This window comes from Chaetodon trifascialis, chromosome 4 (genome assembly GCF_039877785.1).
Source record: "Chaetodon trifascialis isolate fChaTrf1 chromosome 4, fChaTrf1.hap1, whole genome shotgun sequence".
NCBI classification, from domain to species: Eukaryota; Metazoa; Chordata; class Actinopteri; order Chaetodontiformes; family Chaetodontidae; genus Chaetodon; species Chaetodon trifascialis.
Genome location: NC_092059.1, coordinates 30,791,691 through 31,080,048, shown reverse-complemented (window position 1 = coordinate 31,080,048; position 288,358 = coordinate 30,791,691). Strand labels below are relative to the sequence as shown.

Here is a 288,358-nt window from a genome sequence, read left to right as displayed (position 1 = left end):
AATCAGCCTCAGGTGTGCCGTCGGCTTGCAGCACCGTCAGGCCACACCTCCACTGCAGACAGAGAGAGAGGAAGACAGACACAGACAACTACACAGAAGGACATAACCAAATAATAGTCACCCACACCATAAGAAAGGGAGAATAAAGGAGATGTGAGTGGCTATGTAGCATTACTTATATATATATTCAGTTTAATTCAATTTTATTTGTATAGCACCAAATCACAACAGAAGTTATCTCAGGACACTTTCCATACAGAGCTGGTACAGGCCGAGCTCTTTTATCTACAGAGAACCAACAATTCCCCCATGAGCAAGCACTTGGCGACAGTGGCGAGGAAAAACTTCCTTTTAACAGGCAGAAACCTCAGGCAGAACCAGGCTCTGGGTGGGCGGCCATCTGCCTCGACTGGTTGAGTCAGAGAGGGAGAGCAAGAGAGAGAGAGTTGGACAGACAGAGAGAGACAGACAGAAATGCAGTCAGAGAGAGAGAGAGAGAGACAGACAGACAGACAGACAGACAGACAGACAGACAGACAGACAGACATACAGTCACAGTAACAGTGACAGACGACAAAGACATAGAGACTCCGGGGAAAGAGCTAAGTTAGTAACACGCCATGGTAGGACATGAAAGCGTGCAGATGGAGAGGGAGAGAAGACAGAGGAGCTTGGTGTATCTTTGGAAGTCCCCCGACAGTCTAATCCTATAGCAGCATAACTAGGGGCTGGTCCAGGACAAGCCTGAGCCAGCCCTAACTATAAGCTTTATCAAAGAGGAAAGCTTTAAGCCTACTCTTAAATGTAGAGACAGTGTCTGCCTCCCGGACAAAGTAGGAAAAAATATATGTTGTATAATGGGTGCAACTGCAACTGACCCAATTTCCCCTAGGGGATAGTAAAGTATTCTGATTCTGATTTTGGAAGGTTTCTGGCTCTGGATAAAGCTAGACAGAAATCTGGCTAATTGGTCAGACATTTTGCAACATTTCTTAGTTTTCTGGTTGTGCAGTTTAATTTGTCTTCTCTTTTTTCCTCTGACTGCAAAAAATAAGAAGTTGGCACAATTGAACATCAGCAAAATTTACGGTGTGCTATTAGCCTGATGTTTTTGCTAATTAAACAAGTCAACCTGTAAAATCTTAACTTTTGTTAACCTTTATTTTTGAGTCTGACAAAGTTCCAGTTCATACCTTCTGTCAGAGGACCAAGACTCCACATGTGAGACACCAGTCCTAATGTCAGCTATAGGTAAATGATTTATTTAAAAACATCCATTGCATGTGATTATCAGAAAGCCTATTTGACTTGAGGACTGAAGTTGTACATTTAGTTTAGGATTAGAGAGTGGCCACTGCACTTTAACTCCAAAAGCCAATATTAATTATCTATTAGTTAAAAAAAAAGTGCCAGTTGATTAGAGGTGGTGTGAAATTGCTTTTTTTGCCTAATGAAAACAAAATTGAACAGTTGAAACTTTCTTTGATCACGAAGGATAAAATGCATTCATGGAAACTTGCTTACAATTACAGTTGCAATTACAGTTACTCATTTGGCAGACACTTTTATCCAAAGTAACGTATAAATGAATTCACACACCAGTGGCGCAGTATCGGGGGCAGTTTTGGGTTCGTTATCTTACCCAAGGGTACTTCAACATGTGGACTCCCGAGGCAAGGGATCGAACCACTGACCTCCTGACTGATGGATGACCGCTCTACCTCCTGAGTCACAGCCACCCCATATATCAGTCTCTCCACACCAAACATCTACTTTTTGGAATCTAACACTGTCATAATATCATAATACACAGAGCTGTCTCTGTGTCACTTTATCACCATCTGCCTCTGCACAGAACGTGTTTGACAAGGAGACTACAAACTGCAAGAGATGGCATCAGAGTCCTGATGACAACAAGAACTGGTAGGCACCGAGAGGAGTCATAGATTTAGTCTGAATTTTCTGGGGGTGGGGTGGGGGTGGGGGTTGTTTTGTTTTTTTTCTGTTTACATTACTTGCAAATGACAATTATACAAGGTTAGAGTAGTATGTGTGTGTGTGTGTGTGGGGGGGGAGCTATGTTTTGAATATGACTTCACTCCATCTGGAAGATTCAGGATTCCAAAATTGAAATTGGATGTGCAAAACTGAAATCGGAAAATATATATCAGAATTACTATATATACTGAACATTGGATGTGCAAAATTGAAATTGGAAAATATATATAATATAATATAATATAATATAATATATATATCAGAACACGCAGTGAAAAGTCCAAGGGCCATTCAGAGGGAGGAGTTGTACAGGTTGATGGCCACAGGCAGGAATGATTTCCTGTAGCGTTCAGTCCTGAGTTTTGGTGGGATGAGTTTTTCACTGAACATACTTCTGTGCCTGGTCAGCACATCATGAAGTGGGTGTGAGGAGTTCCAAAATAGTCTGTCGCTTATTTAGCATCCTCCTCTCTGACACCACTGTCAAGTCACACTCCATCCCCACAATGTCACTGGCCTTGCGGATCAGTTTATTGAGTCTGTTGGTGTCTGCCATCCTCAGCCTGCTGCCCCAGCACGCAACAGCGTAGAGAATAGCACTTGGCACCACAGACTCATAGAAAATCCTGAGCATAGTCCGGCAGATGTTGAAGGACATCAGTCGCCTCAGAAAATAGAGATGACTCTGGCCCTTCCTGTAGAGAGTGTCAGTGTCCTTTGCCCAGTCCAGTTTATTGTCAATATGTACCCCCAGGTACTTGTAATCCTCCACAATGTCCACACTGACCCCCTGGATGGAAACGGGTCACCGGTGCCTTGGTTCTCCTCAGGTCCACCAACAGTTCCTTGGTCTTTGCCACATTTAGTTGCAGATCGTTCTACTCACACCATGTGACAAAGTTATCCACAGCAGCCCTGTACTCATCCTCATCGCCCTTGCTTATACATCCAACTATCGCAGAGTCATCAGAAAACTTCTGAAGATGGCAGGTCTCTGTGCAATAATCGAAGTCCGTGGTGTAGAGGGTGAAGAGGAAGGCAGAGAGAACAGTCCCCTGTGGGGCCCCAGTGTTGCTGACCCCCTAGCATTACCTGTGACGAACAGCACAACTCCTGCAGGTAGACACACTCTAACATGTTCAGTATAGTTTTTTTTTAACATTGTTTTTATTTTATTTTGCATTACTCATTGCAGTGCAGGTAAGGTACAAAGGCGAGTAACTATCCAAAGAATGACACTGTAATATTACACACATCCCATCCCCCCAACAATGTTAACACAAAGTACAAATCGATGGTACCTTCGCAAAAATAAAATAAACATAGAAAGATAAACATAAGAATAAATACAGATAATGACAAAAAATAATAACAAAATTAACCTGAATTCTCCAACTGTCGAAGCTCTGCTATATCTTACTTTTTTATAAAGTCGCTGAATGGTTTCCAAATTCCTTCATACACACCCAATTTATTTTTTAAAATATATGTTATTCTTTCCATTGACATACACTTTGCCATACATTTGATCCAAGCTCCTACTGTAGGCACCACAGTTTTTTTTCCAGTACAGCGCTATCAGACGTTTTGCTTGTAATACAGCAAAATTATTGCTGTATATTCTCTAGCTGTCAGATTGAGGTATATATCAGGTATATCACTGTTGTATCTATGAAGCCTGACAGGGGTTATGTAGGTCCACATTAACCAATTGTATTGGAGTAATTTTAAATTAGTGTTGGCTGTTTGTGATTGTGCCTCCTTACAGGCTGTGGACCAATCATTATTTGAAATGTCCACTTTTAACTCTGTCCTCCATGTATCAAGTTTGGGTGCTGATGATTCATTAGAACCAGATGTCAGCCAGTTGTATATTAATGAAATCTAACCTCTGTTAATACAGTTGTTAGTAATAATTTCCTCTAAAGGTGTAAGTGTAGGAATTGCTAATGACTTGTTTTGCATAGCAAAAATAAAGCTCCACAATTGCAAATATTTGAAGAAGTGTTTCTTTGGGATATTAAATATGTGAGCAATATCCTCAAAAGACAATAAAACATCTTCCTTATACAGGTCACATATTTTACTGAGCCCTTTCTTTGCCCACAGTTTGAACCCATCATCCAGCTTGCCTTGTTTAAATGAGACATTACCCCAAATTAGGCTAAACTGTGACAGGGAATTTAATATTTTCATGTGTTTCTTTACCTCGCACCACACATTAACCATATTCAATATTATAAGGTGAGCTGTATTCTCTTTTAGATATTTTAATTCAGCTGAGTACAAATATAAATGAAGTGGTATCTGAGTATATTGTGCTTCTATATCCATCCATGGCGTCATGTTGACATCAGAAAAATAGAATCTCAAAGTGGTCAGCTGTGCTGCAAGGTAGTAGCAATAGAGGTTTAGACATTTCAACCCCCCTGCATCAAACGGAAAATACAACAGAGATAGACAAACTCTGGGGCATTTCTTATTTCACATAAATTTCCTGATGAGTGGTGTTATTTTCTGATACATTCCATCAGGTGGCACCAAGGGGATATTTTGGAATAAATATAAGAATTTCGGTAGTATGTTCATCTTTAAAATATTTATTCTGCCTATCTGAGAGATAGGCAATGACATCCATCTTTCTAAAGATTTATATACTAAGTCTAATACAGGTTTGTAATTTATTGGTGTTATATTTTGTAATTGAGGTGCTAATTTAATGCACAAATAGGTAAAACCAGTTGAGAGCTTAAAAGAAGATCAGGATTTTGTCCCTCATTTTCATTAAGCAACATAAGTGAAGATTTTGAAGCATTCTGTTTATATCCAGAGAAATCACTGAACAGGCTTAGTAGATCTAACAGTGCAGGTATGGAGGTGTGGACCAGGGGCGGACTGGGACAAGAAATCGGCCCTGGCCCTGGACCAGACCGGCCCACCACATTTGATACCGCACACCTTTTCAGTCCTTTCGGTTCTTTGAATGTGTATACCAACTGCGCAACTCTTTAAAACCACGTCCCTTAAGCCAGGCAATGAGTTAATGGGAATCAGTGAGAGTGGACACATTAAATACTTCCAAAAAGTGTAATTTATTAACACTACAAAAAAGTACACTCCACCACTCCATCACAGTAATGGATCTTTAAGCAGAATTATCCTATTGGGTGTACTCATGTGTTTCAGGGAGGAAGAAAAAAAGAAAGAATAGAGATGAGAAATGATGGATCAGATGCTAACTCTCTCTTCCAAGAATAGTACTCAATAAACTGTGAACTTAGCCAGTCCAAAGGGTTGAATGTAGCTGAACTCCTGAATGAACTTTGAATTCTGTGTATGTATGTTTGAGAGAGAAAGAGAGAGAGAGATTTAATTTGTATTTGTATTTATTTGTTTATTTGGATGGGACAGTGCACATTAATAAACATACAAATATGTAAACATGCTGGATTGTAGCAAAAATGCTAATTTCCATCCGTAGTCCCATAACATAAAAAAACATTGCTCAGGCAGGTAAAATACATAACAACGACACAGAAGACTTTAAGACCTCACAGCTACAAATCATACAATAGGCAGTTACAAAACAAGACATAGACAAACAACATCAAAACAAAAAGGACGCAGACAGAAAATATCAAAGCAGCTGATAATATAAAATTTTAACCCACAATTACAGATAAAAGCACGGCGCACTTGGTATTTTGGTAAACCGAGGCATACAGAGGTGTGCCAGGATGGGCGTTGCGGCGCAGTAGGGGGGAGGTGTTGGCATAATGAGCTGGCGCATTGGAATTTTCGACCATTTCGGTCTGCGCTGGCAGCGTAAAAGTGCGCTGAAAGCTCGCCACCTCAGACCTGGTCAACCATAGATATACATAGAAAGGCTAGATAGCTTACAGACGCTGTGAGCCAATGAGGGCTGACATCGCTACGCGGCGGCCATCTCACCTAGGGGCTGCTGGCTCACTGATAACATTAATGCCTATGGAGCATGTACTATTTAATTAACCATAACTTGCTCAATTTTCAACCGATTTTTAAACGGTTTGATTTGTTATAAACACCAGAGATGTAGTTATATTATTGCATATTTACGGATAATTATAACCATGGACTTTCATATTAAATTAAAAAAGTAGATAGTAGACCATTACCTGCCATAGCTGCACACTTATACAGTGAAATTAAATTGTCAGTGTTTATGTTAAACATTTAATAGTTTGATATTTTATATTTCTAATTAATACATATATTAAATATAAAGGGGTAAGTTGACCCACATGATATTTCAAACTTAACCTGAATAATGTATGTACATTATATGAATTGTGATTCATATTGGCAATTTACCCCAAGGCTTTTGGTTCATCTTGCCCCATGACCATCGTTTTGATAAAACCTAATTAATTTAATGATTCAGAATGATCTTTTGCTAAATGATTCACATAGTTCTATACATTGAATATCACTAACATGCATAATGTATAAGTTTAGACCTGGGTCCATTTGCTTTAGCATAAAAAATAATTATACCACAGAAGTCAAAGAATTCCACAGCCAGTTGGAAATGATGTTTGTGTTCTTATTTTAGGGTCTCATGACAACTCATGTGTATACTTTTAAAGATCAAGGGGATGGTTTGTTCATCTTACCTGTTCTACCCTACATATATTTTATTATAAATTTTTAAATAAACGCATTCAGTAACATGACATCAAGGTTTCTTTTATTAACAGGTGCGCACAATTACAAAACAATTCAAGATTCACTCCAAACCAACAGTAACACTAAACCATGCAACATTCACTCCAAATAAACAGTCACTCTAAACCATTCAACATTCACTCCAAATCAACAGTCACTCTAAACCATGCAACATTCACTCCAAACCAACATGCACCCAAAACCAACATATTAACATATAACATAGGCCTTTATAGCCTTGGGGGAGGAAGGCAATGCGTACAGGTGGTCAGGGGCCTTCCTCTCCAGGCTCTTTCTCCTCTCTCCAGTGGCTGCCTGAGGCTTTGAAAAAATATATAAATAATAATAATAATAATAATAATAATAATAATAATAATAAGGACAATATTAACGGTAACTTTTTTTTAAAATTCACGTTCACCTATCAGTGCTGAGTTCAAGACAATGCTATGTTCTTTAAATCTACAAAATAAAACCCAAATCAGTGCTCTTGTAATAAATTGATTTTAATAAATTGGCTTGGCTAAAGGCGAAATTATGTTTTGGGTCTCTAGACAAAATTGTCAGTTTTGATTGTAAAGGTTCCCTTCACCTTGTTGTAGTTTGTACATGCTTATTCATAAAAGTGTATGAGTGACATGAGCAAGTGACAGCCTGTGGTTCTCAATCCTTTTAAACAGCTTACCACCTCAAATAATATCGGGTTCTTCAAGTAACACCATCATATCCCTTCCTGGGCACCACTGAGATAAATGATTTAATGATAAGCCATATGATGCTCTTAGTTGTGTATAAATACTCACTCATCAGGTGGAGGCTCATCCTGGTGCACATCCATGGGCAGGTTTTCTTCTGCTCTTCTAGAGGCAGCAGTGCTTCTTGTTGCTACCGGCTAAAATATACAGTTAAATATTAAAATGTCCTTAATGCACAACACTTTATGTATTCCTAAACTTGCAGAAATCGTGACAATACGTATATCACATATTCTTGTTGGCCAATGATACACATACCCTCTGGAGATGAGCAGGGAAGTTGAAAATGGTTGGCACAACACCAGCCTTAAGCCGGACAGTCTGCCCTGTCCTGTCAAAATCCTCACTCCTGAAATGTTCGCTGCACAGTTTGCAGTTTTTTGATGTAACAAAACCGTCCCTTCTTAGAGCAAGTTCCCATTGCCTCCTCTTCTCTGCGTTTTGGGAAAACCTTAAAAACATGAGAAGATACCAAGATATATGAATTACTGACAACATTTTACACCCTTCTTACCTTTAACATTAATGGTAAGGACAAAAATACTGAGCTAAATTATGATATTGTTGGGGTAATTCATGTAGCCTATGCTTGAATGCCATTATGAAAACCTAAATAACAGTAACATGTTAAAAGAAATGTGAAAAAGAAATATTCAATGATTATTATGTAAACAAATGGTAGAAACATTTCTAAAACGTCAGGGTCAAAATAACTTGTATTATACGAGTACAAATCCACTAAGTTAGCAACAATTATCCTAAATATGTCCCTCAAGTAATTTCTTACGAGTGAAAAGTGATTCCACGGGCTCTTGTTTTGAAGGAACGTTCGTTTGAGCATCCATATGCTGCACAAAAGTGTGGCATCTTGTACTGTAGGGGGGTATTTCTGCAAACACAAAGCCAGCCAGTTACTGTATCACAATAAATCTAAATCGAGGATATATTTCACTAATGAAACAGCTTGGAAATCATGTTAAAACGAAGGAGTAATTATGTAATTTCCCACCTGTATAGAATTAAGTCCAGGTTACTTTGTAATAGTCCAAGTGGCTCACATGTCTCATTCACAACCTCTTGTTTCTTTGCTAGCTAATACCCAACTGCATCCACACAAATTGTCATTTAGACAAAATATGTTGTTGTCATACAATTATTATTGGTCTCACGGAAACCTATATAATAATTGAAACTCCCAGATTGCAGCCTTGCAAATGGCTGTAACAAACACACAACTATGCAGCGATTTTCGAAAAGAAAAACTGCAATTTCAACAGGTCTGCGCAGCCTGAATCATAGCCACGCTAATAAGGTTTTTAATAAACCAAACCGTTTGTAAATCCGTCAAGAATTCAGCAAGTTAAGTCAAGTTAAGCAAGTTGATCAACACAAACTTTTGATCATATAGTGTAGCTTAACAGGGCTTCAGTGCTTTTTAAATTGAACTGAAAATGTAAACATAAACTCCATACATTAATCTCGCCAAACAGCCACCTACCCAACCCAGTCATCTCAATATTTTACCCCTTAAACCAACCCAGTCATCTCAATAATTTACCTTTTACACCAACCCAGTCATCTTAACAATTTACCCCTTAAACCACTGATTGTAACGTAAGAGAAGCAGCTTCTCAAACTTCAGGTCAGACAGTCTGTTCCTCTTGGGCGTGAAGACCAACTTCCCCAGGCTAAACAGTCTCTCCACTGGAGCACTGGATGGAGTGGCAGCGTTGTATTTAAGAGAAATTCTCTTTATGAGAGGAAACCCATTAAGTGATTCCATCCCTTGGGCTCCTGATGTCAGATAGTCGGCCACCTGACTTTCTGCAGTAGCAGACGTGTCGTCGCTGTCATCAAATGAGAAGAATGCATCTTCTACAGATGAGCTGGTACATGTGGGTGTGGTCGTGCTTGTACCTTTTTGCTGGTCTTCATCTCTAACACTTGCACGACATACTGCCAGCAGCTCTGCCTTGGCCTTGTCCTTTCTTTCTTGTGTTTGTAGCCAACGTAACTTGAACCTGGGTAGAGTCACAGCAGCCAGGACAGCACTGTCGCTTTTCAGCACCTCTTCAAATCTTGTTTTTATTGCCTGAAATGACATAAAGCAAAAAACATAGGACTGACTGTCTATACAAATACAAACACACACACACACACACACACACACACACACACACACACACACACACACACACACACACACACACACACACACACATTTGAGAACAATACTATATTATTTATTTTTATAATGTAAGGATGTATTAGACAGAAATGTAGCTCTTACCTCAACAATTGCCTCTGGCAGGTCCACAAGAACTTGGAGTCCACTCTTCAGCTCAAGGGTTTTCATCATCAGGGTCTCCAGGGTAGGTAGCAGCGTGCCGTGGTAGCAGTTGTCCTCTCCCTGGAGGATATCTAGGGCAACTGTCAGTGGCTTCATCACAATGCAATACTCCTTCAGGAGCTGATGCTCTTTTTCTGTCATTGCTTTCGATCCCAACTTGGATGAGATGGTGTTGAGGTCGACTATGGGAATCTCACAGATCCTAGCTAAGCCTTCATAAAAAGAATTCCATCTGGTACTGCAAGGCACTATCAGCTTCTTGGCAACCACATCCTCTACAGCCTCTGCTGCCACTGTGGAACGGCTGGCCTTATTCCACAAGGCTGTGCATTTTGCCGTTGAACCGTCGGCATGCCAGGGCAACTTTTTTTCGTTCCATGTTTACTGGATGTATCCAGTGTGCAGTTACGCCTTATTATTATGTGCACTTATGTGCCGTCCAAATGTCTGCAGTAGTTGCCAAGTATTCCAGCTGTTCAAATTCGTTTTTGACTTCAGCATTCATTTTAGCATATTCGGCATCAATGTGCTTTGAGAATGTCTTTCTGCAAGGCGGACCGACGCCTCCTTTCCTCGGTATTTTGTCTATCAGAGCCCTGAAGGAGTCTGACTCCACTGTTGACATCGGAAGCATGTTCTCCACAATATATCTCCCTATCAAGTCATACAGTCCTGTCTGCGTTAGCTTTGGGGGAGCTGGACAAAAATCAAGCTTTTGCTGCTTACACGGTGTCCCTTCACTGTGTTCTTTGTTAGCATACCTGCAACTGTCTTGGGCGACTAGTTTCGTGGAAGCGTGAGCAGTCGACAGGTGTTTCTGTAGGTTTGAGTTGCTCACACAAGACGTGGACAAAGTTTTTTTTCTGGGACATAATGTACATTCGACGTGTACATTTTTACCTTTGACCTCAACGAGGTTAAAGTAGTGTCTGTACTTCCATTTGGCAAACGCTGTCTTCTCACTAGAGTCCTCCTCACTCGCCATCTCTCGTTATGCTGTATCTACTACCCGGCACTTTGGATGTGCTCTAAACACCCGCCCACCCAAGTTCTCTGATTGGCTGAAGACGCAATCTTACTAAACCTTAGCCAATCCTCATTGCTTATGTGGTTATCTCACCCCCTCCCTTGTCACTCTGCAACACTCTCACACTCTCACTGCGCTGCAGATTAGTTATGAAGTCTGTGATATATTTTTAGGTGGCTTCAGTAACGTGCAGTAACGGGGTGTCGAAAATGTCATGCGTTATGCTGACAGTAAGAATAATTAGTTAGATTACCCGTTACTGAAAAAAGTAACGGCGTTAGTAACGCCGTTTATTTAAACGCCGTTATTCCCATCACTGTGTATATCTATGTGGTCAACTCTGTGCGCCAGCGGCGCAAGTGGATTTTCGTAAACCGGCGGAGTCGTGCGCTCACATCACCAACACCTCACAGTCAGGTTTCCACAGTGTCTGGCATTTCACTGCGATCAATAATTAGCAACAGCGACGATTCGACGTAACTGTCTGAGTCAGCACATACAGTCAGACCTAAATTTTGATCAGTATCTCATCTGATGACATCGCACGCGCGTTCGGCACATGAAATGGTCACTCAGCCTGACCGAATGTACACAAGTGAAACAGGGATGCGAACTAATCGGTTAACGTCGCTGTGCCAACCAGAAACAGCCGTGGCATTCTACAGAGCATATATACTGCATCTATCTCAGAGCACTCGAGAAACAGAGAGAGACAAACACATGGAAAAACGTAAGTGATGATCGTTGTCCGCTATTACCCACGTCATTTCATTCCAAATACAAATGTTATCATAGTAATGCTTAACGTTATCTGCGTCATAAACAAAATATACCACAAAATATAGAACAGAATATAAAACAATATAGTCTCCTCCTGGGAGAAGTTTGGGCGTCGGACTTGCCACTTGCCATGCGCCTGGCCAGCTGCGTTCTTAAAGGTGAGGCGAGGAGCTGCTGTGATTGGTGAAAATTTGACTCGGCTGTGTCAAACCCACTCCAACTTCTCTCCCCTCTCTCTTTCCGAGTTGCGCTGCTGGGTGGGACTGAGATGAGAAGACGGAGGAGATGCGCCGCAGGCGCGGCACACGAAAATATCAAAGTCTGCACCGCCACGCCCCATTGGCGCAGCGGACCTGACTTTGCGCCGCGCCTGCGCTGCGCCGGCAGCGGAGTCGAAAATAGAGCCCCATGGTCTGGTTAGTTTGACATTTTTTTATATTTTAGATGAACAATGCCAATTTTCCTATGGTCACAGCTGGAGCATGTCAACACCGTCTCACCGTTATGATACTCTTATGAAATCATAGTGGATTCAATAAAAGTATTTTATTGAGATTATGCAGACAGCTAGCAATAGCCAAAAAAACTAGCTAGCTAGCTGCAGTGTTTTTTTCTGCAGAGGGAAAAAAACACTGCACTCCATCACTGACGGAGTTGACAAAATGGCAGGTTGACAAATCCACCAGTAACCGCATAATGTGATAATATTATACTATTTTGGAACATAGTAAAGGAATAGAATGTTATTTTAGGGTTTTATCTGGACATTAATGTACATATATAGCATGCAATTAAATTATTCTACAATATGCTTATGATTTGTAGGGCATGGGCAGGCTGTGGTTTTCTTATTGAATATTTTTTCCTTTATCTGCTTATTATTGAAAAACTTTCCAGCACGTGTGTGATGTGTGATATAGCACTGGTCTATGTGATTGATTGATTGATTGATTGATTGATTGATTGATTGATTGATTGATTGATTGATTGATTGATAAAAAATCTTTTTCAAACCCGGTTTACTTACCATCAGACGAAAAGTGCACCTGTGGTAATTTTGTATTGATATATTTCAATACAGGATCCATAGGCTATGTGTCCAGAATGCCAAAGCATCCTGACTTTGACTCGGACAGTGTGCAAAACCCTGCCTTTCATTAGTGTAATACATTCCAGTACAATGTTCTCTGTGGCAGATCTGTCCAAAACAGACACATCCTCCAATCAGATGCTAGATACTGTGACATAATCATAATCACATGGAAGGGCTTCAGAGCACAGAATGAAGAGAAGCTCAGCTTTGCAGTGGGGTTCCTAGAGGAAATCAGTGTGGAAGTTGATGAGTCTGTCAGTATCATTCTCTGCTACTTCTTATTAGTTACAATTATATCAGTTGTCACACGTGCCGAGTTCAGAGAGAGATCCTGAACATTTTGTGTTATACTCTTAGGAATATTGTAATGGTTGTGTTTTATCTCCCACTGGACACTGATTTTGTCTGCACAAGCCAGTGTGTAGATGTTTTCAACATCTGGTTGTAGGAACACACACTGCACCTTTAAGATTTTACATCAATCAATCAATCATGTGAAGTAAATGGACATCTGATTCCATCGTAATATTCAAATGCACTTTTCATGACTTTTGTATTAAAGGGAAGCATGGCTAGAGAGAGTTGAGGAGTGAAGGAGAAGAAAATAGAGAGTACCAACAAAAGAGAAGAGAAAAATTAAACAGTGACCCAGAGAAGAAATATGTTCAGTGAAAGACAAGGAGTTGTTATTTCTTAATATATTGTTCCTTCCTTATGTTAAAAAAAAAATAAAAATAAAAATAAAAATAAAAAAAAATTGTTCATAGATCAGAAATGCAAATAAAATTTTGTCAACTCCGTCAGATCTTCATCAGCACGGTCAGATGTATGTTTTTGTAATTTTTTGGGGAAAAAAATCTTTCTTCAGTTTTTGTTGTTGAAGTAATAAAGGATCATCAGATCTACATCCTCTTGTGTCTTATTCACTTGAGGATATTTTTCTATAGTGGCAAAATAAAAGATAAAGTTTGAAAATGCAAATTTTTAGAAATCTGTGCATTCATAACAGTGTGAAATTAAGCCTTCAGTTTATATATTACATTTTATTGCATATCAGAGTAACTAAACACTATTACAACATACATCAGAACTTAAGATTCTTGTTGGGCTATTATAATTATATAATTATATACTTTTAGTGTGTCTGAGGGAGTTGACACAAATCAAGTTTTTAAGGTAAACATGTGAATTTGTTTAAAATGTTTTTTAACCTCCAGCCTGCACCTTTACATGGTTAAATAGCACGGATCTTTATCTACATGAATATATAACTCTAATCAACATAGTGTAAATTTTCCAAAAAAGTTTTTTAGAAAGTGTTTTGTCCCGACTCTCAAGAATCAGTGACCTGCGTTTACAGGTATTATACAGGTATTACAAACTAACTGGAATACAAACCAACCTGGCCATAGAACATTTGCCAAAAACATTTGCCAGATTTACCAAGGGGTTGGATTGCTTTACTCATTACAAGTGTTCTGAAAGCAGTCATCTACTGTATTATTACTGTACTGTACTCATTACTGTATGTCCTGAGGGCTGGTCAGTGGTTAGGAACAAACTCTTGCGCTGACTTTTTTTTTTTTTTTTTTTTTTTTTGCCGAATGCATTATGCCGGCAGGACCAAAGTGAAAGGGGTTGGACAATCACAGTACTGTAAGTTAGCACATCAAAAATAACATTGTTCATCATCACAATAATGTGCTGAAATAACATCAAGCAATCACTTCTGACCTAATGCCTCTCATTTCTTCTTCAGCAAGTCACTGAGACAGACCAGCTTGGTCACATTTTCTTGCAGCAAGGCTGCCCTTTTCTTTTGCACTATGTGGCCTGCGGGGCTAAACAGTCTCTCACAAGGTATGGGGGTTGCTAGGGAGGCCAGGTACTTGTGTGCTAGGGCTGACAGCTTTTCATAGGCTCCTGAGTGAGCATACCACCACTGCAGGGGACAGTCATCAATACCGATGCTGGGCTCTGTTCTGTAGTGCTGCAGCTCTCAAGACTCCATTCCATCTTCTTCTGAGTCAGAGTCAGACCGCAGCAGGAGAACACTCCTCCTCTTCTTCTAAGCTGGTTCATCATCCTCTGTGGAGGGCTGGAGAGTAGCTGCTTTTCTGGGCTCTGCTGCTTGGAGCATGTTCTCCAGACTGGTCCACACCTTAATGAATGAATGAATGAATGAATGAATGCATAACAATCTGTAAATACTATCTGTAAATACTATCTACAATTTCTTAGGATGACGTTATTCTTTTATCCCACTCTTGTATATATACTTGTTTTAAATTTGCATTGCACTTGTTCTAATACTTTATACACTTTATTGATGCTGCTGTATATTGGAATTTCCCCTCGTGGGACTAATAAAGGAATATTGAATTGAATTGAATTGAATTGAATGAATGAATGAATGAATGAATGAATGAATGAATGAATGAATGAATGAATAGACGGACAGGTGGATGAATGAATGGACAGATTAATGAATAGATGGATAGATGGACAGGTGGATGATTGAATGGATAGATGGACGGGGTGGATGAATGAATGATTGTCATTAATACTAAGTGCAGTCGGCCGTTTTTGTGGAGCACTTAGTGTCACATTTCTTATTTAAGAAAAGTGTTATATAAATAAAGTTTGATATGATAAATTGGACTCAGTCCAGCTTATCCTTATAGTCTTTACCTGGTCCCTCTTTTCTCTTGGAAGACATTTCAAATCCTTAAAACGTGGATCCAGTGCTGTGGCCACCTTGAACCATGTCTCGTTGGCATCAGCTCGCCATGCTGCCAGGTCCCTCTGGAAGGCATTCTTGAATTTTACCACGTAGGCTGGATCATCATCAGTGATGTCCATGACAGGCTCCAGATGGCGAAAAGCAGGCAGCAATATAGAGCAAGAGACGTAGGCCTCACCACCCAGCAGCTCAGTCACATACCTGCAGAGGTGGATAAGTTTGCAATATAAACTTAGCTGGATATTTAAATTAAAGTGTAACTGATTTCCAATTGAATTGTCCTTAAAAGTAACTACCTAATATTTTTTTGGATTACACATGTGACAGTAGTTTATTTCATCAAAATGGACAGGTGTTTATTTGAGCCTGCATGGTTCAAGCAAGACCTCCATCCTCTGCAGTTTCCCCCACTCAGCTTTGGTTGGCATGACCAATCTGTGGTTGTTCTGTTGGTCCAACGTAGCTTGGACAGCCTCTTGGTTGCGTGGAAGGAGTGAGACCATTGCAAATGTCGAACTTCACCTGGTCAGTACATCTTGTATAAGTTGCTTGCTCTTTTTTCCAAGTGCTACTTGTTGCTGGTTAAGTTCTGTGGTACTGGCAGGGCTTTGTTTAAAATGGCCAACAATCTTGCGGCACCTTGCCAGTACACTGGCAAACCCACTGCTATCGAGGCAGACCGTCAAGGTCCTCTGGAGAATGTGAGCATTGCAGGCGATGTGCTGGTATGGAAAAATAGCAGCCAGCATGTTTGTTGCGGTCTGTACCGATGGTTTATATCTTGTTTTCAATTCCCCAGCCATTTGCCACCTTGAGGAACTGTTTGGCGCACTTATCAGCAAAATGCCTGGTTTCTGTTTTCATGACTGCCAGTGCAAATGAGTTGAGGTTCCACTCACCATCAATAAAGTGTCCGGTAACCCCCAAACAGCTGTGGTTGCCAACTGAGGTCCAGTGATCTCCGGTTATAGCAACATAGTTGGGCAAATCCTCCACCAAAGTCTCAAGTTTGTTTTTCTTTTCGCCATCGTACATCTTGCTGATTTTGGTCATCACTGTAGTCCTGCACAGTGGCTTGTATGATGGGTCATTGGACGCAGTTTTCAACACCTCTGTTGCAACTCCTCGTTGCTATCGCTATCCATTTGGCAAGAACATTCATCAGCCTGTCGGTTGCAGACCTGGTCATACACCGGGTGCTCTCCTCGAGTTTAGTTTGGCGAAGAGCTATGGCTCGCTAAATTGTTAACATCTTCGCTGCTAATGTTAGCTGTGGCTGCACTGATGACTGGGTGCTTTGCGTTGATGTGTTACGCTAACTAGAGCTGCTTCAGTGGTAAGCAAACTCCTTCTTACAAAGAAGGCATATCACTCAACCTTTATCAATGGTGCCATCGGGGCGTTTTCGAAATGTAAATTTTCCATTCATTGGACCAACAACTCTCACATGCTCCTCCATTTTCACGTCTCCTCTCCGCTACTCTCCACTTCTCACCTTGCCCTCCCAACAACAATGGGAGCCTATCAGCTTATGCTAAACAAGCCCAAACAGAAGGACAGCCAATCAATGTCTACTTTAAGGTGTGACTGACCATTGTTTTCCACCCCTAACAACTCAAGCACAAGAAGGCCAATGCATAAAAACGGATTTTATAAAAAGGCAACTTGCATACAAAAACAGTAAAGTTAGAGATTAAAAATTAGATTAACGCAATTAAAAAACATAACGTGCTAAATATAACTGTAATTAATTAATCGCAATCAACGTGATAATTTGACTCTCCTAATTGAGTCATTAGTAATAATAACTGCTTGTGCACATCGTTGTCACTCTGCCCCTCCTGAAACTTCCTGTTCTCAAGAATTTTAATTTGGAGTTCCAACTCCCTATATTTTGCTTTTGTTTCTCTTGATCGTCTGCTTGTAATCTGATCCCTAATAAATGATTTAAAGGCTTCCCACCTAATTGTGGCAGAAGTTTGGGATATATTAATCTTGAAATAAAAGTCAATTTGTTCACCTAGACATTGTAAGGACTTTGAATCCTGCATCCATTTTGTTTGAAATCTCCACTTAGTTGGTTGGCGGACCAGTTTTGATTCCACATAGACCATAGAGACAACTGCATGGTCTGAGATGATTGTGCTGTTGTAGTGGCATCCTCTAATATTCGAAAGGAGTTCTGCTGACACCAGAAAGTAATCTATTCTAGAGTAAAGTACTAGAGTGACAGGAGAACTCTTTCGCTGTTGGGTCTAAATGCCTCCATATATCCGCCAAGTTAAGTTCTTTTATAAAATGATGTAGTGTTTTTCTGGATTTCGTATGAGTGTTATCCACTCCAGCTGATCTATCTTTGCTTGGATCCAGGACACAATTAAAAGCCCAAGCAAAAATGTTTTTACCAGTCAGTGTTGAGATTCTCAGGAGTAGGTTGGTATAACATCGTCAGTATTCGGCCCATATACATTCATGAAGCAAAGGCAAAGGCAAATTTATTTGTATAGCACAATTCATACACCAGGCAATTCAAAGTACTTTACAGAAGCATAAAAATACATTAAATACATTACATACATTAAAATCATACATTTCAAAGAGAGAAAGAAAGAAAGAAATTAGAAGAGAATAGAAAGATAAAAAATAAAGTAAAATGCATTTAAAGGAAAAACAGAAGCCAGTAAAAGACAATAATTTAGTATTTAGAATGATTAAAATCTTTGAGCAGATATATTTACTTTAAGTAAAATAATGATGTTTTCAACCCTGATTTAAATGAGCTGACAATTGGTGCAGACCTCAGGTGTGCAGGGAGAATGTTCCACAGGTGAGGAGCATAATAACTGAAAGCTGCTTCACTTTGTTTGGCTTTGATTCTGGGAACACACAATAGACCTGTCCCTGATGACCTGAGAGGTCTGGATACTTCATATGGGGTTAATAAATCTAGAATATATTTTGGTCCTAGACCATTTAATGCTTTGTAGACCAACAGTAAGTCTATTCTTTGACTCACAGGAAGCCAATGTAGTGACCTGAGGACTGGTGTGATATGGTCCATTTTTCTGGTGTTGGTAAGGACTCGTGCAGCAGCATTTTGAATCAGCTGTAGTTGCCTAATTGTTTTTTGTTTAGGCCAGTAAAGAATCCATTGCAACAGTCCAAGCTACTGAAAATGAATGCATTAACAAGTTTTTCCATGTCTTCTTTGGACAGACATCCCTTAATTCTGGTTATATTTTTCAGGTGGTAGTAGGCTGATTTGGTAATGAGCTTTAAATGGTTGTTAAAATTCAGGTCAGAATCAATAATTACACCAGGATTTCTGGCTTTATCTGTTGTTGTCAGTGACATGGAGTTAAGGTGAGCACTGATCTTTGACCTTTCATTTTTGGGGCCAAATACAATCACTTCTGTCTTATCTGCATTAAGCTGAAGAAAATCTGGCACATCCACTCATTGATTTGATGAATACACTCACTCAGTGAAAGTAAGCGACTGTAGTCATGCGATGACAGAAATATAAAATTGTGTATCATCTGCATAAGTATGATAAGAAATATTATGATGCTCCATAATCTGAGCTAGGAGCAACATGTAGATATTGAAAAGAAGTGGTCCGAGAATGGACCCTTGTGGCACCCCACACATCATCTTTTTTCGTTCAGACACATGCTCACCAATTGACACAAAGTAGTCTCTATCTTGTAAATAGGATTTGAACCAGTGTAGTACAGTCCCAGTAAGTCCCACCCACTTTTCCAGCCTGTCAAGAAGTATGTCATGATCAACTGTATCAAAGGCAGCACTGAGATCTAATAATACTAAGACTGAGGTTTTGGAGGCATCATTATTCAGATGTATGTCATTCAATACTTTGATAAGTACAGTCTCAGTGCTGTGGTGTGGACGAAATTCAGACTGAAATGCATTAAAAAGATTGTTCTGTATCATGAAAGCATGCGTTTGTTGACAACAACCCTTTCAACAATTTTTCCTAGAAAGGGAAGATTTGATATTGGCCTGACTTATTACTGAAGCATCCAGATGAGTCTTTTTTAGGAGGGGTCTTATTACTGCAGTTTTCAAGGCCTTGGGGAAACTGACCGGACTGAAGAGAATTATTTATCTGCAGCACATCTGGAGGTATGCAATGAAAAACATTTTTAAAAAAGTTTGTTGGCAGAGTATCAAGGCAGCATGTTGTGGATTTTAACTGTGATACAGTTTCTGTCAGCCTTGTATGATCTAAAAGGTTAAAATGTGCTAGATTAAATGGAGAACAAGAAGGCACAGATGGGCTAATCATTCTGCCTGAGCTGAAGCTCAGATGCTTTGGGTTTGTCAGTCTATCCACAACAGAAAACAAAGTGAGGGCATTATTACAGTTTCTGTTGATAATCTCTGAGAAGAATGCTTGCCTTGCCTTCTTTAGTTCATGGTTATAGGTGTGGAGACTGTTGGAGTTTGTTTTTTTGCCACCAGCGCTCTGCCTGTCTGCACTCTTTTCTGGACTTTGACCAGTGTGGTGTTTCTCCAAGGTGCCTTTTTCCTTCCTGACACATCTTTAGTCTTAATTGGGGCGATGGAGTCATAACTTTGGAACTGAAACTATTTACAAGGTCATCAGTTGAAGCTGAGGGCAGTGTTGGTGATGGTGTAAAAGACTGAGTGAAGACTGCACAGGTGTTGTCATTAATATAACACTTTTTGATTACCTCTGTTCCACTTTTGTCAAGAATAGCAGGTGTGGCCATTTTAAATGACACACAGTAATGATCTGAAAGAGCAAGATCCGTCACCACAACCTCAGAAACATTAAACCCTTTGGAGATAACCAAATCGAATATATGTCCTTTGTTATGTGTTGAATGTGTTACGTGCTGAGATAGGCCAAAATGATCCAGAATGTTTAAAAGTTCTTTAGCACATCCATCTTTGAGATTATCAACATGAATGTTGAAGTCACCCACTAACACAACACAGTCAAAATCAATACAAACAACAGACAGTAGACTGGCAAACTCATCAGAAAACTTTGCATTGTATTTTGGGGTTTGTAGATGGTTATGAAGACTGATTGATAGGGAGACTTTGATTGAATGGCAACATATTCAAAAGATTCAAACTGACCATAAGAGACTCTTGCATTGAATGCTATCATTAAATTAAATGGCGACTCTGCCACCCCTCTTACACTGCATGAAAAACCACATTTATGACCAGTAAACCCCCGCGAAGTTTGTTGATTATCGGCAATTTACGGCCAGTTTACGGGGAAGTTCGCCCACTCCGAATATCGTCGGAAACGGACCCTCGGTCGGCGGGGGGCTTGGTTATTCGCGCCTCTGTGAAGGTGTGAATAGCTCTAATTAGCACATGAATGCTACCGACGTTGATCTTCTCAGGCTGGCCTGCTGGCTTCACAAACAACCATTGGATGATTCCACAGGCATTTTAAAAGGAAACCCTCATGTGATTGGATAGCAACTCCAATCACATGAGTGAGTGATCATGCAACTCTGCTGTTATTGGTCATCTGTGCACCACAAAAAAAAAAAAAATATATATATATTAAAAAAATTAATATAATAAAAAAATATATTGTGTATATATATATATATATATATATATATATATATATATATATATATATATATATATATATATATATATATATATATATATATATATACCAAATAAAATCAGTGACTGTGAGTGATCAACCAAATAAAATCAGTGACTACTGGGGGGAAAAAAGCAAGGAAATGTGCAGAGGGGTTCACTGATAAGAGTCTCTGGGTTGGGCCATGCTGCTGGTCCATGGTGCATGAAAAAAAGAGTCTAAGGCCTCTGCAAATGCTTCTTTACTGCCTCTGGGTCATACTGTGTTGGCACCTGTCACATTGAAGGGGACTCAATGCGAAGCCTCTTGCGGTGTCGCCACATACTTTGGGTCGCTCTCCAGTCGCTCTGCAGTGCAGTGTAGGACACTCTTTGCTTCCAGCAGCTGTAAATACAGGTATTAATATAATATTAGTACTGCTAAGAAACAATGACACATGATAACATATGTGACCATGTTTGTTAAAAACAATGCAGCTAATAAATAAAATTCAGCCCATTTATACATTGTTGTGAAAATAAAGCAGCATTCATGTAACTCTTATCCACTTCCTTCTCTGTCTGCTGCGAGCTGAAATCTTCACAGCTGCTGCCTGAACTGAAAGAGCTGGCTGGGCATACCTGAAGCTCCTCCGCACCGTCTTGTAATATGTCTTACAGGCCGCTGGGTGAAAATATATATTCGTTTGAAATAATTAAGACAGGCTTCAGTCAAAACAACAACAACAACAACAACAACAACAACAACAACAAGACACAACAGAAAAGGGTTGCCAAAAAAAGTACATAAAAGGACTCCCAGCCCTCAAGTGTGACGTCACCGCTTCGTTGTGGGACGAGTTCAGTCTGTAAAACACAGAAAGTACAAACACTTCATGCAACGTTTACATTTACTTCTATTCTGCAGAATATGTCCTGTGTATTTCTGTGTATTTTATTAACCTACCCCTGCTCAGGTTCATATTGCCTGTCGTTTCCGTCACTATTGTGCAGACGCTGCACCTTTTCCTTTAAAATACAAAATACATTGTAATGTTAAATGTAACGTGAACGGTTACCAAACGTCCTGAACGTAGTGCAGTAAGAATAATAAAGGTTTGGCGGCCTAAAAACTACACAATGTAGTATTAAACACTAACGTTACTTACTGCAACTTATGCACCTGTCTCTTCATCCAGAGCGAGCAGTCTGGCTTTTATCTTGGCCATTCTCCTCGCCAATTGCGCGATCAGCTGCGTTACCAGCCGAGACAATCCACTGAAGGCCCTCAGCAGTTTCTTCTCTAAATTGTTTGGACTTTCTGGATATGGTCGCTCTGCAGCCAGGCCATCCACTTGTCGCAGAGGAATTCCTTCTGGGGTGAACTGAAGACGATGTCCAGCCATTGTATGAAAAGAGTTAAAGTTTAGCAGGACCCGAAATGTAACTTTTCTGATCCAAACTCCATTCACATTCACAGACGCGCCGAGGTTGTTTTCTGCCTACGTCATTGCGTCAGAGGAGGTGTCCGATCATATGCGAGGTCGCGCTCTCGGAATTTCTCGCGAGACAATTTTTGTTGCGTAGAAAGAAAAACATGCTGTGATTTTGCTAGGTATTTTGATTTTCTATTTTTGTACCTGCATATTTTATAAAACATGTAAACTTCTTTCAACTGACATCATCGAAAATTAAAAAAAGAAAAGTTACTTTAGTGTGTTACCTTTTTATTCCTACTTAAAGAATCATCAGTGGACTTACCCTGCTGGAATTTTGCAAGCTAATCATTCACAATCGCAACCATTTTTCATCTGGTGTTGTGGTGGCAAGATGCGAAAAATTGTGAAGTGTCCAAGAACTGTAGATGCTTTCATTTTCACAATTTGATTTAGTGGATTTAAGTGGAAAATGAAAGGCTTTTGAGAGTCAGGACACTTATCCTGCATGTAACCTATAAAATTATTTAAATACACTTTTAAATCCTCTGTATTCTGTATGCACAGAACACACACATATACACACACACACACACACACACACACACACACACACACACAATTCTAATTTGCATTTGTATAGCTTGCAGCATTTACATTTGCATTTTAAGACCTCACGGTTACAGGGGCTGAGAGAGAACTTCCACCGCAATTTACAGTGACGATAATTGACAGAAATGCTACTTTTCGTGCAGTGTTATCATTCATGTGCCTTACTCTGCATAGGTGTTGAGGAGGATGATAATGCAGGCCAGCCTGTTGCATCACAGATCTCTGGGCGCTGGGTTCTACCTGTTGGACGTCTCTCCATATCAGCTGATTTACTCCTGGGCTTTGCCCCGAGAGCATTCCAGGGAGGACTAATACTGGCAGATTTATTACCTGGTACACAGCCCTTTAGTTTTGTGGGAGCTTTATCAGAGCTAATTAGCTGGATGTTAGCATTCTCCAGTCCGCTGTTTTGAGTCAGCGGCAAAGTACTGTCATTTCCACAAGGTCCGTTCACTTCTGCATTTATTTTCAGACGCTGAACTTTAGTTTCCAACACTGCAACCTGCTGCAGAAGTTTGTAGAAGTCATCTGTGGAGAAAGGAGGCATCTTGGTGCTAGTTAGCTTTAGCTGGCGGCTGGCTTTTTCTGTTGGTAGGCTGAAGCAGGCTTTTTCTGTCAGTAGGCCAGTGCAGAGTGTATCCGTGAAATATCAGAGGTTGCAAAGATCATCCACAACTTTTAAATATTTGTCCATAAAAGATGTCTTTCGATGTCCAATTCAGCCAAAAATTAAAACTTTCAAATTAAAGGAAAATTAGAATAAATACAAAAAACAAGATGGGAAATCACAAGCCTCGACAGAAACCAGCTACCAGAGGAGGAGGAGTGTCACAGGCACAGGCTGCGCCGTTGGTGCAGTAGTATTTTCGAGCGGCGCAGGCAGGAGCACGGCGCACTTGGTATTTTTGTAAACCGAGGCGTACAGAGGTGCGCCAGGATGGGCGTTGCAGCGCAGTAGGTGGGAAGTGTTGGCATAATGAGCCAGCACATTGGAATTTACTACCATTTTGGTCTGCACCGGCGGCGTAAAAGTGCGCTGAAAGCTCGCCACCTCAGACCTGGCCAACTCGTATTTTCGTAAACCGACGGAGTCATGTGCTCACGTCACCAACACCTCACAGTCAGGTTTCCACAGTGTCTGGCATTTCACTGCGATCAATAATTAGCAACAGCCGCAATTCAATGCAACTATGTGAGTCAGCACAGACAGTCAGACCTAAATTTATATATTTTGATCCATATCTCATCTGACCACATCAAAAGCGCGTTGGCACGCGTAATGGTCACTCAACCTGACCGAATGTAAACAGGTGGAACAGGGATGTCTGGTGATCTGTGACTCAAATTGCCTGGTGACAAACGTATATGCCACTTTCCCCGGGTTGGCACATGACTCGTTCATCGTGAAGAATTCTAGCATCCCTACAGTCTTTCAGGGGGACACCCCCTGGATGGGTGGCTACTAGGTAATAACGGCTATCCACTGAAAACGTGGTTGATGACGTCACATATCACACCGTCAACAAGACAGCAGCGTGATTTTAATGGTGTTTTAAGCAGTGCTCGGTCAGTCATCGAACGCACACTGCGATCAATAATTAGCAACAGCAACGATTCAATGCAACTGTCTGAGTCAGCACATACAGTCAGACCTATATTTTGATCGGTATCTCATCTGACCACATCGCAAGTGCATTCGGCACGCGTAAGGGTCACTCACCCTGACCGAATGTGCACAGGTGAAACAGGGATGCGAACTAATCGGTTAACGTCGCTGTGCCAATCAGAAACAGCCGTGACATCCTACAGAGCATATATACTGCATCTATCTCAGAGCACTCCAGAGACAGAGAGAGACAGACACATGGAAAAACCTAAATGACGATCACTGTCCGCTATTACCCACATCATTTCATTCCAAATACAAATGTAATCATAGTAACGCTTAACCTTATCTACAAAGATGGAGTACATCATTGCTTTGAGGAGGATGAGGAGGAGGCAAAGGATTTACCATCTAAAGAACTCATATTTAGACATCAGAATCAGAATCAGAAATCCTTTATTTATTCCAGACTGTTTTTGTTGCAGTGCTCCTTACAAGAATAGAATTACAATAAAATTAGAGAAGAAAGAAAAGAATGAAAACTATATATATAAAAAGCAAATATAATGTTTATATTGAGATTATATGTATATATAAGAAAATATGCCACAAAATATAGAACAGAATATAAAACAATATATATATACTGAGACAAAATAAACATTATATACAAACGGGTGTGCAAAGTAATACAAAACGGATGTCATGAGACATGAGTGACGTCAGTCTCCTCCTGGGAGAAGTTTGGGTGTTGGACACTTTCCTGTGGGGTTTCAGTCATCTTTGAAACTTTCCATGCGCCTGGCCAGCGGGTGAAAATTGAAAATTGAAAATTGACTCTGTCAAACCCACTCCACGCCTTCTCTCCTGGGTGGGACTGAGATGAGAAGGGGGAGGAGATGCGTCGTTGGCGCAGTGGACGAAAATACCAAAGTCTGCACCGCCACGCCCCATCGGCGCAGTGGACCTGGCTTTGCATCGCACCTGCGACGCGCCAGCAGCGGAGTCGAAAATAGAGCCCCCTGAGTGGAGTCCTGCATGGAGCTCCGGTAGGGGACTCCATAGTCCTTCTGGGGGACTTCAACGCACACATGGGCAACAATGGAGACACCTGGAGAGCGGTTGTTTGTTCTGTGCTAGTCATGGACTGTCCATAATTAACACCATGTTCGAACATGAGGACGCTCAAAAGTGTACATGGTACCAGACCCACCCTAGGTTGAAGGCCGATGATCGATTTCATTATTGTATCATCTGACCTGAGGCCGCATGTTTTGGACACTCGGGTGAAGAGAGGGACGGAGTTGTCAACTGATCACCATCTGGTGGTGAGTTGGGTCCAGGGGGACTTTAGACAGACCTGGTAAACCCAAGCATGTGGTGCGGGTGAACTGGGAATGTCTGGAGGAGGCTCCTGTCTGAGAGATCTTAACTCATACCTCCGCCAGAGCTTTTCTGGCATCCCTGTGGAGGTTGGGGGAATCGAACCTGAGTGAGCGATGTTCAAAGCTTCCATTGCTGAAGCTGCGGTGGGGAGCTGTGGTCTAAAAGTCTTGGGTGCCTCATGGGGTGGTAACCCTCAAACACCGTGGTGGACACCTGTGGTCAGGGAAGCCGTCCGACTGAAGAAGGAATCCTTCTGGGATATGTTATCTCAGAGGACCCCAGAGGCAGTGGCAAGGTACCAACAGGTCCAACAGGCAGCAGCTTCCGCTGTAGGGGAGGCAAAGCAGCGGGTGTGGGAGAAGTTTGGAGCAGCCATGGAGAAGGATTTCGCTCGGCACCAAGGTGTTTCTGGAAAACCGTCCGGAACCTCAGGAGGGGGAACCATCCAAGCTGTGTACAGTAAGGATGGGGACACTGTTGACCTCAATGGAGGAGGTAGTCAGGCGGTGGAAGGAGCACTTTGAGGAACTCCTGCATCAGACTGATATGTCCTCTATTGTAGAGGCAGAACTAGAAGCTGATGGGGGATCATCATCAATTACCTGGTGGAAGTCACTGAGGTAGTTAAACAACTCCGCAGAGGCAAAGCCCTGGGGATTGATGAGATCCGCCCAGAAATGCTGAAGGCTCTGGGTGTTGAAGGGCTGTCTTGGATGACACATCTCTTCAACATTGCGTGGATGCCTGGGACAGTGCCTAGGGAGTGGAAAATTGGGGTGGTGGTCCCCTTGTTTAAAAAAGGGGACCAGAGAGTGTGTGCCAATTATAGGGGTATCACACTATTCAGCCTACCTGGTAAAGTCTACTCCAAGGTGTTGGAAAGGAGGGTTCGGCCGATAGTCAAACCTCAGATTGAGGAGGAACAATGCAGATTCCGTCCTGGCCGTGGAACAACGGACCAGCTCTTTACTCTCGCAAGGATCCTGGAGGGTGCCTGGGAGTATGTCCATCCGGTCTACATGTGTTTTGTGGACTTGGAGAAGGTATATGACCGGGTCCTCTGGGAGATATGTGCTGCGGGCGTATGGGGTGAGGGGGGTCACTTCTCAGGGCCATCCAATCTTTATATGCCCAAAGCAAGAGCTGTGTTTGGGTACTCAGCAGTAAGTCGGACTTGTTTCCGGTGGGGTTGGCCTCCATCAGGACTGTACCTTGTCATCAGTCCTGTTCGTGATATTCATGGACAGGATATCAAGGCATAGTCGGGGGGAGGAGGGTCTGCAGTTCAGTGTGCTGAGGGTCTCATCACTGCTTTTTGCAGATGATGTGGTCCTGTTGGCATCATTGGTCTGTGACCTCCAGCACTCACTGGATTGGTTCACAGCCAAGTGTGATGCAGCTGTGATGAGGATCAGCACCTCTAAATCTAAGGCCACCGGAAACTGATGGATTGCCTACTCCGGGTGGGGAATGAGTCCTTGCCCCAAGTGAAGGAGTTCAAGTACCTCAGGGTCTTGTTCACAACTGAGGGGACAATGGAATGTGAGATTGGTCGGAGAATCAGAGCAGCGGGGGCGATATTGCATTCACTCTACCGCACCATTGTGACGAAAAGAGAGCTGAGCCAGAAGGCAAAGCTCTCGATCTACCAGTCAATCTTCATTCCGACTCTCAACTATGGTCATGAGGGCTGGATCGTGACCGAAAGAACTAGATCGTGGGTACAAGCGGCCAACTACATCCCAACTACAACACTAGGCTTTAAGAAAATATCAATGCCACAAAAGAAGACAAATCGTGCCCAGACACAACAAATCAGTTTAACTAACTTCGCAACTCCAACTACCAAAGCTAAGCTCACCGCTAACAATGGGACCATGGAAGTTGGCGCTTGCGCTAGCCCTGCTGCTAGTGTTGACCCCATGGCTAGCCCCAAGAAACAGCCAGAGGGAGACATTACTACTTTCAAGGAAGAGTACGGTACTTCTTTGACAACAATATTGGCAGCTATTAACACCATGAAGACTGTGGTCTCGTCTAAATTTGATGGCATCATGTCCGCGATTGAAAATGTAAGGAGAGACATGACAGACTGTTCAGAAAGAATTATACAGGCAGAGACGAGAATCTCAACAACAGAGGATGATGTGACTGTGCTCCAAAAGAAGGTGAAAAATCTAGAGGGGAAAAATAAAGTCATAGAGGAGAAAGTACTGGACCTGGAAGCCCCTTCACGTTGCTCCAATATATGGCTTGTCAACCTACTTGAGGGCGCAGAGGGTGAAGACATCTGTGGATTCCTGGAGAACTGGATACCGGAGGCGCTGGAGCTTGCGCCGCTCTGGGGAAAAATTACGGTGGAAAGAGCACACAGGCTTGGACCAAGAAGACCATATATAAATCTGACTCCACACCTAGAACCCTCATAATGAAGTTTCTGAACTATAAAGACAAGGAAGCTGTGATGAAAGTGGCTTGGGCGAAAAGACAGGTCCTCTACAAAAATCAGCCGGTGAGATTCTACCAAGATATGGCAGCAGAGACGCACAAGAAGCTAAAAGAGTTTGAGAAAGCAAGGCGACAACTCACTGGGGCTCCGTTATGGCATGATCTCCCCCTGCCCGGCTACTTAGCTACAAAGAGCGCTCACACATCTGCGACAGTGCCGATGAAGCCGACCGCTTCATTAAGAAGATCCAGTCAGATAATCATCCAGACTGAGGTATTGATCATCAGATGATACCTGTATTCTAAAACTACTGATGGAACATTGTTTTGATATCACAAGAGTGGAGAGTACAGTGAAAGTTTAAGTTGTTACACTGAGTTTTGATCGCTTTCCCTCCCAGTCTGTTGATAAGGAACAATCCTCTGATTTAATATGCACTGTTTAATTAAGCAAATGTGGATACGTTTTTTTGTTTGCTGGGTTGATTTAAAAGAAAGTTTTGAATTACAGTAGCAGACCAGCTACGTTTATTCTGTTCATTTTTCTTTTTTTTTACTTATCTAGAATTTTTACATCAGCACAGCTATCCTGATCCTCACATAGTGTGGACCAGCTCTTTGCTCTCTGAAGGTCCAATATATGGAGGTGGGGGGACACCTGTCTGGATAACATACAGAAAGAGATGCTCTTCCCTGGAAAGAAATGGAGGAACTCCAGCTAAGTCTGCCCCTCCCATTATACCTGTACTCAGCAAGCACAAAAACCCTTAAAAAAATACAAAAATATGTGAAAAATATGATTGAAGTTTGGCATCAAGTTAAAAAGTATTTGAAAAAAACACCCTCTCTGTCTGTCTTTAGCCCAATATGGGGAAATGACTCCTTCCCTCCAGGTAAATCAGACGGGGGATTCAAATCTTGGGCTACTAAGAGGCTGGGATTTGAAGAAATGGTTGACAAATTTAACATACCCCATAAACATTTTTTTTAAATACTTACAGTTGAGAAACTTCATTTGAACATACCAAAATCAAATATTATGTATCCCCGAAATGTCTACCATAGGAAAATTAATGATCATGAATTGTTTAGGTAGGGGTAGGGGCATGCGCTAAAGCCCAATTGAGAACTACTAACACTTGCCTGAAATTACTACAATACAACTGGCTGATGTGAACATATATCACTCCAGAAAAAACTTATCAGATTTAATAGTGCTATACCTGATATTTGTATTAAATGTACCTTTCTTCTCTAGTTTGTCCACGACAGCCTCCGGCCTGTTGATCATGTCCTCGGCTGTAGAAATGTGCTGTTCTGCCTTGGAAATACAGCCGCTGAATTCTTTAATATCAAATTGAACGTTCTTGATTTCTGCCAATATCCCATTCATTTCTGTGTGAAAATCTTTTTTGAATGAAAATATAGCCTTCATGATGTCCGAGGTGAAGGGGTTTTCAATGTATTCAGTAGTGTCGATATTACCTGCCTGTGCAGGTGTTGTGGTGCCGTCTATTTCAGGGTTAGCTTCGGACACAATTTCGTTGTTAACAAGCTCTCCGGCTGTCTTTGTTGTTCCTTCTTCTTCACATGTCATGTTTACTGTACCTTTACTCTCAAGTTGTTTTACTTTTAGAAGTGATAAGGAATGTTTCAAGTTTGTAAATTGCAGGGTTAGCAACAGGGCAGGGAAAATAGCGTCTGCTCAGCGTGCCACCATTACTGGAAGTCGCTGGTAACACGTTGTACTTAATGTTTCCTCATGTATCATCATTTGTCAGCAGTAATTCTGTCACTTAGTCACAGCAGCATTGCACTAATACCTAGTGCATGTGCCCTGAAATGTGTTTTCATTTATAAATGGTTGTAAGCCTTTACTATGAAAGGGGAATTGTTGGAATTGTTGAAAACTCCAGTGGGGAGTCCCGAATGTTGCCAAAACCTACATTATAACACGTTTTCAAAAGATTTTAAGAGATTGTGCACTTTATTACACCTGAGCATATATAATCAAAGAAAATAGATTAAAAAAAAAAAAAAAAAACTCTGTGTAAAACGTAAAATTAAAAACGTAAAATTAAAACAGAATGTGATCATTTGCAGACAAACTGTGTTTACTGATAATGGTTTTACAGAGTGTTCCCAAGCCCATGCAGTAATATCCTTTAAACAATCGTGTTTCACGAAGTGATGAACCTCCCCCCATCCTCGCTTGTCAATGACTGAGCCTTTTAGGATACCACCTTTATACTCAATCACAATACTCTTACCTGTTACCAATTAACTTCTTTAGCTGTGGAATGCATGAGCTGATATTTTTTGAGCATTCCACAATTTTCCTTCTGTTGCCCAACTTGTTTAAATTTGTGTTGCTCCCAACAAATTCAGAATGAGAGCATATTTACAAGTTGAAATGATACAAATGTAGGGAAAACAGAGCAACTGACCTTTTTCCTTCGCATTCCTTCAGGAGAGCTGGGGTGAACAGACATTTCAACTTCAAAGGGTTACCTATCACTTAAACTGTTCTCATGGAGATGCTAATTCTTTCTTTATAGCTCCACACCAGATGAAGGCATTAAAACGCCTTCATCTTGTTTTTAACTTGATGTGTTTTTAATTATTGTGCTCTTATTTATTCTGTGTATTTTGCTTGTGTTTTTACCCACTCTGTAAAGTGTTCTTGAGCGTTTTGAAAGGCGCTTCTAAAAAAAATGTATTATTATTATTATTTATTATTAAAACCATCTGAATGGACAATCCACAGGCCTCGAGAGGCCTCAAGAATCAGATAGTACTGAAAAGTTGTAAATCAGATCCTGTAGTAAACTATTTTGTGTTTCTGTGTACTTTCTTTTCTACCACATCAGGATAATGCAAACAATATGTTTGATTCAACGTTGGATGTTCCCACAGCACTAAACTCACTGTTTGTATGGTATCAATGCTTTTCCCGTGTTTCTAGCTTGTAAAATGACAAAACTATTATTTAATTCTCATAAGCACTTTGGTCCGGATTTCCACCATGGAACCATACTGCCATCTAGTGACTACGAAGAGGTTAAGTTTTAGATACTTGACATGAGACAATTATAATTAGTAATGCTTAATTCAGCAAATATAATCTGCCTTTCCTTGTGTCTTTGTTCTGTTAGTTGGTTATACTATTTGTCATCATATAAGTTAGTATTAGTGTTGGAGAATGTTGCCATTAATCAACGAAATGTGCATGATGCACATATATTAGTGTTAACATACATGTTCTGAACAATGTTGATGTGTGATTGAAAGTTGGTCATTTAAACTCTGTGATTGACCATAGTGAGAAGCAGATGAGTCCATTGCACGCAATCGTTAGGTTTTTTTTTTTCTTTTTTTTTAGGACAAAATAACAGCGTTGGCCTGTAAATCGTTCTAACACAAGGCCTGGTTGTCACAGACACGCCCCAGAGCACTAGAGGGTATGCTCCCCACAGAGCGCGGTTTGACTTCTTTGTTGCTCACTTCTTTGCTCTAGACACACTCTTTACTTGTTTGTTGATCACGCCACTTCTCTGGCATTTTAGTTTCTCTTTAATTCTTGTAACTTAAATTTTTGCCCATTGGTTGTCTTTTGCCCACCTATTGGCACATTATTGTAATCTTTTGTTTACTTTTGCTCGCCACGTTAAACCGCATAACTTTTTCAGAGTTAAAGCCAAACTCTTCTTTCCTTTAACCATTGAAGCCAAATCACGTAATACTATTTTTGTAGGTGCCTGTGAATATTCTCATTCATCCAGGTCATTGTAAGCTTCAGGGCATTTAATCATTCGCAACTGGACTTTGTCAGTTTGTCTTGGAAGACGTTCCGCCTTCGATCAGTTCATGCGCACCAGACTAGATAGGACAGCTCTAGTCTAATGAAATGGTGTTAGGTTCAAGTATTTATCCTCTGAGTGAGGCCAAACCCCAAAACCAAGGATGGTATCACTCTATTGTGAGGCAAACGATCCCCCATTAAGGCGGGGTAGGGTGCAACCAGAGTTTGCCTCTGCTCCAAACCATGGATGTATTATGGTCTAAATGCGCACCACCGTCAGAGCGTCTTGTTCCCATGACAACTGACCGGAGAAAGACACATGGCGTGTCATGTGTATGGGCTTCACCTATGGCTGTGGCAACACCAAGCAGCTGGAGCGGATCCAGGTTTGGTCGCATTCAGATTACCGGTAGTGTCAGTTCTTGTGACAACCCTAGTCTCAAGTCTGAGGTCATGATAGCGCAGTGTCACAGCAGACAGTGCTTGTTTACCTGCTGTGGCCATGCTGCTGCTCAGACCCGTGTTGTCACTGGCCTGGCTGCTCCCGCCACGACAGAAGAGATCTGTCAGCTTTGTGCATTTGGTTAACAAACACCCTACACCAGATCAATTGTTTATTTTTCTGTCTTTTGTTACAGATGGTGCTGATTGATCATGAACTCTGACTTGTTGTTAAGAAGTGCTTGTAAATGTTAATTAGTTCACCACGGGGTGGTTGTGGGTGACTGTGGCATCACTGTTTTGGTGTGAGCGCCATCTTCGGGCCAACTTCAGAATACTTCCATTCTTTCAGTTCTGAAGGAGGAAGAGCGATGGAAAAATTATGCATTTGAGTGTTGTCACTATTTTGATAAAGTTGATTTTTCACTGTGTGTGAGATCCTGACTTCCTAGTAATGTGCTCTTCCACTTTACTGAGTCTTTAACAACCTGACTATAATTATGTGACATCTGTTGATATCTACTGTGCATCTTTACAGCATAATCCCAGCATTTCCAGACAATTTTAAGCACTAACTCTAGAAAGGCTCAAATAGGTTAATGACCCTGGTCTTTACATCTATAGATCAAAAGAGATGGTTCATTTAGAGATGGTTAGGGTAACCAATGAAAACATACAAGCAACCAAAAATATCACGGTGGAAGAAAAACGGTTACATGACTCTAATGGAAATGTGATACAAAAGAATAATGACTTTGAATGAAATGCGGTTTTATCACTAGCAAAATAGTGTCTTATAGGCCAACTAAATCTAGATGCTCAGTAAACTTCCTCAGTAAAGTTCAGTTGACACTCCATCAAGCAACAAGCCACAAACTATTCACTGAGATCTGGTTTTGAGGGAAACTATAAACTAATTCAGACTTTTGTGGACTTTGGTGGTGTTGCAATGAACACTATTAGGGTATTATTTTGTTACTTTCAAATTACTAAATTGCCATATTATATGAATAAATCCTGATAACTTTTACTAATCTTTATTGTTACCATTATTTATTTATCTTCTAACATTTACCTGTTTTGCTCTTGGTATGATATTGATAAGGTACCTGAAAAGTAATGTAATAGTAATTGAAGTAGCAGTTAGGGGTATCGATTGAGAACGCGATAGCTTAAACAGAGGAAGACATGACAATACTGAAGCAGTGCATTTCTGATTGGAGGTTGACTGCCCATTTACCTGGAAGGAACTGGAAGAAGTTGATACCCTGTTGCCACCACAATAGACAGCAGAACAGGTGACTGAAAATGTGGAATAGATCGAAAGAATTAATGAAGACATTTGTCATAGCGGAGAGCGGAGTCATATCTATCTATCTATCTATCTATCTATCTATCTATCTATCTATCTATCTATCTATCTATCTATCTATCTATCTATCTATCTATCTATCTAATGTTACCCTAGTATAGATCCTGTGCTTACATAATGTTACACTTTTATAGAGTGGCCATTCCATCCTTGTCCATCTGGTCTGTTCACTTGCACTGTTCATTTACAGAAATTTTTGCACACATATCACAAAATGGGGGCACAAAAGGATTTTCTGCAAGAAATGTGAGCAGATTTTGCACTCAAAATGGCTCAAGCCTGATACTCCCCAGCACACATATGGGGCTCTGTTTTCAATTCCGCCGCCGATGCGGCGTGGCGGCACAGACTCGAGGATGACTGAGCCCGCATAGTTGCAAACTTTTACAGGCATTTCATCCACAATTACAGTACTTGAGCCGCCCCCCTCACTGCTCTCATGTCTTCCAAGATGGTTTTCCCGTGGACCAAGGAGGCAGAGGAGGTGTTCCAGACTCTTAAATCCCGGTTCATGTCAGCTGCCATTCTCCAGCTGCCCGACCCTGACCGCCGGTTGGCTGTGGAGGTGGACGTATCAGACGTAGTGGTAGGAGCAGTCCTATCCCAGCACTCAGCCATTGACCAGAAACTCCACCCCTGCGCGTTCTTCTCACAGAGACTGTCTCCTGCGGAGAGGAATTACGACATGGGCAACCAGGAGCAACTGACGGTAAAGTTAACCTTGGAGGAATTGCATCACTGGCTGGAGGGAACAATGACATGCTTCCAGGTATGGACAGATCCCAAGTACCTATAACATATCTGCAGGGCACAGAGATTGAACTCCCACCAAGACAGATGGTCTCTCTTCTTCACTAAATTGAACTCCCTTTTATATCAACCTAGATCCCACATTGCCTGATGCCTTGTCACACCAGGTTTAGGAGACAGAGGAGAAAGCTCCAATCTCCACGCTGATCCTACTCGCCTCCTGTCTGACAGCTCTGGTCACCTGGGAGATCGAGGAGAGGGTAAAGTCTGCCGTGGAGGGTCAACCTGGCTCGAGCGCATATTCCCTGGAACAGCTGTTTGTACCCCCTACTCTGCAGTCCGATGTCCTCCAGTGGACCCCACTTCCAAGCTCATCTGTCACCCGAGACGTCCTCCGTCAACATTTCTGGTGGTCCACATCAGACGAGGATGGGGATTGTTAACGCCTGTGCCGTCTGCAACTGACACAAGCCCTCTCATCATGCCCCTGCTGGGTTTCTGCAGTCTCTCCTGTGGTAGGTCAGTTCAGCAAGATGGTTCACTTCATCCCCCCTGACCACACTTCTCACTGCCACAGAAACCGCTCACCTGGTCATCTCTGACTGGGGGTTCAAGTCTTTCTCTGTTTTCTGGAAAGAGCTCTGCAGTCTACTGGGGGCTATGGCAAGTCTATCATCCGGATTCCACCCCCAGTCCAACAGTCAAATCAAGTGCATGAATCAGGAGATGGAAACAGCCCTCCTCCTGGATGAAGAGTGAAATACGTGCACAACACCATAACCAGCTCTGCCATCCACTCCACCTTCCACTGCACCTATGGATACCAGCCTCCACTCTTCCCGGCCTTGGAGAAGGAAGTCGCCTGTCCCAAATCATCCAAACCTTCATCTGCTGCTGCCACCGCACCTGGCCAGAGCCTCACTCCTCCTACAAGCCCACTGCTAATCGTTGTTGCACGCAGGCACTAGCATGGGAGGGATATGGGCTGGAGGAGAGGTCCTGGGTCCCTGCTCGCCAGATCCTCAATTCTAACCTCATCACCAGATTCCACCAGCAGTGCCCAGACCAGCCCACCAGAACCTCTGCACCCTCTGCTAGGAGACGATGGAGAATCATCAAAGGAAGCATATATAGTCCAAACTGAGAAACCTGTGGAACACTGTGACTGGCTTTAGCTTACACAGAAGAATCATCATTAAGGTGTACAAAGTGATTAGTGACTGCTTTTTCAAGAATTTTAGAGAGAAAGGTGAGGTAACATGTAGGTCTATAAGTGGCTAAATCCCCTGGATCAAGAGTGGGCTTTTTAAGAGGAGGTTTTATTACAACTACTTTAAAGGACTGTGGTATGTAGCCTGTTGATAAAGACAGGTTGATAATATATAATAAAGAAAAGCCAATTCTGGGTAAAACTTCTTTAAGCAGTCTGGTTGGAATGGGGTCTAAGATACAGGTTGATGATTATGATGAAGGTTTTCTTAAAATTAGTTGGTGAAGGTGGACGGGTGAAAAGGGACTACAGTTAGCGTAGGAGTCCTCTGTTGTATTGAGATATGGCATTGAATTAAATGCTGATGGGATCACATCATTAAATATTGCTACACCACATCTGGTGTAGACATTTTTGCCTAGTGACAGTTTGTCTGATAACATGAACTCAAAAGTTATTAAACGATGGTCCGATAAATGGGGATTCTGTGAAGTGTTCAATTCCAATGCCATATGTCAGAAGAGTGTGGATAAAACAGTGAGTAGGTCCATGTACACTCTGACAGACGCCAAATGAGTCTAATAATGAGATAAATGCAGTACTAAGGCTGTCATAATCAACATCCGCATGAACATTTAAATCACCTCCAATAAATACTTCATTTGTTTTAAGGACGAAACAATAAAAATTCTGAAAATTCACATAAATTCAGAGTAAGGACCAAGAGTGCAGTACACTATAACAAATAAATCTTAATAAATAAATTTTAGGTTTGGAGTAGATTAATAAGCTTGAGTCAAAAATCGCTGCAACTCCACCTCCTTGGCTGCTTCCTCCACATTTAATTCTCCTATCTTGTTGTACTAATGCAGTAGTGTTGATGATCTCTTCTGTTTACTAATGATTTAATTAGCTTATGTGGTTGCGGGGCAGACACAGTCTCTATGGAGTTATAGGTCAACTGCTCTAATTGAAGCGCAGAGAAGCATGTAGGACTGCAGCTCTGCCTCCTGGACTCAACTTTGGACTTCCCCAGAAAGGCTAAAGTCTTGAAAATAAACAATGGCATGATGTAGGTCTACATACTGTAGCCTAGTTCAGGATCAACAAAGACCATTGGGGAAAACAGAGCTCCAAGCAGCAAAAAAGAAAGTGCATTCAATAAGTCTGTGCATGATGTTTGTGACAGTAGGCCATTTAAAAAAGAGTAAAACAAAAATAGTATAGTATGTAAACCACAGTGGCAGACTCAACCGAACACCAAAAATAATTTGGCAAAATATTTTCTACAGATCTCAGTCAGATTTAAATCCACTGTAACTTAATAGTTTTCTGGCAATATACACTGGACATGCTCTGTATTTAAAACATGCATATACATGTGCACACACACACAAACCCAATAATTACAATTAAGAAATGCTTTCTTACCAGTAGGCTGTTACAACATCATTGATAATGAAAAATGGTTATTATTTTCTTACCTGGAAGAGAGAAAAACTAATCGCAAGGTGCAGCTGATGGCCAAAACACTTCAGTCTTGTCTACTTATTCAGGCTCACAGCTTTGATTATGTTGTCCCGTTATTTGTGGTGATGCACCATGACACTGGAGCTTCTTGCAAGCCTTGTGTGATGATCTGTGTGATCCTCCAAGAAAAATCTCACATGAAAGTACAAGCCCTTCAAGTCCCAATTATCAATGGAATGTACTGTGAAACTCAGATATGGCTTGCAGGTTCTGCTGGACAAGATAAGTCATTGTGAAGGAATGGGTCACATTTGTTAGTTGGTGGGCCAGTTTTTCTTTTTTCTTTTTTTTTTGTCATATGAGATTGATTTGGAAAACAAAGAAGCCAGAGTAATTTGCTTATGAGAGATCTGAGGTGTTGCTTTGGTTTTTTATTTTGTGTCATTTTAAATGTGGACATGCTGAGTTTCAGATAGATAGATAGATAGATAGATAGATAGATAGATAGATAGATAGATAGATAGATAGATAGATAGATAGATAGATAGATAATTTATTGTCTACAGTGTGGAAATTAGCCTTCAGCCTCATTAAAACATACAAGACAAAACAAGACAACAACAACAACGTCAACAACACTCACTCACAGAACATCTTTGAAGCGAAACAAGGCAATGGCAATCACATTTTTTTAAAGTCGACAAGGCATGGAGTTAAGGCTTGCAATGGCATTAGGTATGAAAGAGTTTTTAAAAATATTACGTTTTGCCATAGGTACCCTGAATCTATTTCCGGAGGGGAGAAGTTCAAACTCCCTGTTGAGCGGATGAGACTGATCATTCGCAATCTTTTCCGCTTTTTTCCTGACCATGTCCCTATAGAAGCAGCTTAGCTGTTTCTGTTTCTTTCCTATGATTTTAGAGGCCAGATTCACAATTCTCTGTAGTTTGCTTCTCCCTTTCATATTTAAGTTACAATATCACATTACCATGTTAAAACTTAAAATTCTCTCAATCAAGTTTTTGTACAGAGTTTCCATAATGTGCTTGCTCACTTCAAATGAGTTGAGCTTTCGCAGTAGGTGGATGCGTTGATTACAGGTCTTAAAAATATAATCAGCGTTTTCACAAAAATTTAGGTTACAATCGATATATGTACCCAAATATTTGAATTTGTTAACTACCTCCACAACTTGTCCCTTTATTGTAAGGGGCTGCACAGGGTCCTTTTCATGAAAGACAAGTTCCTGTGTCTTGGTAACATTAATCTCCAACCAGCTTTCATCGCACCACTTCTGGAGGGATGAAACGTGTGCTCCGTAAGATTCCTCTCCAACTGTGTCTCCCTTTTTTAGTAAGGCAACCAATGCCATATCATCAGTATATTTAAACAAGCGAAACTTTTCCAGATCTAATTGGAATTCATTTGTGTATATGGAGAAAAGTAATGGAGATAAAATAGTCCCTTGCAGAGCACCAGTGTTAAGCACAATGACCGAGTATTATTAACAAGAACCTGTTGAGGGCGGTCAGAGAGGAAGTCCCTAACAAGATGGATAATACCATGGTTTACACCTATATCAATTAATCTCTGAAGCAGAATATGTATTTGCATGCTGTGAAAGGCAGAGGTAAAGTCGATGAACAGGGCCCTCGCAATGTGCGAAGGGACTTGAAGGTGCCTTGACAGGGTATGGAGCATGCTGACAGTTGCATCATCAGTTCCCCTCTGACTTTTATAAGCAAATTGGAGATAATCTAAGCTATTCGAGACTGAAGCTGTCATTAGTTTGCTTATGACTCTCTCAAAGCATTTTCCCAAAATAGAGGTCAGGGCAATGGGCCTGAAATCTTTTAGTTCGATAGTTCCAGGCTTTTTGGGGAGAGGCACGATATGTGACATTTTCCATGATTTGGGCATTGTCAGAGAGTTGAACAGAAACTGAAATCATTCCAACACAGCACCTTTAAGTTCATGAACATTTTCTTTAAAGATTCTACCTCTGAGACCATCAGGCCCAGGGGCCGAGTTGGGCTTAATTTTGGACAGGCTGGCAACAATCTCATGTTCGTTAAGTGAAATAGGGGCATATTCTGGAACAGCTCTACACACGCTATCACGTTCAGCACTGAAATCATTCTTGTCAAAGCAGCTAAAAAAGACATTTAGGTCGTTTGCAAAAGATGGAGAGGGATGTGACAGGGGGGTATGCTTTTCCTTAGTTTCCCTACCCATCATCTCATTTAAACCTTCCCATGCTTTCTTAGCATTTCCTGAAAAATGTAGGAAATATTCTGACAGTTTTAGTTCGGATGATTTTACTCTCATTAAACAACAAATAGGATGTAAAAGTGTCAATTCGTTTGTGGGGAGAGTCACATGAATTAAGAAATAGCCACTCGGTGAATTCCTCGCATTTCATCTCCTCTGTACAGTCCTCTGTCCAAGTATTTATTTCTTTTGTCGCTGTCTTTTCCCATCTCAGCTTTGCCCTGTAGCATGGAAGTAGATGTACGACATTATGGTCAGACTTCCCCAATGCAGGCCTGCAGATGGATTTATAGGCGTCTGGTATGTTCCCATGTCAGGCGGGTCGGACAGTCCACATACTGATGTAGAGTGGGTAGATGGTCGGACAGGTCACAAGAGTTAAAGTCCCCGAGCAGCAGGACAGGTTGATTAGCAGAACAGGACAGGGCGGTGTTATAGCTTTCAGCAATCCTGGCTGCAGCTCCAGAAAAGTCCGGCCCGGGTACGTAGGCCAATATGATTGTGATCTGCCCAAACTCTCTCGGGAGGTAGAAGGGGCAAATTGAGATCACCAGGATTTCATAATCATGTGTACAAGCACACTCCCAGACGGTGTACTGGGTAGCCCAGCGTGTATCCATATAGACGCACAAACCACTGCCAATAGATTTCTGTGACGATTTAATGTCTCTGTCAGCCCGAATAATTGTGTAACCCGGCAAATTGGGGTCAGACATATCCTCTTTTAACCAGCTCTCTGTAATACAAATGAGGTTGCTCTGACGGAATTCGTTATCGTAGTGAGTTTTAATTCAATTCAATTCAATTTTATTTATTTGTATAGCGCCAAATCACAACAGAAGTTGTCTCAGGACACTTTCCATATAGAGCTGGTACAGACCAAGCTCTTTTATCTACAGAGAAACCAACAATTCCCCCATGAGCAAGCACTTGGCGACAGTGGCGAGGAAAAACTTCCTTTTAACAGGCAGAAACCTCGAGCAGAACCAGACTCTGGGTTGGCGGCCATCTGCCTCGACCGGTTGGGTGAGAGAGGAAGAGCAAGAGAGGGAGAGTGAGACAGACAGACAGACAGACAGACAGAAATGCAGTCAGAGAGAGAGAGAGAGAGAGAGAGAGAGAGAGACAGAGAGACAGACATGCAATCACAGTAACAGTTACAGTGGATGTAATAATAGCAGTAGCAGTTGCAGTGGATGTCAGGCAGATCCAAGGCAGGAGACGCAGCTGAAATCCACAATCCAGATTCAGCCACTGTCGATGGGAACCTGCAAGACGACAAAGCACAGAGACTCCGGGGAAGGAGCTAAGTTAGTAACACGCTGTGGTAGGACATGAGAGCGTGCGGATGGAGAGGGACAGAAGGACAGAGGAGCTCGGTGTATCTTTGGATGTCCCCCGACAGTCTAATTCTATAGCAGCATAACTAGGGGCTGGTCCAGGACAAGCCTGAGCCAGCCCTAACTATAAGCTTTATCAAAAACGAAAGTTTTAAGCCTACTCTTAAATGTAGAGACAGTGTCTGCCTCCCGGACAAAGACTGGAAGATGGTTCCACAGGAGAGGAGCTTGATAGCTAAATGCTCTGACTCCTGTTCTGCTTTTTGAGACTTTAGGAACCATAAGTAGACCTGCATTCTGGGAACGCAGTGTTCGAGTAGGGCATTAAGGTACTATGAGCTCTTTAAGATAAGAAGGTGCCTGGCCATTTATGGCTTTGTAAGTAAAGAGGAGAATTTTAAACTCTATTCTAAACTTTACAGGGAGCCAGTGCAAAGTGGCGAGTATTGGAGAAATATGATCTTGCTTCCTGGTTTTTGTCAGAACACATGCTGCAGCGTTCTGGAGCAACTGGAGAATATTCAGCAACGAATTTGGGCAGCCTGATAGTAAGGAATTGCAATAATCCAGCCTGGAAGTTACGAATGCATGGACTAGTTTTTCTGCATCATTTTGGGACAAAATATGCCTGATTTTTGCGATATTACGTAGGTAAAAAAAGGCAGTCCTTGAAATTTGTTTTACATGGGAGTGAAAGGACATGTCTTGGTCAAAGATGACTCCCAGATTCTTTACAGTGGTGCTGGAGGCCAGCGCAATGCCATCCATAGCTGTTATGTCATCAGAAAGTGACTTTCTAAGATGTTTAGGGCCTACTACTATAACTTCAGTTTTGTCCGAGTTTAGCATCAGAAAATTGCAGGTCATCCAGGTCTTTATGTCATGAAGACATGCTTGTAGTCTAGTTAACTGACTGGTTTCTTCCGGCTTCATTGATAAATATAGCTGGGTATCATCTGCATAGCAATGAAAATTTATTGAGTGCTTCCTGATAATCTTACCTAAAGGAAGCATATATAAGGTGAATAGAATTGGTCCAAGCACAGAACCCTGCGGAACTCCATAGCTGACTTTAGTAAGCACAGAGGAGTCATCATTAACGTGTACAAACTGAGAGCGATCTGACAAGTAGGATTTAAACCAGCTTAGCGCAGTTCCCTTAATGCCAATGAAATGTTCCAGTGTCTGCAATAGGATGCCATGGTCAATGGTGTCAAATGCAGCACTAAGATCCAATAAGACTAGTACAGAGACAAATCCTTTATCAGATGCAATTAGAAGGTCATTTGTAACTTTAACCAGTGCTGTCTCTGTGCTATGATGCACTCTAAATCCTGACTGGAAATCCTCGAATAAACTATTATTGTTAAGAAAGTCACACAGCTGATTGGCAACTGCTTTCTCAAGAGTTTTTGAGAGAAAGGGAAGGTTGGATATCAGTCTATAGTTGGCTAAAACCCCTGGATCAAGAGTAGGCTTTTTCAGTAGCGGTTTTATCACAGCTACTTTAAAGGCCTGTGGTACGTAGCCTGTTGATAAAGAGAGATTGATCATGTCTAATACTGAAGAGTCAATTAGAGGTAATACTTCTTTAAACAGCTTAGTCGGGATAGGATCTAAAATACAGGTAGATGATTTTGATGATGAAATTATTGAAATTAGTTGGTGAAGGTCAACAGGAGTAAAACAGTCTAAAACTGCGACAGACTGAGTAACAGTTTCTATGGTTTCTGTGTTTGAAGACAAAACAGTACCTGTTAATGGCAGGAGTCGATGAATTCTGTCTCTAATAGTTAGAATTTTATCATTAAAGAAGCTCATGAAGTCATTACTGTTCAGAGCTAAAGGAATACATGGTTCAATAGAATTATGGCTCTCTGTCAGCCTGGCTGCAGTGCTGAAGAGAAACCTGGGATTGTTCTTATTTTCCTCTATTAGTGCAGAGTAATAGGCTGCCCTGGCACTGCGGAGGGCTTTCCTGTATATTTTAAGACTGTCTTGCCGGGCGGACCGAAATTCTTCCAAATTGGTAGAACGCCATTTCCTCTCTATTTTCCGTGAAGTTTGCTTTAATTTGCGGGTTTGAGGAGTATACCATGGAGCTAACCTCCTCTCTTTAATTTTCTTCTTTTTTAGGGGAGCAACAGAGTCAAGTGTCATACGCAACAATCCTGTAGCACTATCAACCAGGTAGTCAATCTGGGAGGGACTAAGGTTAGCATAAGACTCCTCTGTTGTATTGAGACATGGCATTGAGTTAAATGCTGATGGGATCATATCCTTAAATTTAGCTACAGCACTATCAGACAGGAGTCTGGTATAAGAATTTTTGCCTACTGGCTGGTAGTCTGGTAATATGAATTCGAAAGTTATTAAATGATGGTGTGATAAAAGAGGATTCTGTGAGGAGACTATTAAGTCTTCGATTTCAATGCCATATGTCAGAACAAGGTCGAGCGTGTGGTTAAAACAGTGATTCGGTTCATGTACATTCTGGCGGAAGCCAACTGAGTCTAATACTGAGATAAACGCAGTGCTAAGGCTGTCATTATCAACGTCGACATGTACATTAAAGTCACCTACAATAATTACTTTATCTGCTTCAAGGACTAAACTTGATAGAAACTCCGAGAACTCAGCTATAAATTCGGAGTAAGGACCAGGAGAGCGGTATACTACAACAAATAAAAGTGGCTGCACTGTTTTCCATTTCTCATGAGAAAGAGTGAGAACAAGGCTTTCAAATGAGTTATAGTCGAGTTTAGGTTTAGGGTTGATCAAAAGGCTTGAGTCAAAAATGGCTGCAACTCCACCTCCTCTGCCGCTGCCTCGAGGAATGTGAGTATTAATATGGCTTGGAGGAGTAGCTTCATTTAGGCTCACATACTCTTCAGGACACAGCCAGGTTTCAGTCAGACAAAATAAATCAACAATATGGTCTGATATTAACTCATTTACTAGAACAGCTTTAGAGGACAGAGATCTGATGTTAAGGAGTCCACATTTAATTCTCCTATCTTGTTGTACTATTGCAGAGGTTGTTCTAATTTTAATTAGATTCTTATGTTTAACTCCTCTTCTCTGTACTTTTGGTTTACTTAGTTTACGTGGTCGGGGGGCAGACACAGTTTTAGTGATCAGTTCATTCATCTTGTCGCTTAAAGAGCGAACATTAGAAAAAGTTATTACAGGTAGAGGATGTCTGCAGCCGTGTCTCCTGAGTCTTTCTCTTACTCCACCTCTCGATCCTCTTTTCTTTATTTTAGTCCCTTTCTGCGTTCCCGTGTTTTTTAGTTGCGGAAACTTGAGTACTGCCTCCAGATCAGAGTCTCCCGGCATGGTTGAGTGCCTAAGTGACAGCAGCTGATCCCGTGTGTAGGTGAGGATGCCGACTCTGCCTTGTAAACTCCATACTTTGGTGACTAAACTGCTGAGAAGGCACATAGCCAGCCAAAGTAACATGCCAACGCTGAAATTCATTTTGCCTCAAAGAGAATGCGGGCCCGGTCACTTAATACAACAATAAAAACACGAAGACGAGAGACGAGACGAAGACAGATGAGACACTGGGTCAGCAGCAGAGCCGGGCCCCTTAGCCCTACTATACTAAAAACATTCAGGCATTTTTCGTTTTGCTACCTTTTGTGACAATGGTGTTGCTCCATTTTTTGCAAATAATCATTATTGCTCAACATTTCCTTGTGATACCCAAAACACCAGCAGATGAATGATACAGTGCTGTTTCTTCTTGGAACCAATTTATCACCTCCATTTTCTATTACCGTTTTACAAACTCAACATGTATAAACACACTTTGGCACTTTATTTCATTCACTCTGTCCAGACTCTTTCCTTGTTCCCTCCAAAAAAAAATTATGTAACAATTTGTCTTCACTCTTTAAGATATAGTCATTTACTACTCCCACGTAGAATAAGCTGCAGTACATTGAATATATTCGATATATAGCCAACCCCAATTATACTCTTGTATGCCTAATTATTATTATTATTAGATTTTTTAAAATTGTATGCTTATTTTTTCATTTAACATTTTTTGTTGTTATCCATTACAATAACCTGAGAACTCGTTCAACAAATAGTAAATACTAACTGCTACTCTTCTGCACCCTTACAACAAATAATTAGGGGTGGGACTTTAAAGCGTTAATTACTATTAATTAATTACAAAAAAAAAAGTGCAAAAAAAATTAACGTATTTAATCACAGTTTGCACTCCAGACAACACAGAACGCTTGTGCATGAGTACCTGGTCCACCGATCACACTGATGCACAAGACGCATCAGAGCTAGGAGGCTAACAACAACTAACATGGAGGAATCCGATGAGAGTACATTGCTTGGACTAATGGAGGGCAAGTTTCATTTTAAAAAACTGTCTGATGGAAGCCTTAATAAGAGCGTGGTTTTGTGCAAGTTGTGCAAAAAAGAATTTGCCTACCACCGAAGCACATCAAGCCTATGGTACCACCTGAATGCAAAGCATATTGCAGCGAGCACAGAAACCGCCGGAGCTGTCAGTGCTAGTGGTCCTGGTCCAAGTAGGAGCAAGCGGTGCCCGCAACCCACACTGGAGCAAATGACTGGACTCAGGGCCAAAATTAGTAAGTCAACATCTGACAAACTCACAAATTCACTGGTGAAATGGATTGCTCTGAACTGTAGACCACTTTCGGTGGTAGAAGATAAGGGGTTAGAAAATGTGCTACTTGAAATTGCACTTTTAATGTAAAACAAACATTTTCAAGACATTAAAAGAGCTTGAGTTTAAATAAAGTTCTATGAAAGCTTGAATATAGCCACCATTATGACTTATAGTGTCATTGTCAGACCGATGCAAAATAAATCATATTTTGTTGTTTAAATGTATGTATGTGTCTATAATTTGATTTAGTCATATACAAAAAAAATCATTTAAATTGAAAAATGTGGCTTCTTGTGGCAAATATTGTTATATCATTAAACTGCGATTAATTGAGATTAATTAATCACAAAGCCTCTAATTAATTATCCATCCATCCATTTTCTATGCCGCTTATCCCTTTCGGGGTCACGGGGGGGGGGCCGGAGCCTATCTTGGCTGTCAACAGGCGGGAGGCGGGGTACACCTTGGACCGGTCGCCAGCCGATCGCAGGGGCACATACACACAACCATTCACACTCACACTCACACCTATGGGCAATTTAGAGTCACCTATCAACCTAATGAGCATGTTTTTGGTCTGTGGGAGGAAGCCGGAGTGCCCAGAGAGAACCCACGCATGCACAGGAAGAACATGCAAACTTCACACAGAAAGGCCCAACCCGTGAATCAAACCTGCAACCTTCTTGCTGTGAGGCACGCGCACTACCTGCTGCGCCACTGTGCAGCCCCCTCTAATTAATTAGATTAATTTTTTTAATCGAGTCCCATCCCTACAAATAATACAATAGAAACATACACAGATCTTGCTCAGTTGGTTGCAGAACAATTTAAGAGTCTGACAGAATGCACAAATAACTGCCTGCAAGATTAATTTCCTTGTTTACTCTACATTTTTTCTTTCTGTGTGATTTGGTTTTAATAAATCAAATTTAGTAAACAAACCACCTAGATGTCCACCCCTAATCAATCAAAACATAGCAGTTTCATTCAAATCTGAAAGTTTAAGCCATGATGACCCCTTGAACCATTGAAATACAAGGCAATGACCAAAATATTGGCCAACCACATTGATCACAAGGCTTAAATGCACCCACAGCCTGTTAGAACAGACACCAAATAAACTGAGGTCCCACAAATGTCACAACTACAAGAAGAAAACAAATTATATTCACCTCAAACTATCAAGAGGCACATATCAAAGAGCTAATGACTCAACTTAATGCAGCAGATGAAGAAAAGACAGAGTTGAAGAGTAAAAGTCAAAATTTGTCTCGCCTAAATAGCAACCATTAGCTAGCTGCAACACAAGACACACTTGATAAGGTAAGTATAGCCCCTCAACAAGTTATTCCAGAAAGTGGTGGAAGACTAAAAAGATCAGAAATCTCAGAATAGAGGCTATTCCCTGCATTGGGAAACAGACCAAGAGCAGATATTAGAGATGCAACATCAGTCAACTCAGGGACAAAGTTAGGAAGGCTCACCAAAAATAGGAAATTAAAGAAAAAGAACTGGCAGCTAAAAGAGATCATCTACTCTTGAAACATTCTGAAATGAAGAGATGTAGGGAGCTCAAGATGGTGTGCCTTCACTGCCCCTCTCATCACCTACATCAAACCCTGACAAGGTCATCAAGACCCCTCATGTCCTGGCTTGTGTGGCTTCACCTCCTCTTTCCCACCCTCCATCACCTACCATGATTCTGGTGGCAAACTGAATGGCTCAGCCACACAAACCCAAATCTCAAACTTATTGGCCTACTGAGGTACAGGGACAGTCCCTGCCCCTGCAAACTGGCTCAGTCTATGTGTATGTGATAACTCACTGGTCTGGTAAATGTCATAGCCACAAGATATGGATGAAACTGTTCCTGCACAGATCCCTTTTCAAGAACAATCACACTTAGCCAGTGGGAAAACGAAGATTTGTGATGTCAGGGGAGAGAATACACACATAATATAACACATATACATAAATGGGAAGTCAGTCCCCACACAGGGGTGAGAAGTATGTCTCTTTTAATCTTGTCTTGGTGGTACAACTGGACTCAAAAGACAAGTTCCTTAACAAGGATGCATCAGTCTTCCACGATGAACCTCCCTCCCTACAAATTTTGCACCGCCTTACTGAGAAAGAAGTTGTGCTGAAAGTCCGCTATTTATTACTATTTCTCCATAATGTTTGAGGATGCTCATGGACACCAAGAACTCCTGGACACAGGTGTGGACATCATGTCGTCACCACCAGTGAGACAGTCCACCAGTCAAACAAGGACCTGAAATTCCAGGCCTGCTCTCCGGGTACGCATCCTTATGCCCCTACAGGTGCCATGTAGACAGCAATGTCAGTGGTGCAATTGACTATTGGACAGATGAGTCTCATACACTCATCAGAAAGAACCAGGGCTGGTGAAGTCCCTGAGTCAAATACTGCCCAAGGACGGAGTTTCTGGTGCAAGTTTAACTCGCCCCTGCATACAGATACTGCCAACAGATAGTAAATGGCCGGCTGGCTGGAGAGGAAATGCTGACTCTCAAGTCAACACCATTAGGTTGGTTTATCAGTAGTGCATTCCATGATTTTAAGCTAGCAACACTCTAATATTCTCAGTACCAGTCTGACTCAGACCTGTCAACCCTACCATTTTTCCTGTGATTGTTCTGTATTTTACATTTCTGTACTACTGTCTTCCCATTTAGATATTTTTCTGCAAATCTCCCTTATATGTAACCTTTCTAAAAAAAAAAAAAAAAAAAAAAAGGCTGGCTGAAACTTTGTCAGAAGGCATAACTGCTGGACCCATTGGCTGTGTGCAACATTTCCCTCTGGTACAGCAGGTAGTACGTCAGTATATAGTACATTTGCTTTAACATCTAGAAATGAGATGTTATTCACTCAAACAGCCAATAAAACAAGAAGAACAAGACCAAGAAGAAGATGGTATAATGTGAGAGGGATAGATTACCTGCCAAAAAGGCCAAAAGTTTATCCAAGTATCTCACCAAATTGGAGAAGGCTTGCCCATACTTTATGAAGAGCAACGTCGGTCAAAGTCGTGTTTTTTGCAAAACATGCCGTTACCAAGCATAAGCGCACCCAAGAGGCACAAAAACAAGCTCCACCAATAATCTCTCTTATCTCTCCCGTCCATTTCGGAATCACCCTCTCCGACCAATTATTGAACTTGTCAGTAGCCTCTCTCAAATTCATAACTAAAGCATAATATGTGAGTGACTTGTACATATCTTTCAAGTAATGTGTGAATAAACTAGGTGCTGAATTCATATGCCCATATGTGCTGTCAACCAACTTTCTGATCCTGACCACTTAATTGTAGTCACTTAATTTAGGATCTGGCTAACCCAGTACCTGCTCTGATTTCAAAGCAAGTTTCTGCCTAGAGGTGATTTGAGGATTCACCATGTGTATTATTGTCCAAAAGTAAGAGGTATGTTGACAGTGGTAAAGATGGTGGGATGGACGAGGGTGGGATGATGGAAATGTTTCCTTATTTTCAAATTCCAGGTATGACTTGGCCCATACTGAAACCAAATGGCAAATCTTCACTTTTGCAATCCATCAATGCATCCTCACCAGGTGCCTGGTTGGCTATTCAACATCTACCTGAGTAAGGCATGCTCAGACACAAGTGATCAAAGCAGGCTTATGTATCAACTGGAGGAAACACATCATCTGCTGGGGAAACAGCTGTTGGATTCAAGATCTCACTGTTGAAATGTCAATGGCCTCAGGCGGAGGTGAACTTAATGGACTTCTCGTGGGTACAGAGGGGTTAAGGCACAAGTAAGCTGCACCCAGAGGATTATCAACATCAGAGCACCAACAATGACAACTTCATAGCTTCTTGGGAATATGTAACTCCCCCCATCAGTTCATTGAGAATTATGCTGATGTAGCCAAATAGCTAACAGACCTACTAAAAAAACAGTGTTTATCTGGGACAAATCACAAGGGCAGGCCACGCAAGTTCTGGAATGAGTGCTTTACACAGCTCCATGCTTGGCGTATCCAAATTGCAACAGAGAGATGGCCCTGGAGATGGGATTCTCTGATTACTGCTAGAGTGTGAGTCTATTCTGAATTAATGACTGTGTAGCAACTAGTATCAGAACAAAGCAGTCGCTGAGAGGCTGAGGGTAGGGTGTTTGCTGATGCAAAATATTTGCTGAGATCCAAAAAATGTGTTTACAGTTTTTATTAAAGAAATAGAACCACTTATTATAACGCGCACAAAATATGGATGCGTTACTGCCCGTATCCCCCTCCCATCAATCTGTACCAGTTGCTCCACATCCAGCATCGGCCTCCTGTAGCAGACAGACTTTGGTTGTAGGCTGGTCCAGGCAAAGCCTCTTCTGTCCAGAAAGGTTTGTAGGACTCGTCCTATGACCCAGGAGCCACGAGGTGCTGTGTTGTCCACTATAGATCTCCAGGAACAAGGTTGTGCTTCGCTCCTGACCATTTCTGCCGCTCCTGCAATTGAGGTAAGTACTCTTTAACCCACCTCTTCCAGAACAGGTTTGACATGTAGTGAACCTCCTTCCATCGCCTGTGAGCATACAAGTCGGCCTCCTGGAAGACTCCTGGTGGCAAAGATGGTAAAGCCTTCAAAAGCAGCAGGAGATTAGGTGTCAATGCTTCCAGATCATGAGGATCCATTGAAGCTTTTGTTATCGGTCGGCCATTGATAATGGCTTCCACTTCACAGAGAACTGTGTGAAGGCCATCTTCATCCAAACTCTGCACATTCAAGGTGGAGTGAGGACTTTACGGACTGATCGAATTAACCTCTCCCAAGAACCTCCATGATGGGAGCCAGCTGGGGGGTTAAAAGTCCATTTTATTCGTTTCTGAAGGAGGACATCATTAATCTGTGCCTGATTCCACCGCTCAATTGATGTTTTCAATTTGCGTTCTGCTCCTTTGAAATGTGTCCCATTATCGGAGCGCAGATCCTGTACTTGGCTACTTCTTGATATAAAGCGTTTGAGACCATTTATGAAGGCGTCCGTGTCGAGTGAAGGTGCCACTTCAATGTGGATTGCTCTTATAGCCATGCAGGTAAAAATTACCTCCTCACTCCTTCTGCTCCTCACCATGTAAGGTCCAAAATAGTCCACTCCAACCTGAGTAAACGGAGGTTCATCTGGAGTAACCCTTTCAGAAGGTAAGTCTGCCATCTGCTGAGACACTGGTTGAGCATTCAATCTTCGACAGATCATACACTTTGACAGAACACTCCTTATAGCTGTACTAGCTCCCATGATCCAGTATTTCTCATGCAGCTTGGACAACATGTGGTTTCGCCCGCTATGTCCCACTTCCTGATGAACGTGTCTCAAAAGAAGTGTTGAGATATGTAAATCTTTTGCCAGGATTATGGGCTGTATGGCTTCTGCTGGCATAGATGACCTGCTGAGCCGACCACCAACTCTTAGAACACCATCCTCCATTAGTGGGCAGAGTGTGTGGATGTGACTATGACCTTTGACACTTTTGCCTTTTTCCAGCATGGACAATTCCTCTGGAAACCTCTTCCTTTGGCTGAACTTGATGATCTCCATCTCTGATTTCTCCAGCTCATCCATTGATAAACAACTTGAAGCTATCTGTCGCTTGAATGTTTCCATATCTTCCTCCAATGAACGTTGTCGTTGTTCCACACCCATCCACAGAATCCTAAAGATGCATGTGCAGTTCTCTTCTCCACAAGACATCAATGCAACTGGCCATGGTGGCAGATATGAGCTCCGGGGGATGGTAACAGGTTTCAATGGCGCCAACCTAGCCTTTCCCATGACAAAAGCACTGTGTACTTGTGAGTGTGCATTTCATGACAGCAAGTAAGTCACTGCTCCATAGCCATCTTCACTTGCATCACAGAAATGATGTAATTGTGCTGTAATCACTTCTCCAAAGTCCAGTGGTTTCAGTCACCTCATTAGGGATGGGAATCGAGAACCGGTTCTTTTTGAGAACCAGCTCCCAGTAGCTCAATTCCTTGGAATCGTTTGCCTGCCTGGTTAATGATTCTGCTTATCGATTGCGCCTGTCTTGCACATGCGCGATAACGTCATGCACGCTGCATTGTTTTGGTTTAGAACGTAGCCGATATGGCGTCGAGGAAGAAACGCTCCAAAGTATGGCTATATTTCATATGAGAAGATAACACTGGGGCCACTTGCAATACGTGCAAAGTTTCCATTTCTTCAAAGGGGGGAAATACCTCTAACATGCTAAAACATTTGTCCACACAGCATACAATTTAGTTGCAGGAATGTCACGTGGTTGATACGCTACTTAGTGACGCTTGTGAATCTAGCGGCAGAGCAAACACCAGGGCATCATCTGTTATTAGTGCCAAAGGTAATGTTGAACTCTTACAAGCCGAGTCTGTTGTGTTAAGGTTAGTGCCATTTCTCTGTGTACACTGCTTTTGCCAAACTGCTTTTAGATGACGATGACTGCCAGAGTCAGGCTGGCTCAGAGGCCAGCTCTCACACTGGCTCAGAGAGTGCAGTGGGCACCAGCAGGTCTTGTGCACCTCTATCCACTCCTTTCACTGAGGCAGGGAAGAGTAAAATGACCGAGATGAGGATAATGGAATGTCACAGAGCAGTCACTGGATTTGTGGTGAAATGTTTGCATCCTTTTGCCACTGTAGATGCCCCTGAATTTTGGTAGGTTAAGTCGTTGCATTTTATCTGGCATATCTGTTAAAATGGAAATCAGAAATTTGAGTTTTGTCAGAGTTGTATGTTGTTATTTTAACCAGTGTAGTTCTGCTTCATTCATTCCCTACTCTGAGAAGTAGCTCACCTACTTTTTAGGTTTGTTCTGAGGTTACGTCACACATCATTTGTACATACTGTATATGTTGTATTTTCTTTGCAGAGATGAAAATATAAAAGACAGTTAATGCAAACAAACCCATTTATACTCATGTACTTGTACTCCTTTCAGTGGCCAATTCACAGTCCAGCCCAGCATTGTTCTGATTGCATAGGGTCCATTTCCAGCACTGCCAATGACTTGCAAGGGTTCCAAGGCTTTAGAAGCATTTATCCCAATCAACAGCTCGATCTCTGCGTCAATCTCAGGCAAATGAACATGCTTTAAATGAGGCCATTTCTGATATCACTCTGTTTCAAAATGTTTCCCTTGTGAACAGGCACGTATGCTTGTGTGTAAGCCTTGGGCAGCTCACAGAAATACTCCTCAGTCAAACCAGCCACTTCCAGCTCTGGCACGATGTGGCTGCTCACAACTTTTTCTTGGCCCATCATCCATCGCAGAATGTGGACTTTCTTTCCTGCAAGATCAAGATTTTCCATTAAAGCCTCTGTACAGAATACTGCAGTACTTCCTGGGTCCAGAAAAGCGTAGGTGGTGACAATCTTACTGCCCTTCTTTGACTTAACTTGCACTGGAACTATGGGAAGTTTGCAGTCGTGATCAGCAGCCCCTGTAAGCCCACTTGAAATGAGAGAGCTGTCTACTGACACCTCTGACTTCCTCTCAGCTTGGTCAGAATCTTTGTCCTTGTCTTTTTAAGGAATGTGAAGTACAGTGGGATGTTTGAGACCACATTTTGCACAGAAAATATGTTTTCTGCAAACTTTGCTGATGTGTCCAGTACACAAACAGCCAAAACAGACACCATTTTCTCTTAAGAAGCCTATCTTATCTATGTGTGCGTTCTTCCCCAACTGTGGACACAAATCCAATGCGTGTCCTCCTCCACAGCAGATGCATGTCCTCCTTGCAAACTTGACCTGCTCCTTTCCTTTAGTTCCAGACAGACTTCTGTTTATCACAGGGGCTACAGTGGTGGCGAAGTTGGTTCCTTTAATTCCAAAATGGGGTTGTGGATTAGGCTTGTTCACACCTCTATTAATTGTCAGTGATGGAGCGTCCTGTATATTTCCTAACACTGGGTCAGTTAGAATCCTCACTTGTCTCTCAATGAAGATTTTGATGTCAATGAATGTAGCTCTCTGGCTGTGCCTTTCCTGCAGTTCACAGGCTGCAGATCGCCACTTGTCCCAGAATTTGTAGGGCAATTTTCTTATGATGGTTAGCATGTTAGCTGGCATGTCCAGTTCATGTAGGTATTGCACCTCTTCCATGACATTACAGCAGCCTCTGAGAAAAAGGCTGTAATCTTGAAGAACTTTTACATCCTCATTTTTGATTGATGGCCATGAAAGAGCTCTTTCCATATATGTGACCCGCCACGAGAAAACCAGCAACAAGTCGGTGGCACAAGTTGTGTAAACAAAGAAAAATCAATTTTTTCAAAAAAATTAGTGATTTTGGTTTTCTTGCAGAATATGTAAGTTGAAATCATGAAGAAGCCACTCCACGTTTCAAATAACAGTATTGGGGGCCTTAAAACCATAAACTTTGTATTTGAATTTGGGTTGTTTTAGAGGACTTCTCGGTCCTAGTTGGGGGTGTGGCGATTCAACAGTAAATTAGCATACTGGCTTTCTTTGGCTACTCACATGCGTCTATTCTTATTTCGGCCAATCAGCTGCAAGTTTAAAGGGAACCACATGGCTGCTTATGCAGCCTCTGGTTATGCCGACAACGATCTCACTTCTCATTCTGAACCCGAACTACAAGATGAAACTGAAGAAATCCATGAGAGCAACTGCATTACACTGGAGAACATCCCTAATCTACAGTTGACCTTAGCTGAAGATGAAGGCAATGAAGAATGCGACGAAGAGTAGTATTAATGATGGCAGCGGGTGCGGATGCAGCGGCTCCTCTCTATCCCGATAATGTGGTGTCTACATGTTTGTCTTTGTCGGTCTGTTCGAATGATTTTATGTTTTCGTCGTGCTTGGTTGTCCCACTGCGCACATACAGGCGTGGGACTCTTTTTGACAACGGCAATAATGTTTGTTTACAGTGAGCTTAGATTCCCATTTTCCCCTCTCCATTTCAGAACAACAGCACTTACTTGACTAATTTTCCTCTTTTATTTCCCGCTTCCAGTTCCTTTTCAATATATTTGTGTACATCCAAACACTTGGGAACAACAAACCTAAAGGTAATTTCTTCATAAAACGTCACATACACACATCACAGACACACATACACACTGCACAGCAGTGCAGCGGCAATTTCAAAGAGACGAAGCTGAGATTCCTCATCTGACAGCATGGAGATATTGCAGCACTGGACCCACACAATCGATGCCAGCAATCGGGATGACCAACTTTCCCAAACCAGTGTTCAATCTCACAATTGTCCCCAACAGAGAATATGCAAGCCGCATTACTTCCATTAACACACAGCTTAATGTGCATATACGCCGTTGGGCATACCTGGCTTATGAGTGCATCTCCCGAGGTTGTGATGATTGAGAGCCAGTGCCTTCCTCCGTCATTTATCTCCGATGATGCTTTTTCCCATTTGATCCTTGATTCTGCTGTGCCGTCCGGTGTTGTTTCCCTTAATGTCTTTTTTTGTTGACAAAAATGTAGAGACTAGTATCAGAAAGAAAGCAGTTGCTGAGAGGCTGAGGGTAGGGTGTTTGCTGATTGTCTGACACGCTATACAAACAAAATATTTGCTGAGATCCAAAAAATGTATTTATGGTTTTTATTAAAGAAATAAAACCACTTATTATAACGTGCACAAAATATGGAAAAAATCAATCACAGATCAAAAGCAAAACAGTGATCAACAAAAAAATACGGCCTCCCAGCCACTCACCCTCTCTTTCTTTGTTACCCTGCCATGCCAGTGCACAGGTGATTATATTAACTAGACATTACCACCCATATTCCCGTGACCCAATTACTGTGATATCAAAAACATACAACCAAAATAACAAAATATAACAACCAAAATAACCCAATTATGAACCACAAAATTATCTATTTATATTCATCATAATAAATACCTTCATGGCTCCTACAGACTGGGACTGTTGTGGCCTATGCCAGCAAAACAATGGCCCCTACTGAACTTATATATAATGGCTGTAAACCTTGTGACCTTCCTCAACAGTCAGTGTATCAGGAAGAGTGTGATCACTAACTTGGTTGATGGCCCTGAAAAGTTTTGATATGGAGGTGTGTTATTCTCAAAACCCCAAAACCCTGTTGGGTACAGGACTAGCAGTCTGCCACCGATCCTCTGACAATACTCACAGCAGGACCACTCCAGCCTGTGACCCACTACCACCTGAACCCTTAAGTCACCACTATTTTGACCAACATGTCTGTAAAGACATGATCATCGCAAATGTGGACAGCTACTCCTTTCACAATGACACCCATGTCTGTCCGGTTCTCAGTAGTGTGGGTCCATGACACACCACACAAATACCAAAAGTTCAATTTGGGTCTCCAGTCCACTGGCTGTTGCATGGGGTGTTAGAACACTTGTGATCTGCACTGACCCAGTTTTTCTTGCCACATGATGCTATGGAAGTGGAATCGCTTTACAATCTCAAACAGAAAACCAGTCAAACGGGAAGGAGCTGTTCATGGTCTGCAATAACATGCAGGACATGCAGGTTTATTAGAGGAAAAACAGTGGTCACTCTTAGATACCTGTCAAAAGCGAAGAAGTCAATGATCTGACTGATGCTTTGGCCAAACAGGCCACCCTGAAAGACACACTATGGACATTTGATGACCCTCCCACCCCTGTGATCTGTACTGCCATTCTGTCTCAGGCAGCTCCAGTGACTCTGATTGCTCTGGCCAGCCCATCTGCTGTCCCTGTCTTGCTCACGTTAATTGATTCCAGTAGTGTGTCCCTTCAAATGCATGATCCAGCTATCCATAAGATGGTTTTCAATCCAACTAATCCCTCAACTCATGCTATTTCAGATGCAGACTTTGAGTCTATCCCTGACTTGAAACCCATCTTCAAGATGAGCTCAGCAATGCGACTGGTCAAGGGCATCCTGGTCCATGTTTGCGAGCCACTTATTTGGCCTGCATTCATGGTGCCTCAGAACCACAGGGGGTGATGCTAATGCATGCTCATGTCTCACCATGCACAGGTACCTAGGCAACACACAGTGTACTTAAGTAGGTTGCGTGTTGGTTGCAGATACCCTCCCACTACACCTGCTCCTCTAGCCAGGTGGAGCTAGTGTTGTAACGGCATGTACAACACACTGGCATATGACTGACCTAAGCAAGCACCTAAAGGTCTTCTTCGCATTTGGCTAGAAAGCTCTGTACATCTGTGGAAGGACTTGAGGCTTACTACGACCAAAAAGTTAAACAAAGAAAGGATGGTACAACACACTTTACTTTTTTACTTTGAACTTGGTCTTATTGACTCAGCCTGACAAATTGATCAAGTGAGAGGGGTGATCCAACAGACTACAAATAGGATTAAATTAGGATTAAAGCTGCGAATGTGTCAATTACAATTGCAATTACAATTAGTCATTTGGCAGATACTTTTATCCCAAAAAATGTACATATAAATTCACACAGCATTGGGAGCAGTTTTTTTGGGTTCAGTATCTTGCCCAAGGACACTTCGGCATGTGGACTGCCGAGGCCAGGGATCGAACCACCAACCTCCTAATTGGTGGACAACCTGAGCTGCTAATACTATCTTCACACGTTTTTACCTGAACTCAACCATATATATCAACCATATATATCTTTCCCACTAAGACATCTTGACTGCCATCTCTCTTACATTGATCCCTCTTCTTCTTGGTGGGTGCCATCTGAGTTGAATGACTCCTAGTAGATGTTACGGCTAATGCTCTGAATACTGCACCTGCTGTCACAGAGGGGAATTTAGTACACACATCAAAAAAGCAGTTGTGTCTCCTGTCAACTTCTTCTGTAGAAAGGTTTAAAATACGGGAGATTTACAGGAAAATATTTAAACAGGTAGCCAACCCTAAAGAAGAGTGAAATACAGGAGAATCCCAGGAAAAACAGGAAGGTTGACAGGTATTGTGACTTAGTCAAAGTTAATGATAGCTATAACTAAAAGTATGCAGACTGGAAGCATTTCAAAATGAAGTAAGTGTGAAGAGGACGATTGTTCCATTTACTTACTGTAATAAACTTATGAGTTTATCCTAAAATGATGAGAGTTCTTGTAGTTTCCAACTTTGGTCTTTCATTGACATTGTGCTCTCTTAACACATGTCTCTGTCATAGCATGAACTGGCCAGAAAAAACATTTCCTCCTTTACGCCCCTCCTACATCTCTCACTATCATAACACATTAACACATCTGTCGTAAAGTGCATGTCGCAAAACACATTCCCTGACATCTCCCCCTCTTTTTTTCTTTAACAGCATCTTTGTTAATGCCTACAAACATGCAAATAACAGTAACTTTCCTTTATGGCCTCAGAACCATTAATAACCAGCCATTAAGAGCCTTAATAACAAACCACCTTGTATCACATCAATACAATATCAGGCTTTTTTTTTTTTTTTTTTTTTTTTGAACAACGTCCCCATATTGTCCTTTACAGATCCGGTCTCTGGACAGGTTTAACAACTCTACCAGACCTGGTTTGAGACAGTCCATTAGGGGTCACCTTTGAACCAGGAGAGCTACATCCAGGGCTCACCGGAGTATCTGAGGTATTTGGTTTTGTAGAGTGTTCGATTGGGGACCCTACATCAGGCAGTTCTTGGAGATGGTGACCCTTTCGCCTGTACATAGCTCCTTGCTCTGTAACGATGACATATGATCTCTCAGCTGTGCTCTCCCCAGCCACTTCTGCAGGTGTGGACCAAGTCTTCTGATTGTCCAGCTTAGTGAGGACAGGGTCTCCTGGCTGCAGTGGTGCGAGTGGTTTCACACCACGTCGCTTATTGTAGTGGAAAGCCTGTTTGCTCTTCTCCACAGCATCCTTAGCTCTGACGTGCTGTTGGTTTGGCCATTTTAGTTGCAGGACTTTAGCCAGAGTAGGCAAGGTTGTTCGGATTTTCCTTCCCATTAATAGTTCAGCCGGGCTGACACCAGTGCTGCTGTGTGGTGAGGCTCTATAGATCATGAGAGCCAGTAGTGGATCTTTTTGTCTCAGAATTCTTTTGGCTGTTTGCACTGCATGTTCAGCATGTCCATGGCCCTGTGGGTTGTGGGGGCTAGTGGGGGCTAGAGGTCACATGCTTAAAGTCCATCTCACGGGCAAAGTCTTTGAAAACGTCACTGCTGAACTGTGGCCCGTTGTCATTGACAACCTCTTCTGGTATACCATATCGGGAAAAAGTAGCTTTCAGCTTTAGAGTCACTTCAGCACTTGTTGTGGTTGGCATGTGGAGTATCTCCAGGTATCTGGAATAGTAGTCTGCTATAACAAGAAAGTTCTGTTTTTCATGTTCACAGAGATCTATGCCGATTTTTCTCCCTGGCCTGTCAGGGAGAGTTGTTGACAGGAGAGGTTCTCTGTTTTGTGCTCTCCTATGCTCCTGACAGTACATGCAGTTCTCCACTTTGTGTATGATTTGTGAAGCTATGTCAGGCCACCACACTGAAGTGTTTGCTCTCATTCTGCATTTGTTTAGTCCTTGATGACCATCATGTATTCGCTCCAACATTTCTGATCTCATTGACCCTGGTATCACTATCCGGCTCCCTCTGAGTACCAACCCATCATGCACAGACAGTTCATTTCTCACTGGAAAATACTCTCTTGCACAGCTGTGTGTGTGTTTTACGTGTTCAGGCCACCCATCCTTAATGTACCTGATTACGACTTGGAGTTGCTCATCAGCAGTTGTCTCTGCACGGATGCCATCCATTTTCATCTGTGATGCTGGGATGCTGCTCATGACAGCAGCAACGTAACACTCAACATCTGTGTGGCTGTCTCCGCTGTGCACTGTTCCTTGTTGTGGGCTCCTGGACAGCATGTCCGCCACAGCCAACGTTTTACCTGGTGCATACTCAGCCTCCAAGTTGAACCTCATCAGTCACATGAGGAGTCTTTGGCAGCGTACTGGTGTGTTGTCAAGGTCTCTGGAGTTCATCAGAGGAATGAGGGGTTTGTGGTCCGTAATCAGTTTAAATGCAGGCAGGCAGGCCGTAGAGGTATTTCTCAAATCTCTCACATGCCCACACAGATGCAAGGCACTCTTTTTCTATTTGAGTGTACCTTTTTTCAGCATCGCTTAGTCGTCTTGAACAGAATGCCACTGGTCTCCAGTCTTCACCATGGAGCTGTAACAGAACGCCACCAACTCCATAGCTGCTAGCATCGGCTGAGACCACTGTGCTCCATAACATCTAACATCATAATACATCAAGGTAGGTGACGTTATAAGAATCTCTTTGATTTTGTCGAAGGCCGTCTGCTGCACAGGACCCCAAATCTAGACTGATGTCGATCTCAACAGTTCATACAGTGGTTGACCCACTGTGGCAAGGTCGGGAATAGGTAGTTTATCATGCCAAGGGCTCTCTGTAGTTCCTGGACATTTTCAGGTGGTGTGAGCTCATTAATTGCTGACACTTTCTCCAGGTCAGGTCGTACACCATCTTCGTTGATCACTTGGCCCAAGAAGTGTAACTCAGTCTTTCTTAGCCTGCATTTCTCTGTGTTTAACTTCAGGCCCGCTGACTCTAGACGCTCCATTACTTTCTGCAGGCGCTCATCTTGCTCGCTCATGTCCCTGCCGAAGACAATGATGTCATCCATATAGACTGCGACTCCCTGCAGCCCTTCGAGAGTCTCTCTCATTTTCCTCTGAAAAATTTCTGGGGCGTTTGTGATCCCGAAAGGGAGACGTTTGAAGCAGTACCTTCCATAAGGCGTTATGAAGGTGGTTAGCCTCTGGCTATCCTTGTCCAGAGGGATTTGCCAGAAACCTGAAGTTGCGTCCAGAGAAGAGAAAACTGTGGACCCACTCAACTGGGCTATCATCTCTTCAGATGTAGGCAGAATGAACCTCTCTCTTTTTACAGCTTTATTTAGTCTCTTTAAGTCAACACAGATGCGTGCCTTCCCATTCTTTTTTGGCACTGGCACCATCGGTGCACACCATTCAGTTGGTTCTGTTACAGCTTCGATGATGTCATTTGACTCCATTCGGTCCAGCTCCTCCTTCACTGCCTTTAACAGGGGTATGGGAATTCGGCGTGCTGTGGCTACTGCATAGGGCTGAGCACTATCTTGCAGTGCGATTTTCACAGGCTGTGTTTTCAGTAGGCCAAACTCCTGTTCACTGGTACTGATCTCATACACTCACCTTATTAGCCCCATTGCTAAAGATGTTGGCCGGCTGAGCAGAGTTAACGCTCTCACCTCGGATAACATAGACCGTGAACGTATGTGTTTTGCCCTTGTATACAGTCTGTGTGATAAACTGCCCCAAACAGTTCAAACCACCCCCCGGACCACTCAACACTTTCTTTGCCTTGTGTAGGACTCTCTTTGGCTCAAGTGTTTTATACACAGTCTCACTCATAACACTGCAGTCAGCTCCAGAGTCAATTTTGAACTTTACAGGCTTATTTTCAATATCTAGTGTTACTGTCCACTCATCATCATCATCTGATGTACTGTTAACTGAGCCGAAGTAATAATGTTCATTATGTCCATCATCCTCGGTCACTTCACTCACCAGCCTGCTTCTGCACGCTCTTTGCCAGTGCCCCTTTTTTCCACATTTGTTGCATGTAGACTGTCTTGCCGGACACTTATCATGCTGACTGTGTGGTGTTTCGCCGCACCGTCCACATTCTGCGGTCACTGTCTTTGTGTTTATGTTTGTCCTGGCGTGGCCTCCACTCTTGAGCCTGCGCGCCGCCGTGGTGTTTCTGTGCAACTTCTTGAACGGCACAGGCTCGCTCTCCCTGCTGGTTAACCTGTGATCTCACCTCTTCGGACTGCCGCACCTCTTGTGCAGTCATCTCCAGTGTGAGTTTCGGTATGAGCTGCAGTTTCTGTGACAGCTCTTTGTCCGAGATGCCAACCACGATCCGGTCTCTGATGTGTTCCTCTCGTTTTGCACCGAAGTCGCAGTGTTCGGACAGAGCGCGGATAAATGTCTCTGCGTGCTCGCCCACATGCTGTACTCTCTGGTTGAAACAGGCACGTTCGTGGATAATGTTGCGTCTTGGGACAAAATAGGCATCAAACTTCGCCAGAACTACATCAAACTGGTCTTTACTTTCTCCCTCTTCATAGGTGAAAGAGCTCAGTATGTTCTCCACTTCCTTACCCAGTGCATACACCAGTGTGCTCACTTGAACCGGACCGTCCTCCTTGTCCAGTTTAGTGGCCGTCCTGTAACAGGAAAATTGCTTCTTCCAGTCGGGCCACTCCGCCGGTTTCTCAAAACAAAAACTCTCCGGTGGTTGAAACTTTGCCATCCTCGACTACTTCTGACACCATGTAATAAACTTATGAGTTTATCCTAAAATGATGAGAGTTCTTGTAGTTTCCAACTTCGGTCTTTTATTGACATTGTGCTCTTTTAACACGTGTCTCTGTCATGGCATGAACTGGCCAGAAAAAACATTTCCTCCTTTAAGCCCCTCCTACATCTCTCACTATAACAACACATCTGTCGTAAAGTGCATGTCGCAAAACACATTCCCTGACACTTACATTGTAAAAATTGATGAAAAAGATTGATATTTTAAAAAGGTATGAAAAAAGATTACTACATGCATAAATATCCTTCACGAGCTGAACATTTTGATATTTGAATGTTTTCTCCAGCTGAAAATATGCAGAAGTAGTAGTTGGCTATATGGTATGGAATCAGAGTTAAAAAAAAAAATAAAAAGTGCGAAGAGCAATTGATAAGAATGAATTAATAATAACAGTAATAATAGCAATAACAATAATAATTAGAAATTGGACCTAGTACAGGCACAGCCTCCCAGATGAGCAACAAAGACCATTAGCCATTAGTGCTTTATTTTCACAACCCCCTTCCCCCAAACATCTAGAAGATGTAGAAGCAGTGAGCAGGACAGAGCGAAAAATGAGAGTGAAAAATAAATGACAGATGAATAGAATACACAATACAGCGGGAGGAAAGACAAAATCTAATCTGCTAACGCTGTGAAAGGACAGGAACGAGGTAGCACTATTCTGCTCTGCCGCAGCCGGGGGGGCGGGGGGGGGGGGGGGGGGGGGGGGGGCGTTGAGCCAAGCTTGACGCGGGACGTTCCTGGTCTACAGCACCGCGGATTTACTCCACCTGGCACGCGCACGATGATGGAAATGAATATGGAATGATAACGACCCACAGCGCAAGATGGACAGGCAATGAGATCAGCTTTAACTTCCCCCGGTGGCGCCTCGGCTTCGAAATGGTAGGACTAAACCCGTTCCGATACAATAATAGATTCGAATGTTCCTTCCGATTGGTGCGCTGTTCCATGTTTTCCGAAAAGACGCAATTCGAGGAGTTGGTCGAGTAACAATAACTACGCAGCTGAAAGTGAAGCAGAATGTGAGCAAGCTCTAAATCTCTATTTCTCTCCGTCTTTTAGTTTGTAGCAGCGTCCGAACGTTACTGTAGTCCTATACGTGACGTTTGCCTAAGGAGAGAATCTGCTGCTAAATTCCATTCAAAAAGCTGGCGAATAAGATATTCATTGCACGCCTGCAAGTATAAACAGCTGACACAACACAACTTGAAAACAAGCATGAATTGTCATGAATCACGCTTACATTCGGCAAACACTCTCCACGCCAAATACCACATACTTTGATAAAATATTTACTTTTAGAAGCGTTTTCAGACGTTCGTCCAATTGGTGTCTTCCGTCAAACACATTGCAGGGCGGAAGCCAGCAGTGGGAAGTGATTATAAAACTTGACATTTTGCTGAAATAAAGCTCTTTTTTGCGTACAGTATATACGCCGAAATTCCCAACAGGCCATCAAATAGTGGAAGGGTCGATTTCTCACACGAGGCGGTAAGTGTGTCTGACATTAAATAGTAAATCATCATAAAATTCGTAGAGTTTTTAGTGAAGTTTGGAGTAACGTCGCCTTCGTGCAGGAGAATGGGGCGTATTGGCGTTATACATGATTTATCCCGCAGGCAAATGTGGTTTCCTACCCCTGGCGGCGCATGAGCAAGCGGACAACATAATGTGTGTGTATATCAACGCGTGGTAAAAGTTGTTAAGTGTCAGGGTTTTGAAGAAGAGCGTGCAGTTACAGGCCCGTCTACCCCCGTTGCCGTTCGTCACGCGGGACGGCGGATGGCCAAGTTGAAGTTAACCTCAAGCCTCCTCCTCGTGTGTGTGTGTGTGTGTGTGTGTGTGTGTGTGTGTGTGTGTGTGTGCGTGCGTGCGTGCGTGCGTGCGAGCGAGTGTGTGTTAGTCAGCAGAAAATGGCCGCAGTTAGAGCCAGCGGACAGAGTTAGAATGACAGGACGACAGAGGGCCTCCTCTCCATGGATACTGTTGGGGCAGAGAGTCGCTAGGATAAACTCAGAGCTGTAGCTGCTGAAGGCAGTCCCCCTGTACCCGCAGTCCCGATGGAAACACTCACTGAAAGATTTGAGTTCAGGCTGCAGAATGCGCCACTTCACAACAGCTCAGATGCCAGTGTGGAGAATAAAGACGTGAAATATTGCCGCTCCATCGGAGCTCCATTAGATGATACATGGCATAGATTAAATTTGAGCATGTGTATTTTATTGATGGCTGTGATTAAATCCTCCTGAACCCAGCTTCCAAAAACGATGTGAACAGACCTTTTGTGGTGCTGTCGCTCTAACTTAAAAAAACTCGTCACCCCATTTTAGGTGTCATTCATTGCCATGTACCTGAATAGCATAAAAGAGGGTCATTTAATTAATAAGCTTTTGATGTCAGTTGTTTGAAATTTTAGTGAAAAAAAAATTTAACTGGGGCTGCACAGTGACGCAGCAGGTAGTGTGCGTGCCTAACAGCAAGAAGGTCGGAGGTTCGATTCCCGGGTCGGGCCTTTCTGTGTGAAGTTTGCATGTTCTTCCCGTGCATGCGTGGGTTCTCTCCGGGCACTCCGGCTTCCTCCCGCAGAACAAAAACATGCTCTTTAGGTTAATTGGTGACTCTAAATTGCCCCTAGGTGTGAATGGTTCTGTGTATGTGCTCTGCGATCGGCTGGCGACCGGTCCAAGGTGAACCCCGCCTCCCGCCCGTTGACAGCCGAGATAGGCTCCGGCCCCCCGCGACCCCAAAAGGGATAAGCGGCATAGAAAATGGATGGATGGAAAAAGAAACTGCACACTGTGTAAGTTAACGTACTGCTGATAGTTTCTTGTAACTAGTTTAAGCAGCAGTATAATTTTGCATTTTGAGCACTGTCAGCTACCATTTTGATTGTAAAATATATGTACCTGTATGGTTATCAAACCATTTTAACATGGCACAGTGGTCTTTTATTTAATTACTTGTTACAGCAGGAGCTATGCAAAGCATTCAGACTTTGAAGAAATGTCTTTGAAACCAAAAAAGTGAAAACCACAATATTCTTTGAAAACTTGTTTGAATTAAGATGATTATGACACGATATTGTATACATACTCCTGTACTGTATAAGTACATTTTGTTAATTCAAGTCACTGGAAATTTGATAAACTTCACTCGTCCAATCACCCAAAACCAAATTTGACTTACTCATAGCTCCATGAATGAATATCACAGAATGTCAACATTCCAATAATAAACTTTTCTGTGTATGGCATTTCCAGAGGCAGTTACATAAAGTAGATTTGGGCAAACCTACAAAACTGTTTATTTCTATTTTCATTTCGTCCCTTCATGGTTACTCAAGCCACCTCACTAATAGTTGAAACTGTGAACCAGCACAAAAATGACAAATTACTAACATAAATGCTATGTTCTCAACAGAGACATTACAAACTAACAACTTACTAACAAAAGTAAACTTTCATTTTGCAACATAGGCAGCAAACTCAAATGTCTAGGATGTGTAGGATGTACTGGCAGAAATGGAATTTGATATTCATAATTATGTTTTCATCAGTGTATAATCACCTGAAAATAAATACCGTTGAGTTTTTGTTACCTTAGAGTGAGCCCTTTATATATACAGAGAGTGCGGGTTTTATATTTCTATATTTCCATATTCTACAGTAGCCCAGTTCAGACAAACCATATACTGACTCTTGACGGGGGATTTCAAGTTTTCTGCATTTTCAGTGGCCACTGTAGAGGACAGTGATTATTCCCTTGATTGTAATCTGCAATCTCTCCGTTAGATGTCACTAAATCCTGTCCAATTTCCCACTGGAACTTAAACAAACTTTGGCTCTGTCCAGATTGCAGTGCACTCTGCTCCACCTAGGTTGCAAAATGTGGATAAATATGTTTCAATCAGGAGAGACTTATAAGAGCAACAAATGAGAATTTGAAATTTAAGTGATTTATTATAAACATAAGAAATAGACTTTGGTGCTTAGACCCCAGCAGGAAGTAGATCACCATGGGAAGCAGTCCGGTGCATAAAGTGATCCCAAAATGAAGGAAACTCTCGCAAAGCCTAAACACTGGTGGTGGTGAAGGAAATGGAGCTGGAGATTGAAATGACTTCTGATTGGAGATGGCCAGGCATCCACAGTTGAGGTGATGAAGAGGTGGAGGTGGGTTAGACCAGCATCACAGTGCTGACTTGCACCTGAATGAGAAAGAGAGAGAGAGAAAGCATCTTTGAAATTTGACATCTTACAAATAATTTTCTAAAAGTGAGCATGTCAGGTTGTGTTCGGATGAAGACAAGAATGAGTTTGTGTAGTTTAGAGGTCAAGGGAAATTGGAGGGTGACTTAGAGTGCATGCACAAGGAGATCGTCTTCCTGACTGAACTTTCGCTAAGTTTAATTTGTTCATTTCATTTTTATTGGGCATCAACCTTGCATTTACATGTGTGTTGTCTAAAAAACTGACATGAAGCCCAAACAAATGCTTTGGACAACTGAGCTGTGAGTCTATAGGTGCAAACAATAGATAGATAGATTAAAATGTCAGATACGCTTACAGTCTAGACGCAGAACTAGTGATATACAAAAATGCAACATCCTGTATTTGGGGTAGGAGTTGACTGAAATCTTCTATCACTTTATATGTCATGTAATATTACAGTAAAGGTATACTGCAGTATTTTTATTGTTATGTAAATTAACTTGGGTTAAAATAACCATACCATACCATACTTAATCTGATTTGATTATTTTCTTCTTTTATTTGGAACTTCGTTAACAAACCAAAACAACTGCCTCACATGAGACAGCATTTGAGTTTGAAAACAAAACTGTAAAACTAACTGGTTTTAAAAATGGAAGCTTCAAAGTTCCAAATGAGAACACAGAGATGCAATAGAGGTGCATTATCGCAACTAACTGTTGCTCTTGCATCTCGTGACAATGTGGTAAGCAGTCGTGCTACTTAAATCACATGACCTTGCAGGGCAGCCGGATTGCTAAAATGTGCTGCCTGCCCCAAATATATAGCAGAGACACTAAAGCCATTTTTACACCTGCTCACCCACTGTGTAGCAGGGTAGCAGCGCATACACTGTCAATGACTGTGTAAATACGGCTTAAGGGATAGCAGTTGAAGATTGGGGATATCAGAACATCAGCCCTATCAATAGCAAGTCTATAGCAACAAAGCCTGTTCATTTGTTCATTCTATTAATTCATGTTTGTCACACAACAGAACAGTGTATATACAGTATATTGACTGGGAACAATATCTAATCTGGCATGATGAACAGTCAAAATCATCAGATCTCTGTATATCGACATGCATCACACTTCCTGTAATGAAGACCATGAAGAGATATTTCCTGAATTTCAGATTCAATGAATGCCAACAGTCTTTCTCCAGAATGACTCACCCCACCTTTAGTCAGGTTTGTAGTTCAACAGCAGGGTTTGAGAATGCAAATTGTTCATGTGGTGCAGTAAAAAATACAAGATTTTAAGAAGTACCTCAACTTTGTATTCAATATAGTACTTCAGTAAATTTGGCCTACTTTCGTTACATTCTACTACTTAAACAAACATCCATCCATTCATATCTATGCCGCTTATCCCTTTCGGGGTCGCGGGGGGGCCGGAGCCTAACTTGGCTGTCAGCGGGTGAGAGGCGGGGTACACACTGGACCGGTCACCAGCCGATCGCAGGGCACATACACACACCATTCACACTCACACTCACACCTAGGGGCAATTTAGAGTCACCAATCAACCTAATGAGCATGTTTTTGGTCTGTGGGAGGAAGCCGGAGTGCCCGGAGAGAACCCACGCATGCACGGGAAGAACATGCAAACTTCACACAGAAAGGCCCGACCCAGGAATCGAACCTGCAACCTTTTTGCTGTGAGGCACGCGCACTACCTGGGCTGCGCCACCGTGCAGCCCCTTAAACAAACAAACACCGTCTATATGTGAATTCAGTTATATTTATTGTGTATTAAGCCCACAGTAGAAGACAGTATATTATATACAGTATAAAGCAGATCCTGAGATGAACTGTGACGTGTGTTCCAAGGACAGTTTAGGGACGCAGGGCAGCTCAGTGTTTCCTCTAGGATTTTTTTCAGCAGCGGGGACAGGCTCTCTGGGGAGCTGTGGCGGTGTAAACAAATGACACTTGACTGCAGATTTTACTTTTACAACCTATTTATTGAATGGCCAGTTGAAAATTGCTTTTTAAGGGCTGAATGTGTCTGCGTGTGTGAGTGTGTGTGCGCGCACGTGCGCTGTGTCTGTAACCCCCGCTCCTCCCCCTCCTGCTCAGTGCGTACACACGGAAGCCACCACACATCATTACATTACCTGATTTGGGGAAAACTGCCTTTTCCTACTATGCCTAATGGTCTTGGAATAATCTGCAGAAGGACCTTTGATTAGAAACACTCATATCAATTATATCAGTACATTTAAGGGCATCATAAAGGATGTGGTGACGGAGACATGCGGTTGTTTTTCTTGAGAGGTCCATTCTGCTATGTTTTAATATGTTTTTTGTTTGTTTAATATGTCATATTTGTTACATTTTAATATGTTCTGACTGGCTGCTACATTGGCCAGGTCTCTCTTGAAAAGAGATTTTGAATGTCAGTGGGACTTCCTGGTTAAATAAAGATAATAATAATCATGTAGTGGACCAATCACATGTGGCTTGAACGGAAAAAAAGTCGAGGGGAAAAAAACAAAAAAACCCAAAGCGGCTCTCGCTCTGGTCCCAGACAGGAGCCAGCTCCGATCATTCACTTCAAAGAGCCGGCTCTGAGAGCCGTTTCGTTTGCGACCAACGCATCACTACTGACAGGCGTCATCTTCGTCAGCTGTCTTTCTCTTCTTAGAGAAATATTTGAACAAGTTCATCTGAAAATGCAGTCAGCAGTTACATCATGGCGTGTAGTTATTAGCTTAATGCTATCAATTAGTTTACTCACTTTAGCGACACTGAGTTGGCACCGGGCCCAATTAACTTAAGCTACCGACATGTTACGTAACATTAGCCGGCTATCAATATTTTGCAAATGTCTGTTTAACTTGTAAAATGTATTATGAGTTATCTTAAGTTAATAAGTCTACCTTTTCTGTGGTAAGTCGCTGCCCTATTTCTCAAGACGACACTCCTCTGACTTTCTGATCTGGTGCCTGGGTGCTTGACGTGATGTCACTTTCAAGGCCGCGCTCTCACGAGTAATTACTGCTGGACTCTGCTGTGAAGGTGGAGACATGCGGCGGAGGTGTATTTGCAACAGCAAAAAAAAGAAAGAAAGAAATTTGAAGGAGCGGCGGCTAGGATTTAGGAATGGCGGCCTGCCACTCCTAAATGACTGTAGAGGAAACACTGCAGCTGCTGCAGCTTTAAGTCTGTCATTTGGGATAGGCTGAAATCATAATGTCATTTCAGTTCTCTTCACCCACTCATCTCCTTTCTCTGTGTTTTTCTTCTTGCAAGGCATTTTTACCAGGCCTCAACTAACGGTATGTCACTATTTATGGACTTAACACGGTGAAGTCATTCAAGGTGACTCCTATTGGGAGTCTTACAAACAAAACAAAACAGTGAAACAGCCATGTAAAGGCAGCGTTTTCTGTAACCCACAGGTACTGCTGCTTAATTGAAGCAGTGGGGGAGAGCATGCAGACATCTGCAAAAACAAATGACAACATTATGGAAATTAAAAATTACAGCTGAGGAAAGTTTATGTCAATGTAAACCTCGGTCTGGTTCAGCTTCTTCTCATCAACATGATGTTTTATCCTCTCCCCCTCTCAGGTTAAGTCACACTGTGCATCTGTGTGGCTAAACGTTTAATGTTGTTGTCTAAATGTTTTCTTATATTATATTGTAAAGCGGCTTTGAGTATTTAGAAAAGCGCTATATAAAACTGATGAATTATTCTTATTATTACTACACAGAAAAGAGGCTGTCATGCACTTAACTAATTATCCCGAACACTGCATTGATTTGATCATGCAGTGTGTATGAAAAAAAAAAGATATATATAATTTGTCTTCAAACAATTTAAAAATTCCTACCTACTTTCTGTCATTGTGCAGAATAAGAGAGGCAGTAATATAAATCATAGATTAATATCAGGAGCAGGTACACAGTGAAGGGATGGGTCACTGAACCACACTGACGACACCAAGCCTGGACTTGAAATGACATGGTTATTAGCTTGAGAATGCTGAAAGGAGTGCAATATCTTCTTTTGTTAGTCAGCTCATATGCTTACAATATTCTTTGTGTTTGCATGTGTATGCATGTATTCATGCTTTATTTTTTTGTCTGGGGACTTGACAGAAAGTTTCTGCTAGTTATAAAGTGATAAAGTTTTTCCACTGTCCAAGTTCCTTACCTTATTGCACTAGTGACCTGTCACTAATGACCGACAGCCTATCAGTGCTGCTATTGCTATTATCACTATTACTAGTATTACTACTACTTTTTCTGGCTATAACCCAGATTCAAGCAACATTATTCATGAGTGGAGCTTTAAAAAGGCTCAAGATTAAACAGTCATATATCTGCATGGAAATTAGCCAAATGTGGCAAAAAGTACTGTTCATTGAGGTGAAATATATACAATATATTTGGGGACAGACTGACCAAATCAAGTTTTAACATTAAATGTGCTGCCACTATGCCTTGTTTATGAATGGGAAATGTTAAGATTTTATTGATACCAACACCATTATGAATTCTGCTTATTGGTCTGATTCTTTATTGATTCCCTCATTGCTAATCCATTTATGTCAAACTGGCTGGAGCCTAAGAGCAAGATGTAGCAACATTCTATCTGTAGTCATCTAAAATGGATGAAATGAGAGAATATTTGTAAAGCCTTCTGGCAAAGCAGCTGTGGATCAAGAGGTAGAGTGGGTTGTCCACTGATCACAGTGTTAGCGGTTTGATCCACGCCCCCTCCTGTTGCATGTATAATAATGTAAATAATGTAAAATTCTGTGTGAAGTGCATTATTAATGTACAAAACATACTTTGTATCAAGTGTTTATTATTTATATGACTTATTATACTCAACATTGAACAGAGTGCTGCAAAAAATAAATTTTAAAGTACAAAAACAAATACCCATCTCAATTTGTATGTATAAGATTTATAAACTTTTAACTATTTACTTAGCTTAGAGAATTACAGTCTGCCTTTGTATTATAGACTTTATTGAAATGCATCCAAATTTTATTGTGTTTCCTGCACTCATTTTCTCACATTTATCACGTTTCCAGTGGTTTGTCTCTGAACCGACTCTTTCTTTCTGTGTGTGTGTGTGTGTGTGTGTGAGTGAGTGCGCTGTCTGTAACCCAGCCCCTCCCCCCTCCCCCCTCCTACTCAGTGCTGACACATAGAAGCACCACACATCATGTACAGTAGCTGACCAATCACGTGCAGCTTGAACAGAAATAAATAGAGAAAAAAACAAAAAAATGAGTGGTAGGTGAATGAAAAAAAATAATCTTGTGACGGGATTTGGATATAATTGATATAAAAATGTATCCATTTACAAATGCCATTGTTTTGCAGTACACATGTCAATTCTTGCCAATTTGTCCCAGTGGCCACTCTAAGTGCTGCAATAAAACCACTGCAGCTATTATTAAGGTCCCCAACATCCATACCTTGGTAACTGTGTTTTTTATGAAGTTTTTATGAAGCTATGTATGCAGTGATTTTCATAAGATAATAAAATATTATTATCTGTGTATGTAAAGTCTGATGAAATGAGTGATAAATATAAGGGAATAAGGACATCATATGTAACATCATATCTAGATGTCGCAATAATGCACATTTACTGAAAAGCTATCAGTGACACAGGAAGGCTTGAAGACATAGCATCAGTATGAGTAATGTCAGACACTGATTTGTGTTTTAAATGTGATAAATGTGCTGTTTGTGTAGGTGTGCATAGTGTGTCAAGCATGCAGTATAACAGCAACTTTTTCATAGGTACAGAGATTGGGTCCCCGGGCGCCGGTCAGATGGCAGCCCACTGCTCCTGGTCTGCGGGAAGGACGACTGGGATGGGTTAAAGGCAGAGGAAAAATTTCACCAGTGCATGGCGTGTGTGTGCATGTGGATGTGTTGTGTGACAAAGAAAGGGGATTGTCCCTCTGATTCTTCTTCTTCTTCTTCTTCTTCTTCTTCTTCAGCAGCCATTAACAAAAAACATACAGACAACCATAGAATACATACAAGAATTTAAAAAAGTAAACAAAAAAGTGGCAAAAAAATTAATACAGAAAAAGCAGCAGTGAATACAAGATAAAACTAAATGTAAATGTAAATATACTGTAAATATAAACAAATATTGTGCAATATTGCAGTAGTGCAGATAAAATGTGAAGTATTGGGGTCGTGAGGTTGGTAGATTAACTGTTTAAGTTACTATTGTACAGTATGATGGCTCATGGCAGGAATGATTTCCTGAAGCGGTCCGTTTGACAGCAGAGCTGGAGCAGTCTATTAGAGAAGGAGCTCCACTGTCTGTCCACAAGGTGGTGAAGAGGATGTTCAGGGTTATCCATAATGGATAACAGTCTGTCCACTGTCCTCCTCTCCACCACCTCCTCAACAGTGTCTAGTTTGCAGCCAATAATGGAGCCAGCCTTCCTGATCAGTTTGTTCAGTCTGTTGGTGTCACTGGCTCTGATGCTGCTCCCCCAGCACACTGCAGCAAAGAAGAGTGCACTGGCAACAACAGACTGGTAAAAGATCTCCAACATCTTGCTGCTTACGTTGAATGATCTGAGCCTCCTCAGGAAATAGAGTCTGCACATCCCCTTCTTGTAAACAGCATTGACGTTAGTTTTCCAGTTCAGTCTGTTGTCAAGGTGCACTCCGAGGTATTTGTAATCCACCACTGTGACATTTTCCCCCAGAATACACAGTGGTTGTGTGGTCATCCTGTTCCTTCTAAAATCAATAACCATCTCCTTGGTCTTGGCCACACTAAATAGCAGGTGATTTCTACTAGGGATCGACCAATTATAGGCCTGGCCGATAATATCGGGCGATATTCGGCATTTTTCCGCTGATCGGCATCGGCCGTTTTTTTCCACCGATAACCGATAAAATTAATTAATGTATTTTAAAACACGCTCCTTTGGCTCTAATGCAGCCGTCTCTCCTCCCGAAGTCACCATCCTTGGCTGTGTAATGTCCCGCCCACAGCCCTCACTGATTGGCTACATGGCACAAGTGAGTCAGTGACAGCCAATCGACAATGAAGCCTCTACATGCAGTGCCACAGACAAGGAGAAGCAGACAACTGCTCCGGTTATCCAGCAGAGATAAGGTGACAGAGTTAGTCGAAGTTGCAATAAAAACCCTCTATGATGAAGTTTTAAAATCACCACTACCTTATGATTAATTTCAGTGATAACATGCAAGCCCAGAGTTGAAATTTCACCGACCTACCTGTCTAATCACATCAAGCATACGACTTTGCAAGATAAATAGTGTCATGCACAAAAACAAACAAACAAACAAAAAAGACGTAACCAAGTGAATATGACCTGAAGCTTCTTACTTAACGATAATAAAAAAACACATAACGACATACCGGTAGGTAGACTATAGCAAGTATAAGGGAGGAAAACCTGCTGAATTCCGCTGTTTGGCTCTGGAGATGAAACTGTTCACTTCAACAAGGCATATTTCATGATGACCCACTGCTACGTTATAACTACCGCAACCGCTTTATAGCTGTGGCCAGACTCACAATAATAATATAGGTCCTTTTGGTTACCGTTACTTCATGGGAGTAATAAATCTCCTAACGTGTCTCAGCCCGTGGGGCGGGTCCTGTTTTATCAATAAACAACACCTGAGGTGATTATAGCCGATAAGTTTAACAGTACTACATTTTAATGTGTCCTTGTTTGTTTACAGTCGCCTCTCTCTCAGCGCTCGTGCTCTCACTACACCATGGTGCAGCAACGTAACTACTGGTGTTAAATGATGTCTTTTTGCCTGTCACTCATAAAGTTCAGGGATACGAGTCAGGCAGAGAGGGCACATAGAGGAGATTATTCTCAGTGTGTTTTATTTTCAATCAATAAATTTACTGTTGCGTCTACAACTCACGTGTGTAATGAAGCCTTTATTGATTGCATTTACAGTTGCGAAGTGCCTTATTCTTATTTATGTAATACGACATACAGTATAAGTTTACATCTAGCCTACTGTTCTGAGATTCAGAATATGCCTTTATTACTCTAAATAAATATAAATAAATATAATAATAAATAAGGAACTATAGGTGAAAAACTCTGGGAACCCAAAGTGTTGTGATTAAAAGTCTCCAGTAATAACTATAAACGCATTTGGTTGCTGCGTTTGTTGCTCCGCTACGGTGGAGCGGCTGATGTCTCACGCTTCTTCCAGCCTTCGCAGCCTTTGGAGGGATGTAGACAGTGATCACGATGGCGGACGTGAACTCCCGAGGCAAATAATAAGGCATCCCCACGGGTAGCAGCTCAATGTCTCGGCTACAGAAACGTTCCTTAACGGTAACATGTCCGGCATTACACCACTTCTCATTCACAAACAGCACAATCTCTCCTCCCTTCTTACCGCTCATCTCTGTCTGCCTGCACACAGCTGAAGCCGGGTACCTCCATGCTCTGGTCTGGGACATCTGATTGCAACCATGACTCTGTGAAAGTCATTAGATTGCATTGTCGGTATTCCCATTGAGTCCTGACCAGTGCAACGAGCTCTGTCTTATTTGCCAAGGAACTCACGTTCCCTGTGATGATCACCAGAACAGACGTCTGTATCTCTGTACCTTCGCCCTCCTTTTGGCTCCGACTCTGCAGCCCCGACATCATCTTTTCAGCTTGTCTGGGACTACAATCCTCTCTCCGGGCTGCTGCATGGGTTTACACAGCGTGATCAGCTGCTTGCGTGTGTAGACAATGTCACCACTCCCCTCTGTGTGGCCCTCCATTACAAAGAGTGTAAAAAGTAACACAAAGGCCACCAAAAATGTTGTAAAACTATGCATGAGCATTGCAACACAGTTTCTAAAAACGCAGTAAGAAAATAGAAATAAAAAAAACGTAAAAAAACACACTCAATGAACGAAAGACGAGCAAAAACGACGGAGCTACTGCAACAGGCAGCCATCGAACACAGCGCCATCTTGCATCACCCTTGCAATAGGAGCAGCTATGGCCAAAACAGTGCTAGTAGTACAAAACAAAACAAACGCTGAGACACTGATAATTTTGCAGTGGTCTCTTAATTTTTTCCAGAACTGTATATCTGCTGCTTTGAAGGCTGTCACTGTTATTTCACTGATAACAACAGTGTTCTCTGTTGAAGTTGAGCTGAAAAACTTTCATTTAGTTTAATTGTAGGCTGGGGTTAGACTATGAAGTGATTCAGTGAGCGCTCAATTTCCAACCATTGACAACCAACACGCTAGACTCCCACTGATTTTTTCTTAATGCCAAAGTTTGAGATCAGATTGTGCTTGGTTTTTGGATTGGTTGGTAGATTGTAAAGCCCAAACAAGGCAAGTATTTCTTTTCTCCTGTTGCGTCTCCTGTAGATAGTTTTTTCAAGCCTGCCCTGAGTGCGTTGCTTGTGAGTCATGTAAATAATAATGTAAACAATAATAAAGAATACATGATGTCTTAAACATTGCAGTGATAACATCCCAATCCCTCTGGTTCTTGTCCTGTAGATATGAACCATGATAGAGAGTAGCAGGTGTCTGGATGAGTAGTTTCACCATGCCGATTTGTGCAGCTGTGATGCACACTTAAGTAGTAGACTTTGTTTGTATGCAGACCATTACTCAAACGTAAAATAAAGTATGATTTTCTTTGCACTGACTCTCATTTTAAACCAATGTCTCAGTAACATTTCTTCGAAGAAAACACTGTACCTGAAACATATGGTAGCCCTGACAGCTCAATGCACTGCAAATCCAGAAAACACAACCAAATACACAAACACTGCAACAGTGGGGAAACACTACCAAAAACAAACATGTTCTGTAAATACAGAAATCACAACCAAATATAGATGAGACAGATATAGGAGCACACATCACAACAGAAACTGTTTCCAGAGGACAGTTTAAGTAATGAACATGGTTGGGACATGCTTGTTTTTTGCCATGTTTTGTGATTCTTGAGGTCAGAGGCCTGTACCATAAAGCTGGATTATGGCTTAGCGAGATAACTTCAGGCTTAACCCTGGCTTTTCGGTACCATAAAGGTGGCTTACTTTCTATCGGACTACGTTGCCGTGGTAACCTATGCGGAAGACCTAACCTGCTCCGGAGCAGGATAAGTTCAGGATAAGAGCTCAGCAGGTATAAAAGCCCCACCTACTGACCAATCAGTTCTCTTGGAAAATGGCCTGTCCGTTTTATGAGAACCCAGTGGATCTTGGTGCACAGCTTGTGCGCAGAGCACTCAGGCGCGAGAGAATATTTAGAGATCGCTGTAATCGTTCGAATTGTCTGAACAATCACTGTGCGAAAGGTACAGGTTTTCGGGAGAGGGGTTACAATACATCTGTCAGCTGCTGGAGCCTTACATCAGTAATGTAACGCACCGCAACCACGCGCTGACAGTCCCGCAGACAGTGTGCATTGCACTGAGGTTTTTTGCCACAGGTAATATATTTCTTAGTGATGTTTGTAATTATTATGATGTCTTTAAATCCCTCGTTGGATGGGTTACAAGCAAGCCACAGATAAAATGCCATTAATCAATTATTTAAGTAAATCATGGATTGATTCATTCATTCGTAGGTACTTTTATGTATTCTGTTGGCGATGCCGAAAACTTCGGGAAAAACACAGTATGTAGAGCTATTCATAAAGTCGTGGGGGCCCTGACTGAGCTTGTCGATGCATTCGTGGTGTTTCCCGGCCACCTGCCCACGCAATGCATCAAAGAGGGCTTTTATGACATCGCAGGTAAGCAAGGTTGATGTGTAATTTGCATAATGTAGACTAAGCCCTGGGATGTTTGCCGTTGTATATTGTATTGTATATAGCCTCCAACATGTAGGCCTACATATACATATGCTACATGTATAAGATATAGTAAGCGTACTGACCACTTTGAAGTATATTTTTATACTTATGTTTGATTTGCTCCCATGTTCTCTTTGCTCCACTCGGGTTGCATCTGAAATAATAAGGCTACAATCACATGCCATAACGAAAAATTTCATACACACATACATTTATGGAACACACAAATGTTACTGTAGTCAGATATACAAGTGCAGTCATAGTGGGGAAGTAATATTATAATGGCACTAACTTACGCATTGACACAGTCGACGATTTTTTGCCGGCAATCCTTGCGCCGTTTGGCAGCTGCAACTGTGTTGCTTTTTGCCTGGATTATTGATTTGTATTCCTCGTATTTATTAATTATTATTGTTTGCTCCTCCGTAGTGAAATATGCGGCTCGGGCTGATTTTTCCATGTTTGCGATTGGTCGCATGCAGCAAACTCCGCCCTTTTTATGTGAGCGTGCACAGATCTAGATTGGACAAGCCTGAATTGAATTAGTGAGTTGATAGCCGGCTTTATGGTACCGAAAATCCGGAGGGCGGATGTCTCGTTAAGTGAAGCCCGATAAGTAAGAGGAAGCCCGGCTAGGTTAATCAAGCTTTATGGTACAGGCCTCAGGTCTGTGTATCAATTCTTATTTTGTTTTTTATGTTGTTTTCTTCTTTTCTCTGTTCCTATGTGCATGAAAAATGTGATCTGCAAAACCCCAGTACTGCTCATCCTCACCTCAACAGTATCATGGTCACATACAGTTCCACACTAGAAGGGATTATACAAAATGTGATTAAGTGTTAGCGCTGGGCGATATGGCCTCAAATCTATATTGACGTATGATTTTAAGCATATGCAGTAATGATATATATATCGTTACTGCTCAGTATTTCATACCTGGGATCCACTGTCTTGATCATCTGCTGAGGCCTTCTTTTTCTGCATTGTTAAGCGGGACCATGTCTTATAGTGATAGAGTTTGTAATCTTGATCCATTGTTTGCTTTTTCTGTTGTAGGGAGTCCCTCTGGTAAACGCGCCCTGAAGTGACATTTGGTTCGGTTTTTCTTTTGCCTTTCCCATGTTACCTGCTGATGTGTAGGGAGCTGATCTTAACTTCATATATTCTTGATATTGCAAGACATGCTTGTGGCTAAGGTGGTGGAGCAAATTGCTTGTGTTGCCGGCGACAACTTCCCAATAACGCTTGCCTTTTTTTTTTTTTAGCCAAAAACAGACATGGCACGAGTTCTTCTGTGTCATCATGTTCTACTAGTTCTGAAGCTTTGATTTCGGAACTTTCAATGTCTATCCCATCCATCTTCACCATAACATAACACCAGAGCATTACAGTTTACTGTCACCATGCCCCACACCATGCGTGTTTAGAAGTGCAACACTGAAAACAGTCCTGCCTGAAACGTTGTCGCGTGGTGCAGTGTTCCGACTGTTGTGTAATCACATACACCGGTGCAGCGGTATATTCAAAATTCATGTCATAACAAAAATATGTACCAGTATTCAGTGTGAACTGGTATATCACCCAGCCCTACTCTGCACTCTCCTCAGCTCACCTTTGTTCCCTCTTGTTCTCATTCAGTGGGGCTTTCAGTTCCAGGGACACCCAGGGTTTGTAGTTTGGGAAACACCATACCTTCCACACAGAAGTTGATGTAGTCCATAATGCAGGTTGTCATGACATCTGTCAATGTCCTCCCTTATGTGGACAGCACAACACTCTCCATTCAGTGGTTTGAAAGCAGTCCCTCAGTCCATACTGGACTCCTGTTACCATCTTCTCACATACCTTATGGTTGGTGGTTGGTTTTTTCACCAAAGTTATGTATGCAGGAGTAGATGAACCATGCTGTGATCAGACCGGCCTAGCTGGGGGAGGGGTGATGAACTGTAAGTATCCTTAGGGCTTGCATTCACTAAGTCCAGTGTATTGTTTCTGTTGTGGCATTTAGTATACTGGGTGAAGGTGACGAGAGTGGAGGACAGGGGAGCATGATTGAAGGAGGAAGGCCTGGGGTGCGATATCTGCAGCTGTGAGACCACAGTGTGTAGGAGCTTGCATGCTGCTGCTGCGTAGGCCCATGGAGGATGTACCATTATCGTGATGACGTGTGAGAACTTCCTTGGATGATTGTTTTGCTGAATGCTAATGGCTAGCAGCTCAGTGTCTCTCATGCAGCACTGCTCCTTTATATTGATGTGACCTCAGTTACACCATCTGTTGTTTGTAAACATCGCTATGCCCCCACTTTTCCCTTTACTGCTCTCTTTCGCTCTGCTGTCTGCTCTTAGCAGGTGAAAATTGTCCAGCATAACATGTGAGTCCAACTTGAGTTCATTCAAGTTGTTCCCCTGTGTAAACAATGGCGATGAATGAATCTCCTGATGTTGTTGATCCATTAATGAGTAAAAAGCAAATCAGTAGTCTCAGCAGTTGTACATCCATACGTACGCACAATTGATCGAGACATATGATGGAAGAAACACGAGAAATGCACAAAAACACACTAAGACAAAGGAAAAACGGCCAGAGCTGCTGTAACTAGCTGCCACTCATGTGGTGCCATCTTCATTTCTTGATGGGGCAGCTGTGGCTCAGGAAGTAGAGCGGTCATCCACCGATCAGAAGGTTGCCTCAGCAGTCCACATGTCGAAGTATCCTTGGGCAAGACACTGAACCCCCAAATTGCCCCCGATGCTGTGCCATCTGTGTGAGTGTGTTTGAATGGGTAATGCTTGTAATGAGTAGGTGGCTTAGCTGCCGTACGAATGTGTGTGAACTGGTGAGTTTAGACTTGTGTTGTATAAGTGCTTTGGTCGTGGTCGACAGACAAGTTTTCTTTTTCTGTCAGACAACAAGGAATTTAATAGTGATTTAATTACAGCTCAAGGACACTACTTGTTACATGAGAGCCTAAGTAATTTTTGTGAGACTGGAAAATTACTTTTGTACTTGCACAGTAATTTGTCAGCATAGACATCTTTTTTTGTTATTTAAAATAAGTGACTACAGAGAGGGGTAGAGACAGAACACTGACTTAATACTGAGTGTCTAATATAGCATAATACACTTAATACACATTTCGTGCTCTAGTGAGGATTTTATGCCAGCAAGATGGTGTTTGTGAGTGGTGCCAAACATCTTAATTTCTGGAAAGAGAAAGTGAATCAGCAATCAAGTTTTTGTGACTTGGGATGTGGGAGGCTCAGACAATGAACTAGTGCTGAGCCCAAACTATGGTGAACCTTCACATGAACAGCATAATGTCTAGACAATGTGACTGTCCTTTGATAATTCTGTTTCTGACAGTGCTGTTTTCGTAGTAGATGGCGATGATCTTGGATCATTCATGTACCGAAATGGCTGCTATGACAACTGGATCCATTTCACCCATTGGAGGAAGGAATGAGAGTTGCGAACACTGTAGCAAACGATGGGGCTGTCCCCAATGTACGACGGTGTTATTTAGGTGGCAGAGTATTGAAAGGAGTTAGTGTTTGGTGCATGTGTGGGCCAGAAGGAAATTTGAAATGAGTACGGAAATCTTTCTGGAAAAAGGCACTCTGAAGTATAATGTGCCCCTCCAAAGGATAGCGAAAAGATGCCAGTAGTTGGGGTGGATAGGACGGACTTTGATGGTGATGTCTGCCTTGGACAACCGGGCTCCTTGTCTTGCAGGGAGGGTAAGGGAGATGGCATAATCAATCGTTGAATGCTGCATAGAGAAGTCTGGTCTGGGAATTAGGCTATTGATGCTCTAAACAGTGGATCTGTGTGGGGAAGACAGGCCTATGATGAGTGTCTTTTTTCCTGAATATTTCCGAGTAACTATGGTAATTTGGACCAATTTTGAATGTGGGTAAAGGTGGACTAGAAAATGGATCTTTTATGAATACTTGTTTAACTGCCTGGTCCAGGATTTTATTGACTATGTATGGCTCAGAGATAGCTGACTGCAAATTGTGACTTGTGTAGGGGGAATCTGGCAGAACGTGCAGACCTGGGTGAAAATCATGAGTAAGACCTTGTATTCAGAAAAACAAACTGGTGGTCTGGGTGATTCTTTGAGGCAGTGGCTAGAACATTCATTTTGAGGTACTGACATGGACTGTGCATGGTTGGATAATGAGGACAAATTCATCTGGAATGTGCTCTGTTGCAGATGGAGCAAGTATGGAGAAATCAGCAGCTTGAAATGCTGCATCCTAGATTGTTGAATTTGTTGCATACCATCCTCCTGCCCCAGTAGATCCTCTTATCCACACCTTTGGGAAGGGGGTTAAGGGTGGATGGCTTGGTGTAGGCTGGTTTAAGAGTGATTGATGGCAGGGGAGCTGCAGGGAGCAGTCCTTGAGCAGTTCTTCAAATGAGCTATTGTCCACTCATATGTTTGAAGCTGGAAGGTGGTCAGTGTATTGATGTGGCTTTGCCACTGTCACCCAAATGCCTGGACCTCGGGTGGCCAGGGGAGCTGCGGGGAGCAGTCCTTGAGCAGTTCTTCAAGTGAACTACTGTTCACTTGGATATGTTTGAAGCTGGAGGGTGGTCAGTATATTGTAGCATATGTGCACAACAGTGATTTTGCCACTGTCACTCAAAAACCTGGACCTCCAGCGGGTTGGAGAGAGGCATCTGGAAGGTATGACATCTCTTGCATGCCAAAGACAGGATCATCCCTTCCAGCTTCTCAACCATAGTTTAAGATAAGCAATTTCCAGTAATACTCATCCATCTCAGGTCATGTGACAACCGAGTAAAGGGGAAAGGAAAGGATCATGTGAGCTTAAAAGCTTTCGTTTTGTTACCTCATTTGTGGTCTGCATTTTTCCTGCAATAGCCATACATTACTACAGGAAACTCTGCTGCATTTGTTCACTGAAAGTGCATCCAGAGATGTTGCAAAATCCACCAGGACTCAGATTTTAAGACTTTTAACTTTAAAGAGGTTTCAAGAAGTTTGGGTTTATCTGTTATTCTAGAGGAAATACAAGTGGGAATATGACTTTTAGTGAAACAGCGCACAGATGTTCATCACAACTGAGTCTTTCTGCTTAGGAAACCCCTACAAATCACTATGAAATGAACTCTAACTTTTAGTGATATCATTTAAAATCTTTCTGCTTGTGACCAGAAAGTAGTGTTTGTTGTTAGCCTATTTAAATGCACCACTCCAGTTAAACACCTCTTTTGGCATGTACATCTTATGATATATGGTATACAATACAGTATTACACCTGATAATCACATAAGAAGTATAGTCCATTACTAACATAACTCCAGTGTGTTTTGTTCTCTATTGAAAGGAAAGATTGTTATGTAACTGTTCTTTCTCTGTGAAACAGTTAATGCAATTTATACTGAGGGTCCTTTCTTACTGGCGCTGGGGAGGATGCTGGCGTTGTCTGTTCGCCGCTTCTCCAGTCGAGCCAAAATGACGTCTTTTAAAAGTTTTTAAGCTAACTTTTTTAATAATCATTTTACTATGTGCGCCACTGACCAGTGGATCTTTTTATATGACCTTTTACTTTCCACACCACTGAACAGCACCACCGAACAGTGGACCTTTCTGGATAGTTATCAGGCAGTTTTTGAGTCTAGTGGTGGCCTACCTGTTGCTGCTAGCACAACGCTTGCTCGGAGACTCCCTGGAACTGGCCATCACCGCTTCTACCGCAGTCGGAAAAGCCTCCTCCTGGACTGCCTGGACTCAGCTGTCCCTGCCATCGTGAAGTGCATCTGGATAGCCTGAAACCACCCATTGCCACCGCAGCGTAGTTGGAAGTCCCTGTGGCTACTGTAGCATCCTGGCTACGCGGCTAAAAACAACCTGCACTTCTTCCACGCCACTGCCGGCACCACCACTATGTTGAGTTACTCCATAAACCAGCTGATGAATTGCAACACTTTCTTCACTCCACCATGCACTGCAGTGATTAAACAACTACGACTTCTCTGCCATCCGTGCTACATCCACAGAAGTTCCCACAGAAAGTTTATCTACTCACAGACAAGTTCTACCATCCCGGCTCTCTGGTCAGCAACATGAACATGAGTGCTGTCTCCTACTGTCTCCATGGCAACACCTCTCAGTGAGCAGAATGAGAAACGTGGAGTGGACTCCAGTCTGCTACGGCCAGTGCAAAGACGTGTTGCACCATCAAGTAGCAAAATTGAACTTTTAAACGCACAGTCTATAACAAACAAATCCTGCCTCATTCATGACCATATCCTGGATAAACGTCTGGATTACACATGCATTACAGAGACCTGGCACCAACCAAATACTTTTTCCTCTTTAAATGAGTGCCATCCCCAAGGATATAGCTACCTACGGAAAGCCCGCAGCACAGGACATGGTGGCGGCTTGTCAGTCATCCATTGCAGTGATCTGGAGCTATCTCCTCAACCATTGACTGAGCTGTCTTCATTTGAATGCCTTACATTTAAATTTAAGTCCCCTTCCCCTGTGCTGTTTCTCCTCATTTACCGACCACCAAATCCAAACTCATCATTTATCACTGAGATGTCAAATATTCTTTCTGCACATCCTCTGATGATGTAATTATTTTAGGTGATATGAACATCTACATTGACACCCCCTCCTGCCGCTTTGCAGCTGAATTTCTCCAACTACTGGACTGCTTTAATTTAAAACAACTTGTTGATGTCCCCACACACAGGAGGGGGCACACCTTGGACCTGGTCATTACAAACTCTGCCCCTCTCATCAACCTGCAGGTGTATGGCGTAGGTGTGTCTGACCACAAGGCTATTTCTATGGATTTGCCATCCCCATCCAGCCTCTGCAAGCCAAAGTGGAATATCTGTTTCAGAAACCTAAAAAACATTAACCCAGAACTCTTGGCAGCAGACCTTCAGCATCTCTCCACACACCTTTCATCAGCTGACGAAGCAGTGGACTACTACAGTAGCCACCTGAGCAGCCTCCTGGACCTCCATGCCCCTGTTAAAGCCAGAGCAGTCACCTTCACCCGCTCAGCTCCCTGGTTCACAGATGGGCTTCGGAAGATGAAGACAGCAGGGCAGGTCCTTGAGCAGCGGTTCAAATCCTCTGGCCTCACTGTCCACAAAAAAATCTACCGGGAGCACCAACAAAAATATGCACAGTCCCTCAAAGAGGCAAGGTCACAGTTTTACTCCAATGCCATCAGAAACAGTCCAGGAAATTCCAAGCAGCTTTTCTCCACTGTCAACCACTTTCTCAAACCACAATCCCCCACACTCACTGCCACTACAGAAGGGCAGTGCAATAAATTCATGGACTTTTTCACATCAAAAATTGCACAAATTTGCTCTGCCCTTTCTGGTCCTCCCACCCCAACTGTTCCCCCAATATATACCATCTCCCAACCCTTGAACTACTTTCCTGAGGTTTCATCAGCAGAGATGCAGAACATCATCAGGAAGATGAAATCCTCCACCTGTTCCCTGGACCCTCTCCCAACCGCCCTAGTAAAAACCCATATCACTGTCCTAAGTACCGTGATCACTGCTGTTATAAATCACTCCCATAATCAGACCATTGCTCAAAAAACCCACTCTTGATCTGGAAGTCCTATCCAACTACAGGCCCATCTCCAATCTCCCCTTCATATCAAAAGTACTTGAGAAAGCAGTTGCCACCCACCGTCTGGACCACCACAAACATAACAATCTTTTTGAAAAATTCCAATACGGTTTTCGCTCCGCCCACAGCACAGAGACTGCCCTCGTCAGAGTCACTAACGACCTCCTCATATTATCCGATGCTGGTTCTCCCACCCTACATTCTATTAAACCGGCTCCACCTCACTACTGGACTCAATGACACTGCTGCATAGCTCTATGTAAATGCCACAGCTGCAACCCCACCTTCACAGTCATCCCCATCAAAACTCACCACCTGTCTGGAGGACATAAAGGTATGTCAACAGTTCCAAAACCGAAGCCATTCTGGTTGGCGTCCCTCACCAGACCAAATCCATCCATCCATCCATTTTCTATGCCGCTTATCCCTTTCGGGGTCGCGGGGGGGCCGGAGCCTATCTCGGCTGTCAGCGGGCGAGAGGCGGGGTACACCCTGGACCGGTCGCCAGCCGATCGCAGGGCACATACACACACCATTCACACTCACACCTAGGGGCAATTTAGAGTCACCAATCAACCTAATGAGCATGTTTTTGGTCTGTGGGAGGAAGCCGGAGTGCCCGGAGAGAACCCACGCATGCACGGGAAGAACATGCAAACTTCACACAGAAAGGCCCGACCCGGGAATCGAACCTGCGACCTTCTTGCTGTGAGGCACGCGCACTACCTGGGCTGCGCCACCGTGCAGCCCACCAGACCAAATCTTCATCCATAACCAGCATCACCTTTCTTGGATCCAACATCCCCCCCCCCCACTTTCTTCCCTTCACATACTGAACAAACATTCACCCAGTGAAAGACCAGCTGCAGCAGCAGGTCAATCTGATATAAATCTAGAGAATCACATATACTTTCGTGCATTTAAGTTCCTGGACTTGTGTGTAAGTGAGTTCACCACCTTAGGAGAGTGAAATCAGCAATGGCAAGAATCATTTGTGGCAGAAGATAGTTCAAACCCAAGCTCCAGTGCTTCTGCCCAGCCTGGGCTGCAGTAGCAGCCAAGCAGGCACCAGGAAAGGCCCAGGCTTTGATAAGCTGCACTAGGCCGGGGACCAGGCCTAGTCTACCATCCGGCAGCAGCCAGCCCTCTATTCACCGGGCCGAGTGGCAAGCAGCGAGGAAAGATGCCTCAGCGAGAAGGAAAGAAGCAGAGCAGGAAGAACAAGGGTGATGAACAAGCCAGTGATCGCAAGGGAGAAGCATCCTCTCCTGCTGAAGAGGAGGTTGAGCTGGTCACCATGGCCTCTGTCAGAAATATCATCAACCAAATGCTGACACAACAGAAAGCTCACTACCTGGAGATGCTGGATAGACAAACCGACACCTTTAATAAGTTTGTCAAGGTGATTCTGGATTCCACCAACGAGCGTCTTGACTACATGAACAGGAATATACAGGAGATCAAGGACAGTATTCACTACACTCAGAGGGAAGTAGATGAGATTAAAGCTACTGTGTCCAAACTCTCTGATGATCACAACACTTTGGAAAATAATATGAAAACCATCTGTGAGGGCCTTGTCACGCTAAACAACAAGGCTGACTATCTCGAAAATCAGTCAAGAAGAAATAATCTATTGTATGACCGCCTTGCAGAAGGATCAGATATTATCGTCTTCATCAAGTACTTATGCCTGGGGTTTTAGGCTATAGTGAAAGCAATAAATATAATTAATTTCACGAATGTGAACTTCTGTAATGTAATGTAATTCTTATGTAAAATAAGAATTACATTCTTTAATTACTCCCCTGCCAGCGAATCCAACTCACCACCAGGTGGTGATCAGTTGACAGCTCAGCCCCTCTCTTTACCCGAGTGTCCAAGACATACCGCCGAAGGACAGATGATACGACTACAAAGTTGATCATTGACCTCTGGCCTAGGGTGTCCTGGTGCCATGTGCACTGATGGACACCCTTATGCTTGAACATAGTGTTTGTTATGGACAAACTGTGACTAGCACAGAAATCCAATACCAGAACACCACTCGGGTTCAGATCAGGGAGGCCGTTCCTCTCAATCACACCCCTCCAGGTATCACTGTCGCTACCCACGTGAGCATTGAAGTCCCCCAGCAGAACAATGGAGTCCCCGGTTGGAGCACTTTCCAGTACCCCTCCCAGGGACTCCAAGAAGGCCGGGTACTCTGCACTGCTGTTCGGCCCATAGGCCGAAACAACAGTGAGAGACCTATCCCTGACCCGAAGGCGCAGGGAAACGACTCTCTCGCTCAGCGGGGAGAACTCCAACACATGGCGGCTGAGCTGGGGGGCTATAAGCAAGCCCACACCAGCTCACCACCTCTCACCGCGGACAACTCCAGAGTAGAAGAGAGTCCAGCCTCTCTCAAGGAGTTGGGTTCCAGAGCCCAGACTGTGCGTGGAGGTGAGCCCGACTATCTCTAGCCGGTACCGCTCAACCTCCTGCACTAGCTCAGGCTCTTTCCCCCACAGTGAGGTGACATTCCATGTCCCCATAGCCAGAGTTGTTGTCCAGGGTTTGGGTCGTCGGGGCCCCCGCCCACGACTGCCACCCATATCACATAGCACCGGCCCCTTCTGATCCTTCCTGTGGGTGGTGGGCCTACGGGAAGGTGGGCCCATGTCGCTCCTTCGGGCCGTGCCCGGCCGGGTCCCGTGGGCAAAGACCCGGCCACCAGGTGCTCGCCAGCGAGCCCCAACCCCAGGCCTGGCTCCAGGGTGGGGCCCCGGTGACACCAATCCGGGCCACGTACGCTTCCTTTGTTTTTTCTCTGTCATAAGGGGCTTTTGAACCACTCTTAGTCTGACTCATCACCTAGAAGTTTGGGCCTAGTTTGCCTTGGGAGACTCTACCAGGGGCATTAAGCCCCTGACAACATAGCCTCTAGGATCATTCGGGTGCTCAAACTCCTCCACCACGATAAGGTGTCGGTTCAAGGAGGAGTCAGCATCACTCCACTTACAGTAATTGAAGTCCATAGAGCCCTGAAGCAGCTGGATCCAGATCAGTAGGTCCTGATAATCTCGAGCTCTATTTTCTTAAGCTAGCTGTGGACCTCATAGCAGAACCTCTGTCATATATTTTTAATCTTTCCTTTTCCTCCAATGAGATTCAGAGTATATGGAAATCTGCTTATGTTCTCCCCTTGTTGAAAGGAGGGGATCCCTCAGTTATTAATAACTACAGACCGATTTCTAAATTATGTGTTTTAGCATAGATCCTCGAAAAATTTGTTAACGAACAACTCAAAGACTTTTTGGAAACAAATGGTCTTCTGTCTCCTCATCAGTTAGGCTTCAGAAAACGTCACAGTTCTATAACTGCAGCTATGAAAGTAGTAAATGATGTCATTGAGGCACTCGACTGTAAAAAATACTGTGCAGCTCTTTTCATCGATTTATCAAAGGCATTTGACACAGGTGACCATGCCATTTTGGCAACTAAACTGCAAAATATTGGTTTGTCTGGCTGTGCTCTCAAGTGGTTCTCATTTAACTCATCTTAAACTGGTTTTAAATCCAGATAAGTCAAAATTCATGCTATTTCCAAATGGAAAGGTTAGGTTAGGTTTATTATTTCTGCACAAGAATTAAGAAAGCTGTGCAAGGAGGGAACAAAGTCCTTGTGGACTTGTACAAAGTTCCACCCCATCAATGAAACCAAACAGAAGACAAGCAGGCAAAACACAGGAGATCTAGACGAAGGTTAAACAAAAAATTAATGGCAACAAGACGAGAGCAGAACCAATGAGAGTGGCTGAGAGAGGGAATTGGGATAAATGCTAGGTTCCTGATGACAGTAAAAATTCCTTCAGTTTCTTTTTGAAGTTGGGATAGGAAGAGATGGACCTGAATGACAAGTTTAATTCACTCCAGAGCTTAGGGCCTCTAAAGGTGATATTAAACTGGTGGCTTGACGTGCAGGAGGATGGAAGAACGAGACTGTAGTTGCTAAGCCTCGTCAGATAGGAATGTATATCTGTAGTAAGAATAAACACATTTTGGAAAGTAACAGGAAGATCTTGTAACCTGTTAACAAATGTATGTATGAAGAGGCAAGTATGATAGGCATTCAGTTTGCCAATAGATAAGAGTTGGTACTGAACAGAGGCAGAGATGGTGTATATCTACTGGAATGGGAAATCAGTCTTAAAAACCTCTTCTGAATTAGATCTAAACTTTTTAGATGAGTGGGGTAAGTAGCTGCCCAAACAATGTTGCAGTAGTTAATATAAGGGAACAGAAAGCTATAATATAGTGTTAAGTGTGTTGAGGAGTGAATTAAGGGAAGGACTTTTCTCAGTATGCCTAGCATCTTCATAGACCTTTTACAAACATGATTAATATGATTAGACCAGTTTAAGCGTGTATCTAAAATGGCACCCAAAAATTTGGTTGATTGTACCTGAGAAATTTCATACATTTTGATAAGAATTTTAGCTTGGTCCTTTGGATAGCACTTATTGATGTTGCAAAAAAATCATTAAATTGCATTTTTTTTTACATTGAGGGTCAATTTGTTAAGTTGAAATCAATGGGCAATTTTAAGTAGTTTTTTCATTAGCACAATTAATTAGGGTAGTGAAATCCTCATGAGTGGCTAAGAGGTTAGTGGCGTCAGCAAACAGAATAGGAAGAAAACATTTACATGTCAAGGGCATATCATTGATGTAAATTAAGTATAACAAGTGACCCAGAATTGAGCCCTGGGGAACACCAAACAATATTTTTGATTTCTTGGAAGAAAGCCCATTAAGATAGACATATTGTTCTCTATTAGTCAAATAATTTTTGAACCAGTTCAGGGCAGTTCCCGCCACACCATATCTGTTGAGCTTGGAAATAAATATATCATGATTGACCGTATCAAAGGCTTTACTTAAGTCTAAAAAGATTCCTAGGGCAAATTTCCTCTCATCAAGAGCAGTGGAGATATGATTTACAAGCTGAAGGAGTGCATGTTCCGTAGAGTGTTTTTTACAAAAATCGTATAGGTGTTTATATAATATATTGTTACACTCAAGGTGTTTGGTTATTCTGCAATAGACCAGCTTTTCCAAGATCTTAGAAATGCAGGGAAGAACAGATATTGGTCGATAATTTCCAAATTCATTGACAGCACCTGATTTATAGATCGGGACAACTTTGGCAATTTTTAAGTCCTGAGGAATGATTCCAGATAGGAGAGAGAGTGAGAGTATATGGGTAATAGGATGAAATCGATAGTCTCTTTGATGAGGGTACTTTTAATGCCATCGTGGCCATAGGCTGAGTTCTTTAGTGCCATAATGATACTATGGACTTCTTGTGGACTGGGAGGCTCCAGATTTAGGAGTGGGGAAAACTGCCCTTTAAAGGTGACATATTATGAAGCTTTTTCAATAAGTTACGTAGGTCTATGTTTTCCATAAAACATGTTTCTGAAGCTGTTTGCTGGAAATAGCTTTCAGGAAAAGATTCTTGCCTCCCTCTATTTGCCTCTGTTTCAGTCCCTTTCAGAATGTGCTGTTTCTGGTGTCTGTAGCTTTAAATGCAAATGAGCTGCTGCTGTCCCACCCATGTTACCGTGGTAACGGGAAGAGCGTCGGCTCACGTTGCACTACGAAAGTAGCGGACATGGCGGTAGTAAATAGACCGAATTCGTCAGTAGTTGAACGTACGTGTTCGAACCTGAATCGGATCCTGAAGGAGGGGAGGCTCCTACAGAACCTCAGAGAATACAGCAGGACGCTTCTGAAAGGTTAGTCTAAAAATGTCTTTCTATTTTTTTCTCTTCAGTATGAGCACCGCCTGTACAGGAGGCAGCGTGAGAGGCCCACAGTTCAGACGGTCAATGCTAACGCTAGGAAGCACCAATCCTAACTTGTAGCATACCAGAATGACGGGGAGAAACTCAGCTAAAAGCCTCTACCAAGCATTTGCACCCAAACGTCACACAAACCACACGAGAGTCCGAAGGTCCTGGTTGTTTACATTAAGAGGAGGGGGTTTCTAGCAGTCACTGGGTTGCTGAGACATTGACCAGTCTAACTGCGCTGTTAGTTTCAGCGCTCCGTCTCATTTACACGTGCAGGGGCAGAGCACACAGACGACACTGCTGAGCAGCACTACTGACCATTCACTTCAGGCTGAGGAAAAGTAGCTAGCTAGAGCACACACATTCAAATGTAAAAAAAAAAAGGGGGGGGTGCTGTTATTGGATGAAAATGCTGGTATGCAACGTTTCTTATTTCTTTAGCTTTATACATGCATGAATTGCCTTTTTTTTTTATTTGATTGTATCAGTACACATGTGGAAATTGCGCAACAATGCAGTCAGAGCCTGATAACATACGCTGCCAGGAGGTGCCACAGGTCACAGTATCTTTACCTGCACTTACAGTGTGATTGCAGTGTATGATTGCAGAAAACATGCCACTACAGATACTGACCTTATGCATAACAGGTTACAAGACGGCTGCAGCAGCTGGATGAAAGGCCTCCAGGCATGATTGACCATCCAGGTTTCGAACCTGTTTGCCTAAATGTGCATACAACACTTACAGGGTTGACTATGGTCCTTTACAGCTATGGGGGACAGAGCAGTGAGTTTCATCTTAACTAACTTCATTGTTCATACGCCATGATAAACTAAATAAAGTCAGTTATATCTTTTCTTGAGCATATAGCCAAGTTTTTTCTTAGCAAATACTGTATATTACACATTTATTCACATGAAACATTTTATAGATATACAATAAATATTTCTTGACATGAATATTTGTACATGGAAATACAGTACAAGTGAAGGAATCACTGAATCCATATTAGAAAAATGTGAATACAGATGTTGACATTATAGAACCTTTTGACTAACATAATGTTGAATTTTCTCAGTTGTTACAGGTATCTAGCCTATATGAGTTTTGTGAGCTGGTGCTGGAGCTTCCTTCGCCAGAAGATTTGTGTAGTCATCCCATCACGTGCATGTCCATCAAATCATTAATATACCCTGTGCAATACACAGACACACAGAAAACATGAATCATTAGTATCATTTATTGGATTATTCAACAACTGTTAATATAGTGACATTTTGCACTTTGAATTCTGTGGTTAAGTGTGTAGTTTTTGGTTTATTTATTGTGTGACATGTACAATATAAATGTTTGTTTTTTGAGTAAAAAAAAAGTTAACACGAATGTGGCCTCAGTCTTCACTGGTTTGGCTCTGCACTCTCTCTTCATGAACTTTGGAAAGCTCAGTTTGAAAAGAGGATCCCCTGATCCCCTGGTTTGTCCTCTAACAGCATTCTTGCTGTAATGCAGTGCAGTATATTTTTATGATAACAGGCCATACTTAGGAGTAAAACATGACAGCACTGTTACAGTGTAAATTCAAGCACTAAAGGCTGCAACAGCTCACTGCTACACTTGATCAACAGCAGGTAACTGTAATGATGCACTGGCCTATGTAAAAAGAGAGAAGTGACATCAGCTTTATCTAAAAAAGGATCACTCATAAATAAAATCCAGAGAAAAAACGCTTGGAGTGTAAATTGTGCTGGGATGTAGCAGTCTCAACCATACACTCGCTTTGCCCTGGGCTTTTCTAACATACACCAGTTTAGAAGATATTACCAAATGCCTTATTTTCACAAATTCCAAAGCTTAGACCTGGTGAAGCGACCATCTATGTATCGCTTGACCGACCTGGTCGCTGGGTTTGCATATGAAGACCGTGCTGATTGCTAACTAGAAGCTAGCGGTTAGCGTTAGCTTGTGCTATATGGCAAAACGCTACTTTATTAGTTCGTGTAGAACTGAAAAATGAACACAGCTAAACATTTGTAAATGCTGGCATCTCCCTCGGACATGCACTAAATCATTTACAAGACCAGAAACGTGGTGTGATGTACCAGAAGCTACGGTAGCAGTGAGCTAACGTTTGACGACTGAAGCCGCAGTCTCGAAGCTAGCGGTTAGCCTTACGTCGTTCTCAATGGCAAAACACACACGCTACAACACGCAGGAGTTCGCGCTAATCTACAAAAGAAACACACAGCTAATTATTTGTATACTTACATGTCCTTCCTCTGCAGGTATTCCACGCGAAGTTGGAAGTGAGCCCTCCTTTAGATGAAGTCTCTCGGCTAATCCTGCCTCGTACTGACCGAGGTTGGAAAAACAGTCAGCCTTGAAGTGGTTAGCACACACCAGCAGGTTTTTGCCAACTGTAGCGGGGACGTTGCCTTCAAAAATGAATTCAATCCACGCCGCTCTTCTGTCCTCTACGGCTGGGAGCCGATGGAGCGATTTGTGCTGCTCTTTACAGCCAACAACAGAACAATGCGTGTGGCGCCCCTATCTACACGGTGCTTTCGATAGCGAAATGGCGTATCTGTGGTAGCGCTGTATTTGGTGGGTGGAGAGACACCGGGGAGATGGGGAGGGAGTGCTGGCTGGTGGGTGGGAACATGTTCCCTTATGGCGTATTAGCGACCGACGATTGCGAATGGCTCGTGTGGAAGGGTGTTTTCAGAAATCCGTATCTCACTCGAAATAGCGCGAACGGTCTTATTTCACACTTTGTATGTGTGTGGCAGCACCAGAGACCCAAAATAACACCCCAAAACCCAGAAGAAGTTGGTTTTTCATAATATGGGACCTTTAATAATACTGCAGGGGTTCCCAACTGAGCTCTTTGTAGAAGATGGTAGATCAGAACCGACATTGACAAAAAAATCATTGAACCCATCGACTACTTCATTTGGGTTGGAGAGAGTCCTCTCCTTCCCCTTCATCTCCATAGGTGTAGCTCCAGATATTTTTTTGCAGTTTAATAAATGGTTTATTAGGCTCCATGTTGTCTTGATGTCGTTAGAAGCCATATTGAATTTGTCAGCATAATATCTTTTCTTTGTTTTTCTTACCAGAGCGGTAAGTTGATTTCTGTATTTCTTGTAGGTTTCAATATTTATAGGAGAGGGTTTCGTGATAGATTTTCTATAAAGTTTTTTTTTTTGGGGGGGGGGACATTTCTTTAGTTCATCAGTAATCCAAGGCTTGTCCTTGAAACAGTATTGGCATTCTTACCTGTCAAAGAAAAAGATGATTCTACGGCCGAATTAAAGAGAGTTAAAAATGAGAGAAGCTTTATGGACATTATTTGTCCTAAGAACACTATCCCATGAGATAGAACTAATGGCTGTCTTGAAAAGTTCCATGCCATTTCTGGTAAATTTACGGTATTTAATTTGATTGTTCATAGGATTGAAGGATTTGGTCTTTGGAGATTCAAATGTACGTATGATTTAGAAGACCGGAAGATGGTCTGATACGTCACACATTAATAAACCTGAGGTGCAATCATAGTCAAGGGAATTGAACAAGATATTATCAATAAGCGAGGCAAATGTTGTAGTTATTCGGGATGGCTTGGTTATTAGAGGATAGAAATTAAAGGAATATAATACATTTAAGAAGTCAGCTGAGGGTGGTAGATCTTCATTTAGTAGATATATATTAAAGTCACCAAGTAGTATACACAATTTACGTTCCTCATGTATCAATTCAAGGGTGGAATAAAGTGCATCAATGAAGGTATTAGTGTCGGAGTCTGGGGGTCTATAGATGCATCCGATCAAGACACTTTTCTTGATGGTTTGGAGACACAAAGGAAGTTCGATAAATAGTGATTCTACTGACGTCATATTAAAGTCCAAACTCAGATCCTTTCTGGGAAAGAAGTTGAGAGAATTCTGCACATACACTGAAACCCCACCTCCTATTCTCTCTTTCCTACATGTGTGAGTAGAATTGTAATGAGATACCGTCAGTCCTTCCTAAGATCTTAACCTCTCGTGGTGCTGAAATTGAAATGGTCTCAACATATAAGTATTTGGGTATTTTTATTGATCAGAATTTGTAATTTCAGCCACATATCAACAACCTTGTTTCTAAGTTGAAACTGAAACTGTTCTTTTTTAGAAACAAATCCTGTTTCTCCTTTCAGGCAAGGAAATGCCTGATTTCTGCCATGTTTCATTATCCCGAAGTGGGAGGAACCTCACTCCATCATCAACTGACCATGCACAGGGCATTTACAACCAGCCAGTCATAAAGTTAGTCAGAAGAGTAGCTCAAGAGCCAAGTACAACTCCACAAGAGCTCCAGGAAGATGTGGAAGCAGCAAGTACAGTCATCACACAGTAAAATATAGGCTGTGCATTCCACTGCTGTGGTTGCCATGCATGATCACCCTAGAAAACACTATTATGGCATGATGAAGATGAGATTTATATTTATTTGTCCTTCTGCAAGGAAAATTGTTTCCACCTTCCCGTCAACCTCAGAGTACACGAATACGTACACACACTCAAATGCGCCCACTACCAAAATTTTCACCAACTTTACATACACAAACAATAAACTTGCATTACAGTCTGCATGTTCTATTCAGCTCTGTTATGGCAGAGGGGACAAAACTCCTGCTAAACTTCACTTTCTTTCATGCCAGTGACCTGTAAAGGTGACCAGATGAGAGTACAAAGTGTGGGTTGATTACTCCTCCCATCTGGTTGCTGCTACAGGTCACTGTGTCATTGCACTTTACCAACTCTGTAGTAACATTTTTAATTATACTGATGATGATGATGATGATGATAATAATAATAATAATACATTTTTTGTATGGAACCTTTCATATAGGAATTGCTGCTCAAAGTGATTTACAAGAAAGAAATCACATGCATGAAGCGAGTGCTTTACATTGAAAAAAACAATGAACATAAAAACAGATAAAAAATGAATGTAAAATAAGGATGAAAATAAAAATAAAGACAATGCACAAAACCACACAATGAAATATTAAAATATAAGTAAAAATAGAATTGAATGAGGATAAAAATCTGAAGTCTTTCAGAATACAGCTGTAAATGAACTCTTCGTCTGGTGTCTGCTTTCTGTGGTTCTAAGACACAGCAGAATCTTTTCCTTCTCTACAGATACAGATTCATAACAGGTCTTGATTCTACCAAAGCAGGCATTTCACAGCCACCTCAGAAGTTATTATTATAAAGTATGTTTTACCTTTGCTTTTTTGTGGTCAAAAATTATATTCCAGCTTGAAAAAACATTGCTAATGTCTCTTCCTATGACTCTGCGTTAGTTTGAGATCAATCACGAAGGTCCTGGTTGTTTACATAAAAAGGAGGGGGTTTCTCGAATGGAGGGAGAGCTCTTCATGCGATAACCTATCTCTGGGGTTACTTCCTTCTGGATCGTCATTGGTGTTTCTATGGTGAATGTGGGTGGGTCGCTGAGCTATTGATCGGCTAACTACACAGTTAGTTTCACCGCTCCGTCTCATGAAAGAGCTGAGCGCTCACAGAGGACTCTGCTGAGCAGCCCGAAGTGTTATTTTACTGTTTTATTTGCATTTCGTCCTTTTACAAGAGCTAAGAACAACAGCAAGCAGAAAAGAGGCTGAAAAAGTGTTTTCAACAGACGAGTTTCTCTGTGTGCTTGGACGAGATAACGGTACTCTGCCCAGACGCACCCATATGAGTGCCTAAATGTAGTTTAGCATTTAACCAGAAGTGCAAATAGTCATAATATCCAAGAAAAAATATAAATACATGTAAGTAGTGCAAGCGGTGGGGAGTTGGAGGGGGGCCAAGAGGTGGTAAGAGGGTGTGTCAGTGTCAGTGGGAGGGTGGAAGTGGTTGGAGGGGAGGCTGCTGGTGGAGTTCAGCAGGGTAACAGCTCTGGGGAAGAAGGTGTTCCTGTGCCTGCTGGTGCGGAAGCAGAGGCTCCTGAACCTCCTACCAGATGGTAGGGGGGCAAACAGTCCATGGTTGGGATAGGAGCTGTCACTGTTGATGCTGCGTGCCCTTCTTAGACACTGCTTGTGCTGAAGGTCCCTGATGGCAGTTAGCTGGGCACCAGTGATGTACTGGCGAGTTTTCACCACTCGTTGCAGGGCGTTCTGCTAGGAGACTGTAGCTGCCGTACCATACTGAGATGCAGTTGGTCAGGATGCTCTCAATGGTGCACCGGTAGAAGTTGACCAAGATCTGGCAAGCCGGGTTAGCTTTCCTCAGTCTCCTCAGGAAGTAGAGGCGCTGTTGAGCTTTCTTTATCAAAGTGGAGGAGTAGAGGGTCCAGGAGAGGTCCTCAGAGCTGTGGATGCCCAGGAACTTAAAGCTGGAGACTCTTTCAACCTCAGCCCCATCGACGTGAATGGGATGTGACTGCAGCCTTTGGTCTTCCTGTCCATGATGAACTTCTTGGTCTTCTTGGTGTTGAGGGATAGGTTGTTGTCGGTGCACCACATCACCAACTGCTGAATCTGGGGGTGAGTGCGACAGGGTGGAAGTCATTTAGGCCCACTGCAACTGACTGCTTCGGTACCGGCACGATGGTGGTGGTCTTGAGGCAAGTGGGGACTGCTGCTTGTTGAGCTCGTCAGGGAGGAAGGCATTGCTGGTTGGTGGGGCTGTTGTTTTTGACTGATAGTCTGTGATGGCCAGGATGCCCTGCCACATGCGGCAGGGGTTGGCATTGTTGTGGAAGTGCTTCCGAATCCATCGCTTGTGAGTGTGTTTAGCTTCCCTGATGCCCCTCTTCAGGTTAGTTCTGGATGAGCTGTAGGCCACTGCGTCACGTTCCTTTATTAGGAGGCAGACCTTACTGTTCATCCAGGGCTTCTGGTCGGGGAAATTTCGTATCTGTTTGTGGGTGGTGACATTGTCAACCCATGTGTTAATTTAAACCAGAATGGAGGAGGCATATGAGTCCATGTAAATTGATCCTGAGTCCATTGTGGCCTGGATGGTGAACAAGCCCCAGTCTGTCTGTTGGAGCTGGTGCTGGAGTGTGGCATCCGCTCCCCCTGGCCATACTTCCTCACTAAGGGCTTCACATGTTTTTTTTGTTTTTTTTTTAAATATATATTTATTGTTTTTCAAAATGGAAAAAGAACAAAGAACACAGGACAAACAGATAAAAAAAAGACCCTCCCCCCACCCCAAAACTAACAAATAAAACACGAACAGGATCAGCTCGTCATGTAAAGAAATACAGAAATAACGTAGGCCACAGTCATGACAATAAACTAAACACACATTTTTTCAAAAAACTGTACAAGGTAAATAGTGAAATGAGAAATACACACAGCAAGGTGTTTCAAAGATTAACACAGTCCCTTCTTGAAACTGTTACAGAGTCCCACATCTTTTTAAACACGACTCCCCTGTCTTCATTATAAAGTCAAGTAAAGTTTTATCAGCTTCCAGATTCTTATGGTGTTGCCAATTACAAAACTGTTATTAAAATATGTCTTTTTAACAGCAATGGGGCTGTTAAGAAGAGCAGATGATTAAGTTTTTTTGCAATGCATTCTTTCCATACACAACCATGTAGGGCAAGAGTCTGCCCTTCTTCCACCATGCAAGAATAGATAAGTGTGCAGCCCAATAATACAACTTAAAATTTGGTGAAACAAAACCTCCCTTATCCTTTTTTTAGAGATTGTAACAATTTTATAACTCCAAATGAAAGGTATAATAATCGGGTCTAACTGCTTGAAGTACGATTCTCAAAACAACAAAAAAAAGATTCTCAAAAAATACATTGAAAGCTTGAAAATCTGGGTCGCCCTGTGACTGGTAGAGATTTGCATAGAATGGCCCTGCCAGGCCAAAAAAAAAAAAAAAAAAAAAAATCAATATGTCAAAAATGAGCCACCTATCCATTCATTCATAAATCAATAATCATTTACATTTAGGAGTGCCTCTGTGCAGCGCAATGCGAGTCAACCTGCTTCGTTGCCTAGTAATGATGCGAGTACTGCTGCTGCGCAGGCATATTTTATGTTATGTTTAAGGTTTGTAGCTAGCCAACTATGGCGCCGCCGAAGAAAAGAAAAAATATCTTGGGCAACAGACAACTTGCCCTACGTTTACACGTAACAGGGTATATTGGAAAACGGATATTTTGGCCCCTCCGTTTTCAAAAATAACATTGTGCACACCACACCCAGATAGCAAAAATTATCATCAGAGTCATCAATTAACCTAATGAGCATGTTTTTGGTCTGTGGGAGGAAGCCGGAGTACCCGGAGAGAACCCACGCATGCACGGGAAGAACATGCAAACTTCACACAGAAAGGCCCCGCCTGACCCAGGGATCGAACCGGCAACCTGCTTGCTCTGAGGCACGCGCACTACCTGCTGCGCCACCGTGCAGCCCTGGATGGTACATGCTCCTTTGTAAATTAAGAAAGTGATGAATCATCTTGTTCAGGCAGGACTGATAGAGCTGGACTCTGAATTTTGCTATTCTGGGTTTCCCTTATGCCTGGGCCCTCTGAATGTTTGAGTAATCAGAACCAAATACATGAAAGCTGCCAAAATGTTGACTGTTCACCTGCATCTGAGGTAAATTATCTACAACAGTGATCCCCAAACCCCGGGCCGTGGACCGGTACCAGTCCGTGGGTCATTCGGTACCGGGCCGCACAGAAAGAATAAATAACTTACATTATTTCCGTTTCATTTATTATTTGAACGATATTTCATTTTTTTTTCTTTCCGGTACATCTCGGTCATGTGACACATTGCCGCTGAAATTTTACAGTCAAGCTAGCAAAATGAGCAAAAAACAGACATCATTAGAAAGTTTCTTTGCGAAGGGAAAAAGGCCCAGTGAGGAGGCAGAGGATGAGCCTACGACTTCAAAGAGAAAGAAAGCTGCATTTAACAGACAGTACCAGGAGTCCTACTTAAAATATGGATTTATCGCGACAGGTGATTCCCACGCACCAAGACCGCTTTGCATTATATGTGGTGATCGACTCTCTAATGAGGCAATGAAGCCTTCAAAACTGCTTCGCCACTTGCAGACCAAGCACCCTGCATTAAAAGACAAGCCTTCGGAATTTTTTTAAACAAAAAAGCGGGAACAGGAAGGACAGAAATGTTAAGGGCCAAAAATTACTAAGGGCCACCACATCAACAAATGCGAGTGCACTGAGAACATCATACTTGGTGGCTAACCGTATTGCTAAGGCTAAGAGGCCATTCACTGTTGGTGAAGAATTGATCCTGCCCGCCACTAAAGACATTTGTCGTGAACTTCTAGGAGAGGATGCGATTAAAAAGACAGCACAGGTGCCTCTGTCAGCTAGCACCGTTACTCGGCGCATTGAGGAAATAGCAGAAGACACTGAGACAAAATTGCGTTAAGGTAAGTTAGATTTTTCATGCAATTTTTTTACAAATTTTTGTGGTGTATCTGTATCATATTTTGAAGGCATATTTAAACGTTACCATAGCGACCAGAGAGCATTAGGGGGCAGAGCATCGATGTATAAAGAGAGCAGAGGGGCAGACGGTCGTATGATTTTATTTTGATGTATTTATCCGCCACACCTGAATGGCTGGTCCGTGAAAATATTGTCTGACATTAAACTGGTCCTTGGTGCAAAAAAGGTTGGGGACCACTGATCTACAGTATTCAGCCTGGAATGAAAAGTGAGAGATTTTCTACTGGTTATCATGAAGTCATCCATGCTTTATCAGTCCGATTATGGCAGTAAATAAATAACTCAGAATTGTTTGTTTGGAATAACCATTTCATTTTTTTTCCACAATAAAGTTCTTTTTGGTATAACCATTTAATTTTTTTTTCCACAATAAAGTTCTTTTATCAGGCTAAAACTAGCCTTTCTGTTCTACCTGCATACAAAAGAACAAGAGAAAATTTGTCAGTAACACCAAAGTAGAGAAAGTAACACAAAAAATAAACAACAAAATCTGTCCTTTTGTCCATTAAGTAATTTGTCAGTATTAGGCTACCAAATTAATAGGGATGCAAAAAAAAATAGGGTTTCTGCAGGTATAAAAACATTTTTAAGTTATATGTAAGACATATTTTAAACCTTGTGATTTCATTTTCATATTTCCATATTCATCTTTTAAACCATGGGAGTCTTAATATCAGGCATGGACAAATTACTCCAGAAAAGTTCAAACATTTTAAGAGCTTTAGCACAAGTAACATTAATTATGAAATAGTTATATCACATTATGTGACTTACCTTTAAGGAGAAATGTGGAGATCCTTTTCCCCTCTCCTTCAGTCAGAGACGTTTGCTTTTGCTTCCGTTAAGGCAGTGTATCCACACCTGATTCAAATGATCGGCTCGTCATCAAGCTCTGCAGTGGCTTGATAACGAGCCACTCATTTGAATCAGGTGTGTTGAAGCAGGAAACATCTAAAACATGCAGGGCGGGGGGGGGGCCGAGGACCGGAATTGAGAAACACTGCGTTAAGGGAAAAAACAGAGAGACTGGTTCCGTGCCGTATCTGGCTGGATTCCGCTGACAGATTGCCACCCACCACAATTCCCGCTTCCGGAAACCTGAGCCCGGAACAGTGTCGTGTCGCGGCAGTAACACAGATGCGACTGTTACACGGATCTGCCTGTTTGGAGGCGGATCCGTTGGGGAGTCAGCTGCTATCTGGGCATGGTTTTCAAAAATGCTGTCGTTTATATGAACCCGGATAAACACGCGGTGGAGCGCATCATACCAAACCTATGGCTGTGAGCGTAAATATATGTCGCTCACATGACGTTAAATATTCAGTCGCATGTTGTGAGGTTTCGGAACCTAAAACGACGCGTTTTCAGAAATCTCCACTTTGGCCGGAGTTTTTAAAAATGATCGTTTTCCGTGAAAAAAAACAAAACTCAGTTTGCGTGTAAACGAGAGGCCAAACCACATGAAAACATATGCGTTTTCCCTAAGTGTAAACGAGGTCTTAATATAAATAAGTTTTTCTGCCAGACTCTGGAGCCAAAGAAAATAGATGAAGGGAGAGTAACAGAGGCAACTCTAAAAAAAATGACAGGTGCAGTGGAGAGGGGGGCTGCTCGAGGACCATTACTGCCACTTTACACCTGTCCAACAGGTGACCCCGCTCCGATTGCAAACCCCCGTCCGACGGGTGACCACGGGCCCGGTCCGACTTGTAACCCAGTCAAAAAAAAAAAAAAAAAAAATACAGCTAAACACAGAACATCTCGCTGGGATCCCGAATGGCTTAATAACCATAAATACAGCCCTTGGTTGTTGTTTAGCTTATATTTTTGTTCTGATTGAGCTTCTTTTTTTTTGGTAAGCAATAATGATGAAAATAACACAGACAATAGGCTAGTTTTCCACTAGAACCACTAAGGGGTCATTTTTCCCCAGGCATTGTCAAATGAATGTAACTCTGTTATAATCAAATGAATAAAAAAAACTTCTATGTTTAATGTTTGTTAAATGGTTAAATTATTTATAACTCATAGAATCTCAATTATTTGTAGGAAATTCCCCTACCACAATGCCTTGGTGAAGTTCTTCTCTAAACCGAGAAAAAATCAAGTGCAGCACAGAACAATGCACACTGTGTGGTTGAAGTGCCAATGTGTAATCAAGCATGCTCCATTTGTATGCAATAAATGCTCCGTATGAATTCACCCTCTCCTTGTGATCTTGAATACAGTCTGGGTGAACATAAATTTGAATGCAAATGTAATAATTGCAGACTGCTTGCTGTGCCACCTGATTTAATCCAACTGTGCCAATACACCATCCCACACGTCTCGTCTGTTTAGGGTTTTTTCCGTGGGTGCCACCGGGTCTGAAAAAAAATTCTAGGGGAAACACTGCTCTAAAAAGTAATACTGCATATTACTTAATACAATTAGTGAAACATTTTTACACTTAAAAATATTGAGTTGATTTGAAAGCTCTCAAATCAGTTAAAAGAATACATGAATCATGAGTAACTCTAAGTAATATTTTGAAGTATGCCTGAATTAATTGACTTGGCTCAAAAAACACATAAATTAAGTAAATATAACTGAAATGCTGTGTTAACTATATAGAAAACCGGAGTAGAGAACACTAAAGAAACTCAGCAAATATAATTGAAAACATTTATAGGAGATAACTGCAAATTTGCTGACTTACTAAAAATGCCAACATCTGCACATACTAGCAGCAACATTATTCATATTGCAAGTAATAACCAAAAAGTGCATTTTAACAAGGAAGATTTTTCCAAATACTTCTCCACAAGAACTGGAGTTGTATCACAACAACAGAGGCGTTCAACTGTGTTTTTTTCCACATCTCAATCATCACCAACTAACATTTACCTAAACAACATGTCCGTCCGTCTTACCACTCAAGTTATGTGGACACAACCTACAGCAGCACAATTGAAGCTGTTACAGCAAAGGAAATTCAATATACCCAAGATCAAACACCTCTGATCAAACAAATGCTTCTTGCCGAATGGGCATGAAAAGAAGTTACATATTAAAGATGAATATTAATGCTTGATGTCATCTTCACACTAAACACATTGATGACTAGTAGCTACGCCTATAACAATCTGTAACATAAGGGCAAACATCATCTCCAGCATATGTGGCTTCATGTTTAGATGTGACAATACAGTGGTCAACTTCTGTGCTTTTTAATCATATGCATTTCTCACATTTGCAGATACTCCAAACTGAAAATACAAAAACTTTCCCCTGTAGAAGTATAACATTTAAGTTATTTCTGGTGAAACTGCCTCAAACTCTGAAGTAAAAATTTGAAGCCTTGAGGCTCACAGGAATGATAAAACAAAACACAATGTAAATGTGCAATCAAGAAGAAATCAGATCGTCCATTCAGAGACAGACAACACCTGGGAATGGTTTTCCAAAATGAAGCCACACATCATCCAAGTTTCTGTCCAGAAGGATCTCACTAATTACTGAGGGTACAGTCTGTTTTTGCCTTACATGCGTGGTTCAAGTGGGTTTGAGTCTCATCTGTGCTCACCCAACAGACAGCTATATCATCACATTGTTTTTCAGTCTTTTCACCTTTGTTGACAAGTTCCCAGCATCCACTTCAACAAGCATCTTTTGAAATACTTCAACAGTGCACTTTAGATTTTGGGGGTATTTAAGATCCAAGGTACAAGTTAGCCCAAGCAAGTAGCAGCAGGCTCTGCTGCGATCCACAAGGTGGTTGCATATGATGGAACCCTCAATGACGACCCCTACGTCCCTGATTTGTCCATTTTCACTTCGCACTAGGTACAGAGCCATCATCTGATGATCATCATATGATCTTGTGTTGAAAGCAAGAGTACAGAGGTAGTAAATTAGGTTTAGAAGAAAAGAGAGTGGTGACCACAAAGGTGGGGAAAAGAATTATCTAAACAGAGGAGTAAACTAAAATATCTGGAATAGATTATTGATCTCTGCACGATGCCTCTCTCCAGGAGCACCTTTCTTGGCTTGGAAGATGGCAAGCAGTTTGGGGGTGTAGTGGTCCAACATGAACATGAATTCGACCTCAAGATTTACAGTGGTAATTCGAAGGAACTCAGCGTTGACCTGAAAAAACAGAGAAAGACAAAAAAGCACAGGGCCCAATTTACAGACTTAGATTTAAACAAGCTGCCCAAGGTTCATTTGCATTAAACTGTATTGGAGATTTTTCTTCTCACCTGTGACATGTCAAACAAGGCAGGCCACCTGTCTTTGATCTCTTTGATGCTCAGTTGAAGACTGACAAAATCCTGTCTTTTATGAGCAAAAGTGTCGGACATCAATTCACTGACGGTTGCCCTCTCTCTCTTCTTTAATTCAGACAGGATTGTGAGCCACTGTTGCTCTTGTTGTTCACTGCTTTCTTCTGAAGGATAATGAGGGAGATACATCACTTCCCCTTTGCATGCTTTTTTAACATTTTGGGCTGGTTTCCTCTCACCAGGACGCTTGTTTTTAAGAGCATTGCACGTAACTTCAGGAAATCCAAGATTTCTTAACTTGCGCTATAATTCCCCATTTTGTATTTGAGGCAGTACATCCATCCAATCCATCCGTTACGACTTCCAGGCTCTGTTAGACATGGGTGTTTTTGGACTAAGGCTTCTGCAACCTGTCCGACCTGAAAGCCTGTGGGATAGGCAGTGTAACTGTACATGTAACCTGCCAGCCTTTCCATTAATTCAGACTTGACCTGGGTGTTGTTGAGGACGGTGCCATCTTTCAAAAACTGTTCATTCGCATTCCTGAGTACTGCCTCTGTTGCAACTGAAAAAGGTGGAATCTCAACTTCACTTGACCACAATGCTCTTTCAGGGCTCAACAATATAGTATCTTGTGATGTCACTGATGATGTGCCATCTGACTGGTAGTCTGCAGAACTAGAGGATGACTGCGAAGGCAACATTTTTGAAGTAAAGCTGGCAGTGTCAGTCACATCGTCTGCATCTGACACATTTTCAGTCTCCAGTGTTGCTATTGTGACCACTATGGAAGGAATGACGACCACTTTGATTGTCCCCTTATGTTTAAGCTCCTTAGTAGAATGAATTGTGAAGAAATCTCCAAAATCCTTGTCAAGGTAATAAAGAGTGAATTCCTCATGAATCTGAAAAGTGTCCTTCACAGTCTTATGCAATTGCTCCACTGTATCTGGCATCCCTGATGACAGTGTGAGGTTCTCACTATGTTGACCAGTAATCACCTTCACAACAACAGAGTCCATCTGCACAAAAACAAACACAGTTAAGGCTTTTAACTCACCTAATATTGGACAATAACATGTCGTTTTAAACTGACCATGCACTTCCCTCCCACACAGTATGATGTTAGCAGGTATGTATCACTAAGTTGCTCTATGCCCAGCAGGGTCACCTTCCCAGAGTGCTCCAAAACAAATCCCCTAAAATATCCAAATACCAGCTCTTGAGCAACTTAACAATGAGGTTTAGATCACTGCTTACAATCACAATTTGTGAAATCTCAGTACACTTGTCAGCTCCACTGTGGCTTGTGTTGGATATACTTTTTTAAAGACTCCTGTATCTCTTCATGCAGCAATGCCAATGGAATACTAGTTACTTTACTCACACATAATGCAGGGTTCAAAGCATCAGCATGTAAATGATAAGCCATCATCATTTGGTGCTTTGTGGTGAGAGAGAGTAGAATGTTTCTGAAGCTGTTTGAATACGTTTGAAAAAATTATGCTTTGCTTCAAAGTGCATTGTCCAGACACAAACCAAAGGTCCGAAGCATTTTATCAAGTCCAGATAATGTTCTAAGAAATGGAACTTCGGAGTTAACTTAAAGTCAGGAAAAACTTCCAACAGTCCATGGTGATGTTCAGAAATCAATTTATTGAGATAACTAATACTTTCCTCGGCATGAACAGGGGATACCACGAGTTCAGTTATATCTTTTAAAGGTCCCATATTATGAAAAACCAACTTTTTCTGGGTTTTGGGGTGTTATTTTGGGTCTCTGGTGCTGCCACACACATACAAAGTGTGAAATAAGACCGTTCTCGCTATTTTGAGTGAGATACGGATTTCTGAAAACACCCTTCCACACGAGCCATTCGCAATTGTCGGTCGCTAATACGCAATATGGGAACATGTTCCCGCCCACCAGCCAGCGCTCCCTCCCCATCTCCAAGGTGTCTCTCCACCCACCAGATACAGCGCTACCACAGATACGCCATTTCGCTATCGAAAGCACCGTGTAGATAGGGGCGCCACACGCATTGTTCTGTTGTTGGCTGTAAAGAGCAGCACAAATCGCTCCATCGGCTCCCAGCCGTAGAGGACAGAAGAGGATTGAATTCATTTTTGAAGGCAACGTCCCCGCTACAGTTGGCAAAAACCTGCTGGTGTGTGCTAACCACTTCAAGGCTGACTGTTTTTCCAACCTCGGTCAGTACGAGGCAGGATTAGCCGAGAGACTTCATCTAAAGGAGGGCTCACTTCCAACTTCGCGTGGAATACCTGCAGAGGAAGGACATGTAAGTATACAAATAATTAGCTGTGTGTTTCTTTTGTAGATTAGCGCGAACTCCTGCGTGTTGTAGCGTGTGTGTTTTGCCATTGAGAACAACGTAAGGCTAACCGCTAGCTTCGAGACTGCGGCTTCAGTCGTCAAACGTTAGCTCACTGCTACCGTAGCTTCTGGTACATCACACCACGTTTCTGGTCTTGTAAATGATTTAGTGCATGTCCGAGGGAGATGCCAGCATTTACAAATGTTTAGCTGTGTTCATTTTTCAGTTCTACACGAACTAACAAAGTAGCGTTTTGCCATATAGCACAAGCTAACGCTAACCGCTAGCTTCTAGTTAGCAATCAGCACGGTCTTCATATGCAAACCCAGCGACCAGGTCGGTCAAGCGATACATAGATGGTCGCTTCACCAGGTCTAAGCTTTGGAATTTGTGAAAATAAGGCATTTGGTAATATCTTCTAAACTGGTGTATGTTAGAAAAGCCCAGGGCAAAGCGAGTGTATGGTTGAGACTGCTACATCCCAGCACAATTTACACTCCAAGCATTTTTTCTCTGGATTTTATTTATGAGTGATCCTTTTTTAGATAAAGCTGATGTCACTTCTCTCTTTTTACATAGGCCAGTGCATCATTACAGTTACCTGCTGTTGATCAAGTGTAGCAGTGAGCTGTTGCAGCCTTTAGTGCTTGAATTTACACTGTAACAGTGCTGTCATGTTTTACTCCTAAGTATGGCCTGTTATCATAAAAATATACTGCACTGCATTACAGCAAGAATGCTGTTAGAGGACAAACCAGGGGATCAGGGGATCCTCTTTTCAAACTGAGCTTTCCAAAGTTCATGAAGAGAGAGTGCAGAGCCAAACCAGTGAAGACTGAGGCCACATTCGTGTTAACTTTTTTTTTACTCAAAAAACAAACATTTATATTGTACATGTCACACAATAAATAAACCAAAAACTACACACTTAACCACAGAATTCAAAGTGCAAAATGTCACTATATTAACAGTTGTTGAATAATCCAATAAATGATACTAATGATTCATGTTTTCTGTGTGTCTGTGTATTGCACAGGGTATATTAATGATTTGATGGACATGCACGTGATGGGATGACTACACAAATCTTCTGGCGAAGGAAGCTCCAGCACCAGCTCACAAAACTCATATAGGCTAGATACCTGTAACAACTGAGAAAATTCAACATTATGTTAGTCAAAAGGTTCTATAATGTCAACATCTGTATTCACATTTTTCTAATATGGATTCAGTGATTCCTTCACTTGTACTGTATTTCCATGTACAAATATTCATGTCAAGAAATATTTATTGTATATCTATAAAATGTTTCATGTGAATAAATGTGTAATATACAGTATTTGCTAAGAAAAAACTTGGCTATATGCTCAAGAAAAGATATAACTGACTTTATTTAGTTTATCATGGCGTATGAACAATGAAGTTAGTTAAGATGAAACTCACTGCTCTGTCCCCCATAGCTGTAAAGGACCATAGTCAACCCTGTAAGTGTTGTATGCACATTTAGGCAAACAGGTTCGAAACCTGGATGGTCAATCATGCCTGGAGGCCTTTCATCCAGCTGCTGCAGCCGTCTTGTAACCTGTTATGCATAAGGTCAGTATCTGTAGTGGCATGTTTTCTGCAATCATACACTGCAATCACACTGTAAGTGCAGGTAAAGATACTGTGACCTGTGGCACCTCCTGGCAGCGTATGTTATCAGGCTCTGACTGCATTGTTGCGCAATTTCCACATGTGTACTGATACAATCAAATAAAAAAAAAAGGCAATTCATGCATGTATAAAGCTAAAGAAATAAGAAACGTTGCATACCAGCATTTTCATCCAATAACAGCACCCCCCCCTTTTTTTTTTTACATTTGAATGTGTGTGCTCTAGCTAGCTACTTTTCCTCAGCCTGAAGTGAATGGTCAGTAGTGCTGCTCAGCAGTGTCGTCTGTGTGCTCTGCCCCTGCACGTGTAAATGAGACGGAGCGCTGAAACTAACAGCGCAGTTAGACTGGTCAATGTCTCAGCAACCCAGTGACTGCTAGAAACCCCCTCCTCTTAATGTAAACAACCAGGACCTTCGGACTCTCGTGTGGTTTGTGTGACGTTTGGGTGCAAATGCTTGGTAGAGGCTTTTAGCTGAGTTTCTCCCCGTCATTCTGGTATGCTACAAGTTAGGATTAGTGCTTCCTAGCGTTAGCATTGACCGTCTGAACTGCGGGCCTCTCACGCTGCCTCCTGTACAGGCGGTGTTCATACTGAAGAGAAAAAAATAGAAAGACGTTTTTAGACTAACCTTTCAGAAGTGTCCTGCTGAATTCTCTGAGGTTCTGTAGGAGCCTCCCCTCCTTCAGGATCCGATTCAGGTTCGAACACGTACGTTCAACTACTGACGCACTCGGTCTGTTTACTACCGCCATGTCTGCTACTTTCACATGCGTAGTGCAACCTGAGCCTACACTCTCCCGTTACCACGGTAACATGGGTGGGACAGCAGCAGCTCATTTGCATTTAAAGCTACAGACACCAGAAACAGCACATTCTGAAAGGGACTGAAACAGAGGCAAATAGAGGGAGGCAAGAATCTTTTCCTGAAAGCTATTTCCAGCAAACAGCTTCAGAAACATGTTTTATGGAAATCATAGACCTATGTAACTTATTGAAAAAGCTTCATAATATGTCACCTTTCAGGTCATGAGAACTTACCATGCGGGTTAAGTGAATGGCACCTTTACACCAATTATAAATGGTAACAATCTCAGTAGTGTCCATTTCTCGTGTGCGTTTCCGCTGATAGATCTACGAGAAGAAAAATTCAGTAGGATTGGTTGAGGACGGTCAGTTTTGTCGGTCCAATTATATGGAAACTGTAATTAAATTGTTCAGTTGTAACAGAGTGAAAACCCGCTTTTTTACAAACAGGTTAAAACATAGTGCTAACTCCAATGGTATTATACCTTCTAAGAGGTTGTGGAGTACATCTGGGGGGTACCCTGTCACAAAATGGAAATGCTTACATTTTTCTGTTAAGGGACAAACTTCTTTACACCATAACAATGTACCAGATCAGTGTTTTCCTTTCCAGATTGAACATGTGATGTATAATTCTCCTTTGCTCTTGGTGGAAAAAAATCCAGAATGCACCTCTTTTTGCTGGTAGTCTGAATGGTCCCCAATACAAAATCAACATATATAATGCCCAGTAAAACTTTCCACCAGACCACTCAAAGCATGAGCGCCAAGATTATCCGCTGAAACACAAAAAAAACTGTTCCTCTGATATTTTTGCCAATGGCAGGGAAAAAAATGCCTTCTTCCTCTAATATAATAAGGTCCTTCAAGAGAGGCTTCAGGACAGTTCCATAGCCAAATTTCGTAACATCATTTGCTATGCAAAGTAGCGCCAAATGAATCGATGTTAATTGGGATCTCAATTCTGAGGGCACATCTGCAAGTACCCAATAGATGGCTGTCACTTTATGTGTTTTTATGCGAGGTTCCAAGCCGATTACATATTTCAAAATCATCCACATAAAGTATGAGTGAAATTCTTAGCTCCCCATCTGAATGAAACTCATTTAACTTAAAATATTTGCCATCTTTGAAGGATGAAAGGTGTGAGGCATTGTCTGAATGTCTTGTCAGTATATTACTTACAATGTCTTCATTGTTTAACAGTTGCTGTAAGGATTGTAGGATGGGCACATATTGAAAGCTACCACTGTCCAGTGAATCAAATATATATTCAACTGGCTCGATTAAAATGGACATTTTCTTTGAAGTATTTCCCCCTCTTATACTTAGAATGAATGGCTTCAGTCAGAGGATTACAGAGTTGTAATTTTTCAACTAACTCACTGATAACATTTTCACCAAGAGTGCAGTTATTCTGTGTCAAAATGTTTCTCACTAATGTACTAATGTATTGAGATGACGATGCACAAATAAACTGGAGCTGTTCCACCAAGTCATCTAAACATTTACCTGTGACATTATAAATGCTTTCCAGCTTCAACAAGAGTGAACCAATTATTTCCACATATGCTCTTGTATGTCCTTTGAAATCCGAATCTACAGTAGTTTCCAACTCCACATCAACAGTTGATTCCAGTGATGAAAAATGGCTTTCATTCTGTTGAACACTGGTAGAAACTGGAAGTTTTACAATGACATCAGCCTTTAAGTCATCACATGAGTAAGATTGGTGCTTTCGACTTTTATGAGTAGCATAAGTGCCACATATGTTTGTTTTGAACTCACAGCCATCAAACACACACACTACTGTTTCTAGTCTTTCAAGATGAGAGTTAATATGTTGAAAATAATCTTTGGTATTTGGAAAGCACGAGTCACAAATTTCACATTTGAAAGCTATCACATCTCGTTGATTTTCAGTTTCCTCTGATTTGTGAGCTCTATACAAGTGTGAACGCAAGCCGACCCAAGTTTTAAAGGAACATGGACAGTTCAAATGAATACAAGGCAGATAATGTCCACAACCAAAATGTCCATGTTCCAGTCGATAGTGTTTAAGAAGCCTCCCTTTTGATGATGCCACAAATGTGCAGAGCTTGCACTGCCATTCCATACACTGTTAGCTTACTGTGGGTTAAATGGGGAGCACCAGGAGCTCACAGGGCAAAGATCATGGAACAAAATGGTGGTGGAGATCTGGGTTCAAGTGTGGCCTGCTGCTGTTCGTCCTCCTTCTATCTTTCTCCTTCATATGTGCATTTCTGTGACTTTCCCAATGATTCTGTAATGTAAGAAAAAAATAAATTAAAAATGCGAGCACAATAAAAATCTGTTACAGCAAGTTATAGTCAATATAGTCAATATTCCCACAATATTTATAACATCAGTAAATATAGGGTATGCTTTGCTAGTATTAATTTAAAACAACTTACCTCTTCACTCTTCCTCAATGGTTGTTTCCCATGCTGAAAAGCAGATTTTGAAAATATGTTGAATGCATGAAAAACTCTTACACTCATGGTATTTTTTTCTATAACCGCCAAACATACAAGCCACTATGAATTGCCACTGTGAAATTTTAAAATAAGCCTACTAGAGATACACACACACTGGCTCCATTGAGTGAGACAGGAGACCTGCACGGAAAATTAAGAGAGAGCCCAGCCTCAGTAACATGAGAAATAATGACAATAAACAAACACGAGCACATGTGGCAACTTATCTTTGCCGTTTCTTATTACTTAATTTTTATCATATTATTTACACTGTAGAAACATTTTTTTTCCCTTCCATACATGCCTTTTAAGCATATGAAATAAAAACAGAGAAAAAGAGATGAGAGCAGAGACGCTTCGGAGGGAGGTGTCCACATCACGTCGTCCGCCTGCACAGTTGGGAGAATTCAAACATTGGACCACATCTGGGATAGTTTGAAGTGGACCGACACTCACCTCCCGCCAAACTCGAAAAAAAAAAAAAAATTGGCAGTGCAACAGTGCCGTCTGAGCTTAAGTACATCCCCTATTTTCAGTGCAGGTTGACATGGCACGCAACTGCATGAATCTTTTGAGAGAGGTGGAGGTTGAAAAAAAAATCAATTAGGTGGCATTGACTGGGGGCTTGTCTAAGTCAGCCGTAACCCACGGGTCAGGCCGAGTTGGATCAGGCGCCTTGAGAACTAACGCATTCTGAAACCTAACTACAAAGCTAGTCTAAGTGAAGCGCCTTTCCTACGGTTATTAAGGAGTGGTATGGCTAAATTAGCACAGAGAAAAGTTTTAGATTTTATTGCCAAACCTGTCTCCACCTTAAAACATGCCACAACATGTTAGAGCTACACAATGTTTCAAAGAAGCCTATGACGCATTTAAAATAGTGTAAGGCCTAGACATTCAGATGCTAACGAGGCCAATTAAGTAGATTAGCTTTGGCGAGGAATGGCTTCGTCGCAATAGTAATGTTTGTAAACTGATATTTCATGTTCATGTCTGGCTTCTGTAACTAAGGAATGTTATCATAAAAAAATACATTTGTTCAAAATCAGCTACTTATGGTCAGGTCAAGTTGACATTCAATTCAATCCGCCACGTCCGCCATGCCTGCCTTCATCTTTTTCAGATCTGTCCCAACCGTCAGGGAATGACGTCACTTGGTTCCGCTTACATGATTTTTTTTTACGTTGTTAAGTTACTGTCCAATTAAATTGAGTTGACTTGTTTGATAATTACACTTACTAAAACTAATTGATATTTGTAGTGCATTCTCAAAAATCTTGTTGAAACATACATTTATTATTAAAATATTTAAACTATGTAATCTGTGAGTCACATATTAATTTATTTTAAAGACATAAACTTAATTTAGATATGAATATTTCACACAAAGATTCCTGTTGGATTTTTACTAATGAATTTTGATGTAGTCAAATCAAATACTCATCATGATGATATTCAGCATTTTTTTAAGCATACCTATATATTACTGTCACATTTACAGGGTTCTTGAATCATTTCTTAGAGTGTAGCGTAGAGCAGTTATTTTATTAAGTGTTTCTATTTTACATTCAGTTTTTTATGAAGCTTCTAGCTTGGCCAACTAATCATCAAATTCAGTTAATCTTAGATTTTTTTTCCTCTACTGTCTCATACAATATTATATGGCCTCTAAGGACAGCCTTCATGGCCTCCCACAGAGTGGAATCATCTAAATAGCCCATATCATTGGTGCTTAAATATAGTTCTATTTTACTAGAAAGATAGGCACAAAATTCTTCATCTTTTAATAGTGTATTATTCAAACGCCATGTTCACCTCTCTTGTGGTTCAAGTCTAGACTTAATGAGGCTGGAGCGTGATCTGATATTAGTATATTGTGCTAAGTGCAGTCAACTACTGACTGTAGCAGCTTAGAATCCATCAAAAAGAAATAAATCCTGGAGTAGGATTTATGTACTGTGGAAAAATAAAAAATCCTTTGTGGTGGGGTGGAGAAGCCCCCAGATATCCACCAAATTATAAGATTGCATAAGACTGTTGAGTGTGCCACTGTTTCTAAATACACTGGTTTGGGAGTGTTTTTGATCAAGCAGAGGATCTAAAACGTAGTTAAAATCGCTTTTAACCATGATTACATTTGAATCCGACAAATTTGGCAAAGCATTGTAAAGGTTCTGAAAAAAAGGCGGGTTGTCGAAATTGGGCCCATATACATTTACTAATATTAACGGTGTGGAGTTCAGAGTCCCACTATCATATACCTGCCCTTCTGGTCTGGAATCATTTGAGAGTGGATAAATGGTATGTTTTTTCTTATCATAATTGCAACACCTATAGATTTTGTACTGAAGTTTGATTGATAGACCTGAGAAGCCCATGAGGGACAAAGTATTTTTGCTGCTGTTTTTTTAATGTGTGTCTCCTGGAGAAAATATATGTCAGATTTAAGTGCCCGTAAATGTACATACACCTTTTCAGTGGGCTGTTCATCCCCCTTACATTCCAATGAGTTATTTTAACTTTACCATTGCTTGTCTATTCAAATCAGCCAACATAGAAAATATCTACTGTATATGTAAAAATAAAAACATTCTCCATGACTGTGGCAAGGCATACTCAAATTAAATTTAAACTGACAGATGTGCTGAACAAAATGCCCCATAACAAACACAGAACCCCTCCCTATTAACACAGGAGCAGTGCTTCCATATCCCAAGTTAAAACTTGGCTTGGGAACCAGCTGGTGGCTCAGACTAGCAGTATAACTATCCATCTCTCTCCAAACAGGGGAGACAAAACACTCCGCTTCACAAACAAGCATTTAGAAGAGAATAAAACGTATTAATCCTCACACAATCTAAACATGGGCATATCTTATGAGCTGGCGGTCTTGTGAAAAAACGTTACCTTACACTATCCTTTAATGTGGCAGCATTTATCACATAACGTGTCCGGGATATTAGTCTGTTCCCAGGCTTACAGCAGCACTGGCAGCTGCGTCCCATCCCTCAGCCTCACATGTCAGGAACTCTTGCCGGAGTGGTAAATGTGCTGGTGTTGTTATTGACCGTGACCACAAACCATGCTGGGTGTCAGAATCCACACCAGATCGACTTAGCCCTGCTCTTTTCCCTGATAACAGTTTTCTTCATCCTGACTAAAATGTTGTAGTTCACTTCAGGCACATTAAAAGATGATTAAATGTCTTATGCGCGAGGCAAATGGTGTCAAGGTGGAGCTCCCCTTACACACGTCTACTCCATATCAAAACCCGCTGAAATCCCCATGGCTTCACACATTTGATGAGTGGTGTGTACTTGGGGAGTAGGAACAATGAGAGGTGATCAGACTGTCCCAGGTTGGGGAGGGGGGTGGCTTTTGTAAGCCTCTCTATCACGTTGTCTGGGATGCTGTTGTTTCACTGAAAATCATGACGTTGCAGTCCATAAACATCCTCTGTTATGTGATCCAAAGTTGTAGCTCATCCATTTTGTTTGGCAAAACATTGGCGAGGAAGATAGTTGGTAGCGGTAGCTGGTGCGGTGTTAGCGTAGCGTAGTCCGTAGACCTCCGCGCTTCACACCCCTTCATTTACGCTCTTGATGCAGCCAACGGTCACTTCTGGTCGGCATAGCTGAGTCGCTCGGTCTTGCTGTCCTGGCGATCTTTTGGGGGAGTGAAGTTTATCAAATACACTGCTTGTGCATTGAAATCTTAAATCCAAAAGTTGCTGTCTGGTGCAGGAAGTGTTCACAAAGCTGTAATGAGCGAACAGGCTTGAAACCAGTAGGATAACTAAATAACTATATTGGGAATTCTAGTGAGACGCTGAGCCTTACATTGTGAATGCACCACCATCTTGAATAGTTTTGTAATTGTGTTGGTGTCAGCCTTTCTTCATTAACTGATACTTTCCTGATCATGAAAATCAGTATACTCCTGTGTCACTAGGTACCAGACACCATTGCATGCGAAGGCACAATTATAGTTTCAGCCTTCTCTCGTGTTACCAACACATTCTGCTGTTCACTTAAGGTTACAAAAAATAAAATACACAGTAAAAGGAATATACATAAATTGTGTGATTATGCTGATAGTAAACACATGATAAATGTAATTAATCAATACTTGAATACCCATGAGCAGATGGAACCGAGTCTTTGCAAGATTCAGTCTTGATTTCTTGTTATAGGTTGTCAGGCACATCAGCTAGCTCCACATAAAATGCCATAGTTCAGTTCCTTTTGTTTAGTTTTCATGTCCTGAAACCTCTCACAAAATGCGTGAAGGAGTTTCCATATTCACCAGCATATTCAGATGTTATAGTAGGCTTTTGTTGTTGCAGAGTAGGGAAATGCAGTGTTACTCCCTTCTAGTTGAACTTCCTACACTATTGCACTTTCACTTCAAATGATTTCACATTTGAATGCAGAGAGCTGAGATGCTAGCTGAAGCTTGAAGTTCAGCTGTGAGAGGGACTAGGTCCCCCTTGAAGGCTGAACATTCAGACACTTCCTATCACTGTTTTCACGTCTCTTTTTTCCCATCATCTTAATTATTTCAGGCAAAGTGACATTTTGGAACAGTTCTGCTTTGTCCAGTGCTAGCAGCTCCACAGTAACGATAAGGGACTCTTTTGCAGATTCTCCCTCTGAATGAGGTTTCAGCTTCTTAGATGTTATATCAGCAGTAAAGTATCCAAGCACATTTGTCCTCACATATCATCCAGTTTAGCATTTTCATAGCTGAAATGATACTCAATATTAGGCTTTATCATCACTACAACCATGTATCTACAAACTAACTTTGACACAGTGCCTTTTACTTCAACAAAAACAGGAAAAATTGTTTGTCCATTTCTCTTGGAAAGCACAATACTCAACAGCTTCTTACATTTTGTTGACAGGCGCTATGATACATTGATGTGATATCAACTGCTCTGATTATGTTGCCTTTAGGGACTGTTGAGAAGAATGTGTGAATATAACATTTTATGTTATATTCTTTATTGCTGAAAAAAGTAATTGTTTTTTTTGTATTTATGAATAACCAGCCCTCTACCAGATCTAGCAAGCCATACTTGGCCTGGAGGCTGGAGGTTCCCCACCCTTGTGTTGTGGGATTAGTGGATAACGTGTACTTTCTCCTGAGCAAACCCATTCACACTCCTAATTCATCACATACAGATGTTCGGTCAGGACCCTTTGCTGTCACTTTTTAAGGACTGGGTATCCCTTTAATCTTTTTTTTTTTTTTTTTCCCTATACGTAACCAAAGTGTAACTCACAACATTCACCACATGCTAACGATTATTGTTCTCCGCAAGCTTTACTTTGAAAGCGTAACCGGACAGAAAAATTTAATTAAAGCAGCGAGGGGTGACTGTGACTCAGGAGGTACTCAGAGGGACTCAGTGCTCACATGCATATGCATACATTTTGAACAGTTCACAATCAGCATGTGGATTCACTGATAAGGCAAATGCACCATGGTTTTCTTTTAACTGACCCAAACAAATTTAAAGAAAGCACCCCAAGACCTCACACCTGATTGCTGTTAGTTGGTGAGGGGATAACTTGAACTTTGAATTGTCATTAAAACTGGACACTGATAAGCAGGTGTATTTAAGTTAGTTCAGCGTTATTTATTCAGGAATTAAAAAAGACAAAACAAGAAAATTATTTGCACAAAACAATCAGCAAACACACATATACAGCCACACTAATTAAAAACATGTTAAATATTTTTGAAATACAAGATAGTAAAACAGAAGCAGTGTCTCTAACTTCAAGCTGTGTTGCAGCTCATTCCAATAGTGAGATGCATAGTAGCGGAAAACAGTTTTTCCCCAGTTCAGAGTTGGTATGAGGAACTTTTACCATTATCAACCTATCCTGTGATAAGCAATACCTTCCATCTGTGCAGCATTTCATCATCCTAGTAGTAAAAAGAGTAATTATGTTTGTGGTCTATTACAATCCAAAGGAATTTAGGCTTTAATAGTGTACAAGATCTCTTTTTTGAGCGCACATTCCATAAGGATTAACAGTGTTAGAAGTTAAAATACAGTCATTGAATGTTGTTAAAATGTTTTTAATGTGAAATAGCCATATAAGAACTAACAATATCTCAGTTTTAAAGGAAGATACATTTTCACTTGCAAATCAGAAATCCTGCTTCCTGGGTTGGCCTGGGAGGCTACAAGGTCGGGCCTATGGGGGAAATGTTTTTTTTTTTTACATATTTACATTGATTATTTTTATTTTTATCTTCAGTGGCTACCAAGTGTGCTTGGTCCCTGTCAGATTACAGTTGAATCGATGTAAAAATATGCTGTCTGTACGATATATACAATAACATGTTAATGTTTTTACCATCCTGTAAGGCAGTTGTTGGGTAAACGATGAGTAAATGTAGACTAAAACCTAAAAATAAAACTTGATAGCTGAGTGGGAAAATTCATTCTTGACCTTGGAAACAGTAGTTTGACAAAATCATTGTATCTCAAGGTCCACAAGCTCAAGTGTCCTCAGTTTTCCTTATTCATTCATTATATTTTGTGACTAAAGGTCCTAAAAGTGCCCAGAATTGACATCTTAAACATCTACAGTTCCATGACAAGTGTGCAAATCCCATTCACCTATTAAGAGTATGTAACATGGTCAAAAACTCTGGAACTGGAAGTGGATATTGAGTTTCGATTGTTTTGTCAGAAACCAAGGCTGGAGTTCTGCAAAAACATAACTCAGCCTCTGTGCTGTTGTGTAGGTCACCTGAGTTTTAAGTGCTTAGAGACTGGTGCATATGCAGCACTGATTTGCACATATTCAGATTCAGATTCAGATTCATTTATTGATCCCTGAGGGGAAATATTTTTTTGTGGCAGTATACCATACTCAAGATAGAATTATAGAATTAGAATAAAATAGAAAGAAAGAATGAGAAAGAAATATATATATAAAGGCAATATAAAAAAACAGAATATTAATACTAAGGATATATTTAAATAACAAATATACAACACAATAAGATGTACAATAATAAAACAAGTATATATACTGAGCAATTGGATGTGCAAAAATTGAAGTTGGATGTGCAAAATTGAAATGGAAAATATATATTAGAATTACTATATATACTGAACGTTGAATGTGCAAAATTGAATTGGATGTGCAAACATTGAAATTGGAAAATATACATTACAGAGCAGTATATTATACATCAGAACAGACAGTGAAAGTGAAAGTCCAAGGGCCATTCAGAGGGAGGAGTGATTTCCTGTAGCGTTCAGTCCTTAGTTTTGGTGGTATGAGTCTTTCACTGAACGTACTCCTGTGCCTGGCCAGCACATCGTGAAGTGGGTGTGAGACATTGTCCATGATAGTCCATAGCTTATTCAGCATTCTCCTCTCTGACACCACCGTCAGAGAGTCACACTCCATCCCCACAACATCATTGGCCTTGTTGATCAGTTTGTTGAGTCTGTTGGCATCTGCAATCCTCAGCCTGCTGCCCCAGCACACAACAGCATAGAGAATAGCACTTGCCACCACAGACTCATAAAAAATCCTGAGCATAGTCAGACAGATGTTGAAGGACCTCAGTTGTCTCAGAAAATAGAGGCGACTCTGGCCCTTCCTGTAGAGAGCGTCAGTTTTCTTTGCCCAGTCCAGTTTATTGTCAGTGTGTACCCCCAGGTATTTGTAATCATCCACAATGTCCACACTGACCCCCTGGATGGAAACAGGGGTCACAGGTGCATTGGTTCTCCTCCACTTCCATTTATTTAGTCTTTGCCACATTTAGTTGCAGATGGTTCTGCTCACACCATGTGACAAAGTTGTCCACAGCAGCCCTGTACTCATCGTCATCGCCCTTGCTGATACATCCAACTATCGCAGAGTCATCTGAAAACTTCTGAAGATGGCAGGTCTCTGTGCAATAGTTTAAGTCTGTGGTGTAGAGCAGCGATCCCCAACCACCGGGTGACGGACCACTACCGGTCCGTGGGCCACTTGGTCCCGGGCCGCACGGAGACTGAACAAAAAATATTTTATTGATCATCAGAGTCTGAAAGAAGTTTTATTTTGAAAACCAGGTGCATCCGCCTGTGCCTCTGTACACGTCAAACCACTCGTCTCGGTCACGTGATGCGGTAGTAAAAAAGTAAGCCCACAAGCAAAAATTAGTAAAATGGAGAGCTTCTTTGGAAGCAGAAAAGGCCAAATGATGACACAGAAGAAGAAGAGCCGACAACTGCCAAGAGAAAGAAAGCTGCATTTAAGAGACAATATCAGCAGTCCTACTTAAAATACAGGTTTATCGCTTCAGGTGATCCTCACACACCAAGCCTCGCAAATGAGGCAGTGAAGCCTTCTCATTGAAGAGAAACAAGCGCAGGGCTCCCACTAATTCCAACTACATTCAGGGTAATACTGAGTTGTATTTTTGATAATTAGTTTTTATTTGTTTCTATGCCGGTCCGTCAAATTATTGCTTTACGTGAAACCGGTCCGTGGCGTAAAAAAGGTTGGGGACCGCTGGTGTAGAGGGTGAAGAGGATGGGAGAGAGAACAGTCCCCTGTGGGGCCCCAGTGTTGCTGACCACTCTGTCTGACACACAGTATTGCAGGCGCACAGGTAGTCAGGTAGTCCACAATCCAGGACACTAGGGGGGCTTGTCACCCAGTAGAGCTGGACGAATGGTGCTGAATGCACTGGAGAAGTCAAAAAACATGACCCTCACAATGCTCGCCAGCTTGTCCAGGTGGGCGTAGACACGGTTGAGCAGGTAGATGATAGTGTCCTCAACTCCTAGTGGCTGACAGGCGAACTGGAGGGGGTCCAACAGTGGCTTGACCATGGGCTGGAGCTGCTCCAGGAGGAGTCTCTATTGTTGCCTGATTATATACTGGTATACTGCTGGGAAAATAGAGCCCATATTACATGCCCTAAATGAGGAAGTTGGTTTGGTTACTGATAACTATGTAACTGTATGTATGTACTGTATGATGTGTATTTACGTCTATCTGTCTGTCTATCATGTAGGATGAGTTCCATCCGTTCATTGAGGCTTTGCTGCCCCAGGTACGTGCCTTCGCCTACACATGGTTCAACCTCCAGGCCAGGAAAAGGAAATATTTCAAAAAACATGAGAAAAGAATGACTAAAGAAGAAGAGAGAGCTGTCAAAGACGAACTGCTGGGGGAGAAGGCAGAGGTGGGATGAATAGAGTGGCAGACAATAAAAATAAACATTTATTTAGGTTTACAAATCAAGTCGATAAACTCAGCATATTAGCATATTAATATACCTAACACATTCCCAAATTAGTCAGTGGTCTTAAAACCATTATTAATATGCTAGTATAATGCATTATTCAACATGTTAATAGACATAACTCTCTTTATAATACCATTCTCTTCCTAGGTGAAACAGAAGTGGGCCAGCCGTCTTTTGGCAAAGCTAAGAAAGGACATTAGACCTGAATGCAGAGAAGACTTTGTCCTGTCAATCACTGGGAAGAAAGCTGCATGCTGTGTCCTGTCAAACCCTGACCAGAAAGGCAAAATGAGACGCATAGACTGTCTCCGACAAGCAGACAAGGTAAACTAAATTCTGCTTAAGAGTACATGTTAATTTCCAATTACCATCATATAAATGTGTGTGTAAATTTGTAAATGCAGGCTTGTGTTGTAAAAGTGCTTTAAGTGGTTGTCAGACTAGAAAAGAGCAGTCCCTTTACCATGGCCCAGTCCCTTTACCATGGTCTGTACATGAATGTAAATGAAACCCTGATGGTTGCAGGGCACTTATTTTTTCTCACCCTAGATTTGAAATCTTTGTCCCTAATCCCCTGTGAAATTGAGAGTAAAAATCAAATGGTTACATCATAGTTCTTAATTTTTTACAAAATGTGTTTGTGTCATGGGTCAAAGGTACACTTGCCATATGTACAGGACAACAGTCATGTCTCTGGATGAGGGCTATATTTCACAACTTTATTTTTCATTATTCTCAACCAACAAGTAGAGAGCAATATGTCTTTAAAAATACAATACACATGGATCTTATCGAGTAATGATCGAACTCTAATTGATCAATCTCTCCACAGCTAAATAATCAATGATGTCTTTCTAACCTACAGCTTCTATCTCCAATAAAGGAGACCAGATCTGGGCTTCGTGGATGATTTGTTTTGAGCACACACAGAACAGGAGGAGATGCAGGATCGTGTGCCTACCTCTGTGAACTGTTGATGTAGAAAGGGTAGTTAGGTTTAGTTCTGGATGACAGGTGAGCCGGGAGTAGTAAGGACTATTGGAGAACCTGGGAGCAGACTGGAACAAAGAGACAATTAGCAGGGCAGAGTCGGCCGGTTTGTTGGCTGCTCTTTTATCAGGGCAACAGTAAAGCAGGTTAGATTCTTAAGTACTTGTGTCTTAGATGGAAAACTGTTGTGACAATTTGCTAAAATCTGCCATTAACAGAACCCATCTTTTGGGAGTTCAGTCACTCAGCTGATTGGATGTAGGCAAGGTTCTTGTTGTCTGTCCACATTATTAATGGCTAGTCTGCTCCCTCCAACCAGTGGGCCTTCAGGGCCAGCTAAACAGTGAGGAGCTCCTAGTCCCAAGTACAAAGGTAGAGTTTGTTACCAGTGGAGTATCTGAAGCATCTGCCTCCAGGATGAACTGGCAGGCTGCATCAGGTTGAATAAGGATTGGGGCAGAGGCAAAGGCATATGAACCATATGGCCGCCAAGGACCAACAGAAGAGTGTGGAGATGAGGGCAGTGAGGGAAGCAATGAGGCAACTGTTTTATCTGCGCAGCTCACCTGTATTTCTCCAGTTTTACTTGGGTGTATGGGGCAGGAGATGAAGTGACCAGTATGGCTACACTTAAGGCAGAACTTGAAATGCACGCAGCACTCTCTCACCTCTGGTGTTAAACAGACCCTGCCTAGCTGCAAGGGCTCAGGTTCAAAGCTATTCAGAAGGTGTTAGGTGTGTTCAGGGTGCCTTGGAGGTGACCACTGGCAAGAGGTGGACCCATTTTAGAATGGGAAATGTAGGCTTGGTTAAGAAGTACTTCTGAATTTACGGTAAACCTCAGCCAGCATAGATTACTTGAAAATATTTGATGAAAACATATTGTGCATATGAAATGGAGAATTGGTGCAGTGATTCCACTTGGTATATTGAGTTAGATTTATGTCTCTTGGTAATAATGATTTTGTTTTGTATTTGACAAGGTGTGGAGGTTGGACCTTGTGATGGTTATCCTGTTTAAAGGAATCCCATTGGAAAGCACAGATGGAGAGCGGCTGGTGAAAGGAGGCCAGTGCTCCAATCCAGTCCTCTGTGTCCAGCCTCGACACATCTCTGTCTCTGTCAAAGAACTTGACCTCTACCTCGCTTACTATGTACAAGAAAGAGGTATGTACCAACACACACTTTAATGTTGCTCTTCTACGTTATCTATGCTGCCCTTCATTTGTGAACTTAGACACAGTATATCACAGGTAAAAGTTGAATAACAACTTAATACATTGGGATGTTGTGCTGAATTATTGAAACACACCACTGACAGAGCCTGTGGTGACCTGGTGGACTGTCATCATTATGCAGCCTCGGGGATTAGTAAACACACACACACACACACACACACACACACACACACACACACACACACACACACACACACACACACACACACACACACACACACTCTGATTGGTTTTCTGTGTAACGACACATCCTGCAATAGTGAATCAAAATGTCGAGGCAAGAATATGGCTAAATAACATTTTTCTCCTTAATAGGTCCTCAGTTTTTATGTTGGCTGTTTGCTTTAGATTCAAATCATTGGTCAGATATTTGCAGAAAATGTCTGCATTTACCCATCAGCATTACCTAAATCTTTCAACTGAAACGAACAGAACAGAAAACACCAAAACAGGTAAGATGCAGATAAGATGCTATCAAGGCTCCACCTGCCCTCAAAGAATGTGTGATCTGTTCAGTGGAGAAACCAGATATATTGAGGATGTCTCTGAAGTGAAAATTACTGGCAGTTGACCAATGCCAGTCATTCTGTGTTTGATGATATACATGAGAGTATTACAGCTGTGAATGAAGCGGTTTTACAGACACAGGTGGTGCAAGTATTGACGTAGGTGGCACCAGAAGCAAGTATAAAACACCTGAGAGAACCAAAATAACATGGCTTCAAGTATTTTGTTTTGTGCTGTTCATTTAGTATCACTGCAGTATGGAACTGCTACACAGTGGCACAGCCTGAACTCGTTCATATTTTGGGCGAACGTGAACTGAACATACTGTATTACTGCCTGATGAACCTTACTATGAACTCATTCATTGTGGTGTCTGTGAACGGCACACTCTCTCAGTTTAACTTTGTTCGATAGGGTGTCAGATTTCTATAGACCCTTCCAGGCGAAAACCTAGCTAAAACACACCGTAAACAGGCTTTAATATGTAGCAGAAAAAGCACCCAATCTGGCAACACGAGCCACCAGTGTCGCACCACCGCATGCATCATGAAAACAAAAAGCAGCATGTAGGCGACAAAGCAGCAAGGAGGTGTCGTATGATCATTTTAACAAGTTTTGTGACAAGGTCGGTGAGGATGTGAAAAATCTTACATTTCTGTGCAAACTCTGCCTGCTGGCTTTCAAAAAGAAAATCCACACTTCAGTCACATCCCCAGCAAACCTGAAACGGCACATTGAACTGAAGCACCCAGCTAGCCTTTCAAGGTATGTTCTGATGCATAGTTACAGTGTTAAAACTGCTAAAATAATTGCTGTCTGTGGTTCTATATGGGCTGTGGCCATAATTTTGAAAAATAATAGCTCGGAGCAACAAATGGAAAAAAAGAACGATGAACTAGTTCATTTTTGGAACAGTGAACTTCCATCCATCCATTATCTATACCGCCTATCCCTTTCGGGGTTGCGGGGGGCTGGAGCCTATCCCAGCTACAATGGGCGAGAGGCGGGGTACACCCTGAACCGGTCGCCAGCCAATTGCAGGGCCACATGCAAAGACAAACAACCATTCACACTCACACCTACGGACAATTTAGAGTCATCAATTAACCTAATGAGCATGTTTTTGGTCTGTGGGAGGAAGCTGGAGTACCCGGAGAGAACCCACGCATGCACGAGAAGAACATGCAAATTTCACACAGAAAGGCCCCGCCTGACCTGGGGATTGAACCGGCAACCTTCTTGCTGTGAGGCACGCGCACTACCTGCTGCGCCACCGTGCAGCCAACAGTGAACTTAGTTCAAAATTTTGAATTATGATCTATGAACTGAACTAGTTCACTTTAAAATTTGTGAACTGAATTTTGAACTAGTTCAAGTAGAAAGTGAACATTCCCAACACTGCTGCTACATGATTCTCATGCTGGTCTTTACAATCTTGCATGTACATTCACCTCTGCCATTGGATAATTGCAGCAGGCTCCTTAGCGATATTTGGGAAATTTCAACTGAGCCAGTTACTCTCTCTTCCATCTACTTCAAAACACCAAGATGCCAGAATGAGAATACTGAAGCAAGTAGAAGAAAAAACAGAGCACTAATGCTGTACAATGATAATATTTTGAAATTGTAACTTGTGGAAGTTTTAACAAAGAGGCATTATCTGTGGTTTTTCCTGTTTTCTTCAACTTCAGCACCATCCTTCCAGTGTGCTTGTTGTAGATTTGTCCATAATGGTCAGTGATACAGTGATGGAAGGCAATGGCAACTCCTACATAGATGAGTCCTTTCCTTACCTGTGATATTGTGACGGCATTTACAAGTTTCCTTAGCAGAAGCAAAATTAGGAGAATATTAGGTCATTAAGATTAAGATTAAGATTAAGATTAAGATTTTTACTTTATTAATCACAGCACACATGTTACAGGAGGGAGACAGCACACACGCCATGCTTAGTGAAATTATTTCTCCACATTTGCCCATCCTGGAAAGTCCTTTCACCGCGGCAGACCAGGAGCTGCCAGCCAACAGCGGTGTCTTTGTCACCATTGGTCAGGTGGTGATCTTCTTGCATGTTTTCAGTGGGGAGAACATGCAAACTCCACACAGAAAGGCCCCTTTCCTCAAGCAGCAGGCACCGAAGGCATGGTGGAGGACACGACCCCAGTGCCCACATTGGGAATCGAACTGGGACCTTCTAGCTATGAGGCGACAGTGTTGGCACTGTTCCACCGTGCCACAAAATCTCATGATATTGTGATAGAAATTGGTAGTTTAAATGACTTCTGGCAATGGCTTTTGGCATAAAACTTGCGCCAGGTCTAAAAAACATAATGACAGAAAACCGTCTTCCCCTTATACAGAAAATACAGAAATACAAAACTGGACTAAAATGGGGTTATCCTTGTTGGGTTAAATAAACATTTTAAAAATAATTATTGTTTGTAGTTTCCCTCCCCCACAACTAAAAAAGTTTAATAAGGCCATAAGTACTTTTCTATGGGCAGGTATGTGATACGTAGCCCATTGATAAAGACAGATTGATCATGTCTAATACTGAAGAGTCAATTAGAGGTAATACTTCTTTAAACAGCTTAGTCGGGATAGGATCTAAAATACAGGTTGATGATTTTGATGATGAAATTATTGAAATTAGTTGGTGAAGGTCGACAGGAGTAAAACGGTCTAAAACTGCGACAGGGTGAACAATAGTTTCTACGGTTTCTGTATTTGAAGACAAAACAGTACCTGTTGACAGCAGGAGCTGATGAATTCTGTCTCTAATAGTTAGAATTTTATCATTAAAGAAGCTCATGAAGTCATTGCTGTTCAGAGCTAAAGGAATACATGGTTCAACAGAATTGGCTACAGTGCTGAAGAGAAACCTGGGATTGTTCTTGATTCGTGTTTCGTGATTGTGCATTAAACAGTTCCATTTTGATGTGTGAGATGCTGGGGGACCTTGGATTTGCTCCCGTGCTGCAGGTAAACAAACTTGTGGCGGGAGCTTCTATGCACATATCGTGGTCTGCGTAGGACCCCAAGAAGCTTGATGTTCTCAATACACTCTTGGATGGAGCAGTTGTATTTCACCAGCTGTGCGGTGGAATATGTCAGCATGGTTTCAGCCACAGAGGGTGTTAGTCTGGTGCTAGCCGCTAGCCCCAAACAAGATGACAGGAGAGGGAAAGCCGAGCAGAAAAGGTGGATGGAGGACTGTGAGGTCGGCAAATGTCAGGTAGAAATCAGTTTTAAATGTTTGCCGGCTTTTGTGAATATCTTGCTGGCAAACAAAGATATCACAGGAAAAAAATAATCACTAAGACACAAAAATGTGCGGCGAACAAACAGCGCCAGCGGCCTCTCCCAAACCAATCGTGCCAACCAATCGTGGTTGATGTTGAGGCAGGGCTGGCTGAGGAGGATGCTGGAGTGGATGCTCTTCGTGTTCCTGATGGCGTGGACGGAGTGCTAGGAGAGCTCTGCAGCTGTCTGACCAAGGCTGCAGCATCTGTGTCTCAGGGCACCCGTTCCCTTCGCTCAATGTGTGGCTTGACAAGGGAATTCCCCAGCTCCTCAAGAAACATTGTCTGCTTGTTTTTTTGGTGGAGTTCCATTCTTGGTGGAAGTGGGTCCACAACACAAATGCATTACATGCCAACACATCAAGGATCAGCTTTTCATCTCATTTTTGCATGCTGTAAATTGGAGATATGCACTCTGCAACTCACCAACTCTATACTGAATCGACTTCACATGTCTGGACATGCCCGTCTTTCTTTGTTTTTGTGCAGGTATACTGGAAAACAAGGCAAAATGACAATCCCCTAAAGCTCACATGATTGGGAGAGGAGCTGGCTGTCAGTGTGTTGGTTATGATTTCAGTTTTGGCTCTAATTATTGCTTTATAATTTTATTTTTATAACCAGGTCGAAACCAACCCTAACAACACAAAGGTCATAATTTCAACTAGAGCATTTTAAAATTTTAAAATTTTGTTTCTTTGTTTGTTTTGTTGAAATAGAGGTTTCTGACAAAGTCAAAAAGTCTTGATGCATTACACAAATTTATGTGGTTATTTTATGCATTTAAAACCTAAAAACGGGTCCATGCCAACCCAAACACAAGAGGAAGGTTAAGAAACTGTATAATATCTATATACAAAGGAAACTCCCCCGGTTGGCCAAAGGCAGGGCATCTAGATTTTGTAGTATTATGAGACAGTCTGACTCACCAAAACTTGATGGTCTCAAGAGAACTTCGAGGCTGCATATAGAAGATGTGGAAGGAAATTGCCAGGTCCTCTTGTAAGATGTCTAGGGAAGTACAGACCTGGATAATCAGTCTTCACATGAACGCACGTGTCTACAGGTATATGGTTGGGAACTACTAGGAGCAGGTTTGATTATAACCGAATACCAAAGCTAGTTATTTATATCAACAAAATTGTTAATAGGAATTAATGATAACAGGGAACGACCCTGGGATCAAGGACTAATTGTGGATGCAGTCTCACAAAGGTGTGTTGACTTAGAATGTTAATGTTTCAGCATCATTTTACATTTAATAGATTGTGATGGTGACGATGAAGGGGAAGAGTTGAATCTAAGCACTGACCATTACAAACAGCTGCTATCACAACGCACTTGCACAAATAAACAGACAACTGCTGCTTAGAACAATAGACTTTCTTTAACTTTAGCACCATTAATCAACAATCAATAATACTTCAATTAATAATCATCTAATGTCAAACTACAGGCACAAACAACTAATAAAATAAGCATAAAATAAAGCAAGCAAGCTTCCGGCGTACATGAGGCAAGACAGTGGATGTGACCACATGACTGTGTCACGCAAGATTTCAAGATGGCGGGTGGGACTGCGAGAGTTAAACACAAAAATGAGGTGGTAGATGGAGGACAAGATTCACATGTCTCTGTGAACAAGATAGCATGGAGCTACCACAGTACAGATGGAGCGGCCTCAAAATTCCCCTCCAGGCCAGAGGCCATCCAGCTCCCAGCCGGCTCCCAGCCGGCTGCCAGCCAGCTACCAGTCCCCCCCTCCTCTTGGGGGTGTGCCCAAAATCCACTATAAACACGCCTCTTCATTCAATTGCAGGGTGTCACCAGGAGATGGCGTGTCCCTCACAGGAACACATCTCAAGGGCAAAGATTTTTACTCCACTACATTCATCTGCTTTAGTAGGCTTATTTGTACTTAGGCAGTCACAGTTACTCAACTATTTTACGTTGATTATTTAGATCAACTTAGAAAAATATTTCTCGCACAAAGTCTTAAAAAAGTCTTAAATGTGTGTTTCCATCAGCCTGTTTTAATGCATATTTTCGATTTGCAAACAGAAAATTCCTAAGTTTTTCTCTTACAATATACTGTATGAATGTTTTTGTGATTGTTGCGATCAAAAAAAACCAAACTCATGTAAAGAAGTTGTATATAATCACTTCCTATATGATAATAACCATACTTCACATTACAGAACCAGTCGAAAAGATTCAGTTCCCATCTTAAAAAAAACCCAAACAGTTTTAACTTGAGAATGAGAAGCATCAGCTCAAAATTACGAAATCATGTGGCGGAGATTTGGCGCGGTTGGTAGAGCCTCCGCCCTATGTATGAAGCTCTCTGCAACGGGTTCGATTCCGTCAATCAGCCTTTTGCTGCATATTATCTTCTTCTTCGAAAAAAAAAAAAAAGTTACAAAATCATTCCTGAGTCATAAAAGTGATGTAGCTTTACAAAACAGCCTGTGACTCCAAGAATAAACAGGCTCCATCTGTTTACATAGAGTTTGCTTTTGATAATTATCAACAACAATGAAGACTTAATTTTACTTTACATGCGCTGGAACAGAGACAGAGCTGCAGGAGCAGAGCGCGTCATCTGGAGATTCCAGGGCTCGCCTATGTTTTCCGCAACAGGCGCGCGGCTCTCGGCAAAAATAGACCAGGAAGCAGCCAGTAGACAGTCATATTAGTATTGGTTGAATATGCGCTAATAAAGATTTCCTGGTCGGACTGATAATATACATTTTGATGCATGAGGGAGGTGGGAAAGTTGGCTTATCCATAAATGTAATTAACTGTAATGGAAACATTTAGTGAAGTCTATAAAGTAGCCAGCGACACAATATTAATATCTGTGGCACAAATTGATTTTTAATTACTGGGGGTACGCGCTCCCCTCAGCCCTCCACCTATTTTACTGGCCATAGCTAGTCTGTGGGACAGTGGGGGCTGGGAGCCTGTTTGGCTGGCGACCATCCATTGAGTTAGAACAAAGGATACATTGTAATGCAAATAATGACTTTTCAGCCAACAACACGGCCGTCTCGACACTACACATGCCTGACAGAGTGACAGACAGGAGAACATCATGACGCCCGTGGTGATGATGTGCGACGTGTCAGTGAAACTACAGGTTTACTCAGCTCTGAAATGTGCCGGGAGTTAATCGCTTCAAATGCACAAATGCAGTGAAGTTCACAAACCACCAACAGTTTATAGAATAGGATGGACAGTCTATCAGTGGCCATTAGAGCAGCTCTCTAATAATTAAAATAGATGTCACACTGTGCGGAAGAGCTTAATAAGTTAACAAGAGATTTGGCCACGACAGCTGAAACAATGAAACAATTGGATTTATACTTTATCCAAAATCGGGGTGCAATATTGCATGCCACGGATAAGATAGATACAGAAATCATCATCTGAGAAATACTCATGATACTGATTTCACTGTTTCTTGGCCGTTTTCATGTGTGTGTGTTAACTGATTGGCCAATAAAAACAAGTAGATTGGCCCATCTACATCGGCCCATTGGCCCTTTATGCCCCACAACATTGTTTTTTTTCATTGGTCTGATTGGCCCATTAGGATTATTCATGATTGAATGTAGGTGTCCGTGCGGGGGATGAGGCTTGCTGGCTGCGGAGGGAGAGTTGATGTTGTAGTAAGAACCTGTCTGCCTGGTCAAACATGATGAAGTCATGTTGAACATTTCCGTTTCCCAAAAAACCATTTATTTGAGGTGCAGCGGCATAATATTAATATCAAATACGCGTGCACAACGCCTGACGTAAAAAATGCATTCTTGGTGTGCTTCTGAGCACTATGTTTACCCGCGACTCTAACTTTTTTTAATAGTTACTGTTTATATTCATCGCGTGAACAGTCTGAAAAAAGAGACACAGAGAGGAGGACACAGACAGACACACAGACAGAGTGATGAAAAGGATCAGTGATAATTAACTACAGTATATTAAGCCTATGATGTTAAACATCGCAGTGCGAAGCCGTCTGCTGCGCTCCGCAGCCGCCTGTGAAGGCGAACGAAATCTGGAACCTTTCAGCTCAATGACAAGTGACTTGTTTTAACGAATTTCGTTAGATTAAAATATGTAGAACTGTAAAATATCACTTCCATGAGGCTGTTCAGTCAGACATTAACAGATCACAGGCTGAAATTGGCATTTCATCCTTCCGTCCCTCCCTCTTCAGCGCACTGTAAATGATTTCTGTCCAGTAATATACTGTACACACACATACAGGACTCTGCGTATTGCTGGTCACCGCATCAAATAGCGACCCTCAAATCTAAAATGCGCTACAAACAGGAAACCCACCAATTGAAAAGCAGAGTGGCTCCGCGAATCAGGCAGAGTATTAAACATTTAACTGTTTAGCAGTTCAGAATGCTAGAAGAACACGACGCACAACTTCTGTTATTCACGATTAATTTTCTGGGCACGAATCACTCGGCACGCAGAGATGCGCTGGGAGCCTCTCCAAAGGTGGAGAGAGATGTGGAGGAAAAGGCAGGATGGGCAGATGAGCAGATCCAAGAAGTTTGTGAACGAGCACTACAATAATGTGGATGATTAAGCATAATTATATTTAAAAAACTGCACAGGGTGCTCTACTAGACAAGCAGTTTTTCTTACAGCGGTGGAGGCTATGTGCAGATCTAATGAACGACTCAGCAAAGCTGACATGGTAATAATGACTGCTCCTCCTGGTGGACTGATCAAGCGAGTGCAGGTAGTTTCCGCAAATGGAGCTTAGGGGCGTTACGAGTTGGCCCCGCGCCGATGACGTCATCGCGGGGGATCTCATTACAGTCACGAACCCGCCTACTGCAGAGCAGGGACCGGTCACGGACCCGCCAGGGCCCCAGCATGAAATTGGGGGAGACACATGGATGTGTGCATGTGGTTGAGGAAAGAGAGAAGAAAAGGCACAGCAGAGGAGATCCCAAGTGCCTTGGGAAGACACAATAGCTGTCCCCTTGTCACTCAGCTCAGCTTGTGACCTCAGGTTCATCAGCTGTGGCCTAACCAATAAAGTGCAGCTTCATTTTCGTGGCAGGAACTAACACAAGCACAGCCCAACAACATGGGACGACACAATCAATTTAGGATGTTACACAGAAACAAGCAGCAAGCACAATTATTGAGGTATTTCAAACAGCAACAACAGGACTTGGCACATTGTTATTTACCCGTCTCTGCCCCAACAATAGCCTCTTACTTGAGATCGCTTTGGGATTGATTTATGTGTGTTTCAGTCTGCCTGGTAAGTGGACTTATCTGTTGCATGGCTTTTTTGGCAGGTTTGTTGGCAGGCTGGTCCTTTGGTGGCAGTGGAAAAAACAGTAAGTCAACTTAATTGAGAGAAAGCAGGGCATAGAAATTATCCCTCTCTTCCTTGAGGAAAACTTGTAAACTGCTGCCAAGGTTACTTAAAGTACAAACGTTTGATAAGGAATGAGACACCTTTTGTAGCAACTTGAGGTTGCAGTGAAAACCTCAAGTTACCACTGCTATAGTTGACGGGTGTCGTCAGTTGTGGTTGTGACCACTCAATGCATTTACAATCTGAATCTTCAGGTCATACTGTTTGGGTTTAGGACAATGCCATCAACAGTGGCTGCTTGGGGAACCACCAAAAACTTTTTGGAAGTGTTTAGTGGCTGTCTTAAGGTGTACATGTGAGTTGCCTTTCCAACGTTCAATACGGACCTCAGTTAGTCTAAGGTCTGCCTTGGTCTGTCTTCCTGTGGTGGGTAGAACAAATCCCATCTCTAAACTTAGAGACTTAGACTTAGACTTTGCTCTATTGATCCCAATTCGGGAAATTCTTTTGTTGCAGCACAAGGTTAAACATACTCATAAACATAAAATAAAGAAGAATAAGGATGAGAATAAAACTAAGAGAAAAGAATGTTCTAAAAAATATATAACTAAGTATATAAACATAGAATATCAGTAATTCTTAAAATATAAGTACATAAAGTATACAAAAAAATAACTATTGGATTGTATAAGTAGCTCATGGTGATGAGGGTATCTGCAAAGGTTTCGCTATAGGCAAAAGTGGAGTAATTTTATGAGTTAGAGCATGCCAACACTCAAAAAAAAGATATGTTGTATTTACTTAAAAATGTTGTTTCAAGTGGTTGCACGTAACTGTGTTGAGTAGATATTAATAAATCAGTTTTCATACCATGTACTCAATATATTTAAGTATATTGTACAACAGTGACTTACGTGACATCAACTTAATTGGGTTACTTACTTTTTATGTATGAAGTCTAAATTAAATTTATGTGATACAGTTAAGTTCAGCAAATGAACTGCGTATACATTAAAGCAATACAGGATTACTGAGTCACAGTATGATGTGGTTGATGTGATGTTAAGTTAATCTTGATGTGGTTAAGTTAGTCTTAATTGAGTTTAGTTTATCCATTTAAAATGACAAAAACTAAAATAGCTGTTAACAAAGGGGGGGGGGGGGGGGTGTCACAACTTTTCTCAAAACAGCACTTTTATTAACCACTCAAAGCAGTGTGTTATACAAAACAGCATAAAAATGCTTGTACTTGCACATGTATGAACATTACATTTTTTAATATTTTAATGTAGTGTCATTAGAAATATGACACAATCATGTCACTGAAAAATCATGACAAAATTAACAGTTTGTGAGCCAAACCAACAATATTACAGAGCATTTGGTCCCTGGTCAACAGTTTGAAACCACTGCTTTAGAGTCTCATTTGGAACTTCTACCGGCACAACAGTAAGAAATTACAAAAAAAATGTTAAAGGACAGTCAAAACTGCAGTTCAAGTAGTCAAATTACAAAAACATTTCAGTACACTGAATAACATCCAGGTCACAAAACTGTAACAGCTTCATGTGTTCATTCCAGCAGTTTGTTTTTGAGTACCTGGATTTTGGCTGAAAGCCTGTGTGTATCAAGTTCCATCAGGATCTTCTAAAGAAATTCAAATGTGTACCTGAGGTCAGGTGGATAGCTCAGGTTCAGGTCGTAGATGATACCAAACAGTAAGGCACAAGCAGTGGTGACATCTTTGAGTCCAGAGAGCACCTGCACACCTTCAACTATGATGCCCACATCTTCTGGAAGTTGATCAACACTTGCACCAGGATGTTGTATCACATAGATGCCGATGACTGTCTGATCCAGAGCTCTCTGGGTGTCATCAGGGTTCTCAGTCTAAAAACAAACAAAAAAAGGACAAGATAATTTAATAAAGACCCTCCCACTGAAAGCACATTATTCACATGAAACTTGCACCATTTTAATACTGACCTTAATTACTGAAAAACTGAATAAAATAACTAGAAACATTGATGACAGCATAATTATTCAATGTTGAATGAATTAAAACAATTGATAACACTTACTGTGTATTCCTTCACTAGCTCCTCAGGGTCTTCATTGAGATACAAAGCTAGTGCTTGGAGGCTGCAGGCTCTCCTTGTTTCAATGGAGTCATTCTGCAAAACACAACAGGAAATATACTGTATAAACAAATCACTGACATTTAGAAGATGAAGAAAGAAGAAATTTTTCCAGAGAGTAATCCCTGACACAGATATCGGCTGGCCAGCCAGGCTTCATGCAGAGGTCACTCAGACGTTCATAAAATCACAGTTAGCTAAAGGTGCTTTTGCCAATTTGCCAATGAGGGCAGAGCACATAAGAGTGAAAGACAACAGTTGGCTACTAGTGGTATGTGAATTGTGTTAGTATAAGTGGGGGTGGAGGGAGATTTATTATGCAAAGTATCCACAGCAACTGAGGTATCTATTATTATGCAAGTAATTACACAAACCTGGTCAATAACAGCCATAATGGTTTTGATTTTGCGCCCTGCTGCTCCTCCTTTCTTTCGCAGCACTCTAGCCAACTTGTCAGAGTAGTGGTCCAGCTGCGACATAAACTTTGGGATGAGCGGGACGGTGGTTATCCGCGTGAACTCTGCACTTACCTAGGTACATGTTTCAACAAGACAAAAACACAAAGTACAGAAGAAGGTTAACACACAAGTTAAAATTTACAAATATATAATATGAAACCGATTTAGGTACTTTATGCAGAATATAGCTTGTTATTAAGTTGTGACATGAAGCAAAGACAATTTACTTATGACCTGCAAATTCAAAACTTGCCTCATCTTCCATAAAAAGAGCCAGCCATCTACTTTTGAATTCTGCGATGAAGGGCATGTCTTGAACCACTTCATACCGCTGATGAGCAAAGGTTTTCACCATTTTCTCTTTTATCACCTGATGGTTGTTCCTTTTCTTGACCTCAGATAGCAGTTCCACTCGCTCCTTCTCAAGACTCTCTTTGTCTTCTCCAGCTGGGTAATGAGGGCAGAAATTGACCTCAGCTCTCCGGGGTTTCTTCACTTAGTTGGGACTTGAGGAGTTACCCGGCTGTCTGTTTTTCATTGAGTTAATGCTCATTTCTGGGCATCCCAAGCTCCTCAACTTAGTAGTAGTTGCCCAGCAGTCAGGTTATTTTAAATTCAGCGTTTTTACATTATAGCGGATGGAGGGGGAGGATTGTTTTCCCCCACGGCACTAACCTGACCGCTTTCTGCATAGATATGTATGAGTCTGCTGCTGATTCTTCTTCTTCTCATCCTTATTAATTTGGCGGTCAGCAAACAATCTAGTGGTACATTACTGCCACCCTCTGCCACTCCATACTACTGCCACCGATAGATTTACTGATTTTATGCCAAGCTACATGGAATGCTAACCAGTATCAAAAGAACCAGTGGATGTACAGATGAGAAAATTGTATCTAAATAAATTGTGTAAGTTTGGGTTAGTCAGAAAAACATTTTGGTAAGTTTGGGTTAGTCAGAAAAACATTTTGTTCAAAACACCCAAGAATTCCTTTATATTACCTGAAGAATGTATGTATCATTTCAAAGTCACCATCCGTAAAGTGCCAACTTTGTAATCACAGAGGGGGTAATGATCCACAAGCTGACTCAGTTCAATCACACAAACATCCATCGGAGAAGGATCCAACTCGAAGGATCTGTAGTGTTCCCTGTACCATGAGCTTATTTTTTTTACTATGAAGACAAGTCCATCTTTCAAAACACACATCTGCACAATTTCGGCAAAGTCTGGCAGTCCACCAACAAATCCATGCACTATTATCATGCCACTTCTGAAGTTGATGCCATCAACAGATACATTCTGTGCTAGATTAACAACAGTAAGATCAGGGTACTTCTGACGGAGGCTAACTGCTACCTCCTCTTTAAGGACATCAAGAGGGACCACTGAGACTCGTGCAACCTCGAGAGAGTTTTTTTCACAGCTTGATGAAAACATACTATGGCCAATCATGAGCTGATGTTTAGTGGCCAAAGACAGTGTTATGTTTTTAAAACAGTTGGTATGCCTCACAACTTGTTTAAAATAACTGTGCTTTGATTCAAATCTCAGAGTCCAGAAAGAAACAAGTGGACCAAAGAGAAGGATCAGTGCTGGATAATGCTCCAGGTAGTGGTGCTTTGGTAGCAGTTTTCTTTCTGGGAAAAGTGTGCAATACCTGTATCTGTGCTCTGATATTTTAGTCTCCAAGTATACAATTGACTCATCGGTATGTACAGGGCAAACAACAAGATCAACAATATCTTTCAAATCTAATATTAGCTGCCAAGCTGGTTCGTCTTCTGGAATTAGTTTTCCAACAATCAGTGGTATTAGTCGTAATAAACACCAATTCTCGTGTGAGTTCCCACCAATATTTTTTTTAATTTGGAAGGCACGTGGCAATAATTGAGGTCGATTTGTTTTATCGCCCCACTTGTATGGGAAAGCCTGAATTAGATCATTTAAACCATCAAAAGTGAAGTACTTCTTGGCTAACAACAATCCAAAGCATTCAGCAAGTTCAACAGGTACTATCCCCTCAAAAAGGTCATGTGCCAGATCTGGGGGGAAACCTGCTGTAACCTCAAAAAACAAAAGGCTCTCAGTTAAAGCACATGTAGTTTTGACTCCAAAACAGGGTTTACCTTGTTCACGTGCACTTGCTACGTGTGCACAATGTAGATCTTTAGTTCTGAGACTGAAGCCACCTTCTTTGACCTCGTGACTGAATTTCACTGTGTGTAGCAGTACAAAACCGACAGACAAAATCTCCAGAAAAACTCTCCACGAACCCAGCTAATCCATGTGCTCCAAGGTTGTCGGCCACTACACACAAAACAGTACCTCTGATGAATGATCCTAGATGATCAATGAAAATCCCCTGTTGCTCTAATGTGACAAGATCATGCAGAAAAGGCTCAAATATTTTTTATAGCCAAATGTTTTCACATCTTCACTTTTACAAAGCAATGCAAGATAAATTGAGTTCAGTGATGACTGACAAACTGGCAGCAAGTTCCCTAAAATCCAATAAACGCCACAAAGTTTATGCTTTTTTCGTGATGTCCCTAAGGGATTACAAATTTCAAAGTCATCTATGTAAAGGTACAGTGACAGTCTTAATTCCTCACCTGTGAGAAACTCATTATTTTTAAAGTGACAACCATCTTGATAACATCTATACTCCTGATGTACTGAATGCTGATTTGAATGACTATCAACAACTTTATTAAGAATATCTTTCTGTTTGAGTAACTGCTCTAAGGTTTTAAGAACAGGAATATACTGGAAGGTTCGTCTTGTTTTTGAGTCAAGAATGTACTCTACTGGATTGACAATGCCAAGATTTTCTTTGTAATACTTGCTGCGTTTATGAGCAGTAGCTAGTGGGCCATCCTTTGCTATACTTTTTAACAAAGGATTACATGAAGATAATGCAGCGGTCAATTCTTTAATCACTATCTGGTCAACAGAGACATTGTGATTTCTGAAGGTTTCTTGAATTGCTTCATTTGATATGGGCACAGACACAGATCCTATCAAATAATGTAATTCAGCAAGCAGTTCATCTATTGCTGTGCGTGGAACATGGAAATAGTTTTCAAGTTTTAGTAAAAGAGATCCTAGTTTCAGTTCTATAGTCTTAGATAAATGCTGTTCTTTTGTTTCAGTTTCTATATCACTATCTGAATCAACATCACACTCACCACTTTGAGCTGAATTATCAATGTCGCCATCTGCTAGATTTTCTGCTTCACTAGTGTTTACGATACCTACTTTAAAATCTTGAAGAGAATAAGGAGTGTGTTTTCTACTTCTGTGGGACTTGTAAGAACCATAAATATTAGTCTGGAAAGAGCAGCCTTGAAACACACAATTCACTGTTTCATGGTTCTTGAGATGGTTATTGATGTGACAAAAATACTCTTGTGTTGATCCTATGAAAGTGCTTGGACACAACTGACAGTTAAAAGTAGCTGAAGTAACACATTTTTCAACACTTTGATTCGTATGTGACCTGCTTAAATGACTATGAAGGGCATTCCAAGTTTTGAATACACATGGGCAATCAGAATAAGTGCATGGGTATGGGTGCCAAAATTGCCATGAGCTAACCTGTAGTGTTTTAGTAGATGGACTCTTGTTGATACTGTTGTTCCACAGTCTTTACAAGACCACATTCATATCTGTTGAAAAATTAAAATGAGATTAGAAACACAACATTAAAATCTGACGACTCTTATGCAATACATCCTTTAACTGCCTTGTCAGGCCTCCCCTTCTTTGACCCACTATCCATTCGGTAAAAATATAATTTGTAATTAATTATAAATTTATTTAATTCAAGCCCTACACACCTAGCTGACGAGCCAAACCTCCAGAACCCCCCACCCCCCCAAAAAATCTCAAAAGGTTGCACATTAATCGAGATATTTGCAGTTTAAAACAAGACTTTGAAAGTGTTAGTGTGCAAGTGTAAGTGTAAGTGTGAGTGTGTGTGAGTGTGTGTGTAGTGTGTTAGTACGCCTGCATGGACGTGTGATTATTATTATTCAGCTCCTTAGTGGTCCAAATGCTGCACGCTGGCAGAGCGGAATGTTTCCCTGCGGACTGACCGGGAAAAGACGCGCGTAACATCACTTTTACATGAATGCTGATTGTAAAACATACATATACACATTTATCTGTGAATAGTACATATGCAGCTCTGCTCACGTTTAATAAACGGACCACTCCCATTCGACTGTAGCCGCGCTAACCGAGCTAACAAAGCTAACCGAGCGAATGAAGCTAACGACGCTAACCGAGCTATGGAGCTAGCTACAGACACACATGGTGTATTGGTGCCCGGACTCATACTCGCTAATTCCAGTCGATATCGTTATCGGAATTGGAACAACTGTACTTGATTTATGAAACAATGGCAGTAAAAAGACGTTAACTTACCTCTATTTCGAGGATGGCTGCTGATTTATCCAGGTCATGTTTCGCCATGTGCAATGCAATAGTTGTCACCTTGCCAGAAACTCGATCCCTTATGTGCATGCGCGAAAAGCGTCTTCACCTGGTCTACACCTTTTTTTAAAAAAATCAATCTTTATTGAGTGTTTTCGGTCAGTTTGTTGTTTTCAGTGAACAACAAACTGTGAAAAAACACCATACAAACTTCATTTTGAAGTAACAAGTGAATTAAAAAAAACAAAAATAAGAAGATAACAAATAGAGGGGTACATGACACTATTATTGATAAGGAAAAGAAAGAAAAATTATTATGACAGATTCAGGCCTTTATAATTGTCCAGGGTTTTTGTAGCCTTTTTGTTTTTTAAACCTTGCAAAGTTTTAAAATAAACATCCATTTCCAACATATCCTTCAACTCATACGCCAAGATAGGTTGTATGTAGCTTTTACGACCCAGAAGAGCGTTTTATACGACCAAATAGAGCATATTCCTACCGTCAAGATGTTAGTATATCAGTGCTTTGGTGTAATGGGAAGAGTGCTCCCTGTCGGAGTGGGAGACCCGGGAACGAATCCTAGTCTGCTGCTTTTCTTTTCTGAGGTTAGGGTAAGAACATTGCGATAGGTCGTATAAAGCTGCTGTCAAAAACGACCTGCCTGGTCGTTTGCAGTCGGAGGACAGTCTTCAATTTAAATTCCTGTATCCTTGGCTTTTCATGGCCCACTTGCACTTTCCAAATAAGTAAAAAATATTCAAAATAAAAATTCAATAAAAATCAGTAGTGGTGGAGGTAATATAAAGTTGTGTGATTGTGAACAAGATTAGAGGGGATGTGTGGTGTCCTTTAAGTGACAAACAAGTCTATTAATGCATTGCTTTTGGTTTTACATAAATTACATGACAGAGTTGAGTAGGGGTAACTAAACAAAGCCAAGTAAACCTGACATTGCATATTTTTGCTTTCAACCAACACAACCAACTTAAGTTAAAATAAAAACTTGTGTTTTTTGAGTAATTAAAACACAATACTATGCTTTATAGCCAACAATACTGACATTTCCTTTTTTTGAGTGAACAAGGGTGAGTTGGGGCCTGCAGTTTTCAATACAGCTCTAGTGAAGTGCACTCCTCCTGGAGTGGAGTTGAGACTGGTCCCCCTTTTCAGGTGTGGAGACTGCCCCTCCTGGGAGTGGGAACGATAAGGTATCGGATAAATAATATATATACATATGTATATTTATTGTTATTTTTAGCATGCTAACATTAGCATGTCAAATAACACATTAAAAACCTCTGAACCATCATTAGAACGCCTTCAAGAGTCATTTTAGCCTAAGTTAGCATGTTAGCATTAGCATGCTAACATTAGCATGTTAGCACAACAACCCGACATCACTAGTCAAACCTCCACGCACCACCAAGTTCATAGGACCTCATGTTAGCATTAGCATGTTAGCATTGTGGCTAATGCTAAGAGCCCAAAATCACTCATTACATCATTAACATATACAACTCACCAGTTGGTAACTTGGCTGTGGCTGGTTAGCATGTCACTACAGAGCTTAATGGAGAACTGATCATTTGACTGAGCTGCACAGCTGCAGCTAAAGCTACATATGTGTGTGTGTGGGAGAGGCAATCAGGCTCAGAGGTTGCCATGGAAACTTGAGGTGGCCTGATCCATGATGTCACCCACTCAGACACAGGTGCGGACACACATGCATTTGATTGGAGTCAATGAGGAGCAGACACAGAAATGTCTGAATTTGGCCTCAGCGCACCCCTCGAACAAACGCTTCTCACACGAAGACCGAAAGTCCTATTGCCAAAATTTTTTCACCGTCAGAGCCACAAGGCTTTGCTGTACACGCTGATCACTTTGTTTTTTCGCTGGGGTCAAAATTGCGGATTTTACAGCGAGTTAAAAACATGGTTGGTTTCTGTTTCTCCTGTTTTTGATTTGTATTGGACCTTATGGGCGAGGTCAGAGGTACCCTCCTCGCTCAGAGGATCATAACTCAAAAACCAAAAGTCCTATCGCTTAGCCAGGCACATCGTGAGAATCAGCGCAAGCGGCACTACAACTCTGGAAATTTTGACGCACGTAGAGCAAAATTTGTGGTTTGGAGGAGCGTTGAAAGACAAAAGTTTCAGGCAATTTTCAGAGCTTCTCTCCACTCTGGCAGTTAAACCCCTCCACTCTAACACAACATTCCGTGCAATACACACTCATTATAAAGTCACAATTTTTCCCAAAAACGGTCACGGTCATTGAACGGCGACTGATCAAAAACTACATGACCTATCAAAACGAGATTTAAGACACCAATAGACGAGATTTGTGTCTACGTTTTAAAGTTGGAATGGCGTCTCTAGGTGAAAGTATGCCGGAGCAGTAGCCCTTTGAAAAAGGGGGAGATTTTTTTGCATTTTTCGGCTCGTCCCATTCATTTCTTATGGGAAATGAACGAGACGAGTCTGAGAAACGTCTGAATTTGGCTCCTGCGCACCCCTCGAACAAACGCTTCTCACGCAACGACCGAAACTCCTTTTGCCGAAATTTCTTCACCATCAGAGCTACAAGGCTTTGCTCTTCACGCTGATCACTTTTTTCACTGGGCTCCAAAATGCGGATTTTACAGCAAGTTAAAAAAATGTCTGACTTCTGTCTCTCCTGTTTTTGATTTATATTGGACCTTATGGGCGAGGTCAGAGGTACTCTCCTCGCTCAGAGGCTCACAATTCAAAAATCGTAAGTCCTATCGCTTAGCCAGGCACATCGTGAGAATCAGCACAAGCGGCACTATAACTCTGGAAAATTTCAAATGTGTAGAGTGAAATTTGTGGTTTGGAGGAGCGTGGAAAGACAAAAGTTTCAGGCAATTTTCAGAGCGTCTCTCCACTCTGGCAGTTAATCCCCTCCACTCTAGCGCGAACATTCCGCGCAATACACACCCATTATAAATCCAGCGGTTGTCGTGGTGACGAGGTTTTTAAAACGTGTATTCTGTAGAGAAAAATAATAGCCATCGATTCCCGATCGAGCCGCACGTTTTGATATATAATTTGCCTGGGTGCTCTCTATCGTTTTTGACTAGTAGCGAACCGAAAAAAGGTACGGAAGAAAAATAATAATAAGAAGAAGAAGAAACACGCAGAAGAACAATAGTGGTTCAGGGCAAAAGCACTGTATCACTAACTACCAACGTTTACAGGCCGGGTCTGTGTCTGTGACAGACGCCACTGAACACGGCAGCATGCACGCAGCAGTTTGTTTTGAAGCTGAGGTGCGTGATATGCTGCTACGTTTATGTCTGCTGTGTAGAAATATTTCAGAATGAACGACGAGAACAATTGCACTGGCTCAAACGCTAGTTGGTAACCATGGCAAAAGAAACTCAGAACATACGTTAACATACGTTGTTTCACAGTTTATTTATCACAACGGCAATAAGTGGAGGACACACACAAGCGGTAAGACGTGCACTTGCCCTCTGAAATGATACTTTGTATCACATAACATAACGTCAAGCAATCATCTCACTTCCCTCCACTGATTAGGCCTAATATAACAGCTGTGGTCAACCGAGCTGCAGGTTCTGTGGCCAGAGCTGGTTACCTTGGCAACAACAAGAGATATTAAATAGTTCACTCAGCCACTTCTTGTGAAAAACTTAAGATTTTAACGGAAAAAACAACATTAACATATTAATAATTGATTTAATATTTGTTTCTTTCGTAAGTGACCATGGTATAAGCGGGATAATGCCCTTCGAGGTGTCCATTATCAGAAATGAAAGGGAAGTCCATTCATTCACGGCGGACGCATCACGGTGGAAGGTTTCACGCCTTCGCGTAGTCCATTCGTTTCTGATAATGGACACCTCCTCGGGCATTATCCCTTACTTTATGTTGCACTGTTCTTCATGTGAAGAAAATTTTATTTTATTTCTGTGTTCTGTTCTGACTTGAGACTGTAATTCAGGTAACAAGTAGTTTTCTGCATTTCCAAATGAGTGTACAGTGAAGTTCAATTCAATTTTTTTTATTCCCATCATGCCAAATCACAAAAATCAAACAAATCAATAAAAGGTGTCTGAGGACACATTTGATATAGAGCAGGTGAATAGTAGGGAACAAAGAAAAGAAACCCTAAACTAGGCATGTCAAACCTATTCCAATGGCCGTGTGTCTGCAGGTTTTTCCCCCAACCAGTCAAGAGCACATAGTCTGCCCAATCAGCTGTCTGAAGACTGAGACCAGCTGATGAAATGAGTCAAGTCTGGTGTGCTGCTGCTTGGTTGGAAAGAAAACCTTCAGCCACTCGGCCCTTTGTGGAATAGGTTTGACATGTGCCCTAAACCCAGAGAAGAAACCATACACATAAGAAGCCAGAGATATAAACTGACTGAATCTACCAGCTTATATAACTGAGGAGCAGCAAGCACAGGAGATAATCAGTGATGCACTTCCTGCTTCCTTCCTAAAAGGGAAGGACAGCCTGAACGGGAAGTTGTGGGCTTTAGTTACACATATTGTTTCCAGAAGTCAGCAATGAACGTCCATGCTCAAAAGGCAGAAAATGTTGAGAGATCAATCTCTCAATCAAGAGATCAAAGACAATAACCTGTTTGGATGATTACATCCATTTCTATTTTTTTTTTTTTTTACATCAGCAAGATGACAGTCCATTACAAACATAAATATAAATATAAATACACAGACATAAGGCATTGTTTTATTGTCTGTCCATTTATCATTTGACTTCATTCACTGTTTTCATTATTATCTCGCTTAATTTTCTACCACTTGCATTATTGATTAATTAGACTAAATAACGATTTCAGGATACTGGGAATCTCCCTTGTTCTCTCAGGCTGAGCCCTGTCAGTTGGAAATGTAATATTGCTTGTTTTATTGCCTGTGGAAGAAGGGAACTATGGGGGGATGGGAAAAAAGGAGAGGGAACAAAGGAGAGAGAAAACAAAGTAAATTACAGAATGGCTTCCCAAAGGAGGAAGACTTTGGGGAGCATGACATTTTCACTTCAGGGTTCCTCCTTTGGGGAGCGTGAATGTGCTCAGCAAATGTCATGGCCATCTGCATGTTTGTTTGTGAGATATTTAGGACTGAAAGTGGTGCAAGAAAAAAGTTGATGAAGACCAAGGTTGAATTTTTTGTGGAGAAGAAAAGACAAATTCTCACTAATCCAGAGGCTCTATTCATCTACTTCACAAATGCATTTTCCTTCCCTTCTTTTTTGCAGTTTGTTTGTGTACCATATGTCAAACATGCCAGCCATTTTCCAAGTGTTTAGTCCTTGTGTTTAGTACATTGTTTATTCGGTTTTTGCTTCGTGTTCCTGGACCATGCTTGTTTTTGGACTTTTGATTCTTGTCCGCTCCCATTTCGATTTGTTAGCCTGTTTGGACTGCCTTTGGACTGGTTTTGACCCTTGGTTGCTTCATTTCTTTTACTTTTGGATTTTTTGAATTAAAATCAATGAACTGCTCCGGCTCTACCTGTAGCATCTGCATGGAGGCCCTACCTCTTGCTTACCTGTTACCCTGCTTGGACATTTGTGATAGTACAGAGTGGCCCAAGTTGATGCTTTTTTTTGATGACCTGTATGACCTGATTTCAACCGTCCTGTGCCTCAAAATTTTTGGAGAGGGGGGTTTTTGTAATTAACAGAGAGGAAGCTCTGCCTGTGGGACACAGCCTTTGCTGTAGAACCCTTTAACTGTGTGAACCATGGACTTCCGTAACATCTCTACACCTCAGCTTGCTTCCTGGCTTCAAAAAGGCTTGTCTCCACCCTTCACTCTGGCCTGCTAGCCTCCAGTCTGCTAGCTTCCAGCCTACATCCTGCTGGCCAGCAACAAACATGATTTCCAGCATTCACTCTGGCCTGCAAGCCAGCCAGCTTCTTGGCCTTGCATCTGTCAGACACCATGGAGATTCTGTTGCCCAATGCCATGGAGGTTGGCCCTGGATGACGTCTTTCTAGCTACTGATATAAATATAAAACTGGACAGAATACATCAAATTTGACAAAATACATACATGAATCCCACACCATACACCCACTACCAGCACATTCTCAAACTTTACATACATATGTCTTGAAGAGTATGTTAGCCTAAATGAAGCTACTCCACTGAGCCTTATTAATACTCAAACTCCTCAAAGCTGGTTAACCTAGCAAACAACTGTAACATAAATGTCAACATTCAGCATGGTGGATAGTTTGCGGCTCTGTTAATCCACAGGACAATAAAAGCTTGAAAAAACAAAACAGCAGCCATCGGATCACTTTGGTACCAAGGTCATGGACCCAACCGCTAACAAGAAAGTTGTATGCCTCCAAACTTGTGTATGTTTTCACTGTTTCTAGAGTTCCGCGGAGGAAGGACTGACCAAGGATGGGTTAAAAGCGGAGAAAGAATTTCACATATGCATGGCGTGTGCAGTCCCCCCCCCCAACTCTGCATGTTGTGTTCATCGTGACAAATAAAGGATGTTTCTTTCTTTCTCTCTTACTAATTTCATATAAACTAGCTCAATAAGAACTTTCCTTCATCTCATATACTGCATTTTTCACTTCCAGCCCTCTGTCTGAATTTAACGTGACGTGACTGCAAACAACCTATTGACCATCTAGTTGATTACTTTTTAAGACGGGCAACAGATTGATGACACTGTTGCCTCTCTAAAAGAAGATAATAAAACTATTAAACCTGTCATAATTTCAGACTGTTTTTCTCCCATCATCCTTCACCAACAATTACATTTGAAATTTGTCATTTGGCAGACGCTTTTATCCAAAGCGACGGACATATCAGATTTTCAGAAATGACAAGCAAGGTTCTCGACAGGAGAGAACAACAAGAGCAAGTGCCCTAACACAAATTTCTGGTCCAATTGGACATAGGTGTTATGAGGCAGTGCTATGAAGTAATGCATAGAGTGAAAAGAGAGCTTATTTTTTTGTTTTGTTTTTTTATTTAAGAAGGAAGGTGTTCAGTAAAGAGCTTGGTCTTAAGTCTTTTTCTGAAGATTTAGAGGGACTCTGCAGAACGAATGGAGTTTGGTAACTCGTTCCACCACAAGGGAACCACAGAAGAAAAGAGTTTAGCTAGAGACTTAGGGCCTTTTTGGGCTGGCAACACCAGGTGTTCCAGGGCAGAGCATAGTGAATAGGAGGGAGCATAAACCTGATTGAGGGAGTTCCGGTAGGTTGGAGCGGTTTTGGTGGCAACTTTGTAGGCAAGCATTAAGGACTTATTCTTGATGCGGGCAGCAACTGGGAGCCAGGGGAGGGATATGTACAGTGGAGTGACATGTGCTCGTTTGGGCTGGTTGAAGACCAGGCGAGCCGCTGCATTCTTAATCATCTGCAACAGTTTAATAAGCATGATGGGACCCTGCCAGTAAGGAATTACAATAGTCGAGGTGTGATAGTACCAGCGCTTGTACTAGGAGTTGTGTTGCATGCTCAGACAGGTAGAGTCTGATCTTCCTGATGTTGTACAAGGCAAATCGGCATGACCAAGCAACAGAGGCCACATGGCCACCAACTAATTTCTTCATCTTCATTAACAGCTTTAATTTAGACCCCATCCTGACTAAGCTGCTTAAAGAAGTTTTAACCTTAATTAGCTTTTTTTTTATTAGATATGGTCAACCTGTCTTTATCAACAGGCTATGTACCACAGTCCTTTGAAGTAGCTGTAATAAAACCTCTTCTTAAAAAGCCTACTCTTGATCCAGGTCTTTCTAAAATCCTCAAGAAAGCACTTGCTAACCAGCTGTGTGACCTTCTACATAACAATATTTTATAAGAGGATATCCAGTCAGGATGTAGATTGTATCATAGCATAGACACAGCAGTTGCAAATTACCTTCTAATTTCAACAGACAAAGGACTTGTCTCTGTACTAGTCTTGTTAGATGTTAGTGCTGCATTCAACACCATTAACCGTGGTACCTTATTGCAGAGACTGGAACACTTCATTGGCATTATGAGAACTGCACTGATGGTTTAATCCTCAAATTTGTACATGCTAATGATGATTCCTCTGTACATGGTAAAGCCAGTCACCGAGTTCCACAGGGTTCTGTACTTGCACCAATTCTATTCACCCTATATATGTTTCCTTTAGGGAATGTTATTAGGAAGCACTCATAAATTTTCATTGCCATGCAGATGAAATCCAGCTATATTTATTAATGAAGCCAGAAGAAACCAGTCATGCAAGAAATCAGTTAACGAGACTCCAAGCGTGTCTGAAGGGCGTAAAGAAGAAGAAGAATAAGAAGAAGAAGAAGAAGAAGAAGAAGAACTTTACTTTATTAATGACACACATGTACATGCCATGCTTTTTGAAGAACACAACAAACACATCATGCACATGCTTCAGTGAAATTAATTCCTGCGCATTTGACCCATCCTGGTAAATCCTTTCTCCGTGGCAGACCAAGAGTGGTGGGCTGCCAGCCGACAGCGGCGCCCGGGGACCCAGTTCCTTCCTTGTCACCGTTGGTCAGGTGGTGATCGTCTTGCATGTTTTTACTAGGGGTTTTTTGTGGAGGATACCCCAGGTGAACACAGGGAGAACATGCAAACTCCACACAGAAAGGCCCCGTGTTCACCTGGGGTATCCTCCGCAAAAAAAAAAAACCTGGATGGACGACCTGCAGTCACTATCACCACTATCTATCACCACTATCTGATGACATAGCAGTAATGTATGGCATTGCGCTGGCCTTCACCAAATTCATTGCTAAATATTCTCCAGCTGATCCAGAAAGCTACAGCATGTGTTCTGACAAAAACAAGGAAGAGCTTATTTATCTCCAATATTAGCTACTCTGCACTGGCTCCATCCAAATCCAAATCCAGAATAGAATTTAAAATCCTTACTCCTTACTTTCAAAGCCCTAAATGGTCAGGCGCCTTTTTATCTTAAAGAGCTCATAGTACCCTATTACCCCACTAGAATCCTGCATTCCCAAAATGCAGGCTTACTAGTGGTTCCTAAAGTTTCCAAAAGCAGAATGGGAGCCAGTGCCAGTCTTTGTCCAGGAGGCAGATACCGTAGACTTTATGTAGGCTTAAAACTTTCCTTTTATATAAATCTTATAATTAGGGCTGGCTCAAGCCCCTAGTTATGCTGCCATAGGGTTAGACTGTCAGGGGACTTCCAATGATACATCAAGCTCCCTTGTTGTCTCCCTCTCCACCTGTACGCTTTCATGTCCTACCAAGGCATGTTACTAACTTAGCTTCTTCCCTGGAATCTTTGTGCTTTCTCATCTTGCAGGTTCTAATGGATTGTGGATTAGCTACGTCTCCTGCCATGTCTCTACCTGACGTTTACAGCAACTATAACCACTATTAGTCGTCATTCCAGTATTATGAGATCCATAGTGCTGTATTACGTACATACTGTTTCATGTTTGTTACTACTCTGCACATATATCACATACATACATAAATATATGTAAATACTGTGCTATATATACTACATATAGTTAAGAGTCTATTATTAGAGCTGTCACTTACAGTGATTGCTATCTGTCTCTGTCCATATATCACATACATACATAAATATATGTAAATACTGTGCTATATATACTACATATAGTTAAGAGTCTATTATTAGAGCTGTCACTTACAGTGATGGCTAATCCTGCCTTGTACTGACCAAGGTTGGAGAAACAGTCAGTCTCGAAGTGGTTAGCACACACCAACATTTTTTTGCCAACTGTAGCTGGGATGTTGCTTTCAAAAATGAATTCAATTGATGCTGCTCTTCTGTCCTCTGCAACTGAGACCTGATGGAGTGATTTTTGCTTGTCTTTATAGCCAACAGCAGAACACAGTAGAGAGACACTGTGCTTGTGCTCTGATGGGAGGGGGGATGGGGAGGGGGGTGGTGGGTGGCCAATGACGGATGGAAGTTTTTCTTGCTCATGAGGGAATTGTTGGGTCCCTGTAAATAATCAGAATCAGAATTCCTTTATTGATCCCCGAGGGGAAATTGTTTTTGTTGCAGGTACAAGAATAGAATTAGAATTAAATGAGAAAAGAAAAGAAAAGAAAAGAAAAGAAAAGAAAAGAAAAGAAAAGAAAAGAAAAGAAAAGAAAAAAGAAAATATACAACAAAATATAAAACAAAATATCTATACTGAAAAACACCCAACAGCATAGAGAATAACACTAGCCACCACAGACTCACAGAAAATCCTGAGCATAGTTTGGCAGATGTTGAAGGACCTCAGTCGCCTCAGAAAATAGAGACGACTTTGGCCCTTCCTGTAGAGAGCGTCAGTGTGTCCAGTGTCCAGTGTCCTCCTCTCCACCACCCCCTCAAAAGTGTTTAGTTTGCAGCCAACAATGGAGCTGGCCTTCCTGATCAGTTAGTTCAGTCTGTTGGTGTCACTGGCTCTGATGCTGCTCCCGCAGCACACTGCAGCAAAGAAAAGTGCACTGGCAACAACAGACTGATAGAAGATCTCCGACATCTTGCTGCACATGTTGAATGATCTGAGCCTCCTCAGGAAATAGTCTGCTTATCCCCTTCTTGTAAACAGCGTTGATGTTAGTTTTCCAGTTTAGTCTGTTGTCGAGGTGCACTCGATTTGTAATCCTCCACCACTTTGACATTCTCTCCCAGAATACACAGTGGTTGTGTGGTCATCCTGTTCCTTCTTAAATCAATCACCATCTCCTTGATCTTGTTAAGCAGGCCACGTTAAGCAGCAGGTGATTTCTGCCAGACCATTCCACAAAATTGTCCACCACTGCTCTGTATTCCTCCTCTCGTCCATCCTTTACACACCCAATTACTGCTGAGTCCGAAAACTTCTGTAGGTGGCACAATGAAGAGTACATGATGAAGAGAAAAAGCAGATAAAACAGTCCCCTGTGGCACTCCTGTACTACTTTCCACTGTCTCAGTCAGAACATTGCCCAGTTGACCAAACTGTGGTCTATCTTTCAGATAGTCAGTCATCCAGGATGAAGTCACTGAATGTGACTTCATGACTTCACTTCCCTGACTGTTATTGGGAAGCAAGGCTTGAAATGCTTCTTTCAGGCTCCTTTGGCCTAGCTTTGCTGAAGTAATTGGAGTATTTCTGGGTGGTAATGTGCCAAATGGCTTCTCATGTTTGATATGTTTCCCGTAGTGAAGCTGACGGTCACCTGACAGTATTTGCAAGTTGTTTTGCATTTGTGAGTTTCTTTTTCACAATTGTCAGTTCTTGAAACTGGGAAACAGAAATGTTGGCACATATCAGCTCTTAAATCAATAGAGCATCTTCAATCTCTTTCGTTAAGGTGTGTAATTCATGTGTAATTTTCTCGTGAGGTTAATTTTTAGCAGCGCTTGCACACTGAGGATGATGGGAGTCTGTCTTCTTGAAAACTATGATTGCACACTGTGCTGTTTAAACAAAAACAATTTTTGACAAGGAGAGGTAGTAAATAACCATGTAACATCACAGTAGATGGCATCACAGTTCCACAATGGCATCAAGCCATATTTCTACTGTGAGATCACAAGATTCATTCCATCCCTAGTAACTAAGCTAGCTTGAAGCACTCTCATGTGGTCATCTTAATTTGGGCATTCTGTTGCTTCAATGATTGCAGTGGCATCAGGACAGAGTGCAATGATGATGGAGCAAATAGTAGATCTAATGGCAATCTAGCAGTTAGCAGAATGCAATAATGAGTTAGCAGCTGGCAGATGCAGTGAAATGTAGCAATTACCAGCAGCATAATATGTCCTTGTCAGCAATTATTAAGTGCTAAATTAGAGAACCTTTATAGCCTGCAATGACGGAAGTTTGTATGTTGATTTGAGAAAATTTAATGACCAGGGGCCTCATTTATTAAACATTGCATAGAATCCATACTAAAAGTGTGCATATGCCCAAAAGCTGAAAATGGCGTACACCAAAAAATATTCAGATTTATAAAACCGTGCATACTCACACCTGCACGCAATTCTCCCTTTATAAATCACGCTCCATTGCGCAGGTGGATTCACCTCATATCCTGCCCCCGACACACCCACATTTTACCATGAATGGTCAATGCAAAGTACCTCATGAATGTCTTTGCATATAAATATGCCTGCTGATCAATGGCATTTTACGTACGATCATGGCAGAGAAAAGAAAAAGAAATTTTACTGAGACTGGAATCAAGGTGCTTGTGGGTGAGGTGGAGGCCAGAAAGGATATTTTGTTTGGTGGTCACAGTAACGGCGTCACAAAAAAAAAGAAAAAAAAGAGTGGCAGTACATCGTCACCGCAGTGAATAGTTCCAGTGCCACAGAGCGACCTGTGGCAGAAATTAAAAAGAAGTGGTCGGATGTGAAGGTGGAGGCCAAGAAGAAAGTGCCATGGCACCGTCGAAGTGCATCTGCAACTGGTGGGGGCAAGGGCGCACCCGAGCCCGCACTGCTGGACACCAAGATAGCCTCAATCCTTGGTACGGGATGGCATGGTTCCGGCGGGTCGGCAGTGCCAGCGCAGTCCCCAGAGATCGCCTTGACTGGAAATAACATAAATCAAATAGATAGAGACAGCAAGAAGCAGGATAACAGAAAAACAATCATTAATGTATGAATATGTTACCACTTGGCAAAATACAATGAATAAGAGCAACTGCAGAAGCACTTAATGTGTAATATTTGACAGAATACCCTGAATAGCAATTAGCAAAATAGTGACTGAGAACTATTAGTAGATGCAATGAGTATTGAGCAATTACTAAAATGAGTTAAATACCAGTGATCTAATATGCCCAGTGAGACGAATGACTGGATACTAAAATTCAGTTACCTGTTGGGCCTACAATGACCAGATGCATGGAATATATCTGGCAATTATCAGATTTGAAAAATCTGAAGGGGACAGTGAGCAGTAGATAATTGTAAAACCAAACACCATCACCAGTTAAATGTGTTATGTATCAGACAATCTGTGGAAACAGTTTTTACAGAGAAAGCAGCTTTACATAGATCCTTGAGACATATGGATCTCTCAAACCCATGGATAGCATCTGTGAAAGCATAATTTCAGAAAATATATAGGCTCAACGTTAAAAGTTGCAACTATTGTTTGTGATTAGAGACGTGGTCAGCAATGACCCGAACTGCTGGCTGAGGTCAGATTATCATGACTAGCTTGACAAAGTCTGCAGTGACCTTCACTCATTGGACTGTTTTCAGCAGAGAGAACCTTGTTGCAAACATATATAGCTGTGAGTCAAACCAGTGGTAAAATAGAGCTGTGTTCTGAATTAAGAGCAGCTGGCAGTAAACAAGGATGATTAACTCCTATTGCAAGAGATATATATACGTATAAAGTGCTTCCATTGCTTAATCAATAAATTCAACAATATGATAAATGCTATGTCTTGTATCTAGCACTCAGCGTGGAACTGGATTGCTTTTTCTTGCTAGATATGAGCAAATACCTTTATTAGAAAATTAGAAATGCAGCCCCATCTCTAATATATCTGCCTTCAAATGAATGCCTGTTACCCTTGTAGTTGACACAAATCCAGGCCCAGCACTACTATAAAATGTGTCAGTTTGGTCAGACACATCAGAAAACTGATAAATATGGCACCCTAACCCAAAATACATGAGCACACTTGTTAACCCCCCTGTGGCTTTCACATTTAAATATTTCATTTTCTGAATTATTATATACATCTCATCCCTCACCCTTAATCCTAACTCTAACCCTCTTTGAGGTTTATCTGATATTGCTATGTTGGTGTTGTTCTCACAACATCATAATCTGTGTTGATCCAGGACCATTATTAAAGCTGACCACAAAGCAGACAGGGGTCAGAATATAGTGGATGAGTGGGTAAAGCACAGAATCCCCACCTGGGAGACTAGGTTTTAAGTCCTGTGTGAAACTCACTGTTACTGTCAACATGTTGTTTTTAGGCTCAGTTCACTTGTTTTCTTTTTGTTGTTTTTTTTCAGGTCTAATCAGCCCTAATCAGTGAAAACACCTCCTGTGCAGGGCCTTCAGCAAGCCACCAATGTATGCATATTATCCTAAACCAGTTCATTTGGAGGCCTAAATGAATGTCATTATTGTTGATAGAAGTGATGAACAAAACTACAAAAATAAGACTCAAGTAGAAATAAATTTAAATTGTCCTTTCACTGTGAGGACCCAAGTATGTGGGACTGGCTAACATCATGGCCAGCTAAGAGAAACCCTAATGGACGCATGGCAGTGGGTGAATCCTGAGAAATCCTGCAAGTGTCCTTCACTTTGCTTGCCTGTTTACATCTATAAGCTGAAAACGAGAAATTTTCTACTCTCTCTTCTCTCTTCTACTCTGTGTGTGTGTGTGTGTGTGTGTGTGTGTGTGTGTGTGTGTGTGTGTGTGTGTGTGTGTGTGTGTGTGTGTGTGAATCTGGTAACTCTGTCTTAATTTCTAAATGTCTGAATTTGTCTTAATTGTGAAGTGTTTTAAAAAAACATGTATCTCTCTCTCTTTCTCTAGAGGCAGAGCAGAGCAGCAGTCCCAGTCATACAGGAGTGGGCTCTGATCAAGAGGATAGTCAAACCGCCACCATGGGTAATGTAAAGGACCTTGCATTATAGAGGAACATTTTGTTTGTGTTGGTGTAAGTTGGTTAAGGTGTGTAAGTTGTGTAAGCTTCGACCACATATATTTATACATGGTATTAAAATGGAAATGTATCCACACAAGTTATCTGGATAAGGAAAAGCACACGTATTGCAAAGTGTGAATGCGTAGAACTGCATGAAAGATAAAAGCAATATAGGTTGGAAATTAATGGTGTACATCAAGAAATAACTGTGTGTGCAAACACAAAGGCAAGATCCAATCTAGATAACGTATCCAGACCACTTTGAGTGGTCTTCAGAGTAGAAAAGCGCTATAGTAATACAGTCAATTTAAATGGGGTGTTTGTTTTTGTTGTTTTTATTCTGTCTTATGTACGTGCTCATACATTATCATTTTTGCCTGACTATATACAATTTTTTTTCTTTATTTGTCTCTATCAATTTGTTCAAACATATGAACAAATACAGTAACTATCTAATACATAAATTACATAGGCTGACAGCTCAGTTTGATCTAATAGATGATTTTATTGTAACCAGAAATGAATACTAAGTCCCTTCAAAACATTTGAAGTAGTGGTAATGGAAGTAACCAGTCATCCGTATGTAGTGCAAGTTTATGGTCCGTATGATGATATGATAAGCCAAGCAGTAAATGTAGACAATAGACGTCACTGACAAGCGCAGCATGCCATAACAGTTGGTGCCCTAGTTTCTTGTTAGGACTGTGCTGTTGGATTATGATATAAGGTTTTCAGAATATAAATATATTTTATTTCAAAGCCCATTTTGTGCTTGGTATGCAGAAATCCCTTTTCTGAGAGACTCTTGACATGATCATAATCTTACACATTACAAAGTAAATCAACACACACTGAAAAAATGGAAATAAAGAAAAGGTGGAAATAAAACATAAAAGCAAAACATAAGTACACAAAAGGCTTAGAGCACCAATCAGGTGAAATCTTCCTGTGCATCTTTCTTCAATTCCTGCAAGAATATCAGCTTTGTGTTCAACTAAACAGTCCCAAGTTTCACACTAAGTAAATTGAGACTAGATTTTCATTATATTTCAATAAATATACTTTTTGTGACTTTTTTGTTTGGTGGTGTGCCTTGTGATTTTTCTAATGTAAAATATGTGCCATGGCTCAAAAAGGTTGGGAAACACTGACCTAGGCAATGGTGTAGTCCACATACCATTAATTACTTGGGATGAACCAACATGTAAATTGATTGACATGAACTAATTGCTGATGCTCAAGACTTCCTCACACACAAACACAGTATGAGAGTGAAACTGCTTTTGTGTTTCCACAGATGGTCCAGAGTTCCAGGAGAGTTTTTTGACATCAGGAGTTTTCAGTGTCACTGAGCTGGTCCAGGTCTCAAGAAGTAAGCCTACTTTACCATTAACTTATGAATTATATTCACCATTACAGTATATAGAGTTTCCCAGTTATAATTATGACTTGATGTGAATGTGATTTGCAAGTCAGAGGCTAGTAATTACTGCCATATACGATGAACATAGTTTAACATTCATGGTATATTTTGGAGGGAAATTGCTCTGTAGAATGGGTGACTGTTTGCAAAGTCAGTAGCAATTTCATGCCAAAATAGTGCTAAGCTTAAACACATACACGTACAAAAATACAAAAATAGTACTGCACGTAAACCATTGTCCTTTTTGTCAGCATGAAATTTAGAACCCATGAGCATCAGATGACTCATCAGAAGACAGATCAGTGACATATGACTTCTTTTGGGACTGCTCCATCAGAAGTTAAAGTCCCAAGTCGTAAACATTCGGAGTAATAAAGAAGCCATTGTGCACCCTTCACATAATTGAATGCAAATTTAAATGTTTAAACAGGGTAAGAGTTAGTATAATGAACTACAAAAAAAAACTTTAATTTTTTTTTTTTTTTTTTATTGCAATGTGTCTCAGTGTGTCTGCTGTTCTGAACTGACAAACACACACATTTTCCTGCTGCTGTGCAGCCTGATTGGTTGCTGTTGGATTGATTCAGAGCATATAAAATATCAGCGTAATGAAACTTCACACATTCTACAAAATGGAAGGAAAGAAAATGCAATAAAGAGACTATTTTTTGTCACTCAAGAAACTATTGACAGGCTACTAAGTTTTCAGTGTGTACAGTATGTCACAACCACAGTGTGTTGCCCTTTTTACATGTAGCTCCAGTAGTCACGGGAGTAGGTCCTAGTTTCTCTATGGGGGAGCTCCAGGGTCATCTGGCCTACGACCTCAACCAGTCTGTCAACCAGCCAGTCAGCCTCAGACGATCACTGGCCAGCACCTCATCCAGCGGGTAATGACAGAGACACACAAACACACACACACACACACACACACACACACACACACACACACACACACACACACACACACAGACTGCAAATTGCTATATATCTGCACTGAAAACATATGCATTCTGCATAATAAAATAAAACTTATGCATTATGCATAATATGAAGATGTTAGGAACTTATTACTTATTAGGAAATTATTAGGAAACTTATTAGGAAATTTAATTACCAAATTAATTCAGTGAATCCATCTTATCAGTCTGATATCAAAAGTTGTGAAAATGATTTTCGCCTCTGCTTCAAAGGAATATGCAGGGCAACGTCTTGGTCTAAATGAGAATATTTATTAACCTACCATCTTAAGAAGACAAAGAGATGTACTTTTTATTATCACATCACACAGAGAGTTAGTTGCAGAGTTAGTCGCCATGCTTTCCGTGAAATTATTTTCTCCGCGTGTAACCCATCTTTGGTCCGTCCTTCCTCTGCGGCAGACCAGGAGCGGTGGACTGCCAGCTGACAGCAGTGCCCGGGGATGAACTCTCTTCATCACCATTGGTCAGGTGGTGATCTTCTTGCATATTTTTAGTGGTGGTATATTTTCTGGAGGATACCCCAGGTGAACACGGGGAGAACATGCAAACTACACACAGAAAGGCAGAATTAAAAGATTGAAAATCATACACTAATGGTCAATAACAGAAAATAAATAAATAAATAAAATAGAACTAGCAATACTGATCTGTGTATGATAAAGTAGTCTGTGCAATGAAATTGGCAATGGCAAAGGAGAGGTCATGATTACCTACTATATAGATTGACTAATAACTAAGAATAAGATAAAAAAAAAGATAATAAAATAAGATATCAGTAAAGTTATATCTTATCTTAAATTTAAAGATTAAGTATTATTTCTATCAACCCAGTCAGTAAGATGGTTTTGCCTACTTTTAGCTGTGTTGGCAATTGCTGGAGATTTTTGCTGGTCAGAACCCACAGCAGTGGATGGTGAAGCCAGGAAACTCTTCACAGCAGACTTCTCTGTGGCTTTCCCAGAGGTGACAGGCTCTCCACATTGTCAAACTCAGTTCAGCTAGTGGAGTCTGCCAGCAGACAGCTTGTGGTTAAACAGCTTGGTTGTATTTGTGTAGGCAGTTGTGGGCAGATGTACAATCTGCGTGCATGCATGGATCTCTTTGGAGTTGTTGGTGAAATATCTCAAAACTTCAATGTTCTTAATTTTTACCACGTAACTTTGAAAACTCTTGGTATTAGTCTGGCAACATAATAATAATAATAATAATAATAATAATAATAATAATAATAATAATAATAATAATACATTTTATTTGTATTGCACCTTTCATAGAGGAATTGCAGGTCAAAGTGCTCAAAGAAAGAAATCACGTGCACCAAGTGAGCGCTTTACATAGAATGGACATTTGCCATTCAGGTAAAGTCATATTTAGATACACTCAGTGCAATTAGCCTTTGAGAATTACTGCAAAAACACTGATGAATATCTTGGTGGTCGATGCACCACCAATTCATCCAGGTCAATGTCAATACACACAAACTGTTTAGAAAACATGGCTGCAATACCTCCTCCTTTCCTGTTTTGTCTGACTGACTGAGCATAATTTCATAATTTGGTGGACAAGCATGTATCAGTGTAGCTACACCACAAGTGCTTTTAAGCTAGGTCTCGACTAAAACACAAAACCATCAAAAGCTTTCTAAGCGAAGCAAGAAAACATTATAACTATGTTCTAAGGTTCTTTGGCTTTCCTGATTCAGTCTTGCATTAACTTGGCTTGTAAAATAAAGAAAACTTTGTGTGAGATTGTGTATTATAGACAAAAGAAAACTGAGGAGCATGTGATATAAGAAAGAACAAAGAGCATAAATGGCATCAGACACAACAAAAACAAGACAAGCAGGGGCAGAGTTTTCCATTTCACAAAGGGAGATAACTCCATCCATCCATCCATTTTCTATACCGCGTATCCCTTTCGGGGTTGTGGGGGGTGCTGGAGCCTATCCAAGCCGTCAACGGGCGAGAGGCGGGGTACACCCTGGACCGGTCACCAGTTGATCGCAGGGCACAAACACACAACCATTCAGACTCACACTCACACCTAGGGGCAATTTTACAGTCACCAATTAACCTAATGAGCATGTTTTTGGTCTGTGGGAGGAAGCCGGAGTGCCCAGAGAAAAACCATGGGAAAAACATGCAAAGCACTACCTGCTGCGCCACCGTGCAGCCGGGAGGTAACTCAAACCAGAGAAAGAGAAAACCAGAGAAAGAGGGGTAACTCTAGCCCGTTTCACAGAGAGAGGTAACTTAAGCTCTCGGTCAGTTACTATGGTAACAGACTCTACGAACCTAACCTGGTTGGGACCAGGTTTTTTCTCAATGAACCTCAAGTTTTTCTCTGTCTCCGCCCTCTGTCAGCCACACATATTTTTTGATTTGCTCATTCATTCAGTCAGCAGGCGAGTTTTGGCATAACATAGTTCTGCCATCTGTTATTTAAAAAAATCAGTCAGTAGGCCTCTATTAGAAGTGCACTTTTTCCACTGACATGGCATGTCCTTTTGACAACGATCCCGTGGATAAAGGTGCAGCATTACTGCGCAGGGAATTGGAGGAGTTCCACAGGATTGCAGGTGAATGATGTAGAGATCCAAATGAATTTTAAATTATATTCCATTAATAACATTGTGCTGCAACCTCAGAATGGGAGTAGTAATTTTAATTTCTTTTAGTATTCCCCAGTGTGATTGGCTGCATAGATGGCACACACATCCCCATCACGGCTCCCTCGCATAATGAAGCAGATTATGTGAATAGGAAGTCCATTCACAGCATAAATGTGCAGGTACATGTAGATTGACTACTGTTTCAAAATGTTAAAGACTGCATCATAGTTCAACATCTGTCATTCTCTGCACTGTCAAGATCACATGTGATGCTGCATACCTAATTTCCAATGTGGAGGCCAGGTGGCCTGGGTCTGTTCATGACTCAAGGATTTATCGTGAGTCTAGCAACAGACTGCAATGTGGTAAGCAGCCTAAAGATTTGCACAATATAATTCACTTGTCTCCCTCCTTTAATATACTCTGATGTGTCCACTACACATTACAGGAGAGTTTGATGGCCTTCTGCTGGGTGACAGAGGTTACCCATGCCAACCCAGGCTGCTGACTCCTTACCCTGACCCTGAACCAGGCCCCCAACAGAACTTCAACCGGGCTCACTGCAGGACGAGAGCCCGGGTGGAGATGACCATAGGCCTGCTGAAAGCCTGTTTCCAGTGCCTATGTCACCTCAGGGTGACCCCTGAGAGGGCCTGTGATATTATTGTGGCATGTGTTGTTCTTCATAATATTGCAACACCCTGCCCTACAAATTGAAGACCCTGATGATGACCCCATCCACCCGCCATCTATGCCGGATGGCAGAGCGGTCAGAGACACCATATGCCATAGTCACTTCAGAGATTGAGTCACCATCATCACTACCACAGCAGTCAAATAAAGACACAATACACACTTCATTTGGTCTTCTGTATTTCCTACAAATACAAGAGCTAGATTAGTTAATGTTCCAATAGTTAACATAATTAACATAATTCACCTGTGACCATGCACCCACCTCTAATTTGTGCTCCAGTATTTCAATTTCTAGAGCTGCCCTCCTAATCTGGCGGTCCAAGTATTGCATTTCTTTGTTGGTTTTTTGGATTTTTTTCAGCAGGTGAATTTTATAAATCTCTTTTACTGGTAAGTGGGAATACATAAGGAGGACGTTAAATTATACAGTTACACATGAATTCCACAGAATGAGCCTCTGGTGTTTACTGAACATCCATCTTACTGTGTCAATCTGTGCAGTGGAAGTTGAGGGACTCTCCTGCTGCTGCCCAGCCATGCCCTGTGAAAAAGGATGAGAATGTGTTAATACTTCAGTGTAGGATAAATGTCACACTCTATATTCCACCAGAATGTTAAGAAATGTAAATGGGAAGAGAACTATCAGTAACATATCAAGATGTTACCTCTATAGGCCTTTCTGGATCCACCTCTGTAAAGGCAGCAGACACAGTTTCCTCGTGCTCTTCATCCTAGATGAGTGATATGTTTCAGTATACTTAAACTACCATTTGGCAAAATCTTTGGCGTATTGCCTACTTACAGTCACAAGGTCTGTTGTGGCGTGAGAAGGCTCCACCAGGCAGATACTGTAGCACCATCAGAATCTGTTTGGAAAAAAGGGAAAAAAACAACATGAAAGGGAAATAAATATTTTTATGAATAGGCTTTAAAAAAAGATATATAGGCCTAGTCATATTACATTTTATAAAGGCACTTGTGTCTTTGGGGGTGAGCTCTGAAGATGAGCTCCCTCCAGGGATTCCCTCAGCCACTGGCCTTCCTAAATTCTGGCTTAGGGCCAGCTCCTCTGCCTCCGCTAGAGGTGGCAGTGTTGGGCCACCACCCGTTTTGCGGGCATCTGCCTTCTTTCTGTTGGCTGAGCAGAAGTCTGTGTTGGTTTAAATAGGCCTAATTATTTAACAGAATATGATATAGATGAGAAGACATTTATGTGTGTGAAAACAGCATTATGTTGGGGATAAAACAACAGCCACTTAATATTTACTTTACAATGTAAAACATGATCAAAATGAGGTACCCCTATTAAATTATGCTGAGGTCTTACCTGTTTGAACAATGTTTTTATATTTCATCTTAAGCTGCTGCCAAGTGCGCTTCTCCCCCGCGGGATTGCACCTACATGAAATAAATTAATGAGCTACCCTTCAAGCAGTTTTCCCCTGTAATATTATTGTGATTGCAAAGGACTGCGTTTAAACTTACGCATTGACCCGAGCAGCAATGTTCTCCCACGTCGTCTCTCTCTCTTTTGCAGCTGCAGCGGTGTTGCACTTTTTTCTAAAAACGTGTTCAAACTCGCCATATGAAGCGCATTAAGATTTCCAGCTCTAGTGCGGTAAAAAACGCAGCCCTTCTCTTCCCTGTTGCCATGGTGACTCGTCGAATTGGGGCTCCATTGATGTTGGCTTTTTATAGCCGTGGTGCACGCGCTTAACTCTGAGTTAATCTACTCTGAGTTGATTGAACTAACTCAAATCACCTGTGCTGAAACCGGAAACTCTGAGTTTCCTATCTCAGGCTAGATCAACTCAAGGTTCAGGATTAGTAATGTAATTAGTAATGGTTGTTATCACCAGTCAGGCCTCTTCCTGCTCCTCTGTTTGTTTCAACCAGAGAAGAGAGTCATTCTGTTGCAAATCTTTTTGGATGAATTGTTTAATCATGATTTTATACACAAAAAGTTTCATATCCATCCTCCACCGTTACCAATTAAAACATTAATATTGAAAGATATATGAAATTTACTCTGCTATCAATTAAGGAAAATGTCACAGTCCAGCCCAGCAATTACCTGTGCTGCAGCTTTTCAGCCACGCCCCATACCTGCACACTTAGCCTATTGGGCTCATCAGACCTCCTGTGGAAGACCTCCTGCATGGTGCCGGTTCCAAAAACAGCCCATCTCAGGGAACCAAGCCACTACAGACCTGTCACCCTGACCTCCCACCTCATGAAGACCATGGAGAGGATCGTCCTCGGCCACCTCCGTGCCCAGGTGAGCTCTGCACTGGACCCACTGCAGTTCGCCTACCGACCTGTCATCAGGGTGGACGACGCCATCACCTACCCGCCACACCAGACCCTTTCTCACCTGGAGTCCCCTGGGAACACTGTGGGAGTCATGCTTTTTGACTTCTCCAGTGCTTTCAACACCATCCAGCCGTTAATGCTGCAGGGGAAAATGGAGGTGGCTGGTGTGGACCAACAGCTGGCTGCGTGGACCATCGACTACCTCACTGACGGACCACAGTACGTGAGGCTACACAGTTGTGTGTCAGATGTGGTAGTCAGCAGCACAGGGCCCCCCCAGGGCATAACTCCACTCTCTGTCATCTGCAGAAGTTCTATGATGATAGTGCCATTGTTAGTGTGTGTCAGAGGAATGGACGAGGACTGGTGTCAGCAGAACCACCTGATCCTTAACACCAGCAAGACCAGGGAGATGGTTATTGGTTCCGAAGGAAACCTTCCCCTCACATCCAGTGTTCCCCTGAACATCCAGGGCTCAGTCATTGACATGGTGGACTCATTTAAGTACTTGGGTGTTCACCTCAACAATAAACTGGACTGGGCAGACAATACTAAGGAAGGGCCAGAGTTGCCTACACCTGCTGAGGAGACTGAGGTCCTTTGGTGTGTGCAGGGCTCTACTCCAGACTTTCTATGACACTGTGGTGGCCTCTGCAGTGTTTTATGCCATAGTGTGCTGGGGAGGGGGCAACACGGACAGAGACAGGAAGAGACTTAACAAACTGGTTAAGGGAGCCAGCTCTGTCCTGGGCTGCCCTTGGACTCCATCGAGGAGGTGGCGGACAGAAGGATGTCAGCCAAGCTGACATCCATCATGGACAACTCCTCCCACCCCCTGCATGACACTGTAAGGACCCTAAGTAGCTCTTTCAGCACAAGACTTTTACAGGTAGGAGCGCTACCACAGGTCTTTCCTGCCCACAGCCATCAGACTGTATAACAGTGCACAATAACATCCACTCAAATGCAAGTTGTACTGATAACCGGATCACATCTCACATTTTTCCTCTGGTCTCATGTGCAATCGTCATTTTTAAATTACCTAAGTGTGTATGTATTGTATATATTGTAAATTACCATAGGGTACATAACACTTGTGCAATATTTTTTTGTCTTCTTGTCCTCTGACTTCTTGCACTCTGTCTTGTTGCTGCTGTAACGTGAATTTCCCCTATTATGGGATAAATAAAGTCTATCTTATCTTATCTTATCTTATCTTATCTTATCTTATCTTATCTTATCTTATCTTATCAGGAGGGTATTTAAGCAGCGCTGTCTCATTCTTTCTAGTTGCCAGATTGTGTATGCGTCTTGCCAGACTCTCCAGTGCTCCTTGCCAACCTGATCTCCAGTATTCAATCTAGCCTGTTCCTGACTACTCTGTCTGTCAAATCCCTGTGTCTGCAGGTGTTCCGATCTCACCACCATGGTGGTATTAAAGAGCATATTCCTCCTCCAAGAGTGGTTTCGACAGTGCTGAAATCTGTCAGTGATTTCCGCGATTTCTCATCACAGTAACTCCGTCTGAGCAAAGTGTATAGATATGTTCTTTCGTCTGTTCTTGGTTAACCCGTTCTCATTCCCAGAGTGTCATCACATCCCTCAGTGTTTCATACACATGCTAAAGAGTACCTTGTGCATCTGTATGAGATGCAGCACGCTTTCAACAAACTGTTCTTTTGGTAGTTAAACTTGAACTGCTGGCAAAATGGGGGGAGATCTGCAGCAGTCGTCAGTAATTTTCATGGGAAGCAATGCTTTTCTGGTGTCAGGAACTGTGCATGTGCTTTTGTGCAATTACAGACATGTTCTGTGTAAACTTTATGGCTTGTTTCAAAACCTTAACAGCTCTTTTGGGCATGATATGGTGGACAGTGTGATATATAATTCTTCCATACAGGATAAATATGTGAATTCATACTATGTTCATACATGTGGTAATGAGTGTAATCTAACGGGACAGTGAGTGTACATGTGTACATGTGACCCATTCTGTTACATACACATGCAGCTGTCCTGTCCTCCTGTTTCTTTATTGATCCCAGTTTGGAAAATTATTCTGTTGCAGTAGCGGTTTAAACACACAGACAACCACAAAATACATACAACAAAGGGGAATAAGGATGAGAATGGAAAAACTAAGAGAAAAAGACTTTTTCTCAAGAGAATATAAGTGTAGAAAATTCTTAAAATATGACTAAGTATCTAAACATAGAATAATAGCAATTGTTTCAAAATATGACAAACAGAAAATATATATATATAAACAGGAATAACAGCAGTTGTTAAAATATAACAACTATATATAAATATATAGTTATATAATATGTATTATAATTATAATACATATTATATAATATTACAATAATATAATAAAAAACAATATAGTTAAATATATAAACAAGTATTGACATCAATTCTTAAAAGAGAGAGTGAGCCAGAGCTATAAACTATATACCAGAAGCCAAAAATCAGCAAGTTGAAGATGATAAATAAATGTATACAACAGACAGTATGTGCACTATTGCAGTAGTGCAGATAATATGTAACACTGAAATACTGGGGTTTGTGAGGTTTAAGTTACTATTGTACAGTGTGATGGCTCGTGGCAGGAATGATTTCCTGAATTGGTCCTTCTGACAGCGGAGCTGGAGCAGTCTATTGGAGAAGGAGCTCTGGTGTCTGTCCACAAGATGTTCAGGGTTATCCATGATGGATAACAGTCTGTCCAGTGTCCTCTTCTCCACCACCTCCTCAAAAATGTCAAATTTGCAGCCAGTAATGGAGCCGGCCTTTCTGATATGTTTGTTAAGTATGGTGATGTTTCCAGCTCCGATGCAGCTCCCCCAGCACACTGCAGCAAAGGAGAGTGCATTAGCAACAACAGACTGGTAGAAGATCTCCAACATCTTGCTGCACACATTGAATGATCTGAGCCTCCTCCTCCTCAGGAAATAGAGTCTGCTTAAACAGCGTTGATGTTAGTTTTCCAATTCAGTCTGTTGTCAAGCTGCACTCCGAGGTATTTGTAATCCTCCACCACTGTGACATCCTTCCCCAGAATACACAGTGGTTGTGTGGTGGTCCCGTTCCTTCTGAAATCAATCACCATCTCCTTGGTCTTGGCCACGTTAAGCAGCAGGTGATTTCGACCAGACCATTCCACAAAATTGTCCACCACTGCTTTGTATTCCTCCGGGGGGAGTGTAGGGCCACTCATGGTTGTGAGCTAAACCTGTTGAAAAAGTGGTTTAGCTCAAGAGGAAGAAGAAGACATCCTTAATTGTCACACCACATAGTACATGCACACACACATGCCATGCTTGGTGAAATTTCCTCTCCGCTTTTGACCCATCCTGGTAGTCCTTCCTCCGTGGCAGACCAGGAGCAGTGGGCTACCATCTGACCGGGGCCCGGGGACCCAGTTTCTTTTTCTTCACCATGGTCTTCATGCATGTTTTTTAGAGGGGGGTTTAATTTTATGGAACACGGGGAGAACATGCAAACTCCTCCAAACTTGAAAGTTTTAATTTTTGGCTGAATTGGACATCTAAAGACATATTTTATGGACAAATATTTAAAAGTTGTGGATGACCCTTGCGACCTCTGGTATTTCATGGATACACTCTGCTCTGGCCTACTGACAGAAAAGCCTGCTTTGGCCTAACAACAGAAAAAGCCTGCTGGCAGCTAAAGCTAATTAGCACCAAGATGCCTCATTTCTCCATAGATGACCTCTACAAACTTCTGCAGCAGGTTGCAGTGCTGGAAACTAAAGCTCAGCATCTGGAAATAAATGCAGAAGTGAAAGGACATTGTGGAAATGACAGCACTTTGCCACTGACTCAAAACAGCATACTGGAGAATGCTAACATCCAGCTAATTAGCTCTGATACAGCTCCCACGAAACTAAAGGGCTGTGTATCAGGTAATAAATCTGCCAGTATCAGTCCTCCCTGGAATGCTCTCGGGGCAAAGCCCAACAGGTAGAACCCAGCGCCCAGAGATCTGTGATGCGACAGGCTGGCCTGCATTATCATCCTCCTCAACACCTGTGCAGAGTAAGACACAGCCGTGGCTAAAATCTAAAGGGAAGATGAGCAACAAATCTCCCAAACCAGCTAGTGTGGAGTTACAAAATCGGTTTGCTCCACTATTGCAGGACCCTGGATCTCCAACTGAAAACCTGGATAACTTCTCAGACTCACAGAGAAGGGTAAGGCCTGACAGGAAGTCAGAAGCTGGAAAGCTACTGACTGGTCCTGAGACTCTGGTTGTTGGTGATTCTGCTATCAAAGATGTGGGAAGAATATACGGCAGAAACACAAAAGTGTTGTGCTTTCCTGATGATACAGTCTCCAACATGACCGACAAAATCCTCAAAGATGTGGGAAGAATGTACGGCAGAAACACAAAAGTGTTGTACTTTCCTGATGATACAGTCTCCAACATGACCGACAAAATCCTCAGTATTGTTGCAGAAGTTCCAACTCTGAAATACCTTGTACTGCACACAGGGGCAAATGATATTGCAAAACGACAATCTGAAGTGCTCAAACGAGATTTATTTAAACTGCTAAATGCAGTGAGCTCTCTGAATGCTGAAGTCTTCTTCAGTGGGCCCTTACCACCAGTCAGAGGAGGAGGAAAGAGATTCAGCAGATTGTTGGCAGTAAACAGATGGCTTTCAACTGCATGTGATGTCCACTCAGTGCATTTTATTGACAATTTTTACTTTTTCTGGGGCCACAGACAGGACTTTCCGTAAACACAGACTTTCCCTAAACAAGTCAGGAGTAAAACTTTTTGCCTCCAACCTTCTTCCTGCGTCACACTGTTCCCACTCCCAAGGACAAGAGACAAGAGGAATCCAAACAAAAGCAGCAAACACCAAAACATGAAGGAGAACCAACTCTCCCCCCGCCTGTATGCTCTAACCATGAGGGATGCCAGAGCAAAAAAGGGGATGCCTCATGTCCTCCACCAGGTTTTTAGCCAACTTAACTTAGCTCTTTTAAATGTTAGGTCTTTGGCAGGCAAATCATTCTTAATCAATGACTTTATCATCAAGCACAAACTTGATTTTATGTTTTGTCGTTCAGCCTTCGTAACCATCTACAAACCCCCAAAATACAATGCAAAGTTTTCTGATGAGTTTGCCAATCTACTGTCTGTTGTTTGTATTGATTTTGAGTGTGTTGTGTTAGTGGGTGACTTCAACATTCATGTTGATAATCTCAAAGATGGATGTGCTAAAGAACTTTTAAACATTCTGGATCACTTTGGCCTATCTCAGCATGTAACACATTCAACACATAACAAAGGGCATATTGTTGTGTGAGAGAAAACAAGGCCAGAACCAAAACAGAGTCTTTATTAATAAACAAAGTACAACTGAAAATCACTGGGAACGGGAAAAAATCAAAGTACAACACAAAACCAAAAGAGCTCCAAAAGGGAGAGACTAGACTTACTATTGCTAGAACTGAAAACTCGCCCAACACAAAAACTGGCTGAAAAAACCCTCTCAAACAGTAAAGAACTAAAAGTGGACAAACAAACCGAAAAACTCCAAAAGGGAGAAACAAGTCTTATTAATGCTTGTAACAAAAAACTCACGCTCTAAAAAACTGCCGGAGGAAAACACACTGTAGACAAAGCACGTAGGTAACTAGCTACTGGCACGAGAGCAAGAGACATGAGGGAATCATGGCTGGACATGAGAATAGTCTGGCACAGAAACGAGCATGCTTGGAGCATATGAAAGCCGGCTGATTGCCGATGCGCTGCAGGTGCGACTCGTGTGCCTCGCCCTCGTGCCTCCGCCTCTCCGCTCCGAGATCAGCTGTGGTGAAACGGAAAAAGAACAGATGTAAATAATCAGACATAACGAAAAACCCCGAGACCATGACACATATATTAGATTTGGTTATCTCCAAAGGGCTTAATATCTCTGAGGTTGTGGTGAAGGATGTTGCTCTTTCCGATCATTACTGTGTGTCATTTAAAATGGCAACACCTGCTATTCTTAACAAAAGTGGAACAGAGGTAATCAAAAAGCGTTATATTAATGATAACACCTGTGCAGTCTTCACTCAGTCTTTTACACCATCACCAACACTGCCCTCAGCTTCAACTGATGACCTTGTAAATAGTTTCAGTTCCAAAGTTATGACTATTATTGACTCCATCGCCCCAGTTAAGACCAAAGTTTGGAAGGAAAGAGGCACCTTGGAGAAACACCACACTGGTCAAAGTCCAGAAAAGAGTCTGGAGACAGGCAGAGCGCAGGTGGTGAAAAACCAAACTCCAGGTTCTTTAGGAGATTTACAAAAACAGTCTCCACACCTATAACCATGAACTAAAGAAGGCAAGGCAAGCATTTTTCTCAGAGATTATGAACAGAAACTGTAATAATGCCCGCATTTTGTTTTCTGTTGTGGATAGACTGACAAACCCCACAGCATCAGTCCCTCCTGAGCTGCTATCCAACAAGTCATGCAATGATTTTGCAGCCTTTTTTACAGATAAAATTTCAAGGATAAGACAATCTGTGCCTTCTTGTTCTCCAGTTAATCTAGCACATTTTAACCTTCTAAATCATACAAGGCTGACAGAAACTGTATCACAGTTAAAATCCACAACATGCTGCCTTGATACTCTGCCAAAAAAGTTTTTTAAAAATGTTTTTCATTGTATAGCTCCAGATGTGTTGCAGATAATAAATAATTCCCTTCAGTCCGGTCAGTTTTCCCAGGCCTTGAAAACTGCAGTCATTAAACCTCTCCTGAAAAAGACTCATCTGGATGCTTCAGTAATAAGTAACTACAGGCCAATATCAAATCTACCCTTTCTGGGAAAAATTATTGAAAGGTTGTTTTTCAACAAACGCATGCTTTCATGATGCAGAACAACCTTTTCAATGCATTTCAGTCTGGATTTCGTCCACACCACAGCACTGAGACTGTACTTATCAATGTTTTAAATGACATACATCTGAATAATGATGCCTCCAAAAGCTCAGTCTTAGTATTATTAGATCTTAGTGCTGCCTTTGATACAGTTGATCATAACATACTTCTTGACAGACTGGAAAATGTGGGTGGGACTTACTGGGACTGTACTACACTGGTTCAAATCCTATTTACAAGATAGAGACTACTTTGTGTCAATTGGTGAGCATGTGTCTGAACGAAAAAAGATGATGTGTGGGGTGCCACAAGGGTCCATTCTCGGACCACTTCTTTTCAATATCTACATGTTGCCCCTAGCTCAGATTATGGAGCATCATAATATTTCTTATCATACTTACGCAGATGATACACAACTTTATATTTCTGTGTCATCACATGATTACAGTCCTTTACTTTCACTGAGTGAGTGTATTCATCAAATCAATGAGTGGATGTGCCAGAATTTTCTTCAGCTTAATGCAGATAAGACAGAAGTGATTGTATTTGGCCCCAAAAATGAAAGGTCAAAGATCAGTGCTCACCCTAACTCCATGTCACTGACAACAACAGATAAAGCCAGAAATCTAGGTGTAATTATTGATTCTGACCTGAATTTTATCAATCATTTAAAGCTCATTACCAAATCAGCCTACTACCACCTGAAAAATATAACCAGAATTAAGGGATGTCTGTCCAAAGAAGACATGGAAAAACTCGTTCATGCATTTATTTTCAGTAGGTTGGACTATTGCAATGGAGTCCTTATTGGCCTAAACAAAAAAACAATTAGGCAACTACAGCTGATTCAAAATGCTGATGCATGAGTCCTTACAAACACCAGAAAAATGGACCATTTCACACCAGTCCTCAGATCACCCCTTACAGAAAAACCACACGAATGTCATGTGTGCAAATCACATGTGGTCACATGTGATTATATGGACATGTGATTTTGCACATGTGAATTTAACATGTAAAAACATGTTAAATATGTGAAACCCATGTGATTACATGTGAAACCCATGCAAATTCCTATGTGAAACCCATGGGATTCCATGTGAAACCGATGTAAATTCCTATGTGAAACCCATGTGATCACATGTGAAACTCATGTTTTTACATGTGTAACCCATGTTATTACATGTGTAACCCATATAGACTCCCATGTGAAACCCGTGATTCCATGTGAAATCCATTTTATCACATGTGTAACCCATGTTATTACATGTGTAACCCATATAGACTCCCATGTGAAACCCATGTGATTACATGTGAAACCCATGGGATTCCATGTGAAACCCATATTATTACATGTGAAACTCATGTTTTTACATGTGCAAGCCATATAAACTCCCATGTGAAACCGATTCAAATACCCATGTGAAACCAAGTGGGTTTCAAAATAGTCTTAGTACTTACATATTCTATATAAAATTTAAACCAACAAAACACAAATCTAAACTAGGAATGCAAGCAGTCTTGGATGTGCCTGGCAGATGAGGGTGCACGATATGATCTGTCCATCCATACAAAGGCAGACTTCAAACCAGTGTTTAATATTCAGTTTAGTATTGTTTAGTAATTTTACAAGAAATAAAGTAGTTAAGACAAATATAAGTGTGTTTGTAAAAGCATAATGATAAATGTATGACATAGACAACAAATCATCAGTAAATTATGTCACAACTGAAGCAATCCAAATAATTAAAATAAACGGTAACTGAAAAAAAAGTAACATATGTTTGTACAGGCTCTCAGTTTTACAATAAAGCACAAGAACAGTAATTGCAGTGGGATGGGGAGGGGGGTGATAGCCTTCACATCAACATCATCCACCAACGTGTCCCAAGTATCGTTACCAGTAACACTAACGTTACTATTGCTAACTAGCTAATCGACTTAATTTCTCTAAATTCTCTCTCATCAACTCACAGTATCACTCGACTGACAACTCAAGGACACAACTCAGCCCACAGCCTTCAACGCAATAATAGCTGAGCTGCCTTGAACTTTGCATTGCACGCAGGGAGTAGTAGTTTTTTTGCATGTCTGAAAGCCATGAAACAAAACGATACAGTTTTCCTAAAGAACAACGAATATTGATATAACATTATGGTAGCATCGCCTGCAATCTGAGCGATCACCTGTGCGAGGAGGTTTTTTTCCCATTTCGCATGCATTTTTAATCGCCCTCACCATGCTTGCTCCGCGTCCTGGACAAGCCTGTATTTTTTGTTTGAGAGGAACTTCTCCAGATTAGGAAACTGACTTCACAACTATTCCAGTTTGGATTTCTACAACATATGGAAGGTAAGGAATTCACCTGAACTTTTCACAAAAGACCAGCTGGGATAACCACAGGTTTTGAGGGCATCCCTCAGGTGTTTGTGTTCCTTGTCTCTGGCGTGTTGGCTGGTTGGAACATTATCAGCTCTGTGTTGGAGAATTCTGATAACACCTAGTTTGTGTTCCAGTGGGTGATGTGAGTCAAAAAGGAGGTACTGGTCTGTGTGAGTAGGTTTTCTGTAAACCCCAATATGGAGGCTCCTTCTCTCCAATGTGGAAATCACAGTCCAAAAAAGGCAAACTCATGTCCTCGACATCCTCTCGAGTGAATTTGATGTTCTTGTCCACTGAGTTAATGTGCTCGGTGAAGGCTTGCACTTCTTGGCTTTGGATTTTTACCAATGTGTCATCCACATATCTGTACCAATGACTTGGTGTTGTTCCTTTGAAAGAGTTCAGAGCTGTTCTTTCCATGTTCTCCATGTATGGATTAGCCACAATGGGGGATACTGGTGAACCCATCGCACACCCATGTTTTTGCCTGTAAAACCTCCCCCTAAATTGAAAATAGGTGGTTTTTAAGCAGAGTTCCGGTAAATGGCATATTTGCTCCGGGTTAAGGGTAGTTGTGTTCTGCAAAGTGTTGTCTTGTAACAACTGCTGCCTCACTGTTTCCACTGCATCCTGAGTTGGAATGCATGTGAACAACGATGTGACATCGAAGGAAACCATTGTTTCTGATGGGTCTAGTTTTAAGTCCCGGACCTTATTTACAATGTCCATTGAGTTCTGGATGTGATGTGGTGTTTTGCCAACCAGTGGTGCTAAGATGTTGGCCACAAACTGAGCAATGTTGTATGTCACAGAGTTGATGCTGCTGACAGAAATTGTTGTGGTGTCATGGCAAAATTCAATCCTTTGTGTTGAGTCTTCACTTTTTTGCCTCCAGGTGACCAATTGCATATTGGAAGTGTTATGTCTTGACTGCAAGTTCTGAAATTTCTTTGTTTGTCTGTCTTTAGTTTTGTTGTGCTGGGAAGGTGGGCTTTCAATGTGAATTCTATGACTTTCTTACAGACATCTTCAGGTAGTGATGACATAAGTTTGTACTGTAGGTTGTCAAATTTCACTTTTAGGCTTTCAATGGTGAAATTGACCTGCCTTACTCTCTCATTCAGCAGTTGTTTTTGAGTGTTTTCCATGATTTTGTCGGTCCTGTAGCCTTTCATGGTGGATCGTAGGCGTAGGCTTACTGGTGTGAGGCAGTTTTGTCACCTCAGGTTCAACCTGAGATGGTTTCTGTAATCCGCCATTTTCCGAGCCATCCTTTCATATTCCCGCACCATTTTTAGGATAGCCAACCCAAAATGTTCAGAAACATGCTTGTGAATATTCTCATTCATCCAGGTCATTGTAAGCTTCAGGGCATTCAATCGTTCGCAACTGGACTTGTCAGTTTGTCTTGGAAAACGTTTCACCTCTCATCTGAGCAGGCTTCATTAGTTCATCAGACTAGATAGGACAGCTCTAGTCTAATGAAATGGTGTTAGATTCAAGTATTTATCCTCTAAGTGAGGCCAACCCCCAAAGCCAAGGATGGTATCACTCTATTGTGAGGCAAACGATCACCCATTAAAGCAGGGTAGGGTGCAACCCTTGGGTGTCAACAACATTCGTCTGCCTCGTTGGTGTCCCATTCTTGTCATTGGGAGGCTCCTTGAGCCATGTGTGAATGGCTTTGTTTTTTATTTTCAGAGGCTAGATGAACATTAACATTTCAAACCTGGGAATAGTCTCTGACAAAGGCTGGTGCACCCCAAAGACTGGACACTTCATACTCAGAAGAACAATCTGTTGTATGCAGTCCAGTGCAGTGAGGAATGCACCGACTTATATATTGGGGAAACAAAACAGCCACTGAGCAGACACATGGCACAACACAGAAGGGCTAACTCTTCAGGTCTAGACTCAGCTGTTTACCTGCACCTCAAGGAGGAAGCACACTCCTTTGAAGATAAAAATGTGCATATTCTGGACAGAGAAGGCAGATGGTTTGAAAGAGGAGTGAGAGAAGCCATCCATGTCAAGGTTGAAAAACCGTCTCTGAACAGAGGGGGAGGACTGAGACACCACCTATCTCCAACACACAATGCTGTCCTTTCATCTCTTCCAAAGAGATTCAAAAATTTTGCCTCTGAAAATAAAAAAACAAAGCCATACACACATGGCTCAAGGAGCCAAGAACTGATGAAGCCTGCTCGGATGAGAGGCGAAACGTCTTCCAAGACAAACTGACAAGTCCAGTTGCGAACGATTGAATGCCCTGAAGCTTGTGGGGATAATGCCAGTCTTAAGTTACAAATGACTACAGGTCCAGGAGATGGCCCGAGATCTTTTAAAAGTTTAGTTGGTTGGGGGTTGCTGTAGAAGCTAACACCAGCTTAGAGAGATACTCTCAAAATGTTTAATAAATCAGGTGAACTGGAATTTAGGTGGCACGGTGGACCGGTGGAAACACTGTCGCCTCACAACTAGAATGTCCCGGTTCGATTCCCCCTGTGGGTGCTGGGGGCATGTCCTCCACCATGCCTTTGGTGCCTGCTGCTCGAGGAAAGGGGCCTTTCTGTGTGGAGTTTGCTAGTTCTCCCTGTGTTCACCTGGGGCTTCCTCCTTAAAAAAATAACCCACTAAAAAACATGCGAGAAGATCACCACCTGACCAATGGTGACAAAAGAAACTGGGTCCCTGGGCACTAGTTGGCTGTTAGCCCACCGCTCCTGGTCCACCGTGGAGGAAGGACGGACCAAGGATGGGTCAAATGCAGAGAAAAATTCACAAGAAGCATGGCGTGTGCAGTTTCCCTCCCTATCTTTGCATGTTGTGTGTTAATGTGACTAATAAAGGTTGTCTTCTTCTTAATTGAACATAAGAACATTGTACAAATAATTTTAAATAAGTAGCTTGAGATTGGCAACACATTTTGTCCCTTATCTCATTTATTTTCTGTAGAGAAAAATTTTTAAAAAATCAGGAACCTTAAAGGGTGAGCAGCTAACAGATGGATGTTTTTGATTTATGATGAGCATGGCTACAGTGTCAAATATTAGTAGAGGATTATGTTTATGGTTTGTAATTGAGAGCAATAAGCTGCTCTGGGAGCAGACAGAGCACACTTGTAACACCATGCACCATGAAACTATGATCCTAAATGTCTATTTCTGTCTTTGTATGTGTCTGCAGGAGTAAACGTCATAAGTCTGGCTCTATGGAGGAAGAGGCTGACAGTCCAGGAGGGGAATACTACCACTCACCTTCCTCCCCTGCCAGCAGTTCCAGAAACTGGACTGATGACATGGAAGGAGGTAACAGAATCCAAATATGAACAAGAGTAAGACTTACTGTATCCAGTGTCTGTAAATGGATGCACAAATAACACTTATCATTAAAGCAGGGGCAGGGAGCGTTTTTCTTATCAAGAGCTGTTTGAATTTTTATAACATCCTTCAAGGCCCATACTTTCAAACTGGGGGTAGCGGTGCAGCGGGCCATACTAAGCAAATGTACACATACTGTATATCACTCTAACCGAGCGGGGTAAACTTATGGGGTATGATCCTCACCATCAGGAATCAGGGGTTAACCTGTGGCAACATTTCAGCAGTTCCCTCTACACATGACCACTGCTAGACAACATTATACGAATGGTCCTGGTGACAAGTAATTTCCCTGATAACAAAAGTAACAACACAGAAACAATTCACTTTGCAGTTTGCGGGTCCATCACTGTTGAGATTGGCTCTAATTTAGGTGACAGTTTAGCTCAGTGCTTTGAGTGACCACACTTATGGGGAGCATACAGAGGAATCATTGATTTGAATCTGCAGAGATATACAACCAGTGGCCACTTTACTAGGTACACCTATACAATCTAATGCTGTTTCACCAGCTCAGCCATAAATTCTGCCTTTATGTTGCCTATAATGTATTATAGCTGTCTTAGAGTTGTCAATTCAATTATGTTATAGCATCAACATCATAGTTGGTGATATTGTACTGAGATGCATTACATTAATGTATGTCAGTAGGGAGGAAAAAATGGAAATACCTGTCAATATAATGTACTTCAGGACAACTCCATTAACTATGGCATCAGTAATAAACATATAATTTAATGTACACAACAAAAACTGAACATTATGAAATTCATAAAGGTAGAAGTCATGCCAGAGCTTTTATATACTTTTCTGTCACCTAAAAGACAGAGAATAAACTTCTGTCTTGAGATACTGTAAAATTAAATGTCATCCAAAAAAGATCAAGATGTTGGTTCAGCAAGCACACTGGCTGCACACAACAAAATCTTTATGTACATATATTATGGTTTCATCATAGTCAAAGGTGCGTTACAAGTCCAACTAGATGTAAGTTCAGAAAGTTCACATCTCCAGTATGAGATTTTTCTCTCATTTCTTTTACAATCTCACAAATCTGTAAGCTATGTTTCCTAGAAAATTAAATGAAAATTTTTACCCTTAGCATGGAAAGTTATGTTGTACATCTTAAATACATCACTGTATTCTATCTAACAACTGTTAAAAACATGACCTCAGTTTTGTGGTTATGCACAAGCAGCTGGCCAAAGCAGCTGTTTTGAGCGCGAGGTGGAGTGAGTACAATTTGATGCCCCTTCGTTGTTAGATAGATATAGATATAGATATATACACATGCACCAACGTGCACACACACAAAGTGAAGACTATTCAATTCAATTCAATTCAATTCAATTCAATTCAATTCAATTCAATTCAATTCAATTTAATTTTATTTGTATAGCGCCAAATCACAACAGAAGTATAATATACTAGTAGCTGAAAGGGAGGATGTGTAAATGCCTTTGCATCTCAAAGTCATTTAATGTGGCATACATAATAGTTACTTGTTTGCTATGTGAGAGCTTATCTGGTGGTGGTGGTATATGGTATTTGCACTCCTCTACTCTTAAAAGATATAATTTTGGCATATTTCTCAATAATCACATATGCAGTTGCCAGTTCAGTTATAATGTTCACTTTTGGTTTTGAGCAGATATTTATAATTATTCATACCAATTCCTGCATTAATATCAATGAAATTATTAATATGATTTAATAATAACAGGGCATCACCCTGAGATCAGGGACCAATAACTAGACAGTGGATACAGTCTGGAAAGGGGGGCTGTTCGCTTGAAATACCAATGTTTAAAATACCATTTTATGTTTATCGGGTCAACAGTGAAGAGTTGATTCCAAGCACTAACCCTCGCAACCAGCTGTTGCCACAACTCATGCGCAGAAATTATCACACAATTGCAATTTAAATTGCTTTTTAAATGTACAAGAGCATGTATTTAACTTCTTCAGTACTGATGAACAATCAATAATCCTTCAATCAATGAAGATGCATTGTCTAACTACAACACAAGCAGCTATGACAGAAGCAATTATACTAACAAGCATAAATGCAGCAAGCAAACATGATGCACATGTGAATGCATATGTGTACGCATGTGATAGAGTGTGTGTGAGAGAGAGAGGTTCAAGACTGCATGGCTTGACAGAGATATGAGAAGCTCAATGGACGACATGTTTTCACATTTCCGAACACAAGCAGGCTGAGTTGTAATACCACTAACAGCACCCTTAACCTCCTGACTACCAGGAAAAAAATATTGTCCAATCACATCTTTTTTTTTTTTTTCAATTCCCCAAAATTCAAAAGGTAATTAGAATACTGAAAACATTTTATTTATTTATTTATTTTTTTTTCAGGACACTTTTTAAACACTTAAATACAATGCTAAAATACACTTAAAATAATTCAGACAATGTTTTAATGTGTTATTAAGAGACTTATCTAAAGTGTGCCAACAACATTTCAAGCCAAAATCTGCTCAATAAAAAGTATTAGGCACTTACTTTTCCTCTTCCCCTAAAATACGCTTGCACTGATGGACGTCATTTTCCTTGATGAGAAAGAGAAAGGTACCAAAGCCCCACCACTTCACATTTGGTATCATTGAAAGCCCTAAATGTTATCTGTAGACAGCAGGAGTTAATTCAGTAGTATGCAGTGGGTGGGAGTCCTCCACAGAGGACAAATTTGAACTACTGGTAGTCAGGAGGTTAAGGTGTGCGTGTTAATGCCTGCAAAGGTACGTGAATGTGTGTGTGTGTGTGTGTGTGTGTGTGTGGGGGGGGGGGGGGGGGGGGGGTGCTCAAAGTGATGCATTGTAAGAAACTCTAATTGCTGAGGAAAGACACAATAACTATCTCTTTAACACACAGAAACCTGACATTCAAAGTCAGCTCAGAGTTCGTTTAAGTTCAATTAAGTTCTTTTAACTGATAAACTGCAACTTACCAACTTTAGGGAAGTGGCAGAAACTTAACACAAAACAAAACAAAGCCAGATGGCATGGAACACAATCAACGTAATGTAGAATGCAGAAAGTACCGTGATCTCAAACAGCAACACCAGGACTCTGTGGTCCATTAATTTCGCAATACAGTAAAGCTTATACAACAATGAAACTTACAGTAACACGCATTAAACTGTCTTTGCCCAGACAAAAGTCTCTACTTAATCTTGCTTCAGAAGCGATTAGTGTTTGTTTCATTTCATCTAGTGTGTTCAGCATTTCTTCAAGCTCAGATGGTGATGGGGCTGTTGTGTAGGCCAGGGGTTCCCAAACTTTTCCATGCCATGGCCCCCCAAACAGCATTAGCTTCTGGCCGGGGACCCCCTTTGCAAACCCACTGACAATGCTACAAAATATGGAAAGAAACATCAACTTTTAGAATGATTTTCCTACTTTTATTCACTATTCAATAATTATTACATGTTTTAGCATAAGAATATTAACAAACATGTTTTCAACACTGTATTATATTCCCACTGAATAATGAAACTGTTGACAGACAAGAACAGAACAAAAGAAATCAAATTTCTCTCAATTGTGTGTGTGTTCACTATTAAATAATTATTACATTTGTTTAGCATAAGAATATTATTAACTAGCATCCATCCATTGTCTATGTCTACTTAAAGTACAAACATTTGATTAGGAATGATACACCCCCTGTAGGAACTTCTCGTCACAGTGGTGAGGTGGCAAGTGTTGATTCTTATATCATTGATGATGTCGCAGGCATTCTCCTGAGTTCAGGTAGGTCTCATCCAATGAGGAAACAGGATTTGGATTCAAGCCAAATCTGACACTCAGGTGTGATTTGCAAAGCTAGACTGTTTGTCAGGCTTTAGTTTGTGTATGTGGGCTTTGTTCAGGCTTTTAATTTCACATGCTGGTCTGTCTTCGTCCACACAGTGAAGTCCCAGCACTGGCATATGAGGTCATCAAAGTCAGTCTCCCATGGTTTCACATGTTAGCTCTGTAACAGAGAAATATGTGAAGTAATTAGCGATCTGCAATTATACTTTCTTTTTACTGTGATCATCCACCTTTATGCTGGCAATCTCATCATCCGTCACCCATCACTGCACTGTGTAACAAAGGATGTGGGTAATGCTTGAATTAACCAAAGACTAACTAAAAGTAGCTCCATAAAACAGCACTATTGACTAGTTTCATTAGAGGTCAGGTAATGCATACGACAGTGTATGGAAGTGTTGCAGCTCTCCTAGGAGTTCCTGTAATTGTTGTTGACTACTTACCTGTCATTCTGTGAGCCTTGTGCACTACAAATCTGTTCTCGGTTCAGCTTTCTTGTTTGACCATTCTCAGTTTATAGTATAACTAGTCCTCACAGTCTGCCTGTCCCACTATAACTAGTCCACCTCTTTTTTCTCACTGTGCTCCACAAAGTTTTCAAGCATTTTTAGTTGGAAGACACTGCAGTCCCAGCTGTGACGAAATTGTCAGAAACAGCAGAAAAAGTAAAGTATAAACTAAAGTATACTAATGCTAATATAGTACATATTAGTATACTAGTATTTTATCTGATAAGGGCTAATTTGAGGTTATCAGGTTATCTATTCATGATTCACCTGCTTTCAGCACGTTTTATTTTTCATGAGATGGGACTGCTGTATGGCATTATGGACACAGTAATGTAGTGGGTAAGGCATCCCACTTTCATGTAGGAGTTGTACGTACTCGAGTACTTGTATGTACTCTCTTGGGGGTGCCCCTGTTAGCTCACTTGGTAGAGCGTGTACAACGCATTAAGGCTAAGTGCAGTGGCCCAGGCTCAATTGCCGCTCAAGCTGTTGGTTGTATGTCATCCCCTCTCTCCCCCTTCCTTCTCTGTCTCTCCAACTGTCAGTGTCTAAATAAAACAGAAATGCCAAAATAAAAATCTTTGAAAAAAAAAAAGCACTCTCTTGTTATGTACCAGAATAATGAAACTTTGAGATTTTACACTTTTTTCACTTTTTTCATTTGTTTTATTATTTAGATACCATAATTTCCTCTACCAGGGAATTAATGAAGTCTTATCTTGTCCTCTCTTATTTTAGATATCCCTATATTTTGAATATTGGAGTTGGGTACTATACTGAGGCAAAAGGCCAGGTTAGGTTTTCGTTTCAAATGAGAGGCTTCTAGTTTCACAGTGATAAATTGGAATAAGAGGCTAATAATGCAGTAGTGGTACCAGAGCTTAGCAAAAACTAAATTTAGAGCTGTTGTTAAGTTGCTCTTTAAACCAGCAAGTTAATAAATAACAGGGTGCCAGTGCCTTAGGTGCTTGCACCAATGAATATGAGTGTATGTTTGCTTTTGTGTGTGCTTAAGGTCTGTCTCCTCCAGTGAAGAAGGCAGAGCTGGACAGTCCCTCTCACCAGGAAGATTCACCAAGACAGGGCGCCTTCACTCAGCATCAAAGGCCAGTCATAGCTGTTCACAGTGGTCAGTAACACACACACGCAAATAAATATGATTTACTCCCATAAGGAGAATACAAAGAATAAAATGCCATTTACTGTATTGTTTCTTCCTCTCTGCCTCATCTCTCCCTCTGTTCAGGTCTGTCTCGGAGTCCCCACCCTTCCTCATCTCTTCATTTCCCACCCTCCTCCTACTTCTCCCATGGAGCAATCCGCTATCCTCCTCACCTGGCCCAGGACCCCCTAAAAGATCTGGTCTCATTGGCCTGCGACCCTGCAAATCAAACCCCCAGCTCGGTGAGTACAACCAGTTAAATGGTCAGTACGTCACAGAACTCCAAATACTGTTCCCTTTCTCCACAACTACCTTAACTGGCTAACAGCTAGCATTTTACGAGAATTAAATACACAAGTTTTCACAGTCAGATTATTACAGATTAGAGAATCCACCTCTGATTTAGGATTCTAGTAATTTCTTGTTCAGTAAAATGAAGAAAACCCATACCAGCCAGTTGCAGTATCATAGTGCCAGCAGTTTCATACCTCCACACACAGAGAAAGAGGGAGAGAGAAGAAATAGCAAAGGTAAGAACAAAGAAACTACTGCACATTGCAACACCCAAATATTAAATTTTTGTTCAGCTAATACTTATCTTGACTTTCAAGGCAACATTATAGAAGATATAGAAATATAGAGAAATATATATACAGTATATACACACTGAATAAAAATATTAACGCAACACTTTTGTTTTTGCTCCCATTTGTCATGAGCTGAACTTATAGATCTAAAACATTTTCTATATACACAAAAGATCCATTTCTCTCAAATCTTGTTCACAAATCTGTCTAAATCTGTGTTAGTGAGCACTTGTCCTTTGCCGAGATAATCCACCCCACCTCACAGGTGTGATATATCAAGATGCTGATTAGACAGCATGAATATTGCACAGGTGTACCTTAGGCTGGCCACAATAAAAAGCCACTCTGAAATGTGCAGTTTTGCTTTACTGGGGGGGTCTGGGGGGTCAGAAAACCAGTCAGTATCTGGTGTGACCACTATTTGCCTCACGCAGTGCAACACATCTCCTTCACATAGAGTTGATCAGGTTGTTAATTGTGGCCTGTGGTATGTTGGTCCACTCCTCTTCAACGGCTGTGCGAAGTTGCCGAATATGGGCAGGAACTGAAACATGCTGTCGTATACGCCCATCCAGAGCATCCCAAACATGCTCAATGGGTGACATGTCCGGTGAGTATGCTGGCCATGAAAGAACTGGGATGTTGTCAGCTTCCAGGAATTGTGTACAGATCCTTGCAACATGGGGCTGTGCATTATCATTCTGCAACATGAGGTGATGGTCGTGGATGAATGCCACTACAATGGGCCTCAGGATCTCGTCACGATATCTCTGTGCATTCAAAATGGCATCAATAAAATGCACCTGCGTTCATTGTCCATAACATACACTTGCCCATACCATAACCCCTCTGCCACCATGGGCCACTCAATCCACAATGTTGACATCAGCAAACCGCTCACCCACACAACACCACACACGCTGTCTGCCATCTGCCCTGAACAGTGAAAACTGTGATTCATCCGTGAAGAGAACACCTCTCCAACGTGCCACATCCACCACTGTGACTGTCTTCTGTTCTTTGTCTACCACCACTATGTCTGGTTGGTTCACCATCACCAGTTTGTCTGTTTGGAACTGGAAGTCCCACAGGATCTTGGCTACAGATGTTCCTGTGTACGATGCTAGCCACCTGGTTATGATGTTCCATGTATGCCTTCCCTGCCAGCATCTCTTACACCCCGCTGTTATGTGCTGGATTGTCTCAGGGGCATCTTTGCACAGCCTGCACCTGGGGTCTTGTCTGCTGTGGTAGATCCCGGCCTCTATTGACCTTGTGTTCAAGGCTTGTGTGGCCATGGTCAGTGCCTCTGTGCTGTCTTTCAGTCCAGCCTTTTCCAGCCACTGGTATGTTTTTGCTATGTCAGGGTACATGCCATGCAGGGGCTTGTCTGTTGATGCCAACTCTTCTGGGTCCTCCTTACTGGGATTCTGCTGCCTGAGGCATTCACTCAGCAGGTCATCATTGGGGGCCATCTTCAAGCCCAGAGGCTTACTGTTTCCTCCTGGATAGTGGCTCTGATGCTTACTAGCCCGTGGCCTCCTGTCTTCCACTTAGTGTATAGCCTCAGGAAGCTGGACTTGGGGTGAAACCCTCCATGCATCTTAAGGAGCTTCCTTGTCTTGATATCAGTGGCTTCCATTTCTTCTGGTGGCCAGGATATTATACCAGCAGGGTATCTGATTACTGGGTGTAGGTGTTTATTGCCTGGATCTTGTTCTTGCCATTCAGCTAACTCTTCAGGACCTGCCTCACCCTCTGAAGATATTTGGCTGTGGCTGATCTCCGTGTTGCCTCCTCATGATTGTCATTTGCCTGTGGGATCCCTAGGTATTTGTAGCTATCCTGAACATCTGCTATGTTGCCTTCAGGTAGTTCAACCCCTTCAGTGGCGATCATCTTCCCTCTTCTGATCTGGTCTTACAGACCTGGGTGACTGCCCTGTCAACCAGTAGTTGGTGTTTGGCTCCCCTGGTGTTGTTGCCAGTTCCTTTCTGTGCTTTACTCATGTACTGATCCATGTGCCTACTCATCTTAGCCACTATGATGTCTGACAGGAGCTTCCATGTTGCACTCAGGCAGGTTATAGGCCGGCAGTTGGATGGTACCGGGCCCTACAGCCTTGGGTCAGCCACTCTGGGTGGGTTCCCGATCTTAGCAGCTGATTCATCTGTGCTGCCAGTCGTTCATGGAGTGCGGTTAGCTTATTGAGCCAATAGGCGTGGATCATGTCGGGCCCAGGTGCTGTCCAGCTCTTCATCTTAGACACTCTTTCTTGGTAATTTCTACTGGTTTCTACTACAGGCTACTGTGGTCTGTTTTCAATTCGAGCAACCACTTGGCATTGGTGTTATGCAATGCCTCCTTCTCCCAGACACTCTTCCAGTAGAGCTCAGTTTCAGACTTTGGTGGGTCTATCTGGGTCTTCTTACTACCTTGAAATTGAGAGTAGACCTTAGCTGGGTTGTTGGCTTCTCTGCTGTATCTCTTTAGGCGGGTAGCCAGAGCTGTGAGCCTCTGCTTGGCAGTCTCCAGAGCTTCATCTATGAACAGCTTGTTGTATCTCCTTGGCACTTCCTTCCTGATCTTTACACCTTTCTGTAGCTCAGTTAGTAAGCTAACCTCCCACCTTGTTGCCATGATCTTGCTCTCCAGTCTCCTCTTCCATGGAGGGTTCCCCTGCTCTTTCTGGCTACTGCTGTTCATCTTGTAGCCTAGCATGCACAGGATGACTGTTGCCACTGCATACATCAGCTGATTGCTCTTGGTGATGGTTTCTGTGGATATAGTCATCAGTGCCATGTTCACGTCTTCCAGTAGAGATTCATCTGGTACTTTGTGTCTTAGCCTTGGCAGGTAGGTAGTTGTGTGCCCCCAGGATTCTGTGATCTGTTCTCTCAGGTCAGCTGTCCTTGTGTTCAGGGTGTCTGTGCTTCTTGGGGTTTGGTATCCAATCTTGTTATTCGGGAATGCAGATGTCATCCCTGCACTGACCTGTCTTCCTGGCTCCCCCTTGCTGTAGCATCTTTGCACCATGGATGAGGCACATTGTACCTCATCAATCTCTAATTGTGACAGTAGGTTGTTCTCACGGATATTAGAGCACTGGCTCACAAGTTGCTTTGCAGTCCTCATGGATGTGGGGTTTCAAAGCATCCATAGGTCCCACATCCTCTTCATATACCCTCTCTCACTGGTGTTGCTGGTGTAGTAGCATTCCAGCAGAGTTTTGTTCTCTGTCCTACTCCATGTATGTCGTGTTCCAGTAGTCAACTACTCGTTAGGGTGTCCTGGTCCCCCAACACCTAACGCGGACCTTGTTGGACTGGGCAACGTCTGAGCCGGTATGGCTTTATCTGCTATTGTTGCTCTCATCCGAGGCATCCGTAGGCATCTAACTGCAAAGGGTCTTGCCTAAGGACCAACCTGGATATACTGTCCTAAGCGGGATTCGAACCCTGCCCTATAGATAGATAGATAGATAGATAGATAGATAGATAGATAGATAGATAGATAGATAGATAGATAGATAGATAGATAGATAGATAGTTTTTTTTTTTTTTTAGTTTAAGTTTGCATGACAATTACAAACATGGTGGAAAACTTAAACTTTAAAAATGCCTTTGACTTTGCAAATGAATGAAAACACGTATGGGCTGTGTTTTTAGGACGACACTGATCAACTGTGTAATTTATATTATTGGAGTATATGTTAAATATGAGTATATTTGGTTGTCTGCCTGTCTGACTTTTCTAGCTGAATGGCAACAACCAAGTTAAAGTGCCCAGTCACTACATCTCATCTCAAATGTTGGCACCCCCTGGACCAGCACCCTCCCTGGCTTCTCCCCCATCTTCCCTCCCCAGGCCAACACTGCCTGCAGAGTCAAAGGCCACTACCACCTCCTCTGATGGTGGAGGAAACTCCCCCACATCACCCAGTAAGTGTGACAGACATATACAGCATATATGTACATTACTTTCCGATCGATGTTCCAATAGAATATTTTACCATTTATAGTCCTATATTTATATCCAAATCTAGAAAAAAATTGAGATGGAAGAAAACACAAAAGGTTCACTTCAGGTGTAAAGGTTCCCAAGGGATATTTCAGACTGACTGTTTCAGAAATAACAAAGACAATGGTAACAGCAGCTCATGAGCAATAGTCGCAGCAGCTGAAATTTGTGTGACCCTGAATGAACTAGAAACATGAAACTCAACACCATAACCTGAAAAATATGCAAGTGTTTCCTAAGAAATAGGAGCCCAGTCATCCAAATGGTAGCACTGTATTTGGGGCTATTTACCAATAGAATGTGTTGCATTTTTTGTGTATTAACACCAAAATTGGTATATAGCATCAGGGGACAGAGATACACATTTCTGTTAGAAATGAGTAAAATCAATCAAAAAATATGAAAAAAAAAAAAAAAAACCCACAAGGGGCTGGGCTAAGCAGGAATATTGCTATAACTCATTAATAATGTGTCCAGTCATCATAAGCCCATGTGCATATCTTCAGGCCATGTTTGGGACTAGCCCTACTGAAGCATTTTGACCACGACCAATAGGGGGTCATACCAAAAATGAGTGCCTCAAAACCCAGTGGAGTTTCATGATTTCAGTGTGTCTGCTCAGGGGGCATGTACTAACCAAAATCTGAGGTGCCATATTGATTTTTGGAAGTGAACATTACCTATCATATATTTGCTTGGAACTCAAGACACTGCTGAGAAATTCTGATTAATCTCAATGAAGACATCCTGCACTACTCCTGAACAAACAGGGCTCTATTTTCGTCCCCACTGCTAGCAGGGCGCAGGGTGCACACCCCGCGCATTGGTATTTTCGTGCAGCGCAGGCAGGCGTACAGCGCACAGCGCACTTGGTATTTGGTAAACCGAGAAGCACAGAGGTACGCCAGGATGGGCGTTGCGGTGCAGTAGGGGGAGGTGTCGGCATAATCAGCCAGCGGATCTGGATTTTCGGTCCACGCTGGTGGCGTAAAAGTGCGCTGAAAGCTCACAACCCCAGACCTGGTCAACTCTGTGCGCCAGCGGCACACCGCTGGGCAAGTGGCATGCATAATGGTCACTCAGCCTGACCAAGTGCACACAGGTGAAACAGGGATGTCTGGTGATCTGTGACTCAAATTGCCTGGTGACAAATGTGTATGCCAATTTCCCCGGGTCAGCACATGACTCGTTCATCCTGGCAAATTCTAGCATCCCAACAGTCTTTCAGGGGGGACACCCCTCTGGATAGGTGGCTGCTAGGTGATAACAGCTATCCGCTGAAAACGTGGATGATGACGCCATATATCACACCTTCAACAAAACGGCAGCATGGTTTTAACAGTGTTTTCAGCAGTGCTCGGTCAGTCATCGAACGCACTTTTGGGGTTCTCAAAATGCGTTTTAGATGTCTGGACCGGACAGGTGGTTCATTAACATACAGCATACAGAGTGTCAGTGCATTCTTCGTGGCATGTTGCGTTTTACACAACATGGCTGTACAGCATGGATGTCACCATGAACTCACGGAGGACACATTAAAGGACTTAAGACGGAGAGAGGCTGAACTGCATGTGCCGTGTCAACTGGGAGAGCAGCAGAGCGCACGGGAGAGGAGGGAGCGCCTCGCCGCCCAGCTTTGTCATTAAGTGAGTATTTGCGGTTACATCAGTTCAAAAAACATCTGACGATCAATAACTTTCCACAGTAAACAGATAGACAGTATTGTATTGAAATAAATTTCAATCCTGGACCTCCCGGACCAGAACGTCAGTCTCCTCCTGGGAGAAGTTTGGGCATCGGACACTTTCCTGCGTGGGCTCAGTCATCCTTGAAACTTGCCATGCGCCTCTTTAAAGGTGAGGCGAGGAGCTGGTGTGATTGGTGAAGATTGGACTTGGTGTCAAACCCACTCCACGCCTTCTCCCCTCCCTCCTTCCGAGTTGCGCCGCTGGGTGGGACTGAGATGAGAAGGGGGAGTAGTTGCGCCAGCAGCTCAGTGCACGAAAATACCAAAGTCTGCACCACCATGCCCCATCGGCGAAGCGGACCTGACCTCTGCCGCGCCAGCTGTGCAATCGAAAATAGAGCCCACAGAGTTTTGCTCAAATCCAGTGAAAGGGGCAAATGGTGTAACTTTGAGTACACAGTATTGAAATATTGCAGGCTTTGTGATGATGAAACAGATGTGATTGGTCTCACTCTTTGTTTAAACAGAATTCACCTAGCTGAAGTGACTTTGCTCGGTTTGTTGAATTCAAAAACCTGCTCTTTGCTGCTCCTGCCTGTATGGTTTGGACTTGGAATCGTGGCTATGTTCTTTGAATTGGATGTTGTGACCTGTGTGTATTCAGGGCTTGATTTACTAAGAAAGCAGGCCAGTGAGCTTTGGACTGCGCTTTGGACTGACTTCACTCTGCAAGTGAAGTCGAGCTCAGTTGACACTGTGTAGTGGTAACTGCACATGAGAAAATGAGTCTTAATATTACAATATTTAGGACCACCTACATTATTGCTGGAGAAGTCAAACAAACCTCATGGGGAAATTAAATAAAATAAATAATCTAATTATATAATTATAAGTAATAATAGATTTAGATGGTTCCTATATCTTTAAATATAGCAATTGAAGCTGAGCCCAGGTTGCAGTCACATTAAAATATCCCCAATATCCTTGATATGCTTGTTTGTTGTGACGACCTTTAGAAATACAGATCACACAGTGTGTGTGTGTGTGTGTGTGTGTGTGTGTGTGTGTGTGTGTGTGTGTGTGTGTGTGTGTGTGTGTATTTAAAAAAAAAATGTTGAAGAATGAAAGTGAAATTAGAGACAGGATAAACCAGTGATTCAGTTCGGTAATTTTGATACATTCTCCTTTGTACCACCTTTGTGGACATATGGACAGATGTTGACAGATTTTATTAAAAATACTGCATCGTGCAACTTTACAAATAATATGGAATCATGAAAGACAGTATGAGACTGATGTTGTTAACGCAAACACCCTCAGCGTACTCGGCCCCTGGGACCCCCCCTGCCAATCGCACCTCCTTCGTTGGAGTCACCCCTCGAGACCCAGGTGGACTCTACCAAGCTCAGGTTAGTGTGGTTTATTTAACATTGTCAAGCTAAATTTAGGATGGGATACAGTTGACCCTTCAAACCCCCACCTATTTCACCATGCAAATACAGTAGTTTCAAAAGATGCTTCTATATGGTAAGGTTTCAGTATATCCACCTGAGACTTCTGTCACTCCAAAAAAATAAGATGCAAGAGATGAATAACATTGGTTTGTGATGCTCAAAACTTTATTTTATTATATTTTTAATGTAACAAAAGACAGTCAAAGAAATGCTATTGCATCGCAGTCAAATTTGGTCTCTCAGTTTGTGCTAAATTAGGAGGACTGAGCATGATTTGATGTATCCACTCTAGAGTAGACTCCAGACTTCGGCAGGTGGGTATATATGTCAGTAGGTAATTTAGGTATTTAGACACATAGCTACATAACGAGGAAAGCTTGATGTCCCATGTTTTGATTGTGTTGTTGCTACTGCTTTGCAGTGCCTCTGTTCCAGAAACAGCTCAGCCAGTACTCTTTAGAAGTCTGTGCTCTCTTTCATTGTCTCTCTCCCTGTCTGTCTCTGTGTATTTCTGAAGTTTGTCACAACTTAATATGTAGTGGGATATGTTCATAGAGGTTTGTTAAGACAACTAGGTTATTAGGGATATTTTCAGCTATGTAGTTGAAATCCAATCCCAGTTTCACGGAAACAGAAGAAAAAAATAATGTTGCAAACATCTTGTATGTTTGGTGAAACAGGATTAAAACTAAACTAAAAAATACCACAGAGCAGCTTCAATATGTTCAATCTGGTGACAAAACAAATGGCAAATTTGTGTTTGACAGAGCAGCAGTGCTTGCAGGTTCATTGCATGTCACACTCAGATGGGTGTAAAAGATCTTGATAGCTACCTATCTGTATGATTTCAGTTTTGAGGCATGGCAGACCAGTGTGGAAGAAGTAGTCAGGCCTTTATTTAAGTAAAAGTTGCAATACTACATGTCATGGTTTGGGTGGGAATAGGACTCAAGAGCAGACACAGACAGAAAATTGGGTAAAAGGAATTCATGTGAATTTGCAAGGTGGTAGCTTGTAGCAGGGAGATCCAGTGAACAGCAGGTGAGGCACGTGGTAAGAGGTGATTCACAGTTCAAGATACACAGGAGCGTAAAGTGCTCAGGTGGAGGAAGTACTTGCGTGGCGGGCATGTGGCGATTGAGGCACAGGTGGAGCAAGGTGGTAGGGGGTTGGAGGTGTGAGGGAGGCGGAGGCACGAGGCTGGGCAGCTTGGTGGCAGAGGCGCTGCGACTGGAGATGGATGCAGGCGAACTCACTTATCCGGGAGAAGCAAACAGAGACAGGAATAATTAGTCACTGGCGACAGAATACTAGAGAGGCAAACAGTGGAAAATAAGAGCACTAATAAACACTGATAATCTTGGCCGACTATACCACAGAGTAGTGGAAACAATCTGTTGATAAGTTAAGGTGAGTTCCAGCTGAGATGGAAGCCAGCTCCCAACACCTGTCCACAAAACACAAATTCAATTCAATTCAATTCAGTTTTTTTATTTGTATATTGGCAAATCACAACAGAAGTTGTCTCAGGACACTTTCCATATAGAACTGGCACAGACCAAGCTCTTTTATCTACAGAGAACCAACAATTCCCCCATGAGCAAGCACTTGGCGACAGTGGCGAGGAAAAACTTCCTTTTAACAGGCAGAAACTTCAGGCAGAACCAGGCTCTGAGGGGGCGGCCATCTGCCTGGACCGTTAGGTGACAGAGGGAGAGCAAGACAGACAGAGAGAAACAGACAGAGAGAGACAGACAGAAATGCAGTCAGAGAGAGAGAGACAGAGACAGAGAGAAATGACATGCAGACATGCAGTCACAGTAACAGTGACAGTGGATGTAATAACAGTAGTAGCAGTTGCAGTGGATGTCAGGCAGGGCCATGGCAGGAGACACAGCTTAATCCACAATCCAGATTCAGCCACTGTGGAACCTGCGAGACGACAAAGCACAGAGACTCCGGGGAAGGAGCTAAGTTAGTAACACACTGTGGTAGGACATGAAAGCGTGCAGATGGAGAGGGACAGAAGGACAGAGGAGCTCGGTGTATCTTTGGAGGTCCCCCAACAATCTAATCCTATAGCAGCATAACTAGGGGCTGGTCCAGGACCAGCCTGAGCCAGCCCTAACTATAAGCTTTATCAAAAAGGAAAGCTTTAAGCCTACTCTTAAATGTAGAGACAGTGTCTGCCTCCCAGACAAAGACTGGAAGATGGTTCCACAGGAGAGGAGCTTGATAGCTAAATGCTCTGACTCCTGCTCTGCTTTTTGAGACTTTAGGAACCATAAGTAGGCCTGCATTCTGGGAACGCAGTGTTCGAGTGGGGCAATAAGGTACTATGAGCTCTTTAAGATAAGAAGGTGCCTAGCCATTTATGGCTTTGTAGGTAAGGAGGAGAATTTTAAATTCTATTCTAAACTTTACAGGGAGCCAGTGCAGAGTGGCTAGTATTGGAGAAATATAATCTCTCTTCCTGGTTTTTGTCAGAACATGTGCTGCAGCATTCTGGATCAACTGGAGAATATTCAGCAACGAATTTGGGCAGCCTGATAGTAAGGAATTGCAATAATCCAGCCTGGAAGTTACGAATGCATGGACTAGTTTTTCTGCATCATTTTGAGACAAAATATGCCTGATTTTTGCAATATTACATAGGTGAAAAAAGGCAGTCGTTGAAATTTGTTTTACATGGGAGTGAAATGACATGTCAAAGATAACTCCCAGATTCTTTCCAGTGGTGCTGGAGGCCAGCGCAATGCCATCCATAACTGCTATGTCATCAGAAAGTGAGTTTCTAAGATGTTTAGGGCCTAGTACAATAACTTCAGTTTTGTCCGAGTTTAGCATCAGAAAATTGCAGGTCATCCAGGTCTTTATGTCCTGAAGACATGATTGTAGTCTAGTTAAGTGACTGGTTTCTTCCGGCTTCATTGATAAATATAGCTGGGTATCATCTGCATAGCAATGAATTTTTTTTGAGTGCTTCCTGATAATCTTACCTAAAGGAAGCATATATAAGGTGAATAGAATTGGTCCAAGCACAGAACCCTGCGGAACTCCATAGCTGACTTTAGTGAGCACAGAGGAGTCGTCATTAACGCGTACTGAGAGCAATCTGACAAGTAGGATTTAAACCAGCTTAGCGCAGTTCCCTTAATGCCAATGAAGTGTTCTAGTCTCTGCAATAGGATACCATGGTCAATGGTGTCAAATGCAGCACTAAGATCCAATAAGACTAGTACAGAGACAAATCCTTTATCAGATGCAATTAGAAGGTCTTTTATCAGTGCTGTCTATGATGCACTGACTGGAAATCCTCAAATAAACTATCATTGTTTACAAAGTCGCACAGCTGATTGGCGACTGCTTTCTCAAGAGTTTTTGAGAGAAAGGGAAGGTTGGATATTGGTCTACAGTTGGCTAAAACCCCTGGATCAAGGGTAGGCTTTTTGAGTAGCGCTTTTATCACAGCTACTTTAAAGGACTGTGGTACGTAGCCTGTTGATAAAGACAGATTGATCATGTCTAATACTGAAGAGTCAATTAAAGGTAATACTTCTTTAAACAGCTTAGTCGGGATAGGATCTAAAATACAGGTTGATGATTTTGATGATGAAATTATTGAAATTAGTTGGTGAAGGTCGACAGGAGTAAAACAGTATAAAACTGCGACAGACTGAGTAACAGTTTTTACGGTTTCTGTGTTTGAAGACAAAACAGTACCTGTTGATGGCAGGAGCCGATGAATTCTGTCTCTAATAGTTAGAATTTTATCATTAAAGAAGCTCATGAAGTCATTGCTGTTCAGAGCTAAAGGAATACGTGGTTTAACAGAATTATGGCTCTCTGTCAGCCTGGCTACAGTGCTGAAAAGAAACCCGGGATTGATTGGGATTAGTGCAGAGTAATAGGTTGCCCTGGTACTGCAGAGGGCTTTCCTGTATATTTTAAGGCTGTCTTGCCAGGCGAACCAAAATTCTTCCAAATTGGTAGAACGCCATTTCCTTTCTATTTTCCGTGAAGTTTGCTTTAATTTGCGGGTTTGAAGAGTATACCATAGAGCTAACCTCCTCTGTTTAATTTTCTTCTTTTTTAGGGGAGCAACAGAGTCAAATCAAATCAAATCAAATCAAACTTTATTTATATAGCACTTTTCATACATATTAAAATGTAACACAAAGTGCTTCACAGGATTTAAAAACAATAGAAATCAAAATAAAGCAACAATAAAAACCCATCCCTCCCACCCTCCGTATGTACAAGCACCCACCCTCAACTACATGCATACACACACGCACACATGCGCACATACACGCACACACACACACACACACACACACACACACACATTCTTACTGCAGACGATGGCAGGGGTAACGAGACATGGCACGGCACTAATGACTGAGGAAAAGGCCACCTTTGGGGTCGTCCACACCGAGAGACAGACCGGTGGACCCCACACCAAGGTAGGGAGTCCCCCAACCAGCCGGGCCAAGAGGGCCCGAGGACAGCCCCCCCTGCAACAGATCAGACACATCTCTCAGTGTGGAGGACCCGCCGAGGAAACACTGGAATTAAAAAATAAATAAATAGATCAATAAATAAATAAATAAGTTGAAAAAATAAATAAATAAATAAACATTTAAAAGAAGAAAAGTTCATAAGACAATAAGTAAAGTAGATAAAATAGAGTAAAATAATACAATATATAAAACATGAACATCGAATGAAATGAGATGAGTAAAGGAATAAAAGGAATAAATAGTAAATAAACTATAAATGAAAGCTATAGATAAACTATAAATAAACTGAGTAAATGAAATAAATAGGAAATAGTCATGTCGTTAAAACATACAACTAAAATATGATAAGATAAGAAGCCTGATTAAAGGAATGAGATAAATCAGACATATCAATTAAAAGCCTGATTTAAAAAAATGAGTCTTGAGCCTCTTTTTAAAAACATCACCGGTCTCTGCGGCCCTGAGGTTCTCCGGCAGTCATTATGGCCCACAGTCGGGGGCCATAATGACTAAAAGCCGCCTCCCTGTGTGTTTTAGTTCTTACTTTTGGTATGGTTAAGAGGCCGGAGCCGGAGGACCTCAGGGTCCACGAGGGTTGATATGTTAAAAGAAGGTCAGATAAATAAGAAGGCCTGAGACCGTTAAGACATTTGAAAACTAATAAAAGAACCTTAAAATCTATCCTGAAACGCACGGGGAGCCAATGCAGCGATTTTAAAACTGGTGTAATGTGCTCCCGCCCTCTGGTCCTCATCAGCACGCGAGGGGCTGAGTTCTGTAGTAGTTGAAAATTTGAAGTACTCTTTTTGGGAAGACCAGAAAGCAGGGCATTACAATAATCTAAGCGACAAGAGATAAAAGCATGCATCAGCACCTCCGTGCTGGCCTGAGAGAGAAACGGGCGGACTCTGGCTATATTCTTAAGATGGTAAAAACCTATCTTTGTTATGTTTTTGATGTGTGGAATAAAAGTAAGCTCAGAGTCAAAAATCACGCCCAGACTTTTTACAGAATGTGTTGGTTTAAGATCTTTTAGTTTTGGTAAAAGTTTCTCTCTCTGGCCTTCAGGACCAATGACTAAGACCTCTGTTTTGTCCTGATTGAGCTGAAGGAAATTTTCTGCCATCCATGACTTGATGTCTAAAATACAGTTAAAAAGGGCATCAATAGGCCCTGTGTCATCAGGAGAGACGGCAATGTACAGTTGCGTATCATCAGCATAACTATGGAAGCTGATGCCATGCCTCCTGATGACGTCCCCGAGGGGTAGCATGTACAGATTAAAAAGAGTTGGACCTAAAATTGACCCCTGGGGAACCCCACACTTGATCTCATGGGTACCTGAGGAACATGCATCCCAACTTACAAAGAAGTGTCGGTCAGTGAGGTATGAGACGAACTAGTTAAAAGCAGTACCTGAGAGGCCGACCAGGTGCCTCAGTCTGTTTAATAAAATTTGATGGTCTACTGTATCGAAGGCGGCAGTTAGATCCAGTAGTACCAAGACTGTGAGCTTGTGTTTATCTAAGTTGCACCTGATATCATTTAAAATCTTTAATAGGGCTGTCTCGGTACTGTGGTTCATCCTAAAACCAGACTGATACCTTTCTAGGATGTTCTTTTTGTTTAAAAAAAACATTTACTTGGTTAAAAACCAGTTTTTCTAAAATTTTACTCAAAAAAGGTAAGTTGGATACAGGTCGATAGTTATTAAGAATATTGGGATCTAAATTGCTCTTCTTCAGAAGGGGCTTCACCACCGCCGTTTTAAAGCAGGCGGGGAAGACACCGGTCTGAAGAAAGCAATTCACCATGTATAACAGCTGTTCCTCAAAGAACCCATAGATCGTTTTAAAAAACGGTGTGGGAATTGGGTCTAAAAGGCAGGTTGTGGGGTTTACCTGGGAGAAAAGTGTCCTTGCGTCAACCAGGGCAAAACTCTCCAGTGTTTCCTCAGGTAAAACCTGTGATCCAGATGTATTGGTAGTTAAAACCTGTTGTGATAAAAGACTGGATCTGATGTTATCAATTTTGTGCCTGAAGTGGTCTGCAAAGTCTTCACACAAGGTATTTGTTATTGTCTTATGAGAGCTGTTAAAATTACTGTTTATTAAAAGATCAATTGTGGAGAAGAGAAATTTGGGATTATTTTTATGGTCAGAGATTAGTTTTTTGAAGTGAGAAATCCTTGCCTGTTTAATGGTGTTATTGTAAGTTTTGAGGTGATGACGTAAAATTTCATGGTGGACTGTCAGCTTTGATTTTCTCCATTTCCTCTCAGCACTCCTGCAGTTTCTTTTCAGATGCCTAATATCTTCATTTATCCACGGAGGTGTAGGTTTTTTCTTAATTGTTTTTGTTAAGAGCAGAGCCACTGAGTCCAGCGTTGACTTCAGATTAATGTTAAAATTGTCAACGATAAAATCACAGGGTGCTGGTAAAATCTCTGCAGGAGTGCTCTGTAAAATCTGGATAAAATTTGCAGCCACTTCAGGAGTTAGGTAGCGTTTCCTCACTGTTCTCACTGGTGCCTCCCGCTGAATAAAAGTGTCATACGCAATGAACCTGTAGCACGATCAACCAGGTAGTCAATCTGGGAGGGACTAACGTTAGCATAGGAATCCTCTGTTGTATTGAGACATAGCATTGAATTAAATACTGATGGGATCATATCCTTAAATTTAGCTACAGCACTATCAGACAGGAGTCTGGTATAAGAATTTTTGCCTACTGGCTGGTAGTCTGGTAATATGAATTCAAAAGTTATTAAATGATGGTCCAATAAAAGAGGATTCTGTGAGGAGACTATTAAGTCTTCGACTTCAATGCCATATGTCAGAACAAGGTCGAGGGTGTGGTTAAAACAGCGAGTCGGTTCATGTACATTCTGATGGAAGCCAACTGAGTCTAATACTGAGATAAACGCAGTGGTAAGGCTGTCATTATCAACGTCGACATGTACATGAAAGTCACCTACAATGATTACTTTATCTGCTTTAAGGACTAAACCTAATAGAAACTCTGAGAACTCAGCTATAAATTCGGAGTAAGGACCCGGAGAGCGGTATACTATAACAAATAAAACTGGCTGCACTGTTTTCCATTTCTCATGAGAAAGAGTGAGAACAAGGCTTTCAAATGAGTTATAGTCGAGTTTAGGTTTAGGGTTGATCAAAAGGCTTGAGTCGAAAATGGCTGCAACTCCACCTCCTCTGCTGCTGCCTCGAGGGATGTGAGTATTAATATGGCTTGGAGGAGTAGCTTCATTTAGGCTCACATACTCTTCAGGACACAGCCAGGTTTCAGTCAGACAAAATAAATCAATATTATGGTCTGATATTAACTCATTTACTAAAACAGCTTTAGAGGACAGAGATCTGATGTTAAGGACTCCACATTTAATTCTCCTGTCTTGTTGTACTATTGCAGGGGTTGTTTTAATTTTAATTACATTTTTATGTTTAACTCCTCTGTACTTTTGGTTTACTTAGTTTATGTGGTCGGGTGGCAGACACAGTCTCTATGGAGTGTTGGGTGGGTAACTGCTCTAATGGAGGTGCAGAGAAGCGTGTAGGACTGCAGCTCTGCCTCCTGGTCTCAACTCTGAGTTGTCAGGGGTTAGGTTCATAAATAAAATCGGTCAGATTTCTAGAGATGAGAGCTGCTCCCTCCAAAGTGGGATGGATGCCGTCTCTCCTAATCAGACCAGGTCTTCCCCAGAAAGTCTGCCAATTATCAATGAAGCACACACTGTTTGCTGGACACCACCTCGACAGCCGGCGATTGAACGTCATGCGGCTAAACATATCATCACTGGTCAGATTTGGCAGGGGTCCAGAGAAAACTACGGAGTCCGACATTGTTTTAGCATATGTACACACTGATTCCACATTAATTTTAGTGACCTCCGATTGGCGTAACCGGGTGTCATTACCGCCGACATGAATAACAATCTTACTGTATTTACGCTTATTCTTAGCCAGCAGTTTCAAATTTGATTCGACGTTGCCCTCTGGCCCCCGGCAGGCATTTGACTATGGTCGCTGGTGTCGCTAACTTCACATTTCTCAAAATGGAGCTGCCAATAATCAGAGTTGGTTTCTCAGCGGGTGTGTCGCTGAGTGGGGAGAACCTGTTAGAAACATGAAGCAGTTGGTGGTGATCCGTGGGCTTCAGCTTGGCACTATGCTTCCTTCGAACAGTCACCCAGCCTCCCTGGTTTCCCGGCTGCTCAGGAGCTATCGAGGGACGGCTAGCCAGAGCTGCACTTGGTCGGTCCGCACCGGCTACAGGGGCCTGACTAACTACAGCTAATGGTTTGGTTTCCATGGTGCGGAGCCGAGCTTCCAATTCACTAAGCCTCGCCTCCAACTCACCAAATAAACTACATTTATTACATGTACCAGTATCACTAAAGGAGGCAGAGGAGTAGCTAAATATGTGACACACCAAGCAGGAGAGAGCTGGAGGGGGACAGAGAGAAGCCATCACTAGCTGCTAGGCTAAGCTGGTGCAGCTAGTAGAGCAGACAAGCGCGTAGACAAATAAAATTAACGGTCGCTAAATAAACAGACTTATGGGTGCTTGAGCAGAACTAATGTTACTTTAGAGCGCGGATAAAAGGCTGCTATAACAAAACACAGAGCAAATTACACTCAGAAGAACAAGGGTGACAAACGCACACTACTCCTAATGCAGCAACCAGAAACAGGAAGTGAGACGATACGCTTACCTCAGCACAAATGTGTAGAGTTTCTTCAAACCACCACACTACAATGTTTAAATGCTCTGTTCCAAGTAAAAGTCCAGTGCTCAACATTTAAAGTGATAGGAATAAAACTATTATTAGCATTGAAATATAGTTCAAGCACCAAAAGTAACAGTATTCATTATGAAGAATGGCCCATTTCAGAAAAAAATATATTTTTGATTATAAATTTTTGTTTTATTTTTTTATTTTTTTTATTTAGAATTAATGTGTAAGAGTTACTAATATTGCAGCTGGTAAAAGTGGGGGTAATTTTAACAGTGTAATCCATGAAAATACATCAGTACAATGTAGTAGTAGTAGTAGTTTTATATTAATAATTTGACTCTACAGTGTAGCTTATATCTAAAACTGTCGAAATAAATGTGGTAGAGTGAAAAGTACAATAACATAAAATGGAAATACTCAAGTACAGTACCAGTACCACAAAACTGTACTGGAGCACTGGTGAATGGAAGCATAATGATGTAAGTATACAAGCAGAGATGTAATGAACTCACATTATCTATTGTGTCTCCATTTGAAAATGCAGCAAAAAACAAACTTCATAACACTGGCATTTTGTAGTCAAAAATGGTGCTAAATCAGCTCTCAGGGGATGTCTCACTGTTTACAATGTAGGAACAGCTTTTAATTGACAACCAAAGATTTTCTCTGACTTTCATCATCAACCTTCATCTGGGACTGTTATGTCGAGTTCACAGGGGGCACCAGGCTCAGATAGATGAGACAGGAGGCAGATGAAAGTGTATCCATTTCATGAATATAATGCTGGTTATGAGTTTGGACAAGGCTTTTTAATTCTGTCTCTGAACTGTGCTTTTGGTAACTGTGTCATGATGTTTGTGTGCAGTTGTACAACTTTTTTGATGGTACTCCTGTTACTTTTTGCTCTCTTCGGAGGGCCGTACAGAGAGGAATTGCATTGTCTACACCAGGGGTTCCCAAACTTTTCCATGCCATGGCCCCCCAAACAGCATTAGCTTCTGGCCGGGGACCCCCTTTGTAAACCCACCGACAATGCTACAAAATATGTAAAGAAACATCAACTTTTAGAATGATTTCTTATTTTTTTTCAATATTCAATAATTATTACATTTGTTTAGCATAAGAATATTAACGAACATGTTTTCAACACTGTATTATATTCCCACTGAATAATAAACTTTTCAACAAACTGTTGACAGACAAGAACAGAACAAATTAAAAGAAACCTCTCTCAATTGTGTGTGTGTTCACTATTCAATAATTATAACATTTGTTTAGCATAAGAATATTATTAACTAACATCCATCTATTGTCTATGCCTATCTCAGCTGTCATTGGGCGAGAGGCGGGGTACACCCTGGACCGGTCGCCAGCCGATCGCAGGGCAAAATATATATATACACACAATCATTCACACTCACACTCACACCTAAAGACAATATTATGGTGTAAGATTGCTGTCAAAAAGACGTGTCCATAATTAAAGTTTCGTATTTGTAAAGTTAACAACTTGTGTGTCATAAAAGTTGTTTTACACAAAATTCCGCTGTCATATACGTGAGTCTGTGAAATTGGGTTCAGGTTACGATTGTTTTTATATGAGTATGAGTCTAAAAGCTGTGAGTGCAAAGTCTTTTTTTTTTTTTAAATAATAATTTTCTTTATTTTTCACATACGATACAACAACAACAAAAAGAGGACACAAGACATCTCTTGAATATCAGTTCCATGAACATATCACACACATCATATATACACACATACAACACAAAGTGAGTGGTCTCGTTCCAAGAACAGCTGGGCTAAGACTAAGCCCCCGTCCATTCAAACCAGCCACCGCACAGAGCATGCCGAGAAGGCCCGGACAAGGCCGCTACAGTATGAGAATGAAGAACAGACAAGCAGATCAACAAGTCAACATAAATAAAATAAATAAAACAATAATAATAATGCCCACTCTTGTCATCATCGTCATCATCACCATCATCCTCACCATCATAGCAACAACAATAGCGGCACCCATAACCACGATGAGAACAACAAAAATTAGAAAACAGGTAGGCTAATCATAACATCACCACATTAACAATGCTGTGTTGTATCCCTATCTGTTTTATTCTCCCTCAATGATGACATAATTTGACTCAAGAGATCTGTGTGGCCATTGCCCAGATCGTGGAGAATAGACGCTGCTTGCTCCATAGATACTAAATCCAGAAAGTCTTTTTGCCAGTTGTCTATGTTGAAACAGTTTGGTTTCCTTACCTTCCAGTTGATAAGAATTGTGCGTTTAGCTGAAAGAAAAGCTAGGTCCAACAAACAGAGAAATTTTTGGGGGATTACTCCCTCTACCTGTTTTCCCAGTAAGCACACTGCTGGGTCTACTGTAAAATTAATTTTAAATAATTTGCATAAATAATCTCTCACATTTGACCAGAATTCTTCAATTTCAATCAATTTTCAATTTTATTTGTATAGCGCCAAATCACAACAGAAGTTGTCTCAGGACACTTTCCATATAGAGCTGGTACAGACCAAGCTCTTTTATCTACAAAGAAACCAACAATTCCCCCATGAGCAAGCACTTGGCGACAGTGGCGAGGAAAAACTTCCTTTTAACAGGCAGAAACCTCGAGCAGAACCAGACTCTGGGTGGGCGGCCATCTGCCTCGACCGGTTGGGTGAGAGAAGAAGAGCAAGAGAGGGAGAGTGAGACAGACAGACAGACAGACAGACAGACAGACAGACAGACAGACAGACAGACAGACAGAAATGCAGTCAGAGAGAGAGACAGAGACAGAGACAGAGAGACAGACATGCTTCTTGTATCTTTGGACAATGCCACAACAGATGCATAAGAGTGCCAGTCATTCCACACCCATGCCAACATTTGTCTGATACTTCACTGCTCATTTTCTTTAATTTGCGTGGGGTAATGTAAGATCTAAACAAAATCTTGATTTGAATGATTTTATACCTGACACATTTTGAAAGATAATTTGAGCGGCTCAAGATCGCTTCCCATTGACTTGTTGTGAAATGTAAACCCAGATCTTTCTCCCATTGTGCCTTTATGGATACCATACCCTTACCTAATGTGCAGCATAACAACCTGTAAATCTTGGATACACTACCACCACCAGAGACTGCATCCTTAAACTTCATATCAAAAAAATCATTGTCTGCTAGTGTAGTGTTTACAAAGCTCTGCATAATGGATTTGATTTGCAGGTACTGAAATATATCTGAATTATTAAGACCAAATTTCCTCTTAAGTTCATTAAAAGATAACATCTCTCCATTACTTCCCAGGATTTGACCCAACTCAGTAATATTCTTACAGTATCTTGCCATGAGTCATTACTGATCGGTTTCCCACCGGCCTTGAATGCCGGGTTGTTCCATATGGGACACGAGGGCAAGGATAAACTGTTCAATTTCAGTTGTTTATGTATTTCCTTGGCTATTCTGCATGAAAATATAATCATGGGATTTTTTATGCTTTTGTCAGGTTTAGTATGGTACCAGAGTGAGGTCAGTGCAACATTTTTACATTTTGCAGCAACAAATTTCTGCTCCAGCCATCTCCAGCTGCCCATAGCCGGCTCCTCTTTCCTGTATGCCCAAGATATAGGGTAAACACCGTTGTACGCTAAATAATAGAAATATACATCTGGTATTCCTAGACCACCCTTCTTCCTGAGGATGGACATTTTTTTCAGACAAATTCTGGGTTTTTTACCTTTCCATAAGAATAACGAAAGTAGTGTGTTTATTTCTTTAAACCATCTCTGGGGGACCTCTGTCGGGATGGCAGAACAAAGGAAAGCCAATCGCGGGAGTATGTTCCTGTATGTGAGTGCAAAGTCTTGAGGATACAACTCATTTTTCTATGACTACGAAGTCTTCACTGTGAATACAAATTCAAGTTTACGGGTACGACTTGAAAAGTGCTGAAATGACGTCACTGAGGTTACAGTCAAGTCGCAGGGGAAAGTAATCGATCAGCGATTCCTCCAACTTCGCATGCGCATGCCCCAGACGCAAACATGCAGGGCAACGTCACCATCCCCGGAGAGACTTCTCCAATGTCAATAATAACGTGCATAGCTATTATTGATTTCATAAAATCGAACCATTTTATACAATATACATTTCTTGGACTCACATGCTTTAGCTTGCAAGATATTTACATGCCGATGAAGCTAGCTTAGCTTCGTTACTGGGTGCTATCATTCATAATTTTCGACCAGAGCATCAACAATCAAGCCAGATTTGGGATGAATTAACCTGAACCGGTAACTTTGTGTAAAGTTAACACGGAAAGAGTGAGAAGGTTGATATGGAGAAATAAACCCGGACATGATGAATCATCCTGCTTATTGCACGGTTTATGACTGAAATTATAAATTTGAGACAATGAGTTACTGGTTCACGTTAACTCATCCCAAATCTGGCTTGATTGTTAATGCTCTGGTCGAAAATTATGAGGACAGTGCATTTTTTGTGTGGTAACGTTATATGTTTCATAGGTGTTTAGTGCTGACTAATTAGCACTGGCCCACTTCTAATCCCAGTAACGATAACACTAAACCAGCTTCATCGGCATGTAAATATCTTTATCTTGCAAGTTAAACCAATAAGTATGTGAGTTCAAGAAATGTATACTGTATAGAATGGTTCGATTTTATGAAATAAATAATGGCTATGCACGTTATTATTGACATAACCTGTGCAGGGCTCTCAAGTTTTGAACTGAGTTCAGAGTGAGATTTTGGAGGCGGCAGTGAGGGGCGGGGTGGGGACAGGGGTCTGATCTGATAAATGACACATAAATTAATTGAAATAAAAATATTTATTCAATTCAGCATTTCTTAAGTGCAAGTGTGTGTGTAACCCCTGCCCTTCCCCATCCTGCTCAGTGCGTAAAAAAAAAACAACGCGGCTCCCACTCTGGCTCCTAGGCAGGAGACGGCTCCGATTGTTCACTTTAAAGAGCGGCTCTACGAGCCGTTTCGTTCGTGACCGACACATCACCAATTCCTCTACCTGTTCCACTGTTTTATAAAATAGTGGCGCAACTTGGTGGGCGTTATCCTGGTAATTTCTCGGTGTGAGGAATACAAGATATGGCGTGTGAGCATGTGAATGGGTTGAAGTGTGTGTGTCTCACGCTCAATGGGTGAGACTTGAGAGCTTTGCCAGTGATGACTCTCCGGGGATGGTGGCGTTGCCCTGCATGTTTGCATCTGGGGCTTGCACATGCGCAGTTTGAGGAATCGCTGATTGATTACTTTCCCCTGCAACTTGACTGTGACCTCAGTGACATTTCAGTACTTTTCGAGTCGTACCCATAAACTTGAATTCGTATTCACAGTGAAGACTTCGTTGTTGTAGAAAAATGAGTTGTATTCTCAAGACTCATATAAAAACACTCGCAACCTGAACCCAATTTCACAGACTCACGTATATGACAGCGGAATTTTACTAATACAAAACTTTAATTATGGACACGTCTTTTTGACAGCAATCTTACACCATAGAATTTAGAGTCACCAACTAACCTAATGAGCATGTTTTGGTCTGCGGGAGGAAGCCGGAGTGCCCAGAGAAGGGGAAGAACGTGCAAACTTCACACAGAAAGGCCCCGCCTGACCCGGGGATCGAACCTGCGACCTTCTTGCTGTAAGGCACGCGCACTACCTGCTACTTCACCGTGCCGCCATTAACTAACATGTTTCGCTTTTTTTTCTTAACTTCCCTCCAATTTTCTGAGGCCCCCCTAGCACCTCCTGGTGCCCCCCCAGGGGGCCCCGGCCCCAAATTTGAAAACCACTGCTCTCCACACGCAAGCAGCTGATGGCATTGTGTAAACCCACACTGCTGCCCGGAGAGAGGATTGTACTCCCGGAGGACCTGAAGAGGCAACAATTGGGGCTGCAGTGCCAGAGCCAAACACAGAGCCAAGGCATGGAGATATAGGCCGTCCGGTTTGATGATCATCACAGGGAATGTGAGGTCCTTGGCAAATAAGACAGACAAGCTTGTCGTGCTGGTCAGGACTCAGTGGGAATACCAACAGTGCAGCCTCTTGGCTTTTACTGAGTTGTGGTTTCACTCACTCAGACGTCCCTGACCAGAGCATGGAGGTTCCTGGCTTCAACTGGGTGCGGGGATGTGACAGAGATGTGGCTCGGAGCGGTAAGAAGAAGGGAGGAGGGATTGCACTGTTTGTGAATAAGAAGTGGTGTAATCCCAGACAGGAGATTAGGGGGGCAGCCTGTGTACACAAGGACAGTGAGGAGGTGGACTCAGGAGGCTAATGAGTCACTGCTGGACCGCTTTACGACAACAGACTGTGTTGTATGAGCCACATGAGGAGGACAACAGCCTGACTGAGTGTATCACAGAGTACATCAAATTCTGTGAACAGACCATATTTCCAACCCGGACTGTACGCTGCTTTTTCAACAAACCCTGGAACGCCAGTGTACTGAGAAGTCTGCTAAACAGGAAGAAACAAGCTTTCAGGTCAGGGGACAAAAAAGAACTGAGGAGTGTTCAACACAAGCTGAGGGAGAATCTGAGGCAGAGCAGAGATGCCTACATGAGGAAGCTGGAGGCCAAACTCCAACAGAACAGAGTGTGGGATGTGTGTACAGGAATGAAGGAGATCACATGGCTCAAGGCAAGAGACAGACAGCAGCTGGCAGCCTTGAGAAGGCCAATGAATTAAATCACTTTTTCAACAGGTTTAGCTCACAGCCAAGAGTGGCCTTGCATTCCCTCACCCCATCACACCTCTCCACTATCCACGGCCTCCATAACCCCCCCTCTGCCCAAGCTTTCTCTGTCCAACTCTCAACCAGACCACAGGTGAAATCATCAGTGGACCCTCTACAGTTTGCCGACCAACTCCATCTGTGTGTGGACAACACCATCATACACCTGCTGCAGCATGCTCACTCACACCTGATTTGTAGTGGCAGCACTGTGAAGATCACTTTCTTTGATTTCTCCAGTGCTCCTCGATGAGAAGCTGACACCAACAGACTGAACAAACTGATCAGGAAGGCCAGCTCCATTATTGGCTGCAAGTTAGAGATCTCTGGGGAGGTAGTGGACTGTTATCTATCATGGATAAACTTAAACATCAGACAGTGGAGCTCCTTCTCAAATAGACTGCTGCAGCTCTGCTGTCACAAGGACCGCTTCAAGAAATCTCTCCTGCCATAAGCCATCACACTGTACAATAGTAATTTAAACAGTACCAACCTCAAAAATCCCAATATTTCAGTGTTACATATCATTTGTACTACTGCAATATTGTGCATACTGTTTATTGTTTATATTTATTTATTATAGCAACTTGCACATATTTTTTCTGGTATATAGTTTATAGCTCTGACTCTCTCCCTCTCTTAAGAACTGCAGCTAATACTTGTTTATATCCTTAGTTATACTTTATTATTATTATATTATATAATATGTGTTATACATTATAATACGTAATATATCTACATGTTAAGTTAAACTTAGTTATATTTTTTAATGATTGCTATTATTCCATGTTCATAAGCTTAGTTGTATTTTTTAAGAGCATTCATTTTCTCTTAGTTTTTATTCTGATCCTTATTCTTTTTTATTGTATATATTTTATGGGGCTGCACGGTGGCGCAGCAGGTAGTGCGCGTGCCTCACAAGTTCGCAGGTTCGATTCCCGGGTTGGGCCTTTCTGTGTGAAGTTTGCATGTTCTTCCCATGCATGCATGGGTTCTCTCCGGGTACTCCGGCTTCCTCCCACAGACAAAAAACATGCTCATTAGGTTGATTGGTGACTCTAAATTGCCCCTAGGTGTGAGTGTGAGTGTGAATGGTGTGTGTATGTGCCCTGCGATCGGCTGGCGACCAGTCCAGGGTGTACCCCGCCTCTCGCCCGCTGACAGCTGAGATAGGCCCCTGCAACCCCGAAAGGGATAAGCGGCATAGAATGGATGTATATATTTTATGTTTATGTGTATGTTTAAACTGCTGTTGCAACAAAAGAATTTCCCAAATTGGGATCAATAAAGTAAAAACTGGAAAAGGAGAGGGGACTGCAGATCTCCACAGGGACAGTCCAAAATTGCACAATGTATAAAGGGCCTAAAAATGTTTTCGAAAGTTCGGATGTTTGGCTCAAATGGGAATATGTCCAGTGAGAATGCAGACAAATGACTCAAGTTCATTTTGATTGATTGACTTACAGTTTAGGTTGAAGGGTGAAAATTGTGAGCACAGGAATTACTTGTAGATAGTCTGTTATTTTGTGTGCAATTGACCAGGAAGCTTGACAAACCTAATGATAGCATCGCAAACTATTATGATCATTCTAGTGGTCATTGCTATGAGTAGCCAGTTGTGGAGCTGCAGGCTAATGGCTTATTAGCTGACTGAGCATGAGCTGGGTTACAGGAGACAGCTGTGAAGTTTATTATTGTTATTGACCGAGCTATATGTTTTGTTTTGTTGTTTTTATTTTTGTTTTAATGTTTGTCATCAATCAATCTTAAATTTGGTGGTTAAAAATAAATCTCAAATTTATTTGAGATTCTAACTTCATAGTCTGTAGGAAATCAAAAAGCATTGCATAAGTGATTTTACAAATGTAAATTTTGCATTGATGGTATGTTCAAACTTGTTCCTAATGTCCTGGTATAGTTGTTATTATGATAGGATAGGATAGGATAGGATAGGATAGGATAGGATAGGATAGGATAGGATAGGATCATTCCCAATGTTTGATTCAATATGTCTTATATTGTGTGTGAGAGAAATGCAGGCTAAGGTTATATATTTATTATCTGACTCATTTTAAAGTAAATATTAATTGTGTGTTTGTCTCTTGTTTTCCAGTCTTGGTATCTGGGCAACTGAGTGAGCTCTGGAAGAAAGGTGATTGTCATGGCAATGCTGTCCTGGAGAAGAGAAAACAATGTTGTCAAGATATTGCCAGAGGAAAAATATATTCAGCTTTGTAGCAGCATTAGAAGAAGGATGCTGCTTTTTTTCACTCAGCTATTTTGCAGCCACATGATGAACTCTGTTCTGATTCTCACAAATGGCGTTGTGACTTGTGATTTTCAAGTCAAAGTAATGGAGTGATGCAGATGTCTGGTTGGTCCAGATGAACTGCAGACCAGAACCAGGCCTCAACGCACCAGATCCTAAGAAGCCTGTAACCAAACTATTTCCCCAGGATCAGGCCTGTTTCCCTGGGGTGGATGTCAGCCTTTCCCCCTGTACTCTGGGTCTTTACAATAATTCTAGTGTAAGACCTCCTCCCTGGAACAGACATTGACCTCATCCCCCCTCAACACCTAGAATGCCCCTTTCCGCTGCAGGTGCTGCTTATAATATATGCAAATAAGCCTCCCTTATTTTCTGAACCGACTACAAAGAGAGATCCTGTTGTTAATAGGTAATGTTTCTTTGCAATTTTTAATGTTATTGATTAGTCTGAAGAAAAATTAAGAGTTTAAACAGTGCAGTTTTTTTCCTCTTCCCACCGAAAGACAGAGGTTTTGTCTTTTTTATTGACAATCATCAGCCTGAAACCAAGTTGCTTTGCTAAGCTCATGTTTTTAAGACTGTTTGATTGTGCTTTTCTTAATCAGAAATGATGAAATGAATAATAGTGGAATATAAGAGCTATATTCATATCTCCTCATACACAAAACAAAATGCTACAGTTGAACACCATATTGAGTTAGGCCCAATGCTAAAGGTATCAGGCAAGCTGTCTTTAGCAGAGGACATGTTTTTACATGAAAATGCTGCTGCTCCTTCTCTTCAGATTTTGATCAATTTATCATTCAGTACTTATCCAAAGACACAATATTTGGAGAAGACATGCATCTGGACATGCACAAAGAAACAACTCTGTAGAACTGAGAAAAAGCAAAAAAGCAAAGACACACTCAACCTATGATCATGTAGCAGCACAACCACCAGTCAACTGGCTGCTCAACTCAATGTGTTTCAAACTGTAGCATGGTGTGGTTTGGTGCGTGTGTGTGTGTGTGTGTGTGTGTGTGTGTGTGTGTGTGTGTGTGTGTGTGTGTGTGTGTGTGTGTGTGTGTGTGCGCTTCTGTCTCAGAAATCAAAGTGGTGGGCTTTGTCCTTGTAGGTAGGTAGATAGAGAAATATGGCAGGCATTGCACTAGTTTGCAGGTTTCAGTTAAAATTCCTTTTTGAGAAAGATGCAATGATGTGACATGTTACCAACCTGGCAGGCTATAGTGTGTTTTTCTTGAAGTTGTCACTGGTTATGACAGCAGGTCATGTGCATACTAACATGACATGAGCACAAAATCCAGGTTTCTTGTCCAGTTGTAGAATGAATGGTGGTCTAGAAGGCATCCCAGACAGGTTATGGACTTTGTGGCTCAACCTCAACCCAACCAGAACAATCTGTGAAGGAACAGTGGCAGTAGGGTTTGGGTTGGAGTTCGAGCAAGGGTGAGGTCGAGACAATTGAGTGGAAGGACAGGTTCCAGACAGTGCCATGGTTGGTTTCAGGTCAAACCTCAATGGTTTACCAATGCAACAATCAACCAATCAAGCACTTAAAAACAGACTTTTAAGCCATGACCTTACTTTTTTTGTGTCCAACACTGACATAAAATTTGCCTTATGATAGTGCTTTTGTGAGGCAAAGCAATCTTCTCTTGTGGCTGGCTTTTATAGCTTCATTTAGTCAATAATTTCTGAAAGGCATTTAGCATTTATTAGAATCTGAACATTAATTCTTATCTGCGGTAATGCCAACAGCTCCAATCCACACATTCATAGAAGTAGCTAAGACAATTGAGTCTGCCTATGTGTTGTAAAAGAGTTGAATATCTGACATTGAACAACAGAACTTATGTACAGGCAGTGAGGAAGAGGAGTAGAGCAATTTGGCAAGGTCAGTGGAAATATTGGATTCATTGTATCGTTACAAACACAGAAAGCAGACATCTGTAAGATCTCAAAAATACTTCTGAAGGTGGAACCTGATAAAAGATAACAGTTTGACTTGTCCTTTAACGTCACAGAATGTGTGGTAAGATCAGAAATGGGGCTACCCAAACAACCAGTATACCAAAAGTACGTTAGTACGTTAAAAGTAAGTTAGAGTAATTTTTTACTGTCCAGGGCTAATTTGGCATATTACACAGCCTCACTAGCTTATCCATCAACATAGACATTTGCCTTTGCCGGAGTAAGTCTAGTTTTCTCAAGGGTCCCCACATGATTTTGCACCGCCAAGAATTTGCATCTTTTCAACCTAATTGCATTTTTGTGTGCAGTTAGGCCATCTAAAATTTCCTTTGCGTTCAGTCTGAACACAGTTGTCAGTGTCATTTCCTTATCCTTTGCCAGGTTTTGGGGTGAAAGTTGACTGCAGTCAGTGCCTACTAGGGGTTCAGATTTTGTACTGAGGGTGCTGATATCAGCTGGGTTTTGGTTGGGCAAGGTTTAAGGTTTGGTTAAAGTTGGCTTAAAGCTGATATATACTGCATGGTGCTGCCCTGGTCGCTGTGCTGACCAAATGAATGCATGGCTCAAATTGATGATACCTCTTGCTCTTTATCCTGTTCTTCCTCCTCCTCCCCCCCTTCCTCTCTGTGTACTATGTTGTACATTAGAGGACAGTGGATGGAAGGGCTGTATATTTCTTTAAAAAATGTAATAATAGCCCTGTTGTTGAACTTCTATTTTGCACGATATTTCACAAAACACATTATGTGCCTTGCTTTAAGTTAAAGAACAATAATAATTTATGGGAAAGTATTCACATTTTTCATCGTACATCTGGAAGCTTAAAAAGAAAAAAAAAAAACAACAATAAAAAAAGCTGCATGTGTGATTGCTTGACATTAACCAGTGTAGCAGGTACACCATTTAAGGTTAAACAGTACCAGTGTATTTACTGCCAGCTGAGATACTAGCTTGAGTGTAAGTTCAGTGAAAATTTGCATCAGCTTTAAGAGAGGCTCAGACAGCACTTATTCCTTACTACCATTCAGCTACAGGCAGTGCAAATTTTATTTTGGGAAATACATTTGTTTTCTGTCTTACTCGGAGTCAGGTGAAAAGGACAATATCTCTTTTATCCCACAGTCCCGTAGACTACAGAGACTGAGCTTACTGGACACACAGTATAAGGATTTATGCTCAGATGAGCTAAACACATCCCAGCCCTTACCCCAATTATCTCAAGGTGCATTTACTACCTTTTTTCCTTTACTTTCAATCACACCTTACAGGTTCCACTTGGTTAAATGGATTGTATTTATATACAGCTTTTCTAGTCTGACAACTACTCAGAGCACATTTTACAGAAGCCTGCATTCACCCATTCACATACACATTCATATGTACGGTGGCTAGGCCATTACGAGCTTTAACCATTAAGTATGGCACAGATGCGTGGCTGAGGCAAATCCAAGAACAAGGGTGATATACAGAAACAAAACTAAGAACAAACCAGAATAATACTTGGAGCAGAGGTGGGAACACTGACAAGAAAACAAATCACAGAAACAGGGAAAAACACATGAACACAAACACAACACACATGACCGAATGCACAAGAGGCCAATTAACTAATGAAACATGCAAACAGGTTGGAAAATACACAAAGACAGGAAGTAAAACAAAACCTGACACATGAGGAGAGTAACTTTCAAAATATAACAGAGAACAGAACCCAAACCATAACATATCTTGGTTCAGGGGTTAGGATCTGCCTTCCAGATACAATACAGATACAGATACAATACTTCATTTGACCATTTGACAACTGATTCATCACGACACCTGAGCAAACTAAGATTGTGTGAAGGCTGTGGAAAAAACTAGGACAGTCAGGTAAGATTATTTTGTCAAACTATTGTGTCCAACAATGAACTTTAACACATAGATATGTTGTCATCTTATTTTGGGTAAAACTTGAAAAGAGCTGTATTTCCCAAAATGTGTCTCGCGTGATCCAATCACAACTGGACAGCTATACAGTATAAATGACCGTTGTGATCTGATCATTCAAACCATTTGTGGGACACACGTGACTACATTTCTTTTGTAGTTTAAATGCTAATGTTCCTGTTGCCCAATGTAACAGGAACATACCTCATTAATGCAAGATGGGGGTCGTTGTTTTGGTGACAGTGCACCAGCACTTGAAAAAATAGAGGAGCACTGATTTACATGGTGGGAATTGCAAGTTCCCCTTTCTTCTTGTCCTTCTCTCATGTGCAAGTCACAAATGACTGGTAATGCCAGACTCAACCACTGACTAATGTTTAACAAATGACAACATGTAATAACTGTGTGCATGGCCCTTTGACCTTTTAGTAGAAGTGACATAGGCAGTCACAGTAACATCAAGTTAGTGATCATCTGGGCACCTTGGAGACCCATGATAGACACAAGTGTTCACAGCAATGTGTCTTGGATGTCCCACTTGTGATCGCATCACCCAAGACGCATTTTAATTTAAACCGAATCATAGCGCTAATCTGGTCAATGGCTCTGCTGTTCAAAGCTAAATTGGCTCATAGGTATGTGTATGTGTGTGTTTGTGTAATGGAGGTTAAATGACTTAGGCAGTGTTGTTGTGTACATCATTGACATTGTCATGAAAATTTGATGTGTTTTGTCCCAAAATGTGGATACCAGTATGTTGTAAATGAAACACTATTTTAGGGTATGGTTACCTTGGATCTGAAAAATGCCACTTTGCAAAAGCAAAAACATTGGTCCGAAAAGTAGACTTTTTGTGATCAAGAGTCTGGTGGTAAGTCCTGCCTAAATGCTCACAGTTAAAACAATAAGCATTTTCAGAGACTTTGCTCAGTCTACATCATGTTTTGATATCAAGTATTAACTACATGCAAACAACTTTGATAGTACTTAATGAAGGGGGAAGACATACTATATTGCTAATGTGTCCAAGCCAATCAATCCCGTGGAAACATGTTTAGGTTTGGACTTCAAGGCTCAGCAGCTCCATGACTGGCCATAAGAATGCCGTCCATTTGCCTGTATGTTGACTTAGACCACGTGACTAATCATGTGAGAAGATACTATAAAAGGCCATAGATGAGTTTGAGTTTTATATGTAAGCATGCACTAAATACTATTCTTACTCAGCTTTTAGGGGGTTTTTTTTCCAGTTATTTCTTGAATTATTATGTAGCTTGGAGAATTGAAGTTTTACTGTAAACACAGTAATGTGTATAAAAATTTGTACAATGTGGACTTATCAGTTCTGAAAAGGATGTATGGAATGTTTAAGTCTGTCATGTTTGCGCATTTTAGTTTGGCTTTCTTAAGATGGTGGCCAAGCTGCAGAGTAAGGGACCCATGAAATGGGAAAAAAATGTGGGTAGGCTAGCAGTAGTTTCGCCATGTGAGGGATAATGAGTGACGATGGGTGAAAAGTGGAAGAGAGACACTCTTGGAAGTCAAGTTAGATTGGACTAAAATGCAAAGAGTGCATCCCTCCACTGAGGCTGCACAATCCTCTAAATGTGTTATTGTAGTCACAGACAGTGTTCGGAAAATTCTGTCACATGATCTGAATCAGGGACAACGTGAGAGACACTGATGTCCTGCTGATTAGCAGCTGGCAGCAATGTTTTAAGTATATCTAAATCTTTGCTTTGTATGGATGATTTGTGTAAAATTACGCACTTATGACCAATTAAATGTTTCTATTTGCTCTAGTACCACCAATATGGAAAATGCCCCCATTTGGAGAATGGCTGTGGATAGATTTAGAAAGTTTTGTTGCATACATAAAGAAATTTGTGCGTGGTAAATCGTGAATAATATTAAAAAGTAAATTAATCCAGATATTTCCTCAGAATTGTAATGATAATTAAATGAAGCAGGGCAGTAGAAAACATTTACAATGTGCTCAAAGGCAGAATATTTGTTCGGAAAGAAGTGCACTCCATACTGACAGTAGATTTACTTTTACCTAACCTTCAAGAAGTTAGAAATAGAGATCTTCACCATTCCAGATTTGAGACATGATCCAGAATGGACCAAATGACAGTCATGCCTGGTCTGAATCAATCCAAGGATAACTACATCTGATCCAAAACTTGGTCAACCTGAATAAATCCAAACAGGGACATTAACACACAAACATTTCACACTCTTAAAAAACACACCTCATGATCACAAGTTTGCTTAGATCACTCAGGCATTCGGCATATTGACACACAGACCTGAGACCTGCAGCAACACAAAAGGTACCCTACCATACATGGCTGACTGAGGTCTTGGATCAGGTCTTGGATATTAGCAAATTAGTGGACTCATGAAGACTTCTCATTGAGAGTCCTGTCCACATAATGGCGCTATTGCTACAGATACATACCTTAAACTAATTGTTTTTTTCTGCAAAATGTTATTGAAATCTATTGAATAGTGCATGATCAAAAACAGGAAGGTTATAATTCTCGCTTTATGTCTGCTGAAGAGAAATGGTAGCCTGGGGTCAAGTTGATTTTAGTGCTGATAGTGAGTGTTACCCTTGAAAGCAAATGGCAATGGTGATATATCTAAGATTGTGTAACCAACAGCACAGGTATGAAGCTAGATTGTGGTAATCACATCACTGCCACTTAAAACTACAATCTGAAGGATAAAGGCTGTTTCTGTGAAATGTGATAAAAAGATAGAATAGAATATTACCATGATTACCATACCATGATGGGTATGACTGTGGTTCACTCAGTTGGGATGTGTCTGCAATTAGGCAGTTTCTCTGGTTTGATCACTCTGCTTAAAATTTAAGATGGTAGACATAATAAAACTAAAACAGGTTCAATAGGAATATTGCAAGGAAGTGCACAGGAATGTGCACTTTTTGCTTCATCTGCCCTAGATGATGACCAAGATCACTGTGTACATTGTATGTGAAGATTCTCAGTCATTCATGTCATGGTTATCTGTGGAGAGTTGAATCAAGGGCAACTGGACTTGACCATTGAAACTTGCCTCTCATTCAAGGGGCTTCATCAGTTCTAACTGACTGGTTGGGAGTCCTAGGTATTTAACCTCTACATGGTCATTATCAAGGTCATTGATACCACTTGGACGTGCAACAACAGTTGTTGGGGCTGTCACATGAGGACAACTGTAAATGAATTTTTAATCTCCTGGGATGTTATAAAAGAATGTGATGTTATGGACCTCATTCTCTGTTGAGAGATGGTTTCTTTATTTTTACTAAATAGCCTCAGTGTCCCTCACTGGTACAATGCTGAATCTTGTCCTGAAGAGTTGGCCCTCCTGCAAGATCATTCAGATCATTCACTTTTGGTTTCTCACTGGACTTGAACCCTGGTCTTCTGGGTGAAGGCCATGAGTATGACCCACCACTCTGCTCTGATCTTCACCCTTCTGAGGACTTTTTTGCTCATTATACTAGATCACCTTGTTCTCAGTGTATTCTGTTGCTGCAGATGGGTTTGCAGTGGTGTTAGTTGAAAGCCTGGTGCATCTCAAACAGATGCTAAAGGATACCTGATGCATCTGTATGAGATGCCAAGGTTGTGACAAAGGGTTGTTATTTCATGATCTAAAAACACAAGGATGCAGTTTTTGTTGAAAGTCCTCCTAGGTTCTCAATCCAACTATCTAACATATGGTTAGGTTTAGGCACAAAAACCACTTGGTTAGGGTAAGGCACAAAAATCACTTGGGTAGGGTTTGGCACAAAAACCACTTAGACACATCACCCACTTTCGTTATTTTCAAACCTTGGTCTACTGCTCAGCAGCCATCTCACTTAGTTGTCACACCTTCACCACCCCCTCCTCCTCCTCCTGATGTGAAATTTCAGTTCTGATACATGTAATATGATCTAGGTAATGATACTCAGATACCCCAGATACATATGGAATGACAATGTTGTTGCATTTATTCTATTCTTTACCACCTGTTGTGGTATTGGTTCTTGTGGCTGTTTTCATAAAGGTCCAGTTAGGGTATCCACAAGCTTTAAGGCTAGGTGTTGCAGGGTTCTGATAATTCCCATCTTATCCAGTGGGTGGTCAGAGTCAACGAGTACGTATTGGTCTGTGTGTGTGATTTTCCTATGTTGTGTCGATGTGGAGGCTCCTGTCATGTTCAGTGTGTGTTCAAGCTGTTGTTCCTGAAGTCTTCCTGTGTGAACTTGATGTTACTGTCCACTGACTTGTCCACAGTGGAACAGCAACAAGCACCCTCACTGAGGGTGGATACCTGGTCTCCACTCTCTTCTTCAGAACTGAAGAAGCCCCTTAGATGAGACATGAAACATTTTCAAGTTTCTACAACCAAGTCCATTTGCCCTTGATTCAACCCTCCTTTGAGTTGCACCTTGTACTTTGGGAATCTTATTACTGCTCCATATTATCTACCAGAAACTCTACCTGTAGCCAAGATTTAAAAAAAAGAAAAGAAAAGAAAAGAAAGGATTTCTGGAAAGAAAAGGATTTTAATTCGAAACCATAACCTTTAGAGATGATGTGTCCACTATTTAAAGACAGATTTCACCACTGACACCGTTTGCTCATGAGGTTATTGTTGGGTCTCTGTAGATAAAAGAGTTTGGTCTGTACCAGCTCTATATGGAAAGTGTTCTGAGACAACTTCTGTTGTAATTTGGCTCTATTTAAATAAAATTGAATTGAATTGAACCTCTTAAAATCATGCGGCAAGACACACATAATGTCATCTATATCAAACCCAGATCAAACAAGGTAAAATACCATGCAGCTCTCATTAACTATCACTGTTGCCAAAGTGGAGATTTCTTCTGACTCTTGCTAGAGTGGAATTGTACTGAAGTCCAATTGAGGAATCAGCAATAATCAACTTCAGTGTGTTCAGGATACCTGGAAATTCCCCACCTCAAGTCAAAAATGTTAATCTAGTCAGTCTAATGTTAGTCTAATTTTATTTTGTATGCTGTGCTTTGCAGTACATGTGACACATGCAGCCTTGGGGTTGCTGGTCAGTATTGGGAGCATTTCCAGCCCTGGACAGTGAAGATGGGCTGTGCAGGTCCTGAGGTGACAAGCCATAACACAAACATTTGAAAAAAAAAAAAAAAATGCTGGGGAACACTGACAAACTGTCAGCATTCTGAGGGAAATTAATGTTCATTCAATTTTGGGTTCATGGTTCTTCATTTTAGGTTGGATTGTGTTAAGGGACTATAGCTCTGTCCTGTTTTAGCCTTCTTTCAAAGCTGCACTTGAAATAGCCATTCACATTCTGAATGCAGCTAAGTAATGTGGTGATACCACTACACAAAAGGTACTAAAATTATATATAGTTACCAAAGACATAGCCAGGAACAAATCAGCAACTTAATGCTAATCGATGAATAGTTAGCCAGTAATTCCTGAATAGCATTGAACCAGTAGCAGTGGTATCAAGGTGCAATTTTATAACACAGGGATGCAGAGTGAAATCAGTCCGTTGTAGTCCCTTAATCCTATGCTTCAAGTAATATACATATGCATAGAGCATAAGCATTATTCACAAACATTTATTTAAAAAAATTGTGCACACACACGCATACACACACAATGTCTTTTGTATTAATGCCATACGATAAGTGCTGGCAGTAAGCATTAGACCTGAAAGATGACCGAGATTAACTGAGTTTGTGCTTGATTAATGCTTCATCGAGGGGAATGGCCAGTGCTTGGTGTCAGTTAATTGTATTCAGTGCACATTTACATTAATATTTAATTCTATGTATCATATTAACTAAGAAATAATAATGTGTGCCAAGTCACAACTCAGTGCACTACATAACTTAAAAGGCACATAAATACAGATTAACATATAAATAATAATGATGCAGTGTTTAGTTATTGATATGTACTAGTTTGATTAGTATTGAATCAGCATTGTTTCAGCATTTGAGTCATTCAGGAATAATTTTTAGTACGTATCTATGCATAACGGTTCATTAACACATCTGGTACAAATTTGTTCTGTACTTCACAATCCTTGTGTTATTCAGGGGTTATTAATTATCTCTGTATTAGCATTTCCTTATTTCACTCAAACTAGTTGGGGGCTACTTAGAATTTTGTGTACCTTATGGTTTAGTGTTACATCCACTCCTAGATGTTGTCTAAAGAGTTAGACAACCCTAACCCTTGAAGCCCATGTGTCCCATGCAGTTTTCAGTATCCCCTATGATGAAGTAACCACTGAATCCACTTGATAGTTCAAAATACTGAGTTGGAAGTGTTCAAATATTTGAAATTAGTTGAAGCTGCTAAACTAAAATGATTGTAGTTTTTTTTGCTAATGGCAGGTTGAAAAATCAAAAGTTCTGATTACTTTGGTGGAGATATGTATTGTAGGAATGGTTTGTTCCTGTAAAAGTACATTTTCAAAGATCTTTGAAATTTGTTGACTACATGTTGACTATGTCGTTATTTATTGGGATAGATATAGGTGTTAAGTTGCCTGTAGAATTTTCTTTACTATGTGGTACAAACAAAGTGCTGTTCTGACCACTGTTAGAACTGTTAGGAGAGAATACCTAAACAATATTTCTGGATGACTCCTGTTGAGATGCATCATATCAGAATCATAACTGCTTTCTGGAGTTTTTGATTATGATTGGTGGGTTACAGTTAGTATTGTGGGCAGTTGTAACTGTAACTGAATAGCAGTACTACTGGCAGTGATTCCTGTTTGTTAGCTGAGTAACTGCAGTTGACCAGATGTTGAGCCGTGAGGAACAAATGGACTGTTGGACGGTTATATAACAGTTAAGTTTTGGGTGATGTTTTCATAGAGGGCTCTTTTCTATAAATTGTTCATATTATTCAGCACACTACTGTTGCTGTTGCCTGAAAACCTTGTAACTTTAGTGTTTCCTTTTTCTGTTTCTTAGATTAATTGTTTACTTTTTAAATTACCCTTCAAAACCATTTCTGTAATTCAGACTCACAGCAGTTGGAAAACTTTTGTTAGTGAAAATCAGATTTTGTAGAGCTACAAGTTTTGTGCTGAAGACAGTTCGCAATTAATTAAATAATTGTTTCTCAGAGAATATTTTAATGCAGTCTCATATTTTTTTTTTTCCCTCATTACTTTCAGATATTGTAGTAAAGACTGCTTTGCTTGCCTCCAGATACATATCCCTTACATCAGAGAATGCATAGGCATGATCAGCTTTTATCAGTTATTGCAAGCCACGCAGACTACAGTCCTTTTCACATTAACCGCATATCAGGACATTATATGGATCATTTAGCTATTAGATAAAGACTTTCTTGTCTAACTTTATTAATTAACTTGTCCTTTTCATTGACACCTCACAGCCAGTCAGGAATACTAACAGTGCACAACTTGGAATTCCAATATAAAAAGATAATAGATGAGGTAATGGAGTGTTGTGTTTCTTATGCTGAGTCTATTATGTTACAGCTTGGGAGAGCTGGAGCACTGACCTCAACCTTGGCCTGAAATGTTCACTGTGGAAAAGTCTGCTACTCTGAACTGGATGTAGTTTGTAACTTTAACAAGAACTTTTTCCTTTGGATGTTTTTCAACTGAAGTAAATGTCTATGATCAACCTTCATTTGCATGATATAAACTGTTCCTTTAAGACTATATTTCGACAGGGACAGAAAATGGTGTCAACACTGTGGCATAGTTCTGTCTTTTCATGGCCTCTGATCCTGTTTGAATCAATCATAGTTTGAGTGACAGCTATCTGAACCAGTCTTTCTGACCTAATGTTATTCACCTGCTGTGGGGGATATTAACATCTTTGATCAGATGCCATTATAACCATATTTAGCCATTGCTAACAGCAAATGCTGATAAATTCATTACTGGAAATGAATATGTTTCCCTATGCAAAAATATACCATTAATAAACAAACTATACCACAACCAGACAACAGATCTGTTTATTCATTCCATGTGTAGAAAACAGCTTGACTAATTTTGAGTTGTGCATCATCATGTGAGTGATGTCAACTGGTCAATTTTGCATACTTTTTTTGTAAGTTAGTATGATGCTTTACTTCAGCCAGTGTCTGTCTAGCTTGGTTTAAGTATCAGGAATCATGTTTCTCTGTCAAAATGGACATAACAAAGTCGTTAGCCAACAAGAAAAGCTCACCTTATGAAGATAGTTTCTCAGCAGGTACAGCCACACCACAATAATCAGTGCCAGCAGTTTTGTAGATGACACGGGAACTAGTGTTGACAATACCACCAAACTAGCAACCTCAGCAGGGACAGGTGCTGCCACTACCGTGTCATGTTCTCTCTCCTCTGGTCCACCACCACCACCAGGTTCTGGGTCGCCATTGTCAGAGCCAGCAGCTACTTCAGAAGTGGATGGCAGTTGTCCATCTGTAAGCAGCCCTTCTCCCAACCCTTATCTTAAGGGAATTAAGTGTGTAATTCCAGATGACCTTGGTGGATACACCCAGACAGGTATTCCTGGATATTTTTCTGTGTAATATGATACATATGGTTTCCCTTATAGACCGTTAATCGTTCATGCATAATTTACAGTAAAGGGCAGTGAGAACTCATTTTCCATTTTGAAAAATGTGTTCTCTGAAGAAGTATGTCACACCCCTAGAATGTTCTTTAATTCAACTTGCTTTTGAGAGGGACCTGACCAAGAAATTGAAGACAGAGTTTTCCATTCATCTGGCCAAGCCTGAGTCACATATGTGTTGTTAGAAGGTCACCAAATTTCTTGTAATATTTGAGTGTAAGTTGTCTTCCATGTTTTAGGCAGTTAAAAATATTCTGCTATTCTTGCAAATTTGAGTAATAGATATGTGAGAGAATGGAAAGAAATATTCCATGAGTGGTCAGTGTCTTGCTTGTTTGATGTGTAGTGCTGTCCATGGTGCTGATTAACTGTCAAGCTGCTGTTCTTCAAGTGACTTTTGCACTAATGGCTTTTAGTTTTGCAATAATGACTGGCTTATGCCACAGACTGTTTGTGATTGAATTCTAAGTTAAATAGTTTGGTGAGACTCCACTATAATGGGGGCAGTATTGGACACAAAAGAAGACCACACTACAGAGAGCATTTTGTTAGAATCCACTAAAACTTGTCCGTTCCTAGTGTTTCCTCTTCCCCTTCTCCCTTGTGTTATTTGGCTGTCTGTCTGTTTACCTGTCTGTCCTCGCTGGGTGTGTCTGGTACTTACCTGGCTCCGCCCTGTCCACAGCACACCTGGGGCGCATGAGCCTGATTAGGGCACAGGATAAAAGGGAGGCACCCGGTATTACCTGTAGCCAGATTGTCCTGAATCGTCTCGGCTTCCTAATTTGGGTTCCATGTGTGAGTACTCAGCATTAGTCATTTCTCTCCTCGTGCTTATAATCATTGTTGGTGTTCTTTTGTTTGGACTGCCACTTCATGTGTGCTTTTTTGTTTCAGTGCCATCCTGCCTCGTCAGCATTTTTGCCTTGCCTCAACCTGTTTTACGGAGCTCCTTTTGTTTGCTTGTTTTTTCCCACTCACTCTTGAGTTATTTTCTTGTTTGTTCCCCAATCCTTTTGATTGTGCCCTTTGTTCATTCATTATTGTGAAAATAAATTGCTTTTGTTTGACGTTATTTCGCCTCTGGTCTGCATACTTGAGTCCTAAAGAAAAACATACAGTTCCAGTCAAAAGTTTGAATTCAATTCAATTCAATTTTATTTGTATAGTGCCAAATCACAACAGAAGTTGTCTCAGGACACTTTCCATATAGAGCTGGTACAGACCAAGCTCTTTTATCTACAAAGAAACCAACAATTCCCCCATGAGCAAGCACTTGGCGACAGTGGCGAGGAAAAACTTCCTTTTAACAGGCAGAAACCTCGAGCAGAACCAGACTCTGGGTGGGCGGCCATCTGCCTCGACCGGTTGGGTGAGAGAGGAAGAGCAAGAGAGGGAGAGTGAGACAGACAGACAGACAGACAGACAGACAGACAGACAGACAGACAGACAGACAGACAGACAGACAGACAGACAGAAAAGCAGTCAGAGAGAGAGAGAGAGAGAGAGAGACAGAGACAGAGACAGAGAGACAGACATGCAGTCACAGTAGCAGTGACAGTTTGGACGCACCTTCTCATTCAATGTTTTTTCTTTATTCTTTTTTATTGTCTTCATTGTAGATTCATATTATACATTATACTTATATCTCTTTCTTGGTCAAATAGCCCTTACATAGCCTGGAGGTATGTTTGGGTCATTGTCCTGTTGAAAAACAAATGATGGTCCCACTAAGCGCAAACCAGATGTGGTGTGTGTGCCTTGAATTTTGAATAAATCACCAACAGTGTCACCAGCAAAGCACCCCCACACCATCACACCTCCTCCTCTATTCTTCATGCTGGGAACCACACATGTAGAAACCATCCGATCACCTTTTCTGCGTCTCACAAAGACATGGTGGGTGGAGCCAAAAATCTCAAATTTGGACTCGTCAGACCAAAGGACAAATTTCCACAGTTCAAAGTTCTTTAAATTTTCCAGATTGACTGACCTTCAGGTTGTAAAGAAATGATGGACTGTTGTTTCTCTTTACTTAGTTGAGTGGTTCTTGCATAATATGGATTAGAACAGCAGTCAAATAGGACTACTCACTGTATCAGTGGCATAGCCAGGACTTTTCAACAGGGTGGACTTTTGCGAGGTAGTGTGGGCCACTACTTTTTACTTTTTTTTTTTTTTCGATATAGGCAGTAGGCCTACAGTAATTGACCCAAAATTACATAACACTTGATTTCATCACAGATAGACGATTAACAGCAAACAATAATGGGCTACATCGATAAATAGATTATACTTTATTCATCCCTGGGGGAAATTTAAGGCACGACATAAATGCAATTTTAACATCAAACATAAAGACTTGTCAAATAGCTTGTCAAGACCACGGAGAAGAAAACCATATAAAGTAGCCTGGACTAAATATGAGCAAAAACACGTATGTCAGACTGATGTTGTAGACAATTGCAAGCGCTTTGTAAACATGTAAGAACAACAACAACAAAAAAAACAGTCAGATAGCCTGAACCCAAAACATGGATTCTGAAGGTACTACTCAAAATAACAAAACAGAACAGAACAACTTCTGATCAGGAAGGCTATTGAGTTTAACAAACATTTCAGGGATGTTCAATTTGGTGTGTGTGTGTGTGTGTGTGTGTGTGTGTGTGTGTGTGTGTGTGTGTGTGTGTGTGTGTGTGTGTGTGTGAGTGAGAGAGAGAGAGAGAGAGAGAGAGAGAGAGAGAGAGAGAGAGAGAGAGAGAGAGAGAGATGAACTCAGAGCTAAATCCGTCCCGATGACCACTGAATTGAATTGGGAGGGTGGGAGTGGGAGAGAGAAAGAGTGAGAGAGCATGTGCATGAGGTTGTGGCAAGCGTTATCATGACTCTCAACAGCTTGTTGACACCCGGGAAAATGTCTGGTGGACAGCTGTCCATCACCTCTACCAGGGACGCAAACTCATTCCCTAATACAACCTTCCTTTCAAGTTAATGTCGGGCACTTCTGATAGGGTGAGCCAGCTGTCAATCATACTGGCACTGGCCCACGTTGGCCCTTATGTGGCTACGCCACTGCACTGTATAGACCTTTGCACCAACCCTATCTCTACACAACACAATTGATGGTCTCAAACACATAAAGAACGCAAGAAATTACAGAAATTAACTCTTGACAAGGCACACCTGTTAATTGAAAACCATTCCATGTGACTACCTCATGAAGCTGATTGAGAGAATGCCAAGAGTGTACAAAGCTGTCATTAAAGCAAATGGTGGCTACTGTGAAGAATCTAAAATATAAAACATATTCTGGTTAATTGAACACTTTTTTGTTTATTACATAATTCCATATGTTTTGCTTCATAGTTTGGATGTCTTCAGTACTAATCTACAATGTAGAAAATAAAAAAAATTAAGAGAAACCATTGAATGAGAAGGTGTGTCCGAACTTTTGACTGGTACTGTACTTCAAGGTTTTCCATCCATCCATCCATTATCTATACCGCCTATCCCTTTCGGGGTTGCGGGGGGCTGGAGCCTATCCCAGCTTCAATGGGCGAGAGGCGGGGTACACCCTGAACCGGTCGCCAGCCGATTGCAGGGCCACATGTAAGGACAAACAAACATTCACTCTCACACTCACACCTACGGACAATTTAGAGTCATCAATTAACCTAATGAGCATGTTTTTGGTCTGTGGGAGGAAGCCGGAGTACCCGGAGAGAACCCACGCATGCACGGGAAGAACATGCAAACTCCACACAGAAAGGCCTCGCCTGACCCGGGGATCGAACCGGCAACCTTCTTGCTGTGAGGCACCCGCACTACCTGCTGCGCCACCGTGCAGCCACTTCAAGGTTTTATCAGACCTTAACATATTTAACAAAACAAGAACGGTAATGGTCAAATCCAGGGATGCTGAGCTGGGTGGGCAGTGGAGAGGAGCAGGCTGAGAACAAACAGGTGTGGCTGTCTTACAGTAGGAGATCCAGGTGGTGAATGGCATGAAGTCGTCTGTGAAAGAGACACAGAGCACAGGAGTGAGATTGAGAGTGACACAACAACAACAACAACAACAACAACAACAACAACAACACTGCCAAAATCACAAAACTGGGGCCCGTTGCACAAAACTAGGATTAAGACATCCAGGATAAGTGACTGAGCTGAGTTCAACCAATCCAAATCATGAGCGTCCAGGCTTAATCGGTTGCACAAAAACCAAGCCAGGATGAGCAGACACGGATTCAACAAGCCAGGTGAAACCTATCCGGATAAGTATGTGCACGCGGCTTCCTCAAATAGACCCTGCCATCGATCACAGATTCACTGATTCACCATGGCAACTAGAGTGGTGTACTTTTCCCCGTCGGAGGCAAAAGTCCTCATGGAGGCTTACCAGGAGGTGAAGGACCAAATTAAAAAGAAAGGCAACACCGCCACAGTTATAAAACAACGAGAGAAAGCGTGGCAAAGGATTGCGGACTTCCTGAATGCATAAGGGCACAAATACCCACTCACTGCTCTGCTGAAACCATCACAATTACAATCCGAATAGTTGATTAACATCTCCGAAAACGTAGTTGTACCCTGATTATGAATCAGTTTTAATTGTAAGTGAAATTGTGTAAATGTAACTCCATCAGACTGTATAATTTATACAGGAGTTATACAGTATAACTTGTTATACCACAGTCTGGGGGAATACTCGATTCTGATTGGCTGCAGGGTGTCCGTTAAAAAGTGTTGTAGGACACCCATAAAAAAGTTCCGGTCAAATAGCCTGATTGTTCTAAATTATTGCGCTTACTCAAACGCTAGTTGGCAACCGTGGCAACAGAAACTTGCTTACCTTACTTGATACTTGATACAGAGTGAATGGTGGATAATATTTATAAAAACGATTTAGTATAGACTTACTTGCTTGATACACATTTAATGATCAGAGTCAATGGTGGATAATATTTCTTGCAATAAAAATGATTTAGGAAACTATCTGTGGACTTTGATTCTTTGAAACAAAATTTTGCATCATCCTCTCGACACACACAAGCGGTAAGAGGTGCACTTGCCCTCTGAAATGATACTTTGTATCACATTAAGCAATCATCTCACTTCCCTCCACTGATTCGGCCTAATATAACAGCTGCGGCCGACCGAGCTGCAGGTTCTGTGGCCAGAGCCAGTTACCTTGGCAACGCATCACATCCCATCCCATCCCATCCCATTTTCTCCCGCCTCATCCGGGGCCAGGTTGCGGACACAGTCCATCGTTGCGGACACTTCCACTAGCTCTTCTGGGGGGATCCCGAGGCATTCCCAGGCCATCCAAGTGACATAGTCACTCCAACGTGTCCTGGGTCTTCCCCAGGGCCTTGCCTGGAACACCTCCCTAGGGAGGCGTCCAGGGGGCATCCAATAGAGATGCCTGAGCCACCTCAGCTGACTCCTCTCGATGTGGAGGAGCAGCGACTCTACTCTGAGCTCCTCCCGGGTGACAGAGCTCCTCATCCTATCTCTAAGGGAGCGCCCTGCCACCCTGCGGAGGAAACTCATTTCAGCCGCTGGTATCCGGGACCTCGTTCTTTCGGTCATGACCCAAAGTTCATGACCATAGGTGAGGGTAGGAACGTAGATTGACCGGTAAATCGAGAGCTTTGCCTTTCGGCTCAGCTCCTTCTTCACCACGACAGACTGGTACAGTGACTGCAACGCGTCACAACGAGAGATATTAAATAGTCCACTCAGCTGCCTCTTGTGAAAACTTACAATTTTAACGGTAAAAAACAACATTAACGTATTAATAATTGATTTAATATTTCTTTCTTTCGTAAGTGACCATGGTGACCATGGAAGCAACGTTGGACAGTTCACGCCTCCGCGTTGTCCATTCATTTCTGATAAGGGACACCTCGTCGGACATTACCCCTTACATAATTTCTCTTTGGGATAAATAAAGTTGATCTTATTTTATCAAGTTAGATTGATTTGGCCTCTTACAGTATGTCTGTGCTGTATACAAGCTTGCAGGCTACTGCATCCATTCATTTGTGTTTTTTGTTAATGTTTAAATAATGACCGTGGATCTAGTTGAACTTGATAACAATGTGTAGTGGTCTGTGGAATAACTATTGGTTCCTGTTTGTGATGACTGCTGACTGAGATAAGGGATGCGATTAAATTGATCCTGGAACTTAGCCTGGTCTGGAGCAGGCTAGCTCCCCAGAATAAATCTCCATGCTAACTTATCCCATAACATATCCCACTTTCCGCTATCCTGCTTTTGTGCAACCAGATCACGGATAAGTTGTGTTATGTGAGTACACACACCAGGACCAGAGGAAGGTGAACTCTCAGGGATGGCTTGAGAGAGTACGAACTAAGGCAGGTAAATTCAACAGAAGGTTTATTAACAAAAGGTGTCCACAAAAACGGGTAACAAAAAGCGAGAGCACAAAAACACTCTGCAACGTCCAACTAAAGGTGTCCTCCAAAACGGGAAAAACTAAAGGCGAGAGCAAACAAACACTCTGCACAGAGCAACTAAAGGTGTCCACAAAAACGGGAAAAACTAAAGGCGAGAGCAAACAAACACTCTGCTGGAAGCTCCAACTCCTCTCACGACCGAGGCTAGGCTGGGCTGAGGGCTTATCCACAGGGCAAAAGGCTCTTGGAAGAGGGCAGACAAAAACACAGGTCAGAATGGACCGGACGCACACAGAAGAACAAAGTCTACGGACAGAGGAACGACAGACTACCACGGAGGTAAGCAGACGATCTGACGAGTACTGGAGGGAAAAGCCTGGGTTAAATGCAGCTGCTGATGAGCTGATGATCTGCAGGTGTGAGAGGAGGCAGGCAGGTGGAGCTTGACTGGCAGGTGCAGCCTTACTGCACGGTCCTGGACAGACAGGGGGAGACAAACAGACAAAACACACTGGGGAAAACAGGGGAAAATGACACAAAAGGGAGAGACACACTGCCAAGTCCTAACAGTACCCCCCCCTCAACGGACGCCTCCTGGCGGCCCAGACGGCCTATCAGGGTGGGAATGATGGAAGTCAGAGATGAGGGTGGGGTCGAGTATGAAGGAACGAGGCACCCAGGAACGTTCCTCCGGCCCGTAACCCTCCCAATCCACCAGGTATTGTAGTCCCCTGCCTCGTCTCCTGACATCCACGATGCGGCGGACAGAGAAGGCCGGACCGATGACCAGGGGGGGTGGAGGGGGGGTGGAGGGGCTCGGGCTGGAGGGCACAGAGGGCTGGAGGAAACCGGCTTAATTTGAGAGACGTGAAACACAGGATGCACCCGCAGGGAAGGAGGGAGGAGCAACTTGACAGCGGACGGGTTGATGACGCTGACAATTTCGAACGGGCCGAGGAACCTGGGTGACATCTTCTTACACATGGATTTCAGGGGGATATTTTTGGAAGAAAGCCAAACTCTCTGACCTGCGGCGTATGACGGAGAAATCCTCCTGCGGCGATCCGCGATGCGCTTGTTCGTCTCCGCAGTGCGAGCGAGAGCCGCCCTCGTAAGCCGCCAGATGCGTCTGCAGCGGCGTAGGTGATGCTGGACAGAGGGAACCGCGACTTCGTCCTCCTGGGATGGGAAGAGGGGAGGCTGATAGCCGAGAGCGGCCTCGAAAGGGGAGAGTCCGGTGGCGGAACTGACCAGCGAATTGTGGGCGTATTCCACCCAGGGGAGATGACGGGACCAGGCGGCGGGATCTTGGGAGGTCACGCACCGGAGAGCCGACTCGAGATCCTGGTTAGTGCGTTCCGACTGCCCGTTTGTCTGGGGGTGAAAACCCGAGGAGAGGCTGACAGACGCTCCTAATGCCCTGCAGAACTCCTTCCACACCCCGGAGATAAATTGGGGGCCCCTGTCAGAGACAATGTCAACCGGAATGCCGTGCAGGCGGAAGACATGGAGGGTTAATAGCTCCGCCGTTTCTTTGGCGGAAGGGAGCTTGGGCAGGGCAATAAAGTGAGCAGACTTGGAGAACCGGTCAACACACGTTAGAATGACGGTGTTGCCAGCTGAGAGGGGGAGACCAGTGACGAAATCCAGAGCGATGTGTGACCAGGGGCGTCCAGGAACGGGGAGTGGTCTGAGGAGACCCGCCGGGGCCTGGTGGGAGCTTTTATTTTGCGCGCATACAGCGCAGGCTGACACATACTCACGGACATCCTTTTCCAGCCCCGGCCACCAGAAGCTGCGCTTGAGTAGAGTGGTAGTGCGAACAGCACCTGGATGGCAGGCGAAACGGGATGAGTGACCCCAGTCCAAAACCCGGGGGCGAACTGTAGCGGGAACGAACATCCGGTCGGGCGGTCCCCCGCCAGGATCGGGGTGGTCCTTTAAGGCCTCCCGTATAACGGATTCTATCTCCCAGGTCAGGGAGCCCACCACTCGCGAGGCTGGAAGGATGGTAGCAGGCGGAGAGTTGGACTCGGGACCGGCGAACTGACGAGAGAGCGCGTCTGGCTTCATGTTCCGGGAACCAGGTCTGTAAGACAGAGTGAAATCGAAACAACTAAAAAATAATGACCACCGGGCCTGGCGGGAATTCAGCCTTTTGGCCGCTTGAATATAAGCCAGATTCTTGTGGTCGGTCCAGACGGTGAACGGAACCTCAGAACCCTCCAGCCAGTGTCTCCACTCCTCGAGCGCCAGCTTGACTGCTAGGAGCTCCCGGTCCCCGACGTCATAATTCCTCTCCGCAGGGGAGAGTTTCTTGGAGAAGAAGGCGCAGGGATGAAGTTTCTGATCAGGAGCAGATCTCTGAGAGAGGACGGCCCCCACCCCAGTATCGGAAGCGTCCACCTCCACCACAAACGGCTTGGACGGGTCCGGATGGATGAGGACTGGGGCGGAAGCGAAGAGATCCTTAAGACGCTGGAAAGCGGACTGAGCCTCAGGAGACCAGCAGAACTGCAGAGAAGGAGAAGTCAGCTTGGTTAGAGGAGCTACCACCTTACTGTAGTCCTTAATAAAACGCCGGTAAAAATTGGCAAACCCCAGGAACCGCTGCAGTTGTTTACGATCGGAGGGAGGGGGCCACTCAACCACTGCCTTGGTCTTGTCGGGGTCGGTCCGAAGCTGTCCTCTCTCCACCACAAATCCCAGAAAAGACAGTGAAGTGACGTGGAACTCACACTTCTCTGCTTTAACAAATAACCTGTTTTCCAGGAGACGTTGGAGCACTGACCTGACGTGTACTTCATGTTCCTCCTGATTCCGGGAGAAGATGAGAATGTCATCTAGATAAACGAAGACGCAGCGGTTGATGAAGTCACGGAGCACATCGTTCACCAAAGCCTGAAAAACTGCCGGCGCGTTGGTGAGGCCGAATGGCATCACCAAGTATTCGTAGTGGCCAAGGGGCGTGTTAAACGCAGTCTTCCATTCATCACCCTCGCGGATGCGCACCAGGTGATATGCGTTGCGCAGATCCAGCTTGGTGAAGAGGTTGGCTCCCTGCAGAGGCTCGAAAGCAGAAGAGATTAACGGCAACGGGTATTTGTTTTTAACAGTTATGTTGTTCAGCCCCCGAAAATCTATGCACGGACGAAGAGTTTTGTCTTTCTTGGCGACGAAGAAAAAAACCAGCACCCACCGGAGAGGAGGATGGACGGATGATTCCAGCTGCTAAGGAGTCTGAAATATATGCCTGCATGGCATCTCGTTCAGGGCGAGAGAGGTTGTACAGCCGACCCGATGGCAGGGGTGCACCTGGCAGCAGGTCGATGGCGCAGTCGTAAGGGCGGTGGGGGGGTAGAGAGACCGCTCGATCCTTGTCGAAAACCATAGCCAGGTCGTGGTAGACAGCAGGGACGTGAGAGAGATCCGGGGGCTCGACCGGCACTGGAGGCTGTGAGGAAACAGGTGGGAGAGCAGAGCGCAGACACGAAGACAGACAAAACTCACTCCATCCCAGGATCTTCCCGCTGGACCAATTTATATGGGGATTGTGCTTACTCAACCAGGGGTGTCCAAGAACCAACGGAGGGTCAGAAGAAGGCAGGATACAGAACCTGATGAGCTCGGAGTGGTTACCGGAGGCAACTAAAGTCACGGGTATGGTTTGCAGGGTGATTTCCGCCAGGAAAGTGCCGTTTAAGGCTCTAGCAGTAAGAGCAGGGGAGAGCGGTTCTACCGGTAGGTGGAGGCTCGCTGCCAGCTCTGAATCGATGAAGTTGTCCTCCGCCCCGGAATCCACCAGAGCGTTCAGGCTCCTCGACTCATCATCGTGACAGACTGTAACAGAAAGAGCCAACCTACCCCGGAGCCTGGGGGAAGAAATATGACTCACCAGTAGCTCCGGCTTTACTGGTGAGTCCGGTCTTTTGGCCGAACCGGACATGAGGCGCGGGTGTGTCCTGGCTGACCGCAGTAGAGACACTCTCCTGCTCGTATCCGGCGCCACCTCTCCTCCTCAGTCAGGCGCGTTCTTCCCAGCTGCATGGGTTCCGGAGGAGACGGGGGTGACGCATCCGAGGTGACAGGGAACAAGCGCGGCGTCCGGTGGAGAGGACGAGGACTCCTGTCCCGGTGGCCGGCCCGGATCTGTTGATCAAGCCTGCTGACGAAGGAGACTAGAGACCGCAGATTAGTGGGTAACACACACCTGGCGACTTCAGCCCTCAAAGAACTGTTCAACGCCTTGAGAAACACCCCCCGCAGCGCTCTCTCTTCCCACCGGGCGTCCTTGGCGGCTATCCAAAAATCTACAGAGAAGTCCGCCACACTTCTGTTGCCTTGACGGAGAGAGAGAAGTCTTTCCGCGCCCTCCTCTTCATGTTCGGGGGGATCAAAAACGGAGCGAAAATGGATTAAAAACTCTTCATAGGTGAGTTGATCTATCGGATTGCTTGTGTGAAATGCCTCAGCCCAGTCTAATGCCCGCCCTCGTAGCCTAGTGAACATATATCTGATGCGACTAATGTCAGAACTGAAGGTGTGAGATCTCTGTGCAAACATCATCTCACACTGTAGGATGAAACCACGTGTCTTACAGAGCTCTCCCGTGAAGGGCTCCGGGTCCGTCGCATGTGAGTCGGGGCTGTGAGGTGGGTCCTGCGAGGCGGCGGCGGCCGCAACTGGCGGCGTCGCCGGACCGGCAGAGAGAGAGGCTGAGGGATTAACAGAGTCAGTAGGAGGAAGAAGGCGAGCCAGGCTGTCGGTAAGTGATCTCACCTGCTCGCTGAGTGCCCTATTCTGCTCCAGTAGGGTAGTTAGTGCTTGGCCATGCTGTCCCAGGAGATTCCCGTGGTGAACTAGGGCTCTCTGCATGGCAGGTTGGTCCAACTCTTGGCCATCCGAGTTCTGCATGGTCAGATCGTACTGTTATGTGAGTACACACACCAGGACCAGAGGAAGGTGAACTCTCAGGGATGGCTTGAGAGAGTACGAACTAAGGCAGGTAAATTCAACAGAAGGTTTATTAACAAAAGGTGTCCACAAAAACGGGTAACAAAAAGCGAGAGCACAAAAACACTCTGCAACGTCCAACTAAAGGTGTCCTCCAAAACGGGAAAAACTAAAGGCGAGAGCAAACAAACACTCTGCACAGAGCAACTAAAGGTGTCCACAAAAACGGGAAAAACTAAAGGCGAGAGCAAACAAACACTCTGCTGGAAGCTCCAACTCCTCTCACGACCGAGGCTAGGCTGGGCTGAGGGCTTATCCACAGGGCAAAAGGCTCCTGGAAGAGGGCAGACAAAAACACAGGTCAGAATGGACCGGACGCACACAGAAGAACAAAGTCTACGGACAGAGGAACGACAGACTACCACGGAGGTAAGCAGACGATCTGACGAGTACTGGAGGGAAAAGCCTGGGTTAAATGCAGCTGCTGATGAGCTGATGATCTGCAGGTGTGAGAGGAGGCAGGCAGGTGGAGCTTGACTGGCAGGTGCAGCCTTACTGCACGGTCCTGGACAGACAGGGGGAGACAAACAGACAAAACACACTGGGGAAAACAGGGGAAAATGACACAAAAGGGAGAGACACACTGCCAAGTCCCAACAAGTTGAGCCAGAAAAACCAACATTTCCCAGCTTAATCCTTTATCCTAGTTTTGTGCAACGGGCCCCTGGTATCTAGAATAAGGTAAGAGCTGAGACAAGTGTTAACAGACAAACTGGTGAAGACTGAACTGAACCAGGGTTGATTTCATTAAATGAACCTCAGGTGTGCAGGTGAATTGGCGGCAGGAGGGAGAAGATGACCAAGCCCAGCTCAGCACAGATACACCCCTACATTTACACGCATATGTTTTCATGTGGTTTGGCCTCTCGTTTACACGCAAACAGAGGATTTTTTCACGGAAAACAGCCAAAGTGGAGATTTCTGAAAACACTGGTTATGTGTTGGCGTGTAAACAGGGTTAAATGGCGTTTTAGGTTCCGAAACATCACAACATGTGACTGAAAATAATTGAAAATACCTGTTAACACTCCACAGGTTTGGCATGGTTATGATGGCGCTTGACGGCATATTTATCTGGGTTCATGTAAACAACAACATTTTTGAAAACGACGTTGTGTGCACAATGTTATTTTTGAAAACGGAGGGGCCAAAATATCCGTTTTCCAAAATACCCTGCTACGTGTAAAAGTAGGGAGAGAGAAAGAGAGACACACACGAGATACAAGGGCAGTTGAAAACATAGGAAACAACAAATTTACCATACATTGCCATTTTTATAAGTAATAGGCTGCACCAAAAGGGATCAAAAGTAATTCATAAAGTCTAGAAACTGTTAAGTTTATACCTTTACTTGAGTGTAAATTGTAAAATACACAGTAAATAAGTATATCATCATGAATCCATTGTAGCATTAAAAAGTCTGGAAAAAATGTCTCTCTCACCAAATTAAGACAAGCTTGATTGTCAGGGCCCTCCCGTAAAAAACTAATGCCCAGCTAGTTTAGCTAGCAGAACTACTTAGTTAAGTTTAAAAAAAGATCCCAGGGGGTGTGTCATTTAATGAAGCTGGTGTGTCAATGTCCTAAAGTGGGTGTGCAAAACTGCAGATTGACCCTTCCTGTATTACCTGGTCAGTGGGCTCCCTAAATACTTGGTATTTCAACTGGGGCAGTGATTACATCCTGTGTCAGAGTGTTGTGTGCCTTATCCATTGGATCATCTCAATTTTTGGATAAGCAACTAAAACCATAACCTTAAAAGTTGTTTATTAAAGGTGCAGGTGTAAGTTATGGTAACAATTTTTGTTTTAAAAAATAACCAACATTATGAACAAAATATGATGATGGAACAGAGATATCTACTGAAGTTAGCTTACTAACCAGTTAGCCTCTGACCCATCATGTCTCATACCACTTTGTATCTCAACAGTCCAAGAGTACAACCGCCCGTAGTTTCAGCTGTATGTGAGCAGTGAGTTCACTATGTTTCAAAATTTCTTTATTTTTTGAAAAAATCAAATACATAAACAAAATAGGCTTCCTAAATGTCAAGAAAGAAATATTCTTACACCTATTTCTCTTACTGAACAAAAATATATCGATACCCCTTCAGAATTCAAGTTTGTCTCTTTTACTGAACTAAGATGAGCTTAACTGCCAGGTTCACTCGTCATTAAACACACTTCAAATTCACCAACAAAATAAAACTCACCAAAACTCTAATGTCTTTTCACTGTTATAACAATTGCCAAGTCTGGTTTGGTTCCTGGGGTTAGGTGTGAAAATATTCGGGCTGTAGATGTTGCTTTTCCATGCTGGTGATGACCTCTTGCTCCCCTCCCGGTTCACAGCTCTCCTGCCCTGGCCTGCCATATCTTCATTGTTCCAGGAGTCGACAAAAAATGCAGCTGATTTCATAATACTTTATGTCCTATTTGACATGCTTAAGCTTAATTGTATTCCCAGGGTAAATAAGAGGCCATTTCGTGTCATTTCGTTTCCTGCTTACATTCAAGCCATAGCACAACTCAGAAGTTGTCAGCTCTCACTTAATGCCTAAAACAAAAGAATTATGTCAAGCCACAAAGGCAGCCATCTTGGCACTGCTGGAAATTGGCATGAGTGAGAGACAGGTAGCCAAAAAACTGAAGATCTCCAAGACAGCCGTTCATTACACCAAGAAAAAGCAAACCGAACATGGTACGACCAAATTGCTCGCTGGTCGAGGCAGGAAACATCTTTCTACCCCACGAGAGGACCATGCACTCATCCGTTCCTGTGTCAGAAATTGTCGTCAGACCTCCAGGGACCTTAAAAATGAATGGGCACTGTCTAGAAATGTGACTTGTTCAGCAAGGACAGTTCGAAACCGACTTCTTGAAGCTGGTCTGAAGTCACACAGGGCACGGAAGAAGCCCTTCATCAACAACAGGCACGCGCACTACCTGCTGCGCCACCGTGCAGCCCCGGGGTACAACTAAATAGTGTTAAATGCTTATGTTCCAAAAATCTACTCAGATAGGGAGTCTGTATTTTGATGTAGTATCTCGCATCAACACTTATCATTCCAAGCCTGTTTATACTGAAGTTTGCCTTCTGGGATTCGATTCAATTCGATTCAGTTCAATTCAATTCAATTCAATTCAATTCAATTCAATTCAATTCAATTCAATTCAATTCAATTCAATTCAATTCAATTCACCTTTATTAGTTCTGCAAGGGGAAATTCCAATTTACAGCAGCATCAGTAAAAGATAGATTAGATAAAAACGTATATACAAAAGAGTGTAATAAAAATAGACATCATCTTAAATTATAAATTGTATTTGTAGACTGTTATGTACAGGATGGATTGCACAGATTATTGCACCAATTGTTGCCCAGATTATTGCACAGGTAATTTGCAGATGATTTACAGATAATTTGCGGATTACTTTGAACAGTTTTTGTTGTGCAGTCTGACAGCTGCAGGAAGGAATGACCTGCGATACCACTCCTTCACACATTTTGCATGTAGCATCCTATCACTAATGGAGCTCCTCAGTGCAGTGAGTGTATGTTGGAGGGGGTGGGAGTCATTGACTGTCATGAAGGACAGCTTGCCTGTCATCCTCCTTTCCCCCACCTCCTCCACCAGACTACACCGTAGAAAATGGCAGAGGCCACAACAGAGTCATAGAAGGTCTTCAGGAGTGCCCCACGCACCTCATCATGACAAGATGGCGCCACGGACGGCTGCCGCGGTGTGTTGGTGCGCGCTGTTTTGTTTTGTTTTGTGTGTTAATTCTGTTTTTTGCGACAGTACCCGGAGCTCTTTCACCAGAGATGAGCTCATGAACATCAGGGCTACAACACCAGTGGATCTATTTCCTAATTTTCTGCTCCCAGCAGTGGAAATTTTGGACATTCTGGTCAAAGGTGCGCTCACCTTTGCTCATGCAGTGAAACGCCGGAGGAGAGGTAAACGGGCCGGCGCGCTCGTACGTCTCCGCCAGCGCGGACTACGCACAGCGTTACCTGGAATATTCCTTTCTAACGTGCATTCACTGCCCAACAAAATGAAGGAATTACAACTGCTGTCGGGTAAAAACAGAGACTTTTCCTCATCTGTGGTTTTGTGCTTCATCGAAACGTGGACCTACGGACTAATCCCGGACTCTGTGCTGCAGCTTGCTGGCTTCCAACTCTTCCGCGCGGACAGAGACTCGGAACTTTCCGGCAAAACTAAAGGTGGAGGAATCTGTTTCTACATCAACAGTGGTTGGTGCAACGATGTGACAGTGATCCAGCAGCACTGTTCTCCTGACCTGGAATCTTTTCTCATAAACTGTAAGCCCTTTTATTCACCCCGTGAGTTCGCCTCATTCATTCTGGTCGGCGTTTACATCCCGCCGCAGGCCAACGTGCAGGACGCATAGCGCGCGCTCGCAGACCAGATACTGTGTGTGGAGTGGACCAATCCGGACTCTTTAGTTATTGTCCTTGGCGACTTTAACAAAGGTAACCTCACTCACGAACTCCCCTAATACAGACAGTTTATTAAATGCCCGACCAGAGAGGAGAATATTCTGGATCACTGTTACACCACTGTCAGGGATGCTTATCACGCCGTCACCCGCGCCGCACTCGGCCACTCCGACCACGTCATGGTCCACCTGATTCCTACGTACAGGCAGAAACTAAAGCTCTGCAAACCCGTAGTGAGGACATCAATGAAGTGGACCAGTGAGGCTGTGGAGGATCTCCAGGCGTGTTTGGACTCTACTGACTGGGATGTGTTCAGGATTGCTACCAACAGTATGGATGAGTACAGGGAGGCTGTGACGTCCTACATCAGCTTCTGTGAGGACTGCTGTGTCCCATCACGCACCAGGGTGAGTTACAACAATGACAAACCCTGGTTCACAGCCAAACTCAGACAGTTAAGGTTGGCAAAGGAAGAGGCCTTCAGGAGTGGGGACAAAGACAGATTCAGAGAGGCGAAGTACAGGTTTAGCAAGGCGGTGAAAGAGGCTGAACGACTGTACTCTGAGAAGCTCTAACACCAGTTCTTAGCTAACAACTCTGCGTCTGTCTGGAAAGGACTCAGGCAAATCACCAACTACAAGCCTAAAGCCCCCCACTCCATCAACGATCGACGCCTAGCCAACGACCTGAGCGAGTTCTACTGCCGCTTTGAAAGACAAAGGGACAGTCCAGCAACCATCCCCCAATTACCACCTTAAAGGACCCCCCCACCCACCCACCCACCTCAGTGATGACTCTTTCTATTCATGAGAGAGATGTCAACAAACTCTTCAGGAGACAGAACCCCCGGAAAGCAGCTGGACCAGATTCTGTCTCCCCATCCGCCTTGAAGCACTGTGCTGATCAGCTGTCTCCAGTATTCACAGACATTTTTAACACCTCACTGGAGACATGTCATGTGCCAGCCTGCTTCAAGTCCTCAACCATCATCCCAGTTCCCAAGAAGCCAAGGACTACAGGACTTAATGACTTCAGACCCGTTGCCCTGACCTCTGTGGTCATGAAGTCCTTTGAGCGCCTTGTGCTCTCACACATCAGAGACATCACCGACCCTCTCCTGGACCCCCTGCAGTTTGCCTACAGAGCCAACAGGTCTGTAGACGACGCGGTCAACCTGGCCCTCCACTTCATCCTCCAGCACCTGGACTCCGCAGGAACCTACGCCAGGATCCTGTTTGTGGATTTCAGCTCTGCCTTTAACACCATCATTCCAACCCTGCTCCAGGAGAAGCTCTCCCAGCTGAGCATGCCTGACTCCACCTGCGGATGGATTACAGACTTCCTGTCTGACAGGAAACAGTGCGTGAAGCTGGGGAAACACTTCTCCACCTCAAAGACCATCAGCACCGGATCCCCTCAGGGCTGCGTTCTTTCTCCTCTGCTCACTGTACACGAACAGCTGCACCTCCAGTCATCAGTCTGTCAAGCTGCTGAAGTTTGCGGACGACACCACTCTCATTGGACTCTCTGATGGCGACGAGTCCGCCTACAGGTGGGAGGTTGACCATCTGGTGACCTGGTGCAACCAGAACAACCTAGAGCTCAACACTCTAAAGACAGTGGAGATGGTTGTGGACTTTAGGAAAAACTCAGCATCACCTGCCCCCATCACCCTCTGTGACTCTACTATTGACACTGTGGAGTCCTTCCGCTTCCTGGGAACTATCATCTCCCAGGACCTCAAGTGGGAGCCGAACATCAGCTCCCTCATCAAGAAAGCACAGCAGAGAATGTACTTCCTACGGCAACTGAAGAAATTCAGTCTGCCAAAGACAATGATGGTGCACTTCTACACATCCATCATTGAGTCCATTCTCAGCTCCTCCATCACCATCTGGTACGCTGCTGCCACTGCCAAGGACGAGGGCAGACTGCAGCGTGTCATTCGGTCTGCAGAGAAGGTGATCGGCTGCAATCTCCCGTCTCTCCAGGACCTGTACACCTCCAGGACGCTGAGGCGTGCAGGAAAGATTGTGGCTGATCCCTCCCACCTTGGACATAAACTCTTTGAGACACTCCCCTCTGGCAGGAGGCTGCGGTCCATCAGGACCAAAACCTCACGCCACAAGAACAGTTTTTTCACGTCTGCTGTCAGCCTTATTAACAAGGCCCGGAACCCCCCCCGACACTTCACACTTCACCTCTGACTCTACTTGTCAGTGACATTGCCACAACCATATGCGTTACATTAACGCTCTACTTGGACTCCCTTGAAAAAACAGTCTGTGCCTCTGTTAAAAAAAAAAAAAAAAAAAGACTTGTGTACATATATTTATATTGTGAGATTTTGTATTTTACTACTGCTACAGTTCTTCTATTGTTGTATTTTTTACTTATTTTCTTATTTCTATATTATTTACTTACTGTCATATTTTTAACTTTTTAATTGCTTCTTCTTGATAGATGTGTCATGCACCAACCTCACCAAAGCAAATTCCTTGTATGTGTAAAATCGTACTTGGCAATAAAAAAGAAAAGAAAAAAGACCTCAGCCTCCTGAGCAGATAGAGTCTGCTCTGTCCTTTTTTGTAAGGTGCAGTGGTGTTATGAGTCCAGTCCAGTTTGTTGTTCAGATAAACACCCAGGTACTTATAAGATGTCACCATCTCAATGTTCCTTCCCTGGATGTTCACTGGTGATGGGGGAGAGTACGGGCGCCGACGGAAGTCCACAACCAGCTCCTTGGTTTTTCCAGCATTAATCAGGAGCTGGTCCTGCAGCATTCCTGGTCTTTAACCTCCTGAGCTGCCTGAGAATGTGTCTCCTGGTGGCCTGAAATGGTTTTCAGGCCTCTCCAGACTCCTCTGGTGTTGTTCTCCTGCAGCTGTTCTTCCATTCTCCTCCTGTATCTGTCCTTCCCCTCACTGATTTTCCTTCTGAGCTCTCTCTGAACAGTTTTCGGCTCCTCTTTTTTCCAAACTTGAAGGCCCTCTTCTTCTCCTTTAAAAGAGCCTTAATGTCAGGATTAATCCAGGGTTTGTTGTTAGAGTGACACCGTACAATCCTGGTGGGTACAGTGTTCTCCACACTGAAGTTTATGTAGTCCATAATGCTGTCTGTCAGACTGTCCATGTCCTCCTCCTGAGAGTCACTGAATATATCCCACATGGTTTTCTCGAAGCAGTCCTTCAGAGCCTCTTCAGCCTCGTCAGACCACCTCTTCACTGTGCGGGACACAGCTGGTTGCCTGTTGACAAGGGGCTTGTATACAGGCAGGAGATGACCCAGGTTGTGATCAGCTCTTCCCAGAGGAGGGAGGGGTGATGATTCGTGTGCCTCCTTGGTGTTGGCATAGAATAAGTCCAGTGTTTTATTGTCTCTGGTGGCACATGTGACATACTGGATGAATTTGGGCAGAGTGGAGGACAGAGAGGCATGATTAATACCCCCAGAGATCAGTAAAAGGGCCTGTGGTTTCTGAGTCTGCAGCCTGCTGATCACAGTGTTGATGTCACAGGCTGCATCGGCGTTAGCAGAGGGAGGAATATACACAGCCACCACTATGGCATGTGAGAACTCCCGCAGCAGATAATATGGCCTCAGACTAACAGCCAACAGTTCAATGTGATGTGGAGGAGTTACACCATCTATCATTCACAAACACTGCCAGTCCTCCTCCTTTCCCCTTACCGCTCCTCTCTGTCCGGTCTGCCCGTATGAGTAAAAAATCCATCCAGCGCTACCGTCGCGTCTGTGTGCTGCGTTCCCAACCAAGTCTCTGTGAACAGTAGAATATTGCACAGCCAGTATTCCTTATGGTGTCAGGTCAACGCCATGAACTCGTCCATCTTATTGGGGAGAGATCTTACGTTCCCCACGATGACGGACGGGAGAGTCAGTCTATACCCAGATAGCAGCTGACTCCCCAAAGGATCCACCTCCAAACCGGCAGATCCGCGTAACAGTCGCATCTGTGTTACTGCCGTGACACGACACCTTTCCGGGCTCAGGTTTCCGGAAGCGGGAATTGTGGTGGGTGGCAGTCTGTCAGCGGAATCCAGCCGGATACGGCACGGAACCAGAGGGACGACCGCGCGATTTTTGTCTCTCTGTTTTTTCCCTTAACGCAGTGTTTCTCAATTCCAGTCCTTGGGCCCCCCTGCCCTGCATGTTTTAGATGTTTCCTGCTTTAACACACCTGATTCAAATGAGAGGCTCGTTATCAAGCCACTGCAGAGCTTGATGACGAGCCGATCATTTGAATCAGGTGTGGTGGAGGAGGGAAACATCTAAAACATGCAGGGCAGGGGGCCCGAGGACCGGAATTGAGAAACACCGCCTTAACGGAAGCAAAAGCAAACGTCTCTGACTGAAGGAGAGGGGGAATGGATCTCCACATTTCTTCTTAAAGGTAAGTCACATAATGTGATATGACTATTTCATAATTAACGTTACTTGTGCTAAAGCTCTTAAAATGTTTGAACTTTTCTGGAGTAATTTGTCAATGTCTGATATTAAGAGACTCCCATGGTTTAAAAGATGAATATGGAAATATGAAAATGAAATCACAAGGTTTAAAATATGTCTTACATATAACTTAAAAAAAATGTATACCTGCAGAAATCCTATTTTTTGCATCCCTATTGATTTGGTAGCCTAATACTGACAAATTACTTAATGGACAAAAGGATCGATTTTGTTGTTGTTTATTTTTTGTGTTACTTTCTCTACTTTGGCGTTACTGACAAATTTTCTCTTGTTCTTTTGTATGCAGGTACCTCCTGGGAATTAAATTGATGTTGTTGTTGCTATTTTTAGTTAGATATTTTGTTTTGTTTTTTAAAATGTTGTTAAAAGAAGAACAGAAAGGCTAGTTTTAGCATGATAAAAGAACTTTATTGTCGAAAAAAAAATTAAATGGTTATACCAAAAAGAACTTTATTGTGGAAAAAAAATTAAATGGTTATACCAAAAAGAACTTCATTGTGGAAAAAAAAAAAAGGTTATTCCAAACAAAAAATTCTGAGTTATTTATTTACTGCCATAATCGGACTGATAAAGCATGGATGACTTCATGATAACCAGTAGAAAGTCTCTCACTTTTCCTTCCAGGCTGAATACTGCAGATAATTTACCTCAGATACAGGTGAACAGTCAACATTTTGGCAGCTTTCATGTATTTGTTTCTGATTACTCAAACATTCAGAGGGCCCCGGCATAAGGGAAACGCAGAATAGCAAAATTCAGAGTCCAGCTCTATCAGTCCTGCCTGAACAAGATGATTCATCACTTTCTTAATTTACAAAGGAGCATGTACCATCCAGAATTACATACATAATGTCTTGTGTAGGTGGCCAAAAGGCAGGGAATTCAACTTGCTCCTTTGAATGATGTCATATGTTCATATGTTGTTCTCATGCTGTTACAAAGCATCTGTCTTTTCTATTTCATCAGTCTGTTTCATATGCCTCCTCAAGGTCCTTTTAGTAAATGCATCCTCATAGAAATGTGCCTGCATGCCCTCAAAAGAACACCCGTAACCTCTGCAGGTGTGATAAGATGTTTAGGGTTTTTTTTTTGTAAAATCAACAGGAATTTTTTTCTCAAAAAAATGTTTGGCGTTCTACGTATTCTTGCATCATTCTCAGAAGGAATAAGTGATAAAATGTGCAATATTATTTTAATGTAACATGACAGTAACCTGCTAGCCACAGAGTTATGGTATTTTCACTTTCACTTAAAAGGTTAATTACAGTAAAGTAGAAATACCCACAAAATGAGCTATATCCCCAGCCCAAGTACACTTGAAAGCTGGCCAAGCTGCAGCCCAGATGAAAAAACGGCTCCGCAGCAGTATTGCCAGAAGACACCGGCCCAAGTCCGTTTGGGAGCTGGTCCAGTTGCGGCCCAGATAAAAAAACGATCTACACCAGTACTGGCCTGGTATGCCAAAAGACAGTGGCCCAAGTCCGGTTAGGAGCCGGCCCAGCTGCGGCCCAAATGAAAAAATGGATCTGCACCAGTACTGGCCCAGTTGTGCCAAAAGACACTGGCCCAAGTCCGGTTAGGAGCCGGCCCAGCTGCGGCCCAGATGAAAAAACGGATCCGAACCAGTAGAAGAAGAAGAAGAAGAAGAAGAAGAAGAAACGTACTTTATTAATCACATATCACAAGGTGTTAGTTGCACTACACGCCATGCTTTCCGTGAAATTAGTTTTTGACCCATCCTCAATCTGTCGATCCTCCGTGGCAGACCAGGAGCGGTGGGCTGCCAGCTGCCAGGCAACGCTGACGCCCGCGCCTGGGGACCAGTACTTCTTTGTCACCATTGGTCAGGTGGTGATCTTGTTGCATGTTTTTAGTGGGGGTTATTACGGAGGAAACCCCGGGTGAACACGGGGAGAACATGCAAACTCCACACAGAAAGGCCCCTTTTTCCTCGAGCAGCAGGCACCAAGGTACGGTGGAGGACATGCCACCAGTGCCCACAGCGGGATTTGAACCTAGCTGTGAGGCGACAGTGTTACCACTTGTGCCACCGTATTGGCCCGTTGTGCTAAAGGACATCGGTCCGAGTCCGTTATGCGGATCCAGCCCAGAACTTATGGAGGGTCTGGGCCAGATCTGGGCCAAATAATTTTTGCTATCTGGGTAAGCTCTCCTCCTGTCGCGGAACTGATCCCAGCACAGCACCCCCGCATCCTCCTCCTTAGCTCACGGGGGACATCAGGTCGCTCCTCCAGCCGCACAGCTGTGTTACGCAGGGCCAGCAGCTGATCCCTACTGTAAACAATGGGAGCCATTGTCTCTCATGGACCCACAGACGTGGTGAAAAAGTTGCACAAGTTGTGAAAGCATTGAAAAGTTAACGTGCTTAATGTCTCTGATGCACCAGACATTTACAAACACGCAGAATGAAAATGGATGAAAAAGATGCACAAGAAAACAGAAAAAGAGGGGGAAAAATCTCTAAGAGTCTAGAGAGCTGTCGCTTGTACGGCACCACCGTGTTATATTCCTGACAGAAAGCTGCAGTTTGTGTCATGTATGAAACGCAATGTCAGTACTGAATTATCAAACGTTGATGTGTTTGACACACATATCCACCATAACCTGCTACACGGTCTTTGTCACTGTTTTGACAATACCTGAATTCCTAAAAGCTTTCTGACAGAAACTTCTCCCATAACCTCCCAAATGGGCTTGCAAGGCAGACTAAGATTTTCCATATACAAATCAAAGGAAAACAATGTGCTTTCAAGAAGGTTATGGAGCTCACCGAAGCATGCATTACTACATCCTTAATAATGTCCATCTGGGTGAAACCTCAAGTATTTAAGGAGTCTTACTTGTCCAAACCTCAAAGTTACACATGTGCACCCAAGATTTATAGAAAACAGCCTATTACTCTTAGAAACTCACACTACAAACTTCTAAACTATATTTTCACTACTCATCTTTAAACAAGGATTTCAAATCATATTTCAGAAAAAGAATGTGGTTTCTTTTAAAAAAGATCATTCCACAGCAATATAGGGCTGGTGATGGACATTATTGAATACAGAAACCTAACTGAAGATAATGGATTTATTTTCTTTTCAAATTCCTATAAAGTCTTTGAATCATTGGAGCATGCATTTTTCTTGTTGATACTTGAACATTTTGGTTTTGGAGTTAAATTTAGAATTTTATTTGTGAACTGTATCACAATATTAGCAGTTGTGTCATGGCTGTGTTTTCTGTCTGCTCTGGTTCTGTGTCTGTATCTCTGCAGGGCTGGAGTGTGGCAGGGGTGGGGCTGATCTCCTCTGACGCGAGTGGCTTCTAGACACACCTGACTCTAATCCTCCTTCATCAAGTCTCTCATTTTTAAGCTGGCTTCTCCCACACTCCTGTGCCAGAAGATTAACGCTCTTGTCCTTTGTGTCTCAGCACAGAGTTATCTCCTGGTCTCTGCCACACTCCCCCAGCCAATGCGGTAGTCTTCTCCAGTGCTTTTGGTTTGTTCACGTGAGTTGTGCTATCCCTCACCACAGTGAATTGTTGTTCTCTTTTATGTGTTGAGCCTTTTCCCCCCGTGGTGATTTTTGGTTTTTTGTCTGCCTGAGCTGCATTTTTCCCCCAATAGTGATTTTTGTTTTTTTGTCTGCCTGAGCTGCATTTTTCCCCCAGTGGTGTTCTCTATTTATATTAAATCAATCTTCAGAATATAAAGATTTATTCCGATACTAGATAAATTGGAAATCCAAAAGGAGTTGCTGTGTTTGATCCAAGGTTTTAAATGATTTACAGTATCTTCAAAGCTCCATTAAGGCAATCAAGATCAATGCCTTTTAGACCACCATCTTTTATTTCTTTAACCATATTACTTTTTTCATACAATGTAATTTGTTTCTCCAAATTAAGATTAATATGCTGAATAGATTTTATTAATTTATTTGGAATTGCATTCAAGTAGGTTGTGTAGGTACACCTCAACAGACTTTCCAGCTTTGTTAGATAAATGTCATCTGCTCTTTGACTGATGTTAATATCTGTATGCAACACATTTAGTTTTTTCAGATGTCATTACAGTTTTTAAGGTTAATTGGTAACATTTCAGTAACTAATATAAACGAATATGGTGAGATGGGACAACCTTGAGGGATTGTTTCATTAATCTTAAAACTGGGATTGGAGCCATTAGGGAATATGACACAACTTGTTAGTTCAAGCACTCCCTTGTCCACCCCACCATAGCGTACGGCTCCCACGGCGGCCGGCACGCGCAGTCCATTACAAGAAACAAACACACAAAAAAAGAAAAAATAAGTGAGTTAGCTTCGGTGCTACGGCTAACAGGAAGTGACGGAGTACTTCTGGGTCAGTATGGCGGCTCAGGAGGGACATTGTTGTGTGGGCTGCGGGGTGGCGATGCCCCTAGAGGATGGGCATGATAGCTGCGTTTTATGTCTGGGGCATGAACATGCTTTAGTTTCAAGAGAGAACCCTCAGTTGTGCATGGATTGTTTTATTCTGCCTGCACGTACCAAAGAGGCCCGTTGCCGATTTTTTGCTCCAAAGCATATGGGTGCTCAGGTTTATGAGGGACCACAGCTTAAAACTAGGAGAGTGGTTGTGGCTTCAGAGGGGAGGGGGGAGTGTTCTGGTGCCTGGCAGGCTCCATTACCTCCTTTTCAGCCTATCATGGTTCAGCCTCCACTGAGCCCTCACTCCATTGGTGTCCCCCTCTAACTCCATACTTGGCAACGCCACCTGCTCTAGTAAAAATTGCAGGGTCATGGATAGCCTGCTCGCCAGGCTACATAAAGCAATGTGGGTGCAGACTCAGCTGGCAAATACAGGCGCTATTTTGTCCCTTTACCTCCGTGACTTGTCTCGGCAGGTTCAGGTCGACACCAGCGTTGACGAGGAGCCGCAGATGGCCTCCTCATGCCTCTCCTCTGTGATGAGGGAGCAGGCTGAGGCAGCAGGCAGTGCCTTAGCTTCCTTTTGGGTAGCTAGGCACCACTTGTGGCTGTCTCAATCCCAGCTGCAACAGGGGGATAGAGACTGCCTGCTTAAAGTGCCGGTGGAACCCACAGCCATGTTTGGCCACTGCCTTATTGCAGCAGGCGCAGGAGAGCTGCCACTGTGCTAAGGAGGTTTCAGTGGGCCTTGTCAAGCGTGTCGCAGACTCCAGGCCTAGACAGCCTCGCTCTTGGCCAGCACCAACTCCTGGGGCCTTGTCATGGGGTCAAGGGGACCTCAGACTCCAGCTAGAGGCCTCCCAGCAGCATAAGCGCCGCCGCCAGGGCAGGGGCAGAGGACTGACTGCTAAGGCAGAGGGGTCCTCCAAGCGCCCTCAACCCTCCTGACAATTACTGGACTCGGGCCAACCAGGTTTCCCCATCTGCTGCTCGCAGGGTGGCCTGGTTGGCCCTGGAGGCTGACCAGTGGGTGGTTTCCACCATGACCCACGGGTACCGCATTCCGTTTTTGCGCCGACTGTCGGTTACAGGAACACCCATGTTTACAACAGTGGCCGATCATCACCAGGGGGCGGTTCTGCAGGCAGAGCTGTCCGCTCTCCTGGAAAAAGGGACCATAAGGGAGGTGGCCTCAGGGGATCAGCGGGCTGGGTTTTTCTCCCGCTACTTTCTGGCCCAGAAGAGGGACGGAGGACTTCGCCCAATTCTGGACCTCAGGGGGCTGAATCAGTATCTCCGGCCCCTGCAATGCCAGATTTTGAGGGTCCCCAGGGTGAGACAGGCAATCTCTGCAGGAGATTGGTTCGCCACTATAGATCCGAAGGATGCCTATTTCCAGATACCCATCTGGAGGGGTCACTGGCGCTTCCTGCGGTTTGGCTTTGCCGGCAAAGTATACGAGTTTCAGGTGCTGCCGTTCGGTATTTCTCTGGCACCACGCACCTTCACTCGATGTATGGATGCGGTTCTCTCCCCCCTGAGGCGCAAGGGCATCAGAATTTTGAACTACCTCGACGACTGGCTGGTTTGCGCAGTCTCAGAGGAGCAGTGCCGTCAACACATAGCCCTGCTGTTGGACCACGTTCGGAGTTTAGGCCTGCGCCTAAACCAAAAGAAGAGCAGGCTCGAACCGGCCCAGGTGACCTCCTTCTTGGGTATGGTCCTGGACTCGAGGAGCGGTACAGTTGCTTTGACCCAGGAGAGGCAGCTGGCATTCAGGTCCTGTGTTGCCCTGTTCCGGCTGCGCGCTCTGGTCAACTGGGGTCTCTGCCTTCGCCTCATGGGCCTAATGGCAGCCATGGTGCAGGTAGTCCCTCTCGGCCTCTTGCACATGCGACCTGTACAGAGGTGTCTGTTGAGCTTGGGTCTGTGCCCTCAGAGGTCCCACAAGTCCAAAGTACTGGTCTCTTGGAGGCTCCACAGAGCCCTACGGTGGTGGAAGGTCCCCGTGAACATCAGGGCGGGCCGCGATCTGGGTCCAGTGATCTATCGCCAGCTGGTGTACACCGACGCATCCCCGGCAGGGTGGGGCGCGGTACACGAAGGCTGTGGGGTCAGCGGTATCTGGACCGGCCGGTGGCAGGGTCAGCATATAAATGTCCTGGAGCTGAGGGCGGCTCTTCTTGCTCTGTGTCATTTCTTGCCGAGACTGAGGGGTCATCATGTGATTGTCCACACCGACAGCACAGTGGCAGCCGCTTACATCAACAGGCAGGGGGGGCTGGGCTCCCCGGTCCTGTGCAAGCTGGCTACAGTTCTCTGGCAGTGGGCTCACCCCCTCTTCCTCTTGCTCAGAGCCGTGCATGTGCCGGGGGTACTGAACTCCGCGGCGGACATCATGTTGAGGGGGGGCCCTCAGTCGGGGGAATGGAGGCTCCATCCGGAAGTGGTTTCCGAGATATGGTGTCGCTTCGGCGGGGCAGAGGTCGACCTGTTCGTGTCAAGGGAGTCGTCCCATTGCCCCGCTCTTTTTCTCGCTGCGGAACGACGATCCCCCCTTGGGCTGGGATGCTCTGGCTCATCCATGGCCCAGGGTTCTGCTCTACGCCTTTCCCCCCTTCGCTCTTCTCCAGCCTCTCTTCGAAGAGTTCTGGTGGAGCATGTGCGGGTGATATTGGTGGCGCCTCTGTGGCCCCACATGGCATGGTTCTCAGCCATTCCACCTCTGCTGGACGGACCACCATGGGAGCTCCCGTGCCGGAGGGACCTTCTCTCCCAGGCGAACCACCCCTTTCCAGCAGGGCTCAGGCTGGTGGCTCGGCCCCTGAGAGGGACAGGTTCCTGGCCTTAGGGTTGCCAGAGCCTGTCTTGGCAACACTTCAGCAGGCCCAGGCTCCATCCACAAGGGTGGCTTATTCGTACCGTTGGCAACTGTTTACTGCCTGGTGTGGGTCTAACCAGGTGGACCCCTACTTAGCCTCAGCTCAGCAGATCCTGCAGTTCTTGCAGTCTCAGCTGGAGGCCCGGAAGGCTGCGGTGACACTGCGAGGATTGGTGGTAGCAATCAAAGCAGTGCAAATCGGTGAGGTTGCACTGGGTGCTGAGGACTGTGCCCTCATTTCTAGGTTTCTCCGGGTGGCCCAGAGGCTTATGGTGTGAGCTGCTGGTCCCACAGTTCCTTCGTGGGACTTGGATGTCGTCCTTGGGGCTCTTCAGAGTCCCCCTTTTGAACCCCTTGGGGGTGCTGATTTGAAGTAGCTTTCCAAGCGCCTTTCTGCTTGCTATTACCTCGGCCAGGAGGGTGAGTGAACTTCATGCATTGTCAGTGCATGGCAACTGCTGCCAGTTCTCCTCGGGTGGTTCTAGTGTCGTTCTGAGACCCAACTCAGCCTTCCTGCCTAAGGTCCTCACTGAGTTCCACCTGTCTCAATCAGTTGAGCTTAGGTCTCTCTCCTCTCCTGATGCTGGTGAAGACGCTGAGCAGGGTCGGTCTGCTCTGTGCCCGGTGAGGGCCTTGACGGAGTACATTCGGCGGACTCAGGCTATCCAGAAGTCCGATCAGCTCTTTGTCTGTTACAACCCTGGACATCTGGGAAGACCTTTGTCTAAGTCCAGACTGTTACACTGGGTGGTGGACACTATCCATCAGGCTTACGTCCTGTCAGGTGTGCCTGTTCCATCAGGGGTCCGGGCGCACTCCACTCGGGGTGTGGCTGCCTCCTGGGCCTTGTGGCGGGGGGCCTCCCTTGCCTCCATTTGCTCTGCCATTGACCTTTTCCAGGTTCTACTGTCTTAACGTCGCTGCCAGCAACTCCCTTGGGGAGCGGGTGCTGGGCTCGGCCCAACGATAGACACGTTGTCTCCCCTCGGCCTTGCGCCTTGCGTGCCGAGTGAGCGGCTTCCCTGTGGCCAGCCTAGCCCCTGCGTCTTGTGGGGCCCCTGGCTGGTTCCCTTTGGTTGCCTTGCGTCTTGCGGGCTTCCATGGCACCCCTTTCCCTCTCAGGATGGGCACTAGCGCCTGGTGGGGCCTACTCCTGTGTCTTGTATATATTGTATATTTGTACATAGTTCGTCTGTTGCACGTTGTGGTGTGGGATTGTGGGCTGCACCGTCTCCTCATGGGGTGTCTTAAAGGTCTATCCCGTACATATGGAATATGTAACGAAGTGGAGAGATAGAGATAGAGAACGTGTGGTTACTGTGTAACCTTGGTTCTCTGAGTGAAGAGACTATCTCTCCAGTCCTTAGTCCGCTCGGAGACACGTTTCGATCAAACTATCAGTGATCGCATGCCAGCGCTGGCGCTTTATAGCTACCCAATAGGGCATGGCCGGGCAAGCTGGTGTGTCTTAAAGAATTATCCAAGTACCCTGACAAGCAGCGGGGGTCATATCCCCGTACATATGGAATATGTAACAGAGTGGAGAGATAGTCTCTTCACTCAGAGAACCAAGGTTACACAGTAACCACACGATTTTTGTTTTTTTGTCCGCCTTGCTGCATTTTTTCCCTAATGGTGATTTTTGGTTGTTATTCATTTTCTATCAATAAACTGTGTTTAAACTCTATCTGCATTCTGGTTCCTTGCCTTCCTCACATCCACAACAAATTGTGTCATATTCCCTAATGGCTCCAATGCCAGTTTTAAGATTAATGAAACAATCCCTCAAGGTTGATGTTACCAATTAACCTTAAAAACTGTAATGACATCTGAAAAAACTAAATGTGTTGCATACAGATATTAACATCAGTACAACGATCAACAACGATCAGATGACATTTATCTAACAAAGATGGAAAGTCTGTTGAGGTGTACCTACACAACCTACTTGAATGCAATTCCAAATAAATTAATAAAATCTATTCAGCATATTAATCTTAATTTGGAGAAACAAACTACATTGTATGAAAAAAGTAATATGGTTAAAGAAATAAAAGATGGTGGTCTAAAAGGCATTGATTTTGATTGCCTTAATGGAGCTTTGAAGATACTGTAAATCATTTAAAACCTTGGATCAAACGCAGCAACTCCTTTTGGATTTCCAATTTATCTAGTATCGGAATAAATCTTTTATTCTGAAGATTGATTTAATATTAATGTATGGTTTTTAGCTGATTTAATTAAGGCTAGTGGTCATTTATTAGATTTCGATCTGTTCTGCACAAAAACCTTCCCCTAACCATCCAAAATCAGGTTTCTTAAATTACATAAAGCACTAGTCCAAGAATTTGTGTTTCTGACAAAAACATATAATGGCATACCAACCTATGCAGCAAACTATCAGGGGATTTCAATCCTGGACAATAAATGCAAGAATTATTAATAAAGTTGTTTCACTGAAAAAAATATTCCTTGGAAGACAAAACAAAAATGACGTTAACCCTTTTTTCTTCCTGTGGAGAGATTCTGGTTATTCGTTTACAACATTATCCTGTTAAAGAATTTATTTGACATATTGATGATAATACAGTATGTGTTCACATTTTGTGAAACTGATATTGAAACGACAGACCATATCGTTTTCCCATGTAGCGTAATGCATATATTTTGTCTTGACATTCACAAATTGCTAAAACAAAAAATCTCAGCATATCTAGGTTTTATCTCTAGAGACAATACAACTATATGATTTTGAAATCTGCCTTTGGCAATTCTCTGCGTGTCATTATACTTGTAGAATGTGAATGTTTCCATACATGTTTTTTTCATTTTCAATTAGAAAGAAAAGAAAATTAAGTGACACGTGTGTTAGTTCCACTCCCACTCAGCAGGTGGCGGTAAGGGGCTTTATGTTCGCCAACCGCCGTTTAGCGTCAGGAAGGAAGGAAGGAAGGAAGGAGGGAAGAAGATAATTTATGTTCCGTTTCCAGGGCGATTCGGTTGGCGGCTGAAAAGCGCCAAATCAAAAATACTGAGGGAATAGCAATAAAAGTCCGAAGGGTTCGTCTGACGGAAACCAACGAATGTCAGTATTAACTGCTTCTCCTTATATTTGCGCGTGAACATGTCAGTTCACTATCCCAGTGAAAGACTCGTTTAATTTTTAAAAACATGGAGGAACTCTTCAGCAAAGTATTACAAGTGAACGTGAAATGCATGGACTGTGAGGAAAGGTAAGACTGCGGACTTTGATGTGAGATTACCTTACCTAGCGTAAGTAAATTACAGTTATGCTATACATCTCAACAGTACAACAGGTCAGAGTGATCTTTCTAATGTGTTTATGTTAGCAACATTTTTATTATTAGTACAAGACAAAAGACAATAACGCAATGTACAGAATTAACCGTTAGGTATAACCTGTAACGTTAACTTGGCATTAGGGATCACTAATAACCAGTGATGACCAATTTTGTTTATTTAACGTTGTTTTTGTAATGTTTATATATGTTTTCTCAAGTCTCGTAACGTTGATGACCGACTACCACTGAGTGATACCCTGCGCTGCAGCTACTGAGCTAGGTTTACAAAGTCCCAACCATAGACATAATATACGTAGACGTCTCATTACGTGCTGGAGCGTCGCCGCCATATTGGGTGGGTCTCCGCTAGCACCAGAGCCAACCGAAGTCAACGTAAAGAGCGCAACAATGCCCCTATTTTATTTATTTATTTATTTTATTTTATTTAGCTTCCCAGCCCCAGTTACAAGCTTAACAGTAAGAAGCATAACAGTAAGACGCTGGAATGACCTGGACTTTTAAAGCTAACTTTTCCTGGCCTTAAAAAATAAAGAAAGAAGGAAAAAAATGTACTGAGCAGGTATATATGGGAGCTTTGTATGTATGTATGTATGTATGTATGTGTGTGTGTGTATGTATGTATGTATGTGTGTGTGTGTGTGTGTGTGTGTGTGTGTGTGTGTGTGTGTGTGTGTGTGTGTGTGTGTGTGTGTGTGTATATGTATGTGTGTATGTATGTATGTGTGTATGTATGTGTTAAAATCAGTGTATATCACAAAGAGAGAGAGAGAGAAATCAAATGAACAATCAAACTATCTTTATTAAAATATAAAATTCATTCATTTATATATTTATTAATGTGCCATACCATATGTCTGTATTATGCTCTTTAACAAAGACCAAGTATTTCAGCATTAAAGCATTTGTTTTTAATGTCTGACAGCGTCCTGTATCATAACTACATCTCTGACGTTTGTAACAAACCAAACCGTGTGAAAATCGGGTAAAAATTAGAGGAGTTATGATGATAATTGTAGCTGGACATACACCTTCCTCCATAGAATAAATGCACTGGGGACGCATGGGAGACCCATCCAAGATGGCGGCCGCGCTGAACGTCAGCTCCTATAGGAAGCGTCAGTCAATGAGGCGTCTACGTATATTATGTCTATGGTCCCAACTGTGTAAGGCCAGATATGTCATGTTAAAGGGGTTTGGGAGATGCTGTCCTTGATGGTTCTCTGTTCAGACACTATTTTCTTCTCTAACACCACCTCCAGAGAAACCAGAGAGAGTTGAGGACAAGGCTCTCAAGTGCAGTTAGCTTCTCATGCACTTTAAGCAATCAGCATCTCTGAAAAAGACTTGAGTGCCAGAAAAAGTAATTGGTATCAATTGCGTTATTAGAAACTGCGATTATTATTCTTTTTTCTTTGTTTTACTAATCACTTTAATGACATTATCATTATCAGTTTACTATAACTGGTTTGAAATGATTGATAAGATAGGATAAGACTTTATTAGGAAATACTTTATTGATCCCACACCGGGGAAATTTAGTCAATACAGCCTGCAAGTATTACAAAGAGCAGCACAGTGGCATAAAGAGGTCCAAATAAAAAACTGTAGAGGGTACAGAATAGAAAAACAACAATTGTGCTTGTAATATGTTTTTATTGGCTAAGATTACATATAAATACTGTTTGAAGTCTCACTGCCATATACCAGTATTAACAGTTAAATTTTACAGGAAAGCAAATGTCCGTGTCACCATTGAGCTTCAGATGACAACAAGTCCAGTACACAGAAGGGTGAGCAGGACTATGGTATTAACAATTTAGATCGTGTTCCATACAGTTTTACTGTAGTCAGCTAATTGTAAAAAATAGCCAGTTCTCAACACTGGAAGGCCTGCACCTATTCCTATTCCTCCACAGGCCTCCCTGTGGCTTCAATTCAGTCCTTTAACCTTTAATGTATATGAAACTGTTTTTAAAGATAAGCTTCCCGATGATGAGCCTTCTGTTTTTTTTGTCCATATTAGGATCTTCTAGTAAAACTAACAGATGATATTGATCCATTTTTTCTCTTCAACCTCTCTATATCAGAAGAAGATTTCCAAAGGTAGGCATTGACAGAATTGTATGAATTACATTGTTCAGTGTTTGAATTTAGGATGTTGTGAGCAAGCTTTCTTAACTGTCACGTTTTTTTTTTTCTTTGTCATTGTGTAGTTTGAAAGTCCAGCAGGGGCTACTGATAGACTTTACGTCATTTCCACAGAAGTTTATTGACCTGCTTAATCTATGCTATTCTGAACAAGAGTCAAACAATCCAAGGTAGGAAAAAATGCAAGCCATCCCACAACATCACGCTGGTTTAGGGTTGGGTGGTATCCAGTTTTTGATACTGCTAAACCTTCCCCAAATATTCCCGTGGTATACAGTATTACCATCTGATTAGATTAGATTGCTGCTATACCGTTTTCTGCCACAAGGTGGCTACAGTGCACTTCAACTGTGATTTTCCATCTTGTGTCATGTTAATGTTTTTTTTAAACATTTTTGAAAATTTATTCTATGTGAAGCATTAGTGCTTGTCATTTCTTTGTAAATGTAAAGCATTTTGAGCTGCAATTATTGTATGAAAGGTGCTATACAAATAAAGTATAATTATTATTATAATTATTACTATTTTCATGCAACAACAAAAATGTGATACATACACATACAGTTTTATTCTCTGAACAACATCAGAAATGGAATAGTAAATGTTAGTAACATTAACAACATAGCATCCAGCAGGCTTATCAAATGATAATAAAATAACAACAAATAACAAAAACACCAGAATCAAAAATGGGTTAGGGTTAGGTGCAGCTGCAGCATTCAGCTATTCTTTAAGCCCATTCTAGTTTTTTCACCAGAAAAACAAGCATGTTTATGTTTTTCAGGCTTGAGCAGGCTTAAGAACAGACTTACAATTTTGCCTATGGCACTCTTATGGTGAGCATGTGGCACACACACATAAGTACTTCTGGGCCACCCTCAACATCAGTGGAAAGCAGTTGGCATTTGATTTCCACCAGAGAAGGGATCTCGGATCTCCGAAATGCTGCCAAACTGCAGCAGTTGCATTTTTTTTGGGGGGGGGGGGGGGCAACTTGCTTGCATTCACCATCTGTTTTTTTCTAATTTTCCCCACTGAGGAGAAGCTGTCTTGTGACACACATTTGTGATAACTTCTGTTTACACACATCATTACACTGTTTGCAAAAAGTTCTGTCTTCACTTTCATAGCGTCTTCAACCACAGACAGTGGTGCTGGACAAATACTCTTCAGGTGTTTATTACATATATGCACACATTGCTTAGCAGGAGTTTTTCATGACGGTTATGAAACGGCCATTGCTGCTATTTTCAAATACCCTGGGATACCATATTACCGCCCAACCCTATGCTGTTCAACTAAATAAATTCAGCTCTAGATTGTGTACTAATTTGTATCCGTCCTAATAATCAGTTTTTATATGTGAGATACAGACCTTTAAAATTACAAGTAATGCTGAGGTTTGTTGACTGTTGATTACTCATTCGTGATTGGTTGGTAAATTCTTACAGAGAACACGACATGCATGTTGTTGCTTTTATCATCCTATCAAGTTTAATCTGTGAAGTAGACAAAATATTAGACACCTTTCATTAATAATGTACTTCAGTAAAATAACATCACACACTGTATGACTGTATATTATCTTTTCCCACAGGTTTCTTCTGTACTTGTCTTGTCAGTCTCCAGTGCTTGAAGGCCCTGGCAACTTCAGTGTTGTAGAGACAAACGTATTCAAACACCTTAACCACTTGTCTTTACGGCTTGCTCACGGCTCTGACAAAGAGATTAAAGACTATCTGGCAGTATGTCTCTCCTCTTTGAAGGTTGGCACATTCAGCATCGATCGTCATCATAATACTTTCTGGCCTTTTGAATAGGAGTTCAAATTATAAAACTCAGGTGTTTCTACTCCAACTGAGTTTGTCTTGTGGAGTTCTACAAAGGAAGATGTTATTCCAAACAGTGCCAACAGCTTTTATTTCTGTGGTGTTTGTTAAAGTGGTAGACTGTAACATTGCTTGTATATTGGTTGTACATTTCAGTTGATTGAGTTAAAGCACTTAAATTGATTGCTACTCTTGTATTGTTCCACCTATTAAGATCAGGAGAGGAAATGTCTTCCAAATGAAAAATTAACAGATATGCAAACCTTCACATGGATTAGAAAAATGAAGGCTTTAGCTGATGAGCCTAAAAGTAATCATTTAAGTGGAAGTATCTTGTCAAAGTTGTGTTTATAACGACATGTCATCTCAATGTTTCAGGCAGAAAAGCAGGCCCTAGAGTCAAAGTTTAAGAAGACTGAAGACGATCTGTCCAGGCAACTAAATTATGCTCAACAGGTGTGCACTTTCATTGGACTTGTTGTTTACAGCCTTATTTTAATTTCCCAAGTGTATATGTATATGTAGCAGTGCCAACATGTATCTTGGTGCTGGAATGAATCTCATGTCTCCCAGACAGAATGCTATGTTACTAACCACTCTGCTCCCTGTAGAGGTTTGTGTGATTATGCTGTAGCAGCCTGGTGCCCTTTGGGTGTTATTTAATCAACAGACACCAAAAGAGACAGTAGTGTGGCACTGTACTCTGGTAGGCCACAAATGAGAGGCTTTGGTCTAAGGAAGGAGATACAGCTTTATAAATGTTCTTGTATGAAATATATCTTACATCCTTTTACAGTGGGTTAATTATTCCAAGCTTTCTTTGGACTGCGGGGGTTTAATGAACTGAAGGAGAATGTTCTCAATCCATTTAAACGAGCTGTGGACAACATTTATTGTAACAATCACTCATTAATTTGTGGTTAAATGCAGTCTGCTTTAACCACTTTATAAATTGAATGATGTAAACAGTACAGAGTTTTGTGTAAAATTAACAATGGCTGTTATCTGAGTGGTTAAAAAGAAACAGTGCTTATGTATCTGAATATATATGTATTTTGTTCATAGACTCTGTCTGAGAAGACTAAAGAGTTGGACAAACTGCGCTCAGAGTGGACTAGTCAGGCTAGCTGTTTGTCCAACCGTTATTCTCAGGAGTTACAATCAGAAAGAGAAAAGGCTGTAGAGGTAAGACTCCTTTGTAATAGCCATATTGTTTTTGCAATAGACTTAAACTCTGTGTCATGTTAACATTTTGTCTTGAAACTCTGCGAAATGTAGTGTATTTAGTGATTTGTTGGGATGTTTCTTTGGAACACATCAAACATATGGATCAATAGCAAAGATGTGGGTTATGCTGAAGTTGACAGAGATATTTTTCTGGCATGTCTTCATGATGTCTTGCAGTTACAGAGCAGGCTCCAGCAGCAGACTGAACAGCTACGTCAGGAGCTGGAGAGTGCTCATAACAAGAGTAGCCAGCAGCTTCATAGCAGATTGACAGAGCTGGAGGCCTCCTGCAAAGAGCTGATGGAGAGGAAATACAAGAACGAGTCTGTCATCAGAGACCTGAAGATAAAACTAGTGGGTGCAGAGGAGGTTAGTGAATGAAGAGGCCATATGAGGAATGACTGGACCCAGAACACTGGAGTTTTAAACCTATAATAACTGGGGTTTTGTTGTTGTTTTATAAAAATAGCATGCTTAACTGCATCTGTGTTAGCATGCAGGTAGAGGGCTATGCACATACTCTTAGAGCTATATCCAGAAGCTATATTTTCCGTTCCTATATTGCCAACTCCAATAACACTAAGATATGGAAGGTAACATTACATGTCAATTTCTTGTTGGCTACAAGAATGAACACAAAAGTCTTCATATACTCCAAGGAAAAGAAGACCCAGTGCATTAACGTGATGGAAATGTCCCCACAACAACTGCAACTGGAAAACTCTTGGGCTATAAGTGTGTGTTAATCAGTACTGCTGTGAGGGCCAATACAAAGCTTCAAAACTGAACCTCAAGGATGGATTGATACTGACTTCAAAAATCTTAAAAATAAGATATGTTTCCTTACAGTGCTAATAGGGTGAAAATCACTTGGTGATGTGATTTCTTTGTTGTAAAGCACTTTGAAGGGTACTCCACAAATAAAGTTTACTTTCATGATTTTTATTATTATTCGTCCATCCCCCCTGTGAAAAACAATATTGTCTGGACGCAGACTCTCTTTCATCAGAAGCAGATTGTTAAATAAGCAAAATAAAATGATAAAAATCCCACCCCACCTCCCCAAAAATAGAAAAAATAAGAACAAAACAATTGCAGATAGCGAATAGATTTGTCCAATCACCCAGCCCTAGCGAACATTAACATGAATTGTTCCTCCTGCCATGTTTGGAGGCTACAGTGCAACACTTTATTTGCTTAGGCTAAAGTGAATTATGCAAGAATGATTATCCATGGCATGCAAGAGTTTGTCATGAGTCAAGTTTTATGATCTGCAACGTGATATCCACCTTTCTGATATGTCATCTTAGCTTAATGGTGTTTCTCAACTCATTTATTGTCGGTGGAAAGTAACTAATACATTTACTTATGGACTGTACTTCAGTACAAATTTTAAGTATTTGTACTTCTTTTTTCTGCAATTTATACTTCCATGACATCTCAGTACATTTATCTGACAGCTTTAGTTTCTAGTCACTTTGTAGACTTAGGTTAAAAATACAAAATGTAATCAATGAATACATAATGTTGTATCTATAAGGTTTTATTGGTTCCCAGGGTGAAATTCACAAGCTACCCAGCAGTGTATAATATATATAAATAATTTTAGTAATTATCATCCAATTGTATAACATGGATTATTCTGAAATGGGACATTCTGTATGAGTTTTGCTTCTGGCATTTGAACTGTATTTTGATGCTAATACTTTTGTGCTTTTACTGAAGGAGCATATGAATTTTACTTGGGGCAGCTGTGGTTCAGGAGGTAGAGTAGTCGTCCACTGAAGGTCGGCTGTTGATCCCTGGCCTCGACAGTCTACATGTCGAAGTAACTTTGGGCAAGATACTGAACCCCAAATTGCTCCCAATGCTGAGCATCAGTATGTGTTAATGTGTTCTCCCTCTTCTTCCCCACTCTCACCCCTCTGCCTCTATATCTTTCTGTGCTTTTTCCATTTCTCTCTCACCCCTCCCTGATCTCATCCTCTTCTGCCTCTGGTTCTAGGCCCCTCGGCTCTCTCCTCTGTGTGTGTGTGTGTGTGTGTGTGTGTGTGTGTGTGTGTGTGTGTGTGTGTGTGTGTGTGCGCGCGCGCGCGCGCACATGCTTGCCTATTGTTAGATATTGTGATTAAAAGAATTGAAACACAAGAAAACTTACTTGTTTATTAAAACAAGTTGTTTTCTTATTGCTATTTTGTGTATAAATGTCACACACACACAAAAAAATCCTTTTTCACTACTCCTTTATTGTGGAATCAAACACTTGCGAGTATTTGAGCTGACCATGATCATTTTGCGCAATTGGTTGGTCATGTAATAATTGTGACAGGCATACACACGTGTACACAGCCTCTCTTAAAATGATTACTTCCAGAGAATCAACATTTGGTATGATATGTGTGGTTGAAAACACATAGTCAGTTGTGGTCAACACATTTTAGAACAGCATATGTCTTAGTACAGTTGTACCAGCAAAGAGCAGAACCTGCCCATTGCTGACTGACTGAGACACTTATTGGAATATCTGTGCAATAACAGTACAAACAGTGGCCTCTAAATGACCATTAACAACTCTGTAAGTAAGGAAAACACTTTAATACACAGCTTCTGTGCTGTGGTGTAAGTTTAAGTGTAAGTCCACCTATATAAATGATAATGATTATTTGAATACGTATTTTTGTTCACTACATCTGTTGTTATTTCTGTAGGAGTGCCAGCATTTGAAGCAGCAGGTCCTTTCTCTTAGAAGGGAGAATAGCACTCTGGATGCAGAGATCCATGAGAAGGAGCGTTTTGTGAGCCAGCTACAGATGAGAGTGGCTGTCCTTGAACAGGAGATTAAAGATAAGGACCAGCTCATGCACCACACAAAAGAGGTGCTTGAAGCCACACAGCAGCAGAAGGTAAGAGCTGCAACTTCAGATGCATGTTTTTTTTAAATCACCCAAAAAGTCATAATGGGGAAAAAAAACAACAGCACAATTACGAGTTATATAATCTGATTAGCAACTTGAGATGTGAATACGACATTTTGGTTATTCTCTATAAACAGTTATCTGCATATGAATAATGCAGAATACATCTTTATAAAGCTAATAAAGTTAAATCATTGTCTGACAATGGCCACTGGTTTCTGAGATAGCATACACATACTGCTCAAACATGATTGGTCAAAACTACTCAGACTACACATGGGGAAAAAAAGATCCAATACAAAAAATATATATAGAAAGAGAGGAAGAAGAAGAAGAAATCACCTCTATTTATCACAGCACACAGAGAGTTACAGGGAGGGAACTGCACACGTCATGCAAGTGAAATTCTTTTGACCCATCCTGGAATGTCGTTCCTCTGCGGCAGACCAGGAGCGGTGGACTGCCAGCCGACAGCGGGACCCAGTTTCTTTCTGTCACCATTGGTCAGGTGGTGATCTTCTTGCATGTTTTTAGTAAGGGTATTTTTATGGAGGATACCCCAGGTGAACACAGGGAGAACATGCAAACTCCACACAGAAAGGCCCTTTTACCTCAAGCAGCAGGCACCGAAGGCATGGTAGAGGACACGCCCCCAGCGCCCACAGTGGGAATCGAACCGGGACCTTCTAGCTGTGAGGCGACAGTGTTTCCACCGTAACACCTTAAAAAAAAAAAATATGAGGGGAGAGCGCGTACGCAGTCCCCAACTACCACAAATTATGCAGTCGAGATTCCCACATGTGGGGAATTCGCACGGGTCAGGACATCCCTTAGTGCAATGGATGTGCCTCGCCATGGGTGAACCACCTTGTTGATCATGGTATTTCCCCTTTCAGGTAAGTATGGGAGACATTGTTCTACTGTCTGAAATACTCACCTGAGCACCAAGTGTGGATTCATTCTCTGCTGAAATTGGTCCCACTGAAGTCATTTTTTCCTCCTGTTTGAGTCACATTTGCCAAAAACTACAGTTGTCAGCTGTTTTGGGAAATTACTGAGCCTTTTTTTTTTGTTGTTTTTAAAGATTCACATTTTCATTAGAAAACAATGGGCTTTGAGAGTGAGAGCCAGAGACAGGGTAGGGAAATCGAAGACTATTGAGAAACACACAAATACATTGTTGGTATTGGTGTTTTAATTCATTCATATATTTTTAACCTTTATGTTTTTTGTTTTTCTAGGAATCAGTGGAAGAAAATGCTGAAAGTAAAGAACTTCAGATCAGTAAACTTGAAGCAACAGTGAAATCACTGTCCGAGGAACTGATAAAGGTTTGCGAAAACAGGCCATACAAATATATCGCCATTCTACATATACTCACTTGCCAGTTTCTAAGCTACACCTAGCTAAATTAAGTGTAGTTTAACAGTCCTGCACTAAATACTACTTTCATGAAGGTTCTAATGTTCAGGTTTTGTTGAAACTGACAGAGAGATGTTGATTCAACCATATGATCATTTTTGGGGACTTCGTGGTTCTGTTGAATGGTACTGCATGACAGAGAGAGACGTTTCTGTTTTTTGCCCAGACCTTGCTGATATAAATTGGATGGACAAAATAATATTAATTAACATATTAGTTGTAATATCTTAAAACCGCAACTTAGTGTATAACTATGCCTTATGTTTGAATTTGGTCCAGTCCAGATTCTTACTTTTTTTCCTTTTATTTTTTTGTCCAGGCTAATGGTATCATTAAGAAGCTGCAGGTAGAGGTTAGAGGCCTACTTGGAAAAATAAAAGTAAAAAACACTGTGACAGTGTCACAGGAGAAGGTCCTCAAAGATACATCAGACAAACTTCAACATGTTGAAGAGGATCTACAGAGCACCCAGCAGCAACTCATCACCAAGAATGAGCAGGTATGTCATCAATTTATAGAAACTGAGGACACACTGCATTTAATAGTCTCTAGGCCATTCTGCCATTCTGAATCTCTTAATAGCATTAAAAAGCAGTGCTGCCTCTGTGGAATTTTGACGTCAAATATATATAGATCTCACCATACCCCCCCCCCCCCCCCCCCCCCCCCAAAAAAAAAAAAGTACATTGGTGACCAACAGAGGCAGTGTGGTGTATGATTTTAGTTTTTGTTCTATTGTAAATATAAATTCTGGTGAGGATAACAGGTCTAAGGTGTGTTGTAGTGTAATCACCTGAACCCAGCTGAGCTGCTAATGTCAGCACTGTTGTCCCACGTACAAGTTAAGCATACTGTGTCACAGGATAGCCAGATGAGAGCCAATGGCACCCTTTTTGATTCCCACAAAAAAGGAAGTAAAGAAAAGGCAGGGGGAAGAGGACAGGGCTGTCACAGGGCTGTTAGCCAGTCTATTGTGAAAGTGAGAAAGACCTGCAGCCTCTCTAAACAGAAACGTCGAAGGGCTTTAGCTAACCATTAATCAGTCCAATAGTACATAAAGTTATTTAAATTTTTTGTCCATATTTGTCAATATGGAAACATGGTCTGGAGAGAGTGAGACAGACAGAAATGCAGTCAGAGAGAGAGAGAATCAGGTGTGGTGGAGGAGGGAAACATTTAGGGGGGGAGGGGACCTGAAGACCGGAATTGAGAAACACTGGGTTAACTCATACAAATTTCAAAGCTTTATAAATACTCTGACTCCACAAACCTTGTCCCATCCATGGGCTCCTCTAAGCAGTTTTCTTGCCCTCTAAAATGCCTATAAAGCAGGAGAAGGTTATAATGTAACCATAATTAAGAAATGGCAGTCAAAAAGAATGGTGGAGGTCTCGAAGACCAGTAAAACTTTCAGAGAGAACTGCTTGTATGATTGCTAGAAAGGCAAATTACACCCTGTTGGACTGTAAAAGACTCAGGAGAGTTGCAGATTCTGGAGATGTGGTACACTGTTTTACTGTGCATCAGCTGCACAGATATGATCTTCATTGAAGAGTCGTCAGGGGGAAACCTTTCCTGCATCGTCACCACAAAATTCAGCATCAGATGTTTGCAAAACATCTAAACAAGCATGATATATTTTAGCAACAAGTCCAGTGCACTGATGAAGTTAAAATGGAACTTTTTTGCCACTTTTGGCACAAGAATCTAACAGAACTAGAAGCCTTTTGAAAGGAAAAAATGGTGAAGATCCCCCAAACAAGAACTGAAAGATTTTTAGCTGCTGCAGAGAGTATTATTTTGCAAAAAACTTTTGCATGCCACTGTATATACATATTACACATTAATAAAGTAAACCAAGATTATTATAAACGAGTCTGCAATAATATCGTTTATCATAGCAGAATCGTAACAGATAATTATTGGTGCTAATAATCGGGTTCCAGTTCCTCAAATGAGGAAGGAGAATGTCCTTCTCTCTCTGTTATTATCATTAGAAATTGAATAGCTTTGTCTTTGTTAGAGTAGGGTTAGGGTTTGTTTTATTTTTCTGTTACAGCATATATGTGTGTGCTCTTTAAATATGTTCTCATTTTGAAAGAACACAATCAGAAACCAAGTGAAAATTTTGTATTTTAAAGCCTCACAGCAAGAAGGTCGTGGTTGTGTGTATGTGCCCTGCGACCGGTCCAGGGTGTACCCCGCCTCTCGCCCGTTGACATCCGAGATAGGCTCGGGCCCCCCCGCGACCCCGAAAGGGATAAGCGGCATAGAAAATGGATGGATGGATGGATAGTTTCATGATGGCACCCCCATGCATAAATGGAGATTTTGTTTCCGTACAACCAATGAAATGACTTGAATTTAAACCATATTTGCCATGAAGCATTTACATCAGGGTTCTATCATAACCTTTTAACACACATTGGCTTTCCTGCTGGTTAAGTCTCTTACTTTTACATACAAACATAAATACAAAAGGTACACTGCTGATGTCAGTTTGAAGGCTAGATTGCTTCATTAGGCTAATTAATACAAAATAAACGATTTGATATGAACTTGATGACAATATATGTTTCTTTCAGGTTTCAAAAATGAAAAAACAGTTGGAGATGACGGTACAGAAGCTCAATGAAAGCAGAGAGGTGTTAAAAACCAATGAGAATGGTGAGGATGCTTGTCTCACTCATCACAACTCAATGACAACTGACTAACTGCAGTTATGTTATTCACTGGAGACAATTTATATCCTACCAATTCTTGTTTTTGTTTTTTCATTTTACAAAATAACTTCTCACTCCATCAGGGTTAAAGACACATTTTAAAACATACTTTTGTATCACACTGATTATTAAATTAAAGTCCAAAAGTATGTGGATCAAAGCACCCTGTCAGTTTTGCCGGTTTTCAACATCACTCTCATACTCTGTTATATTTTTCTTTTCCCCCAGTTATAAGTTGGCTTAACAAGCAGCTTAATGAAAAGCAGCTGTCCAGAAAGCCACCTGAATCTTTGGAGAATCGTTTGGTTTTATCCACAACAGGACTCAGGGTAGGAGATACCCCCTGGCTGTGCTCATAGCCAAACTTGGGCATTATTTCTTACACACTATTGTAAACATCAATATTACTATTATACTTTGCCTCATATATGGATTGCAATTGTCTTCCACTTAATTAGGTAAAAGTAATGGTGATGTGTGTGTGTGTGTGTGTGTGTGTGTGTGTGTGTGTGTGTGTGTGTGTGTGTGTGTGTGTGTGTGTGTGTGTGTGTGTGTGTGTGTGTGTGTGTGTGTGAACAAACTTTTTCGGAGGTGATGTTAAAGCCAAATGTCTCATTTGATTTGAAGATATTACATACAATTTTACACGTGTCACTAACTATTATCTTTAACAATATCGGTGTATTTTTCCAGGCACACTTTCATCCTCAGACAGACAAACCTGTGGTATGTCCTTTGGTTGCTGCTGATGTTGCTCCTGCTGAACAACGAGCAGTGCAGCCAGCCAACATACAGACGTGAGTTTGGATGATTGCTTTCTTTCCCACAAGTATATTCCATCTTTCCACAATTTATTCTGGTGTTCATGCTGTGTGAACACCATACATTCAGTTTAAAGAGGATTTAGCTCCTGACGGTTTACGTACACTTATGCTGAAAAATTTCCTATTCAACTTTTAAATGAGATTTTTGTTTCAAATTGTCTGCTTTCCTTTTGAACATGTCTGCCTTTTTGTAGGGCAATTTTGTTTTAGAATCACTGTTAGGCCATAAATCGGAGGGCTGAAAGATACGTATTTCATTTTCATTTTTTTATGTTCTTCAAGATCGTAAAACAACCGTTTAAACAATTTCCCCCATGATCAATAAAGTATATCTGATTCTGATTCTGATCGTGTTTTTTCTTATTGTCCTCAGCGGAGACTGTGCAGGTCTGCACTCTAAGTACTTTGAGAGGAGAGATGATAGCATCCCCATCTACGGTCTGTCGTCTAATCAGCTTCACAGAGGTGAAACCACTCATCATTTAGAGCACTTCATGGACTTCAGCATATTCAGCTGGATGTTCAACAGTAAATACTGGTTTCATTAGACCACCTTAGCAGAGATGGTCATATTTCACAATGTCAATACTACAATGCTAGCAAACTAATTGGTGTGTGAGAGCAGGGAAGGCACAGGGCACAGGAGTATGAACATAGATCAGGATGAGACTATATTTAGGCATGTGTCTATTGTACATCACAGTGGTTGCCTAACCTAAATCATGCCTTAATCATGCTTGAGCAGGTGTGGATATAAAGAGTATGCAAGGAGTGTGTTGCTATGCAGTTACAGTGAGTAGCCAGATTCCAGTCATCCAACGTCATGAGAAACACAGTTTTTGGTTATGTGTTGAATGTTAGCTTTTTCCATGTGAGTCTGTGCATGTTAAAAACTTCACACAAGTATTGCTGTAAAAGCAGAGTGGCGGGAGAATACTATTGCATGTGGAGATACAGCCTTATATTCAAGTTATTATCAAAAGAAATCATGTTTGATGACAAGAGTAAGGATAACGTGATAGAGGTTTCAGTTTTCTTTCTTTCCTTCTTTCTTTCTTTCTTTCTTTCTTTCTTTATTTCTTTCTTTCTTTGATTTTCAGAGTTCCCTCAGCAAACAAAGCCTTCTGCAGCTTCTGCTTACTTCTCTGCATGAAACAGAGAAGTAAGCAAATTTTATGACCAGCACACAGAATGCCGTTCATTCCAAATGTGAAAGGAATAGAATGGAATGGAAGTAAAGCCTTCAAAACCTCACTATTCACTTCATATTTTCAGCTCCTGTGCAAAACTGTTACTGACTTGCTGTGTAAAATGAACTTGTTTGCATGTAGCAATTGTTTCTATTTATGTGCTAATGCTCTGCACATCTAATGTCTAATTTGTCATTCAAGTAAATGCTTTAAAACTTTCCATATGGTGAATTCCAGGGATTATGGTGAATGTATGAGTATCTTCAAATCATTCTATTCTATCATTCATTCTATTTTTCCTAATACTTTACAGAATAATATTATCATTGAGTGTCTATATTGTGTTTTTGTTTTCTGTTTTATTTCAGTGAAGTGTAATCTTTAATAAAGATCTTTTCCATACTTGTTCCTGCAGCATTTATCTGACTTTAAGCCCCCATCAAATATTAAAAATGTGTAAAATGTAAATATTGGTCCTGTTTAACATTTGTCTGGTTTCATTCTAGAGTTTTCTAACTATTATCAATGCAATACCCAGAATAAGTTTGAATATTCAACCCACAGAGCAGCAGCAGGAACTCTGATTGGTCAGACTCACTTGGGCAATCAGAGCTCTTGCTCTTGTGGGATTTCATTTAACTATTAGGTAGCACACTGCTTACACATCTTTAAATCAAAACAATCATGATATGCAGTGTATTTCTGAATTGTATAACTTAAACATTTATCTGGAGTCAATTAAAGAGCTGAGTTTTAAAGACATTTTGTTCATTTAAATGCTAATTTGATTAATCAGTTTATAGTAGCGATTTTAGATGCATACGTTTATTGAATGATTACAATTTAACATGGAAAACATCTGTAATTACTCTCATGGTAGACTCCAGACTGTCTGCACATGGCAAGTCAACTAGCAAACTGCAGATATCCAAATTATGGGTATGGAATAAGTGTAGAATATAAGATGTTCCACAAGAATTGGAGTTTTGCAGAGACAGCTATATCAATTTCAGCATGATGTAGGTTGATGAACATACCTTAGAATGTGGGCTGACCTTTGGGTCAGATTCGCACTCAACAAATCTGAGCCTGTCTGGATTAGAATAAGATGAACAGCAATGAGAGCAAGTAGGAAACTGGGTTAGCAACAGTGAATGAAATAGTATTCAATGTATGTTTCACAATTTGACAAGTTTATTCCTTTTGTATCAAACAAGCCTTTCTTTAATAGGCATGTTATTTACATGAATACAGTTGGATGGAAACATGAATTATGTTGATAGTAAATGGACTATAATTATATAGTGCTTTTCTTGTCTGATAACCACTCAAAGTACTTTTAAAACACAAGTCTGCATTACCCAATTCACGCACAATTGTATGATGCCACCTGCTCATTACGAGCATTAACCATTAACACACTTGCACAGTGACGACAAAGCATCGGGACCAGTTTGGGGCTCAGTATCTTGTCCTCATGAAGACTGCTGAAGCCAGGGATTGAACCACCAACCTGATAGGTCGACGACCACTCTACCAACTATATTGTTGTCCATATTTTCTTGTTACCAACGAATCCCATGCAGACCCAAACCAGCAGTGAATACAAGTATGACATATATGTCTTTCCTCTGTGCCACTGAATCTTAGTTGTCAAAAAGCTAATGAAAACACATAAATGAACGCCACTGTTTATGTTATTCTCCTGAACAGAAACAGTCCAAACTTCAGTTGGAAACAACGGCAACTGCAAGAGTTCCCTCTACAGGCTATATAATGGTGACATCACCAACTAACTTCTCTTTTATTTTCTATACCTGTCCCTTCAAAACATATCCCATCTTGCACAAAACATTAGGCTTACTTTGGCTACTTGAAGCAAAATAAGTACTCATCCCTAGCTAAACATCTTAACATTTAAGAAGATTTTCTCACTAACCATGAGATTAAACATTTGTAATTACACTGAATACTCTAAACTTCATTTGTACAAGATGCATTATTAATAATTAATTATTATTATGCATTATTATTGCATATTATGGCATGCCGTTCAGGAAATTAATCTTTGAATATAATGAATGAATCCTTGAATATATTGAATGAAACTTTGAATATATTGAATCAAACTTGAATATGTTGAATGAAACTGTGAATATATGGAATGAACCTTGAATATATTGAATCAAACTTGAATATATTGAATGAATCCTTGAATATATTGACTGAAACCTTGAATATTTTGAATGAAACTTTGAATATATTGAATGAAACTTGAATATATTGAATGAAGCTTGACTGACGTCAACAAGGCACTGTTGCCATCTTGCAATTAGTATCGTGTAATGTGTGGATACTGCTGCAGCAAGAGGTGACATGAGTCAGTCAGCACGGGACCTCGTTGCTGCAATTTTAGGCAACGAGGACATGATAAACTCACTAGCAAATGCGTGCCAAAATCCGGATATCCGTAGGCCTACCCAACACCGGACAACCACTTCTGATGAAGAAGTTCGGTCACTTTTTAATCGTGGCAGACCTCCAACAGGCCAGGCAGCTCAGGCCAATCTCATGCCTTCCATCCCACAGGAGTGCCCCACAGCCTCTGTGTACAATCTTTGCCCGTACTCAAGGAGGGGCCCGAGACACAGCAGGTAAGAATAGCTATGCTTTATTTAGAACTTAGTGCAGCTCTCCACCAGGCATGTAAAGGTGTAATAAATGCACCGCCTCTGTACCGAAGTGAAATTGGTTTCACATTCGACATTCGCTCGTTTTTTTCTGTTTGAGCGTTAATAGCGTTTTGGAAACTGCACCGATTTCATCCAAGTTGGTATCATTTTGTAGATAAGTAAGCAAGACATTTCACAGGTGTCATCAACCCTCCAAGCTCAGTGAGTGCGGCGAAAACTCTAAGGAATAGCGCTGAATGTCCTTCTGAATACCTCGCTGCTGCCATGGAGTTTAGGGACCATCAGCAAGTTACTCCCGTCAATCCAGCTTTTTCTGGGATTTGATCCCAGAGACTCCATTCCACTTCTCACGTGTTCCTTAGGTCACTGTTCATCTTTCCCAAGCATCATCTCCAAAAAAAAAAAAAAATCATGGAAAAAAATTAATAAAAACTCAAGTATGTTCTGTACCTCACTTATTACCAATTATTGGTTTTATTTTGAAATAGCTCCATGGGATTTGAACCCAGAGACTCCATTCCACTTCTTCTGTGTTCCTTAGGTCACTGTTCATCTTTCACAAGCATCATCTCCAAGAAAATTTGTTTAAAAATTTATTAGACATACAGGTATCTACTGTATCTCATTTATCGCTAATTCCTGGTTTTATTTTGAAATAGCTCCATGGGATTTGGTCCCAGAGACTCCATTCCACTTCTCTTGTGTTTCTTAGGTCACTGTTCATCTTTCACAAGCATTATCTCCCAGAAATGAATGTAAAAACATTAATAAAAACTCCAATATGTTCTGTACCTCATTTATTACCAATTATTGGTTTTATTTTGAAATAGCTCCATGGGATTTGATCCCAGAGACTCCATTCCACTTCTCTTGTGTGTCTTAGGTCACTGTTCATCTTTCACAAGCATCATCTCCAAAAAAAAAAACATGTAAAAACATGAATAAAAACTTAAATATGTTCTGTACCTCATCTATTACCAATTATTGGTTTTATTTTGAAATAGCTCCATGGGATTTGATCCCAGAGACTCCATTCCGCTTCTCATGTGTTTCTTAGGTCACTGTTCATCTTTCACAAGCATCATCTCCAAAAAAAAAACATGTAAAAACATTAATAAAAACTCAAATATATTCTGTACCTCATTTATTATCAATTATTGGTTTTATTTTGAAATAGCTCCATGGGATTTGATCCCAGAGACTCCATTCCACTTCTCCTGTGTTTCTTGGGTCAGTATTCATCTTTCACAAGCATAATCTCCAAGAAAATTTGTTTAAAAAGTTATTAGACATACAGGTATCTACTGTATCTCATTTATAGCTAATTCCTGGTTTTATTTTGAAATAGCTCCATGGGATTTGATCCCAGAGACTCCATTCCACTTCTCCTGTGTTTCTTTGGTCAGTATTCATCTTTCACAAGCATAATCTCCAAGAAAATTTGTTTAAAAAGTTATTAGACATACAGGTATCTACTGTATCTCATTTATAGCTAATTCCTGGTTTTATTTTGAAATAGCTCCATGGGATTTGATCCCAGAGACTCCATTCCACTTCTCCTGTGTTTCTTGGGTCAGTATTCATCTTTCACAAGCATAATCTCCAAGAAAATTTGTTTAAAAAGTTATTAGACATACAGGTATCTACTGTATCGCATTTATAGCTAATTCCTGGTTTTATTTTGAAATAGCTCCATGGGATTTGATCCCAGAGACTCCATTCCACTTCTCCTGTGTTTCTTGGGTCAGTATTCATCTTTCACAAGCATTATCTCCCAGAAATGAATGTAAAAACACTTGTTGAAAACACAAGTATGTTCTGTACCTCACTTATTATCAATTATTGGTTTTATTTTGAAATAGCTCCATGGGATTTGATCCCAGAGACTCCATTCCACTTCTCACGTGTTCCTTAGGTCACTGTTCATCTTTCACAAGCATTACATCCCAGAAAATCATGTGAAAACTGTATGAGAAACAGTAAGTATCCAACATTTATGTAGATTCCTCTGTCTTACTGTATTTAGAAATATATCTCTGGAATTTAGACCTACAAACAGAGTTCTCTTTCTCTTCTGTTTGTTGGGTCAATATTTATCTTTCACAATCATAACCTCTCAGAAATTGATGAGGAAAAAATATTACTTATTATCCACTGAAAATTACTCATGAACATTTACTGGTTTCATTTTGAAAACGCTCCAATGTATCAATATCAATCTCCTCAACTGTTTCCAAGGTGAACATCAATCTGGCACATCCAGTGTCATCCTGAGAAAAGATTCCATAAATAACTTGTATTCAAGAGTTATATCAACAAATCAGTCAATGGACAGTATTTATTGATTTATCTTTGTCATCTTTTAATTGTCATTCTTGTTCATTTTTCGTTCGTCATTTTTGTCATGCAAGTTAGCAAAGACCACACTCCCATGTGGTTGACGATGCTTTGTCCTCCTCCTCCCACTGCTCATCTGTCATTGCCACACAACTTGGGTGGAACCATCGCCTGCATCTTGTACATTCAATCTGAAATACATTTTTAAAATCACATATCCTACAGTATTACATTATTTTATCTTCAATGTATTGTATATTACTCACCCATTTTGTGGTTTTGCCCTTTCCCTTTAGATACTCCATGCCACAACTGGAGCAATGGTCCCTTTCCCTGAAGACTGAAATGTTTTACTTTTAGAAATTATCACACAGCTAATTCAAGTATCATGAAAGTTAAGTCCTTTTTTTCATCAGCATTTTGAAATGACATGAACCCCACGTCAGCCACCTTGTAATCAAATTGAATAATTTCTTGTGACTGGATACAGTATAGGTCATTGATCAGAAGAAGTCTACAAACCAGAGCTCTCCAGAATGTTTTCAGCCATTTTTACTCTAAGGTCTTTGAGGCTTTTCCGCGTGACTGGTATGTTTATATTCTGGGGGACAAGAGGGAAAGCCTCCACCACGTCTTCAGCCATCTGTGTTATTAAAATACAGAGCACACTGTAAATTTAACCTTTTGCACGATATTGTGAAGATTGTCATGTAAAGAAAACAATAAATCATTTTTACCCCCTCACCCATATTCAGACAATTGATCCATGGATTAAAAGCTCACCTTCATGACAAAAACACCACAGCTGAACCCATCTGTTTGGATGCTGTGGTTTATTGTGGCTGGCTGCCACTTCACACCCACCCAGTCAGTCTTCTGATGCAGGTGTTTTCTCATGTTAAAGTACTGCCTGTAAAGATGATCAAACTTAACACAAATGCAGCCTTTTTGATATAGTGTCATATTTTGCATATACAGATATCTTTTTTTTTTTCCCTAAATCAATAAATAAACGAATGCCCAATTATGCACACAGTTGTCTGTTATGAGGAACTAACAATAATATGCACAGGGCATTGAGCCTGTTTCTCAATATAGAAACAGGCTCACAACCTTGCAGGAAGTTCACCACCATATCTCCATAAACAAAACAAAATGAGGTAGTGACATGTCCAACTGTGCTGAGGCTTCGAAGTGTGTGTTGAGTTATCCAGGATGAATTCCATGAAGTGCATATCGAGGCGTGTGTTGATGACGTATGGGGTGATGTGACAAGATCCCTGCCACACTGCGCTTCCGCAGAGAGGCAGGAGAGCAGTACCAGTAGGCAAGTGTAGGTGAGTGCAGGTGATTGTATGCTCATGTGTGGTCATGTCTGTGTATGTTCATGTATGCAGGGCCAGAGTCTTTACCAGAAGACGCCATGAAGACAAGGGAAAGTGACTTTTCCAGGTGAGTTATATTTGTGGTGAGTGAGAACGTGGCGAACTGCATGGCAGCCACCACGACCACGACTTGCGCCATATGTACTTCAGTGCCCAACGCACATTCCAGAAACCCTGCAGTATGTGTCCGTGTGTGATGCGTGTTGGTGTAAAAATGTTTCTATAAGTCTGTTCTCGCTCCCACACAGGCCATGAAAAATCATGATGCCCGTCGTAAGAGACAGAACAGGAGAGGTGAGAAGGGGAGAAAGAGTTCACCATCTCACAGGTGTTACATATATATTTAATGCCCATTTGAATTACATAACCCTAAACTTACCAAAAACATGACGCCGCTTCATCTGAGTCTTTGTCCTCATTCTGTGCCATAGGATCAATGACGTAGACATTTTTGTTTGTCTTGTGCAGATACTAAAAAGGAAAGGTTATGTGCCAATACAAATTTTCTGTTCCATTATCATTAAATTTGAGTCAGAGATTAGGCATTTTTTTCCTAACACTTACCAGGAATTTCCAGTGGTTGAGTCCAACGTTTACAGCCCCAATCACTGCATCGTGGTTGTCAAAGTCAACCTTTTACAGTTAGAGCAAACACAAGTAATTTAATGGTAATGATTCATGTTTAAGTTATACTAAGCCATATAATATGTTTTTATTTAGCAAATAAACAATATATACCTTTCGCAATGAGTGGTTCCTCATGGCAGTCCTTTCTCCAAACACTATTACTCCTGCTGAGTAATGGTTTAGAGGAATATTCTTTTCCCCAAATCATTTTTGTTTAAGATTGCTCTGAGGTAGCATTCGATTGTCTGAAAAAGAAGTCTTTCTGTAATTGATTTCTCTGTTAACTTCAGGAAATTTTTGAATAAAAAGGTGATTTATATTAGGTAGTACTTACCTCGCCCAACAGCCACTTGTGTGGTGCAAGAGAATTCATTTCAGACGAAGAATGCAGAGGTTTGTCTTGTCAGGTGATTCAATGACAGCAACAACTAATTCACTGTCCCTTTTGCGCCACATTTCCTTCTGTTGATAAAGATTCAACATTCAAATTATTATCAAAGCATGAAGCATACCATCTTTTCCTTCACATGGACTAATCATTTTGCAGCCATGGGTCTGCGTCTATTCACAACCTTAACTGATGATGCTTCCGAAAACAGAAAGTTAAGAGCCCAGTTTTGACAAACAATAGTGATGGGATAGCATAACAGAAGCAATCTTTGTCACTGGGTGCAATAGTATACATATTTTTAAAAAAATTGCTGGGTGAATTGATTTGTCATTCATCATCATGTGGATTTCACTAGAATGTTGATGCTGATATGATGATAAACATTTCTGCAACAGAAATGAAACAGACTAGGCCTACTGAATGTTATCATTTGTTTTTGACACATGTCAGCGTTTTGTTTGTTCTCTAAGAATTAAACTTACCAGTTTTGCCGTTCCTGTTGCTGTTGTTGTTGTTGAAGTGGCGATCTTGTCTCCACCGTTTTGATGGTCATCTGTAGCTGCAGATGTCTATTATATTTAAGATATGTCTGATTAAGTTGAAATTAACCCAGATAACATTAAACACACACACTCTCTCTCTCTCTGAGAAAGAGAGACAGAGACAGAGACAGAGAGAAAGCAATACCTGTCCAGGGTCTCCAGTGTTTTTTTGTGATTTCTTTTTTGATCTGGTCTTCCTTGGACCCATCTTTTTTAAAATGTAAGCTACTATGAAATTACTTTATCCTAACACAATGGGGATTAATATGAAGGTGTATACAGTAGTAGAAAAAATATTTTAAGTGAAAATGAAATCAACTGAATCAGTATACAAGAAAAGAAGAATACACTCAACCATTGAAAGCAATGTCCCATTTAAGAAATTTGACTCACAGAAGCCTTATAATTTTCTACAATTAGCTATTAATATATTTCATTCACTTACACAAATATGTTTCATTCACTTACTTGTTTATAAGTCTTCATCCATTGTCTTTGAAAGCGTCTTTTGATTCCAACGGGAGTTGGGATCTTGTTAGGAGGGTGGAAATATTTGGTTCTTTTAGGAGCTGCACGCACACTACATTTACCCCATTGCTCCTCAGCATGCTCCAGGTGCTTCTCCTTTTCTTTCAATGGCCTGCTTAGTGTGTCATTGAGGCCATATTGCGTGATGTGCTCCTTGTAGCAGCCACGGAGAGAGGTATGCATCTTTCGAATGAAAGAGCCAGGCCTCAGGAAACGTTCCTTGCGGAGAATCTGTTTTTTTGTGATGGAAAACCAGTTCTCCACATGACAGTTAGTAAGCTGCGTTTTCGTGTCTGTACTTAGGCCTATTTTGCTTGAGTCTACATCTGTTGCATATCTGCATAGATCCCCTAACATCAGCCCTGACCAAAGTGGGAAAATCCCCATGTAATCTTGAAGCAAAACATCAGTGATGTCAGGGCAGTGGTAAGGGTTCTCCTCACAATTTTCATTTACTTCGTGGACATCGGACTGGTCCTTTTCCAGGCCACCCTCAAAAAAAAGCCGAAATGGTGAGTTCGCGAGTACTGTCTTGGCTCGATTTGGTGGCTCAGGTTGTGTCTTCATTTGCCGAGTGCTGGAGTCATTCAGATTGGTCTTGCTCTTGATGCTGCCTTTGATTACTGCCAAGCTCTCCTCTACTTGGTCAGTCAAGAGCCTACTTCCAAAAACCCGTCCCATGTGGCCAAAAAATAGATGTCTTTTTCACTTGTCTTTTTCACAGGGGAATTTTTAACATCGCATTGTCCCTTTTTAAAGCGCTTCTTTCGTTTAATGAGTTTAGGTTGACCCGTACTACAACAAGTCTCAATGCCAGCACTGTCTTCGCTCTTCACTTCATCCATGTCACCATCACCTTGAACTGCTGCCACTGTATCTGTGTCACTTACTTCCGCTATTGCAGGTTTTGTAACTGATTCTTGAAGGTCATCAGCATTCTCTTTTCCTCCATCCAAGTTTTGATGGCTTGTGTCTGCTGCTGTGGTTATGTCAGGTGCTGCAGCTGTCTTTGCAGTAGTATCAGTTGACTCCAGAAGGTCATCAAGATTATCATTTCCTCCACTGAGGTTAGTATTACACATATGAATGGAACTCTCATCATTCCTCTCTTCATCCTCATTTTCAGTGCCTTTCTCGGTGGTGGATCTATGCACCGAGTTACTGAGGCAGACTTGGTCTTCCACGTGCACAGTCAACTGCGATGTCAGTTGTTTGTTTGTATGAACTTGCACATCAACACGTGAGGTCAATTGTTTGATTGCAGTCCTTACTCCTCTTCTGTCTTGCAGCCAAACTACATAGAGCCATTTTTTTAACCTCTCTTGATTTACAAACGAATACAAAGCTCAGGCCATATATTGGAGCTCCAAGATGTTTCCCTTTCTGCTATTTTCAAATCTAATAGTTCCCTAATTACGTGTTGTTCTCCGCCAGCCCTTATCCACAGATTCTCCTTTGGTATTGCACCACCTTTTCTTGTACGTCCCATGATGACATTGCAGGCCCTTCCAATATAAATATAATTGAAACAATGTCATGCAAGAGCACCTGATAAAACTTACAATTTCACATTAAGGACACAATATTTAATGGTAGCAGCATAATGTCAGAGTAGTCTGTAAGTGTATCAACTCAAGACATACAGTTGTGCTCATAGGTTTATATACCAAGGAAGATTTTTCTCTTTTTCTCTGTGCCAATCATTAAGGAAAGCATGAGTTTTAGGACAAAAGTCATCTTATTCTTAACTGAATAACATCATTTAAAAATAAAAAAAATGTTCTGATTGATGGTACCAGAACCCCTCAATTTCCACTATCAGTGACCACTATCATGGTCTAAATATGAGGGTATAGATACTGTTGATCAGGGCCATTTTTTTATGTTTGGATTTATCATTGGGATCTGAAAAGATCAAACAAATTTGTGTGAGAATAAATGTATTCGCCTAGTCACTATCTCTGAATATTTTCTTTGTTAATATTACATTAGCATTTTTTTTTAATACATACAGTAAATTTCAAACTCTGAAGCACAACTGTATGAACACCTGGTAGGCTACATGAATCCCTTATAGAAATAGATATCAATTCAATATTGCTTACCTCTCAGGAGCGTCGTAGTCTCAAGTAGTCTGGAATGGTAGTCTGTGACTATATGGAACTTGTCTTAGTTATGGAAAGGTGAGCACCTGGTCGATTAATCCAAGTCACTATTGCACTCGAAAGTTGACAGTAGCAGTACTGTCTCAGTCTGCAATGTTAGTTGGTAATGTGTCACAAAAAAGATGACGACATGAATCCTTTGTCCGCGTCTGCCTCTGTTTGACCTAATTTGCATACCGCGCAAACCATGAAGGTGATGTAGGGAAGAAAACTGTCGCAAATTCTCATCATTGTGGTAATGTTACCAGATTTCTTTTTCTTTCTTTCTTTTTTTTTTTTGAAAAAAAGTTTTTATAATAAAGCAAAAACATGCTCAAAGATTAGAAACACATGTTTCTGGAAATACTTTTTTTAATAACTTAAAAAAAGCTAACTAACTTTAAAATTAAAATATAGAAAATAAATACTTGTTGTGAAACACACAAACTGAACTTAAGAAAAAATGAGATGTGTAACTGAATATGTGTATTAAAATCCCAAAAAGGTAACTCAAAATAAAAGCAAGGATAAGTAAAAAACAAGGTACAGTTGCTAATTGTGTTTTTAAGATGTTTTTTTCACATGATTTTCTGGGATGTAATGCTTGTGAAAGATGAACAGTAACCTAAGGAACACGTGAGAAGTGGAATGGAGTCTCTGGGTTCAAATCCCATGGAGCTATTTCAAAATAAAACCAATAATTGGTAATAAATGAAGTACAGTAGATACTTGTGTTTTCAACAAGTGTTTTCACATTCATTTCTGGGAGATAATGCTTGTGAAAGATGAACAGTGACCTAAGAAACACAAGAGAAGTGGAATGGAGTCTCTGGGATCAAATCCCATGGAGCTATTTCAAAATAAAACCAGGAATTAGCGATAAATGAGATACAGTAGATACCTGCATGTTTAATAAGTTTTTTTCACATGATTTTCTGGGATGTAATGCTTGTGAAAGATGAACAGTGACCTAAGGAACACATGAGAAGTGGAATGGAGTCTCTGGGTTCAAATCCCATGGAGCTATTTCAAAATAAAACCAATAATTGGTAATAAATGAAGTACAGTAGATACCTGTATGTCTAATAACTTTTTAAACAAATTTTCTTGGAGATTATATTTGTGAAAGATGAATACTGACGCAAGGAACACATGAGAAGTGGAATGGAGTCTCTGGGTTCAAATCCCATGGAGCTATTTCAAAATAAAACCAATAATTGGTAATAAATGAGGTACAGAACATACTTGAGTTTTTATTAATGTTTTTACATGTTTTTTTTTTTGGGAGATGATGCTTGGGAAAGATGAACAGTGACCTAAGGAACACATGAGAAGTGGAATGCATCAAATCCCATGGAGATATTTCAAAATAAAACCAAAATATGGCAACACACAATATACAGTACATTCTTGTGTTTTTAACCAGTGTTTTCATGTGATATTCTGGGATGTAATGTTTGTGAAAGATGAATACTGACCTAAGAAACACGTGAGAAGTGGAATGGGGTTTCTGGGATCAAATCCCATGGAGCTATTTCAAAATAAAACCAGGAATTGTAATAAATGAGCTACAGTAATGTTTTCAACAAGTGTTTGCACATTAATTTCTGGGAGATAATGTTTGTGAAAGATGAATACTGACCCAAGGAACACATGAGAAGTGGAATGGGGTCTCTGGGATCAAATCCTATGAAGCTATTTCAAAATAAAACCAGGAATTAGAATAATTGAGTTACAGTAGATATTTGTGTTTTCAACAAGTGTTTTGACATTAATTTCTGGGAGATAATGCTTGTGAAAGATCAATACTGACCTAAGGAACACATGAGAAGTGGAATGGGGTCTCTGGGATCAAATCCCATGGAGCTATTTCAAAATAAAACCTATAATTGGTAATAAATGAGGTACAGTAGATTCTTGTGTTTTTAACAAGTGCTTTCACATGATTTTCTTGGAGATAATGCTTGTGAAAAATAAATACTGACCTAAGAATATGAGGAGAAGTGGAATGGAGTCTCTGGGATCAATTCCCATGGAGCTATTTAAATATAAAACCAGGATTAAGTAATAAATGAGTTACAGTAGATACTTTTGTCTTTAAAAATTTTCTTCACATGATTTTCTTATTATTGTTCTTGATTATTGTTGTGAAAGATGAATACTGACCTAAGAAACTTAGGAGAAGAGAAGTGGAATGGAGAAAATAAAACCATAATAAATGAGGTACAGTACTTGTGTTTTTAATAATTCAAATTCAAAGTCAAATATTTTCACATGATTTAGCAGGGGGTATTGTGAAACATAATAAATGACCTTACAAACAGATGAGATGATGAGATGAGATGACCGTAGTAATTTGCTGACGGTCCCTAAGCTCCACTGCAGCAGCGAGGTACTCAGGAGGACATTCAGCGCTGTTCCTTAGAGTTTTCGCCGCACTCACTGAGCTTGGAGGGTCTATGACACCTGTGAAATGTCTGGCATACTTATATCTACAAAATGATAGCAACCTGGATGAAATCGCTGCCGTTTTCATGACGCTATTAAAGTTTAAAGAGAAAAAAACGAGCGAATGTCGAAAATGAAACTAACTTCTCCGCGCCACCAACCTGGATGAAATCGGTGCAGTTTCCAAAACGCTATACGCTCAAACAGAAAAAAGAAACGAGCGAATGTCGAATGTGAAACCAATTTCACTTCGGTACACTCTGCTGTGTGTAGAGGTCTGTTTGTAGGTCTGTACGGTTATATAGTAGCAGCATGGTATCGTTTTCAGGTGATTTAATGAAGGTAAAATACAATGAATGGCCGTGCGTAATGGCACAGCGCTCTGACGCGGCACTTCTCCAGGGCTGCGGATTTATCTCCTGTATCTCTAGCTGTATCAGAAGCTCTTCATGTATTGTTTAGATGCAGTAAGAATCGCCCACATTCATAGACTAATGCAGGCTGAATATTTAGTTTAGTTTTGAACGTATCTGATGATCGGCGCCACAGCCTTCGGCACATTACGCAAACAGCGGACTGCAGACAAATCCCCTTCATGCCTGACGGAGATAATTACCATGGGATTAAAAAATTGCATTAGGCTACTGATGTATTGATCTCTGTAACATAGTTTAATGGTATATAAGACTCAAATGTTGTCTATCAACAACAGAATATATGAATGAATACAGTGTAAAATAAATTCACTATTAACTCTGCCTGTTTTAGTTATATGTTTTGTTTAATGTTTCTAGGTTTCAAGCACAAGGCAATTCACGTTCTGAGGCTCAGTCCTTTTTCAAAGAGGTAATTCTTCTGCCAGACCACAAAACTGCACAAGTGCCAAGGCGTGCCAAAAAAGCTTGGTTTTTTGAAAATGGCCACATCAAGTCTGCCTTGGAATTTGGCCGTAACTGGGATTCCGACACAGTGATGCAGGCAATAACAGCAGCCTTCCAGCCAGCTGTGGAGGGATGCAGGTAAGTTTTGGAATTGTTTTGTCATATTTGTTACTTCTTTTCATTGGATATTTGCAAGAATACCATGACATGCTATACTATGAAAAGCTTCATTTTTAGTACTTGTATGTTATGAATTCAAATATTTTACCTTCTCTTTTACTGCTGATGGTTTCCAACAGGCTTACTGGGATATATAACACAATGCACACGCACACATTTCATGTCAATGCATTATGGTTGTAAATAGCTGATAACAATTCCATTTAAGTTATACTGAACTGAGGTGTCCTGGCAGCTCACCTGTGCACCCCATGTACTTAAGGTCAAGTCCTTCCCACAACAGTTGGGGTTCGAGTACATCCCGGGCTCTTTGTTGCATGTCATCTGTTCTCTCTCTCTCCCCCTTTTCCTGTCTGTCTTCAACACGTGCACTTGCAAGTCCGGTCAGTGTGCGGCCGTGATTTTTTTACTTGAGCTATCTCTATATGATCCTGCAATGACCAGCACATGACCACCCATGGCTGTGCAGGAACACTTATTTCATCAAAGTTAAATTCTTGTTTACTCTGCTCATTTAGCTTCAACAGAAGTTTCATGTACAGTGTGTTTTTCCTTCCCTTAGGTTGCAGATCCTGCTGCCATGCTACAACAAACTAGTTGAGCCATCCCTAACCCCCACACAGAATTTGAATGGAGACCTTGTGAAAAAACTCTTTCATCAGAAGTCCATTTATGTCAGGCCTGACAAGATCATTTTAAGTGGGGAAAAAGAATCTGTAAGTAGTACTGACGATTTCAAGACATGTTAACGAAAGTGGCAGTCACAAAGGCAATACTGTATTTTACACTTGATTTAAACAGTTACTTGTAGTATGCTCTGAAACAATACAAAAGTCTGTTACAATGATTTGTTGTTAGTATAGTCTGTTGGATCCATAAAAGTTATTGTATTCATCTGTTTGCATTGACAGTCATGTTCTGATGGAGAAAGCAGCTTTACGAATGACCTTGGTTTGGCAGAACTATCTGACACTGACAAATGTGGTAAATATTACATCATACTATTACATCTTATGTTAGGTCTTTTTCCAAAAATCAGATTTATTTTAAGTAATGTTTTGTGCAGAAAAAAAAAAATTACACTTTTTTTTTTAAAATCTACTACATAATACTTGTATTTTACAAGCCTTAAATGTGTAAATGTGTCCTGATGTTCATATAAGTGTTACTCAAAAGTTAATTTTCCATGTTACAGTTACAGCCATTGGTAGTGCGCCTGATGTTTCCAAAGGCATTGTTCCAGACATCTCCACTTCTGAGGCCCATTCCCTCTCCAGTCATACCCCTTCCATGTCCAGTGGTGACAAAGTTCTGTGGTGTTTTGCTACCTAAGATATTTGCACTGATGCACCTTCTATCCCAGCTGACACCCTCATGTCCACTACTGCTGATGTCATAGTTATTGATGAGACTCTCACCATGTTCAGTGGAACTCCTGTCATCTCTACTGGCAACAGTCATGGTTTGTCAGTTGGCCCTACTGCCAATGCTAGCAGTAACAGGCACTGCATCGCGGAGAAGAAGACTTCCAGTGTGTCCCATGGTCCCACTCAACCCAGTGCATCTGGCAGTAGTTCATCCAGCACATCCTACAGGTCCATCTTTTCTAAATTTTTCATCTCTTTTCATACAGTATTTTCAGCAAATAACTATTTGCTACATATAGATTTTGTGGAGTCATGGTGTCCTGAACAGAGAAGAAAGTCCCTCTGGATTTGTTTTGATCTGAACCTCTTTGACAAACAAATAAAACTTTTGCTGGCCCATGGATGGGTGTACGGGAGTGCAAGCAAGTCCGTGGGTCCACGGACAATTCAATTCTAATTATTTGTGTTTGTATCAGCCACCTTACACCTTACACAAGTTACACACCGTTATGACCACTTCATTGAGTGGGGGCATCAGAGAGAAAGAGAGAGAACAACAGCAGTGGTAGAGTGACATAGAGAGTGAACAAGGAGAGTGAGCAGTGTGCAGTGGCTGGTGACAACTGGTGAAACAGAGAAATGTAACATTAATTTCTGATTGTTTCATAGTGGTTACATAAACACAAATATACTCAACAACCCCTTGGCTGATTGTGTTGCTATATGCGCTGGCTGAGAGCTCTTTAAATGATGTGCAGCCACCGCCTAATCCAGACAATACCCACTCTGTCCTCTCCATGTTAGTTTACAAAAGGCAGCAGTCAAATGGCATATATTACACTTTTAAATACTGCACTGTCCATTCAAGAAAATTCAAGTAATTAAACCATTGAGGAAGTTCTTTGTCCAGTGATAATACAACTGTCTGTGTGAACAAACATCATATTTGTACCTTAATTCTAAAATATTTTTGTTTTATTTTGTAGCACATACCTTGGCTTATTTGAGGAAGAGTACTTCTCTGATGACCCTGATCTCCAGGAAGCCATTTCCAGATCTTTAGATTCCAGCACAAGTGAGAGGTCAGTTTGAGATATTATATAAAATGTAAGTGTTGTAGTCCATGATAACAATAACTTATTTTCTAGCCTAGAGAGAAGTCGCAAACGCAAAAAGCAAGCTGTAGCCTCTACTGTCCTTTTTCTGTTATCCAATCATTTCTGTGAATATTTTGTCAAAATTATACAATAGACCTATTTTTTAAATGGTGTAAAACTTGCCTGAATGGAGATTACCTGTGCCATAACATACGTTATTTTTCATGTGTATGTTTGGCCCCCTATACACCTGGTATTAAAATATGGTATTTTTTGTAATCAGATTGCAGTCAGATAGCACTTGACCTCATACATCTACACATTTATACATACATGAATGTGCATCTCCGGTGTCCACATTTAGATTCAACTGCTATCCGATTTTACAACGTATTTCCACCTGCAGAGTTTTTGCATGTACTTTAATGAGGTGAAGCACTATCTGATGCAATCTGATCAAAGGTGCATTTTAACACAAGGTGTGAAGGGGGCTGGTGTGTGTGATTTAGTTTCAGTGCCTCTTTGGACAAAGAGGGGTAAATTCTTCTCATGGTCTTTGCATTTTATGTGCGATATATATCAGTAGGTTAAGTACTTCTGGAAAAGCAAGAACAAACAAATTCCCTAATCCCTCCACCTCATCACATGGAAAATGGATTTTAATCAATATTAATAACAATTTGTGGATGTTGGATTATAGTTCAGTGTGTGAGTTATTGCCCTTGATGCTAACAATGACTTTGTTTTATTGTTTATTATTGTTCCAGTGATTTAAAGATGACTTTAGAGAGAATAATGGAGCAGATTTCTTCTAGAGTAAATGATGACAGCACTGTGCGCTTCAATATCATAAGAAGAAGTGTGTGGGATGGAGCATCCAGAGCCATGGGAAGATCCAACTTTTCACCTGAGAAGAAGGTAGATGTCAAGACTACTGATGACTATGGAATATCTGAGGGTGCCGTGGACAATGGAGGACCTACTCGGGAGTTTTTCCGCCTCTGTCTTCATGAAATCAAGGACAAAATTGGCATCTTTGAGGGTCCACCTGATGCCAAAGTCCTCACATGCAACTCCAAAGGTACTTATGATTAAATTAATTCTCAGTGAGGTCTCTATTGGATTTCTTTCTTCGTACCCAATACTTGTAATACTTGAAATGTTAGACATTTCATGTTTTTATCTATAATGCCTTTTTGTAAATTTACCGATTAATAACCATGATAAAAATCAGCCTTAACATTTCTGATGTAACCATTTGACGTGATGTTTAATTTCATTTGATAACAGCAATGAAAGACAATGGATACTTCAATGCTGGCCAGATTATGGCAATGTCAATTGCCCATGGGGGACAGAGTCCATGTTTCCTGTCTGAACTCTTGTATGAGTGTCTTCAAAAAGGGCCGGACAATGTAAAGGTCACAACTGAACACATTGCTGATGAAGAAACATGGTCACAGGTGCAGTTGGTGAGCAAATTTTCCTTTGATTCTATTTAATTTATATACAAATTATTTATTTTGCAGTCGCTCATTAACATACAAATTAGACAGTAAAGCTAACAGTTGTATATTTTAATTCTAAATAAAAGTCAATAAATATTTATTGTTCTCATATCCTAATGTTATTTTAATATTTTCAGATCTTACAAGCTGAGACTGAATCACAACTGCAAGATGCAGTTGCACAGGCAGCCAGCTTGATCAGTCTTGCAGGTCACAATGTTCGCATAACACTGCAAAACAAACAAGAGACTGCTTTGGACTTGACTCACTGGTATGTGCTCCAGCGGACCCGTGCACCTTCTGAAAGGTATGTTTATAGTTGCTGCCATAGAAACTATGTTACCACTGTATACAAACAATTTCAATGATGGATGTAGAGTTTAATTTTATAGTGCACCAATGCAAGTCAAAGTATATACTATTTTTTGTTTGAAATTCATTGTGGGGGTGCCCTGTTGTGTGTACCGACCAGGGTTCATATCTTACCTTTCATATCTTATGTACTTCCTTTTTAACAGGTTCAGAGATGGCCTAATGTCTTTAGGTGTCCTAGATGCTCTCCAGAGATACCCTCAACAGATGAAGTGCCTTTTCGTGAAGACTGGAAAGAGTTTAACTGCAGTTGATGTAGAGAATCTCTTCCGGATCGTTCATGCTGAAAGAGGGAGTAATGCATTCCAAGAAGAGTGCCGTACCTTGGCTTTCTGGCAAGACTACCTTCAGGATGCTGAATGTAAGTTTGGCATATTGGACAGTGTTTCAAAGTGTTTTGGCTGCATCACAGCCACAACAGTTGACATTGGTAAAAAAATCATTTTAATTGAGACATTCCACAATGTAAGACAGTTTATATGAATTAGAAATCCATTAATTGGGGCAGCAGTAGTGTTTGTCAGCAGTTTGAATACAGCACAGATCAAATATTCAGTGTGGATTAGTAGCTGGAGAGGTTCCAGTTCGCCCTCTGGGTACAGCCAAAGTACCCGTTGTTGCTCAACAGCACTGAACCCTGAACTGCTCGGGGGACCATCCTTTGCAAGTGGTGCTCACTGCAGAGCCAATGGAGATGAAGAGAGGTGGAGCTGGACCAGTCCAGCCATTTCCATTTCTCTGGATCTATTGTTAGAGTTTGGGTAATAATATCTGGATAAGCCAATCAAAGACAGAGTGAGGCGGGCCATGCCTTGAAAGGTCCAGGGAGGTGCAGTTGGACTAGGTCATTGGCTCTGCAATGAGCAGCCTCTCATCCCATGGGACAGACAGCCACCATCATTCTGACATCTCTCTGTAACAACAGAGTAAAAAAGTTGTATTTCTCATCAAGAAATTAATAAACTATATCTTCTAGTTAGATTTAAAATACATTTTGGCAACATTATTTCATATAAAACATTGTACATTCATAATCATATCTTGGTTGTAGTTCCTTCTTGTGCATCCAGCAAACTTAAAGCAAAATTAGCCTGGATTTCTTATGGTCTTATAATTCCTATCTATTTATTTTTTGTTTGTTTGTCCTACTCCTCTGTGGCCTTTGCTTTGAGGAGGTTCAGGCCATCTTTAAGATTTTTTTTACTCGGACTGATTGTATTTGGTGTTATTTCAGGCCAGTCAGGTGTTTTTGAACCTTCTTATCCTCTGCTTTTGTTTAATGAGGGTGTCCTGATTGTTTATACCTTATTAGGAACTTTAGGTACTTTCCCACAGCCTAAAACACAGGTGTTTTTAGGGCTACCAGGGCTACCTACAGTGGCTGCTCTAAAGCATTCCAAACCTGATTTTAACACAACATATTTCATTAGGTCACATAGAGTGTATGATTGAATACATAAAGTATATGATTGAAGTTTATGGTTTTACACAACGCTAGTCTTAGCATTATGAGCTGTCCTTTCTAATTACTGAGTCATTTCAAAAATAAAAAACTAATGCCTAATGCTGGTTTAGGGGAATTTAAAGACTCACCTGTCTTGCATCGTTTTGCATCACTTCAGTGGTATAATACTTAATTACTTTATGAAAATGCTGGTAGATGCAGCCATCATATAATTTTTTCCTTTTTCATGTCTTACAGTTGAAAACGATGTCTCTCTGGAGGATATTCTTGTTTTCCTTATTGGATGTGACAGTGTTCCAGCCCTTGGCTTCTCTCCAAAGCCAACCCTTGAGTTCATCACCCATTCCCGATTTCCACAGGCAAATACTTGTGAAAACATTCTTCGCATTCCAGTTCATGCAGTATACACTGCTTTCAAGTCTGATATGGATTTTGCCATACGCAATTCACCAGGATTTGGAAGAGCGTGAGAGAAAATATTATGGAGGGCTTGTCGAGCTTGAGTTATGATGAGGATGTTTGTTTGTTTTTCAAAAATAATTGCAGTTATGTTGTTTTTCATAGGGACAGTATTTACTAAATTAAGGCACGAAGAAATGCAAGTAGAAATGTTTTTTTGTTGCTTTGTAAGACACATTTCAAATCATGGTTTTGTGTTTCAGATTTTCTAATGTGCACTTTTAAGTTGACAACTGTATGACGTATGTCATTTATCTCCACCCTCTGATATGACCCAGACCATTGAGTGACTAGTGTGGATAATTCCCTTTAAAGTTTAGGGTAAGCCCTTCTTACAGTAATAAATGGTTCTATGTTCCTACTTTGTATGAACTGGTTCATTGTCATTTTAGTGCCTACAAGATATGTGCATCCTGTTATATTTTTCCGGTTTGAAAAACTAGTGTTTACGTATATGTGACAATATATGACACCACAATAATGTAATGACTGAATTACTCAAGCTAGTAGACTATCTCTAAGAAGGTCACATGCTCTGACAAAAAGTTCAAGTCCATGATTTCCATCATCGGTGAAGGGGTTGATGGTCATTAACGCCACATTCCACTGGTGATCATAAGGGGGTTGCACAGGCACACGATTGAGTGGCCTTTGATGCTGAGGAAGCTGGAGCATTCCAATTGTCCACAGTTGCAGTGGGGATTGACTCTCCATTGTCCTCAAGCTGTGGTTGTTCCACTGGTTCACAAACTCGTCTACAGATCTGTTTATTCTTGGTTGATAAACATGGTGAAGAGCTGTGATGTGAAGAGAGTCAGTGCTGTCCAAAAGTCCAGAATTTTCCATAAAGAGGAAAATGTCTTTATAGTATCCTGAGACGACTCTGTTTACTTCTGCCCACAATCTTTCAATCCTTTGATTGTGCACACTACGTCCAACCATGAAACTTCCTCTGTTTGTTCCTCGGTTCTCAATCATGAACCATTCAATGTCAATGTTTTCGCTTCCAGCATCACCTCTGACATGATGTGGCAGTCCAAATACATCAACAGCACCCTGGAAAAGATGCAAGGCAGTCGATGCTCTGCTGTCTGTGCAACATCTCAGGAAGGTAATGCAGCGACTGTAGCCATCAACTGCACCATGATACACAAATCCCCATGGATTTAACTTGTGGTTTGTGTCAATATGCCTGAAACAAGAAAAAATATTGTTGTTGTTGTTGTTGTTATTGTTGTTGTTGTCGTAATAAACGACACTGGATGTACATAAAAATGTAACTTCATAGACTTTGCTGTACAACTGTTTCTCCTTCCTAATAAGAATGTTGGGTAGAGCGGGCACCCTGTCTACTGAATCTACATGTCCTCTGCAGTGGCTGCAGGTTCGACTCCTGCCTGCGGCACTTTGCTGTGTGTCTTCCCCTCTCTCTCTACCCCCTTTCCTGTCTCCTCTACAGCTGCCCTATTAAATAAAGGCAAAAAGCCCAAAAAATGTCTTGAAAAATGTTGAAATGCTAACATTTTAATCATTATTGCATTATCTCACATTTGCATGTATATTTTACATACATAGTGTAGTTTTGTTCCTCCTAAATCCCTGCATTTATCTTTATGAATTGCGTCAATGACCAGTGAGGGAGAATTAACTAATGTTCATCAAATTTATTAAACAACACATACCACACTTCATTTGGGGCAGAAACATTGTAGACCCTCCGTTGGATTGCCCTTCTTCCTCTCAAGGCTCGCCCCACTGGATCTACTGTTCTTAAACGCTCCCGTACCCGCCAGCACTGAACTCTGATTCCTCTTCCTCTCAAACTACCAGTGACATAGGTCTCTCCAGAACCGGGCGTTTGTCTGAGAATCTCAGCAATAAGTTGATCCAGACTCACATTTGAAATGTCAGTGAAACTCCCATAGTCCACCAAACCGAGTTGGGTCCTGTGGTTGTACAGTGTTCGGATGTTCACAGACAGCATTTGAGATATGGCCATCCAGCTAAATCCTAAGTCCCGCATGTGAATCAGCTGAGCAGCAGGTATGCTGTACCTTCAAAGAGAAAAAAATAAAATAAAAAACAAATGTGTTAATTCACATAGTGTGAATAAATTGTCTTATTACTTTGCAGCCTACAATAATTTTTCTGTGATAATAAATTATAATAAGTTTGTATCTTCTTTATTGTACCATGTACTAAGTAGATACGCTTATTTAAACATTACTTACCTCGGCCTTCCTCTCTGAGATGCAGAATGTGTGCCCATGCCATGCGCTTGTACATCAACCTCCAGCTGGGATGTTATGTCCACCAACATCTCCCTTAGAGACTCGTAAATTCCTTCCAGAATGACGCATAATGTTCTTTCAGCAATGTTTTGTTGAACATTATTACCCATGAGCACTGTGAATGCTGCAACAATGGAGATATGATCCTCAAGGTGACGCGATATAGTTTCCAAACTGTTAGTGTCATTTGGAGTACAATCAGTTGCAAAAAAGTTTTCCAGTTCAAGAAAGTATTGGAATATTTCAACTGTTGCCATTTTGCAAAAGAAGGCAGCGTTCAGAAGGCTGTCACTTTGATGAAAAGGACACAACTAGGTTTTTTATTTCATTCAGTGTTCTCAATTTTGTAGAAGTATATTAAAGCTTCATTCAATATATTCAAAGTTTCATTCAATATATTCAAAGTTTCATTCAATATATTCAAGTTTCATTCCATATATTCACAGTTTCATTCAATATATTCAAGGATTTATTCAATATATTCATGGTTCATTCCATATATTCAAAGCTTCATTCAATATATTCAAGGTTCATTCCATATATTCACAGTTTCATTCAATATATTCAAAGTTTCATTCAAAATATTCAAGGTTTCAGTCAATATATTCAAGGATTCATTCAATATATTCACAGTTTCATTCAATATATTCAAAGATTAATTTCCTGAACGGCATGCCATACTATATATATATATATATATATATATATATATATATATATATATATATATATATATATATATATATATATATATATATATATATATATATATCCACAACTTTCTTACCGCCTTCATAGGTCACCCTGAATGCAAAATGCTCCCACACACCAGACCTAACGCTGCTGGCACCAGCTCCAGCTCCGAGTCTTTTCCGCTCGCCATGTTCGCACCTCCTCTACAACTGATTTCCTGCAACACACCCAAAGTTGCGCGCGAGTATGATTCGAACGGCATGCACGTGCACCGAACCGGGAAGACCGACCCGAACGGTTTGGCTCGGTTTCATCAAAAGATATATCAAAAGATCTTTAAAAAACTGTCAAGTGTCTTGTTAAAAAAATGCATGGTGGATTGGGCTCCGGTGCAGGCCGGCAGTGGGAACTTGTGTGTTTATCAAAGTCCCCCTCTCTTTCCAGGGTCTCTGCTGTAACCTTTAGGGCTGTCATTATTTTGAAAAGAGCAAGCTTTATACCATAAAAGAATAAATAATATGTGCTGGGG

At 41.8% G+C, this 288,358-nt stretch overlaps 2 protein-coding genes, 1 non-coding gene and 1 pseudogene across 13 annotated transcripts; 3 read left to right on the top strand and 1 right to left on the bottom strand.

Moving 5' to 3' along the window:
- The first annotated feature begins 62,974 nt into the window (after positions 1–62,974).
- nfic (nuclear factor I/C) lies at positions 62,975–220,199 on the top strand. Of its 8 annotated transcripts, none has more exons than XR_011602101.1 (14): positions 62,975–63,174; positions 120,975–121,145; positions 121,356–121,532; positions 123,182–123,365; positions 154,198–154,272; positions 155,607–155,681; positions 156,490–156,622; positions 174,815–174,936; positions 180,369–180,482; positions 180,600–180,757; positions 184,860–185,043; positions 188,130–188,218; positions 219,811–219,923; positions 220,023–220,199. XR_011602101.1 is itself a non-coding variant. In XM_070960289.1 (13 exons), the coding sequence occupies exons 1-13, from the start codon at positions 63,094–63,096 to the stop codon at positions 215,559–215,561; spliced, it is 1,572 nt and encodes a 523-aa protein (XP_070816390.1). In that variant the 5' UTR covers positions 62,981–63,093; the 3' UTR covers positions 215,562–218,503. The 8 variants fall into 8 exon arrangements, 5 of the variants coding, with proteins under 5 accessions (XP_070816390.1, XP_070816387.1, XP_070816389.1 ...); XR_011602102.1 differs by lacking the exons at positions 219,811–219,923; positions 220,023–220,199 and adding exons at positions 215,553–215,643; positions 218,033–218,503 and having other exon boundaries at positions 62,981–63,174; XR_011602103.1 differs by lacking the exons at positions 219,811–219,923; positions 220,023–220,199 and adding an exon at positions 206,438–218,503 and having other exon boundaries at positions 62,981–63,174; positions 154,198–154,277.
- A 15,076-nt stretch (positions 220,200–235,275) lies between these two features.
- Positions 235,276–247,735, top strand: LOC139330754 (uncharacterized; annotated as a pseudogene).
- sass6 (SAS-6 centriolar assembly protein) lies at positions 242,792–264,886 on the top strand. Of its 4 annotated transcripts, none has more exons than XM_070960283.1 (16): positions 242,792–243,040; positions 251,873–251,933; positions 252,167–252,246; positions 252,357–252,461; positions 253,889–254,057; positions 254,499–254,576; positions 255,186–255,305; positions 255,525–255,716; positions 258,056–258,250; positions 259,504–259,593; positions 260,004–260,183; positions 262,270–262,351; positions 262,636–262,736; positions 263,101–263,204; positions 263,605–263,696; positions 264,332–264,886. In XM_070960283.1, the coding sequence occupies exons 2-16, from the start codon at positions 251,907–251,909 to the stop codon at positions 264,382–264,384; spliced, it is 1,668 nt and encodes a 555-aa protein (XP_070816384.1). In that variant the 5' UTR covers positions 242,792–243,040; positions 251,873–251,906; the 3' UTR covers positions 264,385–264,886. The 4 variants fall into 4 exon arrangements, with proteins under 4 accessions (XP_070816384.1, XP_070816383.1, XP_070816382.1 ...); XM_070960282.1 differs by lacking the exon at positions 242,792–243,040 and adding an exon at positions 249,796–250,053; XM_070960281.1 differs by lacking the exons at positions 242,792–243,040; positions 264,332–264,886 and adding an exon at positions 249,796–250,053 and having other exon boundaries at positions 263,605–264,001.
- LOC139330793 (U1 spliceosomal RNA) lies at positions 259,002–259,166 on the bottom strand. Its single transcript, XR_011602158.1, has one exon. It is a non-coding gene; the product is annotated as a U1 spliceosomal RNA (small nuclear RNA).
- Positions 264,887–288,358: the final 23,472 nt, after the last annotated feature.

Excerpts from the sequence above, each read along its gene's own strand:
- nfic (XM_070960285.1), top strand. The coding sequence starts at position 63,094 with ATGATAACGACCCACAGCGCAAGATGGACAGGCAATGAGATCAGCTTT. Across the intron at positions 156,623-174,814 it reads GCCAGCACCTCATCCAGCGG|GAGTAAACGTCATAAGTCTG; the intron begins GTAATGACAGAG and ends ATGTGTCTGCAG. Across the intron at positions 180,758-184,859 it reads CAAATCAAACCCCCAGCTCG|CTGAATGGCAACAACCAAGT; the intron begins GTGAGTACAACC and ends TGACTTTTCTAG.
- sass6 (XM_070960281.1), top strand. The coding sequence starts at position 249,992 with ATGGAGGAACTCTTCAGCAAAGTATTACAAGTGAACGTGAAATGCATG. Across the intron at positions 252,247-252,356 it reads TCAGAAGAAGATTTCCAAAG|TTTGAAAGTCCAGCAGGGGC; the intron begins GTAGGCATTGAC and ends GTCATTGTGTAG. Across the intron at positions 262,352-262,635 it reads GTTAAAAACCAATGAGAATG|TTATAAGTTGGCTTAACAAG; the intron begins GTGAGGATGCTT and ends CTTTTCCCCCAG.